Source organism: Crinia signifera, chromosome 1 (genome assembly GCF_055691185.1).
Source record: "Crinia signifera chromosome 1, ASM5569118v1, whole genome shotgun sequence".
In the NCBI taxonomy this organism is placed as follows: Eukaryota; Metazoa; Chordata; class Amphibia; order Anura; family Myobatrachidae; genus Crinia; species Crinia signifera.
The window spans coordinates 350,334,812-350,622,466 of NC_139217.1; the positions used below are offsets into that span (position 1 = coordinate 350,334,812).

The 287,655-nt window shown below is 43.4% G+C and overlaps 3 protein-coding genes across 9 annotated transcripts; 1 reads left to right on the top strand and 2 right to left on the bottom strand.

The window, feature by feature from the left end:
- Positions 1–29,133: 29,133 nt before the first annotated feature.
- CIT (citron rho-interacting serine/threonine kinase) lies at positions 29,134–163,385 on the bottom strand. 4 transcript variants are annotated; one of them, XM_083147027.1, is made up of 49 exons: positions 163,282–163,380; positions 161,823–161,920; positions 158,877–159,024; positions 157,344–157,519; positions 153,281–153,382; positions 152,694–152,836; positions 142,204–142,297; positions 141,739–141,942; positions 141,480–141,633; positions 131,634–131,817; positions 129,085–129,190; positions 128,205–128,348; positions 120,601–120,720; positions 117,866–118,036; positions 116,024–116,077; positions 114,541–114,594; positions 102,261–102,401; positions 100,768–100,893; positions 100,104–100,199; positions 98,626–98,742; positions 98,363–98,472; positions 98,079–98,253; positions 95,730–95,927; positions 95,577–95,630; positions 83,588–83,785; positions 79,569–79,762; positions 78,627–78,674; positions 73,627–73,762; positions 72,530–72,634; positions 68,697–68,837; positions 68,507–68,614; positions 67,554–67,716; positions 58,645–58,809; positions 58,357–58,494; positions 58,040–58,220; positions 51,154–51,245; positions 50,560–50,664; positions 46,232–46,401; positions 42,760–42,840; positions 42,190–42,325; positions 40,557–40,696; positions 39,260–39,352; positions 39,066–39,174; positions 37,301–37,429; positions 37,138–37,218; positions 36,189–36,267; positions 35,923–36,102; positions 35,253–35,553; positions 29,134–30,350 (listed from the first exon to the last, which is right to left on the bottom strand). In XM_083147027.1, exons 2-49 carry the CDS (start codon positions 161,916–161,918, stop codon positions 30,327–30,329), a joined length of 6,264 nt encoding a protein of 2,087 aa, XP_083003153.1. In that variant the 5' UTR covers positions 161,919–161,920; positions 163,282–163,380; the 3' UTR covers positions 29,134–30,326. The 4 variants fall into 4 exon arrangements, with proteins under 4 accessions (XP_083003153.1, XP_083003163.1, XP_083003180.1 ...); XM_083147037.1 differs by lacking the exon at positions 78,627–78,674 and having other exon boundaries at positions 163,282–163,378; XM_083147045.1 differs by lacking the exons at positions 29,134–30,350; positions 35,253–35,553; positions 35,923–36,102; ... (3 more) ...; positions 39,066–39,174; positions 39,260–39,352 and adding an exon at positions 43,095–43,131 and having other exon boundaries at positions 40,559–40,696; positions 163,282–163,385.
- A 14,131-nt stretch (positions 163,386–177,516) lies between these two features.
- On the top strand, positions 177,517–251,961 carry BICDL1 (BICD family like cargo adaptor 1). Of its 4 annotated transcripts, none has more exons than XR_014444463.1 (12): positions 177,517–178,418; positions 181,036–181,251; positions 205,618–205,734; positions 216,244–216,255; positions 221,103–221,249; positions 226,197–226,376; positions 230,289–230,507; positions 233,494–233,637; positions 234,896–235,026; positions 237,651–237,771; positions 240,959–241,067; positions 251,074–251,211. XR_014444463.1 is itself a non-coding variant. In XM_083147066.1 (11 exons), the coding sequence occupies exons 1-11, from the start codon at positions 178,116–178,118 to the stop codon at positions 251,275–251,277; spliced, it is 1,794 nt and encodes a 597-aa protein (XP_083003192.1). In that variant the 5' UTR covers positions 177,519–178,115; the 3' UTR covers positions 251,278–251,961. The 4 variants fall into 4 exon arrangements, 2 of the variants coding, with proteins under 2 accessions (XP_083003192.1, XP_083003200.1); XR_014444464.1 differs by lacking the exon at positions 251,074–251,211 and adding an exon at positions 245,131–248,537; XM_083147066.1 differs by lacking the exon at positions 240,959–241,067 and having other exon boundaries at positions 177,519–178,418; positions 251,074–251,961.
- Positions 251,894–266,263, bottom strand: RAB35 (RAB35, member RAS oncogene family). The gene is made up of 6 exons (XM_083147098.1): positions 266,053–266,263; positions 257,867–257,917; positions 255,447–255,570; positions 254,422–254,546; positions 254,211–254,335; positions 251,894–253,026 (listed from the first exon to the last, which is right to left on the bottom strand). The coding sequence occupies exons 1-6, from the start codon at positions 266,102–266,104 to the stop codon at positions 252,898–252,900; spliced, it is 606 nt and encodes a 201-aa protein (XP_083003224.1). The 5' UTR covers positions 266,105–266,263; the 3' UTR covers positions 251,894–252,897.
- Between the last annotated feature and the right edge of the window lie 21,392 nt (positions 266,264–287,655).

Here is a 287,655-nt window from a genome sequence, read left to right on the forward strand (position 1 = left end):
TTTACACTATGCGGAGGGCGGGCACCAATGTTCTTTCTGGCACACAGTGCCAAAATGTCTAGTTTGGGCACGGCATAAACTCATATAATAACATTTACACCAGGGGTCTTCAACCTTTAAGACAGCGTGGGCCACCTAAAAAAATCCAGTGAAGCCCGAGGGCCACTAAAATCGCCTACGGAATTTCGGACAGCCCCATAGAATCACAGCTCCCCTATAACGTCAGCACAGTCCTTCATAGATAGTTGGCACAGCCGCCCATACTCAGCACATAACCCCCCCCCCCACACACACACACACACACACACACACACACACACACACCCTAATAGTTATCAGCAGCCAATTTGGGTTCCAGTGCAAACAGTAAAATATGTGCCCCCCCCCCATATATAATTTGATATTGAAAAAATTGCACGGGCCGTAGGCGTGCTACCAAAAACGGGTGTGGCCTAATTATAAGGGGCGTGGTCTAATTATAACGAGTGTGAACTAGCAGGAAAACAATTACCTGACACCTCTTTTGCAACCTGCATGACCAGACATTGGTTACCGCAGGAATGGTTGTTGTCCTCGCATGCTTAAGTTGACTGAAGGCTGCACAATGACATATAAACATGAAGGCCCACAGAGTGAAATAGTATGCCTCACAGATCAAACCCAAACAATGAAAGGCTACTTAAATCAATAAACACTGTTACACTGTTTATCCGTAATGCCCATTACACATTGTGCATCACACCATAGTGTCCATTAGACATTATGCCACACACCGTAATACCTGTTGTACATTATGTCATGCACCATAATGCCCATTACACATTATGCCGCACTGTGATGCCCATTACACATTAATCCACACAAAATTATGCCCATTGCACATTATGCCCCACACTGATGCCTATTATGCCACAGACCATAATGCCAGCAGTACTCCTGCTTATACATATGATGCCCCAGCAGTGCCCCTCACCTAATGCCCCAGCAGTGCCCCTCACACACAATGCCCCAGCAGTGCCCCTCACACACAATGCCCCAGCAGTGCCCCTCACACACAATGCCCCAGCAGTGCCCCTCACACACAATGCTCCAGCAGTGCCCCTCACACAATGCCCCAGCAGTGCCCCTCACACACAATGCCCCAGCAGTGCCCCTCACACACAATGCTCCAGCAGTGCCCCTCACACACAATGCTCCAGCAGTGCCCCTCACACACAATGCTCCAGCAGTGCCCCTCACACAATGCCCCAGCAGTGCCCCTCACACACAATGCCCCAGCAGTGCCCCTCACACACAATGCCCCAGCAGTGCCCCTCACACACAATGCCCCAGCAGTGCCCCTCACACACAATGCCCCAGCAGTGCCCCTCACACACAATGCCCCCAGTAATGCCCCACACACAATGCCCCCAGTAATGCCTGCAGCTTTGCCAGGTCCCCTGCTCCCGCCAGATGTACCTCCTCATCCTGCAGCTTTGACGGGTCACCTGCTTCCACCATCCATGCCTCCTCCTGCAGTTTCGCCGGGTCCCCTCCGCCAGCTGTGCCTCCTCCTCCTGCAGTTCCAGTGCCGGGTCCCCTGCTCCCGCCAGCTGCGTCTCCTCCTCCCGCAGCTTCGCCGGGTCCCAACTCCCCAGCTCGTGACCAGACGTGCCTCCTCCCTCAGCCGCGCTGGATCCACTCCTCTGCCCTGCCTGCAGCCAATGGAAATCGGGTAGGCGGCACCCAAGGGGACTCCATTACACTGCCTCCCTCGGCAGCATTTTCTTTTACTTAAAAAAAAAAAAATCCTGTGCATGGTGGGCTGGCAGGCAGGGGGCCACTGAGATCAGCTCCGCGGGCCACTCGTGGCCCGCGGGCCATGGGTTGAAGACCCCTGATTTACACCATCATTTATTCTATATGGATTTGATGTAGTAATCCAAAATTCAACTTTTGTGGAGAAGCAATTATTGAAGTTTTGGTGAATCCGTTCAGTACTGTATATCACCTTTAGGCAGGGGTGCATTGATCCATGTCGGGCCCCAGTAATCAATAGGGGAGTAACCTACAGTATAAAGGGGCATTTCTATACCCCTAAATATAATTCAAAGCAAAGAATTGTAATCCAGGGGGCAAGCACCCACTTTCTACCTTCCTTGAAGGAAGTGGGTCCCTCCTCCACTGCCGCCAGCTTCTCAGTTACATTTGGGAAGATAGCCATGTGCACAAGAGAGAAAAGACTCTGGGACAGTGCCAGAGTCTTTTCTTTAAATGTGCGAGCACTATCTTCCTGAAGATATCAGCCTTAAGTTTACTTTTGGGGGGGGGGGGGGGGGGGCTGCAGACCCGGGCACCTCCAGTAGCCTGGACATGGGTAAATAGTACCAGCTTCCCACTTCCTCTCAGCACCACTGTACTTAGAATATACACATAGGGGTTTATTCTAGTTCACTCTTTCTGACAAAATCCTTCTTAGATGGATAAAACCATGTGCACTGCAGGGGGGCAGATGTAACTTGTGCAGACAGATTTAGACTTGGATGAGTTATTTTGTTTCTGTGCAGGGTAAATACTGTCTGCTTTATTTTTACACTGCAATATAGATCTCACTTTGAAGTAAAACCCCACCCAAATCTAACTCTCTCTGCACAAGTTACATCTGTCCCACCTGCAGTGCACATGGTTTTGTCCATCTAAGAAGGATTTTGTCAGAAAGAGTGAACTAGAATAAGGCCCATATTCTGTAAAGAGTGCATACTAATGCAGGGAAGTATAGAGAACACACTTTGAATAAATGGATAAACACTATGTGAAGTACAAGGTTTAACCATCGTTTTTTAACAAGCGTCATTTACCAATGCTGTGTATAAAAGCCCTTAGAGAGACAGCCTCTTGCATCTTTTCCTGCCTGTTATGAGCATGGACAGATGGTCAGGTTAAACTGCTGTCCTCAGCTCCTGTACTTAGATTAGCACCTGCCGCTTAGTTTAGGACAGCTGCATTTTGCAAGACTGCAGTGTATCTGTATTCTGATATGTAACTGTAGAGCGGGGACTTCTAAATATATTATTTTTACATTTTCAGTGAAATGTTCCCGTTAAATACTGTTTGCAGTCATTTCAGATGATATTTAGAATAAATGGTATAGCAGTATAAACAAAATATAGATAATTCACATATTAAATATTTAAGTATACTTAATAAAATAAGTATGTGGAATGTTAGACAAGGACATATACAGTATACTGTACTGTATGTTAATCAGATTTACCTAGTAATCTGTTATCCTAGTGATAAAAGCTAAGCTTCACGCAGGATACTTCTATGATTAGAAACAACCCTGGACTGCTGAAAATAGTACAAATATTATTAGTGCTGTGTTTGTATAATCTATTTAGACGTGGTCCTTTATTGGTCAAGAAAAGGACCCGCGATTGCGCAATAACACATGTGATCATCTGGGATAAATTCCTGATCCCATGCGTTAACATAGCTCCTGCGGATGTTTATCGTGGATTATGCTTTCAGTGCCCGAGGCACCCAAAACATAATCCATACCTCCCAATTTTATATTCCCTGGGATCGGGTGCTTAGGAGGCTCTGCTGCGCACCCAAAAAAGGGGACGTGGTCTCTGAAAAAAAGGGTGTGGCCTTGCGGGGATGCCCCGGCTGCAAATCTCACCTCCATTTTTCTTCACTATGGGGGCATGTTGAGTGCTGTGTAATCTGATGACCATGCCCGAGCCCTTTGCTTTACTGAATAGACACCGTGCGCACAGCATCTATACTCCACACTAAACAGCGGCAGGCTGGGGGGGACAATTAGATGCCCACCACTTGACACTGTCAGCTGCAAGGATGCAGTGGGAAGGTGGGGGGGGGGGGGGTTGGTTACAATGCAGCAAACTTTTCCCCAGCCTGGCCATCTCCCAGCTGCAGAGCAGTCCAGTCCCACAATTTAAGGGGGCAGGTCCTAATGGCATGAAGTGCTCACCCCCATCAGAGACCTTTCTTTCTGTCCCTCTGACACTTTTTTGTGCTCCTTTCACTCTTCCTCCCTTTCTCTGGCATCCTCTCTCCCAGATGCCCTCTCTTTCTTCCTGACCCACCCTCAAAGCCCCCCCCTCTTTCCCTCTCACACTCTCAGCAGGTGTTTGGGGTGGGGATTTTGATATGGGGCCCAATAAGTTCTAGTTACGCCTGATTTTCTATTTCAAGAAGTTACTGATTCTGCCCTTGAGAGTACCAGGTGAAGCAGAATTCTAGGGCTACAGTGGGCAGGAGGAGCAAATAATAGCAAGTGTCAGAGGCGTAAGTTCATCCCAACCGCATGGAGGCAAGTTGGACATTGGTGCCCTCTCCCCTAAAAAAAAAAGGGCTACAGCTATGCTGTGCGAGAATGGCCAGTGGGTCCGGGTCAGAACATTCAGATCCTGCCTTCCCCGGTACATCCCATCTCACAGTCCAGCAGCAACTGCAGGCTGCAGCAAAGGTCAAGTGGTACAAGGGGGGCGCCATCCTATCCTCTATTATTAGCAGGATTCCTAGGATAGAACAAATTAACTATGCAGGTGGGAAGAGCAGCAGTTGTATTTGGATCCCACTGTGAACCACATAGGTGCTTCTATACATGCAGGTGCCCCCTTCAGGGCTTGAAACCTAGTGCCTCCACTGTCTCTAGGAGTTAAGCCCCTGAGAAGTGTAAAAAAAAAAGGAGAATGACAGTAACGGCCCATACACATTAGGCAATTTTGAGCTGAAACCTGCAAAGTTTTGCCATTTCAGCTCAAAAGCTCCCACATCATCAACAGCCACCGCTCCTCTGCTAGTAATAACAGAAGAGCGGTGGGGTGGACAGTTTTCCATAGTGTCCTATGGAAAGCCGTCCACCCCACGAAAATCGCTTGCACAGGCTAAAATTACTGTATGCAATGAGCAATTTTCAGCATTATCGCTTTGCATACACACTGGGTAAATGATCAGGTTATATGCATCCTAAGGAAAGACAGCACAACAATAATAATAAAAAACATACATACAGATAGTGGTAGATGCTCAAATTAGTTCAGTAATACTATTCAGATACATGCAAGGGAGAGGTTAATACTGAGTAAGTAACAAGCCCAAGCCTTGATGCTGCTTGGGGGCATATCATACACCTGCGCAGGTACAGTAGGAGCAAGTTTCATCTTTGCTCCTTTGTCCATGGCTAGCCATGGCCAAAGGAGCAAAGATGAAACTTGCTCCTACTGTATATGTAACCAATATCTCTGAATTCTATTATCATGTAGTGTTCAAGATTGGTTACTAATAACACTCAGTGTGCTGGGGGAAGCAATGTCTTGTTACTTACTCAGTATTAACCCCTCCCTTGCATGCACCTGAATAGTATTTCTGAACTAATTTGAGCATCTACCGCTAACTGTATGTATATTGTTAGAGGCAGAGAGGAGCTTGTATAAGGCGGAGATATGATATGCCACATGGAGTAGTCTGGCTCCAAGGTAGGTAGCTCTTAGTTCAGATATATCAAGTAAGGAGTCATTATCATGTGGCTCCTTGCTGGTTAACTGTAGACCCAATTTAGGGTAACAGTGGTGTGGGGTGCGGTGCCCCTGGACTGGTTGGGCTGGGTGGCTTTAGTGGGGCATGCCCTTACATTCTATTAACACTTTTCCCTCACTAACACTATCTTTCTCTTATTTTAATTGCATTCCATTTTTTTATTTTATCTCTCTCTCTCTTTATATATAGCTTTGGCTTCCTATCACTAATTATTAACACTATAGTATCTCACTGGCATGCCACGCTGGGCTTCCTAGCTCATGATAGTTTTTGGGGTGCCACACCCTGCACCTAGATATAGCGCTAGGGACCCCCAATATACAGAGAAGCCTTGACGCGGCTTGGGGCCATGTCATACACCTGCGCAGGTATATGTAACCAATATCTCTGAATTCTATTATCATATAGTGTTCAAGATTGGTTACTATTACTATTCAGTGTGCTGGAGGAACCAATGTCTTGTTACTTACATAATAAAAAACATATACATGTAACAGACATAGGGCCCCATTTATAAACAATAAACAAGGAAAAATCAGAGGACCCTTGTAAAAATAAGTGTTTAAAAATGTATTATAGAAATCAATACATAAAATCATTGGTTAGTGCCACAATTATGCTAACTACTAACTGATCCTGATGAGAAAACCCAGCTGTTGGGGTGACCCAAATGATTGGATATAATGAAGTTGTAACATGCAGAATGATAAAACGTCCCTGTATATAAAGGGTACACAGTCCCCTTATGTCCATCAGTCAGCGCTATGCTCAACCTCTGTAAGGGTATCTCACAACACAGTAATTTGATGTCCTCCAATGAAGGGTTAAGTGTCCAGGTGGCGAATGCCGGTATTATGAAATAACTGTGTGCTGCGGATGTGATGAAGCTGCTCCTATAACCAGTAGGGATGGCCATTGTTATCAATGGTGGTAATTGTGCAACTGGCCATCGGTAGGGTCAAACTATGGAATGGATGACCATCTATGTTTTTACCTATCGGTGGTAATCCATTTTCTTTGACTGATTGGCCTGTGGGCCAATCAAAGTATGAGGGTGGGGCTTCAAAGGTGTCAGGGTATGCTATGCTCCATGTCCCGGCCCCTTTGGGGGAAAAGGTAAACTATTTGTTTATGCTCAACATCGATGGAGGGAATCCCTCTGGTACTCCCCCATCAATAGCAAAACTATATAAACCATAAATGATTTTGAAGCATCGATGGCCATCCTAGATGGTGGTAAAAGCTGTGATGCCGCGCGGTAGTGTAGCAGGGTGCCAGGGTGTTCCACTGCACTCATATAATCAGGATCCTTCTGGAGCCGATGGTAGATATTCCTTAATGCGTTTCTCCGCTAGAAAAAGATCAGCAAACAGAATAAACCTTTCTGCTTACTGATTATACCCAGATGGGTCAGTAGTCAGAGGAGGAGGGGAAAAATAGGTATGGAGTCTGCACTCCCCTACTCACCCCAGAAGAAATGTTGCACTGACACCAGAGGTGGTGCCTGTCACTGTCCAGCAAATCCAGCAGCCCTTTCCCCGGCAGCAGGGTGTCAGAGACAGGGGGAAGATAGCCTCCAGAGTCCAGCAGATGACCCCCGCAGCAGTGAGTAAAGCTGCAGCGCGGTCCAGGCTGCGGATCCTGATGTCTGGGCGCCGAGAGGAGTGATGCCTTGCTGTCCCGCTGCTCACTACATATGCATTATGCATATGTAATGAGCAGCTGCCAGGAGAGTGGAAGCCGCACAGGGGGAAGGGATGCCGCGCAGGGATGATCACGCTGCCGAGACACAGCGCAACCATCCACCTCCACCATTACCCCCAGAAATTCAGTTTTACCCCATTTGGGGTAATTTACCCCAGTTCCCGACCTGTGTTCTAGAAGGTTCTAAATAGAAAAGTAGATTCTGATTGGTTGCCCATAGCAACACCCCATGTGAAATAGGGGTAAATTTACTAAGATGGGAGTGCTAAGTATGCAAAAAGTCCAAAAAATTAAGAACAAAAACTTGAAAAACACGTCTCAACCTTTTACATGCGTTGACCGATTGTCTTTCCACCTGGACACTATAGACCTATCAACCAGATACCCAGTGGTACACCAGAGAAATCAATTCATAACCACACTAACTGTATATAATGGAGTATTTGTAACGGTTTCTCATAGCCACCGTAACGGTCCGAGTCACACGGAGAGCCAGATGGATATGTGACTTCTTTCCCAATTTACAGTATCTCAACTGTGAATAAGGGATCCCACAAGAGCTGTTTTATTTTTCTATATACAGTATCACTTTTTGCAATTCAGTGCAGACCACAGGCATGTGCCAAATTATTTCCTAGCTGTTGGCAATACACCATCGTTGAAATACTGTAGCACGTAGGGATATGGCTGTCTCTGTTGTTTTTTTCTTTTCTGCACATTATCAGATAACTACTTGCCTTATAACGCTCATGTTTCTGGATTTCAATCCCAAATTTAGATTCTATTTGGGCTATTGTAACTATTTTGAGGTCATTAAATGTGCTTACCACTTTTGGGCAACCTTCGTTAGTACTGTATAACTTGTTCTTCATGATGCAAATAAACCCACATCCATGGGTGGGTTGGGGGTGGAAAACCAGCTCAGGAAAAATCTGGAAGCAGCCCTTGTGGAGGCGGGGTCTGTTAAGGGGTGGGGTCTATTGAAGGGGCGGGATCCCTCCTCATTAAGGCCTGATTCTGAGTTGGACACAGTTGCAGCCATCCTTGTGTCTTTTCCTGCAGTTGGGTCTATGACTTTATACTAATTCCCCTACAATGCCCTTCCCTGGTGTCATGGGCATATTGAAAATATAAAGTGGTCATGCCCACATTGCCAGTATACCCCCTAACACATCCACACCACCAGTCTGTTATCCTCTATACCCTCAGGCATGTCATCCACCGGGAATCTTCCCTGTCGTTTCTATTGCCAAACTGCCTTTACTCATTATATTATTCTGGGAGTCCTGATTATTGGGCCTGACTCAGATACTGTCACAAAACTGCAATCTTTAAATAGTGACAGAACTGTGAGGCATCGCAAGTGCATGCACCCTCCAGAAATTGGGGACATGGCCTGGTTAGGGGGCATGACCCATGATTGCGGCACTCCGTGAGGATACGCCCCCGCTGTCAGTGCTGTGTGGGCATGGTCAGAGCTAACTTGGGTTTATTCTGGTTCACACGCAAAGGCAAATTAACTCTCTAATGGACAAAACCATGTGCACTGCAGGTGGGTCTGATGTAAGATGTGCAGAGAGAGAGTTATATTTGGGTGGTATTTTGTTTCTGTGCAGGGTAAATACTGGCTGCTTAATTTTTACACCGCAATATAGATATCAGTTTAAAGTACACCCCCACCCAAATCTGACTCTCTCTGCAGCGCACATGGTTTTGTCCATTAGAGTGAATTTGGCTTTTGCAAGTGAACCAGAATAATCCCCACTGTGAGTGTATGGCATGCCCTTTGTCCCTCTCTCGCAGTGAATAGGCACGGTTTGCTTGCATGAGCAGGTCTATTCAACGCTGCTCAGTGGCAGAGGGTATGTCTACTGCCCCCACCACCACCCCCCCCCCCCACCACCACTGTGGGACACTTATGCCCATCGGTGGGAAAATTGGGGCTGTTGGTAGGTATGCAGAGGTGTCCACCAATGCCATCGCAACATGCTCAGTAACTATGTAGTCACGACCCCTTCCCCCACCTGCTGCCTAACCAACCCACCCTGCAGTCTAACCCCCTAATAATCCCCCCGTAGCCTAATCCTAACCATACCCCTTTAGTTCCTAATCCCTTGTTAGCGCCTAACCTCTAACAAGCCTTCCCTGCATAGTTACAATCGGCATGCCAACAGTATTCCGACACTGGCATTGTGAGTGGTGTTGGGATCCTGGCACCGATCTTCAGATCAGTGTCAGTGTTCCGACTGCCGGCTTCCAAACTGCTGGTATGCTAACTGGATTTCTTTAGCCTCCCATTGAAACCTATAGGCTGCAGTGTCCCCCCAACTCAGAATTTTTTTTCAAACCCCCCCACTACCTTTTTCCTAAAAATTTATTGTACCATAATATCTGGAAAGTAGGAAGTGCACATTACTTAATGCAGTGAATGAAGAGCTCTACTTAAAAAACCTGTGGTGAGGATGGAATTTGTGGGGAGGGGTTACTTTTTTAGTGTTTCAATAGATTTTAAAAATGGTGATCAAGGTTACAAAAGAAAAACCCTTATGGAAGAAACTCAGGGGCAGATTTATTAAGCTTGGTGAAGTGATAAAGTGTCTGTTTTTTATCACCGGCCAATCAGCTCCTACCTGTCATTTTTTAAACCAAGTCTGTAACTTCACAGTTAGGAGCTGATTGGCCAGTGATAAAAACCAGACACTTCACGGTGCTTAATAAATCTGCCCCTGAAAGTGTATAGCATTCTTTATATTAATCCTGTACCTGATCTAGAGATCAGCCAAATTCTGCATCAAACTTTTGTGGAGGAGAATAGTTATGTTACAATTTTCTGACACACCATTCCATGTTTTATTTGTAAACTCGAGTCCCCCGGAATGAGGTGCTGTAAGTGTTACAGACTGTGGTTCGGTAGGAATGGCAGCTAAATATATAGAAACATTTTGCAGCCAAATAATGATTGAATAAATAGATTCAGTTTTTTTTTTTTTATATTCTACTCACCTCTATTCTGTGTAAATACACATATACACAGATATTTCTTTAACATACTGTAGTGGCACTAACTTTGGTACTTGTGTATTATCACGGCTCCCACTAAGCAAATAGCTTAGTGGGCTATTCTGCGTAAGAAAATCGCATCGCATCCGATTATTGTATGGCATGCGATGCAATATTCCTATGTAATTTATTCACTGCTCTCTGTCAGTGAATACATTACAAAAATCGTATCCGATATAAAATCGGATGCGATCGGATGGCATTTAATGTACTGTACAATGAGATGACATACAATGTCATTGATTAATGTGATTTACGCACCCCCCCACTATCCACCCTGAAGCATGGCGAGCGCAGCGACCCCCGCGAGGGGTGGCAGAACGCGTCCCCCCGACCTTTTCATATCCCCACTATCCACGTCGGCGTGGAGTACATTTTATATAGGGTGGCGAGCGTAGCGAGCCACCGAGCCTGAAGCGTGGGGACGCCTAATACATGTAAGGTAATCCGCTGCGCTCGCCACACTATATAAAATCAACTCCACGCCGACGTGGATTGTGGGGGGTATGAAATGGTCTGGAGGACACGTTCCACCACCCCTTGCGGGGCTCGCTGCGCTCGCCACGCTTCGGGGTGGCGTGGATAGTGGGGGGATGCGTAAATCACATGAATAAATTACATTGTATATCATCTCATTGTACAGTACATTAAATGCCATAAAATCATGTAAAATCGTATCCGATATCGGATGCGATCGTATCCGATTTTATAATGTATTCACTGACACAGAGCAGTGAATAAATCACATAGGAAAATCGCATCGCATCTGATTATTGTATGACATGCGATGCAATTTCACTACGTTAGCGTACGTAGCACAAGTACCCTAACTTTTTATTTCATTATTTGCTTACAAGTTAACAATGTGTGGGGATATTGTATATTGACCCACAGAGTAATGGGGTGATCTGGTAATTTCTATGACTGGCTTAGAGGCTCCTGGTAACACATTTGAGGTTATTTTCCCATACGAGGCTGAAGTTGGCTTCTTATTCGGCCAGCTTCTTATTCGAGCTCCAGCTTCTTATTCGAGCTCCAGCTTCTTTTTCAGAACAATCACTTTTACAAGGGTTAATGAATCATTAACCACAAATTTGACTGCAGAAATCAACACAGGGGGGTTGCCTACATATGATCCACTTGCAATTTCTTTTGACCAACAATGATTTGGGCAGAAAATGGGCACAAAAATGGGCATGGGTCCCAGATATCATTTTGAATAAGTAGCTGGTGTCCTGCAAGGGTTAAACAGCGTTGGTCAACAAATATTACACTGGAAACCCACACAGGGGGTCACTTACATATGACCCTCTTGCCATTTATTTTGACCAACAAGGATTTGGGCAGAAATAGGGCACTAAAGTGGGCATGGTTCCAAGAATCATCATTTTGAATAAGTAGCTGGTGTTCTGCAAGGGTTAAACAGCGTTGGTCAACAAAAATTACACTGGAAACCCACACAGGGGGGTCACTTACATATGACCCACTTGCCATTTCTTTTGACCAACAAGGATTTGGGCAGTAATAGGGCAGTAAAGTGGGCATAGGTCCCAGATGTCATAATTTTGAATAAGTAGCTGGTGTCCTGCAAGGGTTAAACAGCGTTGGTCAACAAATGTTACACTGGAAACCCGCACAGGGGGGTCACTTACATATGACCCACTTGCCATTTCTTTTGACCAACAAGGATTTGGGCAGTAATAGGGCAGTAAAGTGGGCATGGGTCACAGATGTCATTATTTTGAATAAGTAGCTGGTGTCCTGCAAGGGTTAAACAGTGTTGGTCAAAACATATTACACTTGAAACCCACACAGGGGGGTTGCCTACATATGACTTACTTGCAATTTCTTTTGACCAACAATGATTTGGGCAGAAAATGGGCACAAAAATGGGCATGGGTCCCAGAATCATCATTTTGAATAAGTAGCTGGTGTTCTGCAAGGGTTAAACAGCGTTGGTCAACAAATATTACACTGAAAACCCGCACTAGGGGGTCACGTACATATCACCCACTTGCCATTTCTTTTGACCAACAAGGATTTGGGCAGAAATAGGGCACTAAAGTGGGCATGGGTCCCAGAATCATCATTTTGAATAAGTAGCTGGTGTTCTGCAAGGGTTAAACAGCGTTGGTCAACAAATATTACACTGGAAACCCGCACAGGGGGGTCACTTACATATGACCCACTTGCCATTTCTTTTGACCAACGAGGATTTGGGCAGAAATAGGGCACTAAAGTGGGCATGGGTCCCAGAATCATCATTTTGAATAAGTAGCTGGTGTTCTGCAAGGGTTAAACAGCGTTGGTCAACAAAAATTACACTGGAAACCCGCACAGGGGGGTCACTTACATATGACCCACTTGCCATTTCTTTTGACCAACAAGGATTTGGGCAGTAATAGGGCAGTAAAGTGGGCATAGGTCCCAGATGTCATAATTTTGAATAAGTAGCTGGTGTCCTGCAAGGGTTAAACAGCGTTGGTCAAAAAATGTTACACTGGAAACCCGCACACGGGGGTCACTTACATATGACCCACTTGCCATTTCTTTTGACCAACAAGGATTTGGGCAGTAAAGTGGGCATGGGTCACAGATGTCATTATTTTGAATAAGTAGCTGGTGTCCTGCAAGGGTTAAACAGTGTTGGTCAAAACATATTACACTTGAAACCCACACAGGGGGGTTGCCTACATATGACCCACTTGCAATTTCTTTTGACCAACAATGATTTGGGCAGAAAATGGGCACAAAAATGGGCATGGGTCCCAGAATCATCATTTTGAATAAGTAGCTGGTGTTCTGCAAGGGTTAAACAGCGTTGGTCAACAAATATTACACTGAAAACCCGCACTAGGGGGTCACTTACATATCACCCACTTGCCATTTCTTTTGACCAACAAGGATTTGGGCAGAAATAGGGCACTAAAGTGGGCATGGGTCCCAGAATCATCATTTTGAATAAGTAGCTGGTGTTCTGCAAGGGTTAAACAGCGTTGGGCAACAAATATTACACTGGAAACCCGCACAGGGGGGTCACTTACATATGACTCACTTGCCATTTCTTTTGACCAACAAGGATTTGGGCAGAAATAGGGCACTAAAGTGGGCATGGGTCCCAGAATCATCATTTTGAATAAGTAGCTGGTGTTCTGTAAGGGTTAAACAGCGTTGGTCAACAAATATTACAATGGAAACCCGCACAAGGGGGTCACTTACATATGACCCACTTGCCATTTCTTTTGACCAACAAGGATTTGGGCAGAAATAGGGCAGTAAAGTGGGCATAGGTCCCAGATGTCATCATTTTGAATAAGTAGCTGGTGTCCTGCAAGGGTTAAACAGCGTTGGTCAAAAAATGTTACACTGGAAACCACACAGGGGGGTCACTTACATATGACCCGCTTGCCATTTCTTTTGACCAACAAGGATTTGGGCAGTAAAGTGGGCATGGGTCACAGATGTCATTATTTTGAATAAGTAGCTGGTGTCCTGCAAGGGTTAAACAGTGTTGGTCAAAACATATTACACTTGAAACCCACACAAGGGGGTTGTCTACATATGACCCACTTGCAATTTCTTTTGACCAACAAGGATTTGGGCAGAAAATGGGCACAAAAATGGGCATGGGTCCAAGAATCATCATTTTGAATAAGTAGCTGGTGTTCTGCAAGGGTTAAACAGTGTTGGTCAACAAATATTACACTGGAAACCCGCACAGGGGGGTCACTTACATATGACCCACTTGCCATTTCTTTTAACCAACAAGGATTTGGGCAGAAATAGGGCAGTAAAGTGGGCATGGGTCCCAGAATCATCATTTTAAATAAGTAGCTGGTGTCCTGCAAGGGTTAAACAGTGTTGGTCAAAACTTATTACACTTGAAACCCACACAGGGGGGGTTGCCTACATATGACCCACTTGCAATTTATTTTGACCAACAATGATTTCGGCGGAAAATGGGCACAAAAAAGGGCATGGGTCCCAGAATCATCATTTTGAATAAGTAGCTGGTGTCCTGCAAGGGTTAAACAGCGTTGGTCAAAAAATATTACACTGGAAACCCGCACAGGGGGGTAACTTACATATGACCCACTTGCCATTTCTTTTGACCAACAAGGATTTGGGCAGTAATAGGGAAGTAAAGTGGGCATGGGTCATCACAGATGTCATTATTTTGAATAAATAGCTGGTGTCCTGCAAGGGATAAACAGTGTTGGTCAAAACATATTACACTTGAAACCCACACAGGGGGGTTGCCTACATATGACCCACTTGCAATTTCTTTTGACCAACAATGATTTGGGCAGAAAATGGGCACAAAAATGGGCATGGGTCCCAGATATCATTTTGAATAAGTAGCTGGTGTCCTGCAAGGGTTAAACAGTGTTGGTCAAAACATATTACACTCGAAACCCGCACAGTGGGGCCACTTACATATGACCCACTTGCCATTTCTTTTGACCAACAAGGATTTGGGCAGAAATAGGGCACTAAAGTGGGCATGGGTCCCAGAATCATCATTTTGAATAAGTAGCTGGTGTTCTGCAAGGGTTAAACAGCGTTGGTCAACAAATATTACACTGGAAACCAACACAGGGGGGTCGCTTACATATGACCCACTTGCAATTTCTTTTGACCAACAAGGATTTGGGCAGAAATAGGGCAGTAAAGTGGGCATAGGTCCCAGATGTCATCATTTTGAATAAGTAGCTGGTGTCCTGCAAGGGTTAAACAGCGTTGGTCAAAAAATGTTACACTGGAAACCTGCACAGGGGGGTCACTTACATATGACCCACTTGCCATTTCTTTTGACCAACAAGGATTTGGGCAGAAATAGGGCAGTAAAGTGGGCATGGGTCCCAGAATCATGATTTTGAATAAGTAGCTGGTGTCCTGCAAGGGTTAAACAGCGTTGGTCAAAAAATATTACACTGGAAACCCGCACAGGGGGGTCATCTACATATGACCCACTTGCCATTTCTTTTGAGCAACGCTGTTTAACCCTTGCAGGACACCAGCTACTTATTCAAAATGATGAAATCTGTGACCCAGGTCCACTTTACTGCCCTATTACTGCCCAAATCCTTGTTGGTCAAAAGAAATTGCAAGTGGGTCATATGTAAGTGACGCCCCTGTATGGATTCCAAGTGTAACATTTGGTACTTGTGTATTTTGGCGGCGCCCATCGCATCGCATACCATAACACATACGATGGTATGCGATGCGACGCGATATCGTACGATAGTGCACGATGGCATACAATTTTGAAATTGTATGCCATTGTACATGGCATACGATGCCATAGGATGCGATGCGATGCGATTAAACATTGTATAAGCACCCTAATGGGTGCTTATACTATGTTAAGCACCCAAATGGGTGCTTACAATGTTAAATGCACCCCCACGCCACCCCCCACTATAAACGTGAACCCGAAGCGTGGCGAGCGCAGCGAGCCCGCGAGGGGCGGCGGTACGCGTCCTACGACCTTTTCATACCCCCACTATCCACGTCGGCGTGGAGTTGAGAATAGAATAGTGTGGCGAGCGCAGCGAGCCACCGAGCCCGAAGCGTGGCGAGCGCAGCGAGCCCCGCGAGGGGACGCGGATACCTTCACAGGTAAACGCGTCCCCTCGCGGGCTTCACAGGTGTCCGCGTCGCCACGGACACCTGTGAAGCCCGCGAGGGGACGCGTATAACTGTGAAGGTATCCGCGTCCCCTCGCGGGGCTCGCTTCGCTCGCCGCGCTTCGGGCTCGGTGGCTCGCTACGCTCGCCACACTATTCTATTCTCAACTCCACGCCGACGTGGATAGTGGGGGTATGAAAAGTTCGTAGGACGCGTACCGCCGCCCCTCGCAGGCTCGCTGCGCTCGCCACGCTTCGGGTTCACGTTTATAGTGGGGGGTGGCGTGGGGGTGCATTTAACATTGTTAGCACCCATTTGGGTGCTCAAAAGCACCCTTTAGGGTGCTTATACGATTTTTGGTCGTATAGGGGGTCAAAATCGCGTCGCATCGCATCGCATGCCATCGGGTGCATGGCATACGATGCGATGCGATCTGTTCGTCGTACGACGGACATCGGGGGCGCCGCCAAAATACACAAGTACCTCACATTTTTTGACCAACGCTGTTTAACCCTTGCAGGACACCACTTACTTATTCAAAATGATGACATCTGGGACCTATGCCCACTTTAGTGCCCATTTTCTGCCCAAATCATTGTTGGTCAAAAGAAATTGCAAGTGGGTCATATGTAGGCAACCCCCCTGTGTGGGTTTCAAGTGTAATATGTTTTGACCAACACTGTTTAACCCTTGCAGGACACCAGCTACTTATTCAAAATGATGACATCTGTGACCCATGCCCACTTTACTGCCCTATTACTGCCCAAATCCTTGTTGGTCAAAAGAAATGGCAAGTGGGTCATATGTAAGTGACCACCCTGTGCGGGTTTCCAGTGTAACATTTTTTGACCAACGCTGTTTAACCCTTGCAGGACACCAGCTACTTAATCAAAATGATGATTCTGGGACCCATGCCCACTTTACTGCCCTATTTCTGCCCAAATCCTTGTTGATCAAAAGAAATGGCAAGTGGGTCATATGTAAGTGACCCCCCTGTGTGGGTTTCCAGTGTAATATTTTTTGACCAACGCTGTTTAACCCTTGCAGGACACCAGCTACTTATTCAAAATGATGACATCTGGGACCTATGCCCACTTTACTGCCCTATTTCTGCCCAAATCCTTGTTGGTCAAAAGAAATGGCAAGTGGGTCATATATAAGTGACCCCTCTGTGCGGGTTTCCAGTGTAACATTTTTTGACCAACGCTGTTTAACCCTTGCAGGACACCAGCTACTTATTCAAAATGATGACATCTGGGACCTATGCCCTTTTTACTGCCCTATTTCTGCCCAAATCCTTGTTGGTCAAAAGAAATGGCAAGTGGGTGATATGTAAGTGACCCCCTAGTGCGGGTTTTCAGTGTAATATTTGTTGACCAACGCTGTTTAACCCTTGCAGAACACCAGCTACTTATTCAAAATGATGATTCTGGGACCCATGCCCATTTTTGTGCCCATTTTCTGCCCAAATCATTGTTGGTCAAAAGAAATTGCAAGTGGGTCATATGTAGGCAACCTCCCTGTGTGGGTTTCAAGTGTAATATGTTTTGACCAACGCTGTTTAACCCTTGCAGGACACCAGCTACTTATTCAAAATGATGATTCTGGGACCCATGCCCAGTTTACTGCATTATTTCTGCCCAAACCCTTGTTGGTCAAAAGAAATAGCAAGTGGGTCATATGTATCTGACCCCCCTGTGTGGATTCCAAGTGTAACATTTTTTGACCAACGCTGTTTAACCCTTGCAGAACACCAGCTACTTATTCAAAATGATGACATCTGGGACCTATGCCCACTTTACTGCCCTATTTCTGCCAAAATCCTTGTTGGTCAAATGAAATGGCAAGTGGGTCATATGTATCTGACCCCCCTGTGTGAATTCCAAGTGTAAGATTTTTTGACCAACGCTGTTTAACCCTTGCAGAACACCAGCTACTTATTCAAAATGATGACATCTGAGACCTATGCCCACTTTACTTCCCTATTTCTGCCCAAATCCTTGTTGGTCAAAAGAAATGGCAAGTGGGTCATATGTAAGTGACCCCCCTGTGTGGGTTTCCAGTGTAATATTTTTTGACCAACGCTGTTTAACCCTTGCAGGACACCAGCTACTTATTCAAAATGATGACATCTGGGACCTATGCCCACTTTACTGCCCTATTTCTGCCCAAATCCTTGTTGGTCAAAAGAAATGGCAAGTGGGTCATATATAAGTGACCCCTCTGTGCGGGTTTCCAGTGTAACATTTTTTGACCAACGCTGTTTAACCCTTGCAGGACACCAGCTACTTATTCAAAATGATGACATCTGGGACCTATGCCCACTTTACTGCCCTATTTCTGCCCAAATCCTTTTTGGTCAAAAGAAATAGCAAGTGGGTCATATGTATCTGACCCCCCTGTGTGGATTCCAAGTGTAACATTTTTTGACCAACGCTGTTTAACCCTTGCAGGACACCAGCTACTTATTCAAAATGATGACATCTGGGACCTATGCCCACTTTACTGCCCTATTTCTGCCAAAATCCTTGTTGGTCAAAAGAAATGGAAAGTGGGTCATATGTATCTGACCCCCCTGTGTGGATTCCAAGTGTAAGATTTTTTGACCAACGCTGTTTAACCCTTGCAGAACACCAGCTACTTATTCAAAATGATGACATCTGGGACCTATGCCCACTTTACTTCCCTATTTCTGCCCAAATCCTTGTTGGTCAAAAGAAATGGCAAGTGGGTCATATGTAAGTGACCCCCCTGTGTGGGTTTCCAGTGTAATATTTTTTGACCAACGCTGTTTAACTCTTGCAGGACACCAGCTACTTATTCAAAATGATGACATCTGGGACCTATGCCCACTTTACTGCCCTATTTCTGCCCAAATCCTTGTTGATCAAAATAAATGGCATGTGGGTCATATATAAGTGACCCCTCTGTGCGGGTTTCCAGTGTAACATTTTTTGACCAACGCTGTTTAACCCTTGCAGGACACCAGCTACTTATTCAAAATGATGACATCTGGGACCTATGCCCACTTTACTGCCCTATTTCTGCCCAAATCCTTGTTGGTCAAAAGAAATGGCAAGTGGGTGATACGTAAGTGACCCCCTAGTGCGGGTTTTCAGTGTAATATTTGTTGACCAACGCTGTTTAACCCTTGCAGAACACCAGCTACTTATTCAAAATGATGATTCTGGGACCCATGCCCATTTTTGTGCCCATTTTCTGCCCAAATCATTGTTGGTCAAAAGAAATTGCAAGTGGGTCATATGTAGGCAACCTCCCTGTGTGGGTTTCAAGTGTAATATGTTTTGACCAACGCTGTTTAACCCTTGCAGGACACCAGCTACTTATTTAAAATGATGACATCTGTGACCCATGCCCACTTTACTGCCCTATTACTGCCCAAATCCTTGTTGGTCAAAAGAAATGGCAAGTGGGTCATATGTAAGTGACCACCCTGTGCGGGTTTCCAGTGTAACATTTTTTGACCAACGCTGTTTAACCCTTGCAGGACACCAGCTACTTATTCAAAATGATGATTCTGGGACCCATGCCCACTTTACTGCCCTATTTCTGCCCAAATCCTTGTTGGTCAAAAGAAATAGCAAGTGGGTCATATGTATCTGACCCCCCTGTGTGGATTCCAAGTGTAACATTTTTTGACCAACGCTGTTTAACCCTTGCAGGACACCAGCTACTTATTCAAAATGATGACATCTGGGACCTATGCCCACTTTACTGCCCTATTTCTGCCCAAATCCTTGTTGGTCAAAAGAAATGGCAAGTGGGTGATACGTAAGTGACCCCCTAGTGCGGGTTTTCAGTGTAATATTTGTTGACCAACGCTGTTTAACCCTTGCAGAACACCAGCTACTTATTCAAAATGATGATTCTGGGACCCATGCCCATTTTTGTGCCCATTTTCTGCCCAAATCATTGTTGGTCAAAAGAAATTGCAAGTGGGTCATATGTAGGCAACCTCCCTGTGTGGGTTTCAAGTGTAATATGTTTTGACCAACGCTGTTTAACCCTTGCAGGACACCAGCTACTTATTCAAAATGATGACATCTGTGACCCATGCCCATTTTACTGCCCTATTACTGCCCAAATCCTTGTTGGTCAAAAGAAATGGCAAGTGGGTCATATGTAAGTGACCACCCTGTGCTGGTTTCCAGTGTAACATTTTTTGACCAACGCTGTTTAACCCTTGCAGGACACCAGCTACTTATTCAAAATGATGATTCTGGGACCCATGCCCACTTTACTGCCCTATTTCTGCCCAAATCCTTGTTGGTCAAAAGAAATAGCAAGTGGGTCATATGTATCTGACCCCCCTGTGTGGATTCCAAGTGTAACATTTTTTGACCAACGCTGTTTAACCCTTGCAGGACACCAGCTACTTATTCAAAATCATGACATTTGGGACCTATGCCCACTTTACTGCCCTATTTCTGCCAAAATCCTTGTTGGTCAAAAGAAATGGCAAGTGGGTCATATGTATCTGACCCCCCTGTGTGGATTCCAAGTGTAAGATTTTTTGACCAACGCTGTTTAACCTTTGCAGAACACCAGCTACTTATTCAAAATGATGATTCTGGGACCCATGCCCACTTTAGTGCCCTATTTCTGCCCAAATCCTTGTTGGTCAAAAGAAATGGCAAGTGGGTGATATGTAAGTGACCCCCTAGTGCGGATTTTCAGTGTAATATTTGTTGACCAACGCTGTTTAACCCTTGCAGAACACCAGCTACTTATTCAAAATGATGATTCTGGGACCCATGCCTATTTTTGTGCCCATTATCTGCCCAAATCATTGTTGGTCAAAAGAAATTGCAAGTGGGTCATATGTAGGCAACCCCCCTGTGTGGGTTTCATGTGTAATATGTTTTTACCAACACTGTTTAACCCTTGCAGGACACCAGCTACTTATTCAAAATAATGACATCTGTGACCCATGCCCACTTTACTGCCCTATTACTGCCCAAATCCTTGTTGGTCAAAAGAAATGGCAAGTGGGTGATATGTAAGTGACCCCCCTGTGCGGGTTTCCAGTGTAATATGTTTTGACCAACGCTGTTTAACCCTTGCAGGACACCAGCTACTTATTCAAAATCATGATTCTGGGACCCATGCCCACTTTTCTGCCCTATTTCTGCCCAAATCCTTGTTGGTCAAAAGAAATGGCAAGTGGGTCATATGTAAGTGACCCCCCTGTGTGGGTTTCCAGTGTAACATTTTTTGACCAACGCTGTTTAACCCTTGCAGGACACCAGCTACTTATTCAAAATGATGATTCTGGGACCCATGCCCACTTTACTGCCCTATTTCTGCCCAAATCCTTGTTGGTCAAAAGAAATGGCATGTGGGTCATATGTATCTGACCCCCCTGTGTGGATTCCAAGTGTAACATTTTTTGACCAACGCTGTTTAACCCTTGCAGGACACCAGCTACTTATTCAAAATGATGACATCTGGGACCTATGCCCACTTTACTTCCATATTTCTGCCCAAATCCTTGTTGGTCAAAAGAAATGGCTAGTGGGTCATATGTAAGTGACCCCCCTGTGTGGGTTTCCAGTGTAATATTTTTTGACCAACGCTGTTTAACCCTTGCAGGACACCAGCTACTTATTCAAAATGATGACATCTGGGACCTATGCCCACTTTACTGCCCTATTTCTGCCCAAATCCTTGTTGGTCAAAAGAAATGGCAAGTGGGTGATACGTAAGTGACCCCCTAGTGCGGGTTTTCAGTGTAATATTTGTTGACCAACGCTGTTTAACCCTTGCAGAACACCAGCTACTTATTCAAAATGATGATTCTGGGACCCATGCCCATTTTTGTGCCCATTTTCTGCCCAAATCATTGTTGGTCAAAAGAAATTGCAAGTGGGTCATATGTAGGCAACCTCCCTGTGTGGGTTTCAAGTGTAATATGTTTTGACCAACGCTGTTTAACCCTTGCAGGACACCAGCTACTTATTCAAAATGATGACATCTGTGACCCATGCCCACTTTACTGCCCTATTTCTGCCCAAATCCTTGTTGGTAAAAAGAAATGGCAAGTGGGTCATATGTAAGTGACCCCCCCTGTGTGGGTTTCCAGTGTAACATTTTTTGACCAACGCTGTTTAACCCTTGCAGGACACCAGCTACTTATTCAAAATGATGATTCTGGGACCCATGCCCACTTTACTGCCCTATTTCTGCCCAAATCCTTGTTGGTCAAAAGAAATGGCATGTGGGTCATATGTATCTGACCCCCCTGTGTGGATTCCAAGTGTAACATTTTTTGACCAACGCTGTTTAACCCTTGCAGGACACCAGCTACTTATTCAAAATGATGACATCTGGGACCTATGCCCACTTTACTTCCCTATTTCTGCCCAAATCCTTGTTGGTCAAAAGAAATGGCTAGTGGGTCATATGTAAGTGACCCCCCTGTGTGGGTTTCCAGTGTAATATTTTTTGACCAACGCTGTTTAACCCTTGCAGGACACCAGCTACTTATTCAAAATGATGACATCTGGGACCTATGCCCACTTTACTGCCCTATTTCTGCCAAAATCCTTGTTGGTCAAATGAAATAGCAAGTGGGTCATATGTATCTGACCCCCCTGTGTGAATTCCAAGTGTAAGATTTTTTGACCAACGCTGTTTAACCCTTGCAGAACACCAGCTACTTATTCAAAATGATGACATCTGGGACCTATGCCCACTTTACTTCCCTATTTCTGCCCAAATCCTTGTTGGTCAAAAGAAATGGCAAGTGGGTCATATGTAAGTGACCCCCCTGTGTGGGTTTCCAGTGTAATATTTTTTGACCAACGCTGTTTAACCCTTGCAGGACACCAGCTACTTATTCAAAATGATGACATCTGGGACCTATGCCCACTTTACTGCCCTATTTCTGCCCAAATCCTTGTTGGTCAAAAGAAATGGCAAGTGGGTCATATATAAGTGACCCCTCTGTGCGGGTTTCCAGTGTAACATTTTTTGACCAACGCTGTTTAACCCTTGCAGGACACCAGCTACTTATTCAAAATGATGACATCTGGGACCTATGCCCACTTTACTGCCCTATTTCTGCCCAAATCCTTTTTGGTCAAAAGAAATAGCAAGTGGGTCATATGTATCTGACCCCCCTGTGTGGATTCCAAGTGTAACATTTTTTGACCAACGCTGTTTAACCCTTGCAGGACACCAGCTACTTATTCAAAATCATGACATCTGGGACCTATGCCCACTTTACTGCCCTATTTCTGCCAAAATCCTTGTTGGTCAAAAGAAATGGAAAGTGGGTCATATGTATCTGACCCCCCTGTGTGGATTCCAAGTGTAAGATTTTTTGACCAACGCTGTTTAACCCTTGCAGAACACCAGCTACTTATTCAAAATGATGACATCTGGGACCTATGCCCACTTTACTTCCCTATTTCTGCCCAAATCCTTGTTGGTCAAAAGAAATGGCAAGTGGGTCATATGTAAGTGACCCCCCTGTGTGGGTTTCCAGTGTAATATTTTTTGACCAACGCTGTTTAACTCTTGCAGGACACCAGCTACTTATTCAAAATGATGACATCTGGGACCTATGCCCACTTTACTGCCCTATTTCTGCCCAAATCCTTGTTGATCAAAATAAATGGCAAGTGGGTCATATATAAGTGACCCCTCTGTGCGGGTTTCCAGTGTAACATTTTTTGACCAACGCTGTTTAACCCTTGCAGGACACCAGCTACTTATTCAAAATGATGACATCTGGGACCTATGCCCACTTTACTGCCCTATTTCTGCCCAAATCCTTGTTGGTCAAAAGAAATGGCAAGTGGGTGATACGTAAGTGACCCCCTAGTGCGGGTTTTCAGTGTAATATTTGTTGACCAACGCTGTTTAACCCTTGCAGAACACCAGCTACTTATTCAAAATGATGATTCTGGGACCCATGCCCATTTTTGTGCCCATTTTCTGCCCAAATCATTGTTGGTCAAAAGAAATTGCAAGTGGGTCATATGTAGGCAACCTCCCTGTGTGGGTTTCAAGTGTAATATGTTTTGACCAACGCTGTTTAACCCTTGCAGGACACCAGCTACTTATTCAAAATGATGACATCTGTGACCCATGCCCACTTTACTGCCCTATTACTGCCCAAATCCTTGTTGGTCAAAAGAAATGGCAAGTGGGTCATATGTAAGTGACCACCCTGTGCGGGTTTCCAGTGTAACATTTTTTGACCAACGCTGTTTAACCCTTGCAGGACACCAGCTACTTATTCAAAATGATGATTCTGGGACCCATGCCCACTTTACTGCCCTATTTCTGCCCAAATCCTTGTTGGTCAAAAGAAATAGCAAGTGGGTCATATGTATCTGACCCCCCTGTGTGGATTCCAAGTGTAACATTTTTTGACCAACGCTGTTTAACCCTTGCAGGACACCAGCTACTTATTCAAAATGATGACATCTGGGACCTATGCCCACTTTACTGCCCTATTTCTGCCCAAATCCTTGTTGGTCAAAAGAAATGGCAAGTGGGTGATACGTAAGTGACCCCCTAGTGCGGGTTTTCAGTGTAATATTTGTTGACCAACGCTGTTTAACCCTTGCAGAACACCAGCTACTTATTCAAAATGATGATTCTGGGACCCATGCCCATTTTTGTGCCCATTTTCTGCCCAAATCATTGTTGGTCAAAAGAAATTGCAAGTGGGTCATATGTAGGCAACCTCCCTGTGTGGGTTTCAAGTGTAATATGTTTTGACCAACGCTGTTTAACCCTTGCAGGACACCAGCTACTTATTCAAAATGATGACATCTGTGACCCATGCCCACTTTACTGCCCTATTACTGCCCAAATCCTTGTTGGTCAAAAGAAATGGCAAGTGGGTCATATGTAAGTGACCACCCTGTGCGGGTTTCCAGTGTAACATTTTTTGTTCAACGCTGTTTAACCCTTGCAGGACACCAGCTACTTATTCAAAATGATGATTCTGGGACCCATGCCCACTTTACTGCCCTATTTCTGCCCAAATCCTTGTTGGTCAAAAGAAATAGCAAGTGGGTCATATGTATCTGACCCCCCTGTGTGGATTCCAAGTGTAACATTTTTTGACCAACGCTGTTTAACCCTTGCAGGACACCAGCTACTTATTCAAAATGATGATTCTGGGACCCATGCCCACTTTACTGCCCTATTTCTGCCAAAATCCTTGTTGGTCAAAAGAAATGGCAAGTGGGTCATATGTATCTGACCCCCCTGTGTGGATTCCAAGTGTAAGATTTTTTGACCAACGCTGTTTAACCCTTGCAGAACACCAGCTACTTATTCAAAATGATGATTCTGGGACCCATGCCCATTTTTGTGCCCATAATCTGCCCAAATCATTGTTGGTCAAAAGAAATTGCAAGTGGGTCATATGTAGGTAACCCCCCCTGTGTGGGTTTCATGTGTAATATGTTTTGACCAACACTGTTTAACCCTTGCAGGACACCAGCTACTTATTCAAAATAATGACATCTGTGACCCATGCCCACTTTACTGCCCTATTACTGCCCAAATCCTTGTTGGTCAAAAGAAATGGCAAGTGGGTGATATGTAAGTGACCCCCCTGTGCGGGTTTCCAGTGTAATATGTTTTGACCAACGCTGTTTAACCCTTGCAGGACACCAGCTACTTATTCAAAATCATGATTCTGGGACCCATGCCCACTTTACTGCCCTATTTCTGCCCAAATCCTTGTTGGTCAAAAGAAATGGCAAGTGGGTCATATGTAAGTGACCCCCCCTGTGTGGGTTTCCAGTGTAACATTTTTTGACCAACGCTGTTTAACCCTTGCAGGACACCAGCTACTTATTCAAAATGATGATTCTGGGACCCATGCCCACTTTACTGCCCTATTTCTGCCAAAATCCTTGTTGGTCAAAAGAAATGGCAAGTGGGTCATATGTATCTGACCCCCCTGTGTGGATTCCAAGTGTAACATTTTTTGACCAACGCTGTTTAACCCTTGCAGGACACCAGCTACTTATTCAAAATGATGACATCTGGGACCTATGCCCACTTTACTGCCCTATTTCTGCCCAAATCCTTGTTAGTCAAAAGAAATGGCAAGTGGGTGATATGTAAGTGACCCCCCTGTGCGGGTTTTCAGTGTAATATTTGTTGACCAACGCTGTTTAACACTTGCAGAACACCAGCTACTTATTCAAAATGATGATTCTGGGACCCATGCCCATTTCTGTGCCCATTTTCTGCCCAAATCTTTGTTGGTCAAAAGAAATTGCAAGTGGGTCATATGTAGGCAACCCCCCTGTGTGGGTTTCAAGTGTAATATGTTTTGACCAACGCTGTTTAACCCTTGCAGGACACCAGCTACTTATTCAAAATGATGATTCTAGGACCCATGCCCATTTTCTGCCCAAATCATTGTTGGTCAAAAGAAATTGCAAGTGGGTCATATGTAGGCAACCGCCCTGTGTGGGTTTCAAGTGTAATATGTTTTGACCAACACTGTTTAACCCTTGCAGGACACCAGCTACTTATTCAAAATAATGACATCTGTGACCCATGCCCACTTTACTGCCCTATTACTGCCCAAATCCTTGTTGGTCAAAAGAAATGGCAAGTGGGTCATATGTATCTGACCCCCCTGTGTGGATTCCAAGTGTTACATTTTTTGACCAACGCTGTTTAACCCTTGCAGGACACCAGCTACTTATTCAAAATGATGACATCTGGGACCTATGCCCATTTTTGTGCCCATTTTCTGCCCAAATCATTGTTGGTCAAAAGAAATTGCAAGTGGGTCATATGTAGGCAACCCCCCTGTGTTAATTTCTGCAGTGAAATTTGTGGTCCATGATTCATTAACCCTTGTAAAAGTGATCGTTCTGAATAAGAAGCTGGAGCTCGAATAAGAAGCTGGAGCTCGAATAAGAAGCTGGCCGAATAAGAAGCCAACTTCAGCCTCGTTTTTCCCATCTAGAACTTATAAAGCATGTTTATTTCAGCTGCCTGTGAAGCTGGAAGTCAAAAAATAAAATATTTTCTGGATTTACCCATTTTTTCCCCCCATCATAGTGGCACATAAACAATGGGTTTTCCTCTTGCAGAGCACTAGTTCTTAGTTTATAACTCTCAGCCCTTTTAAAGTTTTTGTTTGTGTGTCCTCTCCTTTTTCAGGTTTACATATACCTTGCACTTTTATGTATTATGACTTATTGAATATGGGCTATATTTTTTTTAGCCCTGTTGGCTGACACATAGAACACTGCAGAAATATTGTATAAAAGTTACTTTTAACAGAGTGACTTGACAGCAAAACATGGTGGATATGTAATCCCTGGGCTCTGCTTCTTACCCTCTTCCATCTGCATCCATTCATGTGGCTGGCTGCTGCGAACTTCCTGTAGTGCATGTAATCTTGACTCAAGTTCTCCTTTCCCCTGGAGAAAGCTCCTTCTCTCCTCGATGTTGAGCCTGAGGGACCCTTTGACTGTTCCTGAGCAGTCTGTGATCTGAATCCTTCTCTGGGGTGTCTGCCATTGTGTCCTTATCAGCATCCCTTTCTGTGCCTGCCTTCTGCCAACGCTGCAGACCATCCTAGCAGAGGGGCCGCCTCCTACCACCCCTGCTTGTCCACAGTTGTCTAGCCTATGTTGCAGAATATCAACACAGACCCTGGTTTGTGTGCGTAATCTCTGATTATGTCCCTGAGAACTTTTTTGTCAGGTGTTGTGTCAGGAGCCACATAGGAGGCCCATTAGGTCAATACTCGTGGCCAACTCATTAGCTCAGCGTTGGCTGCTCACACGTGTGTTCTTTTAGCATAAACCCTTATAGAACCCCACTATGGATTTGCCAGCTCAGATTGAATCAGGCCGGGTCAGCTAAATACTCTGCTTTTCCGGATAGCAGAGTCCACACTGGAGAAACTCCAGCAGCACTTTTATGAGCAGGATGATTGCATATTAGCTAGAAAGCTAGTAGGAAACCAGTTTACTTTATAGACAAAGTCCAATCTTTTACATATCACCCTGCTGAAACTGTTCCTGACTTTAGGGAATTCTACTCATCACTATATAATCTCCACAGCCTTTCTATAAGGAGGTGGAGCATAAACTCACTTTGTTCATAGATATGTTGAAATGCAGACAGAGTGATAGAGTGATTTATCTTTGAGGTGATGCATATGGGTGTAATATCCGCGGCTACATTTGTATATAGTGCATATGAATGATATAGAAGAAAATGGAACATGGTCTACTGTCTCCTATTTCTACCTTGTGGATACGGGTGACTGCGCTGCACTGCACAAGCCTCTCCCCAGAGATCAACAGCCTCTAAGGGACAGATGCAATGCTGAATACAAACTAGTATTGTTGATGGATGTTGAGCTTGTATACTGCGGGTGCCAGTCGGGATCCCGACAGTCATTTACCCAACGTCGGGATCCCGACTGTCAAAACGCGACAGCCGGGTGCCCGACGGCCACCCGCTATTTTCTCTCGTGGGGGTCCACGACGAGAATAGAATAGGTGGCTCGCGTAGCGAGCCACAGTGCCCGCAGCATGCCGCGCTCGCCATGCTGTCTGACTCTGGGCAGTCGGGATCCGGACATCGGGATAATAACTGTCGGGATCCCGACTGTCGGAGTCGCATACCACACCCGTATACTGCATATACTAAAAAGATCAGCACAGGAGACTATAGACTAAGCAGGTTTGTAGCTTATCACATATCTACTTAGGGCTATATATAATTGTGTTTATACCAACATACAACGGTCTTCAGAATCTTTCCTAAGGCACAGGAGTGCTGAAGGAGCACACAAATAATGCTGATGGCTATACAACGGAACACATAGATATAGGTGGAGCAGTCTCAGAGGGACTGCACATGAGTGAATATACTCACTTAGTTCTGTGCATGCATGGAAAGTGTACCTTTGCATCAGCACCTACTATGAGTTTATATTCTATTTCCAGATAAAAATAGGGGAAACAAATTTTGAAATACTCTCATCACTTTTTTTTACTTGAAAGAATACCCTGTATATACCCAAACATTTATAAGGTTTCAAAGCGGAGATGCAGTAACTTGTGCAAGCCCTATTCTTTCTCACTTTGTGCAGAACACGTATACTGTAGGATCTCTCTTCGCAGCCTAGAATACTTTTCTCCGACCCAAATGTTTCCGTAAGTTACAAGCGCATTTATTTGGTGTTCTACAAGGTTAGCAAAGAGCAGAAAAGCATAAGGAAAACCAAGCATTCCACACCTTTCAAGCACCCCCTTGCGCTCATACATTAGTAACTCAGAATGGTACGCTCACCTGCTTGTGCCCTCCACACATTTCACAAAAGGCAAAAGTTCAAAAATGCACGGTTTACCTTAAAAAAGTAGAAACATATTCCATTTTATGAATATAAACTTTCTGGTAAAGTATGTACAATCCTCATATATAGTCAAGGAAGCATTTGTAGGGACATAGATATCCAGTATAGTCTTACTGGGCATATTCTCACTTGGCCTTACCCAACTAAACAGATAGGATGTGACATTTACGTAAGTCAGGAGGCTTCTGGGGGGAAACATCTTCCATGCAGTTATGCATAATAGAGGAACAGAAATATATACTTACATAGATATGTACATATTCAAAGTCCAGTTTACCACATATACACAAATTATCAGAATTTGGGGATTACAAACTTTCTCAATTGAAAAATGAGACTCCAGTATAAGATCTTTATCATTGACACCTATAAAAGATTTAGCACCTTTTCAGACATATTACCCCTGGCACATTAGTGTGATGGTTTGTAAAGCAAAAATCTTTACTTCAAGTGAGGTAGCAGAAGCATTAGGAAGGAAGGAAGCAGAACAGAGAAGTAATAGTGACTCGTCGGAGAAGTAGCTGTATAGTGGAGTTTGGGAAACCATTTGCATTACTGTGCCTTTACCAATGATATTAAAAATGAATGCAAAGCTCAATAAAAGCATCATGTGAAGCAGAACTCATACGTGGTCTAAAATGTTCAATATACAAGAGATATTTCTCAATTAGTAAATATAACCAAAATCTGTCCATTGGCTATATATCCTACAGAGGCATAATTGATCTAGAGCTGTAACAGAAATTAGTACATAAGGAAGATCTACATAAACTACTGGGAAGGAAAAACAAATGAAACATGATCAGGGATATTACAGGAAATGCAATCTGAAGACGCGTAGCTGAAGTTAGTCTTTGATGTTCACATAGCACAAAATATAGTTCTGTTACTGGTCTGCTACAAACAATATGGATATAAAAATCATCTGTCTGTTTAAACCAGACATTTCCCTCATGTTTTCTTTGTTTGTTCTTAGATATGATGTCCACATCACTTATACTGAAGACTGGTCCCAAACCTAGAATGTGACAAACAGAAAAACAAAATGTAAAAATGATTAGAAGTACTCTGCAACTCAAGTTTAAAGAAAACATTTAGCATTTGTCTAACAGAAGTGTTTTCCCATATTTACTATGCAGAAAAACGCAATGCAAAACACATTGCATACAATGAGAATCACTTGCACTGACATATGCTGTCAGCTAATGTCACATTCTTGTAGCCAGATAATCCGTCTGTGTACACCACCTTGTCCTCAAACATCATGGCTGCAGTTGCGTATAACAGCCACTGTTGGTACGCCATGTCACGTGAGAATCTTCTTGCATCAGATGTCTCTTTTTGCTGAAAATGTCCCTCAGTTGCAACGCAATGTGGCTAGGACTCACCAGGAGACCGCTGATCGATGTGATTACACATGTATATCTGTCTGTAATGAAGTAAGGGAGCCATGTTGTATGGCATGACTCCATTTTAGGGTTCTTCAAAGAAGAAATAGAATTGTAGCCTAAGGCTCGCATTCTTAGATAGAACATTATTAATTCTCATGAAACATAAGTAAGGTTGTGTAAGGCCTATTATATGTTGCAAGTGTTCCTTGATGCCGCTTATTTTCCATTACTCAAGGGCCGATTGCATATATTCATGGACAATAAATAACAATTTCTTGTTAATTCACTTGTTCATGCTTTCTGGATAACGCTAGATACAGTATTTTGGTTATAAATTGTATCAATGCTGCCCCCTACTGTTGTAAATGTATAATGCATGTGTAATATGTATGGTTTGAAAATGATTAACACTTGTGAAAAAGAAATTCTGATGACCAAATGAGAAGACTCTATAAAAGCAGCAACTGTAATACACAGAGCAGCGTGAGTTCACCAGCACAGTTTACGTCTTGTGTCTGATTCTATCTCCATAGCTGCATTGCTGACTGCATATTGAGAACAGAGGTGGGTAGGGAGCTCAGAAAATCTCCACGTCCTCATGCGCGATGGAGTCTCTGAATCTGTTCACCAAGTTCTACAATACAGCAGCAGCTTTGTATCCAATAGGTTCTGTTGTTCTCTAGTCAGTTGCACACAACATGCAAGTGTCACATATCAAATTAATTAGCACAGTCTTTTAGGGGTTCCATGTGCATTGCATTGGCAAAAGAAATGCCCAATGTGGGGTTGCACAGGACCCAACAGCTCACTGGTGCCAGGCATCTCATACTGTGTAGGCTATTGATGCTAAATGTATGAGGATGTATCTGTAAGCGTGACATGCACCATGAGCTTCATCATAAAATGCCTTATTTGACCAATGTGCAGGACATTATTCTGGGAAAATTTTCTGTGTAACTAATAATGTTTTCAGACCGCATATGCCCTGTCACACCCGGGATCAGGACACGGGACCCATCCTCAGAGCGACACGGCATATGCGGTCTGAATGCTCCGACACCGACCTGGTTTATTGCTGTGTTGGTGGCGTCACACGGGGCAGAGCTGAGTCAGCCGGAGCTTGGGAGGAGGCAGCACTTGGAGCGGACAGTGTGAACGGTGACCCAGGCACCCGTTCACACTGCACTTGACACGGGTTGAACTCCCGTGTTGTTCGACCAGTGGTGGCTCTTTCAGACCGCACCTAGACCCGTGTTGGGGCTGCTAGGACATGGCAATAACCAGGGTCTAGAGTGCGGTCTGAAAGTGGTATAAATAGGGTCTGTTCATTGCTAGGAAAAATGCTTAATCAGTTAACTGTGTATATAAAACAGGTACAATGTTGTAATCTTTATTATAACACCACATTACAGTTCACGTATTACAGCCTATGATAGGTGCTAGATAGTCAGTTAGAATAGACTTGTATTCACTATATCTTTTGAGATATAATTGCATTCCTTACAATCTTCTCCACACAATAGAAAAGAACTGTATGTTTTAGACCTGTAGGCGTAAATCAATACTTTTTATCTGGAGTGGTAACCCATGTAATCTTAATGAGTTTTGTGAAAGTCTAAATTGTAATGATTTTAATATTAACCTGACTTTTAACATCAGTCAGGAAGAAATATGCTTTTTAGATTTGACGATCTATATTAAAGACAATAATATTTGCACAAAAACTTTTAAAAAACCAACCGATTCTAACTCTTATATTGATATCCAGAGTGAACATCATAAACGGTGGTTAGAAAACATTCCTCTAGGACAATTTAAGAGACTTAAAAGGAACTGTGGGGATCCTAACATCCTCCAAGAAGAGATTGTTGTAATGAAAGATCGGTTCAAACAAAAAGGGTACCCAGAACAAACCCTAGATAAAGCCCTTGACGAATTAGAGAAAGTTGATAGAAATTCTTTGCTGATAGAAAAAAATAAAGTTGCTCAGGAAAATAAAACAGAATGGTCTTTTATCAGCCAGTACGGTAGCCATCACAAAAAATTGGAAAAGATTTTCTCCAATAATTGGAGAATCCTACAAGATGATCCTGTGATTGGCAAAATAATCCCCAAAAAGCCATCTTTTATATATAGAAGGGCAAAATCACTAAAAAATCAGCTGGTCAGAAGTGCTCTCATTGAAAAACCTCCAAGTACGAGGAATGTAGGTTTTCACAGATGTGGGGATTGCACTATGTGCAAAGCCACCACCAAGTCTAATATAGAAAGAAAATATACAGAATTTAAAATAAAGACAAAACCTACAAAATTAAAGATTTTATCACCTGCCATACACGGAATGTGATTTATTTTCTGGAATGTACATGCGGCCTAATATATGTGGGCAAGACCTCAAGAAACCTAAAAGTGAGGCTTGCTGAACATATATATAATATAAGAAAAGGCCTCATGAGTCATTCAGTCTCCGAGCATTTCAAAATGAAACACGGAAGCAATGAGAAGCACATTAAACGTTTTTTAGGAATCCAAGTAGCAAGAGACACCTGGAGAGAGAAGAATGTAGAAAAACTTCTCGCCCAGAGTGAAATGCGCTGGATTTTTAATCTTGATACCCTCACGCCACATGGACTAAATATAGATTTTGAGTTAAAGTGGTTTTTAGATTAAAGTATATTTTATATCTTTTATTCTGTATTTTTAACTCATGTATTTATATATATTTTTTTATATATTTTTCTCATTTCATATGACATCTGGTGGACTCTTACATTAAATATGGCCACATCAGGGATGGACTTAGCCTGAATGAAGTAGGGCTTAGCTTTAGATGTGGCCATATAATATATCCCTTTGCGCTGTCTGCTGGATTGCCAGTCTTCAAAATGGAGAATTGGGATTCAAGTAAAGGACCATAAAGATCCACATAAGAAGAGTCCTCATATAACTGAACAATCTATGTTATATAAGCAACCTGAATCGCCATAACGAAATGGAGAAAAAAACCTGTGAAAACTTGGATATGTCTAAGACGCAGTGGAACGCATCCAGGAAGCGCCGTGACACGCAAACGTCACTTCCGGTTTGTAATTTCCGGTCCGGTAGCACTATAGACTGGATGTAATCAGTGGAACGCATCCAGGAAGCGCTGTGACACGCAAATGTCACTTCCGGTCTGAGACTTCCGGTCCGGCAGCGCTATAGACTGAATGTAACCACAATACATGTGATTACACTTGCAGCATCTGCCATTTGGCGGAACCACGCTGTGGGTGTTTTTTTATGTGATGCATATGGAGGAGGAAGTTTCCCAGTGCACCAGAAAAATGTCACTTCCTGAAAACGGAGGTGTGGGATACAGGTGAATCAAATCACCTCATCCCACATAGTATAAAAACCCCTGACTTCAGTGTGTTGGCATCCACATCTGAAGAAGGAACCAGATTCCGAAACATGTTATGAGGATGCCAACACTCTGACGGGAGGACTCTGCTGAACATCCACTTATCCCCATCCAAAGCCTGTGCGGTGGTGCTTTATTCCTGCTACCCGGGATTTCCATCTAATAGCACCCAGCCCACCGCACCACCCTGGAATGGTGAGATAAAGTATCAGATTGCCCCGTCTAATTCATTGTACATGCACTTTTGAATATATATGCATTGTCACTTTGAATCCTGTACTGCTGCTGCACTTGCACTTTTGTGTTTCCATTTGCATTTGCACTTTTTATCTGTGAATTTCTTGTGAATTGTATGTTTTAATAAATCTTTATTCTGGTCAAATATTCCCCACTGTGGGTCCAGATCATTTACATATCCACTCCGGGCTATGTGCGCCTAAACCTGTTGACCTATCTCCCCATTCAAAAGTGTATATCCAAGAGTTGGTGTCACTCTTTATTGGCAACAGAGGGCTGCACATACCTCCGTAGTAAAATAGTGCGCACGGATACCCCCCTCACCTCCATTTTTTCTGTAAATCAATACTTGGCTGGTGTGAGTCAACACAATGACATTTCTCCCAGTAACTGTCCTACTGTAAACTAGTATTTCTCAAATTACAGTATACTGTGTTATATAAATATAGAGAAGTCACACAACTAGATAAAATAATTATAATAAAATATCATTAATAAACATGCAAATAAGTTGTTTTTAGCAATAATGGAAAAATTAGATTATAGGTGGTGTTAAATACTTAACCCTTTGAGTGCCAACATCTCTACGAGATGCTCAAAATATATGCTAAAAATGCCAACATCTCTGTGGAAAGATGTTCAAAATATGAGTGTCAACATCTCTGTGAAAGATATGGGCTAAAAATGGTTAAGTACAGTATCTTGGGGAAAAACTCCCAAGATCTACATATCCGTATCGTTAATGAATAATCTTTATTTGCTAGTTTTCAGTACTGGATTACATTTAAGGGTCATTAGTGTGGGAGGACATCTCCAATAAAGATGTATTTCTTTGAATCATACCACATTATGTTCCTATAGGGAGCACAGAAATAGGAGTTTATTATACCTTATTGACTTGTGAAAGCGGAGTTCTTACAGTTCCTGTAGGAACACGGCCTCTGTTGGTGTCTTCAAATAATCTTCCAGGTGACCTTTCTCTTCTGGTGCTTAGTAGTCTTCCTGGGGACTTCTCTCTTTCCAGCGGTCGCCCAGGAGACTTGTCTCTGCGCATCTCTGTCCTTCCTTCGCGGTAACGATGTGGTGTGCTAGGTTCCCGCACTAGGCCTTGCATTTCTCCTGGCACAGGGCTGGCAGCTATTCTCTTTGTTATGTGATCATTGTAGGAAGGAGGGCCTCTCTTATTGGGACTGTAACGTAGAGCAAAAGTAAGACATCTATAAATAAGGTTCTTTCTACATAGGACTACTGAAGTAGCATGAACATCTTCAGGGGAATGAGTTTTTTTTCTGTCAGTGGATATCATATTGTGTGAAATAATTAGTATGTGTCATCTGTTTGTACCTCTGAACTGTACATTCTGGGGTTTAAAGTAATTTCATCTTTTGAATAAATTGACATATCCTCTGACAGAGAATTACAACATGTTCCTAAACGCATCCCCTATTGAAAAAAGTGTATCCCTTGTACACACTGGGCATGTATCTGTTTGTTGGTACAGGTACTCCAACATGAACAGTAACTAGAATGTTTATATAAACTCTCCAATGTGTGCTTACCTCCGCGTTGTTGATGGGGCACGATGGAGATCACTTGCGCCGTCTTTGACCAGATTGCCCTTGCAGCAAATGACTCTCAGTTTATCCTGGTATACAGAAGCCAGATAAATGGCTCCAGATGAGATTGCTGGTCCCAGATACCGTGGGTTTGGGATATCTAAGTGGGCCCTGGCTGGAACACTGCAATAGTAAAAATTGCATGTATGAAAACCAATTTGAAATTATTATTGAAGTAGGTTTTACTAGTTTAGAAAAATAAATCTTACCCTAAAGCAGCACGTCCCTGAATCTCAATCACTTCCAAGGAGTTAAAATGAGTCACAAACAGGTAAGGATCTCTGTAAGCTAGAAGGGGAACAATGAGATCCGGCTATATATTAGTAAGGCTTGGTGTTCAAACTAATGGCATGCAAAATACAGGTATCCAGTCATTCGCTCTACAGGGTCTACTTCGACAGTCAAAAGATCAACAGCTATTGGTCAACAGTCAAAAGGTCGACTTGAGTTTTTCATGAATTTTTTTGTAGAAAAATTACTTTTCCATACTTTATCATCCACATGGACATAGAGTTAAAGCCCAAACACAATAGGCAACTTTGAGCTGAAAGCAACTCAGTCTGAGGTGCTTTCATCTCAAAAGATGCCCCATGTGTACGGGGCAGTGCTGATGCGTGCTCCCGCATCACCGCTGGCCTGGCCACTCATCAGCTGGTATTACCAGCAGATGATCGGCGGAGTGGGCGGCTTTCCATAGCATTCTGCTATGGAAAGTTGTCCACCCCCGGGAAAAATCGCCAAAACGGGCAGTATGCACTGTGTGTATGGATCTATAGATTCTAATGCTGGCCACACATCAGACCAACGTCCCTCCAACCATCAAATGTAATTTGTAATTAAATCATTTGTTTCCCAAATCAGAAAATGGACAACTGTCATTTAGACAATGTACTGTAGTTGGAACTATTTGATTTAAACAATTTCACTCATGAAAAACTCATGTTGACCTTTTGACCATGTCGACCTTTTGACTGTTCACCGTTTGACGGTAGACCTAGACTCTGTAGATCTAATATACTGTAACCCAAAATACATTCCAGTTTGTACTGTGTACCCAGTAATAAAATGCATTCCACAGGACAAGTACACAAAGATGTCCCCTTCATTAGCATAAAGCAGAGCTGAAGCAATATATAAGTATATTACATATGCCCTCACCGAATGCTAGAGGCAGCCGGCTCCATTTCAGGTCATCAGTACGACTCCGTCTTCCATAAGAATCGACAAACACACCGAACTCTGCAAAGACAGACATAAATAATAGTCACTGCACTCAGCACCAGCAGAAGCAAATGTAAGACACATAAAGTAATGCTGTTACCATGAAAGCAGAGTAAGTACTCCTCCCGCTGTCCTGTGCTGTTCACCTGCATTATAGCAATAGGAAAACTATTGGTCGAGGAGGCAAATACAGCAGAAGCCAAGGAATGGTCATTTTTATCCAGGAATTCTGGAAATACAAGAAAACGTGTTTAGCACATTGTTACTGCAAAGAACTCGGAACATTTCCACAAGCATTTATGGTAAATAGACAGTAAGTTTTCTCTATAGAACACCAAATATATGTATTTATAAGAACACAGTACAAAAGCGGTCACCGGTAATGGGCACATCTGTCTGCACAACCAAGTAAATACTCAAACAGATAACATTAAATCATTTCCGTTCCTTAGCTATATTGTGAAGATTGTAATTATAGGATAGTGCCCTCTAATACATGGCTGAGTAATTAGTCAGTTTGCTCACTGTAATCTGTCAATTGTTAACATTCTTCTGTAAAAGTCTATACCATATCCTTCACTGAATGTATTCACCAGACCGGTCTGTTATGAGGAGTTGGGTATGGTATGTCGACCATATCAACATTCATCCTGTAGGTGGTGTTGAAATGTTGACATGTTATAACTGACATATTATCCCTGGTGGCACACCAGTGACTTGCCTTTTCCTGAAGGCTGCAGTGGCTCCAGTGGTGTCTTCTGGGTCCACGTGACCATCACTTCCAAATCAAAACTCTGACTACCCTTTTTTTCCCCGTAAGTATAATCTACCCCTCTTCCTAGTGCTTAACACTAACCACAGCCTTAAATTAAACCCATACCTGCAGCCTTACCTGAATCTGCCTCCTCCAGCCTTACTCTAATGTTGACACTATGGGGGAAATTTACTAAAGGAAATTTGTAAAAAAATAGGTGTATTTGTATCCAGAAATACACTTATTTTTGACATTTACTATCCCGAAAATATGGCAATTCGTATTCCTATTGATAGCACATCAATACGAATACGAATTGCCGTATTTTCGGGATAGTAAATGTCAAAAATGAGTGTATTTCTGGATACAAATAGACCTATTTTTTTAAAAATTTCCTTTTGTAAATTTCCCCCTACATCAATGTCATCATTTCACCAGTCAATATTCTGAGAATGTTGAAATTGTTATCGTCAACATCCCTTTATATGTAGGGTATGCTATGACAGAGTTTGTTTTCACTTCAGTCAGTATTCATAGCGAACTATGTACCACAGAAGTAAAGCAACTCATGTCAGTTCTTGTATAATGGTATTTGCTTTTGGCACAAAAGGGCCAGTGTTCACAAATATCAAGTCAGGATGATGTCCAGTCATTAGCTGATGAGTATACACAAAGGGGGTTATTCTGGTTCACTCGCAAAGGCACAATCACTCTCTAATGAACAAAACCATGTGCACTGCAGGTGGGGCTGATGTAACATGTGCAGAGAGAGTTAGATTTGTGTGTTTTATTGTTTCTGCGCAGGGTAAATACTGGCTGCTTTATTTTTACACTGCAATATAGATATCAGTTTGAAGTACAAACCCTACCCAAATCTAATTCTCTCTGCAAATATTACATCTGCCCCACCTGCAGTGCACATGGTTTTGTCCATTAGAGAGTAATTGTGCCTTTGCGAATGAACCAGAATAACCCCCAAAAATGGAAAATAAAACAATCTAATTGTTGGGTAGAGGTTATCGAATTGGTAAGGTTTAGAAATGTAAAAATAAACGCATGTTAATCTTAAGATTTGGTCCATCTACAAAGAGGCTTACATCCAGTTTCTCACCTTCAAGAGTGTATTGCTTCATCTCGATCTCATAGAATTTGTTTGTTCCTATGATGATGCTGTAGCCAGTAAAATAGATGCAGCTACAGGGTTCTGATGTCTCAATTTCCTATAAAACATGCATGAATTTAATTTGATGAGGATTTTGATAAGGACATAAATTGGGTCGAGTGGGATAATAAATGTTCACATACCTTCCTGATGCAAAATTTGTTGAGACTTTCATTAAACCTTAATATAACAACTTTATTCAGCATTGCAGCACAAATGCACAATCCATTCTCAATCTACAAAAATATAAAATTAGTTATGTACTTCGTTATTTTAACGCTTATATTTCTCTAAGTACAGGTTGAGTATCCCTTATCCAAAATGCTCAGGACCAGAAGCATTTTGGATAACGGATTATTCCATATTTCAGAATATTGTTATATTTCAATGAGGTATCTTGCAGTTTTGTAGTACAAACACATCAAACACAAAAAATACACACAAATACAGTATGTTTTATTTGTGAATGAAAAAAAGGTTTCTGAATATGAATTCTAAGCAGTCATTGTCTTGCACATATTTAGTGCCAGTTACATATCATGTCCTTAGTAGTGCAGTTACAGATGTACCCAGTAGTGCCAGTTACATATCATGTCCTCAGTAGTGCTCTTACAGATGTACCCAGTAGTGCTTTTAGCAAAAAAAAAAAAAAAAAGGGATACTCAACTTGTACATAAGTAAATATGGTGACATTCATGCTTAACTCACATACAGCTTAATCATAATTCTATCCATCTTATAATAGAAAATATTTTGTATCCCTGCACAGAATCCTAAAATAATGTAACTAACACATGTGGGGTAATACGTAATAGCCTAAGAGATGCTTAATTTTAAAGCAGCAATCACTTACAAGGCAAAACTGCCCTGATTTTGCCTTGTAAAAGATTTCTGCTTCAGGATAAAGCGGTACACCATTAGCGCTTCATATACTACTGAGCTACATTTAAAAAAAAAAATTGCACCCAGCAAAGATCCAATGTTTTCTAAGCAAGACCAAATAGAGAGAAGCAACAGGCATACAATAGCAAAAATTCTATATGGCGCAGAGCAGATTCAGGTGGCTCATCCTCAGCCCTTTCCTGAAGTCAGGTTAACTATGGTATTGAGTAAAAATTAGATTAAAGTATAATTATGACCAAACTGCTGCGACATTACAGAGAAAGCAACATGTGTGAATTCAATAAAAAAACAATATATATGTCCTGTCCATACCCCCACAGCCCAGTGTTCCCGAAAAAGAGGAAAGAGAAACATCTTGATCCTGAATTTAATGAAGTCATATTATTTGCTTATTAGAAAATATATTCTCTGAACCCCTTAGGAAGCATACTTGGACATCTTATTCAAAGAACGTAGATGGATAAAAAACTGCACTTGGCAAAGACTAGTCACTCAAAATGCATAACTAAGTACTCTCTAAAAGAGCTATCAACTTACCTTTCCTGCAGCAAACAGATGACATCCTTTAACAGCCTCAAACACAGTGAGAGATACCTCAGGTTGTATTGGCAGATGTGATTGGGCCAGTGACTGCTTCACTTTCTTCACATCAATCAGACACAAAGCACGATCCTCTCCTTAAAACACATATAGAGACTTTGAATTTTTGCATTACCACGTTGCAATATATCTTACCTGAGTCTAGAATAGGGGACGTATGATTACCTTCTAGGTAAAGGTAGCAGTGAGGGCTAACCTTGACACTCCAGCTGTTGTTGAGCTACACATCCCAGCATGCCCTGCAACAGTTTTAGCATGGCTAAATAGTAAACCTGTAGCAAGGCATGCTGGAATGTTCAGTTCAACAACAGCTGGTGTGTCAAGGTTAGCCATCACTGCTCTATAGGATAAGTTTATAATTACTTATGTAATCTTTGCTCTTTTATCTACCATAATCATGCTCTTTAAAGGGGGAGACCACCTTGGGAGAATGTAGTGGTGGGTTACACTAATCCAGTGGTGTCAAATTAATGGCCCTCCAGCTGTTGTGGAACTACACGTCCCAGAATGCCCTACCACAGTTTTAGCAATCCATTATATAAAACCAGTGTCAAGGCATGCTGTAATGTGTAGTTCCACAACAGCTGGAGGGCCATGAGTTTGACACCACTGCACTAATCCTTCCTCTTCCCCTAAGGTAGTGATGGCTAACCTTGACACTCCAGCTGTTGTTGAACTACACATCCAAGCATGCCCTGCTACAGTTTTACTATTTGGCCATGCTAAAACTGATGCAGGGCATGCTGGGATGTGTAGTTCAACAACCGCTGGAATGCCAAGGTTGGCCATCACTACCCTAAGCAATAACCCTTTCCCATCAAAGTCTGACCCAGGATTTAGTAAACTGTTCCATGCAGTGTCTTTTGGATGGTGCTTGGAGATGTCATCTCTATGCCCCAGGAAAACGGTCAGATTGGAACTGCTGGGGTGTGACATCTGTCCATTAGGCCACATCCCCTAATGAAAGTTGCCCATGTCATGCTGGGGGCAAGTCCAGTAGTGCACACATTTTACATGGCTGGTGCTGCTGAAAGCCCTACCCATAATTTAAACTCCTTACTAACTCAAATAGAATGGTTTTAGCTCTGCTAGCATCCACTATCCCATCACAGACTATAAAACATTGTGCGGAGGATCTACATGGGTACACATGAAAAGCAGACAGGGGTGTGTTCCAGTGTAGACATCTAGTGCTAACATTTGCACAGAATATAATGCACTACATATCCGTCATTTTATTCTGCTCATTTAAGCCCCTTCTTAAAAAGGGCTAGGAGATAATAATCATGCAGGGAATAGGTAGTTTCTGTTCCTCTTCAGCAACAGATTAGGGGAACTGCTCACTCCATTCTTCAAAATGAATTCATTTTAAAGCAATGCTCTCACATGGGATTTGAAAACACATTAAATATATATTGTTCCCATGTAGTGATCTTTTAAGCCAAATACATTATGGGATTGTAGACAGGTGTAAACGCTGTGAAGTGCACATTTCAGTGTTTAGCAATGTGTTTTTTTCCTTATCAAGTGTCAAACCCAACACAGAATGTATCTGCATATAGTAAGTTACCTGCTATAAGTAGGAGTTTCTCCAGCTCTTTAACAATATGAACCTGAAACACTGCCCCCACGCCAGGGATGTGAGAGAGCGAATTCTTCAGCACATTGAGTGCATACAGGCCTTCTTCTGCACCGACTAGGACAATCTAAACACACAGCAAAACGATTTTTACAGCAGCCAGAATGACTGAACGTTCCTCCACCCCGTTATTTTCAGTGACTCGGCTTCATAAGTTTAATATGCCAGAGAACACTTCAATATAACCTTCACATTTATTTTTCAAATGCAAAGGTGTACAAAAAATAAAAAATGATCCAGGGTTAACATTTTTGTTTTTTAACCCTTTGAGTGCCAACATCTGTGAGAGACGTGCAATATATCCAATAAAGTTGCCAGCGTCGCTCACATTTGTTATATAAAATTCAAATACAAAATAATGTGTAAAAAAGATTATATTTCCTACATAAGGTAAACATTACGGTTCATTATGATGTTTGTTTGGCAATTTTCACACCAATTTTGACAAATTCACTTGGCACTCAAAGGGTTAAAAAAAAGCAACAGTACACATGTGCCTACCTGCTCGGTCAGTGGTATAGTGCAATTTATTTCCAGGCGATCTTCTCCTTCCAGTTTCAACAGGGAATTTCCAAGCAATTTCTGTGGGTAAAAAAGGGCTGAATTATGCAGAATGCTGCATTACATGTACGCGTTTTGAATGTAAATTACTTCATTAATGAATAAGTAAAAATCTAAAATGACATGCTGCTCACACATCCAAACTTTACCAATAGGGTATAACACAGTGACAGTGACAAATAAGGAGAGTGAGTTACAGCAGCAGCCGCCAGTGTCACAAGAGGTAACAAACACAACAGATTTTTGTCAAGACTAAATATCCGCATGATAATTACCTTTTCTACAAAACATGTCACCTCCAATATACTCATCCTGATGTCATAAAAAGAGCAACATACAGTTATATACTAATCTTACACAAGGGAGGTAGCAATATGATGCAATTACATAAATCTGCGCGACCTACTGTTCTTTCAATAAAAACGGATCTATTGTAATGGTCAGCAACAAAACAAAAATGCTGGAGCACTAAGGTGACACATTTGTGTTGTAAACCGCAGTATGGCTATAAATTGTAGCATCTGGGATCAAAATGAGGATTTAGTGCATGCCCTGGTGACATTGTGGGCACCCTTTTACCATGGAAGGATTGAGATGAAGCTACAACTAAACTCCCTCTGTGACACACCACAGATAATGAGTGTAGGCCTAAATGGGCTTCAGAGTTTTGTACGCTATAAGGCCAACCACAATAGTGATGCACCTTACTATGTGTCTGATGCTGTGGGCATGTGGACTAATTCCATCCAACTATTCATGCATGATTTTTATAGGGGTAGGATAAAACGTTGCACCTACTGTGCCATCAACTGTAATTTGTAGGTAGACAAGGAAGAAATGTGTATCCTAGAAAATAACTGTTAATGTAGGTACACAGCAGAATAAGGTTACCTGGGCACATGGTTTGAATGTGTTTAATACTTGCACTCATGTTTATTCAAGATATTGTAAAATGCTGTAGCAAAACCCAGCACGCAATATTTCCCATTGCGATAAGTATGTCTTAAGATCTTAAATGATGTTACTGCATTCTTGTTTTGTAGTCTGTTAAGTGCATCACAGGAGTGATGCACTTTTCCATACAATAAATGACCTTGGGGGTCTAGACCAAATCCCTACATTCTAAACTGAACTGTAGACAGTATTGTATTCTACTAATGTTGGTACAGTATCTTTTGAAAACTACAATTTAGGAGCCTGGAAGCTGCAGAGAACACAGCATAAATCATACAACAGAAAGCAATGTTCTTAAACATTATCTAATCTGCCTGTGAGTCTTCTCTATTTTTATGCATCTAGTGCCCTCTGTCACTAGTGTGTGGTAGTACAAAAAAGAATTTGCTGCATTTTGTATTGGTTACTTTCTGTTACAGTGTTATAACCAACTTGATACTATAGGTCAGTGAAGGCCACCCTTTGACTCTCAAGCCTCTTTTCTTATTGAGAACCCTGCGGCAGTGCCGTGGGTTCGGGAGCCAGCACGCAGCGGAGTAGCACACCATAACTGTGGACTCAATAGCAGCTGTCAGCTCTTACACCTGCCCACTGCAGCACTGACACACCGCTGAGTACTCTGGTGAGACAGGAGGGTGGGGTGTGCCTTTCCCGCCTTGGCAAACCTAGCCCTCTAACATGTATAAAATGATACCAGCATGGACCCTTTTAGTGGCCATCTTTATTATAGTTCCCCAGTGGTGTGTTTATGCTGCAAGAATAATATAATAAGGTCTCAGATTGTCTGATGTTTGGCATTTTGTAGTGCTTAAATGGATTGCCAAAATTAAAATAAATGTGTCAGAAGGTGTTATAAATACATTAAATGGGCTGCTGGTTTAAAATAAAGCTGATACAACACATACAAGTGCTGCTAGTTTAAAGCTGAGGTATCACAAGATGGTTTTATATAGCATAAAGGTGCTGCTTGTAGGTAGGCCACAACCCATTTTAAAATGGGGTGTGGCCGTGTGGGAGCTAGGCCACACCCATTTTTTAACGGTATCGGCTATTTGTCTTACCATAACACTGAACCATCTTCTGGAATATGGTCAGCGAGTTTAAAAACTATGGTCAAGGCTATGCAGTCCATACACCTAAGAACCAATTCCCCAACTCTGATCCGATTGGTGAACAGTGGTCTCTGTTAATCAGCATATTAAAAATCAATATATTTTTTTTACTGTAGATTGGAATCAGCAAATAGGGACGTTCCAACATGCTGGATTTTGCCAATCACAGGATTCCAGGATCAGCAGAACGGGAAACTCTGTGCGTAGTACAAAGTTACGGATAACAAAAGTGCCAGATGGATAGAAAAGTAGGATTACCACACCATCCCTTTAAACTGGGGCACTCATAAATTACACAGGTTCTGTGGATGATTAAAACCAGGTGAAATGCAGACTTCAGGTCAGCCAGCCACAGAACCTGTGTAATTCATGAGTGTCCCGGTTTAAAGGGATAGTATTGCAAGCCTAGATACTTTAAAAGGAAACAAATACTTTTTTTTTTTTGCACCTTAAAAGTTGTTCCTTTCTCTATCTATTGCTTGTATTAGTATGTATAACATGGTCAGTTTCTATCACTACCAGAGCTACCTAGTTTATGCAAACTATTTGCCTGAGGAAAATACAAGATTAAAGTGTGAAATTCTGACAAAACACAACATAAAACAAGTGAAAAATGACAATACTGTATACAAACAGACTGCTTAATTTTGAAGATCACATTTTGCATACTTCATGTAATTTGACAGAACAAATAAAATTAGTTTCCATGCAACTATTCATAAATATTTTTATGTAGTATATGTTCCATACTACTAACATCCACAATAAGAATATATCATCCACCTCGAAAAGGAAATATATCCATGCAATTATTTTCTAATAAATTGTAAAATGTACCTATTTCATACACACTGTGAGGACGGGATGCGGTTAATTTCCCGGCGGTCGGAATTCCGGCGTTCAAAATCCCGACGCTGGAATCCCGACCGCCGAAATCCATAAACTTTCTCCCTCTGTGGGTGTCCACGACACCCATAGAGGGAGAACAAATGAGCGTGGCGAGGCACCGGGCCCACTGCGTGGCGAGCGCAGCGAGCCTGCAAGGGGGGTCGATCCACGTCCCCCCTTGTCGGGGATTCCAGCGTCGGGATTTTGAAGGCCGGGATTCCGACCGCCGGGATTCCATACCAAATCCATGAGGACAACCATTTTGTATATCTACCAATAATCATAAAAATGCACAAAATGGCTACTTCCACTGACTGTAAGTGATAAAATGGTAATGCAAAGAAACAGTTGCTCTGGTATAGAAAATTATGCTTTTATAGATAAACAGCCAAATGTTGGCTTTGGGGAGGTTCTGTAATATCTAAGAAACGTGAAGATAAACAAATCCTGGTACCTACAGCATCAGCTTCTGCTTTCTCTCTGGAAACTCTTCCACCAGCAACCACAGACTCCAACGCATTGACCCATCGCTGCTTATCAGGAAAAGTCGGTGCTAACAAGTACAGTGTACGCCCAGGCCAGCAAGTAGTGTGCGGGTGAGACTCCACCTTCATCACGTACGGCACATCTATTAAAACAACAATACAACATCAGACGAAGAGGAACACTGAGCAACCTCGGTCCGGCACCAATATGACTAGATGTTTATGTTAGTAAGACATTATGCCAGTGGTTCCCAAACTGTGCGCCGCGGCTCCCTGGGGTGCCGCGGCGCTGTCACAGGGGTGCCGCGGCCGGTGGCTCTAACATGGAGCCTGACATGCACATGTCTTCCCCCCCCCCTGCGATACGAGCGGGCCGCCCCGATCTGCGGCACTGTCACTGTCATACAGTACTCAGCTGTCGGCGCTTGTCCTGTACTGCGCTTCCAGGACCCTCAGACGGCACAGAGCATTACTGGTAGTGTGGCAAGTCCGTCACCAGTACTAACCAATTGGTGCAGCGGGAGGTGGAATCCCTGATGCTGCACTCAGCTTTCCTGTCTTGTCTGTTCGGCGGCAGTGTCCTCCAGTTCCTGGCTCCTGTCAGTGCACGAGTCTACTGACAGGCTGTGCGATTCTGTGCTAGCAGTGCCCGCAGCAAAGCCTTAATGTGGCTTACTGTACCTTCTTAAAATTTAGTGTACTTACTTTCTTAAAACAATGCTGTGTGATACTGTGTCATATATATATATATATATATATATATATATATATATATATATATAATCCAAATATTTGCACGCAAGGGAGCAGAAAGGAGAGCACTCGCCAATCACAAAGCAAATTTTGTGAAATCCAAGATAGTAAATAATGAATTTAATAAAGAGTCATCAAAGTCCAGCACAGACAAAAAGGTATACTGTATGACAGCCCCGACGTTTCGGTCCAAATTATGGACCATAGCCATCATAGGAGTCTGGTAGTCAGCGTCGAAAGTAATCTCTGCCAGGTAGGTCAGATCATAGTCAGCCACCAGACTATGATCTGACCTACCTGGCAGAGATTACTTTCGACGCTGACTACCAGACTCCTATGATGGCTATGCTCCTTGATAATGGTCCATAATTTGGACCGAAACGTCGGGGCTGTCATACAGTATACCTTTTTGTCTGTGCTGGACTTTGATGACTCTTTATTAAATTCATTATTTACTATCTTGGATTTCACAAAATTTGCTTTGTGATTGGCGAGTGCTCTCCTTTCTGCTCCCTTGCGTGCAGATATTTGGATTATTTTTGAGTGTACACCTTTTTGGGTCTGCACTTTTGGTTGGGCACCCCACTGCTGTTCCTGTTTGGGTGAGAGTGCGGTCTTTCTCTCTCTATATATATATATATTTATATATATATATATATATATATATATATATATATATATATATATATATATATATATATAGTCCACTGTTCCTTATATATATATATATATATATATATATATAGTCCACTGTTCCCCAAGGAACAAACAGAGTGGCACTCCACAGGTATAATATCATTCATTTAATATGGTTAAAGGTGATACATTAAGGCAGCCAAAGTTATAGGTGTAGTATAGGTGACACATACCTGCACGGACATCTTTCTTTTCAGCTAGCCATCATCATGAGGAAATGGCCGCCCTGGCCATGAAACGTTGATAACTTTGGCTTCCGTAATGTATCACCTTTAACCATGTTAAATTAATGATATTATAACTGTGGAGTGCTGCTGTTTGTTCCTTGGGGAACTGTGGACTGTCAATATTGTGAAGGCACCCCAGAAGCTGACCAATTCGTCCAGAGTGCCAAGCTTGCCTACTGTGTGTATAAATAGATAGATAGAGATGGGTGGGACCGGCACGCCACTTTGTGGTCAAATCATGCTGCGGTGCCCTCCAAGACTCTAGCAAGTCAATGTACAAGCCGTGGGTGGGCTTTTTTTACTGCATGATAAACAGTCTTTTTGAATGCCGCCCAGCCACGGATATGTGTGTGTGTGTGTGTGTGTGTGTGTGTGTGTGTGTGTGTGTATATATATATATATATATATATATATATATATACATACATAAATATATATATATACACACACACACACACACGTATGAATGTATATGTGTGTAGGTACTCTTTACCTAGAACGGCGCCCATCGCGGTGATCGCGGCATCGCGGGCAGTACATAAACGGCCGCGACGCGATGCCCGCGATCACCGCGATTTTCCCATAGGGAACAATGTTAAAAAGCCTGATTGACCGCGATTTTGCATTCAATGCCCGCGATTTTCCCATAGGAATCAATGTTAAATGGGCTACAGAGCCCAAATAGGCACAATTAACCCTTAAATGTCCCCCCAATTTTTGTACGCCACCCCACGATCCACGCCAACCCGAAGCGTGGCGAGCGCAGCGAACATGCAGGTCAATTTTGAGCGTAGCGAGCCACCGAGCCCGAAGCGTGGCGAGCGCAGCGAGCCCCGCGAGGGGACGCGGATACCTTCACAGGTAAACGCGTCCCCTCGCGGGCTTCACAGGTGTCCGCTTTTCGCCACGGATACCTGTGAAGCCCGCGAGGGGACGCGTATAACTGTGAAGGTATCCGCGGGGCTCGCTGCGCTCGCCACGCTTCGGGCTCGGTGGCTCGCTGCGCTTGCCACACTATTCTATTCTCAACTCCACGCCGACGTGGATAGTAGGGCATGAAAAGGTCGGAGGACGCGTACCGCCGCCGCTCGCCACGCTTCGGGTTGGCGTGGATCGTGGGGTGGCGTACAAAAATTGGGGTGACATTTAAGGGTTAATTCTGCCTATTTGGGCTCTGTAGCCCATTTAACATTGATTCCTATGTGAAAATCGCGGGCATTGAGGCATTTTAAAGTAAAATCGCGGTCAATCAGGCTTTTTAACATTGTTCCCTATGGGAAAATCGCAGTCATCGCGGGTACACGATTTTTATGTACCCGCGATTTACCCGCGATGCCCGCGATTTTTTACCCCCGACGCCCGCGATTCTAATCGCGGGCGCCGTTCTAGGTAAAGAGTACCTGTGTGTATATATATATATATATATATATCTCTACGTGTGTGTGTGTGTATATATATATACACATATATATATATATATATATATATATATATATAGAGTAACTCATGTGTCGACACATATAGGACAGCACACCTTTTATATATGCAGATTTAATGAAAAAGAAATCGGCAATGCATAGCATGACAGCTGACCCATATATGTTTAAAAAGAACATGGGGAATCATTTAGTCACCCATCTTTATAAGGCTTCCAGAGAATATGTCACAGTCGACGATACCGTTTCGATGGGCTTTCCTCCTTCCTCATGGAGTGCAGTGTTTAGAATGGCAGTTGGTGTAACCTCCCAACCATCCTTTTTGCAAACAAGTTATCTTATAATAAGTATTTTTTTCCTGATCTAAATACTAATCTTTTTATTTTGACACAACTACACTTATAAAACGACAGTTCGGTAATTATTTTGGCTTAAGGGTGCCCTCAAAAAATCTTGGAGACCCAAAGGGTGCCTTGAGCTGAAAAAGTTTGGGAACCACTGCATTATGCATATCATAGCTACAACACTTCTAAAAAAGTTACAATTTGTTCACTTTTAATTCTAAAGCTGCTACATTTGTGTCAGTGCCAAACTAGCCAATCTGTGATTAAGTAAATGCAAATTCCCAAATTCAATTAATAATCTGAATATGTGGAAACTATTCATCAAAAAGATCTGACAGCACCTGCTTGAAGTATGTGTATAGTAGCCGTACATCTTACGATCCTACATTGTGCATGCACTGAGACTTTCTGCTGTCAGACTTTATTAAACCCAAATTATAAAGCCCCGTACACACTAGGCAAGTTTAAAAAATATATTGTTTAGAAAGGCTCTGCGATGTGATATGCTCAATGTGGTTAATGATACACGATCCCATGCATTGTTAAAGACCCCCCATTGGCTGAACATGCAGGTCAATTTTGATGACCTGCATGTAGAGCGGGTGACGACAGTGTGTACACTGTAAATCTTATTTGACCAGTGGCACTACATATATATATATATATATATATATATATATATATTCAGTGCCGCTAGTCAGAAAGTGTGTGAGGCAAATGTCCATTTCTTAAACACAATGAAATATAACCTAATATTATAAAATTTTAAAGAAAATAGAAATTGAAAAGGGACTGGCAACCAATATTCTTAGTAAAATACTATTTTAGCAATGTAAGATGCTCGCCTGATTTTGCAGTATTCACAAGCTCGGTGGACCCCACAGCTCCGTGAATGGTTACATCGCCATCAGGAAGACAAAGCTCAAACTCCTCCGAAGGTCGCTGGTTCCCTGTGGACAATAATGCAAGTGTTCAATAAACTTACAGAGCGCAATACACTGCTCTTTCTGTATATTGTCATGATACAACACAAGCCAAGACTTGTTTTCTAGAGAAGATATTATTGTAAAATGGTGACACATTATGGAATGAAAACTTTTCGATGTACTTTTGTGCAGGGGGTAAACTTACTGGAAAGGAAAGGTGGCATAATAAAGGGGAATGAATATAGAGGGAGCACTCTAGAAACAGACTATACAAGTGATAGTTTGCAGGTCACTATGCGGGAAGGAAAACATGACAATTACTTAGATCAAGTGTTCAATCTGAATAAGGTTTTAATAAACCATTCTGCAGAGGCAGGACATGTAGCTGCCCTTCCCCACATCTCTACAGGAAGGGCCAGTACTAGGTGTTGGAGGTTTGGAAAGCTTTCACAGTAACGTATAAAGCTCATAGTAAACATAGCTCAGTAAATAAATAAGTAAAGTCAAGCACACCTTCTTTCACTTCAGAATCAAAGATTAAGATCTTAGACCCCTCTAGCACAATGTATTTTCTGTCCCAGCCTTGCTGTCCACGTTTGTTGTTCCTACAAAGTTAGGAAGAATAGGATATAAACAGAAAATACTTGTTAATGATCGACAAAAATATTTTACCAATCTGTTTAGCCTATCATCATACTCTTCTAATAAGATTGATCTTAAAAATACAGTAAAGTGTATATCTTGATTGGCTAGTACAAATGTGACCAGCTATGTTGTTGATGTGATGCAGGCCCATTAAGCTGGCCATACTCCTAAACATTTATTGTCCTATCTTTTCGATTCTCACAACAATCTGGTATATCAGAATGACTGTTTTTGGCAGTTTTCCAGCATTTCGAAGCATAAGGTCTACTGTCATTTGCTCCCATAAATTACCACATTTTTGTTCCAACCAGACAGATTGGACAATAAATCTCTTGTTGTATGGCCAGCTTTAATGGGATTAATAGGCGTCTGTGAGTAAATGGATCATACTGCGATGCTTAGGCATCTATCTGTATGCCGTATTGCGACCAACAATCAAAGATAAGGACTTAAGACAATAAACAAAACATACAGAAAAGGGAACCATAAGGAAATGCCTCCTTCTATGTCACGGGTGTCAAACACAAGGCCCGCGAGCCAAATCCGGCCCGCCAGACCTCGTCATGTGGCCCGCGTGAGGAGATAGCATGCAGGGGCAGTGTGTCTAAAACAGGAGTGCTGCGGGCCGCGTCCACGTCCGCCTTACCTGTTCCTCTACTGTCTGCGGCCATGTTCCTGTAGGCACATATGTATGCGGCTACAGAAACATGGCCGCCGGCCTCCAAGGCTACGTGGAGGAGGGCCTGGCCGCCTGTTCCCTCTGATGCCCGGCAGTGACAGACACTGGGTGGGGACGTCATGACGATGACGCCGCCCGCCCATGCGTCTGTAGAGAAGTAGGAGCAGGCAGGGAAGCTGGACCGGGAGTAGGGGACAGTGTGGCCGCAGCAAGCAGTGAAGAAAAGCTGGAAGCCGCAGCAGCTGCAGGGCAGACAGAGAAACAGTAAGTGAGGATGAGGATCACACTCACAATAAAAAAAAATATATATATCTGCTGTTTCCTGAGGTGTCCCCGTGTATAATAATAATAATAATGCCATGACACCACAGGCTGCTCCTCCTGTATAATTATTTATGTGTCATGGCATTACTTTTATTATATTATACAGGGGGAGCAGTCTGTGGTGTCATGGCATTATTATTATACAGGGGGAGCAGCATGTGGTGTCATGGCATTCACTTTATATTATACAGGGGGAGCAGCCTGTGGTGTCATGGCATTATAATTATACAGGGGGACCTACAGATACAACCGGACCTTTGAGGGTGACCAAACTGCTGATGCGGCCCCCGATGAATTTGAGTTTGACACCCCTGTTCTATGTTATTACCAATGTTACCATCATTGGAATAAATCTAATAGAATACATGGTACTTTTTAATAAGGGGATTATCATAAAAACAATTTATTTACAAAAGTGGTACTCCAATGCTGGGCATACATTGTCAGGTATAATGTCTGAAAGAGATTTTTGTGTCCATAAACTGTACGATTGCTTGGTGTTTAACCACACAATGTCTGCTTCCCTCCCCTGGCGAGTAAACATTTCCATGTTTATCCCTGTGAAGGGACAGGGAAATATTGGGCTGTAGGCTGTGACAATGTATGAAATTGCCAGATTCAACAATTCAATGATCTGTAAATGCAGACCTGTTGGATGATTTATGTCCAATCATAGCTGATCAATCGTGACCACATACTACGCAATTATCATCAGCAGATTCATATTAGCAACTAAAGCAAAAAATAAAAGTAACTGTAACAAAAACATGTTACAAAGCAAGGAGGAGCCAATACATTTATAGTGTTACTGTGCAGGTTGAATACTGGCTGCTTTTGCACATACTGTAGCCTGCAAAGGTTAGACAGCTTTATTTTTACACTGCGATTTAGATTATTTTGAACACACCCCACCCAATTCTAATTTTCAGGTTACATCTTCCCCACATTCAGTGCAACATGGTTTTGCCCAGTTGTGTAATTGTTTTTGCTTTACTTAAAAATATGAATCAGGCCCTATCTGCAGATCGGTCCGAAAATGTAATATTCCCACCATAACACTCCAGGTTCTAAGGATGCACATGTTTGAGCACAAGTGGCTTTAAGTAATATCGTAAGTCAATTTGATTTAACAATCTATGATCAAGCATGGATATTCTTAAAACCTGCACTGTAGCACATTGAAGGTAGTTCCCCAAAAAAACAAATCCGACTTTAAAACAAGTCAGATCTGTTTTGTTGAATTTCACGATGTTTTTCGACACTCCACAGAATTTCCGACATTCGACAGCCAAAACATTGAATTCCGGCTGTTGAGTTGCAGTTGAGAGAAACAAAAACAGTCTGGGATTCCAACTTTCGAGATGTTCCTGCACTCGGATTCCTGGAATGAATACCCCCTATGAGTCCATACTTAATACTCAGCTCTACTCTTTTGCCTGTTGATCTCAATTTAAGAGTCCTCCCTATAGTTTGTTTTCATGTGTGCATCTACTTTATCTACCTTGTGTGTTCCTGTATTATGTATGGTCTGTACAACCCTATGACAAATGACAAAACAATGGCAATAATCATAAACACCACCAATCCAACAACCCAATGAAATGGTAATATCAGCAGGAATGTCTGAGATAAACAGTTTAGTCCCAAAGTAAAGACCTTGGCAGAGAAAGAAAATCTATAAATACAACAAAGAAATTCATTGAGAATAAAGGGTTGGGAAAAAAACTAGTGAAGATTTTAAAAGCACGTATAAAAGTCCTAATTTTGAATATATTTTTCTTAAAAACCATATACACACCCTAAAACAAAACAACAAATTAAAATAACCAGTACAAGACCTGAGATTAGGTTATAGCGATGGCTGAAGTTGGCATGTGCTATAATCATACAGTCATTTGGGCAGAACCTACTACTGCATGTATGTATGTATGAAAAACAGACACTGCAGTTGTCAATCTTCTGATTTTTGGTGGTGAATGCTGACTAAGTAGAGAGGACCGAAAGTGCACTGGGATCAGGAAGGCAGGAGGCTTGTTTTAAAAGAAAACATACACTATAGCAATCAGGAAATATAACTAACGTGTCTTAGTCACCTTAGACGTCATCCTTTGGGGAGTACGAGAATTAAGAAACCTCATGCAGCTTGACATCTGTTTGCCTAGAAACCTTGTGCAGATTGACACCTGACACAGATGAAGGAGTCATCAGACCAAAGTCTGTAAGTAGACAATCTTGTCCCATGGAAAAAAAACATTAGGTGTCAAGCAGGGCCTATCCTGCCAGCAAAAGGTGCGTCATCAATGAGTCCCTTGACTGAGCCACAATAAGTAGATTGTTCAGCTAAGAGAGTATTCTGACTCCCTATAGCAGCAGCCTGGGCACCATTCACTGATGATATCTTGGTGAAGACTCAAGGGGCCTTCAAAGCACAAAGGCAGTTTTTTTTTGGACTGGATGCAAAGTGCTGGAAACACTGATGAGATTCTCAGAGTGGTACATGTAAGTATGCATCCTTGATATCCAGGGACACCAGTGAACGCATAATGGACTCCAGCCTGAACCTTGGAACCCTGTGATGTACATATGCCTTCACATACAACTATCTTCCAGGAGATACAAGTCGAAGTATACATAACACGTGAGTGCTGTATGACTGCATTCTCGGGCATCTTTGCAGGCAACTTTTCCCATTAAAATTCATCTAACTCGTAAAACGGAGTAAATAGGATGCACAAGCAGCTTCTGCTGATTAAAATTATATGCCAATATTCTGTGTGCAAGACTGGCTGTATCTGTATACAAATACTATGTTACAGTGTTTTCCTGGAAAACACTCAATGTTCCATTTCTTATGCAAATACTGCTACAGTCACACACTATATATAGGCATGCCGCATATCTGTAAAAGCTGCTTATGTGTCAAATGTGTTTTGAGAATAATATGTATTCTAATGGAAAAAGGCCCCAAAAAGATGCCCAGTGCTACTAAGTCGCCCCATGGCATAGCCCAACAAGAAAGGAGGCTAGATGTACTTATAAATATCAGTACTTGGAGAGACATCAGAAGCAAAAGCAGCCATCTAATTTCTAAATGAGTAAGAGGTTGGAGTAACAAGTTCCTCTTTTAAACTGATAGTATGGAAGCAATGACCCTGGAGGGCAGGAGTGAACACAGATTATTGAAGGGCCCCTGGTTTTGACTGGGTCAAGAGAAAAGCCTGTTGCAAGGAACTAGTCTGGAGGAAGGTGTGAAAGTATAAATCGTACCGTCTTGTTAAGATGTTGCACACCCAGGAATCTGGATGGGGGGCCAAGCCATAATGGAGTTTAGTTTCTATGAGGGCTTTGCCAGGCGATTGATGTGTTGCCCAATTCTACCTGCCTTTCCTTAACTCCTCTGTACCTGGACGCCTAGCCCAATGAGGATAGTTACAATCTAGATCTGCCTTGATGGAGAAATTACCTAAATGAGTCTTTATTTTAGGTACCAACAAAGAGTGCTAGTAGCTAAATGGACAGTTGGGGGGGGGGGGGGGGTCCATGAAAGGAGGGGGCTCATTTCCCCACTGTTAGAAGGGGGATATGTATAAAAACCCAACATGCATTTAGAAACCTTAAATCGCTTTCAAGGTGCAACCAGGTCAGCAATAAGATCCTCCAACTGCAGATAAAACTGCTTCTTCTTACATTTGAATATGAACATGTCCTGAGAAGGAGACTCTGAGTTTTTAATGAGCACCAAGGATTTAGAGTGGCATTTAAAGTTTCCAAAGTGACATGGCTCAAGAGTCCCTCCTCCTTTTACGGAGAAGAATTCCACCTCAAATGACTGGACACCATTTTCCATTAGATGACATATATCTGACTAACAGCATTTGCTAAACCTACAAACTGCCTTGCATTGACAGATAAACCCAGGGAGGTTCAACTGGTGACTGCGGAGGTGCACTAGATAAAGTGAGAGCCCTACAGCTAAATCTGATGGGAATGGCTTGGACAAGGCTAATTGTCTAGGCAGTTAAATCAATCACTTGTGACATGATGGAAGCCCTTCTTGGGAGGGAGGGGCTCTACTACCTGAAAAGCCGACTGCTGTGCAGCAGCAAAGCATGCATCAGAGAGGCCACCACGATCCTGAGCATAACTGGTAACTTTGCCCAGGCATTTTTTGAGGACAGATGGGAAGTCAGCAGGTCTGCTATGGCATCTTGTTAAATCACCACCACTACGATTAAAGAGAATGTGTACAAAGTGTTTTTTTCCAAGTGTTAAGTATTGAAGGGAGGCAAGAGAGACTGTTTTTACATATATGGTGGATATATTCCAAGATTTTGGAATAAAGTCTGTTCACTTTTCGTCTCTCCTTCCAAACGATTTGGGTTCCACGGCTGTATGCTTAGCCGCATCTCCTAAATTGCCACCTCTTCTCATATAGCGGGTGTATATGCGCTACACCAATTTTCTTTCTAGATGTCAATTTGACCTTACAGCCCTGACTCATTGTTTTTCATACTTGTGCACCTATCCCACCTCCCATCCACTTCATATTTGCATCCAGTTATATTAATATTTCTATAATGAAATGAAGTTATTTTATTGCCTTTCTTCAAGATAATGAATTTTTTGTTTACCACTTTGCACTTGTAACTTGCTTTTCTAATAAATACATTTGAAAAACATTAACAACTATAAGGACAAAAAAAGTGTCTGAACTCCATTGCTGTGGGTTTCGGATCTAATAATAAAGATAATATTATTATAATAATAATAGCATAGTGCCATATTTCTATGTAGCGTTCACCAGCACTACAATGACATGACATATTTCTGTTAAATGTTCTGAACTATTTTGTAGTCGGGAGCATACAACAAACACAGGTTCATAGCTTCGCCTTATTCAAGTCCAATTTACAATGATCTTTTTTCTTCTTAGCAGATCTGTCTAGTGGTGTTCACATGGCAGTTTTTTAGCAGATCGAAAAAATGCCGTGTTTAGAAAGTGTTGAATTGCTCCGATAATGGCATGAAACAGCTATTTCAGTTTCACAAAACATATCAGTTCTCAAAAAAATTTAATTGCTGCTGCGTGACTTTAAAGAATAAGCAACAGAATATGATTAACAGAAAATATTTAGGTGACCATTTAGTGAGCAATGCATTATAAATAAAAGCAGAAGAGATATTGTTTACCTGTAAAAGCATAATTATCGTGGTTTTTGTTTTACTGTACTTGAAAAATCCAGAAACCACTTTTATATGTACGCAAAAAAAACCCACAGGATTTTGGTACTTACTGATCCTTTTCTCTGATTCCTTGGGAGATATTGGAGTTTGGCTGCAGTATAGGTCATGAGTAAACCCTAGCACTGAAATGTACATGGCTCCACCCCCTCTATACCCCATTGGCCTCAGTAAAAATGAACCAAGTCGAGACAGAGAGCAGAGAATCAAAGGGTTAGAGAGGAACCATACAAACAGGAGCCAAAATGAAGGCGAAACCACCTAATAAATTAAGACTAAAGCAGTAATGAACATTTTAATTACCTCTATACCAGTAGGTTAATAAAAAATTAAGCCTTGTGTGTGTATATGTTTGTGTACATGTGACAGGCAATGTGTTGTAGAATGTGTGCTATACAAATAACTTAACACTAGCTACATAACAGCTCCTCAATGTGACTTCTTTAACTACATTGCAAGAGAGTCAATGATCTATTTTACTGTAACTGCTGTATCTCAAACATTTAATACCTTGGGACCTTCATCCAACCTTCCAGTCGCACGGAGCCACTGACTTCTTTCATCTGCATTCCTGGGGAATTCATTTTCTCTCTACAAAAGGCTTCAGTGAAATGTGTAGCATATTCTGCAGGGAGGCCACATGTAGCTGGGAGGCAGGAGGAACACTTTGGGTGACACATGACCTGACATTCTTATAAAGAGACAAACAGAAATGCATGTTAACAACTCTGCCCGGCAAATAACTATGTGTGTCTTCAAACCGAGACAGCTGGCCTTAACAAAGTAACATATGTTACGGTGATGACAGAATGGAAAATGGTTCTTACCTACACATTTTGCTCCTTGACGCCCAAAGTGTACGGTATCCAAGCAGACCGAACATTTGGCTGCTCGCATAGTAAGACCAACATTAAATCTGTGAGGAATATTATGGTGCATTCGTTCTTTAAGGCGACGACTAAACTCTGTTTGAAAATAAATTATTTCCTTTTCACCAACAGAACACAGTATGCACAAATGTACATTTACTCAGACAAAACACAACCAATCGTAAAATCAGAGAAAGGACTATCTTGATGAAGAGTCCCTGGCTCATCTGTAACATGGATTCTTACCTTCAGGTGTAGATGATTCTTTTCTTCTACTTGACTGAGGGGCCAGCAAACTGACCGCATTCGGCTGATGTTCTGGAGACCTAACCAAAGCAGACATTATGATCTGCTGCCTTGCCGTACCAGGCGTAGAAGGAAGAGGATGGTCAGATACCTTTAGGTGTGCAGCTGCAGGAGGGGAGAGGAATGTCATAAAACCTACCACCAACAAATACCAACCCATGCTGTACGTACTACAAAAGTCTGTCTAAACAAACTATCATAGTTTATATATTATAATATATGCATACATACACACACACACATTCAGCAGCCATAATATTATAACCACCTGCCTAATATTATGTAGGTCCCCCTCATGCTTCCAGAACAGTTCTGACTCATTGAGGCAAGACTTCAACACAAGATTTCTGAAGGTTTAGGGGGGTATGCAATCATTGTCGTGCACCCGCAGCCATCTCCCGACGGGGGAGATGGCTGCGGGGCCCTATTCAATGCTGTCTTCCCCGACAGCATTGAACAGGGTTTCACCGCAGAATGAGCCCGACATCACAAGCTGTCGGGCTCGTTCTGCCGAGAAAAGCCGGAAATAGGCAAGCTCCTGGCCAGAGCTCGTCTATTTCCGTCATCAACTCGCGGCCACTCCCCCTTCTCGCTGCTCGGCGGCCGGGACATTGAATCCCGACTGCCGAGCTCCGGGCGAGCTGACCGAAAACGGGACAGGGGCACGGCAGTCGAGCTTGATCGACAGCCATTCCCCTAACATTGAATACCCCCCTTAATGTGATATCTGATACCAAGAAGTTAACCGCAGATCCGTTAATTCTTGTAAGTTGCAAAGAGAGGCCGCCATGGCTCGGATGTGTTTATCTAGCACATGATTATTATTATCGTTTATTTATATGGTGCCACAAGGGTTCCGCAGTGCCTGACAATACATAGATGAGCCAAAAAACAAACAAGAAAATAGTGATTTACAGATGCTTGATCAAATTGAGTTATGGGTATTTTGGAGGTCAACTCAACACCAGGAACACATTGTAGTGTTCATCAAACCATTTCTGAACCATTTTTAGAATGTGTCACATTATCCTTCCGTCGGGGAACACTGCTGCCATGTACTTGGTCTTTAACAAGGGTTAGGTACATGTCAAAGTAAAATCTACATGAACGCCAGAAGCCAACATTTCCAATCAATACTTTGCCCAGAACATCACACTGCATCAGCCGGTTTGCCATCTTTCCATAATGAATCCTGGTGATATCTCTTCCCCAGGTAAACGATGCATGTGACTCTTCAATTGATGTAATACATTTTTTGAAGTTTTGGCGGGCACCTTACTCCCTATTTAGCCTCAGAAGGTATTAGTTGTTTGTATGCCCTTGATGAAGGAGGTGACGCTCCGAAACAGCTGTCGGGCTATGAGAAGATAAGCTGTTCAGGACCTGGCTCCCCTAAGCTGATAAGTAGCTGCATACTTGGAATAATATCTGAGGCTGTTTTCATTGAATTATTTTCCACTAGAAGATATTTGTATTGAACTGGTGGTGTGCTGGCTCATGTTTCCATACCAGCACTTGGAGTGGAATCTTGGATATATATATTGTGCACGATGCACCAAGCTCTGCAATCTTAATTCAGTGTATAAAAAAAGCATGAAATTATCTGCAAACATGTATTCATATACAAATAATATAACTAATATAAAAAAAACCCTCCCAATAAATCAGGTGGCTGCAAAAATTCTCTAATTGTTCCGTTTCCCAACGGAGCTATAGTAAATGTTCATCGATGATAGGACTTTGCGCCTTCAGTGTTAGTAAATTCTGATTACATAATCCTTAAATGAGTATTATATATGCGTACCGGATGAATGATGGAACACAGCATGTAGCAGTGACACGACACTTCTGCCTGGTGCACTCCAGGGTCATCAGCTGGTACGCTTGTTGGATGTGTGGTATGTATAAAAAAAATGTAGTGTCAATACATGCACTTTTGTATAAAGTGACTTAGTGCGGATATAAATATATTATATATATATATTATATTATTTTAAAGTGCTTATAGTGCCTTGTTTGATAAAGCTTACAAGGATACTGGATGTATGAATATATATATATATATATATATATATATATATATATATATATATATATATATATATATATATATATATATATTAAAATTGATGCTCTTCTGCCACCAGGTGGTTCAAAAATAATATAGATTACTGAGTGATTTTGGAGCACACCCAGTGTATAAGTGAGAGAAAATGTTAAACTCACATCTTTTCTTTTTTAGGGTTTCTACAGTTGGTAAGGATTCCTCCAATGGTGAACCTTGAAACTGAACCCCCCCCCCAAAAGTAGTGTGATACCATTAAAAAATAATAATAATATAACACACAAAAACAAAATATAGAGAATGGACTCGTATAATAAAAATGACAGTATATGCTTATCTGAAACTCAGCATCAATTTGTGGAGAGGTATCTGCAGCTGCCCAATGCATTTCGTCCCTTTTGTGGTCTGTGGGAATTCTTTAGGGGTCAATATCTATCTATCTATCTATCTATCCACACACACACACACACACACACACACACACACACACACACACACACAGAGTCATACAGGTGGAGTATCCCTTATACAAATTTTTCCAAAAACAATAGTTTACAGAATTTACTTTTTTTTTGTTTGCTAAAAACCTACTGTGAACATCTGTAACTGGCACTACTCGGAAAAGGTATCAAACCTATAGTGGCAAATGAAAGTATGTACAGTAGACCATGTGGCTGCTCTGCACAGCTGCTCTGCAGATACACCAGAGGCCGCAGCTCACGATGTACCCACTGAGCGAGTGGAATGAGCTGTAAGCCCAGACGGCACTGGTCTCTTAGCCAAGAGATACGCCTGCCGTACAGTTAGCCGGAGCCAAGGATTGTTTGGAGGCTGGCCAGCCTCGTTTATGAGGGTCATATAGAACAAATAAGACTTCAGTTTTTCTGATGTCCTTAGTTCTGGAAACGTAAGTGCGAAGAGCTCTCACAACATGAAGTGTTTGAGCCTCATCAGAGTCTGGAAAAGATGGAACAACGATCTCCTGATTCATGTGAAAACGTGAAACCACCTTTGGGAGGTAGCCCAACTTAGTGCACGGTCAGGGTGAAATACTAAAAAGGGGGGCTTATAGGACAGGGCTGAGAGGTCGGAGACTCTATGCGCCGAGGCAAGTCTTCCAGGTCAACCACCGGAGATCAACAGAATCCAACGGTTCAAAAAGAGCCGACTGGAGATACCGAAGGACCAAAGGAAGGTCCCAAGGCACCACTGGACTGTGAAAGGGGGTTTTAAGTGCATCACCCCTTGAAGAAAAAAGTGCGAACCTCAGGGCACGAGGCTAATTTCCATTGAAATAACACAGAGAAGGACAAAATTTAAACGTCAAGGTGGAGGAAGGCCAAAACCTTGGGTAACGTGAAAATCCAGGGTTTTTTTCCTCGTTCCTCACACCAGCAAAAGAAAGACCTCCAGACTCTATAATATATCTTTGAAGAGGAAGGCTTTCATGCTGAGATCATTGTCTTGATGACTGCCTCTGAGAAACCTTTATCCCTTAAGACCCTCCTTTCAACAGCCAACCCATCAAAGCGAGTCGGGGGGAGGTTGGGGTGTGTGCAGGGACCTTGTGACAACAGGTCGGAACGATGAAGTAATGTATGAAGAGGATCCACTGCCATCCTTTGGAGATCCGCAAACCATGTTCTCAGTGGCCAATTGGGGGTCACCAGAATAACCCTTACCGGCTCCTTCTTGAGACGACGAAGGAACTGAGGGGGAAGGCATAAATGAGGTCGAAAGGCCATGGTGCTGCAAAGCGCCTACCAGAAAGGCGGCCGGGTCTCGAATCCTTCCCACAGGCAACTTGTGGTTCCAACGGAGGCCATGAGGTCGATCTGGGGTCTGCCCCCTCGATGAGTCAAAGCTTGAAACACTGCTGGATGGAGAGACCATTCACCTAAAAGGATGTCTTGTCGGCTTAAGAAATCCGCCTCCCAATTAGTTATTCCTGGAATGTACACGACCGACAGGGCCAGGAGGTGACGTTCCGCCCATTTGAAAATTGGCCGTACTTCCCGAAAAGCCGCCATGCTCCTTGTTCCTCCCTGGTGGTTTATGTAAGCCACCGCCGTGGCATTGTCCGTTTTCGACTTTGACTGCCCGTGAACAAAGAAGTAGAGACCCCTGAAGAAGAGCATGGTGGATCTCTCTGAGTTCCAGCACATTGATTGGAAGCTGAGCTTCCTGAGACAAACAACGCCCTTGGAATGAATGATCCACCACCACGGCCCCCCAGCCTCTGAGGCTGGCGTCCGTGGTCAGTAGGATCCAATCGTTGATGATGAATGGTTGGCCCATCGACTGGTGGCTCCATCCACGTCACCTAAGTAGGTGAGAGTCTGACCTCCCTGGGTATAACCAAGGTCTGAGTGTGTAGGCCTTGGCGAGAGCGATTCCAGTGTTTTAAGACATGTAGCTGTAACAGGCGTGAATGGAATTGGGCGATATCCACCATTTCAAAACATGAGACCATCTTCCCTAGGACTCTCATGCAGAGGTGCAGGGACACTCTGTTGTGCTTGAGGAACTGACAGACCAGTAGCTGCAAGGCCCGCACTTTGTCGTCTGGCAAGAGTACTCTCTGAGCTTGTGAGTCCAGATGAGCTCCCAGGTGAATCATCGATTGGGAGGGAATCAGGCTGGATATGCGCCAGTTTACCAGCCAACTGTGAGACTGTAGCAGATCCAGTGATCTGTAAGTGTCGGAGTAGCAGGTCCTGAGACTGACCGAGGTTAAGGAGGTCGTCCAGGTAAGGTAGAATACGGATCCCCTGTAGACGCAGGTCCGCTGCCATGACCTTGGTGAATACTCACGGGCATGTGGAGAGTCTGAAGGGAAGGGCCCGAAACTGCACATGGAGCCACTTGGTCGCAAAGCTGAGGTACTGGCGATGGTCTGGGTGAATGGGGATGTGCAGGCAGGCATCCTGGATGTCGAGGGCCACCATAAAGTCCCCCGGTTCCAGGGCCTGTAGAATTGACCTCAGGCATTCCATGCGGAAGCGAGGGACCAGAAGGTATATATTTAGGTCCTTGAAGTTCAGGGTAGGTCGGAAGGAGCCGTCCGGCTTCCCAACGAGGAACAGGTTTGAATAGAATCTCTTGCCCCTCTGTGGGGGAGGGACCAGCTCTATCACCTGTGTCTCGAGGAGGTTTTCGAATGGAATCATTGAGAGCCTTTTCCTTGTGAGGACAGGCCGGCCGGCCTGTAATGAAAAAACTTGTCAGAGGACGCCTGTAAAAGGAGAGATAATACCCTTCCGATACTATGCTCTTTATCCAGCGATCTGATGTTGTCTCTGCCCAATTGTTGGCAAATTGTAGGAGACGGCCTCTGACCTTGGGCCTGGTGACCCTTTCCGGCTGAGTCCTTTCGGGCAGGCGACTTCGTCCAGATGGCTGTCCTTGGGGCTTACCCTGTGGGCGAAAGGAAGACAATTTCTGCTTAGGCGGAGCCGAAGGTAGAAAAGCTGTCTTTGATGTGGCCACTGTAGCCACAATTTTGTCTAATTCTGGACCAAAGAGCATTTCTCCCTAGAAGGGTAGTGCCTCCAGGGCCTTCTTGGACTCTGCATCTGCATTCCAGGTGCGTAGCCAAAGGGCGTGCCTGGCCACCACCGATGAAGCCTAATCCCAGAGGAAAGGGTTGCTGAATCTAAAGCAGCCTCTCCTAAGTATGTAGAGGCTTCCCTGATTAAGTCCACCAGGGGTAGTAATTATGACCTACGGGTGCCAGAATGTTCTGGTTTAAGGCATGAGCCCTCTTCCCTGTCACTCTGGAAACCCAGGCAGACACCAGAGCTGGTCTATTTAGCATGGGTAAAGATGGACCTGAAAACATGTTCCATTTTTCTGTCCGTGGGATCCTTTAAAGGCCGCCACAGTAGCTATAGGCAATGTGGTCGACTGTACTAAACGGAATCGACCTGTGGGGGATTTTTCCCACTTTTTACGGTCCTCCTGGGGAAGGGGGAAGAGTTACTTGGAGATACTAAAACGCTTGTTCAGATATGTCCATGCCTTGGCCAAATTCTGAACACGTTGCCTTGACTGTACGGAGTACAGTCAAAGGAGGGAAAGGTTACAAGTGGAGTACCCCAGGGATCTGTACTTGGACCAGTGCTTTTTAATATCTTTATTGGTGATATTGCATTGAATGGAATTGAGGGGAAAATGTGCCTTTTTGCAGATGACACAAAGGTATGCAACAGGGTAGACACACCAGAAGGGGTAAAACAAATGATTGATGATCTAGGTAGATTAGAGGAATGGTCAAGAGCATGGCAACTACAGTTTAATGCCAAAAAATGCAAAATCATGCACTTGGGTTGCAAAAATCCAAAGACTAAATATAGTATAAATGGCACTATAATGGAAACTACTGAGGAAGAGAGGGATTTCGGTGTCACTATTTCAGGGGACTTAAAGGCAGGTAGGCAATGTAACAAAGCAATGAAGAAGGCAAGTCAGATGCTTGGTTGCATAGGGAGAGGTACCAGCAGTAGAAAGAAAGAAGTAAAAATGCCACTGTATAGGTAATTGGTACGACCTCATCTAGAGTATTGTGTTCAGTTCTGGAGGCCATATCTCCTGAAGGATATAAATATATTAGAGACTGTACAAAGAAGGGTAACTAAAATGGTGCATGGCCTACATCACAAAACATACCAGGAAAGACTAAAAGATCTTAATATGTATACTTTAGAGCAGAGAAGGGAAAGGGGGGACATGATAGAAACTTTCAAATATATCAAGGGTTTTAACAAGGTACAGGTGGGAGACATTCTTCACAGGAAGAGGAGCAGCAGAACAAGAGGACATGCACTGAAACTGGAGGGAGGAAGATTCAGGGGAAATTTGAGAAATAATTACTTCACAGAAAGAGTAGTAGATAAGTGGAATAGCCTCCCATCAGAGGTGGTAGAGGCAAATACAGTAGTACAATTTAAACATGCTTGGGATAGGCATATTGATATCCTTACAAAAAAAAGGATCAAATATGGTTTGAGGTAACATGTTTAAAAAAGGGGCAGACTAGATGGGCCAAGTGGTTCTTATCTGCCGTCAAATTCTATGTTTCTATAACTTGAGTAGAGGGGAAAAAATGGTTGGATCCTTCTTTTTACGTTTGAAGGAGGGTGCCTCGACCTGTTGTGGCTGGTCCGGTGTCTGAATGTTAAGACATGAGTGGACTGCCTTTACTAATGCCTCTACTCTGGATTGGGTAATAAAGTCGTCCTGAGATACAGAGCCCTGGTCTGACCCATCAGTGTCGGGCTCATCATCAGAGGACTCCTCTGCTGAAGAGGTATCTTGCACAATCTGAGTGCTAGCTCTCAGGGCTTTGTGGTTCGTGGAAGCACCCAGCAGTGACTGCAGGGAGGAGGAGACTTGCACCAACCCCTGCACAGAAGACGACAAGCATTGGGACCCAGGCTGGTTCTGGAGAAGGCGCCGCTTGGACCTCCTGATAAGGAGGGGGCGCCGGGGCAGCAGGCTGGGGTGGCCCCCAAGAAGCTGTCAACTGTTCGGTAAGGTCTCTCATGGCTATACTGAGAGCCTGTGCCCAGTCGGGTTCTGGGGGACGCACCGGTGTGGCTGCAGGGCTCACAGAGTCTTCCTCACAACAGCGCGTACAAACACCCCCATGGTCTGAACGTACAGATGAGAAATTCTCTTTACATCTTTTGCGCGTAAAGGCTCGCAGAGGAGGAGCGTCCCCTGACCGCGAGGGTCCTGTGGACTTAGACCCTGACTGTGAGGCCATTATGCAAAGGCAGACTCCTGTTACACAGCAGTACAATGTTGCATTTGAGACAGGGAGAGAAGCAGAATAGTTAAAAGATAGCAAAGAGTTATGATCTAGCAATGGCTGTACTTGCACACCAGACTGCAGTATCAGCATCTATCAAATCTGGCCCGTCGTGGAGCCTGGGGGAGGTAGAGTGCTGGTGCCCCTTAAGCTGCTTCAGGCTCTGTCTGCTACTGCTGCTGTGAGCGGGAACAGATCCAGGCCCCGGCAGGAACTCAGACTGAGGCTGGCCGTCCGGGACCTGGGCGGCGAGTGACATGATGGGGATGTCCCTCCCCTCCTGGAACCTCCAGGGAACTAAAATGGCGGCTCCACCGCTAAAATTGTTCCCTGGTGGTATAGCGGCCACGATCGCCCACACGGGGAACCCTGTGCCTCTGCCAGGTGGTCACAGGGAGTGCACTAGCTCCAGTTGACATGCCGCGCTGAATGTCTCCCTCTTGTCGCCGGTGCATCTCACAGGCCTTCACGCCCATGAGCCATGACAGGACTGCCCACGGGAGGCGGCGAGCTGGCTCCGGAGCAGCTTGGGGTACCATCCCGGCTTGCTCACCGCTTAAGTGAAGAAAAAAACAAACTAAAAATAAAACTAAAAAGTCTCTAAATACATACACACTAGGCAGCACCTACAAACAGGTCCTGTGCCCTAAGGCACCAAGAAAAAACTGTCCTGAAGGCAGAGTGTGGGGAGGAGGGGCCTGGGCTGCACCAGAGAAGTCTCTCCTACTTGGTGCCTGTCGCTGTGGCTCCGCCCCTCATCCCACTGTCCACCAACATATGAATGAAATCATTTGTTATCCAAAATGCTTCTGGTCCCGAGCATTTTGGATAAGGGATACTCATCCTGTGTATAAATACATACATACACACACACAATATATCAGTAAGAATATTTGGGCAAACATTTACAGCAAATGGTGCACAAAAAAATATGAAGGAGAAATCTCTCCCAAGAGTAGCGACAAGTTCTACCTTCCTCTCTAGCAGATCTGAGTTCTATCCGTGTCTTTTGTAGAGCTTCTTCTAGTTCTGCAGTCCGCACTCGCTCTTTATCCAGAGCTACCTTTAAATCATTGAACTGCAAGGGAACTTGTGATGCCTGGATGGGTTCATCCCTGCGCCTGCCAAATAGACCCTGCAATACAATTCCGACAAGCAATTATTTTTGCAAAAATTCTTTAAATTGTAAAAAGCAATACACTCGCTGTCCATTCTACATATAACACATATAATAAAGATACAGAACTGTTTAAATTGTTTTAAAAGATGAAAAGAAATGAAAAGTCAAAGATTAATTAAATGTCAAAAGCTGCCAATTAGCAGAGCTGGAAGCCCTGGCAAAGAAGTACTGTACAAGATTATCACACAGTGTTAGCAAAGCAGAAAAACAAGCAACAATGCTCATTTCACTCCATTTATTTCCACCTTCACTTCCCAATTTCATCAAAGACAGGGGATGCATTGCAGCACCGGAACAGGGAAGTACCCTGGAACTGCAATTTCTTCCAGTGACATACTGGTCTGATTCAAGGGTGGATGCAAGTTTAGCAGCAGCGGATCTGTGAAGTTATGTTAATGCAGCAGGTGGTGTCTTTGGCACAAAAATGCCCACTTCCAGCTTCTCAGACCTAATGCATGCATCCAAAGACATAGAATCTAAACACTATTGGGAACACTGGTTAGGCCATCGGGCAGCTCAGAAAGACCGCCACAACTAATTTTCAGAGGCAAGTGTTTTAGGAGGACAAGTGGTCTCAGTTTCTTAAAAGCTTCTCCTCCTCGACCCCCAAATGGCAGCACCCTGATAATCACGTGGCAGTTCCTGCTGCACTGCTTATGACGATGCAGGTCTATATATAAACCATGTCAAATGGTATGAAAAACATTGTTTGAAGAACATGATTCACTTTGTTTAGGGATTTTACCTTTTTCTTCTTTGATGGCTGATCCATTTTTGCTTGTAAGAAATCAATGAGTTTGGTTTGCTGGGAAATAGTCCCTTCCATCTTCACTTTTTCATGGGAATAGAGAGCCTAATAGCACAAAAAAAAGTGTGTCTGAAGTGTGACAGCAAAAAAATGTATCTTACACTATGCAGGGATGCATTTAGTGTACCTGCATGTTTTCCATCTGATACTCTAAATCACTCCTCTCGGTCTTCAGCAGATCTGCACGATCCAGTGCTTCCTGGAGCCCTTGAGTCAAACGGAAGATGTGATTCTTCTGAAGGTCCATTTGCTGCTGTAGCTTAGCCTGCTGCTCTCCACAAAACAGAACTTTTAGTGGATTGAAAACTCTCAGGACCTCATTAAGGGCCAGATGTATCAAGCTTCAAAGATAAAATTGAGAGTGATAAACAGCCAGCCAATCAGCTCCTAAGTGTCATGTTACATCCTGGGTTTGAAAAATGACAGGTAGGAGCTGGTTGTTAATCACTCTCCATTTTATCACTTTTTGATACATTTGGCTCTTAGAGTTCAGGGGAAATCCAGCAAAATGGTTCAAAATTGACGGGGGCAAACCATGTTGCTGTGCAAGGGGTGTAAATGCGGATTTTGCTTTGCATCCAGAGCAAATATGGTTTGCTTTTGCATGTAGCATGTGCGCCCCTCTCATATACAGTATATCCAAACAATTAAAATGTGTGATACAGTGATCTATGGTTTTCCCAAGAGGCAAAACTGCACATTTTTTGCCGGATTAATCCTCAACTTTAAATAAGAACAGTAAAGGGCAATATCACCAACACAAACATGCACATGAAGCAGGATGCTGTAATGACTAGCAAGAGTGTAACTGCCAAATACAAATGTGATACGCAGCTGCTACTTTTGGTTTCTCCCTATCTACCCAAAGCATTTGGCATAAAAGTAACAATAGAGATAACAGCCCGGAACCAATTGGTTAAGTATCAATAAATTAACACATTTGTAAGGAATGATCATGCCTTTGCTTTAAATATAGAAGCACCATTTCAATACAATGTATTTATTGAAACCTCTGCCTACCAGCAGTAAGAAACTTCTGCCTACCAGCAGTAAGAAACCTCTAGCTACCAGCAGTAAGAAACCTCTGCCTACCCGCAGTAAGAAACCTCTGCCTACCCGCAGTAAGAAACCTCTGCCTACCCGCAGTAAGAAACCTCTGCCTACCCGCAGTAAGAAACCTCTGCCTACCCGCAGTAAGAAACCTATAGCTACCAGCAGTAAGAAACCTATAGCTACCAGCAGTAAGAAACCTATAGCTACCAGCAGTAAGAAACCTATAGCTACCCGCAGTAAGAAACCTCTGCCTACCCGCAGTAAGAAACCTCTGCCTACCCGCAGTAAGAAACCTCTGCCTACCCGCAGTAAGAAACCTCTGCCTACCCGCAGTAAGAAACCTCTGCCTACCCGCAGTAAGAAACCTCTGCCTACCCGCAGTAAGAAACCTATAGCTACCAGCAGTAAGAAACCTATAGCTACCCGCAGTGAGAAACCTCTGCCTACCCGCAGTGAGAAACCTCTGCCTACCCGCAGTGAGAAACCTCTGCCTACCAGCAGTGAGAAACCTCTGCCTACCAGCAGCGAGAAACCTCTGCCTACCAGCAGCGAGAAACCTCTGCCTACCAGCAGCGAGAAACCTCTGCCTACCAGCAGCGAGAAACCTCTGCCTACCAGCAGCGAGAAACCTCTGCCTACCAGCAGCGAGAAACCTCTGCCTACCAGCAGCGAGAAACCTCTGCCTACCAGCAGCGAGAAACCTCTGCCTACTAGCAGCGAGAAACCTCTGCCTACCCGCAGCGAGAAACCTATAGCTACCAGCAGTAAGAAACCTCTGCCTACCCGCAGGAAGAAACCGCTGCCTACCCGCAGTAAGAAACCGCTGCCTACCCGCAGTAAGAAACCGCTGCCTACCCGCAGTAAGAAACCGCTGCCTACCAGCAGTAAGAAACCTATAGCTACCAGCAGTAAGAAACCTATAGCTACCAGCAGTAAGAAACCTATAGCTACCAGCAGTAAGAAACCTATAGCTACCCGCAGTAAGAAACCTCTGCCTACCCGCAGTAAGAAACCTCTGCCTACCCGCAGTAAGAAACCTCTGCCTACCCGCAGTAAGAAACCTCTGCCTACCCGCAGTAAGAAACCTCTGCCTACCCGCAGTAAGAAACCTCTGCCTACCCGCAGTAAGAAACCTCTGCCTACCCGCAGTAAGAAACCTATAGCTACCAGCAGTAAGAAACCTATAGCTACCCGCAGTGAGAAACCTCTGCCTACCCGCAGTGAGAAACCTCTGCCTACCCGCAGTGAGAAACCTCTGCCTACCAGCAGTGAGAAACCTCTGCCTACCAGCAGCGAGAAACCTCTGCCTACCAGCAGCGAGAAACCTCTGCCTACCAGCAGCGAGAAACCTCTGCCTACCAGCAGCGAGAAACCTCTGCCTACCAGCAGCGAGAAACCTCTGCCTACCAGCAGCGAGAAACCTCTGCCTACCAGCAGCGAGAAACCTCTGCCTACCAGCAGCGAGAAACCTCTGCCTACCAGCAGCGAGAAACCTCTGCCTACCCGCAGCGAGAAACCTCTGCCTACCCGCAGCGAGAAACCTATAGCTACCAGCAGTAAGAAACCTCTGCCTACCCGCAGGAAGAAACCGCTGCCTACCCGCAGTAAGAAACCGCTGCCTACCCGCAGTAAGAAACCGCTGCCTACCCGCAGTAAGAAACCGCTGCCTACCAGCAGTAAGAAACCTCTGCCTACAAGCAGTAAGAAACCTCTAGCTACCAGCAGTAAGAAACCTCTAGCTACCCGCAGTAAGAAACCTCTGCCTACCAGCAGTAAGAAACCTCTGCCTACCAGCAGTAAGAAACCTCTGCCTACCAGCAGTAAGAAACCTCTGCCTACCAGCAGTAAGAAACCTCTGCCTACCAGCAGTAAGAAACCTCTGTCTACCCGCAGTAAGAAACCTCTGCCTACCCGCAGTAAGAAACATCTGCCTACCCGCAGTAAGAAACCTATAGCTACCAGCAGTAAGAAACCTATAGCTACCAGCAGTAAGAAACCTATAGCTACCAGCAGTAAGAAACCTATAGCTACCAGCAGTAAGAAACCTATAGCTACCAGCAGTAAGAAACCTCTGCCTACCAGCAGTAAGAAACCTCTGCTTACCCGCAGTAAGAAACCGCTGCCTACCAGCAGAAGGAAACCTCTGCCTACCAGCAGTAAGAAACCTCTGCCTACCAGCAGTAAGAAACCTCTGCCTACCAGCAGTAAGAAACCTCTGCCTACCAGCAGTAAGAAACCTCTGCCTACCAGCAGTAAGAAACCTCTGCCTACCAGCAGTAAGAAACCTCTGCCTACCAGCAGTAAGAAACCTCTGCCTACCAGCAGTAAGAAACCTCTGCCTACCAGCAGTAAGAAACCTCTGCCTACCAGCAGTAAGAAACCTCTGCCTACCAGCAGTAAGATACTTCTGCCTACCAGCAGTAAGAAACCTCTGCCTACCCGCAGTAAGAAACCTCTGCTTACCAGCAGTAAGAAACCTCTGCCTACCAGCAGTAAGATACTTCTGCCTACCAGCAGTAAGAAACCTCTGCTTACCAGCAGTAAGAAACCTCTACCTACCAGCAGTAAGAAACCTCTGCTTACCAGCAGTAAGAAACCTCTGCCTACCAGCAGTAAGAAACCTCTGCCTACCAGCAGTAAGAAACCTCTGCCTACCAGCAGAAGGAAACCTCTGCCTACCCGCAGTAAGAAACCTCTGCCTACCAGCAGTAAGAAACCTCTGCCTACCAGCAGTAAGAAACCTCTGCCTACCAGCAGTAAGAAACCTCTGCCTACCAGCAGTAAGAAACCTCTGCCTACCAGCAGTAAGATACTTCTGCCTACCAGCAGTAAGAAACCTCCGCCTACCAGCAGTAAGAAACCTCCGCCTACCAGCAGTAAGAAACATGGCACAAACCCAGAATTTACCTCTTCTAGCAGTCGCTGCTTCAGTTCTCGCTCTGTTTCTAGCTTCTGCTGCAAGCTGCGAGCATTCATTTCCAGCATTGCGTGTTTCTTCTCCAGATCGTTTAGCTATGAGATGTAAGAAATACAGTAGATGAGGGTTCACATTATGTACTTGCTTACACCATCATTGTATAGTTACTCTTATTCTCTCTCTATTAACAGTGGTAGGAATTATGAATATCAGACCGCTGCTATCTGGATTTTGGCTTCCTTGGTCATATATTTATATTTATGTACATACTTCTGAACACAGATAATAGCACATGGCCATCGATGCACAGCAAGTAATGTGGGATATCCTTTTCATTGCAACCACCAGGGTGGTTCCCATTACTGATGAGAGACTAAATACTCCTCTACATACTCCTCTACACAAACTTTTCATGCATTATCTATGAAGAACATTTGACTCAGAGTTCTGAAGAAACTGCTGTCCTTCCTGGAAGCAGGAGAAAAGCTAAGAAGTATAAAATGGGGCCAATGAAGGGTTGGCAGCAAAGTGAGCGTAAATTGCTCAAAAGAAAAAGGCACCAAAAAAATTGCACATACAGTATACAGAGCAATGAGCTTCATTCTTATTTGTAAGCTATTGCACAACTGCCGCTCGAAATGGTAGCAGGCCTCAATTAGCCCGCATATGCCAAAGCTTACTTAAACTGGCCCCCAGATCCAACAGCCGGTTCAGGGAAGCCTGCACATGACAGTGAAGACATCGGAGCGACGTGCCCCCAGTTTGTAAAATGGACCTGGTCCCTGCCACTACTCCACTCTGCAAATGCAGAAATGGCTTCTAAATTACTAAAAGCTATCTGCCTCCTAACAAGTGTATATGCACTTATTTGCTGGCTTGTATTTGAGTAAACCCACCATTACTCAACTTGAAATGCCCCTTCCTGTCTCTCTCGTTCAAAGACTTGATGAATACAAAAATGTGTATTCCTGCTTGGCCGCATCTGTGCACAAGGACTTGTGAAGAGCAAATTTATGCAAGACATGCTGCACAACTGGTGTACTACTCTGAATAAAGTCTATAGAAATGTGTATAATGGTATACTCACCTTATCGGACAGGCTTTCCGTCTTGAGTTTTTGATCCTTTAGTGATTGTTGAAGAGCTAAAATCTCCGCTTTGTGTTCTTTAACTGCCAGTTCCACCATTTGCCGTGATTCAGTGCTGCGCTGATCAGCGCGAACTCTGCATTTATAAGAAATAGAGAATTGAATCACATAAATATGACATTTAAAAAAAAATGGTTTTAATAAAAGGCCAATTAAGGCATAAAAGCATTCCCACCTCAAGTTAGTGAAACACAATATAATAAAGTCTTCACTACAGCTAAGAATTCTGATGATATACAAAGCTACAAGTTCATTGAGATAGTGACAGCACAGTCATTTTAAATGTTGAGCTGTAATGCAAGCACATTGTAAAACTAGGACAGTAACTGTTCCCTAAATCCATTGGTGGACACTGTACATTCGGGATATAGAATCACCATTAAAACTATAGTACTTCTGTAAACTGTTTATGCTCCATCTTTCTATATCCTATCATTCAGAAAACTCCATTTTTATTCAAATCAAACCCAAAAGGACAGAACGAGAGACAATAAAACAGAGAGAAATCCCCACCAATGAAATAAAGCTAGCTAAAATGAAGAGTTTCACCTCATCAGCAATTATATAATGTTTGTTAAACATGAGCAATAAATAGCATATTCGTAGGATGATTCCTGATTCCTTTGTTTTTAATAATATTGTGTTCACATTCATTTTAAAATTGGTCTTTGAGTGTAGCTATAATATACAGATTCCTTTCTTTTCTTCAGTTGTATTCATTGCATACATATCAAACGGCTCCTTTAGGTCCGTAACCTTTGGCCCATCTTCCCCTCACTAACTACCTATTGGAGTATCACAAGGCTCTTGGCTTTGCTTTTCCCACCATAACCCCTTTTCTTAGTACACTAATATGCTCCTTGACCTCCTGTGTTCTCTCCAGAATTTTTTTCCTGCTGTGTGGCATCAAGAAGTAACCAGGTGGGGGTCCTCGCAAAAATAAAAGCTTTAAATCCTAACCTGCAGTGTTACAGACACAGTTTTTAGCTGCCCAGATACTGCACAAGTAGTCTGTCACGGACACAATTACTGTTTTTAGATGCCCAAATACTGCAAAATTATTTTGTCACAGACAGCTCCCAGTATAGATAATGCCCCACATAATGCTGCCCTAGCTTTCTGGGACCACACAGTTTTTTATTTTATTTGTTTTTTATACCTCCCAGAGTTTAATTCTCACACACACACAGCACACTGAAAACGTGCGCAATGCTGCTCAGTCAGGTAATTGTTTCCGCTTGAACAACGCTCCCTGACTTTCTTCAGGGGGGATGGGGGGGGGGGGATTGCAGTCCTCCACTCTGTGATCTGCCAAGCACCCGCCCATAACTATCCGTCCCCTCCCACCCTGCACTCTCACCCATTAGACCTTGTTGCAGGCTGGTGCTGATTGCGTAAGGAGCGTCCAATCGGAAGATCATGTGACGTGGACGTTTGTGTAGCTCAGCCGTGTCACAGAGGTCCATCCGGAATCAGCATCCACCTGCAACAAGGTCTAATTGGTGCGATAGCTGGGTGTCAGGGGACTACTAGTTCACGGTTGCTGGGCGGCAGGGCGTCTCTTGCTGGGCAGACCGCCCGAAAATTTGAGCCTGGGGAGAACACTCATATCTACATATTTTCTTATCTTCACCGACTGAAAAGAAGCATTTAGTTAAAAATAGGTTGGAGTGGAACCCTTTCCCTGTGATCTGCTGGTATCAATGTCTATTACCACTGCAGTAAGTGTTCTAATGAGATCTACAATATCTTAATCCACAACACTCTTCACCAGTGTCTAATGTGGCAATTAAGTACTCAGAGAAGGGGACAGACTTCCTCCTCAGAAGCTGCTGGTTGGGCTGAAACCATTCATGCACCAAAAGGGGATTTTGGTTCTTACCTGTAAAATTCTTTTTTCGTAGGCCAAGGTGGATTCTGGGATAGTGGGTATTCCAGGGCTGGAAGACCAGGCACCAAGGAGATGAAACTTCTTTGGGACAGTGCAGCAGCCTGTAGCTCCACCCCCCTAATACCCCTTCCTGTCTTCAGAGACCAGTTTTAACTTAACAAGCCGAGGAATAGGGATAGGAGAGATGAACCACTCAAGAGAACACAGAACATTAAAGACAGGGTAACAACATCTAACTAATATAACTGCTAAGCTGGAGCGTATGGGCAGGTGCCCAGCATCCACCTTGGCCTATGAAAAAATTATTTTACAGGTTAGAACCAAAAAAATACTTTTTTCAATTGCCCAGCAGTGGATGCTGGGATAGTGTGACGTCCTAAAGCTTTCCCTTATGTTTGGAAAGGCTCCCGAGCTCCACTTAGAACACCTCTGCCAAAAGCTGCATCGGCTGAAGCGAAGGTGTCAAAATGATAGAATTTGATGAATGTGTGAGCAGAAGACCACGCAGCTGCTCTGCAAATTCTCTATGTTGAGATGGCTGTACGCATGGCCGAAGATGCCTTCACAAATCTCATGGAATGTGCCTGCACCGAGTGAGGAACCGGCTTCCCGCCAACAAATACGCTTATCAGATTGTGGACCTTAGCCAACGAGCTAACGTCCATTTAGAAGCGGGTCAACCAAGTTTCCCGACATCGTACAGGACAAAAAGGAATCAGATTTCCTAATTGCCGCAGTTTTTTGACATGTAAAGCCCAAACCACATCCAAAGTGTCATTTTTCCCTGAAGAATGTGATGTAGAAAAAACCGGAAGAACAATTTCCTGCTTAATGTGGAGACCACCTTAGGAAGAGAGTCAAGTCAGGTACGCAGGACTGCTCTATCATCATGGAAGATCAACAACGGTGACCTACAATAGAGAACGCTCAGATCGGAAACCCTGTGGGCTGAAGCTATTGCAAATAGGAATAGCGTTTTTAAGGAAACCTAATAAAATATTAGACTTTAGAGGTTCAAACGGAGGTACAGTCAAGCATTGTAGAACCAAGGAGAGGTCCCAAGGGTTTGCAGGTGGAATGATTGGAGGTTGAAGGTGTAATACACCTTGTAAAACAGTGTGAATCGCTGAGAACAAGGCAGTAGCCCTGTCCAGTTTGCAGGGAACATCCGCAGACTAGGGCCCAGCAGAGAGCAGCATTCATAGAGGAGGGTGTGGTCCTGCTCAGCACAAGCAATATTTTCATTACATATTGTGCTGTATAAGCACACAGCGTTGGAGTGTAAACCTGGGAGCCATCTTTCCTAAACCTTTAGCAGACATTTTGGATAATGACACTGTGTGGCTGTGTAATATCTACAATATAACAACAATACTAACTAGTATGTGAAGACAAAACAAAAGCACTGTACAATAGTCGCCAAACCGGCGACAATATACTGTTTTCCCCTGTCAGCCCTTACAGAGAGATGTGGTATAAGAATGCTCACATCAATAAAAATAATTAAGTAAAGAAAATAACAAACACATAAAATACAGTACAGTATATAGTACATAAAGTTTCACACCAGAAGGAGAAAATTTGGCACTTTTCCTGCACCAACACAAGAAGTTCGGTGAGGGAGCATAACCTAGCCACTGAGATAACAGTGAAGGTAAGGGGGGAGATTTCTAAGCTCCTCTCCAGATAACAGCCAGCTGCCAAGTGAGGTAAAACGGCCCCCACCAACGCTGAGGGGGGTGCAGAGGAGCACCCAGGATGAGCCATTGCCGAGGGGATGGGGGGGAGTTACAAGGCTCAAACCGTCCCATCCTGGAAACACAGAGAGCCGATGCCATCTTGCTTTGTATAATGTGCAGCTAAACTCTTCCCTGGTGGACTAGTGGTTTCTCAGCATGATCCGAGTACTGCTGCCAGGCCTCCAGTTGCGCCCCCCCACCACCACTGCTGGTGTGAGCCACGTCACCCGATTCCCCACTAGTGGGGAATCGCTTACCTGACCTCTCCCCAGCAGTGGCTCTCTCCAAGTGCGGGATGATGACTGGTGCGAGCGGCCGTGAGGTCCGTCCACCAGTCACTGGGAGAAGCGGAAGCTGTCAGCTGCAGTGCTGAAGTAGCTGCGCTGACAGCCTGAGAAAAGAAAAAAAAAATTAAAGAAGTAAAAATAGGGCTGAAATAGCCCTTCTCCTAAAAAGTGCCATGTTCCTCAGAGCACCAAGGGAAAAAATGGTCTCTGAGGACAGGAAGGGGTATTAAGGTGGGTGGAGCTACGTCTGCACTGTCCCAAAAAAGTTTAAAGTAAAAACTATCTCCTTGGTGCCTGGTCCTCCAGCCCAGGAATAACCACTATCCCAGCATCCACTGCTGGCCGTTTGAAAAAAAAAAAAAAAACATCAAAAAATGTAATTGCCAGCTTCTTGGCTGACTAGGCATGTTTGTTATATTTACCCCCCCCCCCCCCCCCCCCCCCCCAATCGGCTCATTGCTCTAAGGATTTCACCTATCAGCAATATGAAAGTATATAAATCAGGAATATCATGCGGCCAAAAGGAGACCATTGTAAAAGTAAATTAAAAATATTCTCAGTGAGAAAAAATATAACGGGTTTGCCAATAATGCCCAAGCGTCCGTTTATGTGGTGACCTAATTTTAGAATGAGGATAATAAAGAGGGAGGAGCTTAATTAGGTTTTTAAAGTCCTTATGAATGCACTATAGCCCCGTGGTACCAGTGTACCTCGAATAAAGAAAGTGAACTCCACTTTTTGTATCTAGATTGACATGTTAAGTGTTGTATGGTTCAGCAAGTGTACTTTGTAATGTTGCAATATAAGTAGTTCTTATTGTATATATATTTCTTAAATGTGCACTGCTCTCTCGTAACGGACAATTCTTAATGCCTTCTCCTAAAAGTAACAACTAATATAGGAAAAATGTAAAAATAAATGGGGAAACAATAAACAAAATGTTATATTCACACTAGAACACTAGGAGTATTTCATTCCATAAACAAGCAGCAAGAAAATAAAATATTTTAATTATTTAAATACTGTGCTTCTGGTGCTTGTTTGGGGATTCTCCTCTCCAGAAAGTGAAAGCTAGAAAGAGTATATAGAGCACTGAGTAGGGAACTGGAGAGATTGGAAAATAATCTGAGCACGTTACATATCTAAATCACGGTTTCACAGACTATTAACAAATACATCAGCAGGCCTAAATATTTACAAAGCATTCCATATACATTACATATTGTTAATGAATGAAATGCCTCAAGAAAAATCCTAAATGAAATGTACTATTATTAAACCTGAAATATCACCTAATAAAAAAGTCACTGACCCAGGGGGCAGCTGTCAGCTGCAGCCATTTTTCCTATGGCTATGACAGAGGATTGCCATTTGCCCTTCCATCCAAGATCCTCCTACATAGGGTTACAGTCAGGGCGTTTAGAGGAAGAGAAGCCCTGGGAAAAATGGCTAATTGGTGGGGTCCTTGAGATTGTAGATGATGGCCTTATGTACTCACTGGCAGAGCTGCTTTGACACCATTTTTGAGGATAACTTTTGCTTTAGGCTGTTTTGTAAGCTGAAAATTTTGTCACACTATGCTCACATAATCATTCAGTTCAAATCCACGGTGCAAAGCTTATGTGATAATATAGATCAAATTGGGCACTACTATACTGGTGTGATCATTCGAATACAAAACACAGGCACTACTTCCATGTGTTGAGCATAGTGTAACCGGATTCGCTCTGAATGAGAAAATAAGTATGCAGTCACTGCAAACCCGGTGACTCAATTTTCATATGAAATACTGAAAGCTGGCTACATCCAACAGATCAATTGTCAGGATCACAGCGAGATTCTCCAGACAGTATATGTAACATGTTTACATATAAGTTCAGAAAGCTATTTAATGAGTTAGTTTGTGTAGGTGAAATCTGGCCTTTAATTCTGTGGTATGGTCAGGGAAGTAGGCTTGAACCTCACCTGCCCTGTTTTTCAGTATCCAGAAGCCTTTGCACCTCTCGGAGCTTACATTCAAACTGTATCTTCTCATCCTCTAGTGAACTCCTCCAGCTCTCCCACTGGCGTTCTTTCTCCAGGAGTTCATCATTCAGTGCCTCCAAATCCATTACCTGCTCCTCTAACATTGTGCATGTGGTTTTTAGCGCTTCCATTGTCTAAAAGGCATTAGAACACAAAATTACTTAGATGCAGCTTTTCATGAAAATCCCTTTAGCAGCCCCCCCCCCCAAAAAAAAAAACTCTCAACACTATGCAGGTTTATTATTTAGGGTGACTTTTATGTAATGTTATTTATAAACCACAAATTTATATTTGTCGTTGGAGAACAAGGCTTCATTGGCAACGCAGAGGCTGGTTCAGGAGATGGATGCAGCTACAGTATATCAAACAGAAACCCTTTCTCTCTTTAGCCCCTCACTTTAATACTACATACTGTTCCCAAGGAATTGGATGATTGGATATACATGAAAAGGTCACACAAGCAATAGGTTAACATGAAAAAGGTCACCGTGAGTTTTTTATGGGTTTTTTTTGGTGTCTGTCAACATGGACACCATATTAGTGTAGTGTTTCGCTCGCCATGCTTTGTGCACAGCGCCTTGCCATGCTTGGCACACTATTATATTCTTCCTCTGTGTCTATGTGGATAGTTAAAGTATGAAAAACCACCTTTTGGAGAAAAAAAAACCCATGAAAAACACATGTCGACCTTTTGACCATGTTGGCATTTTTCATGTGCAAAGCTTTTGACTTTCGACCAATAGTTGTTGACCTTTTGACTGTCACGGTGCTAGGCCTGGCGAGTATGGATGGAATGTATAGCCTGATCTACTTCTCTCTGCATCCTGGGGCAGAGCAGTGGTGAAAAAAATGACATGGTGGAGGAACCCTTGAGATTACTTAAATAACCCCTGGAAATAATACCCTGCACCCGAGCATCTGAAGCTGACTCCATCCATCTGGATCTGACCTAGAGCAGGCAACTGCTTACCAGCAGACTGAATGGGGAAAGACAGTCAGATGCTAGACTTCTCAGGCTCCAGTGTCTGTTCACACTGCCTCTGGCAGATTGTCCTCTAGTGGACAACCCCCTTCAGATGGAAGGTAAATGACCGGATGCACCTGCAGCCGTAGCCTGATCCGCCTGATAAAGTGCAATCAGCTTCACCCAATTCTACATGACTGGCCCTAAGTTTTTATTTTTAATAGGCAAAGCCCTGTGATCTAGAGAAAACCAGTGCAAGCACTGGCTTTCCCTGCGGGTGATAGCGATGCGTGGGACCACTCATCACCATTGCTGCAGGGCATACACACGGAGTGATCCTTGCTCCTTTTCTAAGCGATCTAGTCAGATTGCGTAGAAAAGGGGCTGAAATCGCCCTGTGTGTATGCCTCTTAAGTATTAGGGCTGCAACAACAGTCCCATTAATTGGGATTGCAGAGGGGATGAGCTTAGGTCTAATGTGATCGTATTTCATTTAAATGTCAGCTCCTATAGCCCCACCATAAATTCAAGGTTATAGTACACCCCAGTCAGAAAGAAAGAGAAAGAAAGAAAATAAGAGAAAGAAAAAAAATAAGAGAAGGAAAGAAAGAAAAATAAAGAGAAAGAAAGAAAGAGAGAAAGAAAGAATGAGAGAAAAAGAAAAAAAAAAGAAAGAAAAAGAGAAAGAAAGAGAGAGAGAGAGAGAGAGAGAGAGAGAAAGAAAGAGAAAGAAAGAAAGAAAAAGAAAGAAAAAAAAAGAAAGAAAAAGAGAAAGAAAAAAGAAAGAAAAAAAGGAAAGAAAAAAAAAGAAAGAAAAAAAGAGAAAGAAAAGAAAAAAAAAGAAAGAAAGAAAAAGAAAGAGCGAGAAAGAACGAAAGAAAGAGAAAGCGAGAAAGAGAAAGAAAGAAGAAAGAAAGAAAGAAAAAAAGAAAAAGAGAGAAAGAAAGGGTACTCTTTACTTAGTGCGGCGCCCGTCGCGGGCATCGCGGGTACATTAATGTATGGCCGCGACGCGACCGACGCGATGCCCGCGATTTGCCATTGAAATCAATGTAAAACATAAAAATCGTGTCGGTCGCGTCGCGGCCGCACATAAACGCACCCGCGATGCCCGCGACGCGATGCTCACGATTTCCCATAGGGAACAATGTTAAAAGTCGCGATGGACCCGATTTTAGTGTTAAATGGCTCAATCAACCCGATTTGGCCATAGGAATCAATGTTAAATGGGCCACAGAGCCCATTAACCCTTAAATGTCCCCCCAAATTTTTAACGCCACCCCACGATCCACGCCAACCCGAAGCGTGGCGAGCGCAGCGAGCCCGCGAGGGGCGGCGGTACGCGTCCTCCGACCTTTTCATGCCCTACTATCCACGTCGGCGTGGTGTGAGAATATAATAGTGTGGCGAGCGCAGCGAGCCACCGAGCCCGAAGCGTGGCGAGCGCAGCGAGCCCCGCGAGGGGACGCGGATACCTTCACAGGTAGACGCGTCCCCTCGCGGGCTTCACAGGTGTCCGTGGCGACCCGGACACCTGTGAAGCCCGCGAGGGGACGCGTCTACCTGTGAAGGTATCCGCGTCCCCTCGCGGGGCTCGCTGCGCTCGCCACGCTTCGGGCTCGGTGGCTCGCTGCGCTCGCCACACTATTATATTCTCACACCACGCCGACGTGGATAGTAGGGCATGAAAAGGTCGGAGGACGCGTACCGCCGCCCCTCGCGGGCTCGCTGCGCTCGCCACGCTTCGGGTTGGCGTGGATCGTGGGGTGGCGTTAAAAATTTGGGGGGACATTTAAGGGTTCATTGGCCCTATTTGGGCTGTGTGGCCCATTTTACATTGATTTATATGCCAAAATCGGGTCCATTGAGGCATTTAAGTGTCAAATCGCGGTCAATCAGGCTTTTTAACATTGTTTCCTATGGGAAAATCGCGGTGATCGCGGTAATCGCGGGCATCGCGACCATCCAATTTTACCCGCGATGCCCGCGATTACCGCGATCACCGCGATTTTTACCCGCGATGACCACGATTTTGATCGGCGGCGCCGTTCTAGGTAAAGAGTACCAAAGAAAGAAAAACAGAGAAAGAAAGAAAAAAAGAAAGAAAGAGAATGAAAGAAAGAGAGAAAGAAAGAAAGAGAGAAAGAAAGAATGAAAGAAAGAGAGAAAGAAAGAAAGAAAAAGAGAAAGAAAGAAAGAAAGAAAAAGAGAAAGAAAGAAAGAGAAAGAGAGAAAGAAAGAGAAAGAGAGAAAGAAAGAGAAAAAAAGAAGAAAGAAAGGTGATTTTTATTTGATTCCTGGTGGAGCGACAGGTGAAGAAAGGTGTGGATAAAGGGTATGTGTCAAATTATCTGAAGCTTAAAGGACCTCTAAATCTAAAATACAGTTAGGATTAGCACAAGTAGCTACAAACATAATTCAGAAATATATATGTTAAAGCTTTAGCTTATCATAATGTGAAATACTTGAATATAATTGAGAGGTTGTGAATTTATGGGAAATAACATTTCTACACACTGAACACTTTCCTTTAGTTATTGCAGATAAACAAAGTAGTCGTTTACATTCAATAAAATAGCAAAGAGATGCTCATACCTTCCCGTTTTGTAAAGTTATGGACACTACTACATTATATATATATATATATATATATATATATATATATATATATATATATATATATATATATATATATATATATATATATATATATATATAGCCAAGATATTGCAACTTATTTAAAGAAACATGCAATCTAGGCTTAGTGGTCTTTAAATCTAACTGTCCTCATGTCTAGGTTTTTGTGATAAACTTGCTTAAGCACAAAGATGTTGTATTTTGTCAAAATCAAAGATACAAGATAGAAGAAAGAAGAAACACATACTTTAGGAAACATTACTGGATTGGACTGCAATATTTAAATATGAATGTAGTATGTATGACAGATGCAATGGAGAAGCAGTCCTTACATTTACCAAAAGTAGTAAATCTTAACCTGTTTCTGACTAGTAAGCTGCATCTCCCGCTCTGTAATTTCTCGCCTTAGATGATCCACTTCACTTCGCAGTTGGACAATGTCTTCAGTGGAACCTGAAACCTCAGTAAGCTGTTTGGTCAGATAGAAGTTTTGATTGTTTAGATCTGCGTTTTCTTCACTTATACGGTTGAGCTGATCTTCCAGGTCTGTAAGAACCTGGAAGAAGACAAGGACCAAGCGTTACCTATGCATGCATATTTATTTTAATATCTTAAATTTCTATATTATTTAAATCAGGAAACATATTTTGGGGAGCGTTTCTACCCCCTATCATGCAATAAAAAAACATATGTAGTATCTAATCAATTATCTGTTTAATATATATATTAACCATAAAATCATGCTAAAAGAAAAAAAAACAAGAATGTAAATATATGTCAATTAAAGCACAACAGAATATGCTGCACTATATAAGACACTGTTAATAAATAAATAAATACAGTAACTTTACCTTCATGGCTAACTTTGAAGGATGTTGTTTTTATCTGTATCGCAAACACTTTGGAGGGGTGTCATATACAAGTGAGTAAACAGACGCATTTCCCAGTTTCAAACCAACTATGCATGCGTCTAAAGTGCAAAACATGGATGCACATGCATCACATGCTGCATCTGAAGTCACAGTAGTTACATTCAAATCACATCTTCGGCGAACAGAGACTTAAGTTCAATAGGCAAGGAGTACTTAGATGAATGGAGCGGCCGCATCATATAAGAGTCTCATGAGTACGTATCCTAATGCCCTACTTCAGTCCTTCATTTAGGTGTGCGGACGCGGTTGCTACCTTTTTTTTTCCTATTTAGCATGAGACTAGTGCAAGTGGTGAGGAAGGCTGCGTCTGTGGACATTAGAAGAGTGGGAGGGATAGACTTGTACTTTGAACGCACAAAAATGCAACTTAATGCAGCCAATTGTAGCATTAGAATATATACATTAGTACAGTATTTCTTTTTTTTTTTTTTTAATCATCTTTATTGAAAATTTTATAAAACACCGTTTACATAATATACATACAAAGACAAACAAGGTTATAATACATTCCACATACATACATATACCCGTGTGCATCTATATACTTTTGTTCAATCACTTTACTACCTTTCAACAATACTTGATCTATAATTGTCCTTGCGGACTCTAATTTATAGAAGGAGGGGAGACTGGGAATGAGAAGGGGGGTGTGTATTATTCATTTTTTTTTTTTTTTTCTCGTCATTAAATTCTTATCTATGTTTATGTGTATAGTGCCTACTACATTATTCACCGCCCTCACAGATACCCATGTCTTCATAACCTATGATCTGGAGGTGCCTAAGTGCGTGACGCATCTTTGTATTTAGCTTCAAGTGACTAGTGTTGTCAAATAGGTGCAATACAGCTAATATAATACTTTATTGGGGGTTTGGATTCTGTATTGCGCTAAATCCTAATGCAGCACCTCCAAAATTCCTCCTGTTAGTGAGGAATAACAAGAAATACAAGGAAAAAAGGGGGTGATTGTAGTGCGCAACCTAATTGTCTCTATGGTCACGTGTATGACATGTACCACCCAGTTTGTCCAATCAGTATTCAGAAGTCCTTTCTGAAGGTATTTTCTGTGTGTCCAATATTGGATTTGTTTGCAGTAATCATGCGATTTTCTCTTTTGAAAAAACTTTTTATTTCGAAAAGCAACCCGACGCGTTTCGTCTTTACGACTTCATCAGGGGTACAACCGATGTATGATTATATAAATAACAATCCATACAGTAGATATTGCCGATTGAAATGGATTTAAATGTATCAATATGGTATTGAAGATATAGCCAACCTTTTATAAAGGGTTGGGTATTCCAAAAAAATAGTGGTGGATCTATTTTGGATGTTCACAATTGGAGGGTGATTAATCGGTCACCAGTTTAGATCAATATAGTACTGTGGGTGTATCCCACTTTTTACAGACTGTTGAATATTCGTTGGTTTGTGGGTGATAAATCGGTCACCAACTTGGATCAGGAACTCTTCCAAATGAATACCTCCTCCTCGCTGATGATACACCAGAGTGAGCGAGGAGGAGGTATTCATTTGGAAGAGTTCCTGATCCAAGTTGGTGACCGATTTATCACCCACAAACCAACGAATATTCAACAGTCTGTAAAAAGTGGGATACACCCACAGTACTATATTGATCTAAACTGGTGACCGATTAATCACCCTCCAATTGTGAACATCCAAAATAGATCCACCACTATTTTTTTGGAATACCCAACCCTTTATAAAAGGTTGGCTATATCTTCAATACCATATTGATACATTTAAATCCATTTCAATCGGCAATATCTACTGTATGGATTGTTATTTATATAATCATACATCGGTTGTACCCCTGATGAAGTCGTAAAGACGAAACGCGTCGGGTTGCTTTTCGAAATAAAAAGTTTTTTCAAAAGAGAAAATCGCATGATTACTGCAAACAAATCCAATATTGGACACACAGAAAATACCTTCAGAAAGGACTTCTGAATACTGATTGGACAAACTGGGTGGTACATGTCATACACGTGACCATAGAGACAATTAGGTTGCGCACTCCAATCACCCCCTTTTTTCCTAATATAATACTTTATTTAGATATAAACCGGAAGTGTAAAATTATTGTGCCTAACATCATATTCTGTCGGCGGCTCATTTGCGTGAGTAAAGTCATGAACCGTCAATGAGTTTACAGGTGCTATAATACAATATTATACGTTGTGTTAATATTTCTCAGTGTATTTACAGTGTCTATAACCGTTCAAAAAATTTTTTAAAGTGCTAAATTTCCATCTTCAACTAAATTTATTTTAGATCTAATTCTGCCACACTGGTCATTGATCAACAGTTCATCTATAATCATCCTCGTCTAATTATTTGACCAGTAAATGGATAAATAGAGGCTACTAACATTTACTACTATTAGTGATTATATTACTTACTGATTATAAAACTTTGAATAATACCATGTCCCCCAAATATCATAGAATTTATCAATTGACTTACTTAAAAGATACATATATTTTTCATGCTCTATATTACAATTGACCAAGCTGATCCATTCCTGTACCCGTGGGCCACTTTTTGCCATCCATGAGCGAGCAATTACCATTTTTGCTATGGCACAGAGGTTAATCACCAACTGTCTGTTTCCACGAGAGATGCTACTAGAGGGCCAAACCCCAAGAATCAGCCCCAAGGGTGATAGACTTTGACATGGGACCCCTAGTGCCGCGAGTATTTTTCCAACTCCTTTCCAGAACACTTGCAGACTTTTGCACTCCCAAAGAAGATGCCAAAAGTTGCATCCTATTTGATCACATTTCGGACAACGGTTACGGCTATCTTGAGAGAATTTGCTAATCCTTTCTGGGGTTATATACGTTCGATACAAGATATTTAATTGTACCTGCTGGATTCTTAACGAGTTTGTTGCTAAGCTAGGGGCCTCCAGAACAATTCTCCAATTTCCCGCATTCACTTCTGGGATGTTAATATTCCATTTTTGGACCAAACCATCCATTTCCTCCCCTTGAGTATTTGCCAAGAGAAATTTATAACATTTTGACAAGCGTTTATTATTTCCCAGTGTTTTGATGAATTTTTTAATTGGGGATTCAACGATATTAATCTGTTTTATCCGATTACATTGTGTCACTGCACTCCTCAGTTGCAAATATCTGTAAAACATGGTTTTGGGAAGGGCAAATTCAATTTGTAATTGGGAAAATGATTTTAAACCATTATTTACAAAAACCTGGCCAATAGAGTTTATTCCAAAGTGTCCCCATATCCTCCCACCTTGATGTAATTTTAATTTGTCAATTGGGTACAGTGAAAATAGGTGAGTGTCTGGATCTATTTCAACAAAGTCCATTTTTTTGCTTATCCATTGCCATATTTTCCTGGCTTGTTTAAGAATTGGGGGGAAGTTATGGTGGTTCTCCTTCATCAGAATTGCCTGTAATGGGGAGTGCCCGGGAATAATTCTAGATATGAATCTGGCTATTTCCCCAATATATTCATCTCCGTTAATCCAGACTGTTAAGTGGACCATTTGGGCAGCGTAGTAATATAGTTTAAAGTTGGGCATAGCAGCTCCCCCATCCCCGCGTTCTCGCGTTAAGAAGGGCATTTTGATTCTCGGGATTTTATTCCGCCATACAAAAGATGATATTACGCCGTTGATTTTCTTGAACACCTCTTCCTTAATGATGATGGGAGAGTGCAAAAATACATAGAGGAGCTTTGGTAGGATCGTCATTTTTACTAAGTTAACCCGTCCAATTACTGTTAGTGGGAGTCTCAACCAACTTTTACATCTGGTTCTTATCTCATCTATTATGGGGTCGAGGTTTTGTTTGACATACTCTCCTGGGTTGTTCGACACAGTAATCCCCAGGTACTTGAATCTCTCGACCCTAGGGAGAGGGGAGGCCCTGTCGGGTATACTATCCCCTTCAGCTTTAGTTATGAGGAGCTGTGATTTCCCATAGTTTATCGTTAGACCAGAATACTGTCCGAATACCCGTATGTTATCAATTACTAATGGCAATTGGTTGACATAATCAGCCATTCCCACCAACAGATCATCGGCATATAAGGAGATGATATTGCTACCTAGGTTCTCCCTCTCACCCCCACATCCCAGAATTGCCCTTAATTTACACGCAATAGGCTCAATAGCAACTGCGAACAGTAGGGGTGAGAGGGGGCACCCTTGACGGGTCCCCCTAAACAGCGGAAATGAATCAGTTATATAGCCGTTGACTGAAATCCTGGCACTTGGAGACTGGTATAACAAAAAGATCCAATTTATAAACCTAGGGCCCAATCCCATTGCAGACAGTACATGCCTTAAATAAAGCCATTCGACCGAGTCGAACGCTTTATTTGCATCGAATGATGCAATTGCAATTTTTTTACCTGACATATCTGCCATCTGAAGATACATAAATACTCTACGCAGATTAATTGCTGTGGACTTTCCACTCATAAATCCGGTTTGGTCCGGATGGACTATCTTCCTGATCACGCTGTTCAATCTAGTTGCCAGAATCTTAGCGTAGATCTTGGCGTCAGTCGTGATCAGGGAGATTGGCCTATACGAGTCTACCAGTGAGGGGTCCTTACCGCTTTTGGGAATTACGGTAATAATGGCCTCCGTCATTGATTTTGATAGGTTACCTTCCTGTTCCATCTCCTGAAAATACTGTAACAATTTTGGGGCTAAAATCCCCCCAAATTTTTTATAGAGCTCACCCGGAAGCCCATCTATCCCCGGGGCTTTACCTGATGCTAGGGACTTAATCGCCGCTTCAACCTCCTCAGCAGTGAAGGGAGAGTCTAGTAATCTCCTCTCTTCATGAGAAAGGGAGGGAAGGTTGATGCTACTAAGATATCTTTCGATTTTATGGCTCCCATGAGTGAGTTTGGATTTATACACTTCGCTGAAGTGATCCCGAAAAACCTCTGCAATTTCCGGAGCAGTTATCTGCATGACCCCTGTACCCGAATAGATTTTGGTTATAATACTTGATGGTTTATCTAGCTTAGAGAGATAGGCGGTATATTTCCCGGCTTTATCGATGTTCAAATAAAATTGATGTGAGTTTTTTAATAATCTATAGTTCGTCATAGTTTGTAGGTGCTCCACCCAACCTCTCTGGGCCACCAGCCATTCTATTCTGGCTGCTTCCGTTTGTTCCCGCAAGAATCTCTGTTCCAATTCTATCGTATTGTTTTCTAATAACAGAGCAGCTTCACGGCAATTACTTTTGACTTGTGCTATTTTTTTCATTAATACACCTCGAGTGAAAGCCTTGAAGGTATCCCAAACCACAGTTGAGCTTGCAGAGTCGATGTTCTCCCCAAAAAAGCCGTCTACAATTACCCGCATTTCCTCCCCATCGTCGAACTGGGTAAGCCATGAGGGATGTAATCTCCAATATCTAAAACCCGCTTGAGAATCTGAGTTTGTTAACATCAGCACCGGTGAGTGATCAGAGATCCCACGGGCCTTGTAATCTATCGAGGAAATATTTTTTAGCAAGTTTCTAGAGACAAAAATTATATCGATTCTCGAGAAGGTTCTATGCGAGGGAGAGTAACATGAATAATGATTCTTACTGGGATACCTTTCTCTCCAAACATCCCACCAATCGACTTCAGATGTGAATTCGGCCAAGCCAGATTTATTGTTTATACTTCCCCCTTTACTGTTCCACCTATCGATACTGGTATCCATTACTGCATTGAAGTCACCCAGACAGACTGTATATGTATCAGGGCGAGCAGCCACAAAATCCACTGCCTGCCTCAGGACATCATATGCAAATGGGGGGGGAATATATACCGCCAGAATGCAATATCTGATTGAGTTAACCCTCCCGTCCAAGAAAATAAATCTACCCCTAGGGTCAATTTCAGATGCGAGAAGTTCAAAAACAGTATTTTTCTTGATAATTATAGAGACTCCCCGGGAGGATGAGGAAAACTGAGAATGAAAGGACCTACCAATCCAAGGTCGCCTCAAAGCCAGTACTTTCTCTCCATATAAATGAGTTTCCTGGAGACATATTATGTCCGCCTCAGAGGACTTACAGTATTTGAGCACTAGGGAGCGCTTAGTCTTCTCATTTAAGCCTCGCACGTTCCATGTCAAAAACCCTACCATTCCCAAGTGTCTACAATCTCTACCGGATATTCCTGTTTTCCGATTGGAGGTGGCATATACAGATCTACCTTTATCCAAATTTTCTTATTACCAATCATCAGTACCGGTTGCGAAAAATAGGATGAAATACAATTTCCCTCTCCCCTGATTCCTCCCTTTAATTGCTGATTAGATGCATAGACTACACACGAACAAACAACACTCAACATAAACCCGCCCCCCTCCCCCTCCCTGTATCACCTACCCATCTAGGCATACCTATAGAGCTACCTCCCAGCCAAAATCCCGATACTCTCTATTTCCCCACTTTCGTTGGGGGCAATTAACTATCGGGCACACTATCCTAGGCGTGCCTGGCACTCCGGCGTCTCCATTTATCACTTATCATTTATCCCATCCCTCCCACCCGCCGCTTCCCACCTGATTTAGTATAGATTTAGTTAGATACTATTTTTTCACATGGTTATTACATTATATGAAGATCTACCGTCTAACTTAAGACCACATAATTACAACTTTCCAGACACTACTTATAGCAAAAAACTATTGCTACACTGTGGGCATTGCAAGTTTTAATTAATTTGATGCAAGCTGTTTTTTGCTTGGATGCGTTTTGTCGAGCCATGCCGCGGCATCCCCTGGTGAAAGGAAGAACTTGATCTCATCATTAGCGACAATTCGAAGTTTTGTGGGGTATAACATGGAGTATTTAATACTCAAGTCTCTGAGTCTCGCCTTTACGTCACGGAATCTGGTTCTCTCCCTCTGAACATCTTGTGGGAGATCAGGAAAGGCGGAGATTTTCTTGCCGTTATAACTTAAGTCCCCCATATTTCTTGCAAGTCTTAGAATTTTGTCCCGATCTTTAGACTGCAGTATTTTTGCTATTAAAGTACGAGGAGGACCGCCGGGAATCGGGGCCCTGCCGGGAACTCGATGCGCCCTTTCTACAGAGAACAAAGGGGAAAGAGCTTCATTTCCTAGGCTTTGTTTCAACCAGTCCTCAATGAACTTTTCAGGCGTGTTCCCCTCCACTTTTTCTTCAAAGCCTACGAATCGTATATTATTTCGACGCAACCGTCCTTCCATGTCGGACATTTTGCTACGCATCTCCACTAATTGATCAGAGATGGATTTGACCTGATTTTGCATAGGACCTATAGTATCTTCAATCTCTGAGACTCGCGTCTCCACCTCCGTTACTCTTGCACGTATTTTCTGTGCATCATCGCGCAGGAGCATAATATCGGATTGAACTTTATTAATCTGTTCTGATAGACGAGTTTCGCAGGCAGTAACCGCCTCCAGCACTTGTGACAAAGTAACCTCTTTTTGCTGTGAACTGTTCCCACTTTTGGTGGGGGTACTCTGTGGGGTGCTCTCCCTTGAGCCAATCGGAACCTGTACCTGTGCACGGGCATATTTTTCCAACCTAGCGGCCGCAAAGTTCTGACCTGCTTTCGGCATGATAACAATTAAGGTAGTTCTCAGTCCAACTCCCGGGTAAGTTTAATACGCAAGCAAGGTGTCACAGTTAGATTTGCAGTCTATAATACTATTGATACACTATAGGCAATTTTTATTTTCCAGTGTGACCTGATCCTCCACAGAAGAACTTTATCTTCACCACCAACACACTTAGGCTTTTATCATTTATCCGATAACCCGGATTTTTAGCCGTATCTCGGTAAGTACTGTATAGATATGGGACTTGGCTCCAAGATATATAAACGTTGGAGTTGTTCCTATTTTAAGCCTTTTTAGTGAACAATAACCACCAAACAATCAATTATCAACTCTAAGTGTGTGTGGACTTACCAGTCCGATGTTTTAACCTGCCGGCTGCAGCTCCTAGACCTTTTTTCTCCTAAAAGAAGGATTGCTGGCATCTGATGGGAATCCTTACGGCCGATGTATTGTATTGCTCAGGGACGCCGCTTGTTTAAGGTCTATTGTCCCTTTTCTGAATGTCCTTGTTCCCTGAGTCCAGGAACTTAACACACCAGAAATGCACACCAGCAGTGCACTAGGCAGGGTCCTCTGCCTCAACAGCAGTGCAGGGAACACACCGGTACAAACTCCTGCACACCAGCAGTAATATATGTCCAGCAATTGGATGTTTAGTGCAGGGAACCAGCAAGTAATTATTCCTGCTTAATAGCAGCAGTATATGCCCAGCAAGCGAAGGTTCAGTACAACAAGCCAGCAGGTAAATACCCCTGCCCCCTGCTTAGTAGTATATGCCAGCAATACAGGTTCAGTGCAGATATCCGACAGGTAAGTGCTCCTGCACGTGTCTGCCCAGCAAGTAAAGGTTGGAGGGAGGGAGATTGCAAAGGCAGATACCTCGGCGTTTCCTGCCCAGGGCTACTCCGGTCACTGTCTAGGAGCACCGGCAATTCGCCCTCAGCGCCAGAGATTCTCTCCCCACTTAACAGGGTCTGCGAGAGCTCCTTCTGCGCCCCGTTGTGCAGAGGTCAGGAAGCCGCTCCAGATCCAGGTCACCGGCGGATCGTCAGCGGGTCAGCAGCGGGTCGTCACGGAGCCAATCATTCTTCAGCGGCGTTACCCCTCGTCAGGGTCAGCTGGTGCTCTCACGAGCGCTCCTACCGACTCCCGCAGTCGCAGCCAGAGAGCAGCTGCACAGACGGTACACTAGCGGGTCATCGGCAGGTCAGGCAGTGGACCGCGAGCAGGCAGCGGGTCCCTCAACCACAATCATCCGCCCGGAAGCCAGCACAGGTGGGTCGGGTGGGGAAGGATTTTACCGGCAGGGAATGGAGACGCCGGTCAGCTCAGTCATCCTCCCTCACTCACACGCCGTCGTGGCCGTCGTGGCCCCGCCCCCCCCTGCTACGGACCCTTAGTACAGTATTTCTACAAATTTTAACATAAAACAAAATGTAAGAGAAGTATCCGCAAGTGCCCAAATATATATGAGAGTAAAAATAAAAGCTAATATTTATCAGACTATTTTCTGTACCAATAAATGCAACAGAAATGAAGAAACACGATAAGCTTCAAATGTGTTTGGTCAGGCCATGGGCTTACTAGGAACCTTATCAGGTTTCATTAAATGTGCAATATAAAGCTACAAATCTAGCTGCGGAATATACAGTAGTTCAAGAGCAATATTTTCTATTCATTGGATTACAAGATACTGGAGTTTGTTCTCACATCCGTTGGAAAAGTGCTTTCTGATCTGCTTTATAATAGCTTCCAAATACTGTATACTCGCAGGATTCCATTATTAGGTGAACATTTGTCCTCCGTCTGCTGAAAACCATTTAGGTTGATAGACCATTCTAGGCCGAATAAGACACCACCATAAAAAAGGCAAAAGATTCCAAAGTTTCTGCATCCTCCTCCTCCTAGGTATTAAGACATCACAGCAAGATAAGACTACTGGAGCCCAAATTCTGATTCCATTTAAAGTCGCAATTTTCAGATACCTTCTAAATATAGTTAACCAAGGTCACTAACGCCGTACTAAACATATCATTAGCATCCATAAGCCATACATTGCACAATGCCAAACACAACTGAGTCGCTCCAAGCGGTGCAGTTTGCTGTGTTTTTCTTTCAAATACTGCATTATATTCGCATCACAGACCCATAAAACCATGTCTCACAGTATACTGGAGACAGAGCTGTGACTAACTACATAGGAATTAGTATTAAACACTCAACACTGAAAGTCACAGATAAAGCACAGCAGAACTTGCCATGAGTAAAAGTAGCGATTGCTGCAAAGCAGAACTTCGTATATAGATACTGTTGTACAGTAGCTGTCGCCCAGGATCTAGCAAACCGAGAAGGGCTTTTTGTCACAATTAGAACCACAGTGTACGTCTCCCAGTAGTAATTGTTTCCAGATTTGCTCAGGCCATTTTTAAAGTCTCACTGTCTACTGTACACAGATTTCAGGATTATCTAAATCTTCCACTAATCCTGAAAAGGTGCATTGTTGAGGATTAAAATGGTAGCCATCTTAGATATTCAAGCTAGATATCAAAGCCTTAGATGCAGTCACCAATTTTGGTTTGTCCCTTCTTTGCGAAATGGGTAATTCTGTATTCGTGAGAAACCTAAAAACTTCCCATCTGCTATTTTCAAGAATTTGCAGAAATAAAATTACCAATAAAAAAAAAAAAAAAGTCAACCGGATTGTTCTCTTCTTTCAAGAAATACTTGCTATGAGACCCTGCACTGACTTATTAAGGCAATAAGTACAAATCAGGGGTTTGGGGGGACATTGTTGTTCTATTTGAAGACCTTAGCAAGCTCAGCAGCATGTGGTCAACAGAAGCAAGTTGAATCAACTCTTCCACCCATCCAGGAGATGTTTTGTTTAAGTGAACAGTAAGCAGCACAACTGAGGTGGGAATTATCCTTTATAAGATGTCCACTACTAGAAAAGGAATACAGGTTCTTCTTGATCAATGTGAATTTGGAATGTCTAAAGCTGGAGAGCTGGAGAATTCTCCAGAAAAGAAAAAAAAAAAGTAACATTTCTCCAAAACATATTAGTCTGGAACAGCACATATCCGGACACAGGCTCATTTAAACCACTGACATGAATTAAAAACAACTGGATCACAGAACTGTTTCGGAAAAAAGGGAATGTCGAAGGAGTGTCCATAGTTTTCTGGAACATTGGTATTCAGGACCAAAAACCTACATCTCAGAATTTTCACAGGGAAAACTGATCTGATGAGGGTCTGTGATATCTGGAGACTACTCAGGAATCAGCAACTGTTGCAATCCTAGTGCTCCCTATATACTGTCTGATCTGTGTCACAGGAACAAGACCCAGTCGATCTTGAACCCTCCCCACTCATAGATGTCTACAGCTGCTCCCTGTTTTTGATTAATTAAAAAGCTGTACTCGACTAGGAGAATATTTTTTCTCTTTTACATGGAAACATTGGGATTGAATCTAATTTGAACTTAAAAAGCACCAGAGGTCATATTCTCATTTTTCTGTGTTTCACGGTATTCGGTGAAGGATTACGGTACCTTCAGGAGGACGATCTTTTGGCTGTTTATCTGCGGTCTATTTTCCCCTATTTGTTTTCGACACTGTGGAATTGTTTACCCTTTATAACCAATGTGTATCATTTCTTTGCCAATTTACTTGTGTTTAAGCAGAGCTAAAACATTGGTAAACTGTAATATTAATAATGAATTAAAATAAAGAAGAGCTTGAACATATGTAAAAATCACACTAGAAACCAACACAACTGTAAACAACTTACTGTACAACTATCCCGTAAGGTATCAAATTTACGTTGGATCTCATCTCTGTGTGACTGCAAAAGTGAAAAGAACATTGCATTCATATTTAGTCAAAGATTTTTTTGCTTCCTATAATTACAAATATGTCATCAAAAAGGACACCAGTCTTATACCCTCAATGCTTGAATTTCCTCCTCTGCCTCTGCAGTGGTGTCTTCCAGCTCAGCTTTTGCTTGGTGCAGCTGGCTTTCTAGAACAGAACGCGCTGACTGTAAAGAGGCAATCTGAGATTCCCTTTCCTGTAGCGTCAGTTGCACCTCAGTTAATTGCGTCTTCAGCTCCAACTTCTGCTCCTCATGCTCCAGACTAATCTACAATTGTGAACACATCAGTGTCATCAGAAGAGCACTGATAGATTATTTATTTCTTACCCCACAATATACCACCTCCAAGATATTCTATGCTTGAATGACAAGACCAAAATCTGCAACCTGCTAGCGACGAGATTAATCCAGTCTTACCACTTATATATGTCAATGGTAGTGTTGGTCGATTATGAGCAAACAGTTAAATATATATATATATATATATATATATATATATATATATATATATATATATATATATATATAAATATATATTAGCACAGTCTGCTGTGAGCTTTAGACCAGATAGCATGCCTGGAATCAAACATTGATATGATTGCTATGTGTATTGTAGCCATTTTGAGCGATAGTGTTAGTACCTGCAGAAAAGTGGGGTCCCGTGAAGGGGGCTGCAGGCTTAAATGCATTGATCAATTCATGAACCAAATCTCCACTATTTATTATCAGTTAATTTAGTGTGTGCAGAGCCCCTACAATGTCTGTTATATATATATATATATATTTATATATAAAAAGGAAGATGCAGGGTGCGCTAATGGATGTGATTGCGACAACTGAATAAAATCACAATTTATTAATAACAGTAAACAGTGCCCTTTGGGCCAAGAGTTGACATCACAGTAAGTAGATGATACACTTCATATAACAAGTGGAATGAGGTAGTGTCCCTGAAGTGGAGCTTTCCAATAACGAATATAATTCCCAACGCGTTTCGTCATATAGAATGACTTCCTCAGGGGCGATGGAAGTTACACTTCATACATCAAAATTTACTGGATAGGTTCTCATTTAAAAAGAGGTGGTTCAAACACAGATTCCAGTAAGATGATAATTCTGAAACACCAGGTTGTATTTAAACAAGCCACAGGAGGCAAGGTTACAAACATCTTAAAATCAGGACAGTCCAGATCACGATACAAATTCAATAATCCCCGGCCAATCACTATGCAGAATAGTCAACCCACTGGTGGCCGAATGCCAGATTTTTTAATATTGAAAGGATCAGGTCACAATAACTAAGATGACTCAACCATCACAGGCCATAAAAACTCCACAGTAACCGGATGTGTACAGCAGGGGTCCACAAACTAGAACCCCTGCTGTACACATCCGGTTACTGTGGAGTTTTTATGGCCTGTGATGGTTGAGTCAACTTAGTTATTGTGACATGATCCTTTCGATATTAAAAAATCTGGCATTCGGCCACCAGTGGGTTGACTATTCTGCATAGTGATTGGCCGGGGATTATTGAATTTGTATCGTGATCTGGACTGTCCTGATTTGAAGACGTTTGTAACCTTGCCTCCTGTGGCTTGTTTAAATACAACCTGGTGTTTCAGAATGATCATCTTACTGAAATCTGTATTTGAACCACCTCTTTTTAAATGAGACCCTATCCAGTCAATTTTGATGTATGAAGTGTAACTTCCATCGCCCCTGAGGAAGTCATTCTATATGACGAAACGCGTTGGGAATTATATTCGTTATTGGAAATCTCCACTTCAGGGACACTACCTCATTCCACTTGTTATATGAAGTGTATCATCTACTTACTGTGATGTCAACTCTTGGCCCAAAGGGCACTGTTTACGGTTATTAATAAATTGTGATTTTATTCAGTTGTTGCAATCACATCCATTAGCGCACCCTGCATCTCCCTTCTTTTTTCATCTCTAAAACCCTGGGTCCTGTCTAACAGGGGATCCTGCAGTGGTGCTGCTCTCACTCTGTTTTGAGCGCAATCTTGGGGTATTGCTGTGTTTGTCATATATATATATATATATATATATATATATATATATATATAAATATTAGTTATATACTATGCTGTTGCATCCTAGAAAACGATAGATAGAACCTGATTGATTGCTCTGGGCAACATTTCATTTAAGATGCTTTAGTAATACACCCCATAGACATTTTGTTTCCTTACTTGTTTATGTACCCTTGCGGCACCATTTAAATGATAAAAATAATAAAGTTCACACATATTCAGCGGCATGTTACAAAGAATAACTTTATCTTATTATCTGTGTTTTATTCCACAAAAACAGATGTATCAGAAAAGCAAACAATTGCCAAAGCTTTTAACCTCTTTGTTCTGATAAACAAAATCTTCCTTTGTCCATATTTTACCTCTCGCAATCTCGTCTCCAACTCTATTAGCCGGTTCTTGTCAGCATGTTCCTGGTTATTAATCCGTTCCAGCTGTTCTTCCAGCTTCTGATTCTGGGCCTCTATTTTCCCAGCCTGAGTCTCCAGGTAGAATTTTTGTTGGCGAAGTTCTGAGATCATCTCCTCCTGGGCTTTCCTAAAGCCACAAACCAAGATAAGAGTTTGTCAAATATAATATGGTTGAAGTTCATGCCATACATAGTGAAAGTTCTCTGTCCCAAGGAGCAAGTTTATCAGATACCCACATGTTCCTTTGAGTAAAAAGACTGCTATTTGCTGCCAGTTTATTAGCTTCAGACAGTTCTGCTAATCTTTGTTCTAGAGACTTGATCTTGGACTCCAATGCATTGATCATCTGAAAGATTTATAAAGTATCAAATTATTCCCTTCAACAATTAGGTTTATGGCATCTTGGAAACAATCCTTTAGCTGAAAGGTGTCTATGTGTTCTTCAGTATTTTTGTTTTTACACTAATGAAAAACCAGTGACTCCTTCCATATTACTCACTGCCTTCTGTTCACTTAGTATGGTGTTTTTCTCAGAAATGTCTTCTTCATTTTTTAATCGTAGACGATCAACAGATTCTTTCTCTGCTGTGTCCTTCTTAATTTGTGCTTCAAGACTCTAAGGATTAAAATAACACATCAGCATTCTAAGATCTATACAAAAAACAAGAAAAGTAAAGTAGACACCATTAAAACTAAAGGGGAAATTTATTAAGGGGGTATTCAATGTGAGGGTCACGGCAGTCGAGCTTGCTTGACCGCAGTGACCCAGTCCCGTTCCCGGTCAGCTACCGAGAACATGCAGGCAGGATTCAATGTCCCCCCTGCAGTGGGACAAGAAGGGGGCGTGGACGCGAGTTGCGGCATGGAAGAGGCGAGCTGCAGCCGGCAACTCGTCACTTCCCGGCCGTTCTCGGCAGAACGAGCCTGACAGCTTGTGATGTCAGGCTCATTCTGCAGAGATACACTGCTCAATGCTGTCGGGGAAGAAAGAATTGAATAGGGCCTAGCGGGCGTCTCCCTGACTGAGATGCTCACCGGCGATTGAATACCCCCCTAAAGCTCAGAGAGTCACATTGTTAAGAGATAATGGACTACACCCATTACATTGGCTGTGTTTGAAAAATGACAGTTTGCTGATTGGTTTGTAATTTTATCTCGAGTCAGATAAATAATCCCTCCACCCAAATATCAATTCATATTGTCCACATAGTTTCATGGAATGTAATACTTAATGTAACGGTGAACTCCAGAAAGTCAACTTTTAACAAACAAGTGAATAAGGAGTAGGGCTTGCTCAGCCAAATCTCGGACATCATTCTGACATACATAGAAATTGATCGCAGATCAAAACCATTTGGCCTAACCTTAAACCCTATTTGGTCCTTATTCCTCTGTAAGGATATCTTTATGTCTATACTGTGCATGTATAAACTGATCTACGGTCTTAGCCTCTACCACCTCTGATTGGAGGCTATTCGACTTGTCCACAACCCTTTCTGTGAAGCAATTTTCCTCAGATTTCCCCTGAACCTACCTCCCTCCGGGTTCAGTGTATTTCCTCACTGAAGAATCTGATTTGACTTTTATATTGCTTACCAATGTGCTTATTGCAACACACAGAACTCAATTCCAAGTATCAGAGAAGCGGTATATGGCAGAATATATGAATAAACATCGGACCCTTGGCCGATAAACTGGCGGGCATGAGGGGAGGGGGTTCAATGTACTCGAAACCCCCTCCCGCCTGCGTGTGTGCCTATACATTGCTCAAACATGGGACTACGGACTCGATGCCCTGCCAGAAAAAGCAAGGAACAACTCCTAAGCAATTCAAAGTATAAAGGATGAGGACAAACTAGCTAAGCCTGTGACACAAAACACACCCATAGCCAGAAATAGGACTATACTAAAACTAGTGCCTTAAACTGTATCAAAGCATGGAATATTTACTGGGCATTAAATCATTAAACTAAATACCCGGACTCTCTCTTCATATGCTTGTTCATTTTGCTTCAGATGAACATCCAAATGCTGTGCTCCCATTTGGGCCTCACGATAGTTTTCTTCAAGTTCCTAAACAAAAAAAATTCAAAAACGGTAGGTGTCAGTCAAACAGAATATGATGGGGTAGATGTATTAAGCGTGGATAAGAGATAAAGGGCCGGCAGCATCTTAGGCCTGATTCAGGTTGCTGAACATTGCAGGTTACCAAGCCAACCTGAATCAGGCCCAAAACGCCACCCGGCAGAAGGCCCACACAAATTCGCCCCATTCCGATTGAACTTGAATCAGGGCCAAAGCCAAGATAAAGTAGGGGGTGATAATGCACCAGCCAATCAGCTATGTTTGAAAAATAATAATTAGGAATTGATTGGCTGGTGCGTTATCACCTTCTACTTTATCTCCACTTTGTTTCTTCACCAGGCTTAATACATCTGCGCCAATATTTCATGAAGATCTTTTGTAAAGAACAGACAGGTAAGATTTAGAGCTGAAGTTATTTATTTAAGAACAATCGATCAATGTATAAAATGGAAAAGAGCAACATATCTAAAAATTGCTTGAAACTCAAGTGATTTAAGGCCAACAATGCAATTAAGAGAAAAGGAACTTCCCTTTGACATTGGAGTACATATCTTACCATTATTTTTTCAGCCATTTGCTGAATTTGCTGAGATTTAGTCTGAATATCTTCTTTTAACTTATTCTCTCTTCGCTCCACATTCTCCAGTCGCCTTACTTGGTTTTCCAAGGAATGCCGTCTTTCCTGAAAGCCAAATAGAATTACAAGCTTTCAGACATCTACCAGAGTAGAACATACAAACACCGGTCAACATTCTAAGCCCCCCAAAAAAGCAAGATACTCAATCATAAAGCACCTGCTGCCTGCTGGTTCTGTTGTCCAATTCCTCTATCATTTACATAAATTACACAACTATTAAAATATTATTATTAGTAAGCATTTAGAAGAATTGCTGAGTATTAATAATCCTAAAAGATATCGGCATTGCAAACCTATCTTCAGCAACTCTTATGCACACTATATAAAATGATAAATTCAGCATACTGTATCACTCAGTATGTATATTTAAGAATATAAATAAGTCACGTTTGAATTTTTGTGTGGGTTTGGGTTGTGCAGAACTACATAATTTATAGGCACAGTGTCCTTAGCAGGAAACATGTGGGTGGGAAACACTGCAGACAAATTATAGGCATTATAAACAAGCGGTGTCATGAAGACAGGAATCTCTCTCTAAGGTAAAAAAAAAAAAAGCGTTTCATTAAGCTAATTTCACATTGCATTGGTAGTATTAGATGATTGTCCCCTAATTTTGGGATTATTATTATTATTATAAAAATCCCAAGGTTTAGAGTTGTGACAAGCATTCCTTAACAATATTAAGAGTGAAACTATTGCCTCACTTTCAGCACCTAAACCTTTGATACATTCACCTGCTTTAACCCTTTGAATGCCAACATCTGTGAAAGATGTGCAAAATATCCATAAAAGGACCAGCGTCACTCACATTTGTTATATAAATTCAAATAAGAACTTTGTGTATTTAAAAAAAATCTTATATACTGTATATAATAAACATTATAGGTCACTATGATGAATAAATATGTTTGCTTTGCAATTTTCACACCTATTTTGGCAAATTCACTTGGCAATCAAAGGGTTAAAAAAAACATTACACTTAGAAAATTACAGTAGAATCGCCAACAAGGCACGCTGGGAAAAGGTATATTAAATCATTATCACTGAAAACCTTTAATACTGTATTGGTACATTCAAACTTGTAACATTATAATGTAGTTCATGTACTTATTTTACGTCCATATACTAGGAAAAAATTAGAAAAGTGAGAAAGAAATTATGAACTGAAAACAATGTAAAAACCTGTGCCAGGTTGGTTGCTCCCAATATTTAGCCATACACTTTAGTTATGTTATAGAGAGCAACACAGTGATATGCCTTGAAGCCTTATTAAATCACTGAAATATCATTACATTTCTATTTTTATTCAATATCGTTCCTAGGTTTTTCTGTGTGACTTGAGAACAGCGCAATAGTTAATCCATTCCAGTAATGTTATAGGTCTTTCATAGTACATTACTGTATGTCCACACCTCAGCTTCAAACAGTTTTTTCTTTATTCCATCATTTGAGTCCTCACGATTCTTAAGTTTCTCCAACTCTTTTTCTGCTCTTTCTTTAGCTTGGCGAATATTTTGGAGCAATTCAGTAGCTTCGGAACTGGCCTTCACTGCCTATAATATAAAAAGAAAATGAATGGAAAATATACAAAACAAAGGCGGGAATTCAAATGTTTTATCGCGCCTGATCTGCAGTCTAAAAAGATGGAAGATCACGGGGCGATATTCAAACGGTCAATTTTATCACACATTTGATGCCCATTGAAGTCAGTTTCAGGCGCGCAAAGCACCTAAACCTAACCAAATGGGTGACTTTTCTCAAGTTTTAGTTAAAAAGATAAAAAAGGAGAAGATGTATGCCCACCTGTCACCAGAAACATTTCAATACTGGTGGCACGCTCGCACGGGTTTCAGGACCCAACAATTGAATTCCCCTCAAAATGTTCATAATAATACAACACATTTTTGATGGCTATAAAATAATATAGCCTAAAAACTTTTGCTAAGCCCTTATTTCATGTAGTAAATTCGGCAGCACAGAGTATATAGGCCCTGCTGCAAAAAGATGAACACTGAGGCCAGAAATCAATCCAGCTATAAGGTGCAATTTTATGTTCTTACCTGGTTAATCTATAGGGTACACATACTTGAAAATATATTTAGGCTGTGCAGGAGGAGACTAGACAAACAGTTCATTTTTAATTTACAGCAACCCAGGCTTCTGTTTCCTATACCCCACCCCCAATAGACCAGTTAGCAAGCCGAAATGCAGGAGAGAGAAAAAGGAGAAGGACGACCAGCACACAAACAGGTCCCAAGCTGCTGACAAGGGATCCAGAAACAGAGGAAAGCCATGCAAGCCAGGTACATCATGGTGGCCACCCTATGTTGCGAAAAGAGGAGTTACCCCGGGTAAGAAAATATATCTCCTTTTCTTCATCATACCAAAGGCTTGAAAAAGGATGTCCCAAAGTTATCCACATATGAGAGGGAGCACTCCTGAGCTGCAATGAAAAGCCTTTACCTGAAAGGCTCCTCCACTGAATGGAAAATGTTAAAAGCATAGAATTCGATAAAAGCATGGTTTGATGACCTCAAGGCCGCCTTATAAAGTTGCTCTGTAGAGGAGATACGAGTGGCCCAAAAAGTTTGCACCAACCTCCTGGAATGAGCCTTTACCATGGGTGGAGCAGAGAGGTCCTCAGTTATTCTAATGATTTATGAAGACCGCTATTGCATTGTCAAACTGTACCTGGACTGGATGGTGCTGGACGAGCGGATAGAGATGCAAGACAGTGCATAATGTTGATCAAACCCGGCCGTCTTGGAAGTTGCTATAAGAGGTAATACCTAACCTACCAAGAGAAGATGATCATCAATAAGATTAGTTCTACCAGGTGAGAATTCCCAACCTGAAGATGACCAGGAATCAAACTGGCCATACTTCACCATGACAATAGATGGAGACTAGAGAGTCCAGGATCTGCATGCTAGAGTGTATTGCCACTTGTGAATTCTGTCGTGTAGGTCCTGAATTTTGTCCGCAAAAGATGAAGACCCACTGAACCCCAGAGTCCAGCAAGACCCCCTTATGGAGCATCTCCTGACCTGAAGTCAAAGAAGAGTTTTCCTAATTGATGATACAGCCATGGGACTGGAGAAAATCTATCGTGAGACAGAAATGATCCCCGAGGACATCCAGAGACTAGGCCAGAATAGGACTATCATCAAGGTAAGTAATAATTTTGATATCTCTGTGCCAGAAATAAGCTGCCATGACTTTCGTCAAGATACAAGTAGTTGTGGAAAGACCAAATGGCAATACCCAAAATAGCAATGTTCCACCTAAACCGCAAACAGGAGAAATCGCTGATAACTATGCAAGATAGGAACATGCAAATAGGCATCCTGGGTGTCCAAAAAGGCCATGAAATCCCCCGGCTCCAGGGTTAGTATAATGGAACGCAAAGACATGCAAAACCTGTGGACTCTTAAATACTTTTTTTTAGTATCTTCAGGTTTAGGATTGGTCATTTGGCTTCTAAACTTGCCCCTTTCAGACCATACATATTACCCAGTATTTTGCTGTTTTTTTACCATTTGAAAACAGTACTATGTGTGATCTGAATGGTCCAGAGTGAATTTACAGTCTGTGTCGGCTCCTCAGGATGGTAAGATACCAGGACTAAAGTGAAAAGATCGGAAGTCGCTTGAGTGATATGTGGCACCAAAGAAAAACACTGGTTTCTGCAATCCTCAAGGGTGTTAGTCCAACCTCCAATGGCCTAAGTGAAAGCTAGGACTGGACTTGCAATAGCACAGAAATTAGATGAAAATCTTTGATGAAGGGGGGCGTGGCCTGACCTTGGAAGGAACAGGACGTGTGGATCCTGAGCTCCTGCTCTGGGCCTTCCACATCCATCCCAATCCAGAGCCCTCAACACCCATCCAGCCCCAGAAAGACCCCCTACAGCTTGGGGACCACAGGAGAAAGGTGTGGGAACGGCCGCGGAGTCGGGGGACCTTTATGTGAGGTCCCTGCGGATTGCGGCCTAGTACCCCCTAGGAGCCGGGGCCTCGATTTCTTCTGCTGCCCGCCGGGGACGAATCCAGCCCAGGAATATCTCCCACAGCGCCAGGCTACCCTGAACAGCCTCTTGGAGAGCTCCCCCCAACCCATCTCAGCCCGTTGGAAGCTCGGCAGCCCCGCATCTAAGGTAGGGGGAGCCGCCGGGAGTATCAGAGCCTGTGTCGCAGCCGCCATCTTGGAGGTGGCGCGGCACGACAAGGCCTAGCCAGCGGCCCCCGCAAAGTTCGGCGGACCCGCGGACCCCCACCACCTAAACTCCCCCTGCATAGCGGCGCATAGCCGCAGGTTAATACCTCCGCTGGGAGGGCGGAGGGGTCCCCCAGACTCCGGCAGTTCCCGAATCGCGGCCGCCATATTGAAGGTGGCGGCCGCGTTTATCAGTGAATTAAGGGATGTGCCAGCGGGGAGAAGTGGTTTAACTACTTCCCCCCCCCCTTTTTTATCCTCTCTTCCCTACACACAGGGGATACCCCCCAGAGCCCAGTACTGGCCTATCACCCCGCTGCCCTAAGGCCCAGGTAGCGGACGCCATATTGGCAGTGGCACACACAGAGGAGTGGCACCCTACAGCACAAAAGCATCCCCCCACCTACTGGGCACATGTAAGGTCTGCTGGCCCCCTGCACTAGGCCCCCAGAAAGTACATTGGGCCCTTCTCTGCATCAGCCCCGACGTGAGACCAGTGAGTGCCCTTCATTGCACAGATACATAAGGGGGTCATTAACCCCCTTTGCACCTGATCATCTGGGGCTATATAATAATTAAAGTCTGCCTTTCATCATAAGGGACTCAATATACAGATAAAGAGTGGCCACACGTGAACTGTTGTGGGGAAATATTTGAAAAGCTGAAAGGGCCCTTTCCCTTCCCCGGATGTTCAATCCTTTTATGGCACTCTGACTGCACGGACTTATCATGATATTTTGAGTGTGTCGGACATCCCGCCTGGTCCGGTTCTGTCCCTCAGTACCAACTCTACAAGAACCCTTAGCCTACTGCCCCCCCCCCCCCGGGAGAATTCAACATAGCTGTTAAGTGACTGCCCTCCGATTCGCTTAACCCGGACTTGAAATGTCACACAAAAACAAAAAAGCTCCGCAAGCAGCCGGTAATTTCTTCGGCTCCAAAGCCAAGAATGTACCTAGCCCCTCACAGCTCGCAGACTCCCCAACCCGTCAGGAGCTAACGGATACTGCTATTGACCCTCATACCCAAGCGGTAATGACAGGGCTCCTCGAGGGCGTACAAAATGCATTCAAACAGGAACTGGCCAAGGCAGTTGCAGAGTTTCGCACCGACTTAGCAGCCATTGGCAACAGAACCGATGCATTAGAGTCCAAAACAGACGACATCTGCCGGTCTCAACTACGCATGGACAAAGAACTTTCCAGACTTCACGAGGAACTGGAGACCCTCAAGGAGCGTCAAGAGGACCAGGAAAATCGATCCCGCCGCAATAACCTGCGCATCCGCAACGTAGCGGAGTCCGTTCAAGGGTCTGCCCTACCGGCCTTCCTCAAATCTCTGTTTCAGCACATCATTCCAGCTCTATCGGATGAGGATTGCTTATTGGACAGAGCGCACAGGGCTCTTCGCTCAAAACCTCCCTCTTCCCAACCCCCGAGGGATGTCATTATCCGCTTTCATTACTATCAGACGAAGGAGAAAATCCTAGCAGCTACCAGGGATTCCGAGCACATACAATTTCAAGAGATGCAGCTGCAAATTTTTCAGGATTTGGCCCCCTCAACTATCCAGAAAAGGCGTGATCTCCAACCAATAACCAGAATCCTTCGTCAACACAACATCCGCTATAGGTGGGGTTTTCCGTTCATGCTGCATGTCTCAGCTAATAACACACTACACAATATCAAAACCCTGGCCCAAGGACAGGAGCTGCTATCCAAGTTGGATCTTCTTCCGTCTCCTCCGGTGGAAGCAACGTCGCCTCCAAGATCCCGTCGTCAGTCTCCTCCTCCACCTGAATGGACAAGGGTTTCCCGACTTCGAGTGGAAAACAAAGAACCGAACTGAACTGTCTTGTTAGCTGATGTCACTTAGGTTCCTGTTGAGCCGACCTAAAATGGGTGAGATTTATCCATGTTGTTGAATGTCTTCGGACTGTTACTGCATGCCCTTCACCAGGGCATTTTCTCTCTCTATTTTCCTTGTAGTTTTAGCAATAGTTAATATGTTGATTGTAGGTAATTACAGCTTACACGAACTCCCCCCCGAAAGGGACAGTACTGGCCTAGGCGGACCTGATTCCAGTTCCACCTCGCCGTCTTACCACCCCCCCAACACTCCCTATCTGTAGTAGTTCATAATGTATGTTGATTCATTGTATTTTGTAGCGGTTCCCCTTGGGGACCCTCTTTACCAGGGATTTCGCCCTCACGGGCTTTTCTTTACTCTCTTTCCTTTAGTCAGTCCCCAATCTGTGGGGCGTCCTCTCCCTTCCCCCTTCCTCCTCCATTCCCTTGGCCTCTTGCTCCCCCTCCTCCCACCCTGGGGTTGGTATTCATCCCCCTCACAAGGCTCCTCCATAGCGTTGTACACACACACCTATCCATGGCCCTAAAAATTTTATCAGTAAATGTTAATGGTCTAAATGCCCCTAGGAAACGCACTATCCTGCTAGAAGCTTGTAGGAGGGAAGGGGCATCCATTGTGTTCTTACAGGAAACACACTTTACAGGCAGGCATCCTCAACTGAAGGGTCGCTCGTTCCCAAATAATTTTTTTGCATCAGCAGATTGTAAAAAGCGCGGTGTGGCCATCCTAATCCGCAGCGATGTCCCCTTCACTCCTACCAGGACAATTGCGGACTCAGAGGGCAGATTTCTTATAGTGATTGGAAAGCTCAGATCCTCGACCGTGACCTTAGTCTCCCTGTACGCACCCAATCAAGACCAATCGCAGTTCTTTGACACCTTCTTTAAGAGACTGGACAGAGTGGCGCAGGGACACATCATCATAGGCGGGGACTTTAACACAGTAATAGATCCGATGCTAGACAAATCCCCCTTGGCCCCCCTTCCACGCACAACAGATACCCCTAGAGCCACACGCACCCTCATAGCCGCCATGAAACATTATGGAATATGTGACTCTTGGCGTCTGAAATACCCACACTCAAGAGATTATACCCACTTTTCGGCCCCTCACCAACAATACTCCAGAATCGATGTTACTCATCTCCTCCTCCCTCACTTCACACGTTAAGGGAGCGGGCATTACTCCATTCCCCTGGACAGACCACGCCGGGACCATCATGGACCTTGACCTCTATGATCGGCCACCCAGTACCAGAAGATGGAGGTTAGACAACTCCATCTTGGACCACCCCTCCTCTTTGAAGGAGGTTAAAGCTGCCATCACTAACTATTTTAAGGAGAATCCCACATCCGACACATCTCCTGGCATTGTCTGGGAGGCTCATAAAGCAACAATTAGGGGCGTCCTTATATCTAGGGTGGCCTCGGTCCGGAAAAAATGGGCCTCCCAGATACAGGTGTTAGAAGCAAAGCTGGCTACCCTACTGGAGCATCATAAAAGCGCACCTACCTCTAGCCTGCTATCCCAAATTGAAAAGATCAGGGGCCAGTTGAATACTCTGCTAGCTCACCGGGCAGCCAAAATCCTTCTAAAGCTTGGGCAACGCTTTTATGACAAAGCAGACAAGGCTGACACCCTACTAGCCAACAAACTTAGAAGGCAGCAGGCCTCTAGGCTGGTTGAAAAAATACACTCTCCAACATTAGGATCCTGCACGTTTGATCCGATAGAAATAGCCAGGGAATTCCAACATTTCTATAATTCCTTATACAATTTAAAAAATCTCCCCGTCCCGCCCGCTTCCGTTAACGAAGAAACGATCTCCTACCTTGCAGATATCCCCCTCCCGATCCTCCCGGAGGCCCAACTGGCCACCCTAAACGTAAGGATTACAGAAGAAGAGGTGGTAGCGGCAATCAGGTCAATGCGTTCGTCGGCAGCACCGGGCCCTGACGGGTTTTCAGCCATTTATTATAAGCGCTTTGCAAAAGAATTAGCCCCCCACTTAGTGGTTCTGTTTAACAACATACTGGAGGGTGCTTCTTTCCCCCCCGAGACAGCCCTGGCGGATATAGTGGTGATCCCGAAAGAGGGCAGAGACCCGACTAATTGCGCAAATTACAGGCCGATTTCCCTTTTGAATATTGACCTGAAGATTTACGCAAAAATTCTTGCCGGACGTCTGGCTCCTCTGCTTCAAACCCTTGTCCATCCGGACCAGGTGGGATTTATTCCTGGGCGCCAGGCGTCGGACAACACAAGGCGAGCGATTGACCTTATCCATATAATTCAGAAGCGGAAAAACCCGGCCTTGCTCCTGGCATTAGATGCGGAGAAGGCATTCGATCGCATATCGTGGTCTTTTGCCTTTGCAGTGTTGGAGAAGATGGGTATCTCTGGGCCCTTCTTAGAGGGGATTAAGGCACTATATCGCACTCCTTCCGCCCGGGTTGTTGTAAACGGGGCAAGGTCAGACCCCTTTATTATAACCAATGGCACCCGCCAGGGCTGCCCCCTCTCTCCATTAATCTTTGCTTTGGTCATGGAGCCTTTGGCGGCGAGGATACGCAATAACACGTCTATCCAGGGCATTAAAGTAGGCTCCGCGGAGCATAAAATAGCACTTTATGCGGATGATGTGCTCTTGACCCTCGCCAGTCCAGCGAGCTCTATCCCCCATTTACTATCAGAGATCCAACAATACTCCCACCTTTCCGACTATAAAATAAATGTGGGGAAAACCGAAGTTCTCGACTTCCATGTACCCGGACCCCTTAAAACTGAGTTGATGAATATGCTGCCCTGTAATTGGAATGGGAAAAAAGTTAAATATTTAGGCATCTATTTAACACATCATCACCACCAACTCTTTCAAGCCAACTTCCCGAGACTGTTAGACAGGATTAAATCAGACCTCTCCACTTGGTCCTCCCACTTAATTTCCTGGATAGGCAGAATACACTCTGTTAAAATGAATATCCTCCCACGTCTGTTGTATCTTTTTCAGACCTTGCCCATATATGTCCCGATTTATGTTTTTAAGTTCTTACAACACCAGTCATCCCAATTCATATGGGACAAGAAACGCCCCCGTATTAGACTAAAACTACTGCAGAGGCCCTCATGCCGGGGTGGCCTAGGGATACCCGATTTCAAGAGATATTATTACGCATCACAGTTGTCCCAGATCGTTCAGTGGTGCAACCCCTGGGGTGCGAGTAAAGTCTGGGTGAACATAGAAGCGGGAGACCTAGGCTTGAATACTTTGTCCTCACTGCTGTGGCTACCTAAAGCTAAACGTCCACGCTCTACAATGTCGCACCCGGTGGTGTCACGTGCTTTGGCGGTCTGGGACAGACTGAATAAATCATACAACCTAGCCCCGCCTCCCTCTCCATTGATACCTTTATTCCATAACCCCGCGTTTCCCCCGGGCATGGGATGCTCCTCCTTGTCTAGCTGGCTCAAAGAGGGCATTTATTATTTAAACGATATATCGGACAAAGCATCCTTCCCCCAGTTCTCCGAAGTCAGAGATGGCATGTCAATCCCCAACATAGATTTTTTTCGTTTTCTCCAGATTCGCCACTTCCACTCCAAAGTGGTGTCTACGCTAATGGCTAGGCCCCTAACCTCCGTTGAATATATTTGTTGGAGACGTGACTCATCTAAAGGTCTAATCTCGGCACTATACTCACTGCTAGACCCCCTCGCAGCCTCATCCCGGACTCCTCATGAAAAGGCGTGGGAGCGTGACATAGGTCTTTCTCTAGATGAGGAAGATTGGGAAGAAATACGCGATAATGCCGCGTCTATTTCTTTCATTTTACTTCTATTTTACTTCCATTTGTGTCAAAATAAAAGAAAATACATATAAATTGCTATACCGCTGGTACTATGTCCCCTCTAGGCTGCATAAGATATTCCCCGAGGTATCTGACAGATGTTGGAGGGGTTGCCCTTCTGAAGGTGATTTTCTCCACATTTGGTGGACTTGCCCCCATATCTCGAACATCTGGGGAGAAGTAATAGACTTACTCACAGCTTTGCTAGGCCATCAATCCCCCCCCCCCCCATTCTTTTTCCTACCGTCTATCTTTCCCCTCATCCCTCCTCTCTCCCCTTCCCATTCCTGTGGTCTCACCACTCCCTCCCCTTTTCTTCTTTCTAAGTTAAATACTGAAAACTTGGCAAATTGTGATACACGATATCTTGAGAGCTTGTAAAAACAGCTGGTCTGTATAGCCTGTTTATCCCTGTATTTGCTCAATAAAATTGTTTAAAAAAAAAAAAAATCTTTGATGAAAGTTTCCGGCTTCCTATCTCTCAAATCATTAAGAGAGGCTTTTCTAGGGATAGGTAGAGTAGAGGTTTTAACGAGGTAGGCAATGTGCATGTCCAACAAGTGTAGTAGACGCCCACTTTGTCCGCTTTTGTCAGGAGTAGCCTAGTCTCCACAAAAAGATATTTCAGCTGTGAAGACATAGGGAATTTGACAGAAACCCCTCTTTTGACCCTTCAATACCAGAAATAGATGTTGGAGCCTGCTTTATTTATTTTTATTGCTTTATTTCCACACAAAAAGAATTGATTTATGGACTTTAATCAGAGCCACTATCCTCTGGGACAGAGGAGGTCTCAACATCTGATGCAAGGAACATGGCTTCCTCATGGTCCAAGGAAACCTCAGAGTACGAATCATAACCAGGCTGTGGAATAGATCCTGTCGGTTTGGAGTGCATGTGGAAGTGTAGTCTTTATCCATCATCCACTAGAAAAACGTTTACACCTAGGCCAACTGGGAGTAGGAATGCGTCCATGCAGAAGAAGCCCAGGCTGGATACAGACTGGAGGCTGTGGGGAATTCTTGTTATGTCGCAGAAACACACAGATAGAGACATTCCTGGTCTAGATCATGTGGAGAAATTACAGTGAAACAAGACTTTGGTGCTTCGCTCTTGGTACAAATATTCAATGCACTCCCCACACACAAAGTTAAATAACCAGTGGTGTGCAATTAAGGGATAATACAATGAATGTTATTGCCACACAAATTAAGAAATATGTGGAGTTTTTGGAGGGGGGTGTAAACAATGAAGGCTATAACACAATGGACATATAGGGGGTTATTCTAGTCCATTCTTTCTGACAATATCCTTCTTAGATGGACAAAACCATGTGCACTGCGGGTGGGGCAGATGTAACTTGTGCGGAGAGAATTAGATTTGGGTGGGGTTTTTCTTCAAAGTGAGATCTATATTGAAGTGTAAAATCATGCAGTCAGTATTTTCCCTGCACAGAAACAAAATAACTCACCCAAATCTAATTCTCTCTGCACATGTTACATCTGCCCCCCTGCAGTGCACATGGTTTTGTCCATCTAAGAAGGATTTTGTCAGAAAGAATGAACTAGAATAAACCCCATAGTAATGTAGAACAGCATAGAATTAGAAGGACAAAATAATGTTAAACATATACTAGACACACAGTAACACTCAATGCAAGAAACATGGGCAGTAGCTGCTCAATAGTCCAAACCCCCACTTGGCATGAAGGAGCTTACAGTATAACCTGACCACTGACTGCAGTGGAGGTATACAGTGAGACAAGAAGCGCCACTCTCTGGACAATAGCTGAAGCCTGTGAGGTAAAATGGCTGCTTGGGGTCTCAGCTAGGGAAAGGAGGAGTAACCTACTGGCGGAATACCTATGCCAAAGCGCTAGGAGAGGAGCCAATGTGGAGAGCCAACCTCTTCCTTCAGCCAGGGACCAACAGGGCAATAACCAAATGTAAATGAGGTGCCCTTGTAGTCTAGCAGGAGTGCAAGAGACACAGATGCCCATTGTCAGTGCTATCAATGGTCTCCTACACTGGCAGTGAAAGCTGCTACAGATCCCTATGGTGTCCGGCTGAAGCTCCCCTTGCTGAAGAGGACCAGGCCGAAGACACTGACCTGTGGAGCAACATTGTGTGTGTCCTATAGGACACCAAACGTTGCTCCCTCTAAAAAAAAAAAAAAAAAAAACATGTAAAAGTTTGCTTAAAAGCAGCCATTTCAAACAATGTCCTCTCCTGTAGCCACCAAACTAAAACTGGGGTGGGGTTTCAGGTTCCAAGTCTCCTCCTGCACAAACCGTACCTGACTGTATGATGAAGAACCATTTTATGTAAATTTAAAATGAACCACATCTTACTCTATTCGAAATTGCAGTGTAAAAATTATATTGCTCAGTATTCCCATAATACATGAAAAAGTAGCCTATATATTTTCTGCTTGTTTTGCTCCTAAACATGGCCCTAAAGAAAACAAGATGTAATTTCCTCCTGAGTGCCATATTCTAACAATATCATTCTAAAACAGCATAAGCAAAAAAATCAAACAGACAAAACAAGATTACAGTATGTAAGAAGATGTTAGGAAGACAAGTTCCAAATGCAAAAAATCCAAAAGAAAAACAAAACCCAGGGTGGACAGGCTTCGCGTAATCACTCTGAAATGTGGGACAGCTAAACATTTTAGTATACATAGGCAGAAATTTGTTCCATTTTCCGAAGCAACATATTCCTGAAAGGACGGAAGAACAGCGTTCCATCAAGACGGTAGACTCAACATCCTGATATTGACAGACTGATGAAACCAGATACAAATCCATCCTGAGGCTATGGGCCTGCTTCAGAGCAAACACAAAACACAATAGTACTTTCTTCTACAGCTGCCCCAATGCTCATCCTGCGCCTTACTTCGTCCACACCTGCTCTCTCCAAGACTGATGTTAATGCAATCCAAGACACTACAACGCCACTTACTGTATGCAGGCAGAGACTGACACATTTCAACAAGCGCTGCAGAATAAGCACAGCTACAACAGCTTAGCCAACGTATCCTCTCTAATTAACAGGTGGTGGGCGAGATGTTCCATGATGCTGACACACTTAAAATGCAGCATAATAAATTACAGAAGTCCAATCAACATATACAACTTAGATGACCTACAGAATGGCATTGAACTATAGCGAATAGAGAGGGAGAGGGGATGGATTAGAAGGGGGCTTAATAGGGGATGTAAAAAGAGATTAAATAAGATAGGGGGGGGGCGGTGTGTTCAGGAACTTCTCATTCTGGAAGTGTGCTGCCTCCTCTAATAATAATTATTATTATAATAATATGCTTGAGCACTTCACCTGTGTGTGTTGTAGGAGCAACCATAATCATTTATAGTGAGTAAAAGTTGCAAATGACAACCCTGATAATGTAAGTCAGTGGTTGCAAACAGTGTTTGTGGCTTTCAGTCATAAAATATGTGAACCAACATGAGTGAATGCTGTCCCTCATCACATAACTAAACACAAATTATTTAATTTCAAAATTAATTCAGAATTTTTCCGTAAAAAACGGTCTAGGGGTGCAGTGAAAAAAAATCCCACAGGGGTCCTGTCTGCAGACTGCAGTTTCTATTAACCACAAATAGAACATCGCAAAAAGCATTGCTACTGTGATACATTTGAATGAAAAGAGTACTCAGGGGCACATGTTGCCACCTACAAGTGTTTTCCTATACTGTACTGTAGCTTTCTCTAAGGATTTGATGCTTTATTATACTCACTTTTGTAAGCTTCTCCTGCAACTCTTGAATCTTGTTTAGCTGGTCAGCATTGATCTGGCACAAAACAAATAACAACGTTTTAATAAACTACACATCACTATGTTTTTTGCTAGGATACCCACTTCTTCACATGATACACACAAAGTAATCTGCATATGTTTTACGTATCTAACAGACGCAGTAAGTGGAAGTGAATTAGCGTTTCCACATAAGTGCCACAGAATGTAGGCCATGCTGTACATCTATAACCCAATTCTTCATTAGGTCAATGCTGATTCACCATCCAATCTGTGGTCATCTATGATGACGGATCAGAGGATGTTGCACAAACCATCATCTTACAAATCCCTTACTGGCTGATCCCATTCATTCCTTTTTCTTTTGGAATTGGCGATCAAGGATTTCCATCATGTTGGATTTTTCCAATCCCCTGACCCAGTCATTGGCAAAACAGGGAATTGTGCTGATACTTGCCAGATGTATGGTCCCCATTAGAGTTATACACAAGGCAAATCTATTTTAGGTACTAGGGAGTTCCTGTAAACTGATCATGACAACCATCAGCTCGTTAGTGTTACAGGCTATGTTATAATCGATCCATGCCCATTTATTTGCAGTATTTGGGCCAGATGGACTAAGATTCAAAAGGGATAAAATGGAGAGTGATAAACAGCCAGCCAATCAGCTCCTACCTGCCATGTCACAGACTGTTTGAAAAAAGGCAGGAGCGGATTGGTTGGTTGTTTATCACTATCTATTTTACCACTATTGAAGCTTAGTGCATCTGGCCCTTTCTACCTAGACTACTGCAGAAAACAGTACGGTCATGTGATTTTTAAGGCGGTAAACAACAGATATGCAGGAATTTGGGCTTCATATATTATATATGGAAAATAGAAATAAAATATCACATCTGTAACATTTTCTTTCGTACATATCAGTATTGTTGTAGAGTCTGCAAATCAGGTAATGTCATTATCATATGTACTTACTACCACTGGCAAATTTAGGTGTATGCGTGTGGGGGGGGAGAGCCTATCTGCAGTGGCCCGCACACCACATATCTTGTGAGGCCATGCGCAAAAACAACTAGCCACTAACCACAACGCTTCCCCATTATGGTGCATCACCTCTCATATTCTTCTGGATCTGTCCCTGCTTACTAGCAACACCAAGCCATATCTTTAGGTTAACGTCTGGTACAAGCATAGGCACACGTATGCCTGATGTGAGTACTTGGTTTTTATTTATACATCTTGACTTATGGAAGACTCTACATTCACACTTAAGAATGCTTTGTTCCATAGTAGTTTGAACCACAAGAAAAAGCATTAGATGAAAATTTCTCAATTAAGATCATCACTATATAAGTGTTTCTTATTGCAATTTAAAAAGTCTGAAGCAATGGCAATCTTTAAACTGAAAATATCAAGATAATATTGTGTCCAAGAGCATAATACAGAAAATAAAATAAATGAAATACCTTTTCGAGTTTAGAATGCAGCTCCCCAACTTCAGCTTTTCCATGATCTTTAGCCTACAGAAGACAAGACAAACATCACATTACAGGAAGACCCCTTGCTTGACACATACAACGGTCTTGAATTTTATTCCATGACGCTAACCATGAAGGATATTATTTTCCATATGACCTACTTCGCTCCATTTTTGGTGCCTATGTATACATACGCAGCATTCTGTTGGCAATATCATCCCAGCATATAAATAAATAGAAAACCACTGTTTGAACCTAGTAGGTTAAATTATCAATACATGTGTATACCAGAGGTGATTGTTGTTGGTAGTAAAAAACGTTTATGTAGTAACTTCTGAGGTAGGGAAACTTCCATATGATCATTTAAATCATTGCAGGATTCTTGAACACATCAAGTGCTGAAAGGTCCCATATTCAAAATAACATATACAATATTAGTGTGTCGCTGTCTGCTGTAGTGCTTCTAGCACAGTGTGGTCTGTATATCAGCACTGATAGGCAAACCAGAACTGTGCTAGAAACACCACAGCAGACTGCGACCAAGGTCGACAGGGCTGAAAGTTTGACACAAGCATTAGTTAGACAATGGGAAAGTCAACAGTCAAAAGGTCGACATAAGCTTTTCACATTTTTTTGTCCAGAATATCAAAGCCATGGACAGAGAATGGAATGAGGAAAGACACTCAAAAGCACATAGTAGTGATTTCAGATGCAGATTGTGATTCACGCAAATTGTGGTGTGTAACACACCTCGGAATAAAACAAAGCTCACAGCCTCTAAGGCTTTGATACCGGGGCACTGGAAGACTTCTGTCATTCCCATTATGTCTGAATGGTGTGCCAGACTAAACCATTACCTCCACATGGACGACCTGTCCACCTCATTGGCGGATATAAGGGAGCATTTTACCGTTACTTGGCTCCCTTGGATACATTTTAAAGACTCTGAACATTATAAAACATTACAATGAGCATGTCAGGGTTTTCCCCCTTCATTAATGTGGTAGGCCCCTTTTCTCTTCATTATTTTGGGTGTTAGACTTTCTCTTTATCCTTATCTCTTCCTCTGCTCTACACCTCCTTTATATTTCCTTATTTGCTTCTCTTTCCTCTAGTTAACTTATACTAAATCCTGTTAATTACTTCACGATGTTGCCTTGTTTCATGACAGAATCTCCCATTTTTGCTTTGTCCTTACTTTACCCATTTCTCGATAGGGAGTCTAGATTTTATGTTCATGGTAATGTGAATTGTATAAGGGAAGTGAATGTCTCTTCTATTATGTTTATTTTATGCATATTTGATGTAATATGTATAACCCTTAATAATATGTAATAAAAATGTTATTTGCAAAAAAAAAACAAAGCTCATATTTAAACTTGTGTTCCTACATTCCAAATAATGAAACAAGAGGTAGAGAGAGAATTAGTGAGGAGAAAGGGCAAATACACAAATACATAAAAAAGAACTCCCTTCAAATGTTATAATAAACAGTAAACAATAAAAATGTTTGCCAAAAAGCAAAAAAGAAATCTTAAAAGGGCGACAACTCTACTGTTGTATAGAAACAACTAATTCTAATGTTACAAGTTTCATAAACGTACTATAATTTTGCCATTTAGTTTTATGTTCTTTGTTTATACTATTATACCATTTGTTTTCACCATTATAGTATTTAATGCTTGAAGCTAAACAACAGTTGGTAGTCTGAAAAATAAGTTTCATATTTTGCTCAGTGGGACAAACATTTAGTAACAGAGAAATACTTATTAGTATAAGGTAAATAAAAGCAATAAAAATAATATGTATACCATATTAGAGATGAATTACCTTCTGAAGCTTCTGATGAGATTCTGTTGCTTTTCGTTTAAATTCTTCTGCAGTTATCCGTGACTCCCGCAGCTCTACTTCATACAGGTCACTCCGCCTACGAGCAGCAGAGAGGTCTTCTTCTAACTGGTGCATCATCAGCTTCATCTCTTCTAGTTGAGCTTGAAATTCCTAAAAAGAACCAACCATCTAGATAAGTTGGAAAGAAGGATAGATCATCTTCAGCTGCTGCTTGACATCATCATCCAGTAGCCTCCGAAAGCCAAGTGCTAGGCTTCTGCATTCATGGAGACAAGGTTGACATTTGCCTGCTGTACAGTGGTGTTTAGCGAAAATATTATTGATAGAATAAAGCACAAAAGTCAAACGATCTACCCATAGGTACATAAAAGACAAACAGAAACAATAAGAAGCAAAGACCACAAAGTGCCAAAAGACCTCCCGACAGTCGGGATACACGACGGTCGCTATAAAGGAAATTGGAATTCCAACCGCTCAATGCCCCACAGCCGAGATCCCTACTTGCAGGGGTTATTCTCCCTTGTGGGGGTCCCCATAGAGGGAGACTAGAAGCTGTGGTGAGTTCAGCGAGCCCGCATGGGACTTGGTGCCCTTGCCCACAATGTTGGAATACCAGCAGTCGGGATTCGGATATCGGTATATACTGACCTCCAGAATCCCAACTTCTGGTCCACTATCATAGGTGGAAAGATTCCTCTTCTCTGCCTTTTAGACTGTGTACAATAATTCTTCCACCATAAATGATATGATCAGGTTTCCCTTCACCACAGGAATGTAGAGAGGATACCGTACATCCCTTATAGGGGATATGCGTCTCCTCTTCTCCGTGTAAAAAGGACAGCAATCAGCGTTGAAAGATTTCCCTTCACCACAACAGTAAAGAGAAGATACCGTACATCCCTTTCTGGGGATATGCGTCTCCTCTTCTCCGCACAGTAAAGATAGCAATCAGCGTTGAATGGTAGGGTTTCCAATTTCCCCAATCATAGATCCATATCCAATGGTATACATATATGGGAAACAAAATATGATCATATAGTGTAACACTATTTTATGCAGTGCAATCAAACATATATCATGAGGGACAGGGGATTTAAAAGACATATATATAAAAGGAATCCACAGTGGGAGCGAACAATTACCGGAAGCAGTGGAGAACAAGGTGTAACAAGTTCTCATATGCGCTCAGAATTTGAAGTCCCGGAAACTTGCAAAGGTGGCACAGCTGACTCCGGCAAGAGAGGGTCCCACAGGCATCCAAATAAACAAAGGGTGATCCGACGCGTTTCTACCGGTACTCCGGTCTTTTTCAAGGATGTATCCATAGTGAAACTAAAGTGCGGTATATATAGGGCACATAGCCTATCCAATGTGCGCTCACATTAGCGCCGTCATTCCGGTCACATGATGAGGACCGGAATGACGGCGCTAATGTGAGCGCACATTGGATAGGCTATGTGCCCTATATATACCGCACTTTAGTTTCACTATGGATACATCCTTGAAAAAGACCGGAGTACCGGTAGAAACGCGTCGGATCACCCTTTGTTTATTTGGATACCTGTGGGACCCTCTCTTGCCGGAGTCAGCTGTGCCACCTTTGCAAGTTTCTGGGACTTCAAATTCTGAGCGCATAGGAGAACTTGTTACACCTTGTTCTCCACTGCTTCCGGTAATTGTTCGCTCCCACTGTGGATTCCTTTTATATATATGTCTTTTAAATCCCCTGTCCCTCATGATATATGTTTGATTGCACTGAATAAAATAGTGTTACACTATATGGTCATATTTTGTTTCCCATATATGTATACCATTGGATATGGATCTATGATTGGGGGAATTGGAAACCCTACCATTCAACGCTGATTGCTATCTTTACTGTGCGGAGAAGAGGAGACGCATATCCCCAGAAAGGGATGTACGGTATCTTCTCTCTACTGTTGTGGTGAAGGGAAATCTTTCAACGCTGATTGCTGTCCTTTTTACACGGAGAAGAGGAGACGCATATACCCTATAAGGGATGAACGGTATCCTCTCTACATTCCTATGGTGAAGGGAAACCTGATCATATCATTTATGGTGGAAGAATTATTGTACACAGTCTAAAAGGCAGAGAAGAGGAATCTTTCCACCTATTATAGGGAGGTGGTAGCCACCACTATCTTGCTCATCATACAGAGCGCAGGAGATCTGGACACTACTGTGTGTGTCTTTGACACAACATCCTTTTCGTTTAAACCTTTTGGTGTAGGGTCACCATTTTGTGTTTAGATCTCCAGCTGATCTGGAGCGCGATTTGTATATCATTTCATAATTTTTCTTTCCATTCCGGTCCACTATACCATACCCAAACTTACAAAGCACCAACAACCGGTCACATGTACAGAATTAGGTAGTCTCATTCAATTTTTACTACACATGAAAATAAAGTGCAGAGGAGAAATGAGAATTTGGAGAAGGTAAGTAGAGGGAGTGAGGTAGCTACCCACAAGGAAAAAGGGGAGAGAAAGGAGAGCGAGGAAGGGGAAGGAGGGAACAAATGCTAAATGCAGACGTGGCCTGTCCAAGAATATAAGTAAGAGATATTTTTAGCACACAAGCTGTGTAAATTTGTACTCTAGAAAGTAAAACTTAGGAGTAGGAGCCATAAATTGAGGCTACATTGGGATACCCCAGAGATTTTCAAACTAATTAACAGAGAGGACAAACCATACCTGCTCCTTGATATCCTGAAGCTTTCTGCTCTGTTCTCGGATGTCATGCAGAAGCTGCAGAGCCTTGTCATCCTCCTGGGAAACCTCCATTCGGGCCTGCTCCAGGCTTCGCTTTAAACTCTGTAACATAGAATATTTTAAATGTGCTGAACACTTGATTACACGTATTGGGAAGAAGCAAAAAGAGCATAACCTATTTACCAAGTAAGTCAAATGGAAAAAGCCTGTAGAAATTGAATTAATTACATCATATAGTGATGTCCAAATATTTAATTGGTCTATCCCAGCGGTTCTCAAACTCACTGGGATAGTGAGTTCACAGTTCAGGAACCTGAACTGTGCGGGGTCCTGAGGACTGGGTTTAAGAACCAATTTATCTGAACAATCATTTTTGCCCATTTTCCAGCTTATGGCAGCAAATGGTTAAATATCATTTGGTCCCATACATTATGAAATTTTCAATCCAACCAGGAAGATTGGACAGAAATTCTTATATTGAGCACACAGCATAACAGAAAAAAAGTCAGTGCCATCCAACAATTTCTAGTCCATCTTCTAAAAAGAAACAAAAAATTGACCTTAAAAGTCTGTTTAGTGGTTATGTCATTTAAAATGTTTGCTACTGCTGTAAAAAGGAGTGAAGTTTAAATAAAATATGTACTTTTTTTTGTAATGGTACATATTAAGAAAAACAAAGTAAATAAAATAATAAAAATTGGCGTTTTTAGAGCTGAGGTTCTAGCGAAAGAAGGATGCTTTCAGTTTGAGATCCCAAACTGCTATCAATTCCTTGGAGGCATCAGATACATCACGCTTAGAGGTAAACAGCTGTTGCTTCACATCAAGATGTAGACCTTCTAAACGTTGAGGATATTCTCTGACAAAACAAGCAATCAAGCTCTGGGCATGATCTGAAATACATTGCAAGCTAAACCAGAAGCTCAAAAGCTCATGGATGGGAAAATTAAGCCACATTGAAATAAACTCAAATTTAAAAAATGAGGGCAGAATGAACAGACTGGGGCGGTATTCAATCCAGATACACAACTGTACGTCATGACAGCCATAACCCTGGCCTGTTTTTCCCATCCGGCAATCATCAAAAAGGGGGATTGTCCCCGCGTAAATTGCCATGGATTTTTGAGATCCAGCCCTGATCGCGACAATTCGCGGCAAAACACTGTTGAGCCTGTTCTGTCGATCTGCCTCTTCAATGCTGTCGGGAAAGACAGCATTAAATAGGCACCCACTACTATTTCCCTCGTCGGAAATAGCGGTGGGGATTGAATACCCCCCTGCACAAACACCCCACCATTTTGAGAATGTATGCATACCATGACATTCTAGACCAGTGGTTCTCAACCGCACTAACCAAGTACCCCCCCCAACAGTTCACATTTTCTAGGTCACCCAGCAGGTGCACAAGTGTACTGATTACTCAGACACATTTTAAAAAGGTTCACAGGTACAGTACTTATTTCACTTGTGATTCTGTGTGGAGACCTGTAAAACGTGAACTGTTGGGAGTACTTGAGGAACGAAGGTTGGAAACCACTGTTGTAGACCAAGCAGGTGTAAGCAGAATGTCTTAAAAAGCTGTACGTTTCCTTACAAGGGCATCTGCAGAAGTATTGCCAATGGGAATGGCAGGCAGAGCATGCGTTAGTGCATAAAATCAAAATAGTGTCAACAAGTGAATACACAAGTTTTAGTCCTGTAACCAGACCTCTCCCCTTTCATTAGTTTAAACAAGATGTCACAAATTATCATCAGGTCACATAGCAATGCCAGAGACATCCTTCCCCCAGGTGAAGGGTAAGATTGATGAAAGACCGATTATCAGCTTTTACCAAAATGATAAAAACTACGGTGATCGCAGGAACTTATAGCTCTGCCTATTGCAGTATTTTCCCACGGCCAGGTAAACTATCACCCTCCTTACGTTCCAAGATGAATTTGGCCATGATTACGAAATCAGCATTTATGAACCCTCTGAGAGCAAGCATATATTTAAAAAGTGAAGACACCAAAGTTACTCCAAGAACAAGTAATCAGCACAGAAAAGCGATAGGCCTCCAGCATCATAGTCCCAAACTTCCAGCACCAGATGGAGCAACAAGGACAATTCCTATGGTTCTGAAATCAATTAACTTAACCACAAGACCCAAAACCAAAAGACGACATCAGTACCAGAGACTGCAGCAACGTTTGGAGCCCATCGTGATTGTAGTATAAATTGAAGCCAAATCGGAAAAGAAAATTATGGACCTGAGACTAATTTGAGGAGACACAGGCAACTTTCACAATCTGGATGAGGACTGTAGAACGTATGTGAAATATACAGCACCTCGTATAGAAGGAAGCCCATCGGCCTAAGAAAAAAAATACTACCTCCATTCACGGGATATCCTTAGTGGGCGGGTCTGCCTGAGATGTCCAGGGTTTGTCAGAGAACTTGGCAACTATGCACTTAAATTACCCAAGTCTGTGATACAGTTTTCTGAACGAGATACAGTCATTGGGTCACCAGCATGATGGTTGAAACCATTAAGCCGACATGCAGGAAGGTCGACATGAGTCTAGGTCAACATCCAGGAAGGTTGACCAGGTCATTAGTTAGACATGGGGTTTTTCACATTTTTTGGGAGGCGACATGTGCCGACAGGTGGTATTTCATGCCCTACCATCCACTAGGGCGTGGTGGGAGAATAAAATAGTGTACCCAAAGCATGGCGAGTGCAGCGAGCCATGTGAGGGGACGCAATGCTACGTTTCAATGTCCATATTGACATTCGGGACAAACAAAAAAAAAAAATGAAAATCCCATGTGGACCTTTTGACTGTCAACCTAACCCATGTCGACCTAGACTCATAATGACCTAATGACTGTCGACCAACATGCTGGTGACCTAATAATCTAGACCAGTGGTAGCCAACCCTAGCCCTCGAGAGCTACCAACAGTTCACATTTTCCAGACAACCTAGCTGCTGCACAGCTGCACTCATTAATCCCTGACACATTTTAAAAGATACACAGATGGAGCTAATTAGCTCACTTGTGATTCTGTGAGGAGACCTGCAAAACATGCACTGTTGGTAGCTCTCGAGGACCAGGGTTGGCTACACCAGATCTAGACCCTTCTGAACTCCATGAGAAATAAAAAAATCTTGAGGGATTCATTCCTTGTCTATATAGTAAAACTTTAGGCATGAGGGTCTTGATATGTAGAAAGTAACTATTACAACTTGTAGTTAGGTGAATAATCAGTGTGATAATGGCATGAAAAGGAAATAACACTGAAAAAAAACAGGATTCATACGGGACCCTACTTCTTCGACCAAGGCCAAATGCATGACATACAAAGCATGAATATTAGGCCCTGTGAGTACTAGGCTATACTTAAACAAACCAAGAAAAATGTAAAGAACTTAGAAGCGGTCATTCAGACATACACCATTGGAATCTGAACAATAATGGATAGTGGCACCCAGACACTCACAGAGGAGAGGACCTGTGCAAAATAGGTCATGCAGTTAGTTCAGCCCTCAGGCCCGTTACTAACGTCATAGCATACTATAAGTCAACATTTCCTGAGAACCTACTGATATTCTTATAGAAACACAGAATTTGTACAACTCTGTGACCGAATCAGTCTACGGGCTCTAATGCTAGCAGCCATAGCTTTTTCTCACACTGGGGGGTAATATATTAAGTGCCGTTTATTCAGCCAGTCAGAAAAACATCACTTTTCAACATTTTTAGGTTGAAATTATATACAAACTATTCCATTAGTGACTATTTTTCAACAATATCCAGCACTGTGTAAAAAAACACATGAATTGGTGAATTATTTGCCGATGCATGTTTTTTTGTTAAAATTGTGTCTGTTTTCAACTTTTAAAAAGGAAAAACGGGTGCAATTAAAAACGAAGGTCCTTTATTTCGGCTATCCGAGAAAAGCAGACTTAATTAAATATCCCCCACTGAGTCCCGTTGTGCTTGATCTGTGATTTTCATAGGTCTCATTAAAGAAAAACACAGTATGATACAGGCAGTGGTGGAACAGTGGCAACCAGCCACACACTTGATATTAACAACTTAATAGATTAAAAGAAAGTTAAATCTATGTAGCTGCTCATAATAACAATAAATATATAAACTCTTCAAGAATAATACAATAAAAGGTAAACAAAAACAAATATATTATACCCCTTGCAGACAGAAAAGCAAATTACCGGGTCTAACATTTTGACCTAGTAGTTTGCAATTCAACACGGGTCCATTTATTTTGTGAAAGGGTCAACCCAGGTATTTACCAGGGTCAAACACACAGGAAGTTCGACCTGGGTTGACCCCTTCACATAATTAATCAGCAAACCGGGTCGGTGTGTGGTGTACAAGGGCCATGTTATATATCCCGGGTCCAGTATCCCAGCAAACTGACCTGGCATATAAACATTATTATTCCTGGGATGGACCTGGGTTGCTGGGCAGTCTGAATGAGTAACCCAGGTCGAGCCCCTGGGCACACACACACACCCCGTCGCTCTACCCGCCCTGCCCCCCCCCCCCCCCCCCCCGCGCATGACGTCAATACGTTGGGTCAACGCGAGCGCCAAATAACGCAAATGCGGGTAGCTTCCGGGATGGACCAATTTACAAATCCCGGGTGCGACCTGGTATTTGCGCTGTCAAAGGGGTGTAGTAAAAATGCTTGCGTCAGTAACTTGCTCTTCTGTGTGAAAGGGGAGTGACACTGGGACTTGCGAAGCAACCCGGCATTCAAATGCAGAGTAAAAACTAGGATTTAGGCTATTCTGTCTGAAAGAGGAATTAGCAAAGGAACACATGTGGAACACACAGTTATGGCTATAATCAAACGTAAAAATAATAATAATAATCAGTAATTTGTTGTTTAATTAAGGTTGTGCAATTCATATACACTATACCTGTCAATAGTGAAGACTTTACAGCCGATATGAAAACGAATTTGGCTTTGTGCTTGTGTGTTGTTGATTATATATTACATATATTGTTTCATTTTGTCTGACTGTTTAGTTTGGTGTACTCAAAAAAAAAAAATGTTTTTATCTAGATTCCAACTAATAAGGGTGTTATAACAGTAATATACCCACATGTGCTCCTTTTGTTGACCAATATATTTCTTTACCCTACTGTAGATATTAGAGGGTGACTTTCTGCATAATAGTCAATAAATGCATTGTAGTCACCATTCAACAAAAAGAAAGCAGAAAGTATTTTAAATAAATATATAATGTATGTGCCCTGCGCCCCACTACCTATCCTGAAGAAGGAACCAGCTGTAGCTGTGCCTACAAGTCTGCTGTGAGATGTTAATGTTGACATATCTAAATGTGAACTTTGTGTGCTTCTTTAAATATATTTCGAAAAAATATAGTAGTGCTGTGCTTTGTATTATATGTACATTATCTTGTCTATGGTAGCAAAGGCACACAAGTATTTTAAGATTTCTCCCATTTGGTTAAACTGAAACTGTCGTCAGGAATATTCCTGATGACTGTTTGAATCAGGCATGTCAAACTCGCAGCCCCGGCCACCTACTTTTGCGGCCCACAGTCTAATGTGCTTGAAGGACTGTAAAGTGTATAGACCCATTACTGTAAAATTTCTTCTGAAGCCTCTTCTGGCTTCTGCGTTCCCAGCAGTGCATTGCGCGGGACCCCGAGTGCACGGGTGACATCACCGCGCACCAGCGCAGTGCAGTTCTAGGGCACTTTCATCAGGCGCAAAAGCTCTGCAGTCACTGGAGGCAGGAAGGCAGAGTGGCGGCGGCGGCCAGAATCTGAGTCTACTCTGCAAAAAAGTAAGACTGAGTTTGATTTTAAAGGTTCTTTTTTCTAAAGTGCTTAATGCAGTTATTGTGGGGTGGGGTGGGTTGGGGGGGGGAAGAGAGGAACAAGGTTTTTTGATCCCAGCTGAATGGGATGTTGTTTTATGGCCCCCATATTTTCTATGAAAAGTTAAATAAAGGTAACACTACTGTTATTTTTTTGGGAGGGAAGGGAGGCAGTCATGAGAGTGTACTGTCCCAGGCAATGGTGTTTTTATTTTATTTTTGTCCCCAGAAGGTAGCAGGTTGGTTGGGCACAGCATATGTGACCCCAGTGTAAGGTTGGTGGGCATAGTTTACTTCTTTGGTAGTTTGTCTGATATGCTCAGCCTCATACGTTTATAATTGATGTTCATTAATAATAGAAGTCTCCAGCTGTTGTGGAACTACACGTTCCAGCATGCCCAACCAAAGATTTTATAAAATGGATTGCTAAAACTGTGGCAGGGCATGCTGGGACATGTAGTTCCACAACAGCTGGATGGCCATCAGTTTGACACAGCTTAATGTTGATGTAATTTATAATGGTGTGTTAGGTGTCTGGTGACATTCCCTGTTGCAGAATGTGACTATTTTTTCTAATAACCCTTTGAAAATTGTATATAGGACTTCTTCCCTCCCAAGGCTTAGACCTTGATTATTCGACTCAGTTGGGAATTTGAGTTTGACATGCCTGGTTTGAATTCGACAGAAACAGAACTTTAAAATGTTGTCTGTCTGATTAAGACCATGAGTGCCGCCAGTCTTGCAATACTTATTTGAAATGTATTTGGAGGGCACTTGACATGGGTCACACAGAAGTTAAGGTACAATAGTCCCGTGCGTTTTGAACTAGATTGCATCGCATGCGAGTTGCATGTGATGCTGACCTAGTTGAAAAAGCACAGGCTGCACAGACTGTGTGCTGTGCATTGGGATGCCCACAGGAGCAGGCATCGCACCGCACAGCACCCTTGCACCGTGTATGGGCACCTCAAGTTCTAAATGACAAAGAACATACCGCAGCACATCATTCAACGTTTCAATTCTAAACGGACCTTAATCAACAACAGTTATTTTAATTTTCTTTGTCCATTGGTATTTTATATACCATACCCTCTGATGGCACCAGGGCAAATTTTTACATTACATGGAGTGAGTGAGTGAGTGAGTGAGTGAGTGAGTGTGTGTGTGTGTGTGTGTGTGTGGACAAACACACACACATATATATATGCATACATACATTGTGGGGCTAATTAAGAGTTGCATTGCATGAATGCAATTAAATATGCCCCTTATGCAATGGCATTGCCCCTTGTCCATACCATTGTTTTCATAGTAGTCACAACTCACTTACATTAGCCTAGTCATTGGTGAAAGATACATCTGAAAACAGACAGATTTCCATCTACACAAAACTCTGCTTAGCCCATAATTCCATCTGTACAGTCTCAATAGCCTTAGCTGATGTGCAAATCCACCACTACCACCCAATGACAAGTAGAGATGCAACTGAGTAGCATGCGAGTCTGAAACGCCTGCAAACTTGGTTCTGATGCATGCACATTGCAAAAACATGCAAAGCAGATGTGTGCAACTCTTCATCGGCCCCAGTATGTTATCATTGAGAGTAGGACGGCATACTAGCCACGAATTGGTTGTTATAAATGGACATCCTGTACTCTACACATGGAAACTGGTAACAAACTGAAAGGAGACAAATTCCAAAGTAAAGTGCAATTTCATGCTCACGCTGCATTCTGTGATGTAGGTTGCCAGGTCTTGTTCCAGGAGAGATCTCTGCGTTTCAGATGCTTTTAATTCAACTTCTTTTTGGCTGAGAACAGCCTCCACCTCAGACACCCGACGATGTAGTCGAGTCATTTCTTGCTCCATCTGTAATATATACAAAATGAAAGATTTAAACAGCTCATTGGTGGCAAATCTGTGTGTAATAAGAAGAACTATATACTGCCACAACTAGTGAACGAATTTGTCACAGCGAGCTCACTTCTTCTAATGGTGGGCTCATAAAGTCATCCGCAGGCTGGCTGTTCCCATGTGCACACAGTCCGAAGAAAATGCCCACAGCACACAGCTTGCCAGTAAGAGAGTCATGTTCACCTGCGTATGTCCCTTCAGTATTATCCCAAATCCAGCTCCGATGAGAAGATGGTTTGCCTCATCATCACATAAATTGCGAATAAACCATTTCAGTCCTTCAGAAATTGTCAAGTATGGGGGAATAATCAGATTCCAACCAGTCTCTGTGCCCAAGGTCATAGGTTGCATACAAAGTACAAAAAAAATAATTTATATGCAAAAAACACAAAAAGGTCTATCATTTTTTGGAAAACCTCCTAAGCATCAGATTAGCATTTCCGTCGATGAAGAAAGCTGTCCTCAGTCAAACAAGAAATTTCCTACACTTGGCTAAAGCTGGGAAATCCAGTGTAGCTAGTTGAGACCTTTGAGAAAAAAAGGACTGTCAAGCTGTGAGATCATCTGTCAGATGGTAGAGTTTCGCTGGGACAGTGCTCTATGCCCCAAAAAAGAATTGTAAGCTCTTGATCCCCAGGAACGCAAGCACATTTCTGCTGCAAACAGGGAGGCCAACTGTTGATTTAAATACCTTGTGGCATTTGTCCTGTGTTTCCTGCAGCTCTTTGCTCTTGTGAAATAACTTCTTCTCCATGGATATGGTCTTGGCTGGAGAGTCCAAACCAGACAAAATAGACCTGAACAAAAGAAAATTAAAAATTGTTAACTTAAAACACAAACAGATGCTCGGTTCATTTAGTCCTCAATGCAATGTGTAGCTGTCAAATCTACAGAGATCTGTCCAGATTCCAAACCAATGTCTACTGCTTATACTTTCATACTTATCAATATCACATCTTGCTGGGCTTCAGCTAAGAAACTTCTCAAAAACACACTTCTGGTCTTGTTCCATCTCAATACCTCATCATTTACCAATCAAACACACCTCAAATCCTCATCTGCCATATACACAAATAAATGATAAACAGTCAGTCATCGAAAGCATCATCCTATACCATTACTCATTTCTCACATTACATAAATCTCAGTCATCATGGCAACAGAGAAGCTCTTCTTTTATATGAGACAACAATAATCTAGAAGAAAATCTAGCACAAGATGTTATCAATTTGTCATAATATGTGCGGTTAAAAAAAAAAAAAAAAAAAAACATTATTGAGCAGTAAGCTTGAGATGAAAGGTTTGGCACAATCACAAAAATAAATATCTTTGATTTGAACCAAGTGTTCATAAATTACATTAACAGTCGTAAATGCTCAAGTACTTCCTGTTTTTTGCAGAGCCAATGTCAATATTTAGGAACATTGCCAAAGAGGATACTGAGGCACTACTACTGGGTCTTGTGGGCCACACGCGGAAGCATTGCCACATCAAACATGCCTTGATTTTAAACTGCAGAAAGCAATCTGGCAAAGTATTTTTTAATGAAATAATAGTAGCAATTAACATAGCACGTACTGTATATGGGAATATTCATTAAAAAGGTAGGGACATTGATAGTTCTACTTAACAAAAAAAGAGAAAACCTCTAACAACGAAATAGATTGCAAAATTTTAAACCACCACCAATGATATAATCTGCAGTCTGAAGCCGGGAACACACTGGAGCGATGTTGGGCCGTTTTGAAACAACATATCGCATACATCAGTGTGTGCTCAAAATATGCACGCCTTTGTGGTGGCATGTGACGTTGTCAGGTGTGATGCGATACACATCAAATTGGATATCGCTAGCACGACTCTTGTAATATGCTAATGAACGACAGAACATCACTATAGAGAGTACACACTATCTAGGCTGACGTCCCCTTCGCTCAAGTGCGTACCCGGCTTTAGGTTAAAAAAAAAAAATAATTAAAAGATTAGTGTGTAAGAGTTGCAGAACTCAAAACAAATAAGTATTTAAACAGATTTTGCTCGTTAGATTGAAATTCTTAATAGGAGAAAATAAAGTATATATGTCTAGATAAGACATATATACAACATACAGTATGTAGCATATGCACAGGAAAAAAAAATCCATAAACACTGAGTTTAAACAAGCAAAAAGTATTAACACCTGATACTTGAACAGAGCTATATAAAATATTGCCACAGTACCAGACATATACCAGTTAAATCTTTCTGCAAGTCTTTTTTAAATATTGGGTCAGGAGAGACAGAAAAAAAAACCTTATCCGTGCATCTATTAAACTTGTCTGGAAATAGAAGGGCAATTTAGAATAATGCTCACGAATACATAAACAGTGATTGCATAACACCAGCCAGGTTATTAAAGTGCTGCTCCTCTTCATACAATGTGGATGTGACACTTGCTCCGTTGCAGGAACTATGCAGATAAATTTGCTTGTATGGAATATCAAACACATCAGAAAACCTTGATGTTCCTTCACTCTCCAAGGTGTTACAACCCCAATAATTACATCATCAGTAATAAGGCTCAAGTACATTTAATGTAATCTGACCACATATTCCTGTGTTTATACCAGGGACATACTTTGAAATACAGGATCCACCCTGTATATATAAAGTTTGCAGGTATTATCTTTTTAGTAATGAAAAAAAAATAACAGTTTATATATAATACAAAAATGTATAGTGTTTTATTTTTTCTTAGACGTTTGGTCATCGGCATCCTCAGCAATGAAGGTGATTCTAGCAGTATCCTTAAAAAGAGCAAGCAGGTCACAATCCACAAATTGATTCAGAGGGATCTTCAGATACGTTCAACATACAACTATTGACATATTGATTTATGCAATTCCCTGTTCATTTTATTTCTTTTATTTTTAAATGGCTAGTATTGACTTTTATTATAGACTATAAAAATTGGATTACATCTAGCTTGTGCTAAAGCCAAGCAAGGTAGTTTTTTTTTTAATAGCCTATACACTCCATGCATATTGGTGACTTATCAGATATGTAAGTGAAGGACTGAAAAAGCCATCTCCTGTTCAGCTGAAATGCTACACGAGATAAGGAGAAGAATCCAGCTAGATGTATACGTATTAATATCAGCAGGAGCAGTGTGATGCAGATAGCATACAAACAGCATTGCAGGCCAGAGAAACCTGCATTCTTCAGCCAAGACAGGACAGTCACACATTTCATTTTACTTACTCAGATTTGGCGAATGTGCCAAGAGCCTTTATATATGAAAACCCCACAAACGGTAGACCTTCGCCAGAGAAACCTGCAGCGTTCAAGTGGCACGAAGATGGTAAAACCCGTAAATTCTTCTCCGGTTCATCAAAATTTGAGGTGTCATCGTCCGACTTTAAGGTAGGAACGAAAGGAGGAGGAGCTGGTCAGAATGAGAGAAATGAGGATTATAACCCAGGAACCTGGCTTCATTAGCTGCACCAGCACTGCAGCTTGTGCTCTCTCAGGAACTGGCAGACTGAGTCACTGCTATGAAATCTATTACAGCAACAAGATATTAACCCCTCCATCCCCTCCAATAAGAAGCATCCCCCTTTCCAAGATTACTTGAGTTCCTGGATTATTTCACCTGCATAAAACGAGCAGCCATTAACGACAATTACCCTCCAAACTGAGCACATCATGTGCTTAGAATGATGTGTGCCTTGCTTTCTCATTAGAATCAAGCCATCGGGCTGATGTGCAGAGAATCTCTGTGTACGAGGCAATGTAAAATATTCAGAACGATGCACAGGTATACGACTGCTGAGAGATTACCAAAGACGTCCTGCTTTACAGAGATCTCAAATTCACTGTGAGCCATCTATTTGAGGGCCATATCAAAAGAGAAAAACATGTTGCCCTTTTTTCCAGAGTCTATTAAACAGCTCCTGAGATAGCAGCAGTCAGAGGAGGCATTGTGATATTGAAGATCCTCCTGGTTCTAATACTGTTACCATGGATCCAGAATAAATCTCCTCTGGGCCAATAGGATATGGGGGGAAAAGAACATATCCCACTATACATACACTGGAGAAGGCTAGATGACAGCCTATTTCAAATCAAGCAGTACAAATAAAAACATATGTGCAATTAGCATGGCACTGCTCCCATAAACCACACAATAACTCAGCTGTGCAAACTGGCAGCATGATAGCAATATCACAGCGAAGACAATTTGCTTAAATAATGCAATTATGAGAGGTCAATTTAATACTAGATAGCATATATTTATAGACACTTCACGTGGCTGCCCAGAACGTAGCCTGGAAGAAATAGCCTGCTTTGCTGCATTTCTAGGGTCACTTAGGCCGTGGAATGCAGCATCTCATTTCAGCACAATGAGCAGGAACAATAAGGCAGAGAAGCAGCTCCCGCAGCCTCAAGCAGGTCCATTTAAATTTCAATGGGGCCACTGGTTGCAAAGCCAGTATTCTTTACATTCATCTACACAATTCAAAAATGTTACACACTAAGGACACAAAGCTGAAGGGATTTTGAAATTAACTACTTCAGGCACAAAAAAAGGGAGGAAAAAAAACCTGAAAGTGATATTTTAATGCGTGGGAGTCTACCTTCCAATGAGAAATGGGAATACACTCTGTTATATATTTATATACACCCACACACTGAAGATGGCCTTGATATTTTCAGATGTCATACAAAACAACAACATGTGACAAACCTGAGGCAGAGCACATATTAACCTGTGCATGTGTATATAGTCACGTGGACTTACATAATAATGAATACTGAGCACAGTTTGTGAAAAATGACCATTATTTTCCTATACATGTTGAATGGGTATGACTAGGCCCAATGCAAATAGTAAGCAGTACACTGGGATTACTAAGACGTACCTAAATACAAAAGCAAAACACAATAAAATCAGGCATTTCATGATAGAAGATTCAGCTTGCACCAACTGCCCATAGGGAATTGATGAGAAAGGAGCCTATTAAAGAAATAGAAATCCGAGCGAAAACAAGGCCATTAATCAAGAAATACTACTTACTAGTAAATTGATACAATACTGTACGTTCTCAGGAATATTGGCTAACCCATAAACTGGAGCACGTACATAGAAAGATAGACATAAATACAGTATTTGGGTCACGATCTGAGTTTATTTTTAAGGTACACTTATTTACACTAGTTACATTTGCATTTTATTAATATACTAGTAAGCCCGCTCAAAGCAAAAGCTTCGAAAGCTAGTCTGCTTCCTTCTGTGTTTGAGCATGTGTGAGAAAGATGTAGTTTCACTCTCTGCCAGCAGATGGCAGTGTTTCGGAGACACTACACATATATAGAGGATACCATACTGTAATCTACATACTACTTAACTGAACTTCCTATGTTATAGAAATGCATTCTAGATATCAGTCAGTAATGCATTATTGGATGGATATTACTTAAAGATCAAAATGACAGAAAACACCAAAATACAAACAAAAAAATCCTCTACACAACACAACAATTAGTCCCTGAAAACTCTGGCCCTACATTCCCCAATAAGTTCAGTCCACTCTATCTAGAGCCATTAACACTATCATGACTGAAATAAAACCTGACTTTCGAAAGTTCTTCACTAATGCCCCTTTCCCACTGCAGGTCTAAAACGGTAAATTGCAGATTTTTCAGCGCAATTTACCGTTTAAGGCTGCAGTGGGAAAGTGCCAGAGTTGAAATACCGGTTAAAGATAACCGGTATTTCAACCCGTTTTAAAAGCAGAGTCCTCCACGGTTAAATACCATTTTTGAGGCAGTGGGAATGCCTCTGAAACAGTATTTAGTTTAAAAAAAAAAAAATCGGCGTGGGGTCCCCCCCACTGCCGTAACCAGCACCAGGCTGAAAGAGCCGGGGCTGGCATTAAAAAAAAAAAAAAATCAGGAAACCCAACAAATAGGGCTTCGCTGATTTTTTAAAACCAGCCCCAGGCTCAAGGGCCGGGGCTGGTTCCCAAAATACGGGGGACAAAATGAGTAGGGGTCCCCCGTATTTTAAGAACCAGCCCCAGGTACAACCAGCCAGCAGGGTAATGCCACAGCCGGGGGACACTTATTATATAAGGTCCCGCGGCCAAAGCATTAACCCTACCGACCAGTCAGCCTGGCCAGGGGTCCTGGGGGAGTGGGGACCCTCCCAATAAGGGGGTCCCCCCCTCCAGGACTTACCTGACCAGGCTGAAGCCTGGTGCTGTCCCCGGTGGCCCTGTGCGGTGGCCACCGGGCTGATCTTGTTGTAAAAAAATAGATGGAAAACCTATTGTTTTAAACTGTGGAACTATGAGTCCCAGCAAGCCTCCCCCGCAAGCTGGGACTTGGAGAACCACAAGTCCCAGCCTGGGGGGCATTAAAGGGCCCGCTGGGTCTTGTAGTTCCACAGTAAAAAAAATAGATAAATAAATACACACTGACACATTATAAAAATAAAAGTTTAATACATACATTACACAAACACACTGATACTTACCTATCTTGATCCCATAGGTAGGTCCCAGGGTCTGGTCCGGTGGCTTGGTTCCAGACCGCAAAACTGGCTTTGACCCTGTATTTGAAAACGTTTCCAAAATATGGTCTGCCAGGTAAAACCCCTTTCACACCCCATCTTTTGGAAACTTTCCAAATACAGGTTCAAAGCCAGTCTTCAGCGCGCGCGCGCCCCCGCTCCCCGGCCCCCCCCCCGCCCGCCCCCCCCCCCAAATTCACAGTCAATATCATGTGATTTTTACTAAATAGTGTTCATTCTAGCTCCCTGCATGTTTTAAAACCTCTGAAGTTCATATTTCCTGCCTGGGGTGTTGCTGCTGTAGTGCTTATAAGGGGATTTTTGTTTTTTTCGTAGGCCAAGGTGAATGCTGGGGATTATGGCTATGCAGGGGCCGGAGGAACGGGCACCAATGAGATGAATTTATTTTAGGAAGTGCAGCCCAAAGCTTCACCCCCCTATACACCTCAGAGACCAGTTTTAACTTAAGAAGCCAAGGAATAGGGATAAAAGACCCATTCAACAGAACACACAAAGAAAAGGCAGGCAAACAAATGCCAACACAACATCATTACTGGTTAGCTGGAGCGCAAGGGCAGGCACCCAACATCCACCTTGGCCTCTGAAAACAGGATTTTACGGGTTTACAAGGTTGCAGAATTTGATGAACGTGTGAGCAGAAGACCACGTGGCTGCTCTACAGATAATCTCAGCCGAGACACCAGCCCGGCATGGCCCTAGAGGCCCCCATGGACCTCGTGGAATGTGCACACACAGAAATAGGAACCGACGTACCAGCCAACAGATAAGCTTGACGTATTGTCAATATACAATATATACCAATGGGCTAACGTCCTTTTAGACGGCGGTCAACCAAGCTTTTGAACATCGTAGATTGCCGCAAAGGTGCATGGCTCTAAAAACATCCAAGGACCCATCCACCATCCGAAGAGGAAGAAGGAGATGAAGAAAAACAAGAGGACTACAATCTCCTGGTTAATGTGAAATTTAGGGAGATAGTCCAGTCTGGTATGGAGTATCGCTCTTTCATCATGGAAGGTCAAGAAAGGAGATCTACAATAGACAGCACTGAGGTCAGAGACTGTGCGAGCTGAAGCAATCGCCAATAGGAACAATGTCTTCAAAGTAAGCCAAGATAGTGCCGATTCCAGAGGAGATTCGTTCAAATACTGTATCTCAGTACTAATGATAAGTCCCAAGGATTTGCAGGCAGTCTAATTGGAGGTTGCAGGTGTAAAACACCCTGTAAGAAAAGATATCATTTGTAGCTGAAGCAGCTATTTTCCGCTGAAACAAAAACAGAAAGAGCTGACACTTGACTTTCCAGGAAGCATGACTGGGGCCCAGGTTAAGGCCTGATTTTAAAAATGCTAGAACCCTGGACAAAATGATAGACCCCAGGAATACATTTTCTAGGCTCACACCAAAGGAAATACCTATGCCAATGGATGGCGGTTTCCTAGCTGCCAGAATAGTCCTGATAACTGTGCTCTCAGTTCCAAGACATTTATCGGAAGGGTGGCCTCCCAACGTGACCAACACGCTGGCATCTGTGGTCACTATTACCCAATTGTGACTGGCAAACTAACAACCTTTGATGATATTGAACTACTAGAGCCACCTTAAGAGAGATCCAAACACCCCTCAACAACACAATAAAAAGGTGTTCTTAGGTGGAGGTGTGAGTGATTCCAGCAACTAAATAGAAAGAGCTGGATTGAACGAGAAGGGAATTTACTGAACTCCACCATGGAAAAACTGGACACAAGCCTCCCAACCACTTTCATGCATAGGTGGAGCGATACTCGGCGGTGTTTGAGAAAGGATTGAATTAAAGCTTTTACTTGTCTAGGGGTAGAAAGACCCTTTGTGAAATTGTGTCTATGAGTGCCCCTAGGTGCATCATGGAGGTTGAAGGAACCAGGATCAACTTCCTCCAGTTGATTATTCAACCTTGAGACTGAAGGTGGTCCGTTGTCAATTGTAAATGAAACTGAAGAATTTCCGTAGAGAGAGCCAAGAGTAGGTCGTCAAGGTAGGAAATAATTATTACCCCCTGTAGCCGCCATTACTGCCATGATCTTTATGAAGACACGGGGGGCTGTCGAAAGGCCGAACAGTAGGGTCTGAAACTGGAAGTGGCAATCCAGCATGGCAAACCAGAGAAAAGGCTGATGCGCCAACCATATGGGTATATGAAGGTACCTGTCCTGGATATCCAGGAACGCCATAAGGTCTCTTGGAGTGTAGAACAGACCTGAGGAATTCCGTCTGGCATTTTGGCACCCAAAGAAAAAAGGTTCAGTCTCTTTAGGTTAAGTATTGGATGGAATGAACCGTCCATTTTGCTGACCAAAAAGAGATTCAAATTGTAACCTGTTCCCCATTGGAGGAACAGGAACTATCACCTGTGACTAACAGAGTCAAGATGGCTGTCTCGAGGGCTGCGGCTTTCATTGGGTCCGCAGGAAGACCCATTGTGAAGAACTGGTAAGGAGGCCTGGAACAAAAAGTGAGGGAATAGCCTTGTAAAAACATATCCAGCACCCCGGAGTCCGATGTTTAGTTTGGCCAAATCTGTGAACTGAAGAAGGCGATCCCCTACCCTTGACACAGCCGAAAATTTTATTTTGGCATCAGGCTGCAGGCCTATCAGCCTGCATTGGGGTTTGGGACAACCAGCCTAGCCTTGTTGGAGCTTGGATTTCTGTGTTTTTGAGAAGGAAGGCTGAACTCTTGCAGGGGCTTGAGTTTTTGCATTACTTTGGGGTCAAAAAAAACAAAAGGACTGTTGTCTCAGTTTTGAAGTTCCTGAGGAAAGGAAAGCAACTATCTTATCTAATTCCAGACCAAAGAGTATGGACTAGGAAAACGGTATGGCTTCCAATGCTTTTTTAGAGTCGTTATCTGCTTTCCAAGATCTGAGCCAAAGAGCACGTCTTGCTGCCACAGAGACCACCAATATTTGAGAGGCAAAAACACGCCCATGTAAGACACCTTCACTGAGGTAGGTGCCTGCTTTCCGTATATTTTCCACTAGGGGTAATAGGTCCGCTCTGTGTGTACCAGACTGCAGTCCTACAGCTAAAGCATCAGCTCAGATACCGATAACTATGGAAGTCCAAGCGGCCACATAAACCAGACAAATGGCAGCACCTGCATTTGCATAGATCAATTTTAATAAAAGTGATCTAGTTTTTTTTCATCAACTGGGTCTTTAAGAGATCTGGTATAAGGCAGGGTGTTGCACATGGACATCCATCTGAGCAGGAGCCTTCCATGCTTTATGGTCCTCAGAGAGAGGATAAAAGGTGGAAATGCATTTGGAAAGCAGAATTATTTTAATTTGGATGCTTCCAGTCTTCCTTCAAGTTATGTAGCTGAGAAGACTGTGGGAACACTGCCGGATCTTTCTTTTTCCGTTTAAACAGTGGAGCTTTAGAGGGAGGTTGTGAATCAGCATCCGTAATTTGTCAGGTTAGCCAGATTGATTTATCAGACTATCCACTCTGGCCTGAGTCATGTGATCCTCGTAGGCCATGGAATCATCCTCAGCTGGTACATCTGTATCAGGGTCCTCATCTGAGGAGCCCTCAGATGTAAATCCTTCCAAATATAAGGAATGTGAGGTTTTACGCCATGCAGCAATGCGCAAGCTAGGAGCACCTAAGGCGTGCTAAAAAGAGAATGACACCTGTACAATACCTTGGGACAAGACTTGTACCCAAGCTGGATCCGCTGGTGGAAGAGGAACCTGAGGAGCAGGGGGAGCAATTGAAGTACATGAAGCTGCAAGTTGAGAAGCCAGTTCCCTCATTGCTGAAGACAAGGCAGTAGCCCTGTCAGGTTCCCAGGGAACCTCCGCAGTGGCCTGAGGACTAGGTCCCGGCAGAGAGCAGCTTTCACAGAGGCCCATGTGATTCTGCTCAGAACATGCAAAATTTTTGTTAAATGTAGTGCACATATAAGCGTGCAGCGCTGAATCGTTAACCTCTTTGCGAGCTACCTTTCCTGAACCCTTAGAAGACATTGTAGGAAATCTTGTGGCTATAATCTCCTATGATCGTAAACCCCCTATACAAACTATAATGTTGGCAGGGCAGTAAGTACTGTACAATAGGTACTAATAAACAAATTAGCGAAAATATACTGTTTGACCTGTTAGCCAGTACAAGAGATGTAGATATAAATCCTCACATCAAAGAAAATAAACTGAAGAAAAAAAACAGAGAAATACAATTCAGTACATACAGTATACAGCAACTTTCACACAAGAAGAAAAAATGGTACTTGTTTCCTAGCACGGCGCCCCCTATTTCCATCGCAGAGCATCGCATGCAATATAGCGGCATGCGATGCGATTTTTTATTGTACAAGCACCCTGATGGGTGCTTACAATGTGAAATGCACCCCCATTGTCAACGCCACCACCACTATAAACGCCAACCCGAAGCGTGGCGAGCGCAGCGAGCCCGGGAGGGGCGGCAGTACGCGTCATCCGATCTTTTCATACCCCCACTATCCACGTCGGCATGAAGTTGATTTTAGATAGTGTGGCGAGCGCAGCGAGCAACCATGCCCGAAGCGTGGCGAGCGGCCGCGGATTACATAACATGTATTCCGCTGCGCTTGCCACACTATCTAAAATCAACTCCACACCGATGTGGATAGTGGGGGTATGAACAGGTCGGATGACGCGTACCGCCGCCCCTCGCGGGCTCACCATGCTTCGGGTTGGCTTTGATAGTGGGCGTGGCGTGGACAATGGGGTGCATTTAACATTGTAAGCACCCATCAGGGTCGTACAATTAAATATCCACGGGTGATGTGAGCCACGCCTCCAATTCCCCACAAGCAGGGAATCGCTTAACTGATTAATCTCCTATGGCCTATAACAAAAATAGTAAGTATGAAATAAAAAGAAGTAAAATTAAGGCTGAAACAGCCCTCTCCTAAAAATGGCACGCTGTTCCTCAGAGTACCAAGACAAAAACTGGTCTCTGAGGATAGAAAGGAGTAAAAAGGGGGGAGAAGCTACAGGCTGCAATTCCTAAAAGAAGTTGATCTCCTTGGTGCCCGGTCCTCCGGCCCCTGGATACACACAATCCCCAGCATCCACCACAGCCCAATAGAAACAGTGATGAAATACAGACCATACTGTGGCCTTTATTCAGATCTGATCGCAGTACAAATTTGTTTGGAAAATGGGCAAACCATGTGCACTGCTTGTGGGGCAGATGTAACATGTGCAGAGAGAGTTAGATTTGTGTTATTTTATTTCTGTGCAGAGTAAATACTGGCTGCATTATTTTTACACTGCAATTTAGATTTCAGTTTCAACACACCCCACCCAAATTTAACTCTCTCTGAACATGTTTCTTCTGCCCCACCTGCAGTGCACATGGTTTTGCCCATTTTCCAACAAATTTGTACTGCAATCAGATTTGAATAAGGCCCTGTGTTAGAAGCAACACAACAGAGAGACACACCCCACAGGGAAGAGGAACTGCACAGGTTTTGAAAGATGCAGGGTGCAAGAATAAACACTTCTACAAATAAGACAGGTTTAAGAGAAAATGAAAAAGCAAATAGGCATTTATGAGAGAAATATAAGGAAGAAATAAAGGAGCATTGGGGGATTAAAGGATCCAGTGTTATAATAAAGAGTGAAGCTATATTACAGATCCTAAAATGCAATAACTAGGTACTAATTTTAAAGAATGGGAGAATATTCGGGTTCCAGGCGGCTGACAGATAATGTCTAGTCAGAGAGTCAATAGGTAGACATGCATTAGTCAGACATTGACCAAAGTTAGACATGCAGATGTAACTTGTGCAGAGAGAATTAGATTTGGGTGGGGCTTTACTTCAAAGTGAGATCTATATTGCAGTGTCAAAATAAAGTGGTCAGTATTTACCCTGCACAGAAACAAATTAACTCACCCAAATCTAATTCTCTCTGAACATTTTACATCTCCCCCCCCCCCTGCAGTGCACATGGTTTTGTCCATTTGAGAAGAAATTTGCCTCTGAAAGTGGACCAGAATAAGGCCCTATAATTCAACTAGTGGAATGGTATTTCATTAAGAGTACATTTTCCAAAAATTAGTGTTCCCGCTAGGCTGTTTTAGCGCGGCGCTGCGCCCTGCCCGATTTCTAAAGGGCAAAATGCGCCCTGCCCCTCCAGCAGCGCCCTGCTAAAAGAGCCTGCTTCCTGACTTGCTGGTGTGCCCGGGGAAGCTCCAGGCATCGCAATCTTGGCGGCGCTAGGCTTCTACGGCAGCTCAGGGACTTTGGCGGGGCCAGGTCCGCCCCCTTGCACGACAGAGGAAGCCCTGGCATGCCCCCTTTAGTGACGTGGCGGCCCGGGCACACCCCCTTTAGTGACGTCGGGCGGCCCGGGACCGCCTACAATGATGACATTGGTGGGCCCGGTCCTCCCCCATTGCACTGCCCCAAAAAATTCATAGAGGGAACACTAAAAAATTTCAATTTTCCAATTTGTAATAGAATAAGGTCCTTCATTTACTCACTATTTCGAATATTGTCCCACTCCGTGCCAGTAAAAAATGGATGGCAGCACAAATCCTCATACTTCAATCTCTCCTTCTGTCCACACAGCAAACTTTGGATCAGATCAAGAAAATTCTTGCTTAATTTTGGTTCATCTGGAAACTTTAGAAAACGCTGTGAAATAAAATGACACGGATCAAGAAGAAAACCTCAATTGATAAAATGTAAAATACAGGATACCAGTCTAAACATTCAGGGGAACAAAGAAAATGTAATAACCTGAAAGTTCATGATGTTATTAAAAGTTTTTATTGATGTCCCTTCCGTAAATGGAGATTTGCCATAAAGCATTTCATAAGCAATGATGCCAACAGACCACCAATCACATTCTGGACCATAGTTGCCTTTTCCATCCCCATTCATCACCATGAGAACTTCAGGTGCTATGTAATCTTGTGTACCAACAGGGAGCCGAGCATTCACCTGAAACAGAAAGAGTTGTGTGCTAGAGTGCTGCAGAATCTGAAAACCATGTAAAAACTTTGGAAGGAATCACACACAGTCAGATGCACTAAGCTTCAAAAGTGATAAAATGGAGAGTGATAGACAACCAACAAATCAGCTAGTGCCTGACATTTTTCAAACACAGCCTGCGACATGGCAGGTAGGAGCTGATTGGCTGGCTGTTTATCACTCTCCATTTTATCACTTTTGAAGATTAGTGGATGGGGCCCATAAACTTACAACTTTATTTGTGGTCATTCTTGCTGCCGATCCAAAATCAACTAGTTTAATGTGGCCAGTGCGGTCAATGAGAATATTCTCCGGTTTAATATCTCTGTGGAAACATTGCAATGATAGTTGAGCAATCTGTAATAATGGCAATACCAATATGATTTTACAGAAATCAAGACTAATTATAAATAAGGAAAAACGAGATGGTACAGCACTGTGTTCAATATTTATAAATTTTTATTAAAAAATAAATATATTTTAAGTATATATATATATATAATTCACAAATTAAACAATGTGGCCAACATTGAGACAGACAAGACTTACACACACAAATGAAAAAAGCTATTTTTGCTTTAGTAACTCCTTTTTAGTAGTATCAATGTTAATTGGTTAATAGTAGCATGCAGTTAGATACATTTTCCTTTGTTAAAACCGGTGAGTAGAAGTTCAATAGGTAACATTTGCCATTTTATGTGCACATATTGATGGTTTAATACTAAAGTGAACATCCGGGTAAAACAACAGGGATCCTGCTTACAGTCTGAATCCGATCCTCTCCGACCGCTAGTGCACCTCTCAACGCGGTCCTATCAGAGACTGGAATCGCTTGTTCTGTCAGTTGGCAGCTCACTTCCCCGGTCCTCTACGCGTTTCTCCACCTAGTAGCTTGCTCAGCGGCTTCCTCAGGAGGTAATCACATTACCGCGTTGAGAGGTGCAGTAGCAGTCGGAGAGGATCAGTTTTGGACTGCAAGCAGGATCCCTGAGATGCGTAAAAAAAAAAAACAGTGATTTCTAGAAATCATTGCATTCCATTTTCAGTCCTGTACCTGAATAGCAAAACGCAGCGACTGCAGGAAAACCCCAACACAAGTTATTGTTTTTATTATTATTTCCTGCATGCAATTGAATCTGCCCCTATAAGTCCTCCATAGCTTTACTTATGGATATAATCCTTTTCTAGGTGGAGACATGGTTAACCTAAGACTTCATGCCCACTAACCAGTAGTACATTAGGTAGCAGCTCCATTCAATGTGTGACTTTTCCTGTACATTCCTTCCTAAATTGACATTAGAAACATCCAAAGCTTAATGGCTCATAAAAGAATAAATTAATTAAGACATCTGGCACTTAATCTTTTTTTTCCCTATTTAATCCCTGTAAGGACAAAAAGATCTCCTCGATTCTTGACAGGTAGATGATAACGGATCCTACAATATACTATGGCCAGTATTCAATCACTGATCGGTGGTAATTGTGTAACCAGTGGGCTACTGAATTAGCTCCAATAAGTCACGAAAACATGCAATTTATAGCAGAACCTGTGTGTTGCCAGGATAGCGCGAAACAAGAATATTGGAGAAACATTAGGAAAAATTGCAGAAATGTCTGTTCAGCATCCATTGTTCCTCTATGGCTAACTAAATACCAACCTAATTCAGCTTGGCTCGCTAGGCAGCGTATAGTCGCTGCCTAGCGAGCACCTTAACGCCGCCCCGCCGATTACCCCAACCTGCAGAAAGCCCCCTTCCCCCCTGAATCCCTTAATTGCCACGCATGCAGCTGCTAGCAGGAGAATTTTGATGGTCACCGACCAACGAATGATTTCTCCTGCCTTAAAGAGTCGAATTATACTCACCGATAATTCCTTTTTCTTCCTAGAGATCCCATGGCAGCCATAACACTGGGATGTTCCCTTCCCCCATAGAATTAGACAGGATAATTTTTCTCTAGGACCGCCCACCTTGGGTATAATAGCCTCCTCTTCCTCCTCCTCCATGTCTTTTCATGTCTCCGAAATATGTCCTGGAGAAAAATACATAACATAGGGAGGGGAAACCAGTGGCTGCCATGGGATCTCTAGGAAGAAAAAGGAATTATCGGTGAGTATAATTCGACTCTTTCTTCTACGATCCCCATGGCAGCCATAACACTGGGACATACCCAAGTAAACACACGGGAGGGCTAAATACTGCATGAATTATTTTATATATATATTCATTCGCCCATAAGGGCTTCTTGCAATACATGCGTCCCAAAGTGGGCAGTAGAAACGTTAAGTGAATAATGGTTTGAGAAAGTATGGATTGATGACCATGTTGCTGCCTTACAGATCTCAGCTGTTGACGCCTTCGCCTTATTTGCCCATGAGGTAGACACTGCCCGGGTAGAGTGTGCCTGCACAATGGAAGGTGGTGCTTTGCCCTCTTTCTTATAAGCGAATAAGATGGTCTCTCTAATCCAACGAGATATGGTCTGCTTCACAGGCGCTTTGCCCTTTTTAATTCCTTCCGGAATCACAAACAGGTGCTTAGTTAACCTGAAGGCCTTCGTTCTTTCCAGATACAACGTTATCCCTCTCACCAGGTCTAACGTGTGCCAAGCCTCTTCATCTCTATCTTTAGGCTGAGGATAGAAATCAGGTAAGGTTATCTCCTGGTTCAGGTGAAAAGCTGACACCACCTTGGGAATGAAATCTGGATGTGTCCGTAAGACTACCCTATCAGGGAATATTATCAAATATGGTTCCTCCATCCACAGTGCCTGAAGCTCACTGACCCGTCGAGCTGAAGTCACAGCTACTAGAAATACCACTTTCCAGGTTAGATATTTTAGCGGGCAATCTTCCAGTGGTTCAAAGGGATCCTTTGTCAACACCGTCAGGAGCAGGTTTAGGTCCCAGGGGGCCACAATTGATTTAATCGGCGGTCTGATCCTCTTCATCGCCCTGCCGAACCTCTTAACAATTCTCTCTTCTGCTAGAGGCCTGTCCAATAACACACTTAGTGCAGATATCTGTGCCTTGATTGTTGCTGTGGCCAACCCCATCTGGAAACCCTCAAACAAGAATTGTAATACTTGATCAGTCGGAATGTCCATAAAGTCATCTTTGAACTGTCCCCAACTGATAAATTTATACCAGGTTTTATAGTAAGCCTCCGAAGAAACTTTCTTCCTGGCTCTCAGCATCATCTCCGTCACCTGGGGTGACAAATTGTGTCTCTTTAGGATCTGCCGCTCAATTTCCATGCCTCTAGTTGTAAACTCGCCGGCTCTGGGTGCAGCATAGGCCCCTGATGTAGGAGGTCTGGCCTGCTTGGTAGCTGCCATGGTCCTTGTATCGCCATCCTTAAGACATTCGAAATCCAGGCTCTTCTTGGCCAATGTGGAAGAATTATCAGTACTAGTACTTGGTCTTCCCTGATCTTTTTCAGTACTTTGTTTATCATAGGGAATGGAGGGAACAGGTATCCCAGTTTGAACGCCCACTTGGTTGAGAAAGTGTCTAACGTCTTCGCCTGTGGATGATAATACTTTGCGTAGAATTCGCTCACCTTCCTGTTCGAATAGGTGGCCATCAGGTCCACTTCTGGCGTTCCAAAGATCCTTGTCATCTGTAGAAAAACTTCGCCGTTCAGCTCCCATTCCCCTGGCAACACAGTCTTGCGACTTAGATAGTCTGCTATAACATTTTTCTTGCCTGGAATATAAGTTGCCGAGATTGACCTTAGGTTCTTCTCCGACCACTTCATAATCTCTTCCGACATCCTCATCAATTTCAGACTTCTGGTCCCGCATTGATGGTTTATGTGTGCGACTACGGTCACATTGTCGGACATAACTCTTAGATGTGTGCCCCGGATCTTGGATCCTAATTGGCACATTGCTTCCCAGACTGCCTGCAATTCTCTGAGATTGGAAGAGTTCTTTGCTTCTTCCTTGGACCAAATTCCTTGGACCGACATCTTCCCGAGATGACCTCCCCATCCCACTAAACTGGCGTCCGTCGTCAGGACCAGGAACTGTGGGTTCTCTAAACTTGAGGTCTTGTTTTCCAAGTCCTGAATCCACCATCTCAGAGATTGTTTCACATGACTCGATAACACTATCATATGATGATCTTTTAGGCCTCTTTTTAGCAAAGGCAGCAGGAACCACTGAAGCTGTCTCGAATTCCACTGAGCCCACGGAATCACTTTTATACAGGAAACCATCATTCCTAGTAACTGTACCCCTTTTATTAGGGGAATTTTCTTTCCTTTCAGGATTTCCAGAATTAACTTCCTCATTTTCATGCACCTCTCGAGTGATAGGGCTACAGAATAATTTCTGGTATCTATCCTTACCCCCAAAAAAAGAATATTTTTGGTCGGTATCAATTGACTTTTGTCTTTGTTTATCACCCATCCGTGGCTCTGCAGGGTTTCCGTGACAAGATTCAGACTTCGCTTCACTCCTTCCACTGAGCTCCCAGCTATCAATAAGTCGTCCAAATATGGCCAGATCTGGACCTTCTGCTTCCTCATCTCGGCTACCAGCGTAATCAGAACCTTGGTGAAGACTCTTGGGGATGTTCTTAACCCGAATGGGAGGCACGTGAACTGGAGATGCTGACCGGCCACATAAAACCTCAGGAACCTTCTGTGTTCCAGACAAATTGGAATATGGTAATAAGCGTCTTTGAGGTCGATTGACACTAAGTATTCGTCCTGTCTTATGCCCGTCACTATGGATGACAGACACTCCATGCGAAATTTTATTTTCTTGATAAAACAATTCAGATCCCTAAGATCCAGGATCGTCCTGAATCCTCCACTGTTCTTTTCCACCAAGAATAGATTGGAGTAGAATCCTTTCTTGTGGTAAATTTTGGGTACTAACTCGATCGCTCCCTGCTCCAGTAGTTGACTTATCTTGGAGCATAAAGCTGACCTTTTTTCTTTTTCTATAGGTACCCTGGATGTCAGGAATCTGTTCTGTTGCGGAATTTCCATAAATTCGATATGATAACCCTGCTGGATTATCCTTAGTACCCATCTGTCGGATATGGTATTCTCCCATTGACTTCTGAACTGGAGGAGTCTGGCTCCTATCACTGTCTCTTGGACATAGTCATGATCTTCCTCTGTCAGACTGAAAGCGCCCGCGAAAGGGCTGACGAAAAGCTTGCCGCGAAGTATTTGCTCCACCTCTCCTATAGTAGGGCCTTCCAGGCCTATAACTCCTAGAATCCCTATAGGATTGCTTGGTCGTGCTAGGGTACGGAAAGCGACTCTTCCTGTCCTGCGGGAGACGTACAGATTTTCCTCCTGACAATCTCTGTATCATTGTGTCCAGGTTCGAGCCGAAAAGAAATTTCCCTTCAAATTGCAGAGTAGTCAGCTTGTTCTTGGAGTTCGCGTCAGCGCTCCAGGGTTTTAGCCACGGGGCTCTCCTTGCTGTTACCCCTGCCGCCATGGTCTTCGCCGCAAAGGCCACTGAATCTAGGGAGGCCTCGCACAGGTAATCTATGGATTTCTGTATCACATCCAAACTCTTCAATACATAATGTTTAGAGATTCTTTCTTCTATGTCTGTCTGTAGGTTAGCTGCCCACAGTCTCAGGGCCCTGGACACTGATGCGACTGCTACCGTAGCTTTAAGAGACCCAGCTGAGGCCGTATGAACCTTTCTTAGTCCATTCTCAATCTTTCTATCCATTGAGTCCTTAAATGCTGCTGCGTCCTCTACCGGGATAGTAGACTTGGAGGTCAGCTCTGCTACAGCAGCATCTACCTTAGGGATAGAGCACCATCCCAGGAACTCGTCATCTTTATATGGGTACATCTTCTCAATACGATTCCCCAGAGTCAGTTTTTTATCCATATTAGTCCATTCTTTGGAAATGGTCTCCCTGACCATTTTGTGAACCGGGAAAGTTCTTCCCTTCTTCTCCCTATCCTCGAATAAGGGGTTCCTTGCCTCCGACGTGCCTGGTTCTTCTTTATAATTCATAGCTTTATAAATGTTTTTTAGCACATTTTCCACTAGTTCCAAATTAAAAGATCTAACATCTTCTAATTCACCTTCATCTGTAGAATCCTTTCTGTCACCCTCTATTTCCTCGGTTGAGCCTTCCTCCTGGCTAAACTCTGCCTGGGTTCTGGATCTTTTCTGAGTCTGTGACTGCGCAAACTCCTGTTTTGACACAAAGGATTCTTTCATCCAGTCCATGAGTTCTCTAAGAACATCTGACTTCTTTTCTTTCTTCTCTAATCTGTCCTGTCTTGCCTCACATTCTCCACATAGAGATTTCTTTTGGGCAGATGCAAAGGATTTATCACATGACATGCAATTGGTCTGTATAAATTTCTTTTTGGCTGTTCTCTTCTTAGGAATAGCAGGTACATCCTCATCCTGTTCTATAGGCACACTACAAAGAAAAAACACTAAGTACTATTCTGTAGTAATGCTACAAAATAAAACAACTAATGCCCACAAAAACCAAGGGCTTACCTCTGAGGGGCATTATCCGGCTTATGGGGAGAAGGCTCATCCATGATGCACACAGCGGTCAGACAGCCAGGCACTGAGAATCCAGTGTAAAGCACGCTTGTTCATTGCGTCTTTAAAAATGGCGCCTTAACCCTCCGTTCCCTGGTTCACCCTAGTTCAGGATGGCCGAGCGGAACCAATATGCTTCCCCTTGTTTCCGTGGGGAAGCATTTATCGCCCGTCCCCCAGCGTTTCAGGCGGAAGTGACGCACGCGCACACTTCCGCCCCGTCTGCCTGATATCTCTGGAGCGTGCAGACGCGGCTTTCAGCCGGTCTGCATCTACTCCACGTAGAGCGCGCATCCAGCCCTGCTGCCTCCTGCACCATCACAGCAACAGGTACCTATGCTCCACGTGGGACTTTACCATTATTCACAAGTGTACCATAGCGCTCCTGCACCACGCGTTGTATACAGGCAGGAACACTGTACTAACAGATCCCATGGCAGCCACTGGTTTCCCCTCCCTATGTTATGTATTTTTCTCCAGGACATATTTCGGAGACATGAAAAGACATGGAGGAGGAGGAAGAGGAGGCTATTATACCCAAGGTGGGCGGTCCTAGAGAAAAATTATCCTGTCTAATTCTATGGGGGAAGGGAACATCCCAGTGTTATGGCTGCCATGGGGATCGTAGAAGAAATAAAAGTCAGTCTAAACTGAATTATTTCCTCCGCAGATCACCGAAGACGGGGTGGGCGCTGACGTCATGTGACACCCAGCGTTTTTATTGGACGCCCATAAAACACTAAGCGTTCCCCTGCTGCCGCCCTCCCTCCCTACAGTAAACGGTCCTGTGAGTGTGTAACTTGCCGAAGCAGTTGGCTGCCGGGGGTTTGCACATGCGCAGAAACCGGCCCCTTAGTATGTAACCTGCCGTTTTCTGGGGATGTCTGAATAAAGCAGCCATGCCCAGGCATTTATGAGGGGGGCGGCGACATCAGCGATGACCACTTACAGATTAGTGGCAACAACTCTTTAATGGTGCAGGAATTGCACATAGATGCGTGAGGATCGCGAGTAGCAATTTTTACATAATTTAGCATGTCTGCTTTTTCTGTCTGGGTGGCAGCTTCCCCCTTGCATTCCACTGCGACTACCCACATTAGCAATCCATGCTGAATTGGGCCCTTAAGGCCTCTATATGTCACCAATTGCAATCATGAACATAGGGAAACATGGCCCCTGATCCATTCTGCAATAGGGCTAACACTTCCAGTCAGTATTACTCTTTATTGCGTATGGGCTGCATATGTGTACACAGCTGCAAATAAGTTTGCAATGGCTCAGTTTTCCTTTCTGTGCAGCAGCTTCACTTGCTATGGTTAGCAATTCCATAGGCATTTTCGTACTAAATGTGTCTTTAAAAAAAAAAAAAATCATCAGATATTTAAGCATGAATCCTCCATTAACACATCTGTAGTCACATCAAATAAAGATAGTAACAGCGGAAAAAAATCTATATTAAGAAGTGGTAACCATGGAAAATAGGTTAAAAAAAAGATAAAAATGTTAACTGATATTATATGAACCAATTATTTGGTACTGCAGTGCTCCCAAGATGCATTAACCTCTAGTTTTTTGTTGTTAGGTAAAGGATGACAATACACTGTAAACTGATGTACCTAACTATATACCAGTCAAGTTTTACAGCACCACAAATTTTCCAGTTCTTATTGAATATTAGCCAGTTTGTTTTTTCAATGTATTCTGTTGTAAAGCATAAAAAAAATAACCGGAGAATGCAAATTTCTGTAACAAAATTAAATAAAACATTAACTAAAAGACTGTTTCCTGGTACATTTAAGTCTTTAAAAGGGCAATGTGTTTAATAGTAAAACCTGGAATGCTTAGATGTTAAAAGCACTGTTCTTTTAAATGCTGGACCCAAACACACTGACTATCTATTTAATGGTGTACAAAACCTCCTTGATGAACAAAGATTTAACATTTTGATTTGTTGGTCCACAAGGCCTTCTAGTCTTCAGTAGTCCACTGGTGGTGTTTTGTGGTGTTTTATTGTGTTAAGTATGATTTCCCAATAGCAGGATCCCAGCCGCCGGAATGCTGGCAGTGGGGAATGCAATGAGGCCCCTTGCGGGCTCGCTTCGCTCACCACAAAATTCTATTCCACCTCTATGGGGGTCACGGACATCCATGAGGGAGAATAGACCCTATAAGCTGGAATTCTGGCTGGCAGTAAAGTCAGCAGTCGGGATCTTGGCCTCGGCATCCTGACATATTCACCTAAAGTTCTGGAAAGTCGGTATTGGTGTCTGAGCAGTGGGAGCAGTAAGCCGATGTATTGTCTAGGGTTGGACAAGCCTTGCATCAGCCCTGGCTGAACCCACACAATGTTCATGCGAAGGGAGCCTATCATTTTACTAGGCATCAATATCATCCCTGGTTAACAAATTAAGGAGGTTTCTTTGCTATATCCAAGCCATAATGATTGCATTTGCTATAAAACCTCAGGAATGTTTTAACGGTTTGTAGACAACATTTATCTAACCTCTACGTTACAGCTCTTCCCCTAACATTCGGCAGATCCCAAATGTTAGTGCTCTATGAACCACAAATTTGTTTGTCAAAATCGTACTGTTTACAAGAAATACATGACAACCCCATTTGTCAAAAGTAGGATTAGACTGCCTATATGGAAATGCAATACAAATTGTTACATAGGGTAAAGTACACACCTAAAGGAAGGTTCCAGGTGGGAGCATCTACAGACACAAATTGTTTTAAATGCTGAACTCCAGGAGCAGATTTATATAATTGCATGTGGGGATGTTTGGAAGTACAAGGATATTGGTAAATAGTAATCCAATATACAGTATAGAAAATACAGACAATATTAATATAACCCTCACACCTGAATGGGCCTTATGGGATATATATATATATATATATATATATATATATATATATATATATATATATATATATATATATACACATACATACATACATACATACATACATACACACACACACATATACACAACCCCTTTACAGAATAGACTTTCACAATGACAACGTCTATTCATAGCCAAAATAGCAGCAGCAACACACAAGACAATGTTATCACAATGGATATCTGCAAATACGCTAACAATATCTCTACGCATTCCTAGAATGTCATACTTATTTCAGATGGATTGGATAGAAATGTCTAAAGACAAAGATAAATACAGTAGGTCAAAACATTTTTTTGCATTTTTTAGCACACGCCAGAACTCCGTTTCCTTTGGTTAAAAACCTACTAAGGAAGATAGTCTCATTGATGTCATGGTATAATATGGAGATGGAATTTGCCCCTTTTGAGAAAAAAAAATCTTTAAAAATGAAAACACCATAAATGAAATAGCAAGTATATGTACAATAAGGTACTTGGTTGTATGTGGCAGTCTTCTTTGGCTGTATAATTAGCTCTCTGTTTTTGTATGGAGAAATTAATATTGACTGTTAAGACATTCTGAATGATCTGTTTCTATCAAAACATATTTAAAGTGTTAAGCTGTGTACACACGGGGGAGATACATGGCTCAGCAATATATTGCTCAGTGTCTCCAGTTCATCAGCGACCAGAGATGGTCGCTGATGAACAGGAGACTCTGCTGGGGGGAAGAGGCAGGGAAACAGCTGATCGCAGGAGCAAGCTCCTGTGACCATCAGGGCCTGTACACGGTAGCGTGCACCTGGCGATTTATCGCCGACAGCACAAACCAATTACTGGCAATATGGTCGCTCAGCGACCATATTGCCAGCAATATGTGCTGAAATCGCCCGTGTGTACACAGCTTTACATGATGTGCATTTTAATCGAAAATTTTCTCAATAAAATGTAAATGAAAAGGATTAAACTACCTATTTCTATAGCCCACACAAACAGCAATCTCCGCCTATTTTCTTAGCATTCCGTCTAAATTGCTTAGACCTTCTCAGATCTTTAGAGCATGCCGCCAAATCTAGACAGATCTATCATGTGCATAAAAACACACTGGTTAGCACAGATCATTTTATAGACTGTACATTAAATCTTTTTTGAAGATTTGATATTTCATCCTCCCAAAGTCACAAAGATTGAAGGGAAAAAAAAACACATTGTCATCTATTTCAGAAAGCTCTTCAGCACAGGTAGATGACATGTGACAATGAGATTTATCAGTTACACTTACCGGTGTACATATCCCAATTGATGAACACTATGAATAGCGAGTACTATTTCTGCCAGATAAAACTGGGCCATACTTTCATCAAATTGCTCATCATAGCGATTCAATAAAGACAGCAGGTCGCCTCCAGGCTGGTACTGCATAACCTGTGGAATGTTCTCACAGTTATCCACATGAATTGGAGTAGTATTTAATACATAAGATATGGTTTCAAAAAGGATAGGGAAAGTTTATACACGTTCCTAGTAATGTTGGCATTATTTTTTTTATTTACATGTCAAGATTGATTACTACTGTATATAATTGTATATATGACTATCATGTAAGCTTCACTTTATTTTCTTTAATAATATTCATTATTTGAGTAAAACATTTCCACATAAACACTTAGAAACAGATTGTCACTTGTGTAACTCTATGTAACAAATCCACATAACGTAGAATTATTTTATATGCCTCCAAGTTCTAATCAAACACAACGGATTACTATGTACATATATACCATTATAATCGTACCTAAAGCATTGGACAGCATGTGATATTTAATTTACTATCTCTGCAACTTTTTTGGTACTTAGAATACCACTTACCAGATAAAGATGTTCTCTGTCCTGGAAGGCATACTGCAGCGTGGGGATCCAAGGGCTGTTATGACTACTTAATATACTGCGCTCTTCTTCAAAAAAAGAAACCTAAATAGTAGACAGTAAATTACTGTAGTCTTGGGATTTGAATGTTATTTTTACACAAATTTTGCAAATCTCTCGACAACAATTATGTACCATCAGGAAAATGCACTGGTCAATAGAACCTATATGGCTGAGACACAGTAGACACATGCACAGTTCTCTCAAACCCAGCTTCCACACATATATTACATAGCAGTGGTGGCTTATACACAAACATTATGAGGCGAGATTGTCATTTGTGGTCGCAGCTGCCATCTGAAGTGGAAGATATTTGATTGTTTGTGCTGTCGAGAATGCTGAAGGCGCCCTATCTTATTTCGGATGTCATGCCCTAATGCAACAGGATTAGAAGTGTAAAGCGGCTAAACTTGTGCATACTACTAGTCACGCTTCTGCATGGGCACAAAGGATATCTGCTCCTACTTCAGTAGAAGCACGCAGAAATCTACTGTAAGAAATGGGTGCCCACAGCACTCTCACCCAGCTGCGCAAACAACTGAACAGCTCCTGTCACTTTGGCCGCATAAAAACCCCCAAACAACTGAATCACGAGTGTGGCATTCAGCACCCAATCATTCACCCAGCAACAGAAGCAGTTACAGTGAAAGAGTTTTAAACACTATTATACATGCTATAATCAGAGATTGTATTGCTAAACATCTCATCTTTGCTGTTCAATTGTGCCATGCATCCCTACTTTCAGCTTAATAAGGTGAGTCACTGCAGCTTTTTTTGTTATCCGCCTTCAGTTCATGCTTATCCATATATACACAGTTTTCAGAAGGGTGGAGAGAGAACAACCTGGAACCAATTAGATTAGAATGTTCACAGCAGCAGTTTATTTCAGGAGATGAGTGCGCTGATCTTGTGGAAGGCTGTGCCTTTTCCACTCATGTAATTATCTCAGTGAGGACTAGTGACTTGGCCAGTGTTATAGGAGGACAGAAATAAAAGCAATCAGAAAGGATCAGACTGAGAGAAAGTGGAAGGTGCAGGGACCCTAACAGTACAGAGTAGGGTACTTGTTACATAGAACGGCGCCCATCACGGGCATCGCATGCCATTATAATGGCATGCGATGCGACCGATGCCCGCGATTTCACATAGAAATGAATGGTAAATCGTGTCAGTCGCTTGCGGCCAAAAAACCGCATGCGATGCGACCGACGCGATTACCGCGATTTACATAGGGAACAATGTTAAATGGCTCAATTGACCCGATTTTACATAGGGAACAATGTTAAATGGCCCACAGACCCCAAATAGCCACCCTGAAGTGTGAAATGGCCCCCCCAATTGTTAACACCACCCCACGATCAACGTCAACCCGAAGCGTGGCAAGCGGCGGCGGTACGCATCCTCCGACCTTTTCATACCCCCACTATCCACGTCGGCGTGGAGTTGAGAATAGAAAGTGTGGCGAGCGCAGCGAGCCACTGAGCCCGAAGCGTGGCGAGCGCAGCGTGCCCCGCGAGGGGACGCGGATACCTGTGAAGCCCGCAAGGGGACGCGGATACCTGTGAAGCCCGCAAGGGGACGTGGATACCTGTGAAGGTATCCGCGTCCGCTCGCCACGCTTCGGGCTCGGTGGCTCGCTGTGCTCGCCACACTTTCTATTCTCAACTCCACGCCGACGTGGATAGTGGGGGTATGAAAAGGTCGGAGGACGCGTACCGCCGCCGCTCGCCACGCTTCGGGTTGACGTTGATCGTGGGGTGGCGTTAACAATTGGGGGGGCCATTTCACACTTCAGGGTGGGTATTTGGGGTCTGTGGGCCATTTAACATTGTTCCCTATGTGAAATCGGGTCAATTGGGCCATTTAACATTGTTCCCTATGTAAAACCGCGGTAATCGCATCGCATGCGATTTTTTTGGGCTGCATGCGATGCGACCGACGCGATTTTTTTCCCTGCGATGCCTAGGATCAAAATCGTCTGCGCCGTTCTAGGTAACAAGTACCCAGGGTACTTGTTTCCTAGCACGGCCACACCGATTAAGATCGGGGTGGTCGTGCTGAAAAAAATCGGGTCGATCGCATCGCATGCGATTTGGTCGCATGCGATGCGATCGACGCGACCGACCGATTTTTGACCCGATTTTTTTCATTGAATCCAATGTAAATTGGGTCCCTGGGACCCAATTTTACATTGTATTCAATGAAAAAAATTCCCAACCCCCCCAAATTGAAGCGCGTAAACAGCAGCCCACGATACACGCATACCCGAAGCGTGGCGAGCGCAGCGAGCCCGCGAGGGGCGGCGGTACGCGTCCTCCGACCTTTTCATGCCCTACTATCCACTAGGGCGTGGAGTGAGAATAGAATAGTGTGGCGAGCGCAGCGAGCCCGAAGCGTGGCGAGCGCAGCGAGCCCCGCGAGGGGACGCGGATACCTTCACAGGTAAACGCGTCCCTTCGCGGGCTTCACAGGTGTCCGCGTCGCCACGGACACCTGTGAAGCCCGCAAGGGGACGCGTATAACTGTGAAGGTATCCGCGTCCCCTCGCGGGGCTCGCTGCGCTCGCCACGCTTCGCGCTCGCCACACTATTCTATTCTCACTCCACGCCCTAGTGGATAGTAGGGCATGAAAAGGTCGGAGGACGCGTACCGCCGCCGCTCGCCACGCTTCGGGTTGGCGTCTATCGTGGGGCGACGACGGGGACATCTATAATGTGAAATGGGTGATATGGACCCATTTCACATTTTTTGACATTTTTACACCATTTCAATGTTAAAAAATTTTTTAACATTGAATCCTATGCAAAAATCGGGGGCATCGCGTCGGGACCAATGTTAATGGTCCCGACCGACGCGATGCCCCCGATATTTTACCTTTCCCGACAAGATTTCAATGTTAAAATATTTTTTAACATTGAAGTCTATGGAAATATCGGGGGCATCGCGTCGGGACCAATGTTAATGGTCCCGACTGACGCGATGCCCCCGATATTTTATCCTAGCCGGCAAAATGGACCTGATTTCAAAAGAAATCGGGTCCATCGTGGGTAATCGTGTCCCTTAAGTAAGGGACACGATTACTCACGATTGTGGCCGTGCTAGGAAACAAGTACCGTACCCAGAGTAGTAATGTGAAGCTCCTATCCAACTGCTGTAGTTTACTATAAAAACCCACCTTATTGTGAACAAAGTTCCTACCTGCAATTTATTTATATCAAATAACATCCTTGTAATCTGGCAATTGAAATCCTGCGGTCTAAAAGATATGCTTTTTAGCTTGTGATTGATGGCATGCATCGGCAAATCAAATCAAAGCGTCCATGTAATTGTCTACACATCAAATGGTATCCGGTCAATTGTTTGACAGTGTCAAGGGCAACAGTCGATAGTTCGAAAAAGGTCCACATGATCTAGGTCGACATTGAAAAAAGGTTGACACAAGTTTTTCTTGATTTTTTTTTTTACTTCACGACCCCAGTGGGCATAGAGGCACTGAGCCATGGGAGGGGACGCGGTACAGTAATAGGGTGTCCATAGGTCAACAAGGAGATTTAAACATTTTGAATAACTAATTTGACCTTTTCCTGTGTCAACCATTCACATGCCAACATTTTGCTTGTGTCGGCCCTTTGTACATGTCATCCTAGAGCATGTCAACCTTTGTTATGTTTCGACCTGTCAACTGCCTGTCGAGGCAGGAGCCAAAAACTCATGAGTATGGCCCTATACAAAGCATACCGGATATTTACCCGTGATTGATGACCTTTCATTTTTTAGTTATTTGAGATCCTTTAACATATATGTAGTATTAAGTGTAAGCCGAGAACTATGGCAACTACAGCATTACATTTCCTGTGACAGAGAACAAGCCTTGCTCAGCTTGTACATTTCCACTTCAAAATATACAATGGTGAGCAGGCATTTTATGGAATTATGACAGACAAGGGTAAACTTAGCAAGAGCAGCACACAACAGTTCCCTCAAACGAAAGGGATTCACTAGGTACCTGCTGCTGTGATAGAAGTGCTCTCTTCTTCATCACTTTCATAGCAAACGTGTCCCCAGTAAGCTTCTCTTTAACAACATGAACATCAGCAAAGTGACCTCGTCCAACAACATTCTTCACCTCAAAGTCCTTCAGACTGGGCTGCAGCTCGCGCAGCTCAGCAATAGTGTCAGAATCTACATAAAAATAGATTGTACAGGTCCATGATGCTCTTTATTGTACAAATCAGAAGAATATTATTTAAGGTGAACTAAACTGCAATAAGTAATAATAAATGGGGCAGATGTAATAAGTCTGGAGAAGTGATACATTGGAAAGTGATACTGCATCAGCCGCGCAACGCTCCTAACTGTCAAGTTACAGGATGAGTTTGAAAAATGGAGCTGATTGCTACTTTATCACTTTGCCTGCCCCAGTGACTGTGCACCATTACTGATAATGCTGTAATATTATTTTTATGTTATTTATATAGTGGCACATGGGTTTTGCAGCACATAAAAGACAGTGCCGGCAATTTAAGACAAGCACTTTGTAAATAAAGATAGTAGCATCAGAGGACAGGACTCTGAAATAATTCTCTGAAAAGGAGTTAAGAAAAATAATAGGACAATGAATTGCTTAGTCTTATCCATTTCTATAACATAATAAGGCCCTAGGGCAGTATTCAATGTAAAATATCGCCGTGCGCAGCGAATCCTGTTTAGGATTCGCTGCACACTCGCTGTGTTGCGGAGGGCTGGCTGCCACTCGCTCTCCCAGTATTCAATGTCGGAGGGGCTCGTTGCCCCTCGCGGCAAATCTTAACCCCTGCAGCAAACGAGCGTCCGCTGCAGGGAGCCGTGGGACGGTGGCAGGCAGGGAGATGGAAGTCTCCCTGCCTGCCCCAGAACGTATGTGGGGGGGAGGTGGGCTCCCCGGGAGCCAGGCAGCCCCCCGGGAGAGCCAACAGGGGACCAGGTATTCACTGTACCCGATCGTGCATATGTAATGATCGGTTGCAGTGAATATATGTATATCTAATGAGCGGCTCGGCTCCCGGACCCCTGCTGGCTGCTCTGTGTAAAAAAAAAAAGAAATATATATATATATATATATATATATATATATATATATATATATATATATATATATATATATATATATATATATTTATTTATTTATATATATTATTTTTTTTTTTTATTAAAAAAAAAAAGATGGAGAATTGCTACACGGAGAGACTCGGCGAAAATCACTTAGAAAGGCAGCGAGAAGTGCACGTTGAATAGGGTGATTCGCTTTTTGAGACCAAAATTCTCTGTCCAAAGCGAGAAAAGCACAAACTCGCCATAAAACACGGCAAATTTTTCTTATTGAATACTGCCCCTAATGTTATTCCGAAAAGAACATTGAAATAATGCAAAATATGTCTTATATATCTACATCTTGTATGGACTATAAAGACAAAGATCACATTTAAACTAATAAAGGAAATACTTTCAAAACAGACACCCAAAAAAAGACACGTTTTACATGTAGCTGAATGAAACTTACATTTTTTAACAAAGTTAGATACATGTTTGACCTTCATTAAAGCAGGGTTGTTGCATTCTTCGAATAGAACAAATAGGGAATCTAGGAGTCCTTCCCTGCTTAGTGGCAACAGTTGCTGTTGAAAATGAAACTGGCATGCTGATTTCCCCTGAGAATAAGATACAGTATATATATAGATAAGAACATGTGAAATGGAACTGCTAGCACACTAAAATCATATACAGCATATTCCTCTCTCCCAATGTGCACTACAAGCAGTATCAGCTTTCAGTAAACCTGGTCCTTCTGGTCTATTTCATTCAGATCACCAACATGCAGAGGGAGTATGTTGGGTTTTCTGTTCATTGATTTCATGAGTGTTAAATAACAGTTATGGGTATGTCCAGCAATTATGCAGCTCAGGCAAGGATTTTTTTAAAAACATTTATACGATGGAACATCATAACAATTGAATCCCCTGACACACATGCTATACACCTGCGATGTGTGCTGAGCGATCTTTGCTGACCAGTGTTCCCTGGTTAGAACACTGGTGATCTGGCTAGATCTTGACTACATGTGGTCAAGATCTTGTCAAGCGATGTCGACTTGCAGGACCATGCATCCCATCGCTCGGGGGCATACACAGAACGATCCCTACTTAATTTCTAAGTGATCTAGACAGATCGCTTAGAAATAGGGCACAAAATTGCCCCGTGAAAGCACTTCACAAAATGTTAAGTTCTCCATACACCAGGTGGCTACAAGATCGCATACGATACATCAGGGCTGGGCAACACCGGCCCTCCAGATGTTGATGAACTACACATCCCAGCATGCCTTGCGTCAGTTTCAGCATGGCCACATAGCAAAACTAATGAAAAGCATCCTGGGATGTGTAGCTCATTAACATCTGGAGGGCCGGTGTTGCCCAGCCCTGCAATACATTGTATGTGGTCCTTTTGCAACAATGTATAGTATGCGGTCCTAGCAGGGGCTACAACAAATATTCATGGCATCCCATAGGATCTGCAACTGCAATGCGAGGCACACAGGAACATGCCTCACATCGCAATTGCAGGTAAATGACATGCGATGTGTCACTTTTTACGAGATCCATCGCAGCAATGTGTCAATCGCATAAAAAGTGGCCATATCGCACTGTTTTTTTTTTACTGTTTTCCATGTTTAGGAGTAAATGTTCAATTGTCATTTGCTCCTCAAAATTTCCAGATTTTCATTCCAACCAGCCAGATTGGAAAAATATTCTTAAAGTGTGTATGGGCCTTCATATTGTCTGCTGTATGTACTGGTGCATACAGTTTATTGGCCGTTAACAAGTAATCAGAATGTCATTATCAGAAGAAAAAGAGAACTATTGATCATGCATGCTAGTGACCAGTGAAGCCGAGTAACTGAGGAAGGATAGGTCTGCACGTGGCAGGCACAATGGGCCTTATTTTGGTTCATTCTTTCTGACAAAATCCTTCTTAGATGGGCAAAACCATGTGCACTGCAGGTGGGGCAGGTGTTACTTGTGCAGAGAGAATTAGATTTGGGTGGGGTTTTACTTCAAAGTGAGATCTATATTGCAGTGTAAAAATAAAGCAGTCAGTATTTTCCCTGCACAGAAACAAAATTACTCACCCAAATCTAATTCTCTCTGCACGTTACATCTGCCCCCCCTGCAGTGCACATGGTTTTGTCCATCTAAGAAGGATTTTGTCAGAAAGAATGAACCAAAATAAGGCCCAATGTCATGATGTGAAAAGGGGAAATGAGGCAAGCATGCACAGAATGAACGGTTGTTCCATATAGCACATAGTAGGGATGGGTTCTCCCTACACACTGCTGTAGGAACATCATATGCACTTATAGGTACTTATGTAGTATCTGGGCGCCCGATTTTTTTATTGTATGCCTTAAGTTAAGGCATACAATCAGATGCGATGCGATATCGCATCGCATCCGACCATATCGCATGACCCGATTTTTCCATAGGATTCAATGTTAAAATGGACTGAGTCCATTTTAACATGGAATTCAATGGGAAAAAGGGGTCCTTTTCATACCCCTACTATCCAAGTGGGCATGGAGTTGGATATAAACCTGTGGCGAGCGTAGCGATCCACCGAGCCCGAAGCATGGCGAGCGAAGCGAGCCCCGCGAGGGGACGGTATTCTGTGTCCGCTCGCCACAGGTTTATATCCAACTCCATGCCCACTTGGATAGTAGGGGTATGAAAAGGACCCCTTTTCCCATTGAATTCCATGTTAAAATGAACTCAGTCCATTTTAACATTGAATCCTATGGAAAAATCGGGTCCATCGCATCGCATCCGATTTGGTCGCATGCGATGCGATGTGCCCGATCCGACCCGATTTCTAAATCGGGCGCCCAGATACTACATAAGTACCCACTTATATATATAAAACAATATTGATACAAAGTGGTTATTTTTCTGAACTATTTTCTTCATATTTTATTTCTACATTTTGAAGGATTTTTTTATTTGAATGCATCAATTTCACAGCAAACACAATGTACCATTAATAAGCCAAAACACATTTTCAGATTCGAGTTAAATTAAATTATACAATCGTGCCATGGATTGAGGGGGATATTCAATTTGGGGGTCACGGCTGTCGAGCTTGCTCGACAGCTGTGACCCTGTCCCGTTCTTGGTCTGTTTATGAAATTATTTAGACACAAAACTGAAAATATTGCAACTGGCACAATACTGAAAGCTCAGGAGCAAGTTACAAAAATATACCGGTAGGTTAATTGGCTGCCAGCAAAATTAACCATGTGTGTGTACATGTGGTAGGTCATTTATCAGGGACTGATATGAATGTTCAAATATTCTCTGTAAAGTGCTGCGGTAATAAATAAATAATTTCAGCTTGGCATCAACCCATTATATTAAAAGCATTAGAAGACTTTGCCAGGATGATATAAGGCTAGCACCTGAAAAAAGCTGTTTAGTCGGGTAGTCCTACTGGTGATGGGCTCTGAAGATAAAGTATCTGCTCCACCGCGGGGTCCAACCTTGAACTTCAACATTTCTGAAATGACAGATTTTTACTACATTACATGGATTACCCATGGCAACATATCTCTCACCTTGATGGTAGTAGAGAGAACAGGGTACAGCTAATGTGGCACAGAACACTGGGCGCTCAAGGGCATCCAATTTCACTAGCTGCCAGTTTTATACTGTAGGTTACAAATCACTGGTACCGCTGACAGGCCACCACACTTGCATACCCTCCAACATCTGAAGGGCAGAAATCTGACAGGTGTATACACTCTCCATCGGCACCCAGACCTATACTATCCTGATGACATGATGTCACAGGATACTAGAATTAAATGTCTGACTGGTAAAGTAACCACCACACCTTCTTTGCTGCGTCCTGCTTGTTTGTTTTATTTCATGATGCCCAAGTAGCTGCCAGGATCCACCGCTGCAGATATTCCCCCCGTCACTCCCATGACCACCGCTCCAGCTCTCTTTGCGCTTGGTGTCCGGAAATCACCACTGCGCATGTCAGAGGGATTCGGTATGAAAAGCCATCAGTCGGAATCCCGACCGTCGAAATGCCGACAAGGGGACCGTGGATCGCCCCCCCCCTTTGCGGGCTTGTTGCGCTCGCCACGAAGGGGGCCCGGTGCCTCGCTACGCTCGGCACACTATTTTATTCTTCCTCTATGGGTGTCGTGCCATAGAGGGACAAAGTGCCGGCATTGCGGCGGTCGGGATTCCGGTGTCGGTATTTCGTCCTTCGGGTTCCGGCATATTGACTGCATCCCTGCCAGAGAGGGCTAGCAGACACACTGTGACCTGTCCCCTGAGTGCAGTGAGGTGGGACTGTGGTGCTGGCACATGATGAGTCGCGCTGGCCTGGGACCCGCAATGCACCCTTGGGGACGGTTGCTTGGCAGCCAGGAAAAACAGTACATTCGGTACACTTGAATTTTGCCGGTACAGACCATTTAAAAACTGTACTGTACCGGCTAAATCGGTAGTGTTGGAGGGTATGCACTTGGTAGGTAATGACAGCATTGTTACCAATATTTTAGAACTCAGTTTAATAGCCAGAAACTAGTGAACATAGAACTTAAGGAATTGTAGAGCACAAAATAGCAAAACAATTTCCATATTAACAATACACTGTGTTACATAACCCTACATAGTGCAAGCGCCCGGTCATACAGCAGCCACATAGCACAACAGGATCCTCTGAGACGGATGACAGGTGTGCCCCTACATCCCAAACCTTGACAGCACCTAGCCTCCCACCCGACCCCAGCTTTCTCAGCGCTACACCTAACCCGCCGCTGCCTGCACAACAGCCTATGCACGCATATACAGGATATGTACATAGGTCGGGCGCCCAAAACAATAACAGCAGCAATGACTCACCGCGGACCTGTCCTTACCGCCATTAAATTCAAACACAATATGAGCGGTGTGAGATCACTTCCGGGACGGCCCAGGGGGCTGTTTCCCACACTTCCTCTGGCCGAAGGCAGCTATCAAAGATAGAATGGGTAGGCTGCACGCTTGTTGCGACTAAGCTTAGACTATATGGCTGTACTTGTGTACCAAGCACAGCTTATTATGTCGCGGTACAAAAATTTTTTAACAGCTTTTCCCATAAGCAAAATGTCCGCTGCAGTCTCAATCAGTCACTTCCTTATCTCAGAGTCTCCCAGCCTGGGTTGTGTTTCAACTGCCCTCTAGTGGTAATTTTGTATACTGTAATTGTCAACGATCGTTACATACAATAGCCACAGAAATTTTGTTATGGAAATGATTTGTCGCTGGCAAATGGCAATGTAGTATGTAAATTATATGGTACTAAACTTCAATAACTGCGCGGGTACTTCGTCATCTTTGCGGCCCTGGCGCTACGCCAGTTACGTTAGCTGTTGCTTAACCGCTACATAAGGATTTTTGGCGAGGGAGTACGGCATACTCCTGTGTCCACACCACATCAATTACCTTTAGTAAAATTGTGGTGAGCAGAGCCCAAATTAGTGGGTGTGTCAGGGGGACTTTGGCCAAACCTGAGGGGTTATTTATTATTTATATTGCTGCCGGTTCCCATTGACCCCAAAATTTTTGGTGTTCAATATGAGCTAAAACGGTTATTCGATTCCAGTGGGTTTGTGTCGTCCGTCCGTCCGTCAACCTCAATCATATACCCACCTACATGTCAGATGTCACCTACAGTAGGCGGTAATGTGCTCTATTGGGGATGGGGGATGTTATAAATAACAATATATAAAAAAAGTAATATAATAAACCAATATACACGATACAAGGATACAGTATGAGGTTACTTGTACACAGGCACCACCAAGCACTGTAATACACAACTCCCTTTTAATAGTGGGCACACACCTATGTGTGTGTGTGTAAACACACATGTGGAGTGTCACACCACACTAACACGTCATCTTTTAATAATATAACACGGTATTCACCGTAACACTTGTTTTAATATCGATTATATCTATTTTACAGGAATATCACATTAGATTTCATCACATTTCAATAATAACTTGCACACTAAAGTACTGTTATATTGCACCAGGCACTTGTTTTTTTTATCATTTCCCACATTTGCTTGCACACTTTTTTCACGTGTTTACACAGTAATTTTTTGTCTCATGCGTAAACCCCATCCAAGAATCAATAACCAGTAAATTGCATCAGACTGGGCACTGGTAGAACTAATAGAATTCTGAATATTTAAGAACAGCAACGCTAGTAGTGCACCTACACTTACCTAAACATTCCGATTTTAAGGAATACATCACACTTGTGTATCTACTCATATAGGATATGGATATAATCCACAAATACACCAACAGGGCTCACATACAGCCGCACAATCTGGTTATATACATCCCGAATCTGGGGAGATACTCATTCAGCATTAAACAAACACTCTACAAGATATACAGGAGCTTGAGGTTATACAGTAATCGCATCAGAGCTACTGTAGCTAGTTATGTATATACTAAGAATCTCACAGTACTACACCATACCTGTTCTATTCTTTCATGATGTACTACCTGTGAATCTGCCTGCATCTAATGGAATGCAAACAAAGAAAGAAAAATACCATACTGACATATGAGTGATGTGTTTAATTATCATATGAGTGATATGTTTAATTATCATTACCATCGCTTATCTCTGCATTTAAAAGAAACCAACCAGAGTGCCCTATTCCATTTGAAAACACAAATGGGGGCACTGATTGGTTCTGATAAAGAAAGCCCATGGAAGTTCTGACTCCTTAAATATAGGCCATGGAGGGAGGGCCAGATACCTAGGTGAAAGCCTTGAAAAAGCAACATAGCGAAATGCGCATCGGCATTCTCCCTCTGTAAATCCTAGCATATTTAGCCAATGTATTAACGATTGTTTGTAATGTGTTTGTAATGTTGCTGTAAAAACCTTAGATCCTGCTGTGATTACGGAGCCTCTTCAGTAAAGCGCGTACAGACGCTACTCTAAAGAGACTAGATCTCTGACGGCGTGCCTGGTAACACAGAGAGCGCGGTCCTATGCCCCGGTACACGCCCACTCTATTACCACTATAAACAGAGCCTCTTCAGTAACGCTACCACATGCTACCTTAAAAGAGACAAGATCTCTGATAGCGTGGTTGGTAGCAATACCTCGGCACACGTCTGCCTGATGACAACGATACTAGAGATTGAATAGTCTGTATGACCACTGACATTACTGACAGTGTGGCTCAGAGCTCCAGTAACGCTGCTCATTGTGTTTCTCCGTTACTGCCCCATGTGTATGCAGTGTGCAGTACAATGCGCACTAGCCTAGGGAGATTTTAGAGGAAAGGGTGCCAGGCTGTACGGCAGGCACGCCATTCCTCTACATCCTACTCTGCAAAACACGGTGGTCTACCAGTACACTCTGTTAGAAAGGATCATCTTCTGCTACATAGCAGTGTAAACACTGTAATTGTGGAAAGTGGACTATAAGCTCTAAACTAGAAATTGTTGCAAATATACTTAAACATTTGAGCACATCTTTCATATGGTTTAGAGCTGTGACCCACACATGAGAAGCAGGACAGCTATACTAGCGTCTATGAGCACAGAGTGTATCTATATTATGAATAGACACTCTGAGACCAAAAATACAATGTATCACTGTTAGGATCCAATACAGGGTACAAATTGTTGCAACCCATCACTACGTTATTAAAATTGCTCAGTATGTATGATACCTCCGAGGGCACATACTACTGACAGCGTGTTTCAAAGTCTTGTCAGCGCTGATTCAGGGTGCTCCTCCGTTATTGCCTAATGTGTATGCAGTGTGCAGTACAACACGTGATAGCCTAGATAGGCATTAAAGGAAAGGGTGTCAGGTCTCACGGCAGGCACACCATCCTACTGTGCGAACACTGTGGTTTATTACGACACCTTATTTAAAAAGGATTACCACTGACCACATACAGCAGTGATTTTCAACCTTTTTACCTTGCGGCACACTAAATAAGATTTTTAAATTGCCAAGGCACACCATGAGATCCCCACAGGGCAAAACACATTGGCCCCCACAGGAAAAAAAAAAAAACCTATTGGCCCCCCATATAAAAAACCATCACACTGGTCCCCACAGGTAACAAAAATGAAATACATTGGCCCTTTACATGAAAAGAAAAGACCAGTAAATAACAGTTGAACTGGTGGTGGCTGTACACTGGTTTGTGCATCTCTAGATCTGGGGGCACACTTGAGAACAGCTCAGGGCACACTGGTGTGCCACGGCACAGTGGTTGAAAAACACTGACATACAGGGTCAACACTGTTAGCATGTCAATGGGGTAAAAGCCTCAAATTACATACTGCCGCTTATACCTAAGCACTCTAGCACACTATAGAGAGTAATGCTCTGGACCTACACATTATAGGCAGAAGATTACATCAGTGTCAATGAGCATAAGAACGTGTCTATAGTATCAATAAGACACTTCTAGGTAGAACTACATTATATCCCTGTCAGGATTAAATTGTTGCAAGTTTGAAACTGAAAGTACAAATATCCAGCGTATAGGTCATCATAAGACCTGGCAAAGGAAGAAAACACACAACACGAATAGAATTGTAATCTTTACAACAAATTTCCTTTCTTCTATATCTAAATCTTGTTTTAATATTTTCGCTACTATAATCCCTGTCACAGGGAAACACTATATAAGGTCACATATGATTAATAAAATTGAGTATTGTGAACATTAAATGATGGCCTGCTAGTTATTAAGAATATATATTAATAAAGTATACACCTAGTTCTAGATATGTTTGTTTTTAAGTCTCAATGAGACTATGTGGATGAGGAGTGCGTCCTAGGTAAACTGATTTCTTTTTTCTTCTTTATCTGTGGTCAGTTGTGTAACACATATTTATACTGATCCTACTAGTGGAGCATTGTGATTCCGGATTATAATCGTATTAATATGAAATGAATTGTAACATTGTGACAGGAGACCGGGGGCGATATTCACTTCTTGTTTTTCATGGCGCCCAGAGAGGTCGCGTATAGTAGCGTAAAGGGCTCGCTTGGCTGCCTATATCCGCTGCCTATCAAGCAGGTAAACTCCATTCCGCCAAAGGCACGCCCACCCCGCCACCCAAATACCCGCACTATGCTGCAATGGCGTACGCTTACACATTCACGCTTAAGCTCACGCACAGAGGAAAAATCGTTCGATGGTTACTCACCATCCAATGATTTTTCCTCTGTTCATTGTGTTTCCGTCCATTATGACTAGAAGTGATATTTGTGTATATCTTATTTGTTATTTACTACTTCTAGTTTATCTTAAATTAAGGTGACGCAGTGAGTCAAACCTACTACTAGAGAAGAAAATGGCCCAATTGCCATCAGAGAGCCAAGCCAAGCAAGAACACCGGGAGAGGCAGATGCCCCCGGCACCGCGGGTAAGACAGGCCCCACCGCTTCCCCGCAAGAGACAGGCCCCACCGCTTCCCCATAAGAGACAGGCCCCACCGCCTCCCCGTGACAGAAAGGCCCCACCACCTGCCTGTGAGAGAAAGGCCCCACTGGCACCGCAGGAGAGACAGGCCCCACCAGCACCGTGGGAGAGACAGGCCCCACCGGCACTGCAGGAGAGAAAGGCTTCCTCACCATTGAGGAATTCTCCCCCGTCCATATCCATGGAGTGGCAAGAGCCCCCGTCATGATCACCGGAATGGTATGTGCCCCCATCACCATCCATGGAGTGGCAAGAGCCCCCATCCCAATCCACGGAGTGGCATGAGAACCCATTACCATCCACAGAGTGGTATTTACCCCTGTCAACATCCACGGAGTGGTATTAACCCCTGGAAACATCCATGGAATGGTATTCAACCCCGGAAACATCCACAGAGTGGCAAGAGCCCCCGGAAACATCTACAGAGTGGCAAGAGCCCCAGGCAGGGCTGGATTAACAATGGGCCTGATGGAGCTACAGCTCCATTTTGTAGCAGAGGGCCAGGGCTTTCCAACTAGCCCAGCCCCGTGTCGCTAGTCCCCCCCCCCCCCCCCCAGAACCGGAGATACCGCCAGGAAAACCTGGAACGTTTTCCCCATAGGATAACATGGGACTCGCTAATTCTGACCTCCACCCAGTTCCAATGGCTGCCAGTTCCCCCTCCGGCATCACAGAAGCTTGGGTTGATCTCAGTCGAACTCAAATCGCTGGGCCTTCAATCTGATACCTGGTCCATATGGGTTCATTGGTTCTAGAGATATTGCAGGTAAACCAATTTTTTTTTTTTCATTTCTGAAATGTATTTTCATGGCTGTTCATGTTGTTTGAGGACAGATTTCTCTGGAATCAAACGGCCCAGTTTCACAGGACCAAAATCATTGGAAGCCTACATGTAAATGGGTCAGTTGGTTCCGAAGATATAGATGGTTGTTTAAAGGGGGGCGGGGTGGTTTTCTCTTCCCCTCACACCAGAAAATGCAGGGACTAGGCTGGTGTAAAAGGGGCCAGTCCGGGAATGTCCCTGCATGATCCTGGGACCATATTCCCGGGTAAAACCTGCACTTTCTGGTGTGAAAGGGGCATTATTTCAAATAGCAGTGCTCTGAATACAGCCTGCTGCTCTCTGCCCTGCTGTCAATTGCTGTCATTTCTGCCCGGCGGCAGCTGTCCCCCAGTTACCACGAGCATTTATTCCCCCTTGGCAATGAGTATGTAATCCCACATGGCAATGAGCATGGAACCCCTGGCAATGAGCATGGAACCCCTGGCAATGAACATGGAACCCCTGGCAATGAACATGTAGGTAAGCAATACTTATGTAGCATAAATTTTAATAGGCATTATGGTGTTTGGCATAACATGTAATGGGCATTATGGTGTAAATTTTTAATGCGCGCCAATGCCCCTATTTATGAAGCATATTGTTCATTATTGCTCAATCTGTTTGGTATAGTGCAGGCATGTCCAAACTATGGCCCTCCAGCTGTTGTGAAACTACAAGTTCCATCATGCATTGCCACAGTTTTGCTATTAGGGAATGCTAAAACTATGTCAAGGCATGCTGGGATGTGTAGTTTCACAACAGTTGGAGGGCCACTGTTTGGATAGGCCTGGTTTAGTGTGTATTTGGCTCAATCCATGTGGCACAATGTGAATTTTGCCTTAATCTGTGTGGCATAACATGAATTGTGACTCAATCTGTGTGCCATAGTGTGAATTTTGTCTCACTCTGTGTAAATTTTGGCTCATTCCATGTGGCATAATGCAATAGAAGCAAGTAGAGTATAAGGGGTACTATTGTGTTGCATGATTTGTATAAGGGGTATATGGTGTGGTAAACTTAGGTGACCACATATAAGGTGCTGAAATGTTGTCTACCAAGTTTCGGCTTTCAGTATTTTTTTTATGACTGCAGTGCCGGCCGCCTCACCTCGCAATTATCTCAGGACATTGACGTCCTCGCACCCGCCAATATATCTCCCTGCATTTTTCTTTTGCCATCCCCCTGCCTTTGCCTTTTCCAGGCATATATAATTAGTTGAAAGTTTTTAAACAAATACAGACACACCCATGAGCAGACCACCCGAACAGAACACTGGTCACACCACCCACATTATTAGGTGCTGGCCACAACCCCTATTATTGCGCATAATAGGCCCTTGATCATTCAGCTCCAGGCCCATTTAGACCTTAATCTGGCTCTGGATGGGAGTGTGCCCCGGCGATAAATCGCTGGGTGCGCGCTCCCATTTTCAGCCCTGTTCTTCTAATCACTGGTCGCAGGAGCTTGCTCTTGCGACCAGCTGATTACCTCTGCGGCACTGCCGGCAGAGGTTTCTCTTCATCAGCGACCATCTCTGGTCGCCAATGAAAAGGGGACATTGAGCGATATATCGCTCGCTGATATATCGCCGGGCGATATATCGCCCCGTGTGTACACACCTTAAGCCAGTGCTATACAGAGTAGGCTAATATAGTTACACACAATGCGTCAGTAAGCCAGTACTATACAGAGTAGGCTACTATAGTTACACACAATGCGTCATTATGCCAGTGCTATACAGGGTAGGCTACTGTAGTTACACGCACAATGTGTCAGTAAGCCAGTGCTATACAGGGTGAGGTGCTATAGATACACACACTGTGTCAGTAAGTCAGTGCTATACAGGGTAGGCTACTATATTTACACACACAATGTGTCAGTAAGCCAGTGCTATACAGGGTGATCTGCTAATAGATACACACAATGTGTCAGTAAGCCAGTCCAATACAGGGTACGCTACTATAGTTTCACACAATGCATCAGTAAACCAGTGCTACACAGGGTAGGCTACTATAGTTACACACATTGCGTCAGTAAGCCAGTGCTACACAGGGTAGGCTACTATAGTTACACAAAATGTGTCAGTAAGCCAGTGCTATACAGGGTAGGCTACTATAGTTACACACACAATGTGTCAGTAAGCCAGTGCTATACAGAGTAGGCTACTATAGTCACACACAATGCGTCAGTAAGCCAGTGCTACACAGGGTAGGCTACTATAGTTACACACATTGTGTCAGTAAGCCAGTGCTATACAGGGTAGGCTACTTTAGTCACACACACAATGCATCAGTAAGCCAGTGCTACACATTGCGTCAGTAAGCCAGTGCTATACAGGGTAGGCTACTATAGTTACACACGCAATGTGTCAGTAAGCCAGTGCTATACAGAGTAGGCTACCATAGTCACACACAATGCATCAGTAAGCCAGTGCAACACATTGCGTCAGTAAGCCTGTGCTATACAGGGTAGGCTACTATAGTTACACACAATGTGTCAGTAAGCCAGTGCTATACAGGGTAGGCTACTATAGCTACACACACAATGTGTCAGTAAGCCAGTGCTATACAGGGTAGGCTACTATAGTTACACACACAATGTGTCAGTAAGCCAGTGCCATACCTCCCAACTTCTTGGCTGCTGGAATAGGGACACTCGCGCGGCGAAGGGGGCGGGGCCTATGCAAATGAGGTTGCGGCTTATGCAAATTAGCCGCAACCCCATTTTCGGCCGCGAATAGACGCTGTGCGCATGCGCACAGCGTCTATTCAATCAGCTTGGGGGGGCTCCCAACTGCCACCCCCCCAGCGGGACAATGCCGGCCGCGGGTGGGACAGCAGGACAGGACCCGAAAATCGTGACTGTCCTGCTGAAATCGTGAGGTATGCAGTGCTATACAGAGTAGGCTACTATAGTCACACACAATGCATCAGTAAGCCAGTGCTATACAGGGTAGGCCATAATAGTTAGACACACACACATTGTGTCAGTAAGCCAGTGCTATACAGGGTAAGCTGCTATAGTTACACACAATGTGCCACTAAGCAAGTGCTATACAGGGTAGGCTGCTATAGATTGATGTAATTATTAATGTGTCAGTAAGCCAGTGCTATACAGGGTAGGCTACTATAGTTACACACAATTTGTCAGGAAGACGTGCTATACAGGGTAGGCGTGTATAGTTACACAATGCGTCAGTAAGCCAGTGCTATACAGGGTAGGTAGATGTTACACTAATGTTCAGAGAGAATTTATTCACTCCACCATTCCGAACAGTTTATAAATCAAGGGTATCATTCAGTGTTTAAGTCCTAGATCGTTTGGCCACGAGGTGAAGCGATATCTTTAGCAATCTCGTTTGCTAACTATATTGCATAGAGGTGATTCAGTATATCCAATCAGCTATCTATAATCCTATGGTTTACAGGTAACTCCACTATTGAGCCCTTCTGTCTAGGCCACACACAGTAACCTATTGCTCTTACCAATGCGCATTTCACTTTAATGGCTTTATCAAGGTCGCACATGACTAGTAGCGGTGCCCAGACTGCCCTTCGGAGAGCACAGAAGCTGAAGTAGCACTGACAGAGCCCTACCTAAACTTTAGTATGGTACGTGGCAAGGCCTGATCCACTTCACAGCGTACCTCCCAACATGACCCATTCCAGGAGGGACAATATGCTCTGTTCCTGGACTTCCTTGCCAGTGGTAGTTGCAGACTTGCAGAGCTGCAGCACAGTCCAAAATTCAGATAGGGGAGCCCAAACAACTGCCACTCCAAATACCACAGTCCGGGAGTCATTGGACGGTGTGGCTTCCCTATTTCAATTTGTGACAGTGGTGCATACTCACCTATGCAACTGCCACTGGCAAGGATGTCCAGGAAGCAGAGCAATTTGTTCCTCCTGGAATTGGCCATGATGGGAGGTATGCTGAAGCATGGCAAGTGAAAGGAGCCTGTGAGGGGTCAATAGTGCTACATATGTTCCTTAGAGTATGCAGTGGCCGCAAAGATGAGGAAGTACCCTGCCACGTTACAAGCTGAGTTTGAAAAATGACAGATGCTGATTCATACTTGCCTACTTTTGAAAACTAGTTTCAGGGAGATTATAGTTGGTAGTAGAATTTTGCCCCGTTGAGGGAGTGTGTCATGCTCCACCCAAAGGGTGTGGCTAGTTCCATATATGGAGAGATTGTGAAAAGAGATTGTGAACGTGGCAACTAGCAGCATGAGTTTGTACTGCTACATCTGAGAGCATACTTGACGACTTTTACTGGCTGCCTTCTGGGAGAGGCAGCCAGCTCTGTTATGCAGGGGGGCGGGGCCATCGCCGGGAGTTCAAAAGAGGCGGTTAGGGGGTGGAGCCACAGAGGGCTTTCCTGTTGGGGGGTGTGCCTACAGTGATCACATCATTTTAACCACGGCCCCCGCCGTGCAATGCCGGTATTTCAGGCATTGCCCTGCGGTGGGCGGGGTTAAAATGACGCAATTGCGTCATTTTACCCACGCCCCTTCCCCCCTGGGGCCATTCTGGGAGGGTAGGCAACCCTGCCTGAGAGGCACGTCATAACATTACATGTCCGCAGGAATGTCCCCTATTTTGGTAACATTCCCGCAGTGTCCTGTGGACTTGGAAGGGGTGCAATTGAGAGTCCCCTGTCATCACTGTCACTCAGCAGAGCAGGAAGAGGGGCTGGGGGCATGGTTATAAGCTCACAGAGCCTTTTGCCATGCCCCCTTGCTGCTAGACCACGCCCCCAAATTTTGGGCGCGTGCAGGCATCCCGCTACAGCACATCATAAAGTTGGGAGTTATGAAAATGTAAAATGCAATTTCTGTTTATGATTAAATTGAATTAAGTTTGTATCTATTTTATTCTGTAGCCTCTTGAGAATAGTTAAAATGAAAATGCCCAGAGACTAATGCTGGGTACAAGCAGAACGATTTGACCTCAATCCCGTCAATTTTGATGCAATTTCGAATGATTGTATGTAAATTAGGCATGTTTTGGTTCCGTTTACAATCCGATAAACATCCCCGTCGGTCGTTTAGTCATTTTGGAGATCTTACCTGCTGCTGTCAGGATTTGTCAAAGATCCTGTCAGGTGGGTACAGATTGTGAGCAGATCGTGTGCAGATCATGTGCTCCATACAGATTGTGCGACCATTGTACGATCATCTCAGGATCATGATCGTTCTGGTGTGTACACTACATTACACTGCATTAGAAATGAGATGAAATATATGCACAAACAATACCTGAATTTTTCAGCATGGATAACACTACTAGAGAATGATTAATGCATGCAGATAAAAATGTGCTCAGCGTACGTTCCTGAAACAGGTGGATTAACAGAGGAGGAGGCGGCATGTGTGCAGGCTTCATATGTGCCCCCTTCCTCTCTATGGCGCCGTAGACTCTAGCATTAGCCCACCATGTTCCAGCGACTACAAAGTTCACTACTGCGTATACACAGAAGCCATTTTTTGCCAATGTGGGCAACACAGTCTAAGTGCTCCAGTGCTCATACTCTACTGGCCTAGGCGGCGGGCGAGCGCTACTCCCGGCAGAGAGGAGGGGATCCAGCCAGAGGAAGCTACACACAGGTCTCCTCCTCTCTTAAAATGTCTCTGCTACAAGCCCATAAAGGACATATATGAATTACACATGCCATGTGACTGAATAAACCCAGATGAAATTAAGTCTTGAATTCAGCCTGACCCAGAATCTGTGTAATTCATATGTGGCCATTATTAAAGTAATGATCTGGATAGAGCTGCTGCTACCAGCCCCAGTCCACTGCATTCAGGTCTCTCTCTATAGATGCGTTTTGAACTTTTTGGTTTAAAACGCATTGCATGCAGTTTATATCGCACCATGTTTCTATGTGGCTTGCAATATAGGAACATACACAAAGAGTATACAAAGTATTCAGTGGCGTAACTATGGCTCCGCAGCCCTAGCAGCACTAGGGCACTCATTTTTATGTTTGACATAGGTCAAGAACACTTATTTAAGACTTACCCAAATTTCTTTCATATAGATATACCATCGGAACATCACAACCACTGCAACTACATATTTTATTAGATACTCTCTTATCTACAGTACTGTCTGTATTTGAGACTGGTGTTTTTTTTTTTTTTTTTTTTTTTTGTTTGTGGTACTAGGCTGCATTTTTACTCTTGTGCGCAAAATTAATATCTTCTAATTTTGGGGATTATTCTGGTTCACTCCTTCTGGCAAATTTCTTAAATGTACAAAACCATGTGCACTGCAGGGGGAGGGGGGGGGGGAGATGTAAAATGTGCAGAGAGAATTAGATTTGGGTTAGTTCTTTTGTTTCTGTGCAGGGAAAATACTGGCTGCTTTATTTTTACACTGCAATATAGCTCTCACTTTGAAGTAAAACCTCACCAAATCTAACTCCCTCTGCACAACTAACATCTATCCCACCTGCAGTGCACATGGTTTTGTCCATTTGAGAAGGAATTTGCCAGAAGGAGTCAACCAGAATGATTATCTGAATAATGCATTTTCTGGATACATTTTCATAGACTTGAAGACTGAAAAGCAACAAAGAAAAATGTTCTCACAGAAATGTGGACAGTTACATGGAATAGACTCTAGAAGCTGTTGGAAGGACCCATACATAAATAAATACATTTAAGCAGGGCCGGCGCCACCACTAGGCAAATCTAGGCATTTGCCTAGGGCGGCGGCCACTGGAGGGCGGTATTTAGCCCCCCTTGCCGCCCGGGTACCTGTCCTGCGGCGTATATGTGCGTAAAAGCTGGCGGCGGCGGCAGCAGGGGGTCCCTGCAGTCAATAAGAAATATCCAGCGCTATCCGCCGGGCTATGCGGAAGCGCTTCTGTTTTGGAAACACTGGCCGCACGCTGATTGGCTGAGATTCAGCCAATCAGCGTGCGCCGTGCGGCCAGTGTTTCCAAAACAGAAGCACTTCCGCATAGCCCACCCCGACTTGCCTGGGGCGCTCTGGTGCCTTGCACCGGCCCTGCATTTAAGAAGGTATACTGTATGACACGCACCAACTTTGTCATTGCTGAGAATAAAAAAAAAAAAAGAACTGTAGCACCCACTTTGTGAGCATTCACCAGGTGAGGCCAAGGTTGCATACAGATTTAAAGATAAAACATTCATCACTTTCATGTATGGGGATAGCTACTTCATACAAAGTTTTAACTTAAACCCTTCCAGCTTTTATTTTACATTTTCTACCACTTTAATAATTGTAGGTTAAATTGGGCCGGATTGGAGCAGACCTGCGTTCCATCATTTCAAACTGGAGACGGGACCATTCTGCCTCCATCCGCCCACCGCATATTGAACTCCAGTGTCTGGCCAGCCCAGTAAATGCAGCAGCAGCGTCATTCGGAAGAGGGCAGCACAGTCGTCGTTGTCCCCTCCCCCCCTACAGGGACAGTCATGTGGCTCTGTCCACTAGCCAATTGGAGTCAGCGGACTGGCAGTCAATCAGAAAGAGCCACATTTTAAATGCTGGCAGCACTAAGAGATCTGATGGCGGTGGCGTAACTATGGTGAGCAGACCCCGCAGCGGCTTGGGGGAGCCAGCGCCAGCAGGGTGTGCCTGGAGCGCTGGATGATGCTAAGGCAAGTGGCAGGCGTGGAGGCTGCTGTCTGCTTAAGCAGTAGAACCCCAACCTTGTAGCCATGTGCCTTCTTCCCTCCCAGCCAAGTGCGCTGCGGGCAGGGTTGGCTGCTCCTACCCAGCACAGCAGAGCCTGCAAGGACACCATGATAAATTCAGGTTGGCCAGTCCCGTCGACCCCTCAGTGGCCACCCATCACCCCTCTTCCGCGTTTGGAGCTCCGCGCCATTACGCCCCTGCTGGCCGCTACCACGATCGGAGCTCAGCTCTAATCTAACAGCGTTCTGAGTGGAAGCCAGATCAAGACCAAGGGAAAATGGCCACAGTTGGAGCTACTGCACATGTGCAGTTGCACCACCCAGAGGCGGAACTGCTGGCAGTGCAATGCATTGTGGCCCACGGTACTGATGGGGCCCTCTGCCCGAGTCTGCCGGCATTATAACAGGCCAGACACTTTTAGGGAAAGAGTGTGGTGCAGACCCTCCATTTACGACAGCAGCTACAGCTCCCATAGGTTTCTATAGATTGTAAGCTTGCACCAGGGCTCTCCTACCTCCAAGTCTGTCCGTTGTTACCCAGTTTGTCTTATCACAGTTTACTATTGCAAAGCCCAACGTAATCTACTGCGCTATATAAGAAACTGTAAATAAATAAATAAATAAATATAGGGGATGTAATGCTGAAAGATTTGCATATTGTTTAAATAAATTGCATTGTGTGTACACACCTTAAGTTATTTGATGCAAAGTAAAAGATACATATTTGGAAACCAAAATATGTGCATAGAATAGTAAATGTACTCCATCACTTCTAAACTCTATATTATTGCATTTACGTATATGTTCTGTGGATTATCTGTGTAAATTCACATCCCATGCGATATGTCTAGTGGTTTTATGTTTTACAGCGGTTGAAAATTGGAAGCGGGTGACATCCACGGTTTGGCGACACCCTAAAATCAATCATTCCGATTTCTTAGAAGCCCAGTGCCGGGAAGAAGCCGGCAGCAGAGCTCAGCTGAGCCGCCGCTAGAGGTGCGCACATTTTACAGGGTCTCTCCACACAGCTGATCGCGCACCCGTCCTCGGCGCCCAATCAGCGGCCGCCCTGGAACAGGTGCCGCTGACGACACGGGCTGCGCGCGCACCACTGCCGCCAGGGTCTTGCAGGGATGGGTGCGGGGGAGCGCAGCGCTGAGGGGCAAAGAGAGCGCAGCAGCGCAGTGGTCCGTGGCCTCCGGGGCCGGGCACCCTTACTGTGAGCTCACAAGATCACGGGCAGCGGGGCTGGATCCCGGGTGCGGGGGGATGGGGCTGGGGTGATCGCTGGCACAGACTGGCAGAACTGCTGCCCGGCCGGGTGTGTGCGGCTGGCTGAGGGTGCGGTATTAGGCAGGTGCATTGCCCGGGTAGGAAAGAGACTGGTTGCTGGCTGAGGAGTGCCTGTTCCTAGACAGCGTCTGGGCCCCATTTGGGGTGCACACTGCCGGCTGCGGTGCCCGGGCTGAGTAGGTGTGTGCCCGGCGGATGGGTGCTGGGTGTACACCGGGCAATGTGAGCCTTGCTAGTCTGCGCACGGCTATTGCATTAGTTCTGTAGCGTGTGGGGTCATCGGACGCCCAAACTCCTGGTAGGAAAATCCCGGGCTGTAATCCTGCTGCCTCTGTGACCGGACACCGCTCTCCCTGCAGGACGCCGGCTCCTTCCCAGCCGAGGCTCCCAGCTTCAGCACCAGCCGCTCCGGACAGCGCCCTATGGAGCTCCCTCTCAGCCGGCGCTCTGCACCCTCCCCGGAACGGGCCGACCAGGCAGAGCTGGGGCATGGGCTGCTGGAGCTGGACGAAGAGTTAGTGCTGATGGCCGCAGAAGGCTATGGGGACACGGGGGAAGCCGAGGGCACAGGAGACGGGGAGGACCCGGCGCTGCTCTCAGTAATCCGGCAGAAGGAGAGGGACCTGATGCTGGCGGCCAGGCTGGGCAAAGCTCTGCTGGAGAGAAACCAGGACATGAGCCGGCGCTACGAGGAGATGCAGAGGGAGCTGACTGATAAACTTGAGGTCAGAGCTTATACAGGCAAATGTGTACATGTGAGAATGTATGTATGTATGTATGTATGTATGTATGTATTCATATATACATGTGCGTGTGATGGGCATGTCAGGCCTGGTCAGTGTGATGGATCCCTTCTCCTGCCAGCAACTGTGAGGATCATTACCACTATTACAGTGAGGACATGTCCAGATAGTGGAAATATGGGTTTTTGCAATGAATTGTTGGCTTTAGTGCTATCTTTGATTATTTGTGTGTATGAACATATCCCTGGTGAAGTCTGTCACATTAGTAGCATTCCTGGCATTTATATATTGTACATTAATAAAAAGCACATTTTTTTCCCAAAGAATAATAAATAACATATACGTATGTAGTGTGTAGTACTGCTCTCAAACCATGTATTCCATTTTTTATAAGGTTTGTCTGCCTTGAACTTTTATTTAAAAGACCTAAAGGGTTTTCTAACAGAATATTTCTTGTAAATAAAATATTATTCAGTATTCAATTTACTCTCTGATGCTGCACCTCAACAGGCCCCTGTAAATGTTATTCCAACAGGTGCTATCTGGGTCTTTGCCGGCCTAGGGCAGGCTCTGATCTAGTTGAACATACTATACCACCTTTCTACTGTATGGCGATGGGGATCCTATCAATATATGAAAAAGTAGCACACTATACTCTAATTCAAAAATTATTAGCACTAGGATTGGAAACTATTTATTGACATCATATTTCAAGTATTGGTAAGAACCCACATTTTTTTATTTTTTGATTGGTCATCTAATTGCCAATTTTGTATGGTGTATTTGTCCTTTAAAATCAATAACAGCTGGTAAGTGTTGGTAAAATATTAATATTGTCCTCAAATGTATAACATAAAAAATGCACTGTGGTACACCTTGCAGGATATGGCTGTTTACTAGTTACTGCTGGTTGGACAGATAAGAGGAGGGCTGTGCAATATACTGCAACTTTGTCCTTAATAAGCCTATCTGCGGCAGGCCAACTTTGGGGTACCAGACCAGTGGGGTACTACTATCTGAAATCAGTGGCGTAAGTTCGTCCCAGGCGCCCGGAGGCAAGATTTTTGTTGGTGCCCCCCCATCACCACTACTTTATTAAATATGATGTACAGAGCCGGCCCTAAGCGTAAATAGAACTTTGTGGGACCCATAGCAACATTTTAAAATGGCCCCTCTCTACCCCTACCCCATCCTTTGTCAGTACAATGCCCCGTAGGAGAATAGGAGACAGATGCGAGTTAGAGAGAAAGAGGGTTTCATGGAAAAAGAGGGAAGGAAAAGAAAGAGAGGGGTTTCAGGGAGAAAGGGATGAGAGAGAAAGGACATCAGAGGGACTACTAGAGGGAGGGTTTCAGGAGGTAGGGAGGTGCAAGAGAAAAGGCTGTAAATGGGAGTGAGAAAGTGTCAGTGAGGATAGTACAGAGAAAGTTCTGGAAACAGGGTAGTCTCTAGCTGATTGATGTGTAACTTGCTACAGCAACCGTGCAAACAGGTGTCATTATAAGGGTTTTAAATGACTGTGCAGGAACAACACTAACACTAAGTACACAGCTTTTGAACAATTCCTGTACAGCCACTTACTGTAATAAGTGCAGAGCACTCAGTGCTCACCGCAGCAACACAGTCCTGGACGCGTCAGGCAAACAGCATCTGCCTTGCCCAGAAGGCTACAGTCCGACCTGCAGAAATGCCACATTGAATCCCGGAAGTGCGCTAGGGGTTACAGCTCACGGGGATCAGCAGCAGGCTAGGTATTACAGCCTCGGACGCTCTTCCTTCAGCACACGCTGCACAGTGCTGGCCACATCATCCGCACACAGCTCTGGACGGCGACGCTGTAAGCGGCTGACAGGGAAGTGGAGCGCAAATCCTAGTAGCTTGCCGGGAGATGCAGTGACATGGAGGCAGCCAGTGATTGGGGGCAGGGGGAGCTGCGGACCCTTGATCAGCAAGGGTCCCATTGCAGCTGCACCCCCTGTAGTTACATCACTGCTTAGCGGGTCCACGCCCCGTGCATATCTACCTCGCGGGGACCCAGCGCAGCATGGGGCAATTCTACAGAGTCTCCCGCCCTGCTGGCACGGAACATAGGGAGGCAATGGAGCCAGTGCCCCCTTTAAGGCTGGCGCCCGGCGGCAGATGACTCCATTGCCTCCGGGAGTTCCGCCACTGTCTGAAATGACTATTACACTGGTCCTCTGTGTTGAGTCAGAATTGATGTAGTTAACAAGAGGGTTCTCCAGAAGCAGCTGGTGTGGAAATAATTTTAGAAGGAATGTGCCTGAGCAGTGAGCTCCTCCTCCCTTGGCTCATGCATCAACATGGAGGGATTTTCTCGTTAACTTCTACAGAAACGTCATGGTTAGATACTGGCTAAAAATACTGTATATTATAATTATCATTAGAGCCGATCATCAAAGAAGAATTATACTTTGTACATAAATCATATATATTGTGCCTTTAATATAAAATCTCCTAATTAAATCCATGTAGTCCTAAGCATAGGTGCTTATAAGGCATGTTACCTTTATATGTGAGGGAACACTAAACAGGAAGTTATATGGAAAATGTATCTGATTTGATGTATTTGGCTCTTCAGCATCTGGAGCAAGAGAAACATGAACTGAAACGGAGATTTGATAACCGTGAAGGGGAATGGGAAGGCAGAGTGTCTGAGCTGGAGAGTGATGTGAAGCAGCTACAGGAAGAGCTGGAAAAGCAGCAGGCGCATCTGAGAGAGGCAGATCGCGAGAAGACCTCAGCTGTCCAGGAATTGTCAGAACAGAACCAAAGACTTTTGGAGCAACTGACTAGGGTGAGTTTCACTGGCGTTCATGAGGCAAACTGTATAAACTAGCAGTATGCCTGTTTACCTTTATTTATGTCTGAGATTTCATCTTAGCCTTATTAAACAAGCATTTGTCATTTTCTGCATTATGACCAAACCCTTTTTTCTTCATACCAATTAAGAAATGAATTACCCACGGGAAGAACAAATATTTATCTATTCCTTTAACGTGACAAAAAATGAAACAATTAAGTATTTAACCACACACTGTATTATAGAGTTCCTTTCCCATTTCCCTACCTACTGTATGTCTCTCAGCCTTATTATCCTCTTGTATTTCTCCAGGCTCATTCTAGTCTGTCTCCCAGCCTCAAACCCCACCACAACCTTGTCTCTGAGTCACTCAGCCTCATTCCCTCACAGCCCAGGTTCTTCAGAACCTTTCCCGCATCCCCACTGTGTCATTACATAGATGCCTTAATGGTGAGGGATTTATGTACCCACTTGAGATTCATTTTTTCTAGAAAAGTAAAACAATGTGAACACGGAGCCAGTAATGATGCAACAAGCACATCGTTCTAAGTGCTCATAGCATGCACAAAATGTACTTATTTCTATTCCTATTTTGTACATCAAACTGTAATGCCATACACACTTAAACCCTAGGATGAACAACTAAACTAAGATCCTCATTTATTCACGTATGGTATTTCTTTGCTCTTTGAGCAGAAATATCTCAATATTCTGGATGGGCCTCTACTATAATTAATAGGTGTTTATCACAATAAAGGGGATAAAGATACTGTACGGTAAATAAACAGAAGAGAGACTTGAATAACAATTGTCCCTTGTTATTCAGTGGGAACTGATATTGCTAATAATACCAGTTGCCACAGAATATCAGAACCCAGGCGATCAAGGCAGGGAGAATGGAATAGGTAATGTTTAAAAATGTTTTAGTATCCCCGGGCAGGCAGAGGTTAGAACAGGGTCAAGGAAAAAAATACAGTATACAGGAGATAAGTCAGGCAATACACACACCTGCAGTGTAGATGCAAAGGTGACAGGCAAGGAATGAATTAAAATGTTTATTTATTTATTTATTAATTAACAGATTCTTATATACCGCAGCATATTCAGTTGCACTTTACAATAGGAGACAATGATAAAATAAACTGGGTATTTACAGTCCAAGGTATGAGGGCCCTGAAAACTTTCAATCTATAGGGAAGTAGGCATTGATACAAAAGGATAGATATTCTTTATTGCATATAGTTCACCAGAATGCAAAGGTTCCTGGTGTTCTTTTTGATACGGTGACCCAACAGTTTGGCCAGGAGGATGGAAAATGTGAAAAGGAAAGAGAGTGGATATATGTGGCCTGTACAGTGTGGATGTGGTTGGATAGGAACGTTATATGAAGGTTAAGTGGCTGGTTCTGGGATTTGATAAGCTTGCCTGAAGAGGTGAGTTTTCAGGGAACGCTTGTAGGTTTAAAAACTGGAGGAGAGTCTTATTGTGCGTGGTAGAGCATTCCACAGAGTGGGTGCAGCCTGAAGAAATCCACATCAGAATTATGATAGGTACCCTGAATTAAATGTTCTTATGATTATTAAGTTGATTCAGGGTGCCTTTTTATAATTCTCCCAGGTGATCATATGATCACACTAGTATTGAAATGCCTAACCTAAATTATGCAATGGTTTGGTTACTGATAAGGGCTGTAAGTCAGCTTTATATTGCAGTGAACACTGGTCAGTTGAAATTGTTGTAATGATGATCTGCTGACAGGAAACAAAGGTGGAAAATCGCCCGTCACATTTAGCACAAAATTTGTTGACTTTCTAAAACTATTCTGTGATAAATACAACAAACCTAAATTCACAAAATAACTTTAAAAATAAAACTGTATCCAGAAAAAAATATACAATAATTCAAATAGGAGAAAAAGGAGAGATATGGGGAAAAGAGAGCAAGAGAGTGTTGATGAGGAGCAAGAGAGACCTGTTGATGATAGAGAGCAAAAGAGAGATGAGGATGAGAGAGATAGAGGGCGGTATTCAATCTGAATACCGGCGACGTGCAGCGAATCCTGTTTAGGGTTCGCTGCACATTCGACACTGGTCGCCGCGTTCCGGAGCCTCGCCGGCTCCGGTATTCAACGAGTCAGGGGCTCGCTGCCCCTGACCGGCGAATATGAGCTCCTGCGGCGAACGTCGCAGGGAGCCTGAGGACGGTGGCAGGCAGGGAGATGGAAGTCTCCCTGCCTGCCCCAGAACGTTTGTGGGGGGGGGGGGTGGGCTCCCCGGGTGCCAGGCAGCACAGGCTGCCCCCCCGGGGGTGCCAGCAGGGGACCGGGTATATTCACTACACCCGATCATGAATATGTAATGATCGGGTGAAGTGAATATATGAATATCTAATGAGCGGCTCGGCTCCGGCCCCCTGCTGGCTCGTCTGTGTAAAAAAAAAAAATTTTTTTTTTAAAAATTAAATATATATTCATGTGCTTACAGCACATGAATAAAAATAGCATGCCCTTCCTCAGAATAAAATTCCAGATTTTTTTACACCAATTGTAAAAAACAAAACACTTTATTTGAAAAGTTCACATTCCACTTCACCATAAAAAGATAGCGATTGCTACTCGGTGAATCATGGCGAAAAAAACCTTGAAATGTATTCGCCATCTGGTCATTGAATAGGGTGATTCACCATTTTAGTCAGAAATTCGCCTTACAGCACAAAATCGCCATAAAAACCTGGCGAATCAGCCTCATTGAATACCGCCCAGAGAGCGGGGATAAGAAAGATGAGAGAGATGAGGATAGGAGAGAGAGAGGTGGTTAGACAGAGATGTGGATGAGAGAGAAAGCAAGAGATCAGGACAAGGGAGAGATGAGGATTGAAGAGAGTGGTGGGGAGAGATCTCTCCCAGGCTGATGACGAGTATTTTCAGGCTGCAGATGCTTCCCTGTAGTGCCTGCCAAAGCCACTGCTATCAATTTAAAAACCATTCACAATCAGAGCCTGTCCTGACCTCCCATTGACCTACGGTCTGCAGCCAACAGGGATAGCCGCCACCCCACCCCCCTCCTTCATTGTTATTACATTTACTTACTGGTGCCAGTGTCCGTGAGCTTTGAGCTTAAACACTGTACCATCAGCACCAGTAAGTTGAGTTTTTACTGCACCAGTAACCGGGCCCCAGTACAGATTCAGCCTTATTGGCGGCCCCCCCGGTACTACGCCACCTGACGCAGCAATTCAAGGGTTGCTCCATTTAGCCATACACAGCGGTGACATTACGGTTATGCTGTTCAGTCATTTTGACGGGCTGGTAGCTAATATGGGATAAAGCGACTCCTGTTGTAAATTATATCAATATAAGAAGTCACTGTGGAGTGAACATAAAAGAGCAGTAATCCAAGGTCATTTATTATATCTATTCTACTACAGTAATTGTACTTCTTGTAATACATAAAATATGAACATTCAACGATGACATCCAAACTTATTGTTTATGCAAGTATTATTTCCTTACATGAACATCACTTGTGTAATATAACTACTTTATAACCACTGCTCCCGGGATTATATAACTTCACCAGATACATTAGATACTAACTAGTGATTGGATTCCTGAATGCCTGTATGAAAGGATACGCCTGCTTCATCTTTGTCTGAAGACAGTCTATATATAGATCTAGAAATAAAGCTAAGCTCAATCTGAAAAAAGGTATAATAGGATTTCAGCCTGAGTTTGCCAAGTGATTTCCATCTGCCATCATATCAGGCCAGGAGTACATCACACAGTGTTAGAGTCTGCAAATGTATGTGTTGTCAGTATGTAAGTCACAATGCTGTACTAAATTGTTATTCCATATTACCTGTGTAAAATGTGCTAGTTTCATGCACACACTTACATGTCAGACCTGTATGAATATAAATAAGAGCATGCTTTATCACATTATGCATCACAGTAACCTGTCTACTTGCAAACTAGGGTTAGGTTTAAGTGGAGGGGTAAGGGGTTAAGGTTAGGCTGCTAGAACGGAGGTTTTAGGTGGGGGCAGAGGGAGAGTAAGTATACCTGACCTGACTCCTGTCAGCATCCCAAAGGAGGGTTCCTTCAGGATGCCAGCATCAGTATTAGTTCTGATAGACGTCATCCTGACCGCTGGTCAACCGCATGTATCCCTACAACTTATTCACTCACTGGTCATCTCACAGCTCGACTATTGCAACATTCTCCGGTACTTGTGTATTATCACGGCGCCCATCACATTGCATACCATAAGGCTTAATATGGTATGCAATGAGATGAGATGTGCTGCGATGGGACCCGATCATATACAATTTAAAATTGTATACCATTGTATATGGCATACAATGAGATGAGATGAGATGAGATTTTAAATTGTATAAGCACACTAATGGTTGCTTTCAATGTTAATTGGCGCCCATATAAGATTTTTAATTGTATAAGCACCCTAATGGGTGCTTACAATGTTAAATGCACCCCCACGCCACCCCACTATCAACGCCAACCAGAAGCGTGGCGAGCGCAGCGTAATACATGTAATGTAAAACGCAGCCCCTCGCGGGGCTCTCTGCGCTCGCCACGCTTTGGGCACTATATAGAATCAACTCCATGCCGACATGGATAGTGGGAGTATGAAAAGGTCGGAGGACGCGTACCGCCGCCCCTCACGGGCTCGCTGCGCTCGCCACGCTTCGGGTTGGCGTTGATAGTGGTGGTGGCGTGGGGGTGCATTTAACATTGTAAGCACCCATTAGGGTGCTTATACAATTAAAAATCTTATAGGGGGGCCAATTAACATTGAAAGCACCCATTAGTGTGCTTATACAATTTAAAATCTCATCTCATTGTATGCCATTGTATGCCATATACAATGGTATACAATTTTAAATTGTATAAGATGCCATAAGATGGAAATCGTGGGTGCCGTGCTAATACACAAGTACCCATTCTCCTCATTGGCCTCACATGTTCCTTGCTCACTCCCCTACAATCTGTTCTCAACTCTGCAGTTAAACTTATCTTCCTCTCCTGCCCCTTCCACAAAATCTGCACTGGCTCCTATTCCCCTAAAGGATTTTCTTCAAACTCCTTACCCTGACAATACAAGGCCATCTCTTACTCAACTTCTCCCTACATCTGCTATTCACAAAGCGGGTCACTGTGGAGATGTACCGTACTTCTCGAGCATCACCCTTGCTCCATGCCTAAATCACTCCATCATACAGATTTAAAATCTTAGTATGGCTTAATCGATACTTAAATGGGAACTGGCACTGAAGCTTAATGCTTCCCGGGACCCATATTGGTTAAGCCCCTGCATCCTCTATGGACCTCAGTAACAGGCAGAATGCGCAGACAAAACCTGTCTGCTGAGTCCAAACACTGCGTAAGGGACTGCCAGAGGAAACAGCCCAGGATACCGGATCACATAGCTGGAAATGTGTACAAAAATTGCTACTAGTCAGAGCTATATATATCATTGAACTTAGCAATGTATAATGATAAGTGACAATGCATTTTTTGTTATTTACATCAACAGAACCCACAGTGAGATACGGGGAGTTACGCAGATACTATGGGGGAAATATACTAAGGTGGGAGTTCTATTTCACATGTGATGTTGCTATGGGCAACCAATCAGAATCTACTTCTTATTTATTTAGCACCTGCTAGAAGATAATAGATAGTATCCAGTGGCGTAGCTACATATGTGGAAGACCCTGCGGCGGCTTGGGGGAGCGGTGCCAGCTTGGTTTGCGGTGGGTGCCGCCGGCTGAACTGACAGGCGACCCAGGCAGCAGTGAGCTCTGAGCTAGTCCTGACCTGTACATATCTAATGAGCAGGGACCCAGTGCAGTGCATATTGAATGAGCAGGTCAACGCCCCGTGCATATGTAATGAGCAGGTCTCTCTCACTGCTGCCTGGGTCACCTGTCAGCGGGGCCCGTAGTCCATCGCCTCGCCCCTTCCTTCGCCGGAATTTTTTTGGGCAGGGGGGAGAAAAATTTCTAGCTACGCCACTGATAGTATCTGTGAATTCTGATGTGAAGTAGAACACCCATCTTAGTAAATGTCTCCCTATGTGGCCATGATACTGTTAGATATCTCCCCCCAGGGGAAGCACACAAATCTTGTGTGGCCATTACACTGTGAGATATTTCCCCATGGGAAGCACACAGCTATCGTTTTGCCATTACACTGAAAAATATCTTCCCATATCATGTGGCCATACACTGGGTGGGAGGTACAGTACTATGCAGCAAATATGCAACGTGATAAATCACAAATAGGTCCCTCTCAGAGGGAACACAAAAAAGGCTTCTATTGGGGCCATGATACATTAAGGAGCTTTGTATATATTATTAACAGTTATTTATATAGTGCACACATACTCTGCAACCCTTTACAGAAAGAATATTTGAACATTCACATCAGTCCCTGCCCCAGTGGAGCTTACAATCTATATTCCCTACCACATGTACATACACACACAGACATTTTAGGGTTCATTTTGTAGCCTACCAGTATATTTTTTGGGATTGTGGGAAGAAACCGGAGTACCCGGAGGAAACCCACACGTATGGGGAGAATATACAAACTCTGCACAGTTAGGGTCATGGTGGGAATGGAACCCATGACCTCAGCGCTGTGAAGCAGTAATGCTAACCAGTACACCATCGGTGCTGCTTATACATGGGAATTGTGACCAAAACTCAGAAAGCAGCTCACTGGAAGTGTCAGGCCTAGGGTTACAGTTTGAAGTTAGATTCAGAGTTAAGTGCTGGATAAGGTATAATGTTATAATAATGTATATATATATAATTAAATTATATATAAATTATTTATATACAGTATAATTTAAGGTTAATCATATATGTATTAATCTGTTTGTGTGTCTCCGAAACACTGACATCTGTCGGCAGTGAGTGAAACTACATCTCTTTCTCTCTCACATATGCCCAAACACAGATGCAATCACAAGGTAGCAGACTAGCTTTCGAAGCGGGCTTACTAGTTGTATTATATTTTTCTTTGTAGCAGGATTACCTTGATCAGCTACTAGAATTGATGCAGGGTTTCACCTGTCTATATTATATAACTAAGTAGTACTGTATATCCATGCTTGGCCACAGGTGACTTAGGGCCTGATTCTGACCTGTTCACCAGGCTGCGTATACTCGCAGCCTAGCAAACACGCCAGCACCACCTGCCACGCCGCCTGGACCACCCGCAGCCCCTCGCTAGCATGCGGGGGAATGTGTATGAGAACACATCCCCTCGCATGCGGCTGAAGGGGAGATAAGTCATTCAATGGTCGCCGTCCATCAAATGATTTTTCTCCCCTTCAGAAGTAAAAGTCAGTCTGAACTAACTTATCCTTGCCACTGATAGCCGATAAGGGGACAGGCGCTGATGTCAGACGCTTTACCCAAGCAGGGAACGCCCAGCGTTTATATGGGGATGCCCTCCCCCTCTGGAGAAAACTTTTCTGCAAGTGTGAAACTCGCCAAAGTTGTCACTCCCGGGGTTTTACATGCGCATAAACGTGCATGCGCAAACCCAAAACATTGGGGAAGGGGCTGAATTTGTCCAACTAGGAGTGGGTCTGAATCAGCCCCTTAATTAGCACCTCAGTCAATTTGATTTAACAATCTGTGATGAGCCATAGATATATGTGGACTGTTGGGGCGCTAAGAGGACCGCGTTGGGGAACCTCTGTTCTATCTGCATCCAATAGAGAACAAACAACATAAATGTTGCATGACTAGTCTGAATACAAAAAGACACAAGCATCTAATGGTTGTTTTGTCCCTGTTGTTGCGCCACAAGGCATGATTTATGGTTCTAGATATTTCACTTGTTCAGATGCCGGAATAGTTACTAAATATATAAATGAGCTGCTGGCCAGGACACAATCAACTTTAATAAGAAGGTACTTTTCTCTTCACCACTGTTACTTGCTTAGTCTAGCTTTATAATCCAAAGTTTGCACAAGCATTTGTTTATGTAAATCACACAATACACTAATTATCTTCATTGGCATATCCAGACACACCAGGATGGAGCAGATTGGTCAGTGCAGGAGTGTCCGTGCGAGCAGCATGGGCACTGGGCAAGCAGGGATGATGATGGGTGCAGGAAGTCCACAAAAGCTGAAAGCAGACAGAGGAGATAGAGCAGGGAGTGTCAGGAGCAGGAAAGTAGTTTTCCTACTCCAATGCTCAACATCAAGATATTTCTGATCAGAGTAATGATTGGAGAAGGGAATCTGGGACACCATTAAAGGGCCGGATGTGACCGGATGACCTTATTCCATTAAGTGTTACAGATGTACATGGAAGTTGCTCTGTATTGAGCAATTTAGGTGGATTAACTTCACCACTCCTGGTTTATAGGGATTATATTCCACTGTCAGTAACCACCTAGTACTGAATCACCCCACTGAGTTTGGGATTGGAGGCCAAAATATAGTTCAGCATCTGCAATATACATTTATATCCGATATTGATTAGCTGTTGGAGTTCACTCAGCAAGAAACTGTATGTGGGCCATACATCAGAAAGATATCTTTCCAAACAGTTTAATGATAGTTGGAATGATGACTTGCCCTACTAGTTGTGAAAATAAAAATGTTTTATTTCCCCCAATTTCTTGTTTTATTTTAAGGAAATCTTTCACCCAACTAAACAGTAAGTAAGCAGCCACTGGCCATGTCTGGCTAATTGTTCACCACCCAGGTGCCCATTGCTTGCTATCAGTTATGACGGTGGAGTGCTGGGGAGAACCAAGGGCATCACTGACAGGCTGCTGATCTTGTTATCCTGGGATCATTGGTGACAGTGGGAAAAAAGCAGATTACAGGTGGTTTTGTTTATCCCTAAGCGCAGAACTCCACATTATATCCTATGGAAAGACAGGAAGTACAGTTATAAAATGCAGCATAGGGAATACAGGATAGGTCTGCTGCACCCTCAATGTTTGACAAATGCAACAGGGCCCTAGAGGATATATTGGGTGAGATTTAATAGGATGAGAGATTCAGAAAATGAGAGATTTGGGGAGAAATCAGTTTTTTTAAAGCGGCAATCATTTACAAAGCAAAACAAGTTTAATTTCTCAGTGTAAATGATTGCCGCTTTAAAAAACCTGGAGATTTCTTACCAAATATCTCACTTTCTGAATCTATCATCCTATTAAATCTCACCCATTATCTCCAAGGCCAGCAGGACTTTTTCCAAACAATGGGATCTGTATCCAGATCTCTTGCATCATATCCCATGTGCTCATCACACTTCCGTATATGAAACACTTTCACATATTTTCCAAGGACACTTTACTCCTGAGTCAGTGTATTGGATACACTGACTCAGAAGTAACGTGTCCTTGGTCACTTCTGCCAACCAATAAATACATACACATCTACAACTATAATTCCTTTTATGTATACTCAGTGGATTAGCATTGCTTTGAAATGCTCCCTTTCAATTGTATTTCTACCTAACTTCTACAGTCTGCCTAATAAAAGAGCATGATAAGAAAGGCTTCTAACCTGAAGAATAGGGGGATTTCATTGGCAGATTGTCAATACTGAAATAGTCCTTTCCAGTGACAAGCATTTCTAACCTGTGACTGGTTCATGAAATTAGGTAGGTAAATATGTACTTCCTGTATGCAGTGCCACCAACAGGGGACATCTGTACTGATCCCCGACCTTGGGGGCCCCAAGGTTCAGAGCGATTCACAGGCTGTAAGCATAGCTGCGGCAGTGTAGAACCTAGCAGTGGTTTTTACAGGTGCTGGCTGGCCGCCCGCCTGGATTCCTGGAAGGGAACTTACTCAGACCCCCTTCAGTAACCCCCCTGAGCCTGTCACCTGTCCAGCTCAATGCAGCGCCCTCTCTCCTGCACTTCTCAGCAGTGGCGACGAACTATACACCTAGGAGGAGTAGGACTGCAGGAGAAAAACAGGCACCAGGGAGGTGCATTAGTACAAGTGACAGTGTGGAAACCCCACAGTGCGGAAACATGAATAAGGCCCTGACAGTTGCAGTGCGCTAAAAGTTATAAATGTTATATCAAACCTCCTACCCATTCCCTACCACTGTTTGGAATTAAATAAATGCTTCCATTTTCTCCTAAAATACTGTGTTGTTTAAATTATGAGAGCAAGGCACATGGCTTAAGGTCAACATGGGCCAAGGTCGACATGGGTTTAGGTAGACAGTCATTAGGTCAACATGAGTTTTCCACTGTTTTTTGAGCCGACATGTGCCGACAGGCGGTATTTCATGCCCTACCATCCACTAGGGCGTGGTGGGAGAACAAAATAGTGTGCCGAGCGTAGCGAGGCACCATGCCCGAAACAAGGGGCTGTGGTTCAACTCCAACTGTGTCCATGTCGACTGTGTTGACATTCGGGTAAAAAAAAAAACAGTGAAAAACTCATGTCGACCTAATGACTGTCGACCTAAACCCATGTCGACCTTAAGTCATGTCAACCTTAAGTCATGTCGACCTTGACCCATGTCGACCTTTAACCCTGTCGACCTTGGGGCCAGTCGACCTTCCGGGGTCGACCTAATGACTGTAGACCTAAGTCTGGTCTGACAGATGTACCGATTCCTGTAGCATAAGCCTGGTATTCTATTCTATACATCTTATTAGTCGGTATGCAGTCATTAGATCTACAGGTCGCCATGGTCAAAAGGTTGACAGTCAAAATTTCGACATGGTCAAAAGGTCAACATGAAAAAAAGGTCAACATGATTTTTTATGATTTAAAAAATAAAAAGAAGAAATTACTTTTTCATAGTTTACCATCATGTGGACCCAGAGTTAGATTATAATCGTGAGGCACTGTGCCCGAAGCATGGTGAGAGAAGTGAGCCATGCAAGGGGACACAGTACACGTATACAATGTCTATGTCGACCTTTGTCGACATATACGCCCAAAAAACAATAAAATCTCATCCTATGTCGACCATTTGAATGACAACCTTTTTACCCGGTCAACCTTTTGACTTTAGAGCTAGACATTGTAGATCTAATATACCTTAACCAATTATTCAGAGTTTATTTTTGGTAAAGATGCACCTAATTCATTTTCTGCAATGACTAAATGCACATCATCTCTCTTTCTGCATATTGAATGCCAGTACATTTTTTCTTGATAGGGAATATGGTAAATTTTAATTGAAACAATTAATTGTAGAGGTATACTGAGCAGATTGAAATCGCTTATAATGTAACCAATGCTTGTACAGGTGGTACAATGAGGTATTTCGCCTTCTTGGACCACTGTCCCATTTTGGTAACTGGTCTAATGAGAACTACAGGAATCATTTTAGAGCATTTTCATGTAATTGTTAGATGGCCTATACACTGCATAGTATACATTGGAATGTTTATCCAGTTCCACACTGGGGGTCAGCTGTATCAAGCTTCAAAAATTGATAAAGTGGAAAGTGATAAACAACCAGCCAATCTGCTCCTACCTGTCAATTTTCAAACTCAGCCCATAACATGGCAGTTACGAGCTGATTGGCTGGCTGTTTATCACTCCATTTTATTACTTTGTGAAGTGTGATACATCTGGCCCTGGGAATGCATAAATTTTGTTTGCACAGAACTGCTGGATATGGTAGCGTAGTTCAGAAGACAGCATAGACCTGTGCTGTCCTTAAAGCCCTCATTATTACCTGCATACATCATAGGGGTCGATCCTATTACACCCGAAGGGTGCGGATGCGCCCGGTGTTTGCGAATTGTCACAACACCGGGTGCACTTTGCGGATGAAAACTTCTCGCACCTCCATATAGGTGTGAGCAATTTCCAGCTAATTCGGCCCTGCAAAGGGTGCGAGTTAGAGTTAAAACTGGAACTCGCACCCTTTGGGGGTTAATAAGAACGGCCCCATAGAGTGCAATAAGGAAATAAGGCTCTTAAATAAGAGTAATCACATTAGTCATACATTTTTTCTCGCAATACACACTTTAAACATAATAACATGAGGTAATAATTACACAGAAATACAGTTGCAGTGCTAGGTAATATTTATACTGTGATGTTTGTGGGGTTAGAAAATGAAATATTTAGCCATGTTAGAGCTTTTTCCTATGTACGGTATACTATTTTACATTACATAATAAATATTGTGGCTAGCCTCCTGTAGAAAATTATTATCTAATTCTATACTCAATTACATCATTTATTCATTATTTTTTGTACCAGATGGAAAACTTTTTGCACCTCCTTGTGTTTTACCATTTTCTCTAATGTAGGGTACACACCAGGACGACCCGCTCACGATGCACATCGTGAGCGGGTTGTCAGTGGCTCGTCCGACCCGCTCACGGTGACGCGGGGGGGCACGACCTGCTCACGATGTGCACCGTGAGCGGGTCCGATCCGATGGCGACCCGCACCCGGCTGTATGGTCGTCATTGAGATCCTACCTGCAGGAGGTAGGATCTCAATAACGACCGACCGACCCGCGGGACCGCGCATCGGATCGGTATCGGTCCACACCAGGACAGAAAAGGGCCCAATCAGCACACAATCTACATCCAATTGGTCGGAATTGGATCTAGATTGAGGGGATCGGGCCCTAGTCGTCCTGGTGTGTACCCAGCATAAGCGATTAGCACATGAAGTAAAGTGTAATGTGTGCTTTTGTTAAACCACACTTGTTTTCTGCCAGATAGTTCAGGGGGAATTCAATTCAGTGCTGCAAGACATCAACATGATCAATGTATACATTAGGGAAAATTAATGAACATAATGGATCCTTCAACTGAATTTTCTGGAGTCACTTTGTAGCCTTCACACTGAATTGAATTCCCCCCTAAATGTCCAGTAGTGAGTCTTGTTGGCTTTAAGAGATACTGAAATCTTAATTCCAGTTGCTAGGCTACACCATATTATACTGTCATAGTCTGGTGATGTTACCATAGAGACGTGGTTATATTGCTGTTCTCCTGAGTTTAGAGAAAACGTGCCTGTGACATCAGAAATATTACTCAGACATCACTCACTGTTGAAAACTATTAAGCTGAATGCAATGTAACAGTTTCACTACCAAAATAGATTGGATTACTTTGTGGATCAGTGCTTGGCGGTTTAGTGCTGCAAGCTGCCAATGATTGCATGGCCAAGTTGTATTCATTCTTTTTGCCAGTGTTCAGTGCAATTATGCTGAGCAAAGGAGTGATATAGTTATGGTGGTTTTCTGTATTTGGGCACAACACAGTCTTTTGAACTACCAAAGTCCGCAGCAATTGTTTTACAAGTTTGCCTGCCACATAATATATTTATACGTAACTACGGTCCTCATTTATAGTGTGAGAGTACAGAAAGTCAACTCACACCGTTAGGTGATACTCACGACGCACGACCGACACAGGTTGGGAATATTCAGAACACACTGTGGGCATGACTGTAAAAGAATGAAAATAAAACCTGTAAACCACTGGCTGTCCCCGCCTTAATATGGGTGAGTGCCGTTGGCATTTACAGGTGGCTGCGAAAATCATCATTGGCACAAGGCCTCAGCCACCTAAACTTCACCTACTCGCACTGAATGGTGTATTAATTGAGACTCTCACACGGCCATGGGAGAGCCACTGACCAGCGCGCCGCTCGGGGACATTACACACACAGTGGAACTTACTTCAGCTATTCTTGTCACCTTGCTAGAGTATCCCTGCACCTAGGGGAAAGAAACACAACAGCCTCTCTACAAAACTACGCTAGCTAACCAACAATCTGTTCCTGCTAGTACACAATAATAAACTAGGCTGACACAAATAATTCTAACAGACTAAACTAACAGATAAATACTCAAGGGGTGACCATACAGTAACAAGAATTAAAAAGTGCACAGGTTTACGTCAAATATATATAGATAATTGATTGTAAGGTTTCCCCAAATATTTTGAATTTGAAGGGAGAGAAAACGACAATTCTCCCTAATAATTAAGGTGTGTAGAGGTGCGCCCTAGAAAGTAAATGGAAAAAAGGGAAAAGACTCTCTTTTTTGTTGGGGCACAACAGTTAGCAGAGGCTGAGAGAGTGCTCTGATTTTATGGGTGTGTTAAAATTTTACTTTTAATAGTACAATTTAAGATAAATACTAAACCGTAAATTCTTCATATATTATATACCATTGCGTACAGGAATTTTTTATATTATATACCATTGTGTGCAGGTGCATAGGATCACTCAGTAATATTACAGGATACATTTGACAACCATGTTAAAAGATCATACACTTTCAAATACTTAACGATTTATTGCATTTAGCAAAGTATTAAACAATGACAAGCACAAAGCTGCATTAATCTCAAATAACCAGCCAGAAAACTTGCCCACATCTTACACATTGTTTCCTCTATATAGACAGTGTGTAAACTGGTTTTTGAAACAAACTATCATTTTTTCCTCTTGTCTGAGATCAAAAGCAGATCTTTGTACTACCTGAGTATCCTCAATAATGCCCCTTTCCCACTGCAGCTCTTAAACGGTAATTTGCCGTTTTTTTAGCCTTTTTAAACGGGTAGAGCTGCAGTGGGAAAGCTCCAGCTTGCTTTACTCGGTTAAAAATACCGAGTTTTTTTAAACGGGTAAAAAGCAGAGTTTTACCCGTTTAAAAGCCGTTTTTTTGGCAGTGGGAAAGGGGTACCCCTTTTACCCGTTAAAAGAAAAACGGCATGGGGTCCCCCCCCACTGCCGTAACCAGCACCAGGCTGAAAGAGCCGGGGCTGGTATTAAAAAATCAGGAAACCCGACAAATAGGGCTTCGCTGATTTTTTAAAACCAGCCCCAGGCTCCAGGTCCGGGGCTGGTTCCCAAAATACGGGGGACAAAAAGACTAGGGGTCCCCCGTATTTTAAGAACCAGCCCCAAGCCAACCCAGCCAGCAGGGTAATGCCACAGCCGGGGAACACTTATGATATAAGTTCCCGCGGCCAAAGCATTCATCCCTACTGACCAGTCAGCCTGGTCCCCCCCTCCAGGACTTACCTGACCAGGCTGAAGCCTGGTGCTGTCCCCGATGCCCCTGGGCGGTGGGCATCGGGCTGATGGAATGGTGTAAAAAAAATTGAATAAAAACTATTGTCTTTTACTTTGGAACTATGAGTCCCAGCAAGCCTCCCCCGCAGGCTGGGACTTGGAGAACCACAAGTCCCAGCCTGCGGGGCATTAAAGGGCCCGCTGGCACTTGTAGTTCCACAGTAAAATAAATAGTTAAATAAACACACACTGACACACGTGAAAAATAAAAGTTTAATACATCCACAGCCCACACATACTGATACTTACCTATCTTGAGCCCGTAGGTAGCCTTCAGTCAGTGTCGTCATCCGGTGTCGGCATCCTCCTCCGGTGTCCGGTTTCCGACGCAATCCATAGGTGTAGCTGTGGAAGGAAACTATACTTACAAGTGTCCTCCTGCGAAGATCACGTCCTCTTCAGCATCCCCGGGACTTGGCAAAATAACAAACCGGCTTAACGCGAAACCCACGGACTGTGAGCAGGAGCCGCACGTGTGTTTGTTTACATCGTGCGGCTCCGCCCCTGAATGCCGCTATTGGCCTCCTTGCGGCTCCTGATTGGCCGCTAGGCCGCAAGGTGGCCAATAGCGGCATTCGGGGGCAGAGCCGCACGATGTAAACAAACACACGTGCGGCTCCTGCTCACAGTCTGTGGGTTTCGCGTTAAGCCGGTTTGTTATTTTGGCAAGTCCCGGGGATGCTACATGGAAAGAAGAGGACGTGATCTTCGCCGGAGGACACTTGTAAGTATAGTTTCCTTCCACAGCTACACCTATGGATTGCGTCGGAACCGGACACCGACACCGGAGGAGGATACCGACACCGTATGCCGATACCGACTGAAGGCTACCTACGGGCTCAAGATAGGTAAGTATCAGTATGTGTGGGCTGTGGATGTATTAAACTTTTATTTTTCACGTGTGTCAGTGTGTTTATTTAACTATTTCTTTTACTGTGGAACTACAAGTGCCAGCGGGCCCTTTAATGCCCCGCAGGCTGGGACTTGTGGTTCTCCAAGTCCCAGCCTGCGGGGGAGGCTTGCTGGGACTCATAGTTCCACAGTAAAAGACAATAGTTTTTATTCTATTTTTTTTTACACCATTCCATCAGCCCGATGCCCACCGCCCAGGGGCATCGGGGACAGCACCAGGCTTCAGCCTGGTCAGGTAAGTCCTGGAGGGGGGGACCCCTTCATTGGGGGGGTCCCCACTCGACCAGGGCCCCTGGCCAGGCTGACTGGTCAGTAGGGATGAATGCTTTGGCCGTGGGAACTTATATCATAAGTGTTCCCCGGCTGTGGCATTACCCTGCTGGCTGGGTTGGCCTGGGGCTGGTTCTTAAAATACGGGGGACCCCTAGTCATTTTGTCCCCCGTATTTTGGGAACCAGCCCCGGACCTGGAGCCTGGGGCTGGTTTTAAAAAATCAGGGAACCCCTATTTGTCGGGTTTCCTGATTTTTTTTTTTTTCCATTAATATATTTTATTGAATTTTCAACAAACAAAAGGAATAGGATACAGAAAAATAGAGATTGGGAGGGGACACACACACAAAAAAAAAAAAAACACGGGTATGGGATGCACACAGTATCAGTACAAGGAGGCAATATATAACAATAAAGAGCTCAATACAGTGTTCAGTCAAAGATATTTTGATAAAACATAGGAAATAGGAAGTATACCCCCGACAACCTCAAGTGGCAGGTGGTTCATTCAGACTGAACTGCAGAGGGGATGACCCAGAGGATTGGGGTACCAAAGCCGCTCCCTCACCATCTGTAACATAGTTATGCCAGGCCATCCATTTCACAATTGGGGAGGATGGTGTAGAGGAGTATGGGACAAATTCGGTTTCCATCGTAAAGTGGAATTGGATTTTATGAAAAACTTTTATCACCAGGGGGGGCAAAGGATTTTTCCATGCTTGGGCTAGTGTGGCCCTTGCCGCTATACACATTTGTCCCATCAAGTATCTACAATGGGGTGGGACTTCCGGAGGGTAGAGGTGCAGTAATGCTATTGTTGGGGCTGGGTTGAGGGCGAGGCCCATGACCTTGTTGATCAACTGGAAGATCTCCATCCAGTAATTACGCAATAGGGGGCAGGACCAAAAGACATGATAGAGGTGGCCTACCTCACCACATCCCCTCCAGCACTGTTTGGAGCAGGATGGCCAGTAGGTGTGTAGCCTATCAGGTGTGAGATATAATCTGTTAAGCAGTTTAACATGCATCTCTGCGTGATTCAAGCACTTGGACATTTGAAAGGACGAGCTAAAGATACGTTCCCACTGGGAATCTGATATTGTGATGTCCAGATCTTTCTCCCAGCGAAGTTGAGCATTGGATTTTTTAGATTTGGGCAAGTTGACTATTACGTCATACCAGAAAGAGATTTCCCCACCCGCCCTGGTTGAAGTTAACCGGGATAGGACAGAGTTAGCTACAGCACTAGGGGGATATGTGGGGCGTGGCAGGCTCTGGAACCAGTGTCTGATCTGAATATAATTAAACATTTCCCTGGATGGGATGGCAAAGCGGTCCTGAAGCTGAGGGAATGTGAGCAAATTAGTTCCGTCTAACATGTCACCTAGTACCCGTATATTACACTGGAGCCATGAGGATAAGTTCAAGTTGGGAATCAATCTGGCAATGGCTGTCAATGACAATGCTGCAATAGGGGGGCTAAAGTCAGGCAGTTTGGCAACCAACTTGTCCCATGTGCGTATAGCAGAGGAGGTAGAGGGGAGTAAGGGTAAGTTTGGCGGCCGTAACTGCTTTGGAGTCCACAGAATATCTGTGAGGGGGTATCTGGAACATTTAGTTTGTTCAATTGTAACCCAGGGAGAAGTGAGGGGAGTTATCCAGTATTTCAATTGCGCCAAGATGCAGGCATCTTGGTATGCCGGCAGGTCAGGAAGATCCAGACCTCCACGGTGTCTGGGTAGGACCATACGGGAGTAAGCTACTGTAACTTGGGTGGGTGCGATTTCCACAAATATTTTGTGAGTATAACCCTACATTTGTCCAGGTATATCTTGGGGAAACTAAAAGGGATCGTTCTAAATAAATACATAAGCTTTGGTAGTACAGACATTTTAAAGGCAGCTAAACGACCTAGCCATGAGATCTCATAAGAAATCCAGGACGAGGTCAAATCTTGAAGGGCAGCAATGAGGGGAGGTAAATTCACATCAAAGACCGCTGAAGTAGAGGGAGGGATGTGGACGCCTAGATATATAATAGATTTGGTATTCCAGTTATAGGGGTAGAGGGATCGCAAGGTTGCCACCTCCGTCTCAGGTAGATTTATCGGCAAGGCATCTGACTTATTCGTGTTTAACCTATAATAGGAAACCGCACTGAATCTAGTCAAAAGGTCATGTAAGTGTGGGAGAGAGGAGGTGGGGTTGGTGACAAAAAGAAGAACATCGTCCGCAAAGAGACACAGTTTATGAGAGATCTGGCCACACATTAATCCTGGGAACTCGCTGTCTGATCTAATTTTAGCCGCAAGGGGTTCCATCACTAACATAAAAATCAGGGGTGAGAGAGGGCATCCCTGACGGGTGCCATTGGATATAGGAAATGTGTCCGACAGAAAGCCATTGCTAAACACTCTAGCTGTGGGGGAACCATATAAGGCCATAATGGCTGACATTATAGAACCGCTAAGGCCAAATTTGGACAGGACCGCTTTCATGTACAGCCAATTTAGCCTATCAAAGGCCTTCTCCGCATCTAAGGAGAGCAACAGAAAGCCTTCGGTGTCTTGGAGAGAGTCAATCAGGTTAAAGACCCTTCGGGTATTATCCAAGGCCTGTCTGCCGGGCACAAACCCAACCTGGTCTGAGTGTATCAGGGAGGGTAAATAAGCATTCAGTCGGGTTGCTATTAATTTGGCATATAATTTAACGTCTCCGTTGAGTAAAGCAATAGGCCGGTAATTCTGACAATAGGTAGGGTCTTTCTCTGGTTTGAGGATCGTAATTACACGGGCTTCCAACATTTCTGCGGGGAAGCTGCCCACTTGGGCTACTTCATTATAAAGCCTAGACAACATCGGGGAGAGCGAGTCTCGAAACTCCCTATAGAACTCGTTAGTAAAACCGTCTGGTCCAGGGGCTTTATTGGTCGGCAAGGATTTAATGACAGTGTCAATTTGGGCTGGGGACCAAGGGGCATTCAACTCTTCTAGCTTATCTAGTGGCAGGGAAGGCAGGTCTATAGATGAAAGGAAATCCTGAATAAGTGTAGGAGTGGGCTGGGGGGTGGAGGTATCTGTATTTAAATTATAAAGCTGTGTGTAATATTGAGCAAATTGATTAGCGATATCCAATGGGTTTGCTAATTTAGAACCCGATGGGGAAACAATACATTTTATCCGGTTGCGGGCTTGTTGGGCTCGAAGTTTCCGGGCTAACATCCTTCCAGGTCTGTTTCCCACTAGGTAGAACTTCTGTCTAAGTCTATTTAGGGCAGTTTGGGTTCTGGCAACCAGAAGTTTTTGCAGTTGACTACGGATTTCGGACACTTCTTTGCGAAGCTCTCTAGTGGGGAACCGTTTATTTTTATCCTCGGCCACTTTGAGTTTAGATTCTAACGTATTTTGGAGCTGTGAGGCTTGTTTTTTAAGCATGGCTCCAGCTTGAATAGCGGAACCTCGGATAACTGCTTTAAAGGCACACCAGTAAATTGGGTTAGAGGTATCAGAGGGTGAATTTGTACCCATAAATGTAGAGATAATATCAGTTATAATTTTCTTTGCAGCACTATTTGAGAGCAATTGAGGGGAGAAACGCCAATGTCTAGGGGGTAGGAAAGGCTTTGAAAGTTCCCAGCGCCACACTACAGGGGCGTGGTCCGACCAGGAAATGGGCAAAATATCCACCTCGCCAGCAGATTGTAGCGACCATTTATCACATACAATAAGATCAATACGGGAATATGAATTGTGGACTGGGGAAAAGAATGTATAGTCCCTACCTGATGGGTTTTGTATACGCCATATATCATAAAGGTCAAATTCTGTTAAGAGATTACGTAAGACTAAGGAGGGGGCAGTGCGAGGTCTATTGGTGTCAGGGTTAATTGGGGGGGATTTATCCAGCTTCGGATCAACAACTAAATTAAAGTCCCCTAACAAAACTAATGAGCCCTTTTTCACCTTCTGAATAAGTGTGCACAATTTCCTAAGGAATGGGACTTGGTTTGAATTAGGGGCGTATAAGGAAACAATAGTAGTGGGTTTATCATCCAGAAGGCCTGTGAGGATTAGGTACCGGCCAGATTTATCTGCAGTTTGGGAGTGTAGGACAAAGGATACCGTATTGCTAAGGAGAATAGCTACTCCATTCCTTTTGAAAGGGCCATTAGCAAAGTAGCCTGTGGGGTAATGGTGATCTTTCATGGTGGGTGGATGGATAGATGAAAAATGGGTCTCCTGAAGGGCCACTATGTCTGCCTTATGTTTATAAAAAAAGGACAGGGCTAGTCTGCGTTTGTTGGGGGAATTCAAGCCTTTGACATTCAAAGAGATCAATTTAACCATGGGGGCATAGACACTGGACGATAAGTTGAGGGCATCCCGAGGGTTGGGGGGGGGACATTACAAAGGGAAGGGGAGAGGACAAAAAGAAAAAGGAAAAAAAGACATACAAAACACAAATAGGGGTGGGAAGAAAAACCAAAACGACCCAGTATATCGGGCCTGTGTAAACAGAGACATCACATAGCCTAACAGCTCGGCGTTGGTGACCGAATCTGGGTTTCCCCTAATCTTGATATTGTTCCTCCTGGAACGGTCCTCAACATCTGCTATCTTGATTTTAAGGGATTCCAGTTCAGATTGTTGGTGTTCATGGGCCGCAATTAGGTCGTTGTGTGAGGTCATCAGTTCTTGCATTTTATGCTCTAGATGATCTGTCCGGTCACCAATAGCTGTAAGTTCAACCTTGACCTCTCGTATGGCAGCTGTGAGATCTTGAGATAGGTCTGACTTGAAGGCCGCTAGTACTTGGCAGAGGGTTTTGACTGTAAGGGGCTCAGAGGAGTCAGGATCTATACCCGATAGTGATAGTGCTGGTTGGGTAATATTGCTCAGACCAGACCCTCTAGGTGAAGCAGGGGGCTGTCCCTCTTTCGCAGCGAGGGAGGTGCGACGTATTCTCTGAGTCGGGAAGGACACAGGGGGCGGCAAAGTGACTTTGGTCTTCTTAGTAGGCATATTTGCGTGTGGATAATTGCCAGCATGTAAGTAATGTAAATTCTATGGATAGGCGGTAGATTTGAGTTACATATGCAGTGTTGGTTCCTCAGTCAGCTATATAGCAACCATAGTGACCCTGGGTGGTAATAAGGAGAGCATCACATCACGATTGGCCAAGCAGACATGGGCCACATGAGCTGGTAGCACTTCAGTGCCATGTCACAGGGACAAATGTGAGCGGCAGCAGCAAACAGAGTAATTATTTGTGCTCAGACAGTACTTGGTATGAGGGACCCCAAATAAGGGTGCTCGCCTCTGCAGAGGGACTTGGCCAATGCCAGTGAAGGTGGGCAGCCGTATGGGAGCTGCCACCAGCAGGCAGAGGGTGCAGGGAGGGTGAAAGACAGTGGGTAGCACAGCAGTGACTAGATCAGGCCGGGCCAGCCTCCTGTATCTATTCATATATGGAGCAGAGTACCTGTTACTGGGGCTTTCCCAGGGAGCCTGGCAGCTGGTAGGAGGCACTGAAGGTGGCTGAGAGGTGCAGGGCTGTAGAAGAGAGGGCTGTGTGCCAGGGGCTGCGGGCTGCAATCTCCGTGGTGTGGAGGAGAAATCCAAGATGGCCTCCGGGATCTGATGTATGTAACTCCCCAGGCTTCCACAGTCTCCCCGCAGGTAACAGGGGTTCTTCCTTCACCCTCGGCGGGCTGCGCCAGCACAGAGGGTCTCAGGAGGGTAGGCAGCAGCGAGTAGGGGGTCTCAGGACGTCCGGCGGGTCCCGATCGCGCATGCGGCAGGCTCTGGAACTCGGCGGCGGCCGCGGGAATCACGCGAGTCCCCGGCTTGGAGGCAGTTGGTAGGCCGCAATCCGCAGGACCCTGTAAATAGGGTCCCTGACTCCGCGGCTCCTACCTTGCACTCCGGAGGGTACCAGGGACGTGTTGGCACACCACTGGAGGCTGTCCGGCTGTCGGGGCACTGAGGGAGCTGGATGCTGCAGGAAAGGCCTAGAGCAATGAAGAAACGTGGCTGCTCTCCATTAACGCCAAGCCACGCCCCCGGGTTTCCTGATTTTTTAATACCAGCCCCGGCTCTTTCAGCCTGGTGCTGGTTACGGCAGTGGGGGGGGGACCCCCACGCTGTTTTTTTTTTAAACCCTCCATCTTTACTATCATTTTAAATGGGTCTTTAAACGGGTAAGTGGGAATGGGACAAAAACGGCTTTTAAACGGTAATTTACCGTTTAAAAGCTGCAGTGGGAAAGTGGCTTTATGGCTCTTACACGTTTAAAGACCCGTTTAAAAAAAACGGGTCTTTACCCGTGTAGGCAATGGGAAAACAGCATAATCCAAGCAGTATACCTATGCACTAACCATCATACCTGTTTACTTATGTGTGTCTATGTCTGTACGTCTGTCTAGTATTTATCTTAAATTGTACTATTAAAAGTTAAATTTTAATACACCCATCAATTTTTTTTCAAAGAGTGCCCCAACAAAAAAGAGAGTCTTTTTCCTTTTTTTTCCTTAAGTAACAAGAAATTACATGACCAAATTGCATAGTTGTGTGAGTGTGTGAAGTAGATTCCCTACGATGTGATGCACACGCTAACGTCAGTGTGGAACACCTTTAGTGTAGGTGCAATACCTGGGTAGACAGCTGTCTATCCCAGTTAAAGGGGTGTCAAGATCTGTTGGGAGAGATCACACAAATTCATATAGATGAGCACGCAGAGGAAACAACCATTCCTTTTATCCTACTCAATCCTTAACCCAGGAAGAGCTGCCGCAAAGCCCACTGTTCCTGGGAGCAGGACCCTTGAGTGAGTGCGTGTTTACCTTATCAGATTAAGTCACAGGCCTAAAATGGCTGACAGGCCTGAGGAAGGCCTAAATGTCTGACACACCTGAGGAAGGCCTAAAATGGCTGACAGGCCTGAGGTTGGGCACAGACTTGGGGCCTAAACTGGCACATGGGTCTGATCAGGGAGCACAGGCCGGGGGCCTGATCATGGAGCACAGGCAGGGTGCCTGGGGAAAAAGTCACAGGCCATAAGCCTGAATGAGAGCACAGACAGGGGCCTAGGAAAAGGGCACAGGCATTAAGCCTGAATGGGAACGCAGGCAGGGGGCCTAGGAAAAAGGGAACAGGCCGGAAGGGCCTGACTCACACCCCAAGGGCCTAGCGCCCAAACACCTGGTGGTCTCAGGTGTTACACATATGTTGTGGCCACCCACGGCCACTCACCCGGTGTGTTGGGAGAGGCTGCAACAGGAAGCATTGTTAGCTCTTTTGCATCCCACGTGCTGTAATCCTCTCCGGTCCTCAGCTTCTTTCTTCTGGCTCTTCGGTAGCCGCTGCCACCGCCTCCAGGTCTTCTGTCGCTGTCTCCGGGTCTGCCACAGCAGCCAAGAAGTCTTCCGCTGCTTTTCATCACTTCTAGCGCCATTCTTCCAATGGATGTTTTTAGGAGCTCTTCCTCGCTCTCTCACTGACTTCTCCCCCTCCGCAGCGTCTATTATAAGATGCTAGGCGGGGGCAGAGCTATGACATGGCAAGCCCTGATTAGTATTTTTAGTGGCTATTTTGAGGATCACTTACAGCAAAGTTGGGACTCAAAGGGTTAAATGGTGATAATCTGGTGTTAAGTTCTATCCACAAAGGTTCCTTCCACACTTATGAATGGGAGAGCATATATGTCTAACATGTCTAACAGTTTTTTTTGCTGGCAATAGGACACATCCTCCTATTAGACGGTTAATGTTAAATGTTTCCAGCATTGGAGAGCATATTTAGCAAGTTTACAAGTGCCACCGCAATGCTGGTTATGCGTACCATGCGCACGTGCGGTCATTCGCTGTCATCCTCGCAGCCCAGCGAGTGAGTCTGAATTAGTCCCATTATCACTTTCCAATATTTAAAACATATCCTACTTTGTCTAATATTGTTTTGCCAACAATAAGCTATCATGCATTTTGATGTAATAGAATCTGTCAATTAATATCTGCAGACAATTTAGCAAGTTAATGACTAGACCAAGTTTTATTATTATTAACTTACACCGCAGTGTACTGTTTTGTTACATTTAGGCTACAGAAATGGAGAGACAACTGTCTCTGCAGGTCAGTGTACTACAGGAGGAGTTTCGTGAGAAAAGCACGTCGACAAGCCAACACATTTCGCGGTTGGAAAGTCTACTAGCAGAGGTGAGCTTCTTCTTATACATTATTAATTGAACATGGTTGTCAGATGGATTTAAGAAAATACAGGTATTCTGGGATGTCATTCTATTAAAACATTACTATAACTTGATCTAGGTGTTGGATTCTAATTAGACTGTATGGATTCAGTGGCGGAACGTGTGGGTTAAGGGCCCATGTGCAAAAATATAATCCCCCCACCCCAACCCAAGTTCACAATATGCAACACAGTAAGTGGGTAAGAGGGAGAGGCGGAGGGTGACAGGTAGGGGGAGGCAGAGTTGGATAGAAAAACAGTAGATAACAGGACAAGCGTGACGGGCAGCAGTGGGCCCATTAGTCTTCAGAGTCCCCGGTGCACTGAACCTGCTGCACCAATGGTAGTTCTGCCTAACATCTTAATTTAACAATTCAAATAGAGATTGTGAAAGAAACAGTCAGAATATCATGTGATGTTGTTGGCCAATATTAATGTAATAAGCTCAGTTAAGTCTTCTTCCAGTTTATAAAGGAACCTTTTTTTAATGTATTATGTTTTTGCATATAATTTACTACTCTGTAATAATGTGAAGTTGTTTTTCAACTGGTTTAATTTCATGTGCAGGACTGCTATGGGGGTATTCACTTTGATGTGTTCTGATATTTCCGACAGTCTGAAAAATCGGCACATTTCCACAAGACCTATTCAATTTCCGACTGTCGAAAATGTTCAGATGCTCTGAAAAACACATAGAGCAGCAAAAAACTCACTGATCCACAGGTATTATGTTGAAAATAGCTACAGATTCAACAATTTAGTGGCCGTTTTCAACAATGCAGATTCGACTATTAAGTCAAATCTGCAGAGAGGAAAATGTGACCAAAAACGGGCGCATTGAATCGGCATGTGGCGATATTTCCAACTATCAGAAACACTGTCGGCACACTGAATGTTAGTTTTTAGTTGGGCAGATCTAGTTCCTGGTGATATTTGTTCTTTATATTCAGTTAAATGCACACATCCATGGTTCCTTCACTACAGCCTTTGAAGGGGCACACATTTATAAAATAATTCAAAGTAAAATGCATATAAATACCTAGCAAAACAATGAAACTATAAGACATGCATACTAAAACTATAAAAATACTAAAGAATATAAATGAGTAAGCTACACATAACTATAGTAATATCTGTATATAAAACGAGTATGAATTATTATCAGGCTGCTCAATAGTTATGAGATCATAAAAAAATAGCCCTTATAGGGACTGGAGAGTATAGGGTGGCTATGGACCAAAACACTGCTAAAGGAGCAATTCAAGTGTTGGTACCTTCGGGCGCACACAGCCACTGGACCGGTGTTGCTTCGTCATTTTGACAGGCTTAATGGGTATCATATAAATGTGATGTGACTTGTGAAATCAATGAACACAGAACACCAACATACCCCCTCTGCACATTGGTGATCTGAATGAAGTAGACCAGAAGAACCAGGTTTACACTGCATGCTGCTACTGCTAACTAGTCCTGGTAACAAGTAATCTATAAGAAACCTTAAAAATAGGTGACCTATTCTGAAACATGGCCCACACTCATGGGGGGATATATTGATGGAGGTAGGCCTATGGGATGAGGCCCAGAGCATTTTGGAGGGAAATCTGCATCCATATAGGAGCCAAGGAAAACATCAGAATTAACTTGTATGGTGTTTTATCCCTCACTTTTCATGTATTTAATGTGTGGTGTTCCTCACAGCAGCAGAGGTGATTGCTAAGTTTTATCAGCCATTCCACCTGTGGGCCCAAAAGGAGAGCCACAAAACATGCAGTGTTGATGTCCCTTGAGGGTTTACTTTATAACCATTGGTTTACATGCTTCACAGCTGGTAAATGGAGCATTACTTTCTCTATGGTAACTGTATGCTTACCTATGATAATGAAAATCCTATTAGCACATTCAATATTACACAGCACGGTACAGTGGCCTGTTCAGGCACAGATGTCATGCTCAGTAGAACTTACAATGTACAGTATGTTTGGTGCTATGGACACGGGGAAAACTATTTTCCTTAGGTCACAAGGAGTCACCACAGAAATTCAAGTCAGCCTTATAGTGTTGTAGGTTTACAGGTACTGATTCTCAGGATGGCAGAAGTTTTCTATAGGAGTCAATTACAGATGTGTCCTCATATATCATTGCTGCAGCCACGATAAAAAGCCCCAGGTAGTGTGCTGGGTCCCATGAGACTCTGCTAAAAATTAACATTGTTTCACATGGAAATGCACCTCAGATGCAACGTGAGACTGTGCTAAATAATTTAATATGCAATACTTGTATATTTGTTAGCAACTGAGTCTCTGAATCTGTATATGAAGTGGAACAATGCAGTGCTTTCCACCTAAGTTCCCTTAATCACAGACAGATATACATGTGTTGCATATTAAACAAATCAGCGCAGTCTTCTGGTGGGACTAATGATGTACACACGGTGCGAGTACCAGATCTGCACTATATAGTCATGGTAGCCAAGACTTTCTGGCTTCCGATACGTGAACGCGCATCGGGATCACAAGAGTAAAAAAAACCTATGTGATCTGCATGCGATCCTGGTGAGATTTTGAATATGTAGTCAAAATCTCATGCAGATTGCACCCGTGTGTACACATGCCATTAGCCACATCACGTTGCAACTAAGACAAATCTTTGTCACAGGAAGTGGGTGTGGCCTTGCAACATCCCATGTTCACCTTTCTGATGGAATCCTAGTACTTCCGGAGAGTGTCGGCTACTATACTGGGACAGGAACTGAGTGTTTCATGTAATGTCACAGTGCAGCATCCTGTTCCTATAACTGAGAAGGAGCCAGCATTTTGTTTGACACTTGAGTGCGACCACTGGTGACAAGTGATCATCCTCAAAAACTTAAAGATAGTTTACTTATCTCATACCTAAATACACGTGTTGGTTAGCATTTGTCAGAATGACAACTCGGGTCTTCACTTTCTTCTAACATTTTGGACAAACCTGTGGCTAATATACAATTTGAACTCCAAGGGCCAACTGTAATAGGGTGTAAGAATCAAATCGTGAGAGATTTGGGACAGCTTTCCCATTTTTTAAAGCGGCAATCAATTTCACTGGAAAACCAGGTTAATTTTGCAATGTAAATGATTGCTACTTTAAAAAAATGGGAAAACTCTCCCCAAATATCACTTTCTTGTTCTCATACCCTATTACATTTATCCCCAAGTGTGGATTATCGACTGGACTGGGTGCCTATACCCAGTTGATTGAACTTAAAGAGATTGGAAGACGAATAGATGCCTAAATGTATACAAGCCTTGGAATGTATTTTTGGAATAGATCAATAGTTTGCGTTATTTCACCATTATGAAACTTTTCTAAGGAAATGTAAAAATATATATTAAAAAAACTTTGAGATACAGTATAACATTGCTGCTGTATTACTGTACCTTTGTGATTTGATGTTGGTAGAGTTGTATAACTGTTACTACTGGAAATCTCCAGTACAGTAAATATGTTTAGTCATTCTGAATATATACTGATGTCTATTATTTCAATATTATATTAGGGTCTCTTACTAAGTATTGTCATGACTAGTAAGGGATTAATATGTACAGTATGTCCCTTTTATTGTAGTGTATTCTACTGGGCTTTGACATTTTTTTTATCTCATGAATTTGAAAGACAAGTCGCACTGTTGCTGGATACAACGTCATTCCACCTATGTATGGATTGAGATTGGATGGGTAAACATACCCTCAGTAACTAATTCCATACACTTGTTGCAATGGTGGTTGGCGTGGAGCGAGCTTTGGCTTTTCAGTGATGCATGCATACTATATAGATATATAGAGATAGAGATATCAGTGCAATATTTGCACTGATAACTTTATATAGTTACGTGTTTCATGTATTCAATTTCCATGGTGGGTACTTTGTTTGATCGAACAGGAAAATGAAGGGCTATTTAAGTAGTTTCAGGTAAGGTGGCTTTTATGCTGTTTTCCTTGAATTTGATGCTATTATAACTATGATTTTCTGGTACTGTGTTCACAAAAGAATAGACAATTGTGTGTGTGTGTGTGTGTGTGTACTTATATGGTTAATTACTACATGCTGTGTCTTAACTGTTATTGTACATGATTGATCTGCCTAAATAACCTCACATGTTAATATTATTCACCAAAATTAAAGGGATGACCGTCTAGACTACAGGTGCATGATTTGTTTACATGCCTCTATAAAAGCATCTGCATGTGCATAAGTTTAGTGGTAGATGTATTCAAAGTTTTTGTTCACTAAAACTACAAGTTTTTAATACATAAACCAGCTTCCATAGTCTGAATAAGTGTTCAGATGCTTCTTTTCATTTCTAAACTGATTTCACTGATTTCTTTCTGTTCCTGGAACTAGTTGTAAGAATTACATATAAAAAAACAAGCAAACAAAGAAACTGTGCAAGTACTGCATGACACTGGGGTACCATTTGAAAAAAAGTGCCTCATTATTACTAAATATTATTTCAATCAAAAACATACTTATAGATTAAATGAAAACTAGTGTGTATGTGTGTGTGTGTGCAGGGTTGTAGGTTAGGGACTTTAGACTGTAAAGAGCCCCATACACTCTGCTATTTGGGCCCGATTTCACACAATTCCAGCAGATTGGGATGAGAATTTGGGTGAAATTGGCACATATAGCATGTTTCTGGTGTCCGATCTGATGCGCAGTCCCGTGAGCATTGCATCAGACCCGATGATCATACAGCACATGCTGATCTCCAGGTCAGGCCCCCCTCCAGGGTGCAGCGAGCAGGGTTGGCATGCGGGACATTGCATGCCAAAGGGCCGCTCAAAGGGGAATTGGATGCGACATCTTCTGTAGGAGAAGTCGCATAGGGTATGGAGGCCTTAAGCTCCAGTCAGGCAGATGCTACAATGATTGACATACTCTCTGTACAAAGACTGCATACATTAATAGTACTTTATAATTAAACGTTAATAATAATAAACTTAATAATATCTCCCATTAACCACCTGACCTGGGAAACTATGTGCTGCTCATATTTTTACCTACTCACTTTCTTGTCTGGTTTCTGCAAGTGAAACTACAGTTTTCATCAGTAAGATTGAATACACGTTAAGAACATAGGAGCAATATATTGTGTCTCACTCTCAAGTGATATGACCATGCTGAAATGTAATGCTATTTTGGTAAGACATTGGATAATGAATGGAACTGGTGAAACCAGTTAGTACAGAAGATACAGAAATTCATTTCTGCTGTTGAACAATATATTTTAGTAAATGAAAGGAGATACAAGCAATTTGCATAGTGTATTGTTGTGTACTTTTGTGTAGCTCTGCACAACTGAGAAGATGAGCTGTGCCAGCAAACCATACAGGCTGATGCTGTCTCTCGTGTGGGTGGTCATATAGATAAGAACTTCCTGTTTTTATCACAGGGTCAGAATGGTTGCATCATTTCTGACTGAACATGATCCTGTAAAGACATTGCACCCAATCATACAATCTCGAGGGATTGTATGATGGATTGTATACAGATTGTGCGCACACAATCGTGCAATACGCGGACCAGTGGGTTGGAGGATTGGTCATCTGATCAGACGTGCTGCACGTCTGATTAGTTGGAATTGGGAGCGGGTTGCATGTGCTTTTAAGCACATGCAATTGGTCATTTGACAGATCATACAAAAGGTGTAATTTGTGTGGCAGTTTTCATGCAGTTAAGGTGTATACATCCGATTGTGAGACTTTCGGTTTTATGCAGCAGCTGGATTGTACAATGGATTGTATGATGGATTGTAAGAACATTATGTCCAAAAACCACCAAGGACTGCTGGAGAGTTGAAGGGAAAGTTGGACACAATCATGATTGTAAGCAGGTCTTTCTGATGTATGGCCACCTTAAGTGTGACCAGAAGGCCACACACAGGCCCTAGCTGCCAACTTTAAACTGGATGATAATTTTGGATGGTTTGTTAATTAATATGTGAGCACATGGCCAGTGTATTTCTGAAGTAACAATAACTTAGAGTACAACAAATTTTCAATGTCAATAATAGCCACATGTTCTGCAATATTAGACATTTGGCCCAATATTGAAGGGGTATGCGCCAAAAATAAGCACAAAGCCACGTAAAAACCCCATTTAAATTTATGAAATCAGAATCTTGCAAGCTGATAAGTACATTTGTCAGATGACAGCTATGGGCATGTATTTGCAGCCATTTTCTAACCATATTAACAGACCCCACTGTGCCAGCAATGATGGCATCACTTTGCCCAGTGCCAGATGTTTGCATCCTACAGCTCTGCCTGTGTGCAGCTTTGTCAATTCAAATTATTTATGGTCAATGTAATAGACAAAAACAGTGTTGGTGGCTGTGAAGCATATAATATGTGGGCAAACAGAAGCAAATCTTGTCTCTTATTAAAGTAGAACGTATGAAAACAATTTACTCAATTTAATATTTTCTTTTCTTAATTTCTGAATAACTGTTAATAATAATGAAATAAATAACTCACAAACATGCCACTAGATAACAGTGTGTACAGTAAAGACTACCTTCGATATTATAAATTAATCCAACCCAAGCCAATATACCAAGTCATTTCTTGCAGTAAGCACACACCATGATATGGTATTCAATGTTTGTATTCAGTGATCTCCTATGAGAAATGCTGTTCATGAAATTGACTGCTAGAGTGCAATATTGCATACAGAAAGTACTACACTATAATAGGCTCCTCTGACTACTGGAATACAACTCTATAGCAGTGGTTCCTAAACTTTATTCAATTACAGTATCCCATACCCTGTTTTTCAATGGTCTGTAGCCGCAAAAAAAAAGTACAGATTGTACCGGTTTTACTGTTTTTCCGGCCGCTCCTCCGGTCCCCCGACTCCGGGCTTGAGATGCGGATGGTCCAGATTGGGCCCGGCAGGTGTAAAGCAGCAATTTAGGCCAGTGCACCAGTTCCCAGTGGTACATTGCGGTCTAGGCAGCGTGCGTCGCATTATGACATCACGCGGCCCGCGGACCCGCTGCTCTTGCACAATGGGGCTGTCCACTGTATGTCAGCGGCTCCTAGAGACTGTCTCAGATGCCCCCTGCACAGGCGCTTTAGTCTGAAAATACTTGTGGTTATTGTAAACTAAAGAACCTGGTCATCTGACACTATGGGGCCAATTCAGACCTGCTCGCTCAGGTCCAAATTTGGACACGTCTCTGATGGTGGGGGTCTACGCATGCGCATAGGTGCTAATGTGGATATGTGTAAATGTTGTTACAGAAAGGCTTTGTAACAACGTCCTGTATTAGTGATTCTAATACATAGGGGTTTATTTAAGATGGGAGTTCTGTTTCAGATGGGATGTTGCTTTGGGCAACCAATCAGATGCTATCAATTATCTTCTAGAAGGTGCTAAATACAGTTGCGTGAAAAAGTATGTGAACCCTTTGGCATTACCTGGTTATCTACATAAATTGGTCATAAAATGTGTTCTAATCTTCATCTAAGTCACAACAATAGACAAATGCAGTCTGCTTACACTAATACCACACAAACAATTATATGTTCTCATGTTTTTATTGAACATACCTTGTAAACATTCACAGTGCAGGGTGGACAAAGTATGTGAACCCCTAGGTTAATGACTTCTCCAAGAGCTAATTGGAGTCAGGAGTCAGCCCTACTTGGACTCCAATCAATGAGATGGGATTGGAGGTGTTGGATAAAGCTGCCCTGCCCTATAGAAAACACACCCCAGATTTGAGTTTGCTATTCTCAAGAAGCATTGCCTGATGTGAACCATGCCTAGCACAAAAGAGCTCTCTGAAAACCTACGATTAGAATTGGTCAGACAAATTCACAGAGGTACCTTACAGGTTGTCCTCAGGAAGAAAAAAAGTGGTAAGAAAGCCCTTTCTTACCACTTTCTTTTCTCCCAGAGGAAGCTGCTGAGAGTAAAAACGAGGCGGGGAAACGCGTTGGGGGTTATCTACCAAGTGCACAAGAGGGCTACCATAATTGATTTCTACAGAAGTTATGTCACCTATCCCAGAGCATACCCTGGATAAAGTTGTTTTATAGGGCATTCGGCACCCACGACTGGGAGGCTTGGGACTAAAGGCCCATACACACTAGTAGATTTTCATATCAAAATCTCTGATAGACATATCTGCGTATACACTGAACTATTTTCCCCAAAGAGCAAAAGATTTTCAGGAGGCAAAAGACTTTGCTGAAAATCTTTCATTATAAGGCTATTTACATAATGGGCGGGGGAAATTTTATTCACTGCATTTCTGTTCTTGGGGCCCGATTCAGAACTGATTTGCTGGGCTGCATATATTCAGAGCACAGTGATCAAGTAAACGTCGCACCGCCAGGGTGAAATCCCACCCATCTGCTGCTGTGCACATAGATAGAAACCATTCACCATCGAATGATTTTCCTCTTTTGGTGTGGTATGGGACTCCGACAGTCGGGATCCCGACAGTCATTATCCCGACGTTGGGATCCCGACTGCCCGGAGTCAGACAGCATGGCGAGTGCAAAAATGCCCCTTGCGGGCTCGCTGCGCTCGCCACGCTGCGGGCACGGTGGCTCGCTACGCGAGCCACCTATTCTATTATCCCTCTATGGGGGTCGTGGACCCCCACGAGGGAAAATAGTGGGTGGCCGTCGGTCACCCGGCTGCCAGCGTTTTGACAGTCGGGATGCCGACGTCGGGTAAATGACTGTCGGGAACCCATCCGGCACCCATATACATTACCGGTTTTTATATTTACATTGGAGGGCAGTGGCGATGGTGACATATACTTTGCTGACCTGCGCTAGCAATGTATACTTTACCGCCATAACAAAATATACATTGGTGGGCAGTGTCAGCAGTAACGGAGCTAATTATAAATGAATGCCATATTATTGATTAACCAGAATTCCCGTGACTGCGCAGTTCTATCTTCCTCAAGTTTTGTAAAGAGGAATGGTCCAAAATTCTTCCTGACCATTGTGCAGGTCTTATATGCAACTACAGAGGGAGCCTCTCTCGTTCAGTGCCGGCTCTCGCCAGCACCTCCCCTCTGGTGAGCGCCGTTGGAGAGGGACTCCATTAAAACTGTGACGCGCGTGCGTCTCACACGCACGCGCATCCCAGTCTTCAACGGCGGGGCAGCGGCATCCTGCCCGTCTCCACTTCAGGGAGACGGGCAGGGTTGGGGGGGGGGGGGGTCGGGGCGACGAGGGGGACCGGCGGCGGGGACCCAGGGCAAGCACCGTTGCCACAGGCCACACGAGCGTCTCGTGCGCGAGCGACCCTTGGCTGAAGCCGGCGGTTGGCGGAAGCTGGCTTCATCTGTATAAGAAACATTTGGTTGAGGTTATTGCTGCCAAAGACGGGTCAACCAGTAATTAAATCTAAGGGTTCACATACTTTGTCCACCCTGCACTGTGAATGTTTACATGGTGTGTTCAATAAAACCATGAGAACATATAATTGTTTTTGTGGTATTAGATTAAGCAGATTATGTTTGTCTATTGTGACTTAGATGAAAATCAGAACACATTTTATGACCAATTTATGCAGAAATGGTTCACATACTTTTCTTGCAACTGTAATTAAAAAGTAGAATGTGATTAATTGTTATGGGCAACATCCCATCTTCAATAGAACCCCATCTTAGTAAATGTACCCCATATGCTGGGTACACACCAGCATGATGCAGCTAGTGAGCGGGTCTTTACAGGAACGTACAACCCGCTCACTAGCTGACGGAGCCTACGACCCGCTCCGAAAATGCACCTGATGTGATTGCGATCCAATCACGACCTGCACCCACTTCAATGGTCATTTCTCAGATCCTAGGATCTGAGAAAAGACCTAACAACCCTCGGGGCCGCGCATCGGTTCGGGATCGCATCAGAACGGCAGTGAAATGGCCCAAAACATGGCCAATTTACATACAATCGGTCGAGATTGTATCTAAATTGGCTAATTTTGGGCCAAATCGTCCTGTTGTGTGCAAGTATGAAATGCTGCAAGTGATCCAGTGAGAAACCTGCTCCCTCTTTTCCTATACACCGATCCTAACTGGTTGTTAGTCTGCCCTTATATATGTTTAGCTTTAGTACAATAATGTTACATTGGAACAAATCTATGTACAGTAATATGACCTGCCGTTTAAATAGATTGTGTGGTATTCAATTGTTATATTGTGCCTGATCTCCGTCTAAAATGATGGCAGATCGTAGGGCTATATTCAATTGATCTATATTTTTGCGCATATCTCACTCATTATGGTCAGGTTTAGCCACGCATTTGCACGTTTCAGCTCACCTCCCCCTGGGATAGCCAGCTGAAATGCTGGTGAAAAACAATTGAATACCACCCATTGTGTTCCTTTAGTCTCAGTCATTCCTCCTTTCCTCTTCTTTCCATTCAACCCCATTTTCCTTTCTCTTTTATTGCCTGATGTGGAGCAGCAGATCCTAGAAGTAAGTACCTTTTCCTTCCTTGGTCTGGAGTGCATGAGCAACCCCATCATGTGCTGTTTGCATGCAGTCTTTATGTCAAAACATAAACAAAACATAAACAATATGATGTGTTCATGCTGAGAAATATGAGCCAAGTGCTGCAGGGAATATGAGCTGGAGTGCTGTGGGGTAACATAGCCAGGGCTGCCATCAGAAATCTCAGGGCCTGGGACTGACAAAATAGGACACCTAAAATGCCTGGGGAGACCTGTGTCGGCACTACTTAAACTTTAAAGGGTAATGTTAACTGTGACTTTATAATCTCTAGTCCTGGGCCCCCTTTTTGTCTGGGCCTGGGCCTGGAGTCCCCATAGTGGACAAGTGCTACTCTATGGATGAGTTTGTATTACTTTTGTACACTACATTAAAGACCTAATTCATATGCAAATGTTAGTGCCAGCACCTCCCTTGGTGTACAAGCCTGCGTCTGAGCCGGCAAGGTCCTTATATACCACCATAGGTGCGCCCTCTGGCAGGCGCAGTTTCACTGTCTGACTCTGGCCTCCTATGGCTCCAGCTGGTTTGATTCATTGGGTTGTCAGTGTCAATGTTGACTCCAGAAGGCCAACATGCACAAGGTTGACAGGTAAAGTAAAAGGATTACACAAGGAAATGGAGGACACATGCAATTGTTGACATTTTTTTTTGAGGGTGTCAGTTTTTATCTTGTAACACATGGACCCCCCAATTAATGTACCGCTTCGCTTATCAATCTTCATGCAAGGAGCCTCGCTCAGCTGCTGCTGCACTCCATATACTTTACTATACCCAATCATAGTCCACCAGGATGGTGACCATTATCATGTTGCCATAGCAATCATGCTGACCTAATGTATGTTGACCAATAGCGGTGGACCTATTGACTGTCATCCTTATAACTGCCTAAAGTCCGGACAAGTGCTGCAGCTGCATGTCTGGAAACACAGCTGCTTTCGCTGACACAAAGGCGGTACTTCCATAGCATGCCCATGAGACAGGGTCTTTTTTTTATTCACCAACCAATTAGCAGTCACTGTCCAGGAACTTCCGTCACATTTCTGATACCGTCTGTCTCAATCCCAAAAGCTACTTTGTGCATGCACTCTGTTTCATCAGCATTTCGTGTGAATTGGAATCAGGCCATAAAACATCTTGCTTTGTCAGCAACATCCTTTGTAGTCTGTCCTCACCACCATAATGGCCGCCATCGGCAAGTATGTACATACTTGCTGGTGTCAGCACCCCACCGGGTCCCATTGCTAACTATGTCGTAGGGTACACACAACGTTTAGTATGTACCCAGCTTTAGACTGGAAAAATTCTAAGCCTAGCCACATCATGATTAGCCAACAACTATCAAAGCAGGCAGGGTTATTTAGACCTGATCGCTTCTTTGCTCATTTGCGCTGCCATCAGATAACCCTGCCAGGCAAAAGGCCTGCGAAAATATTTTAGATTGGCAAACAGCTGCAAATCCATTTGCAACTCACTCACCCTCTAATGGTTTTTCCAGTGTGTGCAGTCTGTGTGTGACCCAGAACCTACTAGGCCGGTGCAATAGAAACAGGCTGATCGAGGCCGGAGTTGACATCACACACCTCCCTGAAGATGCCTGGGCCCTGTATTTCCCTGACATTCCCAAAAAAAGGCCGGTTACCACCCCCAAATGCCAGCTTACTGTCAATCATCTTGCGAAATGTTTGCGATTAAAAAAATACATTGGATTTTACTGTAGTTTGGCTTCGCAATCTATACGCATGTGCAGTCAATGTATGATCGGCAAGGCTGCGAATTTGCATCCCAACGATCAGATCTGAATAACCCTCAATGTTCTGTAACATGTAATGGTCATGGCCATATCGATTAGGAGACTGAAGGTGCGTACACACTGGCTGATATATCGCATGTTAAAATGAACGGCTGATAGATCAATGGATCATCGGCCACTGTGTACCAGCGATGTGTCTGTGAATGGTGTTGTTCTGGTTGTCACGCTTTCATGAATTTACGTTAAACATCCGGGGGGGAATTTAATAGGATGAGAGATTCAAAAAATGAGAGATTTTCTAAGAAATCTCCAGTTTTTTTAAAGTTGCAATCATTTACAGTGTAAGTGATTGCCACTTTAAAAAACTGGAGATTTCTTACCAAATCTCTCACTTTCTAAATCTCTCATCCTATTAAATCCCCCCCCCCCCCCCATGTTGTATGATGTGCAGGTGCACACTCCATCTAGTAGAGAATGCTCTGCTATTGAGTTTCCCACTGAATTTATTATTGCAGTTACTCAGCCTTAATTAAATCATTGATGAGAGACTTTTTTGGTTTTCAGTCAGTTTAATAGTTCACCATAAATCTTGGTTCACATCTGTCCAATCTGTCCGGTGGGAACAAAAACCTGGTAATGTACAGTACGTGATCATATGACAATCAACCATTTACTCCCAACTGCTGGAAAACGTAATTGATTTCATACTGAAAGGTTAAATGGTCTATCTAATGAGACTTTTGCTAAAGGTCCCCATACACTTGTGCAAGGTATCGCATGCTAGCATTGCATGCAATACCTCGGCAAGTTACCCGGCAGCTCCCCGGCGACTGGATCATATGCAATATTATCATATGCGGTTTTTGAGATATGGAGCCCAGGGACAGATCAAAGTATGTTATCACCTTGGTATGTAGAACTAAACCTTCTGGAGAAGAAGGAATGGAGAGAGAATAAATGGCAGAAAATACTTCCTGAAAAAGTCCACTACTATTTCAGTAAGAAAGCTAATAGTACACTGGGCATCTTTAATATTGGGTTTGATGTTTAGTGCTCACTAGGGTAAATGTATGAAGCTTGAAGAGGTGGTATACATCCCCATAAAGAACGTTATGTGCAAGGTGATAATGCACCAGACAATCTGCTCCAATATGCAAATTGACAGAAGCTGATTGGTTGGAGCATTATCATCTTGCACATAACGTTCTTTATGGGGATAGGTACCACCTCTCCAAGCTTCATACATTTACCTCTCTGTTCCGTCAATGATGAGGCAAAATCTTTTTTTTTTTTACATGATCCTGTCAAATATAAATATAAAATATTACCAGTGATCTGAAAATTGAGCAGACTTTAGGTTGAGCAGATTCAGTTTACTGAAAAAGATTAGAATGTTAATGTATAGTAAACCACAAAACACAATAAAATAATGAAATACAAAATTGAGCAGTTATTTGGTTATCATAAAAAAGTTGATATTTTAAAACAAGATACATTTTTAAAGACCAATACAGATCATCACTAACAGTGGAGTAACTACAATTTGTTCACCCACCACTAAAATTTGTGCGCTCCCCCCTCACCGATGTATCTGCCGCCGCCTTGTCCCTGGCTGCTCTATTTCCGGCCCGCCAGGACCAGCAGGTCCTCCTGTCTCCGGTTCCAGCACTCCTCCTGTTAGAATGTCACTGCCTTACAGCAGACCATTATTTAGGATGCAAGAGGAGGTCGCCGCCTCCTCTAGCATTCTTACTAACATCTGCTGTGAGGGGGCAGACATTTTGCAAGTGACATTCTAACAGGTGGAGTGCCGGGACTGCAGACACGAAGCTCTGCTGGTCCCGGCGGGCGACATCAATAGATTCGGCGGCGGCAGCTGTAGCAATAGCTTCCGCAGACCCCGCGGCGCCCAAACCTGCCTAGCACCTCAAAGCCACCTAGTTACACCAGTGATTGCTAATTGAGCCCAATGTAGGATATCCATATGTAATATTTAAAAAAAAAACAGGGTACTTGTGTAATATCTGGGCGCCCGATTTTTTCATTGTATTGCATCGCATCGCATGCAATATAGTGGCATACAATTCATGCAATGCGATTTTTCATTGTAAAGACCAGATTTTTAATTTTATAGTCACCCATGGGTGATTTCATACCCCAAGTATCCAACTACGCATGCAGTTGATTTTATATAGCGTGGCGAGCGCAGCGAGCCACCGAGCCCGAAGCGTGGCGAGCGCAGCGAGCCCCACGAGGGGACGCAGAATACATGTAAAGTAATCCGCGTCCCCTCGCGGGGCGTGCTGCGCTCGCCATGCTTCGGGCTCGGTGGCTTGCTGCGCTCGCCACACTATATAAAATCAACTCCATGCGTAGTTGGATACTGGGGGTATGAAATCCCCCATGGCTGACTATACAATAAAAAATCTGGTCTTTACAATGAAAAATCGCATCGCATCGCATGCCTTAAGTAGTGGCATGCAATGAAAAAATCGGGCGCCCAGATAATACACAAGTACCAAAACCAGTACTCTATATGAAGCTGGAAAATATGAATTAGAAGGGGGAACCCATCACTTGCCAACTCCTGAAATGCCAGCGTTACAAAAATATAACCAGGTGGAAACTCTGAATAAAGAAAGCTACAAAAATTATCTGTAAAGCGCTGTGGAATATGTGTGCGCTATATAAGAAACGTAGTAATAATAGTAATAATAAAAGTACTTTTCCATTTTCTGCAATCATTTTTGTCCATGCACAAAATCAAGAGAAAAGCCACAAAGTGAAGAGTTAACCAAGCGGTTTAGTTTACCTTGTACGTTATCTCCTGACATTCCTCAGCACTCCCACACTGCTCACTTGTTTCTGGTCCCTGGTTCCAAGGCAGCTCACATTCTTTTTTTTGTTGCTCTGCCTCCCCCTTCTATGTAGGCATCTCACAGATTCCAGAAACATCAGCCTGTACACTTCTGATCAGGATACGTTTGGCGGTATAGGCAGTGTGCTGTGTTTTCTATCTCTCTATTTTGTTTACCAGACTGCCATCATTGTTGCTTTTCAGATAAAGATGCTTTCTGATCGGAAACGAGAACTGGAGCAGCAGCTGAGCACTATAATGGAAGAAAACGATCAGCTTCAGGGAATTGTGGAGGAATTGAACGACCGAGAGTTAACCCTAAGCCAGCAGAGTTGTGCCAAGGAGCTCCAGGTAGATACTTTCTATAACCAGTAACAAACTTCTAGATATTACAAAGTATCAGTAAATCGGTAAATATATATCTTCAAAATCCGCACTCACATCACATCTCGGGGTAGTGAAGTAGGTCAGGGTGCACCGATGGGAGGATCCACAGGAGATCATCAGTAATATGGAATTAGCAGGCAAAGAAATGCAATGGAGGGCACTCACCAAGAAGTGTTGTCAACTTTTAAATGAATCTAGCAATATCATGTCAACGTTTCTGCCTGCCTGCTGTGTTGATGTGTATTAGTGTCTCTGTCTTGAAAAAGGCCCACAGAGGGTCGAAACGTCGACATGATATTGCTAGGTACAATTTAAAGATGACACTTCTTGATGAGTGCCCTCCGCTGCATTCCTTTGCGTGCTAATTCAATATATATATATATATATATATATATACACACACACTATTTTTCTTCAAGTGAATCCATTTATATATTTGTATTAACAAAGTGGTGACACAATGCTCGATTCAGACCATATGCATATAATTTTCAAAAGACCATGGCATGCACACAGTACGTGTGTGGGTCCCCTGGCAAACAGACCATGTGAAGGGGATTGTAAGGCATCGGGCATTTGGGGGAGTAACGCCGCTGATGTCAGAAGCAGCCTCCTTCTCCCCGTGGCAGGGAGAAATCATTAGATGGTGAGTGATTTTAACCCCCTGTGTGCATTTACCTGCTCGCTGGGCTCCTCATACTCACAGCCCAGTGAGCAGATCTGAAATCGGGCCCATAATTCAATAAACATTTTTCTCTTCCTATGCACAATTACAACTTTATATGGAGCAGATACAGAGCTGCCACCAGAAAATATGGGACCTGTGACTCATAAAATAGGCAGGGCCCCTGACCACTACGCTGACACTGCCCCATAGAAACACACATGCTTACACGCTGCCTCATAGACACCCACATGCTGACACACTGCTCTATAGACACCCACATGCTTACACGCTGCCTCATAGACACCTACATGCTGACACACTGCTCTATAGACACCCACATGCTGACACACTGCTCTATAGACACAAATGCACACACTGCCCCATAGCGCCCCTCACACACACAGACACTGCCCACAGTGGTCTCAAAGGGAAGATGTTATTGATGGGGGGTTTTCTTCGTCCGCTACTACCGGCAGGGCTCAGTTGTGCTGAGAGCCACCGTCGGGAGCAGACAGTCCGTCTCCCGTTGCCCTCTGGATGTTTGTGCGAGGGAAGAGACATCTCACTCACCGGCCTGATGTTAAATCACGCTGTAGAGTCGGGGATGATTTTTGCAGAGCAATGCTGGAAACTCTCCAAAGCTTAGTACATCTGTCCCTATGTGTTTTGTGCACGCATTGTTCACACAGAAATGTCAGTGTGATATTGGAGGTGGTTGGATAATGGGGGAAGTGCAGGATTTAGTGATACGGTACTCTTTACCTAGAAGGGCGCCCACGATTTTGATCGTGGGCATCGTAAGGAAAAAAAAATCGCATGCGATGCGACCGACGCGATTACCGCGATTTCCCATATGGAACAATGTTAAATGTCCCAATTGACCCGATTTTCCATAGGGAACAATGTTAAATGGCCCACAGAGGCCAAATAGGCACCCTGAAGTGTGAAATGGGCCCCCCAATTGTTAACGACACCCCACGATCAACGTGAACCCGAAGCGTGGCAGCGGTGGTACACGTCCTACGACCTTTTCATACCCCCACTATCCACGTCGGCGTGGAGTTGAGAATAGAAAGTGTGGCGAGCGCACCGAGCCACCGAGCCCGAAGCGTGGCGAGCGCAGCGAGTCCCGCGGATACCTTCACAGGTATACGCGTCCCCTCGCGGGCTTCACAGGTGTCCGCGTCCCCTCGCGGGGCTCGCTACGCTTCGGGCTCGGTGACTCGCTGCGCTCGCCACACTTTCTATTCTCAACTCCACGCCGACGTGGATAGTGGGGGTATGAAAAGGTCGGAGGACGCGTACCGCCGCTGCACTCGCCATGCTTCGAGTTGACGTTGATTGTGGGGTGGCGTTAACAATTGGGGGGTCCATTTCACACTTCAGGGTGCCTATTTGGCCTCTGTGGGCCTTTTAACATTGTTCCCTATGGAAAATCGGGTCAATTGGGACATTTAACATTGTTCCCTATGGGAAATCGCGGTAATCGCGTCGGTCGCATCGCATTCGATTTTTTGGTACATGCGATGCCCGCGATGGCCACGATGGGTGCCCTTCTAGGTAAAGAGTACCAGTGATACCTATTGACACACAATTCCAGATGTGTCTATAATCACCTAGCCTCAATACGCCATATGGCACAAGATGACTGGAGTGACTGAGCCACACGAAGGAGACTTTGCATCACAGACACAGGGAATAGCCACTAGGCCAGACAGACCTAGCAGCACATTTAAATGCACAAACACAAAGTGGCAGATGAAGCACAATGGAACTGGACATGAAAGAAAGCTGTGGCTGATGCATTGTAGCACTTTGTATATAGATTGAGACTTACTTGCACACAGATGTATAAATGTCACACATCAAAACAAGCAGCTCAGTAAGTAGCTTTGTTACTTCCAGTTGTTTTATTTGTGCGAACATACAATTTATGTATGCAGGGCCAGATTAATAATTGTGGGGGCCCGCGACGATCAAGACATAGGGACCCCACCAATAAAACCCACCCATACTTAGTATGCCCGGGGTTGACAGCAATGATCGACTGTCTGGGCTCTAGTTTATCAGTTAATGTGTTGCCAGTGAAGTGAACAGGGGTCAGATATGCTTCTCGGTACCCAGCTCACATAGAACACCTACAGCGGTGCTCCCGCTGTTCTACTGGACATATCTGCAGCAAGGGTCAGTAGTCATTACTGAATGCCATCTGATGCCACAATGGAGCTGGCGACTGACCTCCGATGCTAGTCTTGTATATCTTACCGGGACGTATCTGATTACAGCAGTAGCAGCAGCAATGCCCCACTCTCTATAGTTTGAGATAAGTGGTCGCTGTGCCAACTACCACACAGGAATTGCTGGGTTTCCAGACATGAGGGACTTGTCTGCCTCTCCAGGACTCAGCTGATCATACAGCAGCAGACGCGGCAGGCTAGCTGCATTGTATGACCAGCAATGATAAGTGGGAGCTGGCGAGGCAGTATTTGGGAGCTGTGACCAGGGCAGTGTGGGTGTGGCCAGTGTTGTGTGGGTGTGGCCAGAGACATTTGGATCTATTTCTCCCTTACACTATCAGCCCCACTGTCTTTATAAATACATACAATAGAATCATTTAAACTTGTTATAGAAAAAAATAGAAATACAGTTTACAATTTGGTGGCTGGAGCTGCAGTTGCATCCACCACATTGCTAATCTGTGTATAACTTATACATATAACATAAATGCAGATAATAGATTATTATTATTATTATTATTATTATTATATAATTGTACAGTAGATTAAGAACATACAATTTCTATTTATAAAAATATAAATAATAATAAATGCTCACAAATTTCTTGAGGAAATTTATTAAATCATCTGTGTAATATCTACAGGAAGTGATTGGACAGGGACAGCAAATAAATGAATAAGATTTTATTGAAGTCAGTACTTTGTAGGCCCCCACATGCTGTGATTACAGCAGACACCCTTCTTGGCAAACTGTCCACAAATTCCTGGACAACAGCAGTCGTTATGTTTTGCTATTTGTACAGTGACCAATGTGACACTAAGTAAGGTCGAGTTGGACTAGAATGCACCTGCCACTCCAGTTTGTCCCAGAGGTTCTCACTGAGGTTAAGATCTGTCTTCTCAGTTGGCCAGTTTATTCACGTTATCAAACTTTGTGTATACTAGTCCAGTGTCACCCCTGGAACAAGTGGCAATGTTTTTTAGATAAAAGCATGGTACTTGTTTCCTAGCACGGCGCCCCCGATTTTGATCGAAGTGCATCTTATCGCATCGCATGCAATATAGCGGCATGCGATGCGATTCAATTTTTAATTGTACAAGCACCCTGATGGGTGCTTACAATGTTAAATGCACCCCCATTGTCAACGCCACCCCCATTATCAACGGCATCGTCCGACCTTTTCATACCCCCACTATCCACGTCGGCGTGGAGTTCACTTTACTTTACATGTATTCCGCGTCCCCTCGCCACGCTTCGGGCTCGGTGGCTCGCTGCGCTCGCCACACTATGTAACATCAACTCCACGCTTCGGGTTGGTGTTGATAGTGGGGGTGGCGTTCACAATGTGGGTGCATTTAACATTGTAAGCACCCATCAGGGTGCTTGTACAATTAAAAATCGCATTGCATGCTATTTGCGGGCATGCGATGCTATGCGATATTTCATTGTACAAGCATACCACTAAATACGGTATGCGATGGGCGCCGTGCTAGGAAACAAGTACCAAAAGCATTTCTGTAGAACTGTAGGGAGCATAGAGTTATCGACAACATCTCTATACTTCTCAGAGATAATGTGACCATGCATTACAACAAGTGGCTGCATGCCAAACCATCTGAAATAGCCCCACAGCACAATGCCACCACCTCCATGCTTTACTGTAGGTACTGTACATTCTGGCATCAGATGTTCTCTTGGCAATCGCCAAACTAAAACATGTCCATCAGAAAAGTTTAAACCATGATTTGTCCTGCAATGACAGTCATTCTTCCACACATGCCAAAAGACAGAGGATTAAGGGACTTGGTTTTCGAGCCTTTTTTTTTAGCAGATCTAACCAGTGCCTCTCCACCCATTTTATACCTTCACTAACCCATGTCTGCTGCAGGAGCACACCGTTTCGCTTCCACAGGGGTGTCTAATTACTTAGGTCTACATAATGTACTAACGATTAAGCTTTAATTTTCGTAGTGTCCCTATTAAACTCAGCATGTTTTTCTTTTTAGCTGGGCCAGAGCCAGCTGGAGTTGGAAGATCTTAGGAATTCCTATCGGCAGCTGCAGATGAAAATGGAGGAACTCAGAGAGGAATCAAGTCTACAACATCTAAACACCACAAGTACCTCACTGCTTTCAGAAATTGAGCAAAGCATAGAGGCAGAGGAGCAGGAGCAGGAACGGGAGCAGGTGAGCACAGCAAATAAATCCAACAAACAAATCAAATGCTCATAGTGCACAGTTATTCTATTACTTACACAGCAGTGATTTATATGGTATAAGCCCAGCTCTTAATTAGATTGACTCAATATTGTTTCAAAAGATCTATTTCTGGCTTTTGGTAACAATGTGTACTCCAAAATTCACTTGGATGCGATTTGCCCAAAATCAGCTTCACTATTTCCAACTCATGACAAAATTCAAATTTCTTGTTTGCTCGGACACGCCTGCTTCCTGTCAGACATCTTAAACTTCCTGTCAGGCGTCTTAAACTTTCTATAGGAGAAACAGACATTAGAGCACATAGGCGTGCTCAAAAGTTTGCATTTCAGTTTTTTTCTTTTGTGTGTGTGTTGCTTAGTTACTTTTTATTTTTATGTATTGTATTAATTGTTTCATGCCATTTAATATTATTATTATTTTTTTTTGGGTAATTTGGTAGAAGTTAATTTAATTATTTAAAAATTCAATTAAAAATAATGAGGAGACTGAAGCTACCTTGACCTTTGAGCAGAGGAATGGGATTTGGTCTACAGCAAGTTGGTAGACAGTCATTAGGTCGACATGGGTATAGGTTGACATGGTTCTAGGTCGATAGGTCATTAGGTCGACACAAGCATTATGTCGACATGGTATAGGTCGAAAGTCAAAAGGTCAACATGGAGTTTTTTACTGTTTTTTTACCCGAATGTCGACGCAGTCGACATGGACACTGGTTAAAGTGCACCGCGTCTGCTCGCCATGCTTTGGGCACGGTGCCTCGCTATGCACGGCACACTATTTTATTCTCCCACCTCATCCTAGTGGATGGTAGGACATGAAATACCGCCTGTCGGCACATGTCGGGTCAAATAACAGTCAAAAATCCCTTGTCAACCTATTGACTGTCAACCTAGACCATGTCGACCTAATGCTTGTGTCGACCAAATGACCTGTAGACCTAAAGCCATGTCGACCTAGAACCATGTCGACCTTGACCCATGTCGACCTATAACCATATCGACCTAATGGTGTCGACCTAATGATTGTCAAACCAACTTGCTGTAGACCAAATGAGCAGTAATCCCTTTACTGGACATAACTTACATAAAGTAACAACCAATCAGATTTGAACTTTTTACCTTGAGGCACACTAAATAAGATTATAAAATGGCCAAGGCACACCATGAGATCCCCACAGGGCAAAACACATTCGCCCCCACAGGAAAAAAACTATTGGCCCCCACAGGAAAAAAACAATCACAGTGGTCCCCACGGGTAACAAAAATAAAATGCATTGGCCCTTTACATGAAAAGAAGAGACCAGTAAATACCAGTTGAACTGGTGGTGGCTGTAAACTGGGTTGGGCATCTCTAGATATGGGGGCACACTTGAGAACAGCTCAAGGCACACTAGTGTGCCACGGCACAGTGGTTGAAAAACACTACACTACAGTATTACTGTATGTTGAATATTTAAAATACATGCACAGTTTAACAAACCAAGCATTTCAGTGACAGGGACTGGCACTTTTGTGAAGTGCTTTTTTTTTGCGCCCCCCTTCCCCCCCCCCCCCCCCCCCCCCCCAAAAAAAAAAAAGCTACCAATGGGTTTAAGGCAGCTAACAGTGTTGTTTTGTTAATTTTCTTCTGTACAGTTGATGCCATTATCATCTTCATAATCATCAACGTTAACATTATCATCACACAATATTGACTCATACCGACTGGAACTACCATTACAGAACATCTTTCTTTAGACATTTTGATTACGTAGCCTCCTACGCAAGGTTCTTGGCTGTGAGATCCAAATGTGCAATGAGTAGAAAACTCCAATGAGCACCTTAGTAAAGCAGGTATGGCTGCACGCTGGGGACAATTTTGTCTGAATCAGGCCCACTGCTTGTGAAGGAAAGGAAAAGCCGCTCTCCTTTTCCTGTGAGTGACATACACAGCCTCTTTAGAAATGCTGTTCGCAGTCACTGCTGATCGCCCTTTTTGCTGTAAAAGCTGCCTGTAACAGGCTTGGTGGCTGTGTAAGCCATTCCCAATGGGCTGTGGTGATGTGCTGATATATTACAGCGCTGCTGGCACAATGCAGGCTTCTCTTGTACACAGGGTAAGCTGGTATGTGGAGACAGTATTGATGTCACAGTAAAGGGCAGGTACTATCTCTAACCGGTTTCTCTCCTGTAATGGGAGCTTTTCCAAAAAGAGTGAAATGAAGATGGTCATGCAGACCTAAAATACCTGCTACTTTTATTACTTACAAGATATCATTGGTTGAAAAGTTTGCACAGTTTAATTAGCTAAAATATATCTGTTCATAACCAATATTAGGTGAGACAATGTTGTTTGCTATTTGTTACTGTCTACCACAATCTAATTATCATATATCAACAATCTTTTTAAAAAAAGTATGTATTACATTAATAGAGAGAAAATAATAAAATAATATACAGTGTGTGTATATATATATATATATATATATATATATATATATATATATATATATATATATATATATATATATATAAAATCTGCACAAAAGTACCGGCACTAACTTGTACGATAGCTGCCCAAATATATATATTTGATGGAAACCAACATGGATCAAACAAAGATTTCGTTTGGTGGGCGGTACAGATGGTGTAATGGTTAGCATTACTGCCTCACAGCACTGAGGTCATGGGTTTGATTACCACCATGGCCCTAACTGTGCGGAGTTTGTATATTCTCCCCGTACTTGCGTGGGTTTTCTCCCACAATCCAAAAATATATTGGTAGGCTAATAGGCTCCCAACAAAATTAACCCTAGTATGTTTGTGTGCGTGTAAATGTGGTAGGGAATATAGATTGTAAGCTCCATTGGGGCAGGGACTGATGTGAGTGTTTACATATTCTCTGTAAAGCGCTGTAAATATGTATGTGCTATATAAGAAACTGTTAATAAATAATAAATAAATTGTTGAAAATGGAAATCACGGCTTGTAGAGGGAGGATGGGGCCATGAACACATAATTTATATCCTCATGACTATGTAATTTTTTTTTGGTACTTGTTTCCTAGCACGGCGCCCACGATATTCAGTCGCATGGCATCGTATGCATTGTATCACATCGCATGCCATATGCCCGCATGCGAAGCGATTTTAAATTGTATAAGCACCCTAATGGGTTTTTTCAATGGTAAATGGTCCCCCTATACGATTTTTTATTGTATAAGCACCCTAATGGGCGCCACCCCCACTATCAATGCCAACCCGAAGCGTGGTGTGCGCGGTGTGGAGTTGATTTTATATACTGACCCAGAAGCGTGGTGAGCCCCGCGGGGGGACGCATTTTACTTTACATGTATTCCGCGTCCCCTCGCGGGGCTTGCTACGCACGCCATGCTTCGGGCTTGGTGGCTCGCTGCGCTCGCCACACTATATGAAATCAACTCCACACCGACGTGGATGGTGGGTGTATGAAAAGGACGCGTACCAGAGGACGCGTACCGCCACCCCTCGCGGGCTTGCTGCGCTCGCCACGCTTCGGGTTGGCATTGATAGTACGGGTGGCGTGGGGGTGCTTTTAACATTGTAAGCAACCATTACGGTGCTTATACAATTATTTATCTTATAGGGGGCACATTTAACATTGAAAACACCCATTAGGGTGCTTATACAATTTTAAATCGTATACCATTGTATATGGCATACAATGCGATTGTTATACAATTTTAAAATTGTATAACATCGGCTGCCATCGCATAACATCGCATACCATGGTATGCGATGCAATGGGCGCCGTGCTAGGAAACAAGTACCGTTTTTTTACATCCACTCTTGGGTCTCTTGAATGGACACCGTAAAAACAAATGCAACTTAATGTATTTTTCTCTTTTTTTTTATAATTGTAGTTGAGGTTGCAGCTCTGGGAAGCACATTGCCAGGTCAGATCTCTCTGCTGTCAGCTCAGAGGCAATGAGAGTGCAGATTCTGCTGTATCCACTGACTCCTCCATGGATGAATCTTCTGAAACCTCTTCTGCCAAAGATGTGCCAGCCGGAAGCCTCCGCACTGCCCTAAGTGAACTGAAGAGCCTTATACTGAGCATACTGGACACTTGTGAAGCAGCGGTACCTCCTTGGTTTCTCTCTTACACCCACACATGTTCTATAACACTACAGATTTGTTCTTCAAATTTTTGCTTTGGAAATAACCCCTCTGGAAAAAATATTTCAATGAGAATCGCATAACCCAGTGGTTCCCAAACTTGGTACTTGAGGCACCCTAATAGAGGGTACGGATTCGGTATGAAATCCCGATGGTCAAAATTCCGACAGGGTCAAAATCCCGAATGGGTCAAAATACCGACAAGGACAAAATCCCAACATTTAAAATCCTGACAAGGACAAAATCCCAACATTTAAAATCCCGACAAGGTCAAAATACTGACATATAGAATGTACAGGTGAGAAAGTCAACATGACTTTCGGTCGACAGGTTGCGAGTTCGACATGGGTTTTTTCACTGTTTTTTCACCCGAATGTCGACACAGTCGACATGGACACAGTTGGAAGTGAACCGCAGCCCCTCGTGCTTCGGGCGCGGAGCCTCGCTGCGCTCGGCACACTATTTTATTCTCCCGCCACGCCCTAGTGGATGGTAGGGCATGAAATACCTGAGAAAAAACTGAGAAAACCCATGTCGACCTCGAGACCTGTCGACCGAAAGTCATGTTGACTGTTTCACCTGTACATTCTATATGTCGGTATTTTGACCTTGTCTGTATTTTAAATGTCGGGATTTTAAATGTTGGGATTTTGTCCTTGTCAGTATTTTGACCCTGTCAGGATTTTTACCGTCGGGATTTTAACCCTGTCGGGATTTTTACCGTCGGGATTTTGACTGCATCCCGAGGGTACACACGGTGAGATATGCACTATTTTTCTATTCGATTTTGTTTATAGAAGCAAATTCAAATAGAAAATCTAATGGTTTTTCTACAATCGATGCAGATTTGATCCCAGTGTGCTCTCCCGTGTAGTGTAAATCCAATAGAAAAATTGTCTTGTCAGGCAAGACTATATAGTACAGATCTGTACTATATAGTCAAATCAAATGCATTTTGTGTACCATTTGATTCGAACCTGGTTTGATCCCAATCGCAAGCAAACTCGCACCGTGTGTACCCACTATAACAGTCCAGGATTAAGACTATCTATGCTTGAGCACACGTGACTTAATTAGTAGAACAGTCAATTTGATTTATTTGAAAAGACTTCCATGTTTGTAACATATTTGTGCAATTTGAACTCTTCAGTAATGGGAAAGTGGTGGACTGTGGCCAGTGCAGAACTATATACTATGCAATTCAGCTGCATCTTATATTGTGTCTGTAGAGACATAATTGTCATAGCAGGCAAATCGCACATATGCTAAGTTTAGCAAGGACAGACTATGCAATGTTATGCTTATGTGTAATTATGCACTGAGGATAGGGCTTGTGCAAGTGCACTGATAGTGTTGATGGATATCACTCCACGTGGTCGGGTCACAAAGATGCATACAACCCAACATATGGGTGAATATCTGACTCTGCCTCCCAATGCCTAATTTGAAAGTAGTTGTAACATTCTTTTTTTTTTAATCTGTTGTTATTGAGATAGTTGTAACATTCAGTTAAGGAATGTTAACACTTTCTAATGCTGAGTGAAAGACATTAACCACTCCCTAGATTGTTTGGTGATGTAATACCTTCTTCCCACCACAGAGAGGCAGTAGTTGTTTCAGAAACCAAATTATTAAAGAAGTGTATCAGGCCTTGGATAAAGATAAATTACCAATCAATTAGCTCCTGTCATTTTTTAACCACCAGCCTGTAAAATTACTTTCAAAAGCTGATTGGCTGCTAATTTATCTCCCTCCAATGTTTGAAACATATCCCCCGGTGTTTGAAAAATTCCAGAAGCTGATTGGCTGGTAATTTATCTCTCTCAACTTTTTCTCTCTCTGTGGCTTGATACAGCTCAATCTATTTTTTTAATAGGATCATTTGATTTGAAGGCTATTACGCATTGTACCCAAATGTTTTTTTTTCTATATGGATATATCTGTATGAATATGCAAAACTCTTATTAACTAAATAGGATCAGAAGGGTTAAGTTCCATACACACTGGTCGACTATGCGTTCATCGCTGGGGGGGATGATGCTGTTTTGAGCGACTTTCAGCTCAAAGTCGCCCAGTGTGTTTGGGCCTTAAGGCTTGCTTTATTTCAATGCTACCTAATTCTGTACACATTCTAAATATATATATTTAGCAGTAAATGAATAAGCAAAATAATTAGATTTAATCTAATGCAAATTAAAGATGAATCTCTCGAGGAAGTCTAAACTTCCTCGATATCAAGATGTTCCTTTTTTCCAGTCCAATAAGTAGTACAGGTTGAGTCTCTCATATACAAAATTTCGAAATATAGATTTTTATTCAACAAGACTGAGATAGTGACATCTATGCATTCTGATGGTTTAGTCCATTTAAACTTTGTTTAATGCTCCAAATTATTAGAAATATTGTATAAATTGTCTTCAGGCTTTATGCAAAAGGTGTGAATGAAACCTATATGCGTTCTGTGTTTAGGATTGGGTCTCATCCCCAAGATATCTCATTATGGTAAGCAAATATTCCAAATTACAGAAAAATTTGTTTTCCAAAATACTTCTGTTCTCAAGCATTTCGGATAAGGGATACCCAACCTATATTTGGAGTGTTATGCAGTAAGCTGCTAGCACCTTGGACAGTACTCATGCCTTAAACATGACAATTATGCATTAGGGCTACTAAAAAATATGTCATTTATCAGGTTGAGCAAGAGCTAAATGAAACCTTACAATTCTAATTACTATTGTAATCATACACACAACTTATTACACCCTATTCCTAGTTCTGGAATGGTGTTGGCTAATGTGTCAAGTACCATGTCTGCACACACAATTCCTAGGCAAAGAGACATTCATCAAGAGATTTGCAAGAAGCATATTGAGTGTGAAGCCAGGTCCAGCATCATCTTGACTGTTGATAATACACTCACTTATCATTTGTGATTTTTCCTCTGTGCAGAGTTCACGAAAATGTGAAGATGATGGGTTAGAAGAACAGATTAAACGGACCAGCGAAGACTCAAGAGCGCTGCGGGAACTTTTACAAGGAGAGCAGATAAGAATGAAGCAAACATTTGAGGAGCTACAACGCCTTCATAAACAGGTAAATGTATACAATAACTAATTGTTCACCTAGGTAATATCTCCAAAATGAAATCACTTTCAAATAAAAAAACTTGGTGCTGTTGCAGAGTGAAGTGTGTGGCTATTTGCATGCTTGAATTTGCCGATTGTATGCACTTGGAGACTGGTAAACAACCAGCCAGCCAGTCAGCTCTTACCTGTCTATAACTTGGCAGTTAGGAGCTGATTGGCTGGCTGTTTTTTTATCACTCTCCATTTTATCACTTTTTGAAGATTGATACATCTGGCTCTCTGGGAGAGTGTTCCCATTTTTTAAAGCAGCAATCATTTATACTGAAAAAAACTGGTTTTTCCATGTAATTTATTGCCAATTTAAAAAAAAAAAAACAGAAAACTCTCCCCAAATCTCTCCCTTTCTGATTCTTACACCCTATTACATTTGGCCCCTGGTTTGAGATGTGACACTTAAACAGTAGCACTGACTAGTGAAGTATGGCACAGCTTCCTACTCACCTCCACCTCTACAACTAGCACTGAGGGCTAGTTGTAACATAGTTTACTAGAAAATATACTATAAAGGCAGAATTGTGATCTGTGCACTACTGTCTGCAGCTGGTACTGGGGTTGTCAGTCCCGAATAAAATGTAAAACAAGAATAAACAGAAATGTACCAGCGCTGGCTGTTTGAAAATAAATTTAATAGAAACGGTATCTTTTACAATAAACACATTTTAATAAAATGTATATGGAATTCCATATTAGTATAAACAAGTACAAGTTCACTTAAGAACAATTGGGGTTAAAATATCAAAAGCAAGCATACTACCATGAGGTTTAGAGGATCTGGACTGTATATCTCCAATGGAAAAAAACAGCGGTTTGATACCAGGTGGCCAACTAAGTCCCAAAGCAAAGTTCAATGTGAGGAGTGGGTTTAAGTCCAATTTCTCATAAAGGGGTGTCAGTATACCTGGATGACTGTGCAAGTCTGTCGCCGCCTCACTTGAATATAGTTGTGCCACACAATGGCCATTAACAACTCTGCAATTTTTCCATTTATTCCGCTATTGCACTTTTTCCCTAACGTCAATATTTCAAGTCGCATTTAGAACATGACAGATGTCAATGCTGACAATGAGCACCTAATCTCACTCACTCATTAGCAGTTGTGTCATTTCTATTTCAGTACTGCCATGCAAAGTAATATCAATCCTGATTAACTCAGTTGACCATATAAAACTCTTGTGTCTAATTCCAAAACTCTGTTCTCTTGCCAGGTAACTCTACTGAGTGTTGAAATGACTGCACTCAAAGAAGAACGAGATCACCTGCTGGAACTGACCCAAAATACTGATACACATGAACAATTACTGAAGGCCATAAAGGATAGAGATGACGCTATTTCCAAGTAATAATAATCATTGCACATGTAATATCTTAACCCCTGCAGCCAGTTGAGTCTTTTTTTTGTACCATGTTTGCCCATAGAGGAAAAATATTTTTCTAAAGGTTTTTAGTAACCATGGGGTAAATGGAATAGCCTGTGACACAGGAGTCAGCAACGACAACATTGAAGGGTGTCGGATCTGTTTTGCCGGAAACGGATGCGGGTTGTCAAATTCACGACTGTTTTTTGAAAATACGCTTCTGTTTGTTTAAATTTGTGGCCTTTCTGATGCTCAACAGTTGGTACATTGAATACCGCCTGTCGATGTACTGTCGGATCAGGCGAAAAGCGGAATGGGTTCCGACAGTCGGAATCTCAGATTAAATATTCCCCTAAAGCCCCAAATACACTAGAGGATATTGTAAAAGATATTGCTCAGAAAGGACTTTCTGAGCGATATCTTTTACTATATCTTCTAGTGTGTACATTAAATATCGTTAACGGTGCGCGCACCCATCAATTTAATTATATAGCCAATATTGTCCACTGATATCATACCGGCTGATATTGTGTAGTGCAGCGGTTCTCAAACTGTGGGTCGTGACCCCAAAGTGGGTCCCGACCTTCTCAGCATGGGGTCACGACTCCATGTTGCTGACCATCATGCTGATGACTTTTCTAATCTCAGTCAGTCTGAAAAATCTCCTCGCATAATTTTGTGCCCCCACAATGCTGCCATGTATGTGCTGTCTGCTGACTATATATGTGAAGTGATGACCTTCTGCAGTCACTTGCTGGGGTCCTGTAATAATTTTTATTGTCTAATGGGGTCCCAGAGCAAAATAGTTTGAGGACTCCTGGTGTAGTGTATACAGGGCTTTAGGCAGCATGGCTGGTAGAACATCACAGAAAGTGCAAGTTAGCCACTTCCATTGGGTCTATGGGTCTGTTTTGTTTAACCAAAATTCGTACTCTACAGTGGTATTTGGCACACATGCCTGCACATCCAAATTACCCAAGGTAAACGGATACGTATATTCTCTCTCTCTCCTGGGTTATATGGTGTTACGGTAATGAAGAGAGAGCAGGGACTGTTAGTTGGCGGCCTCTCTGATGTGGTATGTCCGGGGAACATTGAAGAGACCTGGTTTAGCAGGTACTCCACTCTCAAATAAAGTGATATGGAGCTGGCCACCAAAAAACTTAGATATCTTTATATTATAAAGGCATGAGGTTACAAGCTAAAATCTTTATACTGGACACAATATTCTAAGCAAGTGACTGTGGCCGGATGCATCCCACTGCCTGTGCCAAGCAATCACAAATAGGTTTTAGCAGTCAAGGAACAGGACCCGCTTGACAGGAAAAAGGCTGTGTGAAGTCACACATAGCATTCTGCAGGATCCGGCCACTGCCGACCGGAATTCAAGTAGAACACAGCTTCACTGTGTCAACCCATACATTCAAATTTATGTGTTCGCTTTAAAATCGGTTGCATCTGGTGGCTGCAGCCAGATAGGAGCATTTGTGCAGTGACCATTGACCAGGCCTTGCACGGTAGCTGGCAGAGGGACAAATTCAGCATGGATCACTAGTTAGAGAAAATGTAGTTGCCTATGATCAAAGAGCTGCCACCCAGAATAAGAATAACCGCCCTTGCAAAATTACAAAAGCATCGCAAATAGCCATGCGTTTCCAAATCCATTTGCAAAAATAGAACCTTCAAACAGAATTTTTTTTTTTTTGATGCTTGGCTCAACCTAGAACAGTTAAATTATGAGACTGCATTTGTTGCATTCCTGGATGTAGGAATAATGGAAGTGGTTTCCTGCTCAAAAAGTCTTCAAAAAAGTCTGCCGCTGAAGGTTCTAAGGACCACTCACAGTGATACAAGATGTTCATCAGCAAATGTTATTTCAGTCAGAGGATAACTCCCCACACAGGGTTTACAGGCCCTGTTTTTATCATGTTCTAACGCCACAGGGGGTAAATCCACACTAGGTTTTTATCCAATCATGCTATATAAAAATGTTTAAATACAGCTTGCATTTTATAGAAGCTAGAAAGGGATGCGGTTGACATGTCAAGGTCAAAAGTGAACAGGTCGACCACTCTTGGTTGACAGGCCATAGAGCGGCACATGAAATAGGTCGACATCCCTTGGGTCAACTTGGACAAAAGGGTGACACTTGCAATAGGTCATCGAAAAAGTTGACATGAGTTTTTCAACTTTTTTGGTGTCTATGTCGACATGAACACCGTATAAGTGTACCCAGAGCTGGATTAAGGGAGTGCAGGTTTAGTGCATACAAAAATGCGGTAAAAACCCAGAGAATGAGGTTTTTATGTCATTTTAGCTTCAGAGCATCCCGCCCAATATCTGTTCTGATGTGTTTTATCAAATGCAATTTCCCTGCTCTGCGTGTTCAGCAGGCAGCACACAGCACACAGTAACCAACTGCATGTTCAGTGAGGTCCCTGAACGATATCGGTCACTGTGTATGCAATAGATCATTTGTCTAAGCACAGCCGATATTTTAGTGATGCGCATCATGATTAAATAAGTTTTAGTAATATTAATGCTTATTAACAATATGTTAAATATTTGCAACTTTCTGTTACATGTGTGATATTTTTCCCTTTAGGAAGAATGCTGTAGAAATGGAGCTCGCTAAATGTAGAATTGATTTGATGTCACTGAATACGCAACTATTAGATGCCATTCAACAAAAACTGAACTTGTCCCAGCAACTGGAGGCGTGGCAGGTAATGATATCCTATCACTGTACACATCACGTGTTGTTTTTTTAATTAATCATTTTTATTGAGGTTTTATGCAGGTACCAAACAGTTTGTCATCACGTGTTCTTGTTCCTTAACAGACCTGTCTCTGAATAGGTTTACCCTATATAAGTCGTTTTTGATTCCTATTGGTCTTCAGATCCAGTTGAAAACAAAGTGTTATATAAAGCCTTCAATATTTATCGGGTTATCTGAAAGCCTTTACCCACCTTAGGGAACACAGATGGGATCCCCAGTATGTGTCTTGCCAGTCACATATGTCACCTTCGTAAATACCAAGGTGATTACTAAAAGTGAGGCCAGTGAACAAATATTAGAATGATTTATTTTAACAACCACTTTTTGGACATGATCTGTTGTAAAACCTGGTAACTTTTCCAATCCAACCCCTTCCCAAAACACATTTGTAACCTTTTACTTTTCCAATCACTCCCCAAAACACATTGACAAGAATGATTCCTGTCAAATGTGTCTCCTCCCACTCATTTGCATACAGGAGAACCACATGCTTTAAAATACTAATCTCAGCATAAAAGCATACCTCCCAACATGACCCTCTCCAGGAGGGACACAATGCTCTGTTTCTAGACTGCACTCTTAATTAATGATTGCCATCACCTGTTTTAAACCGGTTAATTGAGAAGAAAGGTGTTACTTTCAACAGAGGTAATAGTAATCATAAATTAAGAGAGAAGTCCATAAATAGAGCATTGTGTCCCTCCTGGAGCGGGTCATGGACCTTATTCAGATCCGTTCGGTCCAACGTGCATTCGCACAAAGGACCGATGTTTTGCGCAGGCGCATTTCTGCGCATATGTAGATACAGGGTGCACGCACCCTACACGGGGTGCGGAGAAGGGCGGGGGCACCCCCATTAGCATATGGGAACGCCCAGGCCAATGAAGCTGTGACAGACATGTGGGGGGTGGGCAACTGGCATCACCAGATGTCAGCTGCCCACCCTGTCCTCACACAGTCACTATACAGGTGTCTCTGAACTGCGTGCGCTGGAGAAATCATTTGATGGTCGGCAACCATCAAATGACCTCTCCCCGCCTGCGAATGGATGATTAATTAAATCATCCATGGGTAGCCGTGAGTGGGGTCATGCGAGGGAGGGGGGCGGCCGGCACTGCGTGCAGCGGGCGTCGTCTGATGGACTCGCAAGGCAGCGAATTTCGCATCAGAATAAGGTTCCATGTTGGGAGGTATGATATATATTGTTTTTTTATATTGAATATAAGAAATAACTGGTGGCGATATGTAGCAACAGTATTTATTACTGAACTGCCTGCTATGACATGGTACTGGCTATGTAACTGACATGTGATTACAGTGATTTATTTATAGCATGGGTCTTCAAACTGTGGCCTCCAGATGTTGTGAAACTACATGGTCCAACATGCATTGCCACATTTTTTCCTATAAAAGCATGCCAAAACTGTCAGGGCAGGCTGGGACATGTAGTTTCTGGACAGCCACAGTTTGAAGACCCATGGACTAGAGCAGGCATTCCTAACCACGGTCCTCAAGGCACACCAACAGTGCAGGTTTTAGTGATATCCAGGCTTCAGCACAGATGGTTTAATCAGAATCCCTCAGATACTAATTAAGTCACCTGTGCTCAAGCCTGGATATCTACAAAACCTGCACTGTTGGTGTGCCTTGAGGACCGTGGTTTGGAATGACTGGACTAGAGGTTTCTAAACGTGGTCCTTATGGTCCATGTTTTAAGTATATCCATGGTTCAGCACAGATGTTTAAATCAAATTGACTGCAGTATTATTTAAGTCACCTGTGGCCCAGCAATGATATACTTAAAACCTGGGCCATTGGGTTGTTTTGAAGACCGTGTTTGGGAACTACTGGTTTAGACAATCACAATGGATGCTGGTCTAAAACCGATATTGGACCTGTGTTTTGAGATTAGAGTAAAGCTAAAAAGTGCAAGTAATTGTGCACCTGAACAAAACTATGTTGCTTTGCAGGTGGGGCAGATGTATCATGTGCAGAGAGATTTCATTTGGGTGGGGTTTGTCTAGAATTTGAATCTAATTTGCAGTGAAAAAATAAAGCTGGCCATCATTTGTGCTCTATATACAGTATTTACCACGCTCCAACAAATTATAAATGTATTTGTTCCAGATACAAAGTGACTTGGGTGTTTGCTTTACTCCATGACTTGCCTACCTGACCCTCTCCATGAGGGAGAAAATGCTCTGCTCCTGGACTTCCCTGGTAATGTATGATTGCCAGCACCTGTGGTGAATCACCTTTCTTATTAATTATCTAGCTCACTGCAGGTGATGGTAATCATACATTACCAGGGAAGTCCAGTAACAGACCATTTTCTCCCTCATGGAGAGGGTCGGGTAGGCAAGTATGCTTTACTTCCATATCATAAACAGGGCCAGTTTGAGTTGGGAGTAAGGACCTGATTCTGGTTCACTTGCAAAAGCAAATTCACTCTCTAATGGACAAAACCATGTGCACTGCAGGGAGAGTTAGATTTGGGTGTTATTTGGTTTTTGTGAGTAAATACTAGCTGCTTTATTTTTACACTGCAATATATATATCAGTTTGCACCTGCAGTGCACATGGTTTTGTCCATTAGAAGGAGAATCAGAATCAAGCCCTAAAAGCAAAGAAGTGCAAGGAACTGTGCACCTGATATACATGCATGTTGTAATGCAAATAAGTTATTTTAGGATTTGTAGATGCAGGGTAAATACTGTCCGCTTTTGCATGCAGCCTAGAAATGCTTGTCAGCTTTATTTTACACTTTAATCTAGATGTGAGTTTGGACACGCCCTCCCAAATCTAAATAATTTTTCTACACTAATCTCCCCCACCTGTAGTACTGCATGGTTTTTCCAAGGAGCACATTTACTTGCACCTCTCTTCCAGGATTGTGTCCAAAAGTGATCCATAGTTACATCATCATTATCTGTCGTCCAGTCTTTCAACGGAAAACAACCCAGAATACAAGTTTTACAATTGAGATTTTGTTATTGTGCTATTTAATTGATATATGATAAAGGCATTGCATTGTGGCTGCCATTGTACTGTCTGTTCCAGCTACAGTACTCCGTGGTCTAGTGCTGCTTTCAAAGCACTAGGTCCTCACTTCTTTCTTGTCTCTGGGTTCTAGTTTGCTTCCTCAGGGCTTTTCACTATCTGGCTCCTCTGGTTTCTGATCTAATGGCCTTTCTCAGTTCCTGTACCGACAACTTTAGTCATACACCCCTCCTGCCTTAGAGGTGAGATTATGTCGTGTAGATGTATGTAGCTTCTCCATCACATTGGGCATCCATTGATCTCACTAGAGGCATTTTTTTTCACTTCTGGCCATCCACTTATGTGCTTTTTTTTCTTTTGGTTTTTCACTTGCCTGCTTCATAGTAACTAGCCATTTCACTCCAGGATTGTCACTGATTACCACGTCTTGTTACTGCTGCATGCACAATATTAATGTGTTATTAGGTAATACTTCATCATCTTTCATATGGGACTGCTATTTATTTTGTACAACATACAGTACATATATTTTACTGGTGTCTCAATGCTGTATTAATAACGAGGAGACTTCCCATTCAGTAAAATGATGCGAGACTAACAACCATACAATAAGAAGGAAACATGCAATCGTTTCACAGTGTTATTTATTGGGGTATATGTAATAAAGCCTCAGTTTGCCGGAGGCGTGGGATGCCGGAGGAACTTGGCAATCATTTGGTGAACTCAGGTGCTATTACATATGCTCCATTGTGATATTTATTTAGGCAACACTGTACAGAGACTATTTCATCATTCAGTCGCTGCCCCTGTAGTTTAAAATCCATATTGCATACCACACATACTAAGGCTCATTTGTAAGATGTCAGTATGTTCCATAGGCTGGTTTCACACACTCCGGCTCCTGCCGGACGGTGAAATCCCGCACGGCCAGGGAGCCGTGCCGCACTCACTAGTTGTGAATGGACACTATTGTGTCCATTCACACGGGACGGCCACGGCCCGGCCGCACGGCTGCAGCCGGATCCCGCCACTGGAAGGGACGGCTGCCGGGCTGTGGCCATCCCCTCCATGATAAACTAGTGTGTGCGGCACGGCTCCCTGGCCGTGCGAGATTTCACCGTCCGGCAGGAGCCGGAGTGTGTGAAACCAGCCTTAGTGTTGGAGGAGATGCACACGGATAAGGCCAAGGTTAAAATGTAACCAGCATTGCTCACCACCAGTCCCGTAACAGGGCGCCGATGCACCCTGTGCTATCCCTGCCCCCTGTACAGCACTCAAGCCGTCATAAATAACTAGCCAACAGGAGAGTGGCTGCACTGATCGGTTCCTTTCCTAGTGCTCAAAAGCACCTTACAGATACTCCAAGCAGCAGGGGTGTGGTATAGCTTATAGAAAATGTCTACCTCCATGTCTACATCGACAGACTTTAGGTCAACAGGCACAGCAAAAGGTTGACATGTACACAGTCGACTTTGATAAAAGGTTGACACGAAAAGATCAAAACATGAAAAATGTTGACAAGCATTCGGTGAAAAGGTCAACAAGTTGACATGATATATATATATTTTTTTAACCGAGTTTTACCAACCCAGTGGACATAGAGGGTCTTATTCTGGTTAGGTCGGTGAAACGTACGTACGGTCCGTCTCACCGTACGTTTTCCGTACGCTCGCGGTGAGCGAAAGTCCGCCCACAGAACAGCCGCACACGGATGGTCACAAATACTGACAATGGGGAGTGGCGTACACTTGAGCATACACCACCGTCTACAGATGGATCTCCCTCTTAGCCACCAATACCTGGCGTACATCAAAGCGTACGCCAAAGTGCACGGACGGATCTCGTCCGTTTTCACACCGACACCTTCCGTATATCTGAGCGTACACCACAGTGCAAGTAGAAATTGAGTCCAAAAACATCATTGTTGCTCTTAGAAGTAGTTTATGTGTATTTTTCCTAAGAAAAAACTGGTATGTTTGTGTTACAGTGAAAAAGTTGACACATGTCGACTTCTGTGAAATGACTGTCCTGCTTTTTAAAGTATACAAAAACACTTTCTGATTAGGTGTAGATGGTTATAAAATAACTACCTTGCCATATATAAGCAGGTCTTAGAATGAATATTACCTACAATTAAACCAACCTTTTTACATGTTGAGAAGTGTAGTGAAATCATGGTTTTCACTTAATAGGCTGCAGCATTGCTTATTACATTCAGGTGTAGTAATCAGCGTTAATTAGCAGACCCAGGCGTCTGCTCTCATACGGTATCTCTAGGGGTGGTCTGGAGCTATCTTTGGCGTCCGCCTGTTTTTGGGCTAAAATGCACGGTGCGTTTGCCGATCGAGGCGGTTGTGGCACCGTGCATTTTGTGTGCACACCCCCGTGTATGCCCATGTTTACGCCCAGTTTTCCTCATTATTCCGGCTGCTGCCATAAAAACGCTCACTTGCCGCCAACAATGACCGTGCTCTTGCGGACAGGTTTTTTCGCACGGAGAGACTCATCCGTGAGCGGTGTGAGGTCGCCGCATATGCACATTGCGAAAGATACGCATACGCAGATGAAAAAAAAAACCGATCCGCCCGTATACGGTCCCACCGTACCAAGCAGGATAAACCCCAGAGGGAGAATATAATAGTGTACCCGAAGCATGGCGAGTGTAGCAAGAGGACGCATTAGACTGATACGGTGTCCATGTCGACCTATGACGACACTTAATGCATGTTGACCTTTTTCAAAGGTCGACCTTTTGCCTGTCTACTGGAGTGTACACAAGTTAGATGTGCCTTAAGATCCTATCCACGATCTGATCAGATAGGATCGTGGATAGGATCTTAAGGAACATCCGATTTGCATCCTATCTTGACTATATAGTGCAGATCTGCACTATATAGACAAGGCAGCCAAGACTTTCTGGCTTCCGTTACGTGAACGCGCATCGGGATCGCAAGGGTTAAAACCCTTGCGATCTGCATCCGATGTTGATCCGATGCCGATCCGATGTTGACTATATCGTCAACATCGGAAAGGAAATTGGACCGTGTGTACACAGCATACCAATAGTGTCATTTGGGGAAGGGAATGGGCATCAGAAAGTATTTTCCAAAACCCTGTGTGTGTTTGCCCTCTGATTTGCGGCTGTGTCGATGCCATTGTTTGCATCTTCTGACCCAGATTACCTGCATCTACAGCGTGAATTCCCAGACCATCTTGAGTAACCTAAGAGCTAATGAAATGGTCAATGTTTAATCTTCGGACTTAGAATCTCTTCCCCATTCTGGTGAGATTTTGGCCTTGAACTGAAGAATTCATACTCCTGGCCAGTGGTGTGACTATAGAGGGTGCACTGGCACACCCTTTCTTTACAGTGGCATGCCTGGAAATTTCACAAGAGTCCTCTCCTGCAGTGCAGCTCAGCCTGAGAAATTTGCGGGCATACCACCAAAGTGCTTAATAACAGAATCTTATATAGCATAGCAAATTTTGTTACTACTTTACAATTGGGGAAAAAAGTTGATAAAACAAGACATAGAGGTATGAGGGCCCTGTTTGCAAACTTACAATCTATAGGGAAATAGGCATTAATATACAAGGATTGATAAACAAGCAGGGCCGGTGTAAGGCTTCTCAGCACCCTAGGCAAAACTTCAACCTACTGCCCCCCCCCCCCCCCATACTGCCACCAAGAACCACTTTCCAACCCCTTAATGCATAATTGCCTAACATTCTGGAATGGCAGGGACCCTCCTAAAATTGAGTGGTCCTCCCAGCCCCTCAGGTAGGTGGGCAAGACCTCTGCTTTCTCTGGAGGCCCCCAGCACCCTCCCCTTTGCCACCCACAACAGAGTACAAGAAGAGAGGGCAGCAAAGTAGGGAAGTATGCCTCAAGAGAAAGTATGGAGGTGAGGTTGTAGTAGAGGTTCCACAGCAACCACCTGCATTAAGTACAACAAGGATCCCCACAGACATCCTTGATTTTTTGATAGGCAGGGCGCCCCCCCAGATCCTGGCGCCCTAGGCAGCTGCCTAAAGATGCCTAGTGGTAGAGCCACCCCTGTAAACAAGGGTAGGTGTTACTCATTACATTGCAGAATGCAAAGGTGGGCTGTATGATATGGTCACCCAGCAATGTTGGCCTGGGGTCAGGAGGATATTAAGCGAAACTGTGAGTATACACTATGTTTGCACCGTGCAGTGGGGATGTAATTGAATACAGTTTATTATGAGTGTGATGTTTTTTTCTGGAATATGATAAGCTTGTCTAAAGAAGTTAATTTTCAGGGAATGCTTAAATATTTTCAGACTAGAACAGAGCCTTATTGTGTATTGGATCGCATTCCACATAGTGGGTGCAGCCCAAAGAAAGTCCTGCAATCATGAATGGGAGTAAATAAGTGTTGATGAAACACGTTGATCTTGCAAAGAGGTCGAGTTGGAAGATATTTTGAGATAAGCGAAGAGATGTACATTTTCGTAGTTTGGTACGTTAGTAAAAGTATTTTATATTGAATACAGTAAAACATTGGTAACCAGTGAAGGGACTGACAGTGAGGATGATAAGTCTCACAGCGAGCAATCAGAATGAATTGTAGTAGTGAGAGTCTCTTTTTTGTATCACCAGCAAGAGGACTACTGCAATAATCAGTGCAGTAGATGAGTGCATACTGGAGATTTGTTTTTGCAGTGTCTTGTGTAAGATATAGCTGTATTTTGGATGTTTGTTAGATACATATAACAACATTTTGAGACTGACTGAATGTGGGGAAAAAAGTTCAGACAGTTCAGAGTCAAGGATGACACCTATGCAGCAGGCTTGTTGTTTAGGATTACATTATAGCGTTCCCCACAATGATAGAGATCAGGTTAATAATAAAGATAATTAATTCTGTCTTGGAAATATAAGGTGGCTAGATGACATCCAAGGTGAAACCGGCAGAACGGCATTCAGTAACACAGACCAAGATGGTGACAAATTTGGGAAGAATAGGTAGATTTTACCATCATCCATGTACAAATAAAATCCCAAGGAGCTGATTAGTTTGCCAAGAGATGTGGTATAGAATGGGAAAAACAGAGGGCTTAAACATATAAGGTCTGTGGTGTTCCAACTGGCTAGTGAAGAGGCAGGTAAGTAATGTAACAAAGCAATGAGGAAGGCAAGTCAAATGCTTGGTTGCATAGGGAGAGGAATCAGCAGAAGAAAGAAGTTATAATGTCACTGTATAGGTCATTGGTACGTCCTCATCTAGAGTACTGTGTCCATTTCTACATCACAAAACTTACCTGGGAAGACTAACATAATCTCTGTAAAGTTTGGATCAGAGAAGGGAAAGGAGGGGGGACATATAGAAACTTTCAAATATATCAAGGAAACATTCTTCAAATGAGAAGTATTAGAACATGAGGACATGCATTGAGACTAGAGGAAGGCAGGTTCAGGGGAAATCTGAGGATAAATAACTGCAGAAAGGATAGTGTACAAGTGGAATAGCCTCTAATCAGAGATGGTAGAGGATAAGACGGTAGAATGATTTAAAACATGCATGGGATAGACATATGGATGTCCTTACCAAGAAATAGAGGTTTAAGTTAACAATATGGTGAAATCGAAAGTACATGTAGCCAAAATCAGCTCCATGCACTTTAAGGGTAAATCGCATATCCAAAATTGGCCACAGCCTACATCACAGTGTGTATACACCTTCAGCCAGTACCTGAAAAAGGTAGGCAGTCCAGATTCTTCTTAAGGTGCATACACACGGGGCGATTTTGTGTAATATTGCGGGAATTATGGTCGCTGAGCGGCCATATTGCCCGCGATGGGAGTGTGCAACCGGCGATATATCGCCGAGTGCGCGCTCACATTTTTACCCCTGTAGTGATCGCTGGTCACAGGAACATGCTCCTCCGACCAGCTGATTTCCACTGCCAGGCTCCCCCGGCAGTTTCTTTTTTATCAGCGACCATCTCTGGTCGCTGATGAACAGGAGACACAGAGCAATATAATGCTCATCAATATATTGCTAGCAATATATCTCCCCCGTGTGTACGGGGCTTTAGACTTTAGTGAACTACCTCAAGACAGGAGGCAGATGCAAACAAGCTTAACCCATTTTGACTTATTGCATATATCCAGTGTATTACTAATTAGAATTGTAATTTTTCTTTTGCATAATCGTGGCCAACATTATAGGCTTACCCATCAGGCTCTAGCATTGAACCCTTAGGTGTATACACAGTCTACAATTTTTGGACCAGTATCATTAATTTTAGACCTGCTGAACAATATTGGTCAACATATCGTTCAGTGTGTATGCTACGAACGGTAATGTGCCATCCCACCGCTCGTTAATCAACGTTGTTAGTCAACTGTGCAGGCAGGTCAATTTCAAATATCTTTCAGAAACACCGAGTCTACCTAGTTCATCGTTCAGTATGTATGTACCACATCAGAACACTGGGGAAGATCAAGGGAAATTGGTCACCATTGTCTTTACGTGCATACATTGTCCAGTGTGTATGCACCATTAAAATGATAGAGACTTATGGATGATGAAGTTACTTGCACATGGAGGTAAGCCCATAGCCATGGCCAAAATCAAAATTATGGGGAAAAAAACAAACAAATCCTTTTTAATTGCAAAAATGGTTTGCATTTCTAATCTGCAATGTTTGAATGGCGCACCTGCATTCTCTCTGATTGGTACCAAAAGTCTCAGCGGAATAGCACCTCTCATTATATTTAGTTATGGTGTGCAGATTAGGGCCCTCCCCTAGGTTTCCCAGTAAAGCACACCAATAGTCAAATGAGAAATTGGAACAGTAATGGCCCTTGGCAATAATGTTATAGGGCAGTATTCAATGAGAAAAATTTGCCATGTTTTATGGCGAGTTTGTGCTTTTCTCGCGTTGGACGGAGACTTTTGCTCTCAAAAAGCGAGCAACCCTATTCAATGTGCACTTTTCGCCGTCTTTCTGAGTGATTTTCGCCGTGTCTCTCTGTGTAGCAATTCTCCATCTTTTGATGGAGAAGTGGAATATGAACTTTTTAAATAAAAGTTTTTTTGTTTTAATTTTGGTGTCAAAAAATCAGGAATTTTATTCTGTGAAGGGGCATGCTATTTTTATTCATGTGCTTATAGCACATGAATATATATTTTAATTTAAAAAAATATATATATTTTTTTTTTTTACACAGAGCAGCCAGCATGGGGCCGGGGGCCGGGCCGCTCATTAGATATTCATATATTCACTGCACCCGATCATTACATATGCATGATCGGGAGCAGTGAATATACCCGGTCCCCACATACGTTCTGGGGCAGGCAGGGAGACTTCAATCTCCCTGCCTGCCACCGTCCCACGTCTCCCTGCCGCGGACGCTCGTCCGCTGCAGGGGTTAAGATTCGCCGCGAGGGGCTACTCGCCCCTCCGACATTGAATATGGAGAGAGCGAGTGGCAGCCAGCCCTCCGGAACACAGCGAATCCTAAACAGGATTCGCTGCACACGGCGATATTTCTCATTGAATACTGCCCAGAGTAAGAATATAGAAAGCTGCAGTGCACAAGCAGCCCCATTAAGCCTTCGATCCAAAAACATCTTCCTCATTTCACAAAAACAGTGGTTATCCCTGTAGAGGTGTGATAGATTAATCAGAACAAGATGTGCAAAACCCATCCATACCATCTACGTTTCACAACACCACACTGTAGAGTACAAAGACCAGACATCCATCAATCACAATCCCACTATTGTTACAGTACTTCTCTGCAGCTGAAGTGAGCAGGAACCTCTGGCCGCATCTGTGAAAGATGAATATCATCTTTTGTAGCTGAATTCAGTGAATTGCTAAGCAGCTCGGGTATGTAGCACTACGCAGGTACCAGAATTGCTGCAGTCAGTGTCCTAAGGCTTAAAACTAGCTTAACTGCAATAACCACTGAAATATGACATACCAAACATAAGTAACATTACTCTTCTTGCCACACACAATGGTGGGAAGGTTTCGTTGTTCTTCGGGAACCACCAGTGTTATGGCTGTTTGACTGTCCCTAAATTATTGCTTGCTGCCTACAATTGTCTTTAGGAACTATAAGCTGTATCCTACTGTAAGTTATTAATGATTATGGTGAATAGTGCATAATGTTACTATATTTAGTGTTTTAAGAACATTTACTTGTTAATATGATTGTACGTCTCATACGATAATAGCCTATCCCAAGCCAGCAATTCTTCAGTGTAACCAGTGGTGTTGCCATTGGGGATTACATGAGAATAGTAGACTGCAGTACTGTAATATTCCTTAGAAATAATATAAATATATGGAGGCAGATACAGCTGTCACAGAAGGGAATATTTACCAAGCCTTGAAGGGACCTAAAGTGGAGATTGATAAAGTAGCAGCCTAATAAATGATCTTTTATAGAATAAACTACACCCTGCCTTTATTACTCGCCCCTCAATTTGTAGCACTGGCTGATGTGAAATTGAAAATTGACCACCTATAGATTTGCTCTATATAAAGCCAGTTGAAACCAAAGATACACAGAGTTCTATATATTAAGCCTTGGATGAGGATAAAGGGGAACATTCAGGTTGGTTTGCCAATGGACAAAACCATGTGCACTGCATGGGTAAAATGTAATAAGATGAGAGATTCAGAAAGTTAGAGATTTGGTAAGAAATCTCCAGTTATTTTAAAGTGACAATCATTTACACAGCAAAATCAATCTGGTTTAGCAGTGTAAATGATTGCCCCTTTAAAAAAAAAAAAAAAAAAAGGATAGAGATAGATATATATAGATATATAGAGAGATATCAGTTTGTAGTACACACCCCACCAAAATCTAACTCTCTCTGCACGTTGCATCAGCCCCACCTACAATGCACATGGTTTTGCCATTAGCAAACCAACCATAATCACCCCCAAAGTACCAGCCAACCAGCTCATGTCATTTATCAAACACACCTTGTGACATGGAAGTTAGAAGCTAATTGAGGTTACCTTTTTTAACCCTTTGAGTGTCAACATCTGTGAGAGACATGCAAAATATCCACTAAAAATGTCAGCATCGCTCAGATTTGTGATATGCGTGCAAATAAAATTGTTGAGTAAAACAAGATTTCCTATATAAAAAGGTAAACATTACAGGTCATTATGATGAATAAAAATGTTCACTTGCCAATTTTTACAACTATTTGACAAATTTACTTGACACTCAGGGCAGTATTCAATGTGAAAGTTCTCCGTGCATGGAGAGCGTTTTATTTCGCTCTCCATGTTCCGGAGCCTCCTGCTCCCACTATTCAATGTTTTGGCGGCGAGTCTTAACCCCTGCAGCGGACGAGCGTTCGCGGCAGGGAGCTGGCAGGGAGCCGGAAGCAGCCAGAGAGATTATAGTCTCCCTGGCTGCTCCAGAGGAATGTGGAGGGGAGGGGGGCTCTCCTGGACCCAGGCAGCACAGGCTGCCCCCCCCCTATAAGCACATGAATAAAAATAACATGCCCCCTCACAGAAAAAAAAAACTGATTTTTTGACACCAAAATTAAAAAAAAAAACTTTTTAGTTTAAAAGTTCACATTCCAGCTCCCCATCAAAAGATGGAGAATTGCTACACGGAGAGACACGGAGAAAATCATTTAGAAAGACAGAGAATATTTCACATTGAATAGGGTTGCTCGCTTTTGGAGAGCAAAATGCTCCGTCCAAGGCGAACAAAGCACAAATTCTCCACAAAACACAGAACTTTTCTCATTGAATACTGCCCTCAGAGTTAAAGCAGCTTTTAACCAGTATTAGTAAATTGTCTGCCGAGAGAATGGCACAAATGCAGAAGGCAGATTAAATGAAATATCATTCTCTAAACCCCCCCCCCCCCCCCCTCCCCCGCCTACGGTTAAATTTTTATTTTTTTTGCTGTAAAACGACCAAAACATTAAAACATTAACTTTGCTAATAGAACATAAATAGTTATATACACTGTATGCTGAAGTATTGCACAATACATACCAGAAGTATAACAGATTCCATTCTTTACTACATTATTAAGCCATAATTTATATTTGCACCTATCTCATATAGCATTTAGAATAAATTGAAGAATAGATTTATTACTATTTGCATGTGTGTCTATACCTGTTGCATCTTTCCAACCACTTTGTACAAGAAGTAGCTGGATTCTGTCTATTGCAATATGTGCACGGTAATATAAAATGGTTTATTCATTTTTTTTTCTCTAAACAGGATGACATGCACAGAGTCATTGACCAGCAATTGATGGACAAACACCAGAAGGAATGGAGCCAATCTGCATATTCCTTCTCCACTGGCCACCCAATCAAACACTGTGGCAAAGTTACCACTCTGAATCGCACAGAGCCAGGAGAGGAACCCATCGCGTCAGAAGGGAGACGCCTCTTTTCATTTCTAAAGAAAACAAAGTGCTAGTATTAACTGCTGAAACTTCTCAGAGGGCACAGCTGCTTTACCCGTCACGGCAAACATTATCAGATAGCTAGACTGTGGAAAAGCATTGTGATGGTTATAAGAAAGCTGAGCGTGACATCGCTAATGATACATTAAGCTATGGGCGAGCAAGTCCCCATTAGGACTATTCTTGCAGCCAGAGATAAGAGGAGATCTGGCATGTCCATTACTAGAAAGTATCCAGTTTAGCACACATGCTAAACAACTTAATCTACTTGTATTTATTTTGATTCCATTCAGATTTTATATTGTGGAAACATAACACTTTGTTCCGTGGATTGTATCCACCTTGCACTTTTTAGAGCCATCTCTTTTTAGCCACTCCATAGCTTCCTTGATAATGAAATCTAGCAGGTATTATCAATGTACACAGGGCCCCAGCTGCGCTGATTACAAGGAACAGACTCCCTACCTCTGGTCTTCCAGACAGAGCACAGTACAGAGGAACAGTTTCCCCCTGTCCCTTACAGCTCAGACACGGAGAAATGCGCTATGTACATAGAAGAAGCAGAATTTTTATAATGAATATTACATAATTTTCTTTTATAATATTAACAGATATAAAGAGAATGTCATATTTTAGTACAAATTTATGCTCTTTTTATTGTAAACTCTGAAATAAAATATTTCTATGATTTTTCCACATTCCTTGTGCCTGCCTTTGTAGAAGAGACGAGATCGTCAATACCCATCTGCATACTACAGCTAGTAATATAGTCGTTTCTCCACTGAAACAATTTCTATAGACACAGACACTTTTATACATTTTTTTTTTTAAATCCAGGACCCATAGTTCACATTTTTATTAGTTTGTTCCTATTTATGAACAAGATGGTACAAAAATTTGGCAGATTTTTTTTTTTACCCATAATATTGTCTTTTTTTTCTCATAAATTCACATAATGGTTCTTAGATAGTAACAAATGACTGCTAACAGTTCAGGATCCATTCAGCCTTCTGATAAAAACAAAATACATTTTTGGTCGTGTGTCCTGCAATGGTCAATGTAATAGATGCCGGTTTTCGTTAGCATGGCTTTAAATATTGTCAAAAGAAAAAACCTAAACAGCAGGGAAGCAAATTAACAGCAAGGCCTAGTGAATCTTACCCTAATTGGCAGAACTGAAACCAGGCGCAAGCAGAGGTTAAGATGCCAACTGTCCTAAATCTTAAAAAATTTGATCAGTTCATATTCATGTTTCGTGACAGATTGGCGATCGGTAGGCTAAAGCCAAAGCAATAGGGAGGGGGAGGCGAGGCTGGTTAACGCAATATACAGTATGTACAGACTCCTGTTAATCAGTCCAAGGGGTAGGCACTGCAATTGTCCTTTCCTAGCAGACGCTCCAGGAGAGCAGGGGTGACAAGGGGATGACAAGGATCCACAACACCTTGTTGGCACAGCAATAAAAAGGTGCCAGCGCCTCAATAGAAAACCTTGAGAAATTTCTTAAATTAACAGCACAAAACTGAGAAAATGCCCCAACCCCTGAAAGCTGGGCACTGCCCGTGGCACAGTTACTCTTCGTCCCAGGAACGAATGTTCAGATTGAGAGCAGCCTCTCTGTGCTGTGCCTGCACCTAGCAGCATCTCTTCTTCCTTTTACTGTTTTTGTTTAATTTCACCACGTCGTTCTGTTGCTGTTGTTGCTGTTTTGCCAAATTCTCTTTCTTTGCTCGGAGGACTAGCTCGGTAATGCAATTAAACATCTACAAAATGAACATGAAAAAGTCAATATATACTTATATTTTTTAAAGTATCATTTTCAATATGTACAAAATGTCCTTCCGGCTGTGGGTATAAGGTGTATACAAAGCCTAAATTCAATTTACGCTTACACTTGGGTCCGACCTCCAAGATCTCTCTTTAGGGTATCAAATACCAAAATATGAATTAAAAAATAGTCCTGGTCCCAAGCATTTCAGATATGCTTTTACTATGCTTAGGACATCTATTTCTGAATCATGTTAAGTAGCTGGTATGTAACATACAAGACTAGCAATGATAAAGAAAGTCAATAGATGTTGAACCAGGGTTTCTCAATCTTGTGTAAATTGAGTGAAGTGCGAGTTTATAGAGTACAGATGCTGCCCTTAGCAACCAATCATATCCTAGAGACCTAGTGCCTGTTTCTCCCAGGACAAGCGCCTTTCCTAAACTTATCCCCACATAGCGGTCCATGCAGATTGCACCAAAAAGAAGTCAAAAACTTCAACTTATGTTTTTTTATTTTGTTTAAATAATGATTCTCTTTTTTAGCTACATTATATAGAGGAAACTGAACACTGAAGTCAAAACAGTTTTTTCAGGTATAATCGGAACTATATTAAAAAATATGGTGATCTTGTTGGTTAAGAAAAATGCTTCATAAATCAAGAACACTTAATACAATTTTGCATTCTTTAGCAGTCGAGGGAAACCAACTTTGTAAGGAACTGTGTCCCCTTATTTGCTCTGGGGAGAATTCAATTAGCAGATGCAGCTCCTGGGTTATGTGTACAGAACTATTCAATGGAGGGCGTTTTACCAGAGAGCTGCATCTTACTGCAACTAATGTCCGAGGCTTAATCATAGTAAACTGCATCTCCCTGATTAAGTTCTGGGTATGACGCAGTTACCAGAATGCAATTAGCCCTGAGGCACTAGCTAACATGGATATCTGAATTAACCCTATGAGCAAAAATACAATGTTGTGGTTATACCGAGTGGGCAAGTGAATACCTGCATGCTTTAACTTGGGAAAATAGATGCAAAATGTATTTAATATGACCTCTAAAGTGCTAGTATGACACAAACAATACTAAAGGTTGGAAATCTCTAAAGACTGCAAACGGCAACATGTTGGCATCACTATTTCTAATGTAGAAATCAAGAGAGCAATCTTTCTACAAACCTCCTCAACATTTAGGTTTTCTTTGGCGCTAGTCTCAAACAGCTGTATATCCATCTGCCCGGCAAATTTATAGGCATCTTCCGTTTCCACCACTTTCCGCTCAGGATCATCATTCTTATTGCCCACTTTCAATAATTAAGGGGAAAATAGGAGTTATATACAGAAATAATAGGGTACTAGAGAAAAGTCTGGGTAGAGAGAGGAAGCTTACCTAATATCCGACACACGTCATCACAATTCTGATTTATTTCATGTAACCACCTCTTTACATTAACAAAAGATTCTGCGCTGGTAACATCATAAACTACAATGACACCATGCGTTCCTCTGTAATATCTGTAAGAAAAAAAGAAATGTTCTAAAAACCACAAAGGATTAAACATTGAAAAGCCAAAGGGCATAATGTTAACCACACTGTAGGCCAGCGATTCCCAACTCCAGTCCTACAGGAACCCTATAGCCAGCCATGTTTTCCAAATCCCATTCAGTATTCAATAATATCACACCGGTATTGGCAGTAATATCACTTGTGATTCTGTGAGCAGACCTGGAACATATGTAGTGTAACAGTTCCCTGAGGACTGGAGTGCTGCAGGCAGTTTTCATCTTCCCAACAAGAGGACTCTGATTAAATGCAATTAAACATAGAAGTGGTGGCATAAATCCCCGTAAAGGGGGAAACGGATAAAATCCGGAACGGTGCCAAGATTTGATATCCCCTGTGATGCAGCTAGTATTTAATCCTGCAGAATATCAGTGTAAATAACATTAAGAATAATTTTCTGCATGTACGGTTTAGGAGAGGAAAATTTTAAAATATCAGGAATTACTATTACTAGAGGATAATCACAAAGATTACTCTTATGGCAATCAGGAAATGATCTATACGTTTTAGGCAAAAGCTGCACCACATAATAACAAAATAACTGGTCAAAGAACAGGTCCCCTATGGATATGGTGCATTACACAACCATGTTTTTTTACAGAATTAGACTGATTTATTACTTATAAAAAAAGCTGGATTTCAATTAAACAAGACAGGTATTGATAAGGCCCATACACACTTAACGATTTTGAGCAGCCATGTTTTCTGTACAATGTATTTCCAGGACATTACAGGCTATGTATGAACACAGGTAAATAGCTGCAATATTACAGCTGTAATAATGAAATCCACATCAGACAAAACCCAGACGTAACCATCTGTATTATCTTCTGCTCACAGCGGAAACTTACGTTGATGTTATGGTCCGGAACCGTTCCTGGCCAGCAGTATCCCAAATCTGCAATTTCACCTTTTCCCCATTAATTTCAACTGTCCTGATTTTAAAATCAACACCAATTGTTGTAATATAGCTGCCTATAAAGGAAAAGGAAGACATAAATGATACCCTATATGTGTCTAGCTGAGACCACTATTTTCCTTGTATATATAAATGCTCCTCCATAATCATAGCTTAGCTAAACAGATTCATGAATGAACTACAGTATATAGAATGTTATTTCAATTTTGTCAATTAAATGTTAATACAGCAAATTAATTAACTAAATAGTTAATACAACCCCCTTTTCCGTGGATATACATATCCTCGGTTAATGCACATCAACACTCATCAGTGGGTGTGACCCGGTAATAGACCTGACATTTTCCTGGGTCCATAGTGGAAAAAGGGTATCACTTAAATGTCTTAATTAAAAAGCAAACCATTGAGAATTAACAACAAGGTGAAAATGAGCACACCTCAATTAGACTGACTAATAGGATTGAACCTAGCATAGCAATCAGACTTAATCACACAAAGTAAGGAAAGTATTATAAAAAATATTAATATACAGTTATCACTAAAGTACAAATGTAAAAAAATATTAGTGCCCTTGTAAAAAATTGCATACTGTGGAATCTATTGAGGGTGTCCGTTATTAGGACGCCACAAAAAGTAATTAATAGCCACAACTGGACCAAACATCACTGGATACTCCCATCTAATGGTGCCCAGACACGGTCAGATGTGTGCTAGGTGCAATTTGAACCTCATGCGATTTTTGACTACACTACAATAGTCAATTACAGGGTGCATGCAATATAGTTTAATAATACCTGCATGCACATACTATTTTGCCATGGGTTATGGACTATGCAGGAGCGCGCATCACAAGGGAAAACACACAGTGCGATTTAATAATGATTATAATAATAATATAGTGCTGGCATGGTTAATCCGTGGCTCTCCAGCTGAACTGGAGGTACCAGCATTCCCTGCAATAATTTTGCTATTAGGGAATTCTAAAACTGTGGCAGGGAATGCTGGGACTGATGGATTTACAGCAACTGGAGCCTATAGCGAATATTAACACAAGTTAGAAGAGATGTACAAACATATATTAAAGAAAGCAATACAGTTTTAAAAGCAATTATGGTAACTTATTTCCCCTACTTTTCACGCATTAATGAACATGAAAAACACATTAGCAGCAGCTCAGTATAAACAAAAACTTAATTCACCATGCTATGCTATAATGGCGCGCTGTACTATGTAAGGATGCAATACAAGGTAGGTATGGGATGTGTGTTTGAAAGGAAGATTAATCTGTAAGGATGGGAGACAAATCAGTCTCCTCACACACAGCTTAATACTCCAATTCAGGTCATCAGATATGATTGTGTCTGCTTAAAGGTTCCATAAGGGAATATAAAGTTATGGAACAGTTAGTCATTAACAATAATACAAAAAGGCACCGTGTCCATTAGTACATCTCACTTGTAGTAACCCAACAGTGAAGTGGTCAAACATAATAACACTTCACATTTTGACAATATGTACACAAAGCATGGCAAGATACTGGAGGTTATTCTGGTCAACTCACAAAGGGATATTCACTCTCTAATGGACAAAACCATAAGTACTACAGGTGGGGCTGATGTAACATGTGCAGAGAGAGTTATATTTGCGTGTTTTATTGTTTCTGTGCAGGGTAAATACTGGCTGCTTTATTTTTACACTGCAATATAGATATCAGTTTGTAGTACAAACCCCACCTAAAGCTAACTCTTTCTGCACATGTTACATCAGCCTCACCTGCAATGCACATGGCTTTGTCCAGTAGAGAGTGATTGTGCCTTTGAGAGTGGAACCAGAATAACCCTCACTATGTAGAGTTACCAGTGAGGGAGTGATTCATTATTATTTTAGAGGTCAAATTAACTGGTGCCCATTGGAGAAATTCATAGTTGCTCTGCGCTTAACCCTATTGCTTTTTGTGCTATCAAATTGACATGGTTCATCTGCAAATGACGGCTTAAACCATAAAAAGTCCTGATTAGGACAAACAAACTCTGGTTTGAGCACCTGAACCGCAGACTTTACACACATTTCTTCTTGCACCTCAGGACACATGGAGAAGAATTGTCTCACACATGGCTTACTGGCATCTAAACGGTGCATCAACTGAATTGCTCTATTTTGCGCCAACTAGTGGTAGCCGCAGGGAAAACAATTGAATTGCTCCCTTATTTCCTAAACAGATTCCCAATATAAGAAAATAATATTCATAAAATGAAGATGTTTTTTTATTAAATAATATCCTGTTTCAAGGCCAGTAAAAAAAAAAAAAGTGTGGTGAGATCCCATATCACAGATAAAAGAAGTAATAATTACCTGAAAATGTATTATCTGCAAATCTTAGAAGTAAACTACTTTTTCCAACACCTGTAAAAATAAAATAAAGAGACACACATGTATTAACAAAATGTTTAGGTCAAAAAAATAAATCCATTCAACATAACCCTTGATACTTTAATTGGATTTCAGCCTGAAATCACCTAGTAAAACATTTGGTCAGGTAGTGTAAAACATTACTAAGACTTGTAACTGTGAAAACACATAAAGCACCTTAAGGTGCCCATACACCGTGCAATGCGCACCATGTGTTTTGAACTACATGCAATGTGATCGCACCGTGTATGGGCACCGCTACAGCTTATTTACATGGTTGGATGTCAAATTAAAGTAAGTGTTGTTTTTGAAGTGTCACTAAATTTAAGGCTGAAATCCCAGTTGAAATATTAGTTAATTGAGTGGCCCATACTTTTTGTGCTATCAAATTGACATGGTTCATCTGCGAATGGCGGCTTAAACCATAAAAAGTCCTGATTAGGACAAACAAACTCTGGTTTGAGCACCTGAACCGCAGACTTTACACACATTTCTTCTTGCACCTCAGGACACATGGAGAAGAATTGTCTCACACATGGCTTACTGGCATCTAAACGGTGCATCAACTGAATTGCTCTATTTTGCGCCAACTAGTGGTAGCCGCAGGGAAAACAATTGAATTGCTCCCTTATTTCCTAAACAGATTCCCAATATAAGAAAATAATATTCATAAAATGAAGATTTTTTTTATTAAATAATATCCTGTTTCAAGGCCAGTAAAAAAAAAATGTTTTTTATGTGGAAACAGATTTTGGACTAACAATATAAAAAAAAAAAAAAAAGTCATAGCTACAGTATTAACGCCACCAAATACTTGTCTATAGAAGACCCCACTGTCCTCTAGGTTTGAATGACAAGCTACTGATCACTACATTTTTTGGTCACCTTTTTTAATGGTTAAGCTATCTAAAAATTTGAAACCTAACCTATTACTATGGCTCATATGGTCTGATCTCACAAAACAGCGACTGTAAATATTGCTGAAAACGTTAATGCCAGCTATGATTTATTTTCTAGCCCGGCAAACAGTGATAAAACACAAGTTCTTGGTGGGCAGTATGATATGGTCACCAACAATGTTGGCCTGGGGTCAGGAGCATGGGAAGTAAAGAGAAAATAAGTGCAAATATGTTGGACTGTACAGAGAGAATGTAATTGGATAGAAAAGCGTATGAAGGTTATGTGGGTGGTTCTGGAATTTGATAAACTTGCCTGAAGAGCAGGTTTTTAAGGGAACACTCCAAGGTTTGGATACTACAGGAACTGTGCATGTGAGGGCATTCCACAGAGTGTGTGCAACCCAAAGAAAGTCCATAAATGGAAGCGAATAATGTGTGGATCAGGCACGTAGATCTTGTGAAAAGCATAGAGGTATGGTTGGGAGATACTTTGAGATACTGTAAGTTACGAGATGTACATAGGTGTAGTTTGGTTAATGGTAGCCGCAGGCAGGATAGGGTTTCAGTGCTGACCGAACAGCCCAACAATGGACATGTGAGTATCAGGACTGGATCATACCTGCCTGGCTGCTGCAGCGACCAGTGGCGTCGCTGATGGCTGCCTAGGCGCTGTGCTGCTCGGCAGGCATGTGTTCCCCGCATGTAATGCCTCCCCCCTTCATCCCTGCTTGATGCTCCACTGTATATCCACAAAGAATTCCTAGTGTGTGCAAGCACATATGGCCAATAAGTTGATTCGATTCTATAGCAATGGAAAAAAGAAGGTTTTTTTATAAATCTTTGTGGAAGGCCATGTGCATTGTTTACCTGTGATAAAGTGGCAGATGTATTATCGTGCCGCTATGATAGTACTTCCTGCTTTGCATCATTAATGAGACAAAGCAGGAACGGACATCGACAAGATGTATTAACATCTTGTCCGCCAAAGCGGGGGAGCTCAAACTCCCCCCTAAGGCGATGTCCCCTCCTGGAGTCCAGGCATCAGTTCAGACTGAAGCGAAGTATCTGCCAGCCGGACCGGCTCACTAGGCATGTGCAAAATCTCACTATTATTGTGATATCTCACGTGGAGACAGAAGTAGGGCTAGCGTTGCCCCTGCAGTGGGAATAGAATAGAATAGCCCTGGGCTGGCGGAACAGCGGGGCAACTTAAAACCTAGGAGGCTGTTAATACATCACCCCGTGCTGCTAAGGGGCTTGAAGGGGACAGCAACACGGAGCGTTAACGGCAGGCTGCCCCTAGAGCACATTAGGTGTGCCGGTATTACATCTGAAAAAGCGCTATTCCCCTAAGTTAACTAGCATATGCACTTAACGCTCATTTATACATCTGCCCCAAAAATAGAACAATGATGAACTATGGAAAGAAGACTAGCTGTCAGAGGCAGTGTAATGCTATGTGCAAACCTTGGGTCCTGAATTCATGTGGATGTTAGTTTGACATATCAACTAACTAGACATTATTGCAGACCAAGTACACCTGATCATGACAATGGTATTCCCCGGTGGCAGCGGCCTTTTAGCAGGATAATGCGCCCAGCCACATTGCAAACAGCGTTCAGGAATAATTTGAGGCACATGACAAAGGGGCGCCTAAGGGTGCAATTCATTTGTTTTTGGGATCCTAATATGTATTTGGTATTTCCAAATAGACTAGATTTAGTTAGAGTGGCTAAAGCCATCTAAAGGTAGGAAAACCAAACTGCATACTTTTGCCACCTCAGGAGACTGCATGAAATATGTCCACCAACAGCACTTTAAAACAAAATAAAAAAAATGAACAATTGAATGGCAGTGATTGCAAATATGCGCTATAGCACTTATTTTACCCTAAATTGAGGACCTGTTTTAATTTTAGAATCTAAGAGTTTGATTAAGAAAAAAAAAAAAAGGGTACAGTCCCTCATACATTGTGACTTTTCAGAGGGGATAAGTCACAACCACTCACCCTTAAACCGCTCAACAGTTTCCCAGGTTGCTGGATCACATGACAAATTGTATGCGGTCCTTTTGCATACAATGTATCATATGACATCCCAGCAAGGCCTGCGGGATCTGATAAATCTATAGTGCAGGCCTTGCAAATCGCTGGCTCCAATCCATTGTGCACAGTACCATGCATCTGATTCACAGCAGAGACACGCGATAGGACACTTCATCCGATTTCTCAGCACGATCCATCAGAATCGGATGTAAAGTGCACAAATCACACTAGTGAATGGGTACCTTAAGGGCAGAAAGGAAAACCACATAAGGGAAGAGGGCCATGTTTGCAAGGTCTAAAAGGGAGGGCCACTGTGGTCTGATGTACAAATGAAAAGACAGACAATGTTCCATAAGGTATGAAATATAAAGAAAAGCCACAAAGCACAGCTACTTATTCCCCTCTATAAGCACAGCAGCATAGAGATGCCATAGTGAAAGCCCTGCCAACATCCATTTCCACTGCTGATTTCTCACTGTTACAACACAAACAAGTCCAGATCCACGAGTGTCAAACTCAGGAGTCCATAATAGTCAGTCTTGTCTGCTATAGAAGTTTTCAGGGTGGTTAGTGAGGCTGATTTGTGATGTGATTTGTGAGGAAAGCCGAAGTATACATAAAATGTGGGATAAACAATGTAGACTAAATATGTCAGCATTGAAAACAAGGGTTAACAATGGGTAGGGTGAGCTAAAGCTGTCTAGACACGGTCTGATCTGCACGATAATGATATGGTAACGATGGTTCAATGTGTACCCACTATATTGTTTACTATGTGCACTCCCGCGTATTGTTAGCCATAACGCAAATCGTCTGAACCTGCAATCCAATGATACTGCCAGTGACTGGATGTTTGCTGGGGTTCCTGGTGACAGCACCGATTGATATTATTAACTACATCGTTGAGTGTTTACCCACGGATTGTTCGGTTTCAAGGGATCGTTAACAATATTGGCGTTGTCCATATTATACAATGTGTTAGAGATGTTACAATGTAGGTGATATCAGAACAGTGGAGACTGGGTGATCAGTGAGGATGTACAGTACAGTAGTAGCCTATGCTACACCAGAAAGGCCAATGTCAGATAACATGTAATGGCTGTGGTAGTCTGTCGAGGTGTGGCAGTGTTTACATGAGTAAAATATAGCATTAATGTCCTGATGAACAATCTTAAGACAGAGGTTAGGCAAATAGTGTCTTATTTTCGTTCACAATTTCTTCTCAAAGAGAAACATGTTATAAATTTACAATCCCAAATACAGTCATGTCTAATCTCCAGGACACCTCTACTGCTACACAGCAGAAGTACCTGCCATACATCACTTTGAATTGTACTATACCGGGCTTAAGCTGTGCACACACTGGGCGATATGTACTTAACAGTATGCATGATATCTTAATGGTTAGCATTACTGCCTCACAGAGCTGAGGTCATGGGTTCGATTCCCACCATGACTAACTGTGTGGAGTTTGTATATTCTCCCCGTACTTTTGTGGGTTTCATCCAGGTACTCCGGTTTCCTCCTACAATCCAAATATTTACTGGTAGGTTGTTTGGCTCCTAACTAAACTAACCCTAGAATGTCTGTGTGTGCGTGTACATGTGGTAGGGAATATAGATTGTAAGCTCCACTGGGGCAGGGACTGATGTGAATGTTCAAATATTCTCTGTAAATCGCTGCGGAATATGTGTGCGCTCTATAAGAAACTGTTAATAAATAAGCAAATAAAATAAATCGTGTGCACTGGGTCAGCTAAGGTCGACAAGCATTAGGTTGACAATGGGAAGGTACACAGTCAAAAGGTCGTCATTTGTTTTTAGCCAACTTTAGCCGACAGGTGGTACTTCATACACTACCACCCACTAGGGCGAGAATAGAATAGTGTACCCAAAGCATGGTGAGTGCAACACACCATGTGAGGGGGGATGCAGTTCAAATCCCCGACTGCCGGAATCCCAACACTTTCTCCCTCCGTGGGTGACCATGACACCCATAGAGGGAGAATAAATTAGTGTGATGAGCGTAGCAAGGCACCGGGCCCGCTGTATGACGATCCAAGCTCCCCCGTCGGGATTTTGAACGCCGGGATCTCATATCAATCCCTGTGAGGGGACGAGGTACACTAATACAGTGTCCAGGTCAACTAACATCGAAATTCCGGACAACAATACATGAATTTCATGTGTTGACCTAAACCCTGTCAACCTTTAGCCGCCATCTTATAACTCATAACAACACTAACCCCTGTACCTAATGCTTCCTCACCCCCTCCAAGTGTGTAACCGCAGCCTTACCCTCCTCCTCATAGCCTGACCCTGACATCTAGCGCTCACTCTCAGCAGTCTGAGCAGATGGAAGCACTTCTCGCTTACTTGCGCCAGTCTCCCTGTGGTAGTTGGGAAGCTTGCGCTGGCATTATGATCCCTGGCATCCCTATGGCTTACATATGTACCAGATTTTATGTTCTTTTTTAAAAGTACACAGGTGACAGTCTGGTGTACTTTGTAGACTCCGGTACCTACTTAAGCTGGGTACACATTAGGCGATTTTTTTTTTAAAATAAACATGATAATGTTAACAATATTTGTGTACATATCATTTAGCGTTAATGATGCACACGCCTGTGCGTCATCAGCCCCCTGTCTTCTTTACATGCAGTCATGTTTGACCAGCTTTGGCAATCTCAAAGTAATGTTTTTACTAATGTGGACTGTAAACAGTTTAAATAATTTAAACCGTAAGGTGTGAGCAGAAAAATTTGGCTGAAGTAGAGCTTTGGGGCTTGGCGCTAGTGGCAGGCACGCATTACATAAAGTCCTCCTGGCACTAAGCACCAGAGAAAACACTTCATGCAGCCACTTGTATTTGGGTGCAAGAATATGGCCGTTACAATAAGGTCATGGGTTTGATTCCGACCACGGCCCTGACTGTGTAGAGTTTGTATATTTGCCACACTATTGCGTAGGTTTCCGCTCACAATACAAAAATATACCAGTAGGTTAAAAGACTCCTAAAAAATTAAAAATAAACTTCTGTGTGGTGTATACATCAGTCCCGAATGCACAATTTCAATGGGTTGTGCGATGCACTGTGTTTTTGTAGTGCACATCGTGAGGTGTTTAGGTATGATGCGCGGTCCTGCGGGACGATCCTCAGATCATGCGTGCTGACGTATGATCAGAAATGATTGGGTGCAGATCACGAGTGGGTTTTTGCACATGCAGTAGGTTGTTCAATGGTTGATACGAACCATGTCTTTTGAATGGCATTTTCCCGGACACTGATGCATATAATCGATCGTAAGACGACCGATCTCAAGCAGCAACTGTAGGATGCATCAATGGCACACTGTCATAAAATGCACCAAATTCTGGGTTCAGGACTGCTGGGGAGTTCAAGGGAAATCATGTATTCATGATTGCAAGCTAGTCGCTCTAATGTACGGCCAGCTTATGCTCACAAAACAACGGACTTGTCCTGTAAATATCTACTGTCAGTTTTAGTTTATTATTATAAAAGCAAAAAATAGGAAAAGTGGGATTGTTGTTTAAGCTACACCCCTCAAAAAATAAAACAATCACCCCATCAATAATTTAGAAACAAATATATAATCAGAGGCCAATGCACATGCATTATGTTACAGTTCCGGTGCTCCCCAAGAAGGCAATTGGGGATCACAGGAGCATACATTGGCAGGTATTCAATGCGGCCGGCGAGGGGGTTAAACAGTGAGGATTGCAGAAAACCAGCGATCTTCGCTGTTTTACCCCCTCACCAACCGCTCGCCCTATTCAACGTTCTGTGGAAATCCTCGCCGTCCTCCCCCAAACAGCGAAACCCGCAGCTAATGCAGCGAACACGCTGTATTTAGTCACGAGTCTCGCTGCTTCTGGAGCTGCATATGCCAATTCTCCCTCGCTCAAAAAACAGAGCGAGGGGGAATTGGCGTATGAAGGGGGGTGCGTTGAATACTGACAGGGTAAGTGGTGACAGCGCGCAGGAAGCCCTGCTCATTATCGCCACTCGCCCACGGCATTGAATACTTGCTAAAGTGGTGTTTAATGACTGGGAAGGGGGGGGGGGGGGGGGGGTGACCTGAACAGTTACATAATGCCTAGGGCATAAGACCTAGGCCATAATACAGATAACTTGCAGCTGGGGTAATACGGGACATGCTATTTAACACCATGCAGGGGGTGGTGCACAAACTGGTGCGCAGTGGCTTTGCAGATGGGTGGCATACAAACTGGTATGCAAAGCTTTGATACACACAAACTGGTACACAATTTCTACTAGAACGGGTGTATGGGATGGAAGGAAATGTATTATTTTATTTATATAAAGCACCTTCACATTACACTGTCTACTATTGTAAAGCGCAACGGAATCTGCTGCGCTATATAAGAACCTGTAAATAAATAAATACACTGATATCTTGACACAAATGAATTACATACAACATGCTAATACATTGGGAGGGGGCATGTAACCAGAACATGGGCTGGCTGATATGTCTGTGGTACAGAGGATGTACTCACTGCCTTTGTGCAAAGCTCCCATTGCTTATAATCTTTCATGGCAATTTATTTTCCTTACAGTATGGTTGGATCCTAATTTATAGATACAATATGATAATGCACAACGCCAAGGGTTACTGAACCGTATATGTAATAACCCAAACTGTGCCATAGACCCAAATACAGTTTCATGAGTGAGCTGAAACATTTAGCTCCCAAATATTTACTGTGCAATGTGTATGCGGAGCAGAGAGACGATCCGATACTGACCACATAATACATACAGGACTGATCCTACACCCCACAGTGCGGACACGGGTAATGACCCCAACGCGCATGCAGATCCCAGCAACAGACCCCATAGCGCCGATCCCAATGCCAAGTGTTTCCGATTGCCCCGGCACAGAGGACGGGCGGACAGCGGAGGGTGTGTATCCGCCGTACAATAGCTGATGTCACGTTACTTGTGCTCTGTGTAGTGAGGGGGATAAGGGAGCAGCCAGTATCCGCTTCCCAGGGGTGCCAGGCCGGGATCAGGGAGACGGCACAGGCTATGGCTAAGGAGAGCGGAACAGCGGTCACTCCCTCTCCCCCATTCCCGGTACGGACACCGCAGGCCGCTCCCTGGGCTACCCAACCTCCCCCGTCCCAGTCAGCTGTCCTCACCGCTGTCACCGATAATGAGGAGCTTGAACAGATGGTCATAGTCCCGGGCCATGGCGGCGGCCTGTGCAGCTGGTGGGCCGGGTCACCGGGATCCGCGCGTTCCGTTCCGACCGAATCCGCTTCCCGGACAAACAGCCGGAAGTGACAGAACTACCGCGCGCAGTGCGCATGCGCGGGTCCCGCCCACACGAGCCCCACCTGTGCGCGCTCCCTGAGCAGACCCGGCTATGCGAGCTCCCGCGAGTACACAGCGGCAATATATAGACACTAGCTTGCCCGCCATTTTGTATATGATGGGAGCTGCTGCTGCTACTATTTATGGGTGACGGCGTCTGATACACATTTGGAACATGAGCATGTAGATTTAATGTCCCAATCCCATACTGTACATCACTTTTGTGATCTGGAGTCAGCAGTATACACAGCCCGCCCCGCCTCTGGCGGCACTGCCTGTGTGTGTATAATGCATTCTGTTGCCATTGTTTTATCTGCTATCAATGGGGCAGATGTATTAGCAAGAGACAGATGCAAGGGTGATAAGGAGAGATAAACGTCCAGCCAATCCGCTCCTAACTGACTTTTTTTCAAACACAGCCTGTAATATGGCAGTTAGCAGGTGATTGGCTGGACGTTTATCTCTTTATCACCCTGGCATTTATCTCTTATTAAGGATTATAGCTACCCATACACCTCCCGATTCTGGTCGCCGCAATGTGTGCTTTGAGATGCTCGCTCCCACGGCATCTCATCACACAGTACAAAAAGTATGTGCTGCACATACTTTTTGTACTTGCTTTTTATCGCATTGCATGCACAAGGCATGCGATGCAATGCTATTTTAGCCCAGAATGCACGCCGGGATTGGGACGTGTATGGGCAGCTTAATGCATCTGCCCCAATATCCGATATCTTAATATGCACTGCTGTGCATGGGACATGTAGACTGGAGGAGATCAAATCATAGTTGCCTACCCTCCTGCATTGTGCAGGAGACTCCCTGAAATAACAGCAATCTCCCTGTAGAGCACAGGTCTTCAACCTGTGGCCCTCCAGATGTTGTGGGACTACATGTCCCAGCATGTGCTGAGGTTTTTTGGCATGCTCTTACAGGAAAAAATGTGGCAATGCATGTTGGAACATGTAGTTTCACAACATCCTGATATCTCCATCACTGTTGACAACTCGACAATCTACCCTACCCCACAAGCTCGTTGCTTAGGGGTCACCCTCGACTCTGACCTGTCCTTTGTTCCCCACATTAAATCTGTCTCCAAATCATGTTACATGCATCTAAAAAACATATCCAAAATACGACCGTATCTCACACAAGACACTACTTAATCTCTTATCCATGCACTCATTATATCCCGCATTGATTATTGCAATAATCTCCTAACTGGTCTTCCCAAGAACAAACTCTCACCACTGCAATCCATTTTAAATGCTGCTGCTAGGCTGATCTTCCTTGCAAGATGCTCATCGTCTGCTGATCTGCTCTGCCAGTCCCTCCATTGGTTGCCTGTATATTACCGTATTCAATATAAAACACTTCTACTTGCATATAAAGCTATTAACCATACTGCACCAGCATATATCTCTGCACTTATCACAAAATATCTCCCATCTCGACCACTCCGCTCTGCACAAGATTTGCGTCTCTCATCTGAGCGGATCACTAGCTCCCATTCACTATTACAGGACTTTCATCGGGCTGCTCCCATCCTATGGAATGCCCTTCCATGCACAATAAGACTCTCCGCTAGCCTCCAAACTTTCAAGCGTTCCCTGAAAACTCACCTCTTCAGGCAAGCCTATCATATTTAAGTTCTACACGCATAACCCTCTGAGGCACTTATGTATTATATAGCTTCCCTTCTGGACTTGTAACTTGTTGGGACTGCTATGCTATTACTGATGCCTGTCCTTGTGTTTCCCTCCTATATACCTAATAGATTGTAAGCTTGCAGCAGGGCCCTCTAACCTCCAAGTCTGTCTGTTACCCAGTTTGTTTTATCACTGTCTACTATTGTAAAGCGCAACGGAATCTGCTGCGCTATATAAGAAACTGCAAATGGTACTCTTTACCTAGAACGGCGCCCACGATTTTGATCGTGGGCATCGTTAGTAAAAATCGCGGGCATCGCATGCACTAAAAAATCGGGTGCGATGCGACCGACGTGATGCCCGCGATTTCCCATAGGGAACAATGTTAAATGTCCAAATAGGCACCCTGAAGTGTGAAATGGCCCCCACAATTGTTAACGCCACCCCACGATCAACGTGAACCCGAAGCGTAGCGAGCCCGCGAGGGCTGGCAGTACGCGTCCTATGACCTTTTCATACCCCCACTATCCACGTCGGCGTGGAGTTGAGAATAGAAAGTGTGGCGAGCCCGAAGCGTGGAGAGCGCAGCAAGCCCCGCGAGGGGACGCGGACAGCTGTGAAGCCCGCGAGGGGACGCGGATACCTGTGAAGGTATCCGCGTCCCCTCGCGGGGCTCGCCACGCTTCGGGCTCGCCACACTTTCTATTCTCAACTCCACGCCGACGTGGATAGTGGGGGTATGAAAAGGTCATAGGACGCGTACCGCCGCCCCTCGCGGGCTCGCTGCGCTCGCCACGCTTCGGGTTCACGTTGATCGTGGGGTGGCGTTAACAATGGGTGGCCATTATACCCTTCAGGGTGCCTATTTGGCCTCTGTGGCCCATTTAACATTGTTTCCTATGGAAAAATGGGGTCAATTGAGGCATTAAACAGGAAAATCGGGTCAATTGAGACATTTAACATTGTTCCCTATGGGAAATCGCGGGCATCGCGTCGCACCCGATTTTTTTAGTGCATGCGATGGCCGCCCTTCTAGGTAAAGAGTACCCTGCAAATAAATAATAAATAAATAACATCTGGAGGGCCACAGGTTGAAGACCCATGAGTCTTGCAATACCCACATTATGAATTTGTTAAATTAGTTTAGGGAAGAAAAAAAGGTACTTGTGTAGTTTCACGTCGCCCGATATATCGGATGCGATCCTATGCAATTTTTTTACCTGTTCATAACCCCACTATCCACTACGCATGGAGTTGATTTTATATAGTGTGGTGAGCCACCGAGCCCGAAGCGTGGCGAGCGGACGCGGATTACTGCGCTCGCGACACTATATCAAATCCATGCACAGTGGATAGTGGGGTTATGAACAGGTAAAAAAAATCGCTTTGGACCGCATCGATTTATCGGCCGAGAACGCATCCGATATATCGGGCACCGTGAAACTACACAAGTACCGAAAAAAATACATAAATCACTGTATATATATTTAAGGCACAAAGATCTCTAATACCCCTTTTCCACTGACCTGAAAATCCTGGATTTTGTCAGTGTAAAAGGCTACAATTAAAAAATCCAGGGTAAAATTTTTACCCTGGTCACACGCAGGGTTTTTAGCGGGTTTTTCCCAGGTGAAAGTGGAAAGGCTGGCCTGCCCAGCCTTTTATTTATTTATTAACAGTTTCTTATATAGCGCACACATATTCCGAAGCGCTTTACAGAGAATATTTGAACATTCACATCAGTACCTGCCCCAGAGGAACTTACAATCTATATTCCCATCCCCATGTACACGCACACACAGACATTCTAGGGTTAATTTTGTTGGAAGCCAATTAACCTACCTGTATACTTTTGGATTGTGGGAGGAAATCGGAGTAAACCCACATAAGCACGGGGAGAATATACAAACTCCGCACAGTTAGGGCCATGGTGGGGATCGAACCCATGACCTCAACGCTGTTAGGCAGTAATGCTAACCATTACACATCCGTGCTGCCTTTTTCTGTGGGGATATCCAAAAAGCTAATTCAGTGGTTCGCAAACTGTGTGCCGTTGGTACCCTGGGGTGCCTCAGTACACTTGCAGAGGTGCCTTGGATTGGAGGTCCAGGACCAGTTCAAATTGTTCATAGTTAATGTAATAGACAAAACCGGTGCTGGTGGCTGCCAATTATAAAAAATATGGACCAAGTTCTGATACTTTAAGGAGTTGTTTCAAAAAAGATTAGGAACCTCTGTGCTAATTTACTTATTTATTAGCAGTTTCTTATATAGCGCACACAGATTCCGCAGTGCTTTACAGAGAATATTTGACCATTCACATCAGTCCCTGCCCCACTGGAGCTTACAATCTAAATTCCCGGTACTTGTGTATTATAGCGACGCCCCCGATGTACATTGCGCGATGTTTTTATCGCATCGCATGGCATGCGATGCGATTTTGGCCTCCTATGCGATGAAACATTGTATAAGCACCCTAAAGGGTGCTTTTAAGCACCCAAATGGGTGCTTACAATGTTAAATGCACCCCCACGCCACCCCCCCACTATAAACGTGAACCCGAAGCGTGGCGAGCGCAGCGAGCCCGCGAGGGGCAGCGGTACGCGTCCTCCTACCTTTTCATACCCCCACTATCCACGTCGGCGTGGAGTTGAGAATAGAAAGTGTGGCGAGCCACCGAGCCCAAAGCGTGGCGAGCCCCGCGCGGGGACGCCGATACCTGTGAAGGTATCCGCGTGCAAGCCAAAAAAGTATGTGCAGGTATTACTTTTTGTAGTAGATCGCATCACAACTAGTTCAAATCACACACTGTTGTAGCGTATCGCATGTGATTTGAACTCGATGTGATGCAATCTAGTACAAAATCCACCTAGCACAAATAGCACTGTGTGGGCACCTTGTCATTTTTTTGACACGCCTCTGTGGTGTAGCAGTACATGTGTGCGCTTATAGGTGTCACCTTCACAATCTGACACTGATTTGTGGGCAGGGGATGGAGCTGGAGTCTTTATTGGGGAAGGTGATGAGGCTGTGGCTGAGAAAGGTGATGAAGGATTGAGGACAGTGATTAGATGCTGAGGGATGAGGACAATGATTAAATGTTGGGAGCCCATGGAAAGGAAGGCATAGGATCAAGCTTCAATCCACTGTCCTGGTCTGGACTCTTTGGAGGAAGGCAATCATTGGACTTTCTGGAGTGACTGGAGGCTCTTCTCCAGCAATTATGGAGCCCCTCTCTTCTTTGCTCGGCTCTCACCAGACCTTCTCTGCTGGCAAGAGCTGGTGGAGAGGAACTCCATCAATCAGACTGGGATGCGCGTGCGTCCCAGTCTCTCGGCGGCTGGGTAGCAGGGCCGTGCCTGTCTCCGCTTCAGGGAGATGGGCAGGGTTGGGATTTCTCCCCATATATATCTATTTCTCATGGACAATAGCCTTTTACAGGGAGACTCACTGGAAAAATCTGGACCTATAGGAGCCATCCACACATGGGCAATGTGTTTGTTACATATTTATTTTCATTGGAAAGTACAGACATTTCTCTTTCAATGGTCCTGGTGACACAGCTCACATTGGGATGTAGGAGGGTCAGTAGGAGCCAGGCACCTATCCTAAAGCTTTTCAGAAGGGTAGGCTCCTCCCCCTGCATCCCAGACTCTTCAGTTCGTGTTAGGTGCCCAGGGGCAGCCGAAGGATTAGAGATAGTTAGGTGTTTTTTATTATATTAACTTTTACACTTAGCTAGGTAGGCACAGTGTGAGGATTCTCATTAAATCCTCACACTGACAGCGCAGCAGGAGCTGACAGAAGCGCGTCCTGTCAGCTCAATGTGCACAGGGGAGACACTGTCTGGTCTCCCTGCGCGGCGCTTACAGCTTCTATTAAGAAGCTGCCTGGGCTCCGGAGTGCACTGAAGCCGGCTCCACGCTAGGTGGGGGTCATGGGGGACAGGCGCTCCGTGATGGTGGCGGCCATTTTCTGCGGAGCTTACATGCTGAGCTCCTGTTACAGAGGACAGCAGCGTGTCACAGGCGCGTTCCAAGTGGTCCCCAGCAGAGGGGGAGGCACTGGAACAAGGAGATCCTACAGTGGGAGCGGCTGTCTGGGGGTGGTTGGTGCCAAAAGTCACGGACCCCACAGCAGCAGGGACTTGGTCTCTTCCCTCACTCTGGCGCCATTCGGAGGACGCTTGCAGCGGAGCTGAACTGGCTTAGAGATCCTGGCAGAGTGTTTGGATTTCCTGGGCATCGTTTTTCCCACTTCTTGGAAGAAGCTTCAGACAGATAAGTGGCTGTTGTGCATTGGCTCTGTATATAACGCCTGTACATTGTGCACTGTGTCTGTATTTTTGACATCATGTCTGAGCAGCAGTCTGTGGCTTTGGGGGAGGGAGCCCTTATTACATTGTGCGCATGTAGTGTTTGTGCACTAAAATTTGCCCCTGAACAGATGGCCAAGGAGGGTTTGTGTATTACTTGCGCTGGTGTCAGACCCATGGGTAGTGAACCCCAGAGGGTAGAGCAACCGGAACCTGCGTGGGCCAGTGCCCTGGGCAGGTCTGTTAATGCCTTAGTGCAATTGTTGGACAGGCAGAGTGATGTTATGGTATCTTCTCCCAGACCTATGTCATCCTCTCAGCAGTCCTCTGGCTCCTTGCCTCTGACCCAGGCAGATCCTGGATTATTACAGGTTATGCAGGATACTGCAAAAGGGATTAGCAGATTTAATGATTTGCTGGACAGATTTCACAGTGATACTGTGGGGATCCCTAAAAGGTCTTATTCAGTGCCTTTGCTTGCTGTTGAATCTGGAGAGGAGGGAGAGTGCACAGACATCCCCTGGGATCAGGGTGATGATTCTGAGGATACCTCCGCCCCAGGGGTAGATGATTTGATTACTGCGGTTAAGCAGGCTTTAAATATGTCTGATGAGGACAAGACTCCTGTAAAAGGGGTGTTTAAATGGCAGCGTAAGGAAGCTGTAACCTTCCCTGCAGACGAAGGTTTACAGGATCTTCTGGAAGGGGCTTGGAAAATGCCAGATAAAAGGCTTCAGATGCCTAAGAGGTATTTAAGTCTCTATCCCATGCCTGAGGCTCATACAGACCTTTGGGAGAAAGTACCTGTTGTGGATGCTTCTGTGGCACGGCTTTCTAAAGCTACTGTGCTACCTGTCCAGGGGGGTGCGGCCTTTAAGGACCCTGTAGACAAGAAGCTTGAAGGGAACCTCAAGGAAATATTTGAAGGGGTGGGATTTACTCTACACCCCCTTATAGCGTCAGCCTGGGTCTCTAAGGCCATGATTGTTTGGGCTAGCAATTTGTGTACTATTTTGTATGCTGATCCAGGTGTATTGCTGCTAGCTAAAAAGTATGTTCTTGAGGCTGAGGAGGAAGCACTTAAGATGGCTTCCAGAGTATCCACTGTGTCCGTCAATGCCAGGAGAGTCCTTTGGCTTAAGGCCTGGGAGGCGGATAACGAATCAAAAAAGGCCTTAGAGGCGTTGGCCTTTAAAGGAAAGTTGTTGTTTGGTTCTGAGCTTGAATAGATCATTAAGCAGGCCACGGGAGGCCAAAGTACTTTCCTGCCGGCTCCTGCAGCTAAACAAGCTTTCAGGTTTTCAGCTTTTTGGCCTTCCTTTCGGCCCTCCCCCAGAGGGGGTGCGTCCTTTCGAGGACAATCATTCAGGGGAAAATTCCAGTCCTCTAAGGGTAAGGCCCCAAAGTCTAATTTCGGTTCTTTCCACAAGAAGCCGAGCACCAAGGGTGAGGAGAAGCCCTCGGCATGACTGCCTGGGGACTCCCCCATCTGTGGCCAAGGTGGGGGGACGTCTGCGATTGTTCAGGGACGCTTGGGCATTGTTGGATCGGGATCATTGGGTGTTGGACATTGTATCCCAGGGATACAGGATTCCTTTCAAAGGTCTTCCTCCGAGAAGATTTCTGTCCACACCACTGCCAAAGGAGTCTCGGCTCCGTTCTGCTCTTTTGGGGGTGGCTCAGTCCCTTTTAGAGAAAGGAGTGGTGATTCCGGTTCCTCGAGCAAAGTGGAAGAAAGGTTTTTATTCCACTCTGTTTTTGGTGCCCAAGCCAGACGGGTCCTTCAGACCGATCTTAAATTTAAAGTCTTTGAATCTCCATCTGTGGGTAGACCATTTCAAGATGGAATCTCTGCGGTCTGTGCTTCTAAGCCTGGACCGGGGAGAATTGTTGGCGTCCATGGATGTCCAGGATGCATATCTTCATGTGCCTATTCACCCGGAACACCAGGTCCTTCTGAGGTTTGCTATAGGAAACCTGCATTTTCAATTCCAGGCGTTGCCCTTTGGACTGGCCACAGCTCCAAGGGTATTCACCAAGATCATGTCGGTGATGGCGGCCGCCCTCCGACTGAGGGGTATCATTGTGATACCTTATCTGGACGACCTGCTGTTCAAAGCAGAGTCGGCGGAGACCTTGCAGAATCACTCGGAAGAAGCCATCCAGTTTTTGCAGGTTCACGGTTGGCTTTTAAATTTACAAAAGTCTCAACTTGTGCCGTCACAGAGAATCCAGTTCTTGGGGGTGATCCTGGATACCCATTTACATCGGGTATTCCTGCCGGAGACAAAAGCCAAGGACATGTCTCTCTTGGTTCGGGAGATCCTGGGGTCCCCGAATCCATCGGTATGGAGGTGTCTCAAGTTGCTGGGGAAAATGATGGCGACTTTCAAAACGCTACATTTTTCCAGGTTCCACTCCCGAGTCTTTCAGTGGAACATTCTGACGTCCTGGTCGGGGAACACGCAGACCATGAAGTCGGAACGGATAGAACTGTCTCAGGAAACCCGGTCTTCCCTCAAACGGTGGACGGAGGTGGATTCCCTTCAGTGGGGTCGGTCTCTACAGTCCTGGGACTGGCTGGTAGTCACTACCGACGCCAGCCTCAGGAGCTGGGGGGCAGTAGTTCTGGACTTACGGCTTCAGGGCCTGTGGACTACGGAGGAGTCAGCCTTACCGATCAACATCCTGGAACTGCGGGCTGTTTGGATGGTGCTATCCCTGGAAGGAGAAAGATTTCAGGGTCTCCCCTTGTGGATTCAGTCGGACAATGCCATGGCTGTGGCGTACCTGAATCATCAGGGGGGCACACGCAGTAAACTGGCCATATGGGAGGTTTCCCGGATCTTCTTGCGGGCGGAGCAGAAGGTTCCAGCATTATCGGCAATATTCATCCCCGGGGTGAAAAATGTCGAGGCTGATTTCCTGAGCAGGGAGGAGCTGCTCGAAGGGGAATGGAGTCTCAACCCACAGATATTCCAACAGATTACAGTGCGTTGGGGAACCCCGAATGTGGATCTTATGGCATCCAGATTCAACCATCAAGTACCCAGGTTTTATGCCAGGACAAGGCGAAGCGGTGGATGCAATGACTATTCCCTGGGAGGGGAATCTAGTTTATGTTTTCCTGCCGTTTCCAATGCTGGCGAGAGTTCTGAAAAGAATCAAGTCCCAAGGAATCCCGGTGATTCTGATAGCCCCAGATTGGCAAAGGAGGTCTTGGTACTCGAGTGTGCAGAGACTGTCTGTGGATTCGTGGCGTCTTCCTCAGAGGTCAGATCTGTTAAGCCAAGGTCCGTTCTTTCACCTGGATTTAGCTCAGCTAAATTTGACGGCTTGGCTATTGAAACCGCCATCTTAAAAAGCAAGGGTTTCTCAGAGGCTGTGGTACATACTATGGTAAAAGCCAGGAAGTTGGTGTCTTCTGCTAACTACTATAGGGTTTGGAAGAGCTGTATTAGATGGTGTGAGAGACAGAAATCGCATGCATCTAGATTTCGACTTTCAAAGTTGCTTGAGTTTTTGCAGGATGGTTTCTCGTCTGGTCTAAGTCTTCAGTCGCTCAAGGTACAGATTTCAGCTCTGTCAATATATTTCCAGAAAAGGATAGCGACTCTACCGGAGGTGCAGACCTTCCTGCAAGGAGTTTCCAGATTGAAACCTCCCTACAAGCAACCAGTGGCTCACTGGTGCTGGAGTGTCTTCAAAGGGCGCCCTTTGAGCCGTTAAGATCGGCTGACCTTAAGTTCCTTACATGGAAGTTAGTGTTTTTATTGTCCGTTGCCTCTGCAAAGAGGGTTTCGGAGTTGGGAGCATTGTCCTGTATGTCTCATTTCCTTATTTTTCATGATGACAGGGCTGTTCTTCGAACAGTTCCTCAATTTTTGCAAAAAGTAGTTCCTGCTTTTCATTTGAACCAGAAGATAGTTCTGCCTGTGTTTCAACTCCCAGAGGGTTCAAGAAAAAGGGACAAGTTGCGGAATGTGGATGTTGTGTGCGCCTCGCGCATTTATGTGGACAGAGTGAAAGGTGTCAGGAAGACTGATACCTTGCTAGTCTTGTATGATGTGCACAAGATTGGTTGGCCTGCTTCTAAGCGGACGATTGCTAGGTTGTTGCGCTCTGTCATTGCTTTTGCATATACTAAGGTTGGTAGGCCTGTTCCGGCCATGATAAATGCGCATAACACCAGGTCTGTCGCCACCTCTTGGGCAGTTCGTCATGGGGCTACAGCTGAGCAAGTTTGCAGGGCCACCACTTGGTCATCTGTTCACACTTTTGCCAACTTCTACAGGTTCCATGAGTTCGCGTCGGAGGACACATCATTCGGGCGAGCAGTAATGAGAGCTGCAGACCTGAGCGTACCCTCCCAAAGGGCCGGCTCTTGAACGTCTCAATGGGCCTTATTTTGGTTCATTTTTTCTGACAAAATCCTTCTTAGATGGACAAAACCATGTGCACTGCAGGGGGGGCAGATGTAACATGTGCAGAGAGAATTAGATTTGGGTGAGTAATTTTGTTTCTGTGCAGGGAAAATACTGACTGCTTTATTTTTACACTGCAATATAGATCTCACTTTGAAGTAAAACCCCACCCAAATCTAATTCTCTCTGCACATTTTACATCTGCCCCACCTGCAGTGCACATGGTTTTGCCCATCTAAGAAGGATTTTGTCAGAAAGAATGAACCAAAATAAGGCCCAATGTGAGCTGTGTCACCAGGACCATTGAAAGAGAAAAATGGATTTTTGTAAGAACTTACCGTTCAAATCCCTTTATCTGATATGGTCCTGGTGACACAGCGATCCCTCCTTTACGCTCAGTAAGTATGCCAGTGTTCATGATGTTTCATGTTATATATGGTTGAAAAGTTATTTTTTGAAGCTGTGCATATAATATGTGCAGGCATTTGTACTGAGTTAATGTATTCCAGTGGCTTTGCAAGATTGAACTGAAGAGTCTGGGATGCAGGGGGAGGAGCCTACCCCTCTGAAAAGCTTTAGGATAGGTGCCTGGCTCCTACGGACCCTCCTACATCCCAATGTGAACTGTGTCACCAGGACCATATCAGAGAAAGGGATTCGAACGGTAAGTTCTTACAAAAATCCCTTTTTTCTTTTTCAGAAATATTAATAAAAAATGAATCTCCAATCAAAATACCCTAATTAACAGAATGGTGATGGACATTTCTTGGGCTACTGTGATACTGCATATCATTTGTCATTGCTAAATAAAATGCATACATGTAATTTTATGCCATATATAAATGAGTCAGGGTCAGACAGTAGTAAAATAAAGGAGTCAATAAAAGGGTTGGTGTAAAGCTCTGGCTTTAGTACCATAAAAAATTCAACAATTAGGCACAGGCCCTACACATTATTTACTTTTAGAGCCGATCATATTGAGCATCTGTTTTTTTCCATTCAGTGAGGGAAGGAAAATTGTCCATAGAAAAAAGAATACACTGTCTATATATAGAGAACTATCCATGGGGCATCCTCCTCTATGCTATGCCAAGGACAATACAGGAGATTACTAATGCACAGAGCACTTTGTAAAACCTCTGTGCATCAGTAATCTCCTATATTGTTCTGGTCATAGCACAGAGGAGGCTTAACAATGTTTCTAATGATGGGATATTCAATGCAATAAACCTGTTTAATCACATTTTTGTTCTTAGTTTTATTTTTGTTCGATAAATACAATATTTAATATACAATACACATACTTAGTACTACTCTATCTACACGTGAAAGTGAAATGGATTACTGGCAACAGGTAAGCAATAAAGCTAAATTACTTAGCAGATGGGCACATACTAAGCACCTACATACTAAAGATACTACACAGCATTGCATTACACCTCTGTTAGCTCTATCAATACACTTGTTAACTAACTGGAGAACACACACAATATAAAAGTAGATGTCCAAGGCCACACCTCTGATACTCAAAAACAGACAAATCAGACCAATTGGTTAAATTAATTGGTACTTGTTTCCTAGAACGGCCACAATCGTGAGTGATCGTGGCTCTTAATTAAGGGACACGATCCTCACGATGTGGCCGATTTTTAACAATTTTTTCACTTTGATTGACAGAAATCGGGTCAATCGGTCGGTCGCGACCAATTAAAATCGGCCGCGATGCGACCGACCGATTGACCCGATTTTTCCATAGACTTCAATGTTAAAAAATCTTTTAACATTGAAATCGGTCGGTCTTGTGCCATTATAATGGCACAAGATGAGATGGACTTGATTAAGTCCATCTCACATAGGGAAAAATGATAAAAAAGGTGAAATGGGCCAATATGACCCATTTCACATTTTTTATGTGCCCGCCATGACCCCACGATAGACGTGAACCCGAAGCGTGGCGAGCGCAGCGAGCCCGCGAGGGGCGGCGGTGCGCGTCCTCCGACCTTTTCATTCCCCTACTATCCACTAGGGCGTGGAGTGAGAATATAATAGTGTGGCGAGCGCAGCGAGCCACCGAGCCCGAAGCGTGGCGAGCGCAGCGAGCCCCGCGAGGGGACGCGTATACCTGTGAAGTTAAACGCGTCCCCTCGCGGGGCTCGCTGCGCTCGCCACGCTTCGGGCTCGGTGGCTCGCTGCGCTCGCCACACTATTATATTCTCACTCCACGCCCTAGTGGATAGTAGGGGAATGAAAAGGTCGGAGGACGCGCACCGCCGCCCCTCGCGGGCTCGCTGCGCTCGCCACGCTTCGGGTTCACGTCTATCGTGGGGTCTAGCACACTTATTAACATTTGGGGGGGCAATTTAAAAAAATCTGGTGAAAAAAAAAAAAAAATCGGGTGAAAAATCGGCCGATCGGATCGGTCGCATCGTATGCGACCAAATTGCATGCGATGCGATCGATCCGATTTTTTATCTTACGACCACAATGATCTAAATCGTTGTGGCCGTTCTAGGAAACAAGTACCAATTAATTTGATTTAAACCAATTTGTCTTATTTAAAGTTTTTGTAATTTGTACAGCATTTTGGAGCAAATGGACATTTCTCTTTTGCAATCAACCAGATTGGACAATAAATCTGAAGGTGCGTACACACCACCCAATTTATTGACCCCGTTTGATTGCATGCATCGTACTGTACGGGTGATCCTCAGACTGCCCAGGCAATGTAAGTGCGCCCACCCAGTTATGACATCAGGCAGGATAGATCGGGCAGTTTGTATGGATACCACACTACTCGATCCGAGGACAAATTTATCTGCAGTGCTGCAGCTCTGATCCGCAACAGAGATCTGATCTATCATACCCCCCCACCCTCGCAACATTCTAATAGCTCCAAGCCCCCCCCGCTGCCGAACTGGAATTTAAAAAAATAATAATCAGCAGCATACGGTACAGAAGGCAACGGGCCCCACGGACTGGCTTGGGCCCTAAAGCACTGCACCACCAGTAATTCCGCCCCTGTATGTATGACTGGAGTAAGCAATGTGTCTAGAGTAAATCACACGTCAGGGAAAATTTACTGAGATGAGCGTTCTATTAAATATGGAATGTTGCCGATAACAACCATTCATATTCTACTGATTTATTTAGAAGATTTAAGGTAGAATCTTATTGGTTGCTATGGGCAACATCCCATCTGCAATAGAGCTTAGTAAATTTACCATGTCATGTTTTCAAACCAAACTATTTTCAAAATAAATCTTTCAGATTCAAAATGAACTTTAACTAAACTGCATTTCATTGAATTAAAAAACACATAATGTGCTGTGTTTAGTAAGCAATGCATAACAGCATGTGACATCTGACTAATTTGTGAGGGATGGAGATTTGGCAGGGAGTATAAGAGCATGGACTAAGCAGAGTGAAAATGTAATAAATAAAAGCTCATTTGAAAATGAGATTACACAGTAGTGGTCAGAATTGGATTACTGGTGAGAGCAAGTCGTGGATTTCATCCTTTACTGAATTAAACCAAGAATAATTAGAAGATGTTAACTTAATCCAAGCAAACAATATATTTTTTTATGAACAGAATGTTTGGACCTTTACTTTAAAGCTGACTTAACTAGTTTTCTCAGTCCTGTGCTGAGCGAATTTTTGACATTTGTGTTCCTCACATTCTAACATCAAATTACAATTTTTTTTTTCACCAGAAGACATTGTTTTATTTCCAAAAGATACCACAGTAGCGCAAGCAGGGGGGGGGTTTCTGAGTACCCAGAACCCCCCCCAGGAGTCTAAGGGACCTAGGCTGAAAGCTGAGGGTCCCCTCTTTCCAAGGGTGCAAGAATTAAAAAAATCGGCCCATGGGTTCGGAGATATCTGACTTCAAAGTGTGGTCCCCATCCAAGCCTTTTCTTGAGGGTAAATTCCAAAACCTTTGATGGACACTAGTAGCTTGTCTCTACTGTGCCCAGAACCAGAGATATCAGCCTTCCAGCAGCTGGTTACTGCTCCAGCTCCACACACCTGGTATGTAGTTTTATATACTCGTTGACAGATTGCTCTGCCTTCTGAACTCTGATCCCCTAGTCCGCAATACCATTTGGTAGGTGGGATTCTCTTGTTTTTAATTCCAAAAGCTAAGAAATCTAGTTCCGGGAACTGGAGATATCTGCAGTCAAGCAAGCTGTCCTCCCACCAGAAAATTATAAATAATAAGCCCACTCCACTATACACCCCTCCTCTGCGTATTAAACATCCTCTACCACCCTGGAAGTTATGTATCAGGGCCCCTTCATTCAGCCCAATGCCCCCTTCTCCCACCATCTATGCAGTAAAGGGGTAATTAGTGGAAATTACTGATCCAGGCCCTACATGCTGATCGGTTGATATAATACCCCCTACCACCCGCGGGACATCAAAGCTTCCCCCACCCCTACCGCTGGAGGATCGGTAGGGGCCCCAATACATTGCTATGCCCAGGGGTCTACACTGCTGTTGACACCCCTCTATATGTGTGTGTGTGTATATATATATATATATATATATATATGTGTGTGTGTGTGTATATACATATATATATATTTTAATTATTATTATTTATATACATTTGGTCTATCTTTAATACTTTAACTGACCCGGCACATACTGGGTCACCTAAGTGTCCATCTCCGTGCTTTGCTCCGCCTCTCTGGAAACCCCCTTCTGAAAATCCTGCGTTTGCCCCTGCACTAGAGAGCTTTTACTGTCGGACAAGCCATTTTTATTTATTTTTTAATAAAAAAAGCGTTGTTTTTCTTTTTAATTTGAAGCAAAAAAACAAGTACCATTTATACCCCTTTAACATTGCAAATGGCGGGTTGCAATAGGGTCACTGACGTCAGACGGAGCAGTGGCGCATCATCAGGGGAGGAGGCAGCGCTTGGAGCGGACGATGTCCCCAAGAACTTCCTGCTCCATAGTGTGAACAGGACCTGGGTCACCCGTTCACACTGCATAGCAACCCTGGATTAAACCTTCTTTAACCCCTTCAGTGGTGTTTTTTTTTTTTTTTTAAGTAGCGCTCCCTACAGGGCGAGTTTTTTATGGGGAGCGCTCCCTAAAAAAAACCCCCACCACACTCTCCCTGGGTCCAGGCAGCGCAGCTGAACTGTGAATCAGCCACTGCCCGTCCCTGCTCCCGGCAGCCAGCTTGTCATAAGCCGATGCCGGACAGGACCATACAAAAGCCGGAGGGGAGGAGGAGGTGCTGCAAAGGGGAGGGAGCCCGGCTCTAAACAGTCCCGAGAATTTTTCGGGCTTGCCAGACTGGGCACTGAGGTACAGCCTGGAAAATTCTCGGGATTGCCACTGAAGGGGTTAAACATGGGTCATAATGCTGGACCCAGGAAATTTAAAAAGTCCCTTTAAGATCGCACAGAAACCCAGGTTAACCCTGCATCGACCCAGGTCATTTTTGTAATGTTAAAGGGGTAATGGAAATACTTTGTTGTCTTGATTACCTTTGTATAACTCAGCAGTATTCTACATTTAGGTTTTCATAACAAAAATCTGCAAATGAAAATAATTTTAAATTTTTCCATTTTTCGATTGGTAGCAACATCCCATGTGAAATAGAATGCCCATCTTAGTAAATTTCCCTCATATCTGGTGATCAGTAGAAAATAAGTACTAGGGGTCTTCATCATTGGAAAGAGGGGACCCCATACATGTAAGGAGGCCAGGGTCAATGATTTTTCTGTAATGTAATGTAATGCTCATTAGGCATTAACTTCTATTGGGACATTTAGTTTAAAAGGGAACCATGGAATTGTCTTGTTTCAAAATACAAGATAGCTTGAGTATCTCAGATATTGACCAGAATGCAACAAGTAACCATACAACATTGGTATGCAGAAGAGCATCCCTGAGTGCACACCTTGGTAAACCATAAATAATATGGGTGACAGCACCCACAGTAACAGTTTGTACCAGTATTATTGGGTACTTGTTTCCTAGCACGGCACCCATCACATCGTATACCATAACACTAAATAAGAGATACGATGGTATGCGATGTGATGTTGTACAATAAAATATCGCATTGTATGCCATACAATGGCTTACGATGCGATCGTATACGATTTTTGATTGTACAAGCAGCCTGATAGGTCCTTACAATGTAAAATGGCTCCCCATAGTCAATGCTACCCCCAGAATCAACGGCAACCCGAAGCGTGGCGAGCGCAGCCAGCCCGCGAGGGGCGGCGGTACGCGTCCTCCAACCTTTTTATAACCCCACTATCCACGTCGGTGAGGAGTTGATTTTATATAGCAAGCAAGGGGACGCGGAATACGAGCCCGAAGCGTGGCGAGGGGACGCGCAATACATGTAAAGTAATCCGTGTCCCCTCGTGGGGCTCGCCACACTATCTAAAATCAACTCCACGCTGACGTGGATAGTGTGGGTATGAAAAGGTCAGAACACACGTACCGCTGCGCTCGCCACGCTTCGGGTTGGCGTTGATCGTGGGGGTGGCGTTGACTATGGGGGGCCATTTAACATTGTAAGGACCCATCAGGGTGCTTGTACAATAAAAAATTGTACCGCTATATTGCATGCGATTGTATAAGCTGTAATACAAACAAAATCGGGGGCGCCGTGCTAGGAAACAAATACCTATTATTGTTGCTAAGGACTAAATGCTGTCCCCGGACTGGTCTTTCTTCTTGGACACAAGCATTCATACTGTCTCCAATATGCACCAAATCCACTTCCTACATAAAGGTCGCATAATGAAGGCAGTATGATGGATGGTGAGATCACATGATTATACTACAGGGCCACAGATGGAGAAAGCAGTATCCGGTCACATTAGTGTAGTGAGTAATGACATTTTGCCTACTGTACATAAGAATGGAAACTGTAATGGGATACACATATACTTATGCATTTTATTCAGACTAAAAAATACTTGACGATGTATTGTACCATATATGCTAATTGGTTTCATAATGTGGAAAATTTATATATTTCCTAATAAAAGTATAATTGTATTTGTATCTAAAGGCCCCCATATTCTAGGTAGACTTCTCCTGGTAGAGAAGTCACCTGGGAACCTCCGGGGAGGCAGGCCACATGCAATATATTGCCTACTTGGCTTGGCTGCGATCTAACAGATCTCACATGCGGCCGGTGTGACTTGCAGGCTCAGAGTGTTAGATCGGTCGTTTAATTACTGTAAATCATATCACATCGTTCATTATGCCTGCACACGGAATGATTTGTGCCGAATCGCGCATGATAGGTCGTTTATCTTTCCACCTGCTGAAGGGATAAGTGAGCTAGATGAACGACCATTGGGTACACGCAGTGGATCATGATCATGCCCTTAGTTTTTAAACGATTGGTTGTTCTGATCAGTTGAAAACGGCCATATAGTTTAAAATTCTTACAGTGTGTGGGCAGCTTAAGTGTATATGGTCATCTATTCCACGGTGTAGGAATCTCTGTGTAGGGTTATATAGAGCAGAAGGAACATATACCTATATCTTGCCATGACTAATATCTGGAAGAGGTATTAGACTTATTTGCTTCAGAGAGGACGATCTTCCGCTACAAGTAGCTCTCTTACAAGTAACTACCTTACAAAGAAAGAAAAAATGCAATCATGTGTATGAACTTATCAGCACATCTGTATAACACGGAATAAGATAGCTAGATATAAAAAAAACCCTCATATAATCTTGCTATGCCCAACACACATAATAAAAAATCTTCTATGAGCACTCAAACAGAAATGTATATTGCTCTGTATTTTTGTGTACAATAGTGGCATACCCTAACTATAATGTTTTATAGTCCCTATACATTGTAAGCTCGCAGCAGGGCCCTCTTACCTCCAAGTCTGTCTGTTGTTACCCAGTTTGTTTTATTACGGTCTACTATAGTAAAATGCAACGGAATCTGCTGCGCTATATAAGAAACTAAATAAATAATAAAATGACCCATATTGTCAGTACTGCAAGGAAATCTGTATATAAACATTGGCGGTGTAATTTACAATGCTTTGCGCGCACACACACACACACACACACACACACACACACACACTGCTGTATCCTAGCACATTTGGGCCTAAAACATTCACATTTATCAACGGTCATACTAATAGAAGCAGCAGAACTATTCCCCATGGGGCTTGGGGAAAAAAAATAAATAATCTGTGTCCGTGTTCATTCCAGATTCTAAGGGTTAAGGCTCGTTACCACCATAATTTACCAGGTTTGAAAAAGGGGCTATAATTGAATAGCCCCTAGCATTAAACCATCTTTTTTACCCACTGCAATTTGCAGCATCTAATTGGATTGCTCAGCTGCAGTACTTTATCTCAGACATATACCCCTTTTACACCAGAGCCTCAACCCGGGTTATTGGCGCACTACTCTGGGTTGGGGCTTGGTGTAAATGGGGCCAAAAAATACACTGCTCAAAAAAAAATAAAGGGAACATTAACATAACACATCCTAGATCTGAATGAAATAGTCTTATTAAATACTTTGTTCTTTACATAGTTGAATGTGCTGACAGCAAAATCACACAAAAATGATCAATGGGAATCAAATCCATTAACCCTTGGAGGTCTGGATTTGGAGTCACACTCAAAATTAAAGTGGAAAAACACACTACAGGCTGATCCAACTTTGATGTAATGTCCTTAAAACAAGTCAAAATGAAGCTCAGTAGTGTGTGTGTGTGTGGCCTTCACGTCCCTGTATGACCCTCCCTACAACGCCTGGACATGCTCCTGATGAGGTTGCGGAAGGTCTCCTGAGGGATCTCCTCCCAGACCTGGACTAAAGCATCCACCAACTCCTGGAAGTCTGTGGTGCAACGTGGCATTGGTGGATGGAGCGAGACATGATGTCCCAGATGTGCTCAATTGGATTAAGGTCTGGGGAATGGGCAGGCCAGTCCATAGCATCAATGCGTTTGTCTTGCAGGAACTGCTGACACACTCCGGCCACATGAGGTCTAGTATTGTCTTGCATTAGGAGGAACCCAGGGCCAACCACACCAGCATATGGTCTCACAAGGGGTCTGAGGATATAATCTCGGTACCTAATGGCAGTCAGGCTACCTCTGGCGAGCACATGGAGGGCTGTGCAGCCCCCCCCCAAAGAAATGCCACCCCACACCATTACTGACCCACTGCCAAACCATGCTGGAGGATGTTGCAGGCAGCTGAACATTCTCCTTTGCGTCTCCAGACACTGTCATGTCTGCTCACTGTGAAGAGCACAGGGCTCCAGTGGCGAATTTGCCAATCTTGGTGTTCTCTGGCAAATGCCAAATGTCCTGCATGGTGTTGGGCTGTAAGCACAACCGCCACCTGTGGATGTCGGCCCCTCATACCACCCTCATGGAGTCTGTTTCTGACCGTTTAGACACATGCATCGAGTAGACACATGCACATTTGTGGCCTGCTGGAGGTCATTTTGCAGGGCTCTGGCAGTGCTCCTCCTGTTCCTCCTTGCACAAAGGCGTAGGTAGCAGTCCTGCTGCTGGGTTGTTGTCCTCCTACGGCTTCCTCCACATATCCTAATGTACTGGCCTGTCTCCTGGTAGCGCCTCCATGCTCTGAACACTACGCTGACAGACACAGCAAACCACCTTGCCACAGCTCGCATTGATGTGCCATCCTAGATGAACTGCACTACTTGAGCCACTTGTGTGGGTTGTAAACTCCATCTCATGCTACCACTAGAGTGAAAGCACTGCCAGCTTTCATAGGTGACCAAAACATCAGCCAGAAAGCATAGGAGCTGAGAAGTAGTACATACATTATTTAAACCACTGAATGATTAAGCTTTTCTGATGTGCCTCAAGTGACATAAATAAATGTATATAACATACACAATGGCAGAAATGCTATGGAATATTGGTCTGTCCATTACAACCAGCAAAGATTATGGAATGAAACGCTGATTAATGTAACCAAGAAAGAATGACTTCTTATACATGCCTTACAATATAAATATTTGCCAGAAATGACCTTAGGACTTGGTAACTGCGTTGCTTCTTGTGAGTTCAAGCCTACAGTATATCTGAGTCACAGGATTTCTTGCAACCCAACACCCTTTGTGGTTATTTGCAGTGGCTGCAGTTCCCTAGGTGAGATCACTCACCACACCCAATTCTTATGTCCAGGTGCTAGTGGTTACTTCATTTGCTGTATATATAAAACATATTGTTAGGTATCTTAATGCTCCGGTGTCCACAATCATGTTCTTCATACTTCCACTTTGTGTAGCAATGTTGGTAAAGAGATTTAAGCTTCACTGCTTTCTATCTGTAAGCTGATTGAATGCTAGCATCCTGACCATGGTGATTGTATGGCTTGCCTCTCACCTCAAATACTGAGTTAAGGGGTGTACACACAGGACAGAGCACCATGTGTAATTAAGATGTAGTTAGCCATCAGATATTATACGACGAACTACACCACGTCTTTCTCAGCCGCAGCCAAATACACAGTGCAGGTGGTGTCTAGTGAAAATATTCTTGCCTGTACAGGTTGAGTATCCCCTAACCGTGCATCCCGTATCCAAATTATTCCAAAAACGGTGTTTTTTTGGAACAATTCAAATTTGTTTTTGTCCCCCCCCCCCCCCCAACCCTTTTTTAATACCAAGTCCCCAGGCATCCATGGCAGGCCTTCAACATCCTCTCCGGCGTCTCCAGCGGTCCCAGGAGTGCTTTGCATGATGTCACCGGCGCGCCTGGGAACTCGCGCAAAGCACTCCTGGGACCACCGGAGACGGTGCTGAAGGCCTGCTGTGGATGCCGAGGGACCACCGAGCACCACCAGGGGCAGGTAAGTATGCCTAAAACAATTTTATTCCAAAAAAACGGAAAATTCCCTTAACCGGAATGCTTGCGGTCCCGAGCATTTCGGATAAGTGATACTAAACCTGTACTGTCTATTTGGCTGGGTGATAGCAACGCTGAGGGTCCGTGTATCACTAGTGCCCTCTGTGTGCACACGGGACGATTCT

Bases quoted from the DNA above. Each gene is read 5' to 3' on its own strand.
- RAB35 (XM_083147098.1), bottom strand. From the start codon at position 266,104: ATGGCCCGGGACTATGACCATCTGTTCAAGCTCCTCATTATCGGTGAC. The intron at 257,918-266,052 runs GTGAGGACAGCT...TTATTTTTACAG, and splicing joins CCTCATTATCGGTGACAGCG to GTGTTGGAAAAAGTAGTTTA. The intron at 255,571-257,866 runs GTAATTATTACT...TTTCCTTTATAG, and splicing joins TGCAGATAATACATTTTCAG to GCAGCTATATTACAACAATT.
- CIT (XM_083147027.1), bottom strand. From the start codon at position 161,918: ATGTTGAAGTTCAAGGTTGGACCCCGCGGTGGAGCAGATACTTTATCT. The intron at 152,837-153,280 runs GTAAGTGGTATT...AACATTCCACAG, and splicing joins ACAGAGAACATCTTTATCTG to GTTATGCAGTACCAGCCTGG. The intron at 58,810-67,553 runs GTAGAACTTGTC...CCCCTCCTGCAG, and splicing joins CAGATCTGCTAGAGAGGAAG to CTGCACACCTAAAGGTATCT.
- BICDL1 (XM_083147066.1), top strand. From the start codon at position 178,116: ATGGAGCTCCCTCTCAGCCGGCGCTCTGCACCCTCCCCGGAACGGGCC. The intron at 178,419-181,035 runs GTCAGAGCTTAT...TTGGCTCTTCAG, and splicing joins AGCTGACTGATAAACTTGAG to CATCTGGAGCAAGAGAAACA. The intron at 181,252-205,617 runs GTGAGTTTCACT...TGTTACATTTAG, and splicing joins TTTTGGAGCAACTGACTAGG to GCTACAGAAATGGAGAGACA.